The sequence below is a fragment of the Gavia stellata genome, chromosome 9, assembly GCF_030936135.1.
Source record: "Gavia stellata isolate bGavSte3 chromosome 9, bGavSte3.hap2, whole genome shotgun sequence".
Taxonomy (NCBI): Eukaryota; Metazoa; Chordata; class Aves; order Gaviiformes; family Gaviidae; genus Gavia; species Gavia stellata.
Window position 1 is genome coordinate 18,206,586 of NC_082602.1, and position 283,527 is coordinate 18,490,112.

The following is a 283,527-nucleotide window of genomic DNA, read 5'->3' on the forward strand; positions in this document are numbered from 1 at the left end:
GAGCCCAGTCCTCCCACCACTGAAGCAATAGTAGTGCTGACATAGTTAGGCAGAATTCCCAAGCTGTTAAGTGGAGATTATTTCTTTTTCATAGCCATAGATGACATGTAATCTCTACATTGCCCCTATCCTGCCTTTCTACATTTTCATATGCCATAGCAGCAATCCAAGATCACTTTGAAGAAAGCTGGCTCATTTATCCACAGAGCTGGGCTGCAGAATCAGCCTAGCCTTTTCTATTTATTTTCCAAAGCTTTTCTGCATAGTTTCTGTCTGGATTTTCTTGTCAACATGATTTAGTGCAAATCTCTGGGAATGCCTTGTGCATTATATGAAACTGGTGTTATTGTTGTCAGAGCAGACTCAAGGAAAGAGCTTCTGTTTGTGGAACTGGTTTACGTTACATGCATTAATAATGTCAAACTTCTGAAGGAAAATCTCCTGCAACGATCTAAAGCTGCCTTTGCAGAGCAATCTCTTCACTCTCCCCTGTAGTCTTAATTTTTCTCCATTCCTTACTTCCCCTGATGAACTGTTTTTGGTTTGAGACTTGGCTGATTAATAGCTTCGTGTCAGTGCTCTAATTTGAGCCTGATTTGCTAGCAAGGTGCTGAGCACATTCAGTGAGTCAGTGGGAGTGGCTGGTATTCAGCACTTTTGCAAACCAGGACGCTTACCTCAATGCCTCAGTATTGGTTCAGGAGCCTGATTTAGGCTCCTATTTTTATAAACCAGAGTCATGACATCCAAACATATTCACTGATGTGTTCTTTGAATAATTACAGCTAGTATTTTTAAAGAAGATGAAGTCACTTTTAAATGGGATTTGGGTGTCCATCACCCTGAGCTTCTCTTAAAATTCTGTCCTGTCCCTTTTGTTCAGCATAACTCTGGGAGAGGAGGAATTTCTTTCTTCTGTGTATCAGCTTTGCTGAATATGTGTTGGTTCTTCTGCTTGCTTTAAACTGCCATGCCAATGTAATTGGGACATGGTGAATGCCTTAAAATGTGGGGACAGTCAAGATGCACCAATTACTGTAACTCTGATTTCAGTATATAAGTGTACTGAATGTGTTTGGGGCTGTAAAGGGCAAACAAGGAGGTAACAGTAAGAGTCTCCATGTTAAGCATTTCTCCAAAAGGTCCTGTGAATCTTTGGTCCTACTGAATCTCTCTTGTTGCATAAATTGACCTAATGGACATGTCAGATCCTGAAACTTAGCAAGCTTTTGCAGGTGGTGTCTGAAGTGAGCTGCAAAACAAGACAGCCTTTGATAGGTGTATGAATTTGTGTAAGTGTAGGAGGAACTGCTCACATAAATCCCTGTGCTGCCACGGTGATTTATTACATGTGCAAACCTCAGAACATCAAAACGGAACTGTAGCTGTGCTGGCTAACAGCTGGACCTGGAATGAATTAATACAATATCATAATTCACTAAAGGAGCTCTGCTTTTGTCACAGAACCAGAAAGCAGTGTATGAGTGTTTTATCACACTAGCAGTGACCTGAGAGTATATAAACAAATATGTAGTATATACTGCTGTTTTATTTGTTGTCCTATGTATTAAGACATTATTTCTGTGGCATCATACTCAGATTTAACTAATAAATGCAATCCAGGTGGTACTTGGATGAGAGATATCTGGTAGTACTGATTCATGCTTTAATGGGATAATTCTTTCAAAAATAATGTATATAAGTTTTTAAAATTACCCCTCCAGAACTCTGCACAATGGACAAGTCAGTAAGTAAATACAACTATTTCCACTGGGCTTTAGCTTCTGACAGTGATTTTTGCCCTGTCACCCAGAGCTTCCCACTTTTTTTCTCTGTCACTCAGACCACTCCCTTGTCAAATTAGACCAAACCTGCACTGTGCCCCAGAAGCCAATATGTCTGTTCTGCCAATAACTAGGGAGACTGATGGGTCTCAGTCTGGGGAGTCTCTTTTCTAAGAATACCCTGTCCCACATTTATATCTGGGCACTGCCCTCCTGAGCCATTTAAGTCAGTATGAAAGCAATGTTGTCACACAGAGAAGGAAGTAGCACTGCAACTAATGAAAATACGACCCCCATGCAGCACTGTTTTCCGTTAGTTACAATTTCAGAGCGGTCTTTCACTGGAGTGTATTTCATTAGAGTGGTTGCAGTCTATCCTGGCTGAGAGGCAATGAATAATCATAGAATCATAGAATTGTTTAGGTTGGAAAAGGCCTTTAAGATCGTTGAGTCTGATGATTAACCTAACACTGCCAAGTCCACCACTAAACCATATCCCTAAGCACCACATCTACACATCTTTTAAATACCTCCAGGGATGGTGACTCAACCACTTCCCTGGGCAGCCCGTTCCAATGCTTGACAACCCTTTCAGTGAAGAAATTTTTCCTAATATCCAATCTAAACCTCCCCTAGTGCAACTTGAAGCCATTTCCTCTTGTCCTATCGCTTTTTACTTGGGAGAAGAGACCAACACCCACCTCGCTGCAACTTCCTTTCAGGTGGCTTTAGAGAGCAATTGGTCTCTACAACTACTTGAGGCTCTTTTTCTCCAGGCTGAACAACCCCAGTTCCCTCAGCCGCTCCTCATAAGACTTGTGCTCCAGACCCTTCACCAGCTTTGTTGCCCTTCATAGACGCGCTCCAGCACCTCAATGTCTTTCTTGCAGTGACGGGCCCAACACTGAACACGGTATTCAAGGTGCGGCCTCACCAGTGCTGAGTACAAAGGGACAATCACTTCCCTAGTCCTGCTGGCCACACTGTTTCTGATACAGGCCAGGATGCTGTTGGCCTTCTTGGCTACCTGGGCACACTGCTGGCTCATATTCAGCCGGCTGTTGACCAATACCCCCGCATCCTTTTCCGCCAGGCAGCTTTCCAGCCACTCTTCCCCAAGCCTGTAGCGTTGCTTGGGTTTGTTGTAACCCAAGTGTAGGACTCGGCCTTGTTGAACCTCATACAATTGGCCTCAGCCCATCGATCCAGCCTGTCCAGATCCCTCTGAAGAGCTTTCCTACCCTCAAGCAGATCAACACTCCCGCCCAACTTAGTGTTGTCTGCAAACTTGCTGAGGGAGCACTCGATCCCCTTATCCAGATCATTGATAAAGATATTAAACAAAACTGGCCCCAATACTGAGCCCTGGGGAACACCACTTGTGACCAGCTGCCAACTGGATTTAACTCCATTCACCATGACTCTTTGGGCCCGGCCATCCAGCCAGTTTTTTACCCAGCGAAGAGTATGCCCATCCAAGCCACAAGGAGCCAGTTAGTTTCTCCAGGAGGATGCTGTGGGAGACAGTGTCAAAGGCTTTACTAAAGTCCAGGTAGACAACATCCACAGCCTTTCTCTCATCCACCAGGCGGGTCACCTGGTCATAGAAGGAGATCAGGTTAGTCAGGCAGGGCCTGCCTTTCATAAATCCATGCTGGTTGGGCCTGATAGCCTGGTTGTCCTCTGCATGCCACATGATGGCACTCAAGATGATCTGGCCATAACCTTCCCTGTCACCGAGGACAAACTGACAGGCCTGTAGTTCCCCAGATCCTCCTTTCAGCCTTTTTTGTAGATGGGCGTCACATTTGCTAACTTCCAGTCAACCGGGACCTCCCTGGTTAGTCAGGACTGCTGATAAATGATTGAAAGTGGCTTGGTGAGCACTTCTGCCAGCTTCCTCAGTACCCTTGGGTGGATCCCATCCAGTCCCATAGACTTGTGAGTGTCTAAGTGGTGTAGCAGGTCACTAACCATTTCCCCTTGGACTGTGGAGGCTTAATTCTGCTCTCTTCCCTTGTCTTCCAGCTCAGGGGGCTGGGTACCCAGAGAACAACTGGTCTTACTGTTAAAGACTGAGGCAAAGAAGGCATTAAGTACCTCAGCCTTTTCCTCATCCTTTGTCACTATGTTTCCCCCCGCATCCAATAAAGGATGGAGATTCTCCTTAGCCCTCCTTTTGTTGCTAATGTATTTATAGAAACATTTTTTATTGTCTTTTACAGCAGTAGCCAAATTAAGATCTAGTTGGGCTTTGGCCCTTCTGATTTTCTCCCTGCATAACCTCACGACATCCTTGTAGTCCTCTAATGTCTAATTGGAAAAGGAACAGTTTTTGCCTCTTACCTCAAAAACTAGTAAGTGAAATACCATTGACTACCATAACTGCTTGAATATGTTGAAGGAGACAAAGAGCTAATAACATACAGGTAATTGCAAATGTTAGTAGAAGAAAAATTAGAAAGCAGGTATTACTCCTGCCATTTCCTTTGACTGTTTTTTTATAATATCCTATCATCTTCCCTGTCTGAATTGACCGATGCACACGGCCAGATCAATCAAAGCCTTTTTCTCAGCTAAGCATTAGGAAAGCTGCACAAGGTGGATGAAATACACTCAAACTCTGGAACTGAATGCCTCAAACTCTGGGACTGGATGCCCTCACCCTTCTTACCACAGCCACTAGCAGAAACAGTGAAGTGGTGTAGGCTGTGATGTATTGAGAAGCTTGCCTGTAATATATATTACTCATACATGTTGCTGTGATCTATAGAGATTTTCAGGCAGAAAAAATGTGGAAACCCAAGTTGTGTGAAAGCTTGCTTGCTTGCTTGTTTCAGGTTAGTTGTAGTTTTGCTCCTTAAGAAGGCACCCTGCTTCAGAAAGGTTTATGATTCCATCTCTCCTGAGACCCATCTGTGCATTGGACAAGATGAGTGACCAAATGGTGCCTTGTGCCCTCATCCCAGAGAAAATAGTGGAATCAACAGGAAGTTACCCAGTGTTTTGTACTTGGTCCAATCAGACTTAAGGAAGGACAGATATTTCAAGAACATTTCCCTATGTTTTGAGGGAGCCCAGAGACTGGTCAGCAGCACTTAATGGTCCCTGGAGTAAAGGCCATAGGACTGATTGCTGCTTTCCAGTTCCCATGTTTTTTCTGCAGACTGAGGTGACTGGGTGGGATGGCAGTGCCGTAGGGCTGGGCAGCGCTGCACTGCACTGCTAGCGGCATGGCAAGCAAACTCAGCAGACGTGAAAACTCATCTTTTCCCCCATCCATACACACAGATCAACATAACACTTGCCAATAAATGGAAAAGGGGCATGGCAGGAGGAAAAAGGCCATGGTCTAGACAACTTGAAGACTGCTGATCCTCAGCCTTTTGGCCTAGGCTAATATATTCTTTTGTCCTATATTTTCCTCATGAGGCTGCTGGCATCTTGAACAACTTCAGAGCCCTCTAGTCTAACCCTGGAGAAAGGGCCAATTCTCAAGTAGTAACACAAAAGTAAGCCTGAATCCTACTTGCCTTGTCAGCTATGACATTCGTATCACAGCGCATATTTCTGTGCACAGCTCTGTGTTCTTGTTCATATATCTGACATACAATTTGTAGATATTTGTAGGTGAAAGATGTAATCTGCAAAGTAACATCACAGAACTCTATAAGTTAACATAAGGGATACTATTTTTCTTACTCCCCTTATTTCTTTATCAACTGCTGTTTGAAGCCCTCTCTAATAGACTAGTAGCCCTGCTGCCAGTTTGAGAACTGCAAGGAAGCTGATGTTTTTATTGTGATCTTCCCAGATATTATATTCTTCATTTTTATTGCATTATAAATCCTGGTCATAATGTGTTTGTCTAATTTGTTTTCTCTTCCTTCTAAGAGTAGGTACTACCTCTTCCTGTACTCTTACAGTTAGTTGTGAATGCATTATCAAACTTAAGGAATGCTTTGTTTTCCTCCATTCTGTGCCCCCTTCAAAGCTCCCCCCACAACTTGGGCAGTTCATTTACTTTTCAGCCCCCACTAATCATTGCCATGTGTGCCTCATTTTGTAGCCAATACTCTGGGCCACTCGTGGCTGTTGAACAAATGTGGCAGACACACATGAGTTGCTGGTCATACTTCATGGAGTGAACAGACCACACACAGACACAACCTCCAAAGGCTGAGAAGTCAAAGGTGCCCATTAATTTAGAAGCCTTTTACAGGCAGAGAGAGAGAGGGGGAGAACTGTCTTTTGTTTTTGCACAGAAACTGATTACATGTTGATTTATTTTAAAGGGAGATCAGGTCAGATCTCTGTTGATAATATATCCCTAGGAATCTATTTTAATATGTATCTAGCTTGAGGTTAACCTCATCAGTTTAACTGGAGTTTCACAAGACAGGGATTTGGTCTATTGTTCTTTAAATAAAATATGCTTCACATATAAATCTATTTGCATGTTCCAGGATGTGTATAAATAATGTGTAGCTGCTTTGAGCTGTTCAGTTGGTTCCAACATCCAAGTTGCTTAATTGTATGGTTCTTCTAGGTTTGTAATGTGTCTGGCTGCTGCAGCAAAGATGGAACAACAAAACACAAAGAAATGTGCTGACGTAGTAATAAAGGAAATATTTTTTCACACAGCATGTAATTAAGGAGTAGAACTTACTGTTGATGAATGTCACTGAGGCCAAGAGTTTAGCAAGACTCAAAGTGACACTGGATTTTTATAAGCCCCTCCTATAATTACTCTATCTAAGCACAATAAAGAAAAAACCCAGAACTTATGAAAAGTTCTGGGTTTCATGATGAAGCCTGAAGTTTGTGACAGTTTTAGGATGTTGGCTAGTAAAGACATTAAAATCTAAAGTTTCTGCTAGACTTTTCCGTGGTGCCAGTGGTGACTTGCCTAAAATCTGAGTCCTGGTGTTGCCCCAGTACTGAATATTTATCCTGTTAACACATCCCAGTTACTTTTTATTTTTGTATGCTCATTTTCCTGTCTAAGGGTTCCTAAAAGATAACACAATGGATTGTAGTGGATTAAGTTTGTGTAAAAATACTAGAATTAACATGTTCTGTGATATGTCACCAAAGTGATTTTTATATATATATTTTTTTATATATATATATATTAAAAAAAGTTGACTTTTCTCTTTCCTAATAGTAGTAACCCAGAATGCTGTATGTGTAAGAAGACATTGTTGTGTTTCAGGAGTATACACAGCTTTATAAACTTTTAGAAATTCTAGAAAAAGAAATTTACAGAAGTGTGCAGCATAAAATGAATAAGGAAGAAAGAAAGAAAGTCTTTCCCAATCTTCTGTGCATGCTTTGCATGCCCTATTGGGGCCCCTGGGGAAATGCAATTCAGTGTTGCCAAACACTTACTTTTGGAGGGTCCTTTCTCAGTGTGCTCTCAATCCATCCATGTTCTGAGGGTGAAGGAAACTCAGGTGCCAGTATCGTGCATAAACCCATCAGAGCCCTGTTCAGCACATAGCTTGCGTAATGTTTTGGGCCAGAGCTGTTGCTAGCTTGGTGCTAGATGTTTAGAAAACCTTTTGACTTCCTCTCCTTTCCTGCTTCTAGTCTGAGCCTTGAGACTTTTGGCAGCACAAGCAGCTCAGCCTACAGTCCTGCTGCTGTGACTCAAAGGTATGACAAAACATTTCATAGCATAATCATTAAGTGTGTTACTACCGTCAACTTTCAACATGTTCACAAATATTGCTCCATTAAAAATGCTGGCGTCAGTGGCAGGAGTTGTACCTTGAGGTTGAAAGTTGCTCTCCAGAGTAGCCATCAGATCACTGTTCCTTTTGTCAAGGTGATCCTTTTGCAATGCATTTTCTTCTATGAACCTTTGAAGGTTAATGTCATAAAACCCAATGTAGCAGGGTTTGTGTCATTGACAATAGTCCTTTTAAAACGTCTTTCTCTTGACCATTACCATCTAGTCTAGTAATTTCTATTTACATGAAAATTGCATTCAAATTAAGTTAACATCTGACATTTTCATGCAAACCATATACAATATGACCTCTTTCTGATTCGACTGCAGTAGTCTCTATTGCACTGTTGTCCTCCTGCCAAAGACTGTATTTGCCTAGTCAGTGAAGGCATGGGATGACTCTGTTGATGTACCCAACTCATGAAGGGATGTGGGTCTTATTTTTTTTAAGCATTAGCAAACTAGTGATAGTCTTTCTCTACTATATGCAGTTAATGTTCCATAGCCACCAAGCACCTTTTACAGACTGAAGCTACAATGAAATAACAGAGAAATGGATTAAATTTTCCAAGACCACATTCATTACAATCTGTTTATCATAACAGCTAACATTCAGGCAAATTAAATGCTCAGTGGAAGGCAGAGCAATTTCTTTAATCTGAGTAGCTTCAAGCGTCATCAGAAGATGTTCACAAAGTGTAACGATTTTCACATAATGCATTGTGTGGCATGGGAACAAGAATATACATATGTACATACACACATACGTGGGTTTTCAAACAAGAATGTATCTGGAAGGCTTATATTTGTCCATACCTTGGACTGTGACTGTGCCTGACAATCAAAATTGCTAGTAAATGTGTCCTTATATCAATCACAGTAAAGTTCTTGTTGAAGAAAAAACCAGAGTACGCTCCTTGTCCACAGTGTGATAAAATGGCACATGGCAATGTTCTTAAAATGGTTGCCACAGCCAGCAAAGCAGGAGTAGTACTGATGCCATATCTGAATACATTTATTAAGTCAAGCTGTATGACTGATGGTTTTAATGCTTGTTACATTTGCATATATTCCCTTAGTTAATTTGCAGAGGACAAAACTCTGTCCCCAAGCTTCTAGGTAATAATGGCAATCAGACTGACTTGGCACAGGAGATTCGTCATTGTAGTCCAGCATCTAAATCAGTACCCTCAGGCTTTGCCCAGTAGTCCCCAATGTTATTATCCTCTCATCACTTTTAGAGTGTGTGTGCTAAATGATACTCAGTTTCTTTTCCTTTGTCCATCCCATCAGGTTCAGTCAAGCAAGGTGCCAGCTCAATAAGGAATCTGCTTTTTTGTTAGGAATGGTCTCAAAACAGTCTGAGCACAAAGACGATATTCCAAACACACCACTGAAATACCCCATTAGTAGCAATCTCTGTCACTATTTAACACAATGGGGTTTCATATTCATAATCCTTGGCGGGAAGCTATGTATCTCCCTCCTTCAGCTGCACTGTATTACCTGTTTTAAACATTTATTGATTTATTTGTCATAGATATGGTTTCTATTGATAAACATTCTCAAAGGCTTTTGTACAGATAGGTTTCCTAAAATACTGTGCAATCCCAAAGGAAAACACTAGTTTAGCAACTAATGGAAGTGCTGGGATTGCAAAATAAAACTGTGATTATTTTAATGGCTTGGGGATAATGAAGAGAGTTTTCAGGGTAATTCATAGGTATGAAAGGACAGGTTTCTATTCTGGAATACAAAAAAAATCTTCATTTGTGTTGAGAGAAATGATTACACCTTGCAGTCACTGTCCCATGATGGAGTGTTTGGTGCACAGGACCTCAGACTGGGAGTCAGAATAGCGGGATTTCTGTCCCAGATCCATGGCTTGGTGTTAGACTGTGTGCCAGTCATTCTGAGTCTCAGAAATAATGAGATTTGCTTTCCATCTGAAACTGCTTTGAAAGCTACAGAAGAAAGTTGACTCCCCGCTTGGTAATTAAGGGTATCCCAAATTAAACAGCAGAAGTATTTCTATATGCTTACAAGGTATATGTCATAAAGATGTGGCTCTCTGATCCTTTGAGTTTACAATATAAAGCACTGACACTCCCAGAGCGGAGCGGTTTTTTCAGTAAACAAGTAACAGTGAAAGCCCAGTGACTCAGGGTATGTCTTTCAGTAATTCTCTGTAATTTGTATATGTTTGTTGCAAACAAATGCTAGCACAGTGACTTGATATTATCTAAACATTTCAGAACATTAGGGATTCCATATATACAGCTTACTTCTCACTCATCAGTTTTAAGCCTCAGATGGAGACAGACATAGACTATGTAGCAGAACACAAATGTGAAGACTCAAGAGTTTTGGTTGATTAGTTGTGATAACTTGTAAAACAGTACTGCCCCCAGTTTTTCTTTTTGCCCCTTAATTGGAATTAAACATCCTGTCAAAGGGGCCGCAGAGCAGGATGTGTGTTCTGTCCTAGGACTTTAATACTGGTATCTTTGCTTAAGCCACTTGGTAGATCAGCTGTTGGGAGGCAAGTCCATGTCTAAGGTTTGTGGACAGCACTTAATTTACCTCAGTGGGATGGTGGCTACTTAGAAGACTAGAAAATCCTGATTTTTAGAATGTGGATTACATTGGTAATTTTGGGAATTGAAAGAGAAAGGGGATGAGTCAACAAGGCATTACACAGAAATCTGCCATGAAGAATACGAAGTGCTAGAACTAAACTGGTACTGAAAGCAGGCTACCCATGACAAGCTGTGACTCCGCAGGATTTAACATTCCCAGCTTCAAGTAGATTGGTCAAAGGACAAACACCTGGAGTTATTACTTTACTCTGTCCCTGGCATTATACAGGTATCATGTTAAATGTCCAGCCATTAGGATAAGAGTGGGAAATGGAGTATTTTGGGAGCTTGGGAATGGAGAAGGACCCTGCAGCTCTAAACAACTGCCCTAGAGGATGTTTTGAGTTGGGCTTTTGTGTGAAGCTTTCCAGGTTAGTTTAGCTTAAATTTTAAGGTGGAGAGGGGGAGTACTCACACTGTCTGTCTGTGCAACAGCTGGACTGTGAAAATTAGTTCAGTGATGCTCCCAGGATGCCTTTAGAGCCTTTAATGGAAAGCAAGATAATGATGATGACCATTATTATTTCAAAATTTGAGTGTTAAGTTTATTACTATTTATTATGATTCTTTATGCAAAATAGATCTGAACCTAGGTCTAATGTTCTGTATAAGCTTAAATGTCCATGATGAAGGAGAGATGAAGGAATCTGATTTTTCTAATGCTATTTTTTTCTCAGCCTTAGCTTTGTTTCTGGTTTTGTTTCTGTTTCTTCGTTTCTCTTTAACGTTGCTGTGCTCAGTTCCTTCACACTGCAAATGTTTTAGGCTTGCTGGAGATAGATAAGATTCCTTTGTGGTTGACAGAAATTCAGACAGACAGCAAATTAAATCCCAGCAGAGAATAAGTGCTTTGTTACTCTCCCAAATTGCTTTCAAGACTTCAGTTTTATAAGTGAAAATACTGAGAAATAAACCTGGCTGCCAGTGGTGCTGAGTAAGAATCCATAGGTCAGAGATTTGGTGATGGGCCTTGGTCTAAAGTATTACAAGCTTAGGTTCTCTTGCTTTATTAATTTCCAAAGATCTTTAGATTCAGCACATCTCTCGGGTTGTTTCTTTACCTATCTTTTGGTTAAAAACAGGTATAAAGAAATGCAAAGAAGGCAGAAGTTCTAAAAGAAATATCAGAACTTTTCCAGATCTGTTCAGTTCAATTTTCGTTTAAAATTAAAAATTAGGCTACAGAAGCTGGATTGGTATTTCATCCAAAGCATTGAGCCTTAAATAGTTCTGAATGAAGGAAAAAATCTATCATCACCTGTACTTTTGCTCTTCCATTTGTCCATGTAAACAGTTAAATCTGTCTCTAAACCTACATTCTTTCAGCAATTTCACTTTTAAAATCTGTCCCCAACAACACAGCTCACCTTCTCCTACAGGTTTTTAAAGTTTTTTCATTTCTTCACTCTCCTTTCCCAGGGTGGATCGGGCAAGAATGGGCAGAAGAGCCCTCTCAATTCTTCCGTGAGTGGAAAGGAAGAAATTGTCCTGAGCCACAGACTATTTCTGCTCTTTTAAGGTAGGAGTAATATCAAATCTTGGAAAGAGGGATCACAGGAAAGGCAGCCAATCTGAGGAAGATATTCTTACAGCTAGTCATGGACATTGCATAGTTTTATTGATTGCTTAGCATTTTCCTCACTATTTACTTTTGAGATCTGGCACACTTTATGCATTGCATCGGCTTAAGTTTCCAGCTAGATAAAGGTATTTTGCTACCTGTAGGGATAGATGGGAAAAGTCTCCCTACTGATGAAGCTTGTTGTTCCCTAGGTCAGATCTGATCCCTCTTTAGGATAGATCTTTATGGATTCTGCTTAGAGATGAGAACATACCAGTGAAAGAAAAAATGTGTTTAGAATTGCTCAAACCAAAACCTGAAATGTACTTGGACTCTGTTCATAGACCTTTAATGTTGTTGTTGTTGTTGTTGTTATTATTTGCTCATAAACATTCTAGTCTGTTGTCAGAACTATTCTTCACAACAAATAGCTGAAGTAGCCATTATAATGCATTTATGGAAAGCATTTCAGGCTCATAAATTATTACTATTTGTATGGAAAACCTTATTCTAAGCATTATCTATATCTTACCCGGGAATACAACATTACGTGTTAAAATGATGAACTGTGTTTAACTAACAAAGATGGATTATGTTCTCTGTGTGCACATGTGTCTATGTGTGTATATATATTAATAGATATGCATGACCCTGCATAGCCTGCCAAAGAAGAATCGGTTGTTGCAATGGTTTAATGATTAATTAGGCGAGGCAGAAACATATGCCCACACACCCTGTCACAACTGCACAGCAAGACACTCCCTTTGAGGAAGCATGGATTTCTTGCACATATGGTCTGCAATAGACTCAGACAAACAAAAACTTCCTTGAGTTTCTGCATTAGAGACAGGGAACATGTATGTGGACACTGGTATGTGTGGCAGCCCCTACTTGAATTGAAGGGGCTGGAAATACAGGCAATGTGATAGAGTGGACAAGGGTTTTGTACAGGGCTGCATGCAGTAGTGGCAAAGCTGGAAACAGAGCCAGGTCTCTGAATGAGTATGTCTGTACATCCTCCTCCATACTACCCTGTCTACCAGACAGAGAGAAGGAATAGGCTGTAATGGTGGAAGACAGAGAAGGAAAAGTCAAACTTTGCTCAGAAGAAAACTGTCTTGGTTTGCAGAGCCTGCTTGTTCCCTTTACATAGTTCCCAGCAAAAGAAGTGTTAAACCAGCATTCAGAGCCCTCATTCCTCCTGGGATTCGGAATATAACAACAGATGCCAAGGTTATCTTTGTCCTATCTCTCCAGTGAGGCTCTAGAGCAAGCACAAACAGAATGCTGCTTTCTTCCCTTTTTACTGTCAATACCAACAAGAATCATAGTTCTTTACAGTGATTCCATTTATACTATGAAGAATAAAGTTAGTGGGACTCTCTAGACTCTAAAATTGTTTAAAAGTAACTAAGAGTCTTCTGAGGACAAATAAAAGCTGCTCATTGAACAAGTGCAAATCTTTTTTTCTAAAGGATTTCCAGAAGACAATGCTGTCTTGCCCCTCCCATATCAGCTGGGAGCCTGCAGCATTTACCACAGCCAAGGTTGAAAACCGTGACAGAAAATCCCTGAGCTGTTCAAGATCACCTCATAGCTGAACGTTTCCACAGCGTAGTTTTTCTTCTTCCCTTGTTTGTCTGTGCAAAGGTGGTATAAGTCACCATGATCCTGGTTTAATAATTTGTAATGATTCTGATGCAAAAACAAGGCAGTGCTGCCGAGTGGATACATGGTGAAATTAGGACTAAGAAAGCCTGGGATCTCTTCTCTGCTCTGCCACTGGTTTGTGGGGTGACCACAGTCATATTGCCATTCTCTGCCTCAGTTTCTCCATAGGTAATTTGTTCACTTTGCATTTGCTCACCATGGATATGAATGGTGGTCTGTGATGTAAATAAGGTGGATTCTGGCTTTTAATTTTTTTTTCTGTATTTTTGACCCTCATCCTTGACAGCTTTGTACTTCATGCCATCATTTCCACTCTACACTTTTCATACAAGACTAAGTGGGAGAGGACTCCTTTCTTGATGGTAGCCCATGTGCATTAGCCAAGATACAATGTCGACAGAAAATGCAGGGTGGTGAAGATCCAGGCCATTCATCCTGACAGCAGAAACAAATGTGTCTCACTTTTGCCCTACTATTTACTCAAGCAGAAAACAAAACAATAGAGATGGGAAAAGATCTGAAAGAGCTGTCACAGAACAAGTGCACCATGCCAATAATTTGAAGGATTAAGGACCCCAAGCCGTATGCACTGACACAATAGCCAGGGCCATCCTGTTCACTGGGTTCATGGATTAGAGGGATGTTTCATATGATTCTGGTTTTCTTCTCAGCTCTGGTTGAACAAACATAGCCTGTGTGCTTGCAAATCCCTTGTTAGCAATGCAAGAAGTCAATACAAATTCCCTTTCACTACACTCTATGATTTTGCCTTTGGAAAATGTTGCAGTTGCTCTGTCTGGATGCCTTCACAGAATCAGCATGACTTTATGTCTGGTTTAAATAGTGTGATGGTGAATGGTGGCAGCCCAGAAGAGGGGACTGGAGTCAGTATACCTGCATTGAGGCTGTGACACTGAGAGACTGATCTGAGTTACAACACTTGATTTGCTTGTCTAAACTGCTGTCTCAAAGTGGGGTAGTTCACCCTTGAAGTGCACTTTTGCTCAGACTATGGCTATGGAAACAGCAGGGTTTGGGATTAGTGGTGTCACAGATTTCATTTTAAAAATGTCTTTATTTTACAAATAAAAAGACGGTGTTGCTTTAGTGCTGTGCAAAGTTTATCTGGGTTTGAGTCAAGCAGGGATTTTTCCTCCTCTCACATCACTGCCAGCATGCTGCTAGCAAGTTCTGTCCCATCCAGTTCCTGTGCCACCTCACGCAGGGGCTCCCCATTCCAGCACTAAATGGCAGCAGTGGGCCTGTTCATGCAAAGACCTAATGTGTGCCTCCTCCAACATAATCTAGAGGCACAGTTTGGGAATTTCATGGTCAATGTGATAAACTCTCATCATCGTGAAAGATGATCACAGAAGTCCCACAAACTTCAGTAAGTTAGGAGTATTTATGCCTATATATTTATTACATATGAACATTTGTCATTAAGAATCTACCAAGTTACATGGTTTGTGGGAGCACAGAAAAATTTCAAGGGAGGTGTCACAGCTCCTGGAACCAGCATGTGGACTCAAATGCTAGCTGTCTAGTGAAGGGTCACTTTTTTTTAAACTCACAGGTCAAAATTTCAGTGGGAAGAGGGAGGGGGGAAGCAAATGTGCGGTGTAGCCAAAGTCTTCCTAGTAAGAAGGATTCTGATATATTTTTGAGTGCTTTTTGTCTGTGTTGCCCCGTAATCCATTTATCTCTGTTTTCTCACACCAGTTATTTAGCCATTACTTTTATCTTGTTTCAGTGAGGGTATTTAGATTAGCATTAAAATTCCAAAGCACCTGGGTAGTGTCTCGGGGTTGTAAGTGTGGTGCAGTCTTTGTATTTGCACATAGGACAAACCCTTTAAAGAGAGGGATGCCTGTCAATTGATATTACTGTGAAGGCTATATTAGACAGTTGTTCTTACAGGCCTCTACCTGAAGTATCAGCAGTGTTAGCTTCCTCCCTGTAATTGTCCTCGAGAGACACCATTCAGGAGAAAAGTAGAGTTAAGTCCTTGCTCTCTGGGGCAGTTAGCTGAAGATGTAGTCACTGTGGGGAATATTCATTCATTCAGCCTGAGCTGCCTCTGCACTGGATTCAAACCGGTAACTTTGTGATCAAAGATTTGGTCCCTCTGGTAACAGAGCTCCCTGCAGGAAGGGCTGAGTTCACTTCCTAACGAAACAATTGGCCCTGTTACATACTTGTGTTCATGCTCTCATGTTCATGTGTCATCTTAGAATGACATCACATGCCTTTTCTTAATACAGCAGGGGCACAAGCAGGAAGGCAGGCTTCCGGCTTCTGAGCAGAGCAGGAAGGTGAGGCATTTCAGGAGACAAATGTTTGCTATTTACAAAACGCTTAGCAGATGGGCATCTGTAAAGTCACCTGCTGACAGCAGTAAGGTACAAAGCCCTCTCCTGTTGCAGAAGAAATGCTGGCTTCTCACAGATAGGCCGAGTATGTTTTTTTATCTGTATGAGCTAAATGATGAAGGCTAGTTTTTTGAGCATTTTTTTAACGATATCTGCTCTTATTTAGGTGGATGTTCAGAAAAGTTCAAGAGGTTTTGAAAATTGGGTCAGGTATGTAAGTATGCTTTCACTTAAAATCATAGTTTCTCCACCGTTTGACTTGCAGTTGCCCGCTGCTGTGCGTGGGACTAGTTTGGTGGGCCATGTCAATGCTAAGCTTCTGTCATAACAGACCTGACTCCTCTGTTGCAAGCAGAAAAGACCTTCATTCGTGCATTCCCTGTGATCCCGTCAATTCATTTGTAGTGCTGCACAGGGTCCATAAGCAACTGTATAATCTTTCTAAGGATAGCAGGACTGATACTTTTAACAGTGAAGGTAAAAATATGGTCTAGGATTTCTTGCACTGAGAGGTGCTAATGAGGTAGAAAGGTACAGCCAGCTTTGTTTTGTGCTGCTGGTGGATCTACCTGATAAATGAACCTATCCTGCTAAGCACCTGTCTGCCTTCGCCACCCAAGAGCCTGGAACAGAACAGCTATTCTAGATTGGTTGTGCTGGTTTTGGCTGGGGTAATTTTCTTCAGAGTAGCTAGTATGGGGCTATGTTTTGGATTTGTGCTGGAAACTGTGTTGATAACTCAGGGATGTTTTTGCTATAGGTGAGCAGTGCTTACACAGAGTCAAGGCCTTTTCTGCTCCTCACACCACCCCACCAGCAAGTAGACTGGGGGTGCGCAAGAAGCTGGGAGGGGACACAGCCGGGACAGCTGACCCCAACTGACCAAAGGGATATTCCATACCATATGACATAATGCTCAGCATGTAAAGCTGGGGGAAGAAGAAGGAAGGGGGGGTATGTTTGGAGTTATGGCGTTTTGTCTTCCCAAGTAACCGTTATGTGTGATGGAACCCTGCTTTCCTCAAGATGGCCAAACAACTGCCTGCCGATGGGAAGTAGGGAATGAATTCCTTGTTTTGGTTTGCTTGCGTGCGCAGCTTTTGCTTTACCTGTTAAACTGTCTTTATCTCAACCCATGAGTTTTCTCACTTTTACCCTTCTGATTCTCTCCCCCATCCCACTGTGGGGGGAGTAAGCGAGTGGCTGTGTGGTGCTTAGTTGCTGGCTGGGGTTAAACCACGACATTGGTGGATTGACATTCCTGGGTCCAGGTACAAACTAGCAAATCCTCAATCTACTTAAATTAAAGGTACTTGAGCTAGTCATTAGAAGCACTGTTTCAAAAGCAGAGACAGGCAAACAACCCTTACAGACCCCGAACAGGTCAGGAGAGATCAAGGCTACAATGATTAACTGGCTGTCTACCTACATCACATCCTGGGCTCTGCCTCTTTTGCATGGAGATGTATGTACATATGCACACTCACACACATTTTGTACTTCAGTAAGTCTCTAAATTGAAAATGAGCATTTCAGCTATTAGGTCAACCCCAGGCTGTGCTTTGAGTTATTCTGACAGACTGCTATTCTTATGATGCAGAGCGTCTTTTTTTTTTTTTGGAGGGGTAGGAATACCAGTGAAAATCTCGACCTTTTTTTTCTCCTTGATGGTATTCAGCCTGGATAATATGAGGGTTTGTGCCTAAGTGGATTCAATGGTTTTGGCAGGATGCCACAAATTTTATCACCCTTCTCTCCGTTGGATGAGAGAGAAACATTTATTTTCTGCCCAAGCTTGATTTCAGATTTGAGATTTCCTGGCTGTCCGTTCTGCTCTGAGATGACGGTCACGTTCCTCTCTCCTGGGGACTGCAAGAAGCGGAGGGCTGCACGGGATCATCGCCGCAAACTTCCGGTCCCCATCTGGAAGGCAGTTAGCCTGCCTTTTGTATGCATTCATCTCTCTGAAATGAAGGAGGTTTCTCCAGCTGCCCTTGAGAGGTTAGCGTGCTTTTAGAGGGAGCAAAGTTTGGTGCTAAACTTCCTTTGTGTCTTCTGGCAAGTGGAGCCGAAATATGTTTGATCTTTTCTCAAACTAATTTACTGATTGATATCTAATTATTTTCTTTTGGCAACTGGTTTGAATTATTTGGTGATATTTCTGATTTGTAGGTAGTATTCAAGTAAAGACAAATAAACTAGATTCCTATGGCTGTCGGTATATTAAAGACAAAAAGAACTCTGAAGGTGAAAAAGGAGTAAAATAAAACTGTAACTGCTGAAGACGAAAAAGGAACATGAGATGTCATGACGGCCGGAGAAGGATGAAATCCCCTCTATGTCCACTGTGTTTCCTCCTCACACAAAGGTGGCACAGTCGGGCCTTATGTGGGTTGGTACCTTTATGTGTTTTGTGCATATGCTCTTGAGCATGGACTAGCTTTCCCTCACTTTTGCGGAGCACCCAAGCTGATCCAGGAGTAGTGTCCTAAGCATTAATAAAACCTAAATGGTAATATTAACCCCATGCAATGCAGTGTGAATGAGACAAGGATTTGTTAGGGATTTCCCCTCTCCTCTAGCTGATCCTCTTTTCCAGATGAAGCATTCAGTGATGTACCAGGCAGAGCCATCTCTTCCCCCTTCCTTCATCTCTTCCTCCCTATTTTTCTGCGATTTGCATGACATGCGATCAATACGATGGCTGCATTGAAAATCCCTTCGTTTACCGCTTGCTAAGCCTTGTACCTACCCGCACCGATGAACGGCTTTCCCAGCCCTCAGTCCTCAGCAGATTTCACCACCCCGGGAGCCAACAGCGACCGACTCACGCAACAGGTCGGGCGAGGGGCTGCCGCATCCCCCCGCTCCCGGGCTGCCAGCCGGGCGGCCGCCGCTCCGCTCACGCCTTCCTCAGGGTTGGGTTGGGGCTTTTCCCCCGACTGGGAAGCGCAGGCCCTTCCCCCCACCCCCCTTTTTCCTGCTGCGCTGGTGACAAGGGCTCGCTCCGTGCCGGCGCCGAGCGGGTGCTTCCCGCGCCGCCGCCGGGCGGGCGGGGGGCGGCGCCCATCGGCGGCCGCCGCCTGCCGGGGGAGCCGCGGCTGCACGGCTCGGGCGAGCGGGGCTGCGGGGCTGCGGCGTCCCGTCTCGGCGGGCAGGGAGGCTGCCGCTGCCTCTCCAAGGTAAGCTCGTCTGCGCGTTTAACTTTGCGGAGCAGCCGGGGCGTTCGTAGCTGTGGCAGCTGGTCAGTGTCCCCCCCCGTGCAATGAAAATCGCCTTGGCTCCATTTTATTCTTGAGATTATTTATACCCATAAGGACTAGGTGTTCTTTAAAGGGCCATTATGCTGTGGGATATTAGCGCCTCTCTCTCTCTCTTCTTTTCTAATATCTGGAGAGGTGGTCGGTGTTCCACCACAATTTTTGCAAGCCTTTATTCAAGCCTTGTTATTGGCAGGTAAAATAGATTGCAGATGCAGGGTAGATTTGGGAACGAGTTTCTTGTGCTTGTAAATACAAATGTTATTTTTCTGCCAGTGGGAAGGGGGAGCAGAATACAACATGGCTTTTAAAATGAGAGGGAACGCACACGGGCATTTGCCGTGTGCCTTTGGACTCGGCAAACTGAGTGAATCTGGTATGGGGAGTGTGTACCTCCTTGTCCCAAGAGAACTAAACCCAGGATGTATGCATTACAGTTGTTCATTCATCAGCGGCTGCAGATAATGCAATTACCAAGTCAGCAGCGCATGGATGCTGCCCTGCGTGTGACACTCTGAGAATACTGTACTTTAGGAAGCCAACACTTGCTGTAGTTTGGATAAAACAGAAGCTGGGAATGGCAGGGTATGAAACCGTTGTGTCTTTTAGTGATGAAGAGGCTACTGGTTAGTCTCGATCACGCTATCATTTCTGAGGACTTGTATTTTGTGTGCTTCTATGGAGAGGTGTAAATACCTTTTGCAATCTGTTCACAAGAAATTTGGGGGTGAAAAATAATTGGCAGCAGCTTCAGGTATCACCAGTGCCTGATTAATGGTAGATGGTTTAGATGCCTGAGAATTCACAGTAGTTTTAATTAAATCCTATCACAGAAAGGGCTTCATTTAGGTCTCAGTTTTTTATTTACATATCAGATTCTGCAGCCCTGGTACGGCTACCTCTCTCCTAAGGTGTCTTGGAAAGGAAGGAAAAAAAAAATCACCAGCGTGATTACCATGGACACAACTATCCCTTATTTATTTATTAGGGTAATGAAGAAAAGCCATGCCTGCCCTGCTGTGCAGATCTCATTTCAGCAAAACTGCCTGTGCTCCTGCTGTTACCTATGTTTGATTTCTAACCAGTAAGTGCCCTGTGCTTGTGTCAGTGCCGTGGTTGCTACGCCTCCATGTATGGGCATTCATCACAGCCCCCAAACCAAGGGGATCAGAGTGGAGCCCAGATGATTGTTAGTGGGGTTTGTTCTAAGCAGAATGTGCTCTTCACTCTTCTACCCAAAGATCAGTGTTTGCTTACTTGTAGTTGCTGTTTATTTATTCTGCCTGGTATTGCTGTTACTGCTGCTGTTCTGAGGCAATATTTGGTACATTAATATTTCATTTACATGGATTATGCTACTGAAAGATTGTTCTCTCTTGTATTTGTTGCTACCATGTCATAAAAAGAAACAGTACCTGTCCCAGACAGCTTCTCTACCTAGAAGGTATGGGAAAGCAAGGGGAGGTTTAGCTTGCTCAAGGTTACTAGCAGAGTTAGTATCTCTTGACTTCTAAAGACTGGACCACGTTGGTTCTGCTGCACCTATATACGTACAGAAAATATGTATGTGTCACATTAGTGTCCCTAATGACTCCCATTTCTTTTACACTCCCCTTTTCTTGTTCAGTAAGTATACTTATTATCTTTAAATAGGAGTAGTTATTTTTAAAGGTAATCCTGTTCTATAAAGCCAATATTGATTGATAATACCATAAAAAGATATAAGTAGTGATATTTGGGCAGTCAAAACACAGCAAGCGTGCCTTCTGTGGAATACATCAGGTTTTTTGTAAATGTAAACAGAAACACACATATACACAAGCTCATGCCTAAGCTGTCTACAAGAAGAAACAATGTCTAATAAATTTGACATGCCCCAAAGGCTAACCTAAAAGTCTGGAAGGTAAGAATTGTGTGTTCCACGTGAATATTATTTGCAGCTTCCTTTTTCTTCAATACATAAGTGATTCAGAGAGTACGAATGTAAGGATTCCTCCAAAGGAAGGTCATGTGATAAACAGGTCTCTTCTTGCGTTTTCTGTTTGTAGGGGAGGGAAAGTATTTGGGGGGGGGGGGGGGGGTGGTGTGTGGAAGGAGAGCTCAGAGAAACTTTGAAGCACCTGCAAATGTTGAATTACAAGTTTACTGTTTTGTAAAGGTTGAATCTGGAGAAAAAACAGGAATGTTAAACCTTCATGTAAATAACATGTCCTATTTTTAAGAATGTGCTCTGTGTACGTATACTTGGGTGCATGCATGTGTACACAGACGCTCGGGCCACTACTAAGAGATGGCAGCAGATGTTGGTCGCAAAATTAATTTATTTGAATGTGTTACTGTATACAATGTGCTAATTAATTGATGAAACTACTACAGAATGCTTTGTCGCAATGGTATCCTGCAGCAGAGAGCTACACTGGTTAATTACCTGTTCCTCTATGTTTCTTCGGTGGTTTTTTCAGTTTTCTGGTCCTTAACTTCACTAAATGCCTCTTTGATCTGTTACAGAACAGGGCAGATGGGGATACCAAAGCAGTGCTGTTGAAGTTTTTGTTTGTTTTGTTTTGAGCGAAGACTATATCTCCTAAGGTGGATGAACAATCATCGTGTTTTCTCTCTTTGCTGAGTCCTTTGCAATGAGCCAGAGAGATTCTGTTGGTCTGATCCTGAAGTCTTCAATCCCTTCCATAATCCCATTAACTTCTGTGGAGCTATATATGTGAGTGAGCATTACGGAATTAGGTGGTACAATGTGTGTTGTTTGTGGTGCAAGTGTTAAGACAGGGTCAGCACTTTCATTGCTTAGCGTAATTTATATCAGAGCAGAGGCTACCTATAGGATTATGGAACCTGCTTGTGCCTTTGAAAGTGGACAAGACATTTCAGCAGAGAAGCTTTTTTTTTTTGTGAGATTTTTGCTTTGAATTTATTCAGCATTGGGAAATGCACTGGCAGCAAGGATAATGTTCAGTGTTCTTTGAAAACTGTTTTTAATTCAGGCCTTTGAAGTTCTCGGTCATGGGTAGGTTGTTTTATTCTTTGTTTTTATTGTGTAAAAGAATATGCTAGGGCTTTTACTTGCTGCTCAAGATTTCTGAAGTAGAAGCCTAACAAAAGCCTAGGTTTTCAACAATGCTGGGTACCCAGATGCTTCCTTTCACTTTTTCCTTTTCCTTGGGTGATTGGCACTTAGTCTGTGTATCTAAATAGGGATTTATGAACCTGACCTTCGACTTCAGTATGATTTCGGCCTCCGTTCCTGTGCAGACTGTACTGGCATGTACTTCTACATGCCACCATATAAGCAGGTTTTGGACTGACTTCGTATTTGGATCAGTTAGAGGAGAGGGTTTGGGAAGTGATAATGTTGTGTCTTTACACTCAGCTTAGACAGTGCTTATCCAAGCATGGCAGTAAAGGCACAAGTGCTACTGGAGGTGTCTTTCAAAGAAGGTGTCATACTGGTGCCATGCGTGCTCGGGTTCTTCCGCGCTCCGCAGTTCTTTTTGCATGAAAATTGATCCATGCCAAACTGCAGCTCGGAGAGTGATCGTCAGCCACTCTGTAATAATTCTGCTAACTAGATACAGTTATGCCTTGTTCTCTGTGTTGTGTGTGGTTGCTGAGTGTTGCTAAAACAGACACTACATGCCATCCCAGAGAAAAATGCTATTTAAATACTAGAAGGAATAATACCTTTACATGTGCCTTCTCATGGTCTCACTAAGGTGCCATGAAGCATGATTAAGTAATTTTGGATCCCTGCATCATAGATGCTGTTCGTTGGAATGTGTTTTAGAAAAACAAATAGTATTAGATGAAAATAGTTAGGCAGAAAATCTGGTTTGTGATATACTTCTCAGATCAGACACTTCATATCTGAATTTGGGTGTGTGAATGAATACCTGTATGTCGGTCTGGTTCATTCTCTCTCTCTCTTCCTTTACTTTTATACCTGTCTAATGTGTACAATGTAAACCAGTGGGTTTGGGTTTCCTACCCATTCTCAGTAAGAGGAGATGATCTGGATTGATTTTTTTGGCAAGTTTGCTCCATATCCTGTGTGAAGTCTCTCTAGCACCAGAATTATAGTGTAGCACTAAATCTGTTTCTTATCTACAGATGCCAGTATAGGCAGGCAAGTCTACCATCACTTTACAGCTGAAAGAAATGAGATGTGGATAGGTGAAGCAATTTCTAGAAGAAATTATCTTTTATGTCCATAGCCAATCTTGTAACAGTATATTGATGTTTGCCCTCTTCATAAACAATAAAAACTTTGAAGTGAGTGGCCTTATCTTAGAAAGCAAACTGTTGCTAAAATTATTCTTTGTTAGGAAGACTTCTGAAGTAATTCCACTTCCTCTTATCCTGAGAACCAAGAGAAGATTATTCAGTACTGTAACAGCTGGGGGTTTTCAGTGCCTCCATCAAAATGGAAAAACAGGAAACAGCATCATGCATGAAAACGTAGTTTGCCTACAGGTTTGATTTATCGCTATTTTGGTCTTTCAAAGAATCAGTTATTTACATAATATGAATGAAATATGCCCCAAGACCAGAAGGCTATTCCGGTTTTGAATAAACACTGCAACACTCATTCACATGAGGAGCAGAAGTTATATTTTTCCTAGAGCAAAATGAACACAATTAGGATGAAGATGACTGTGTGGAAAGGGAGGCTGATAACAGAATGAGTCCATTTTTCTTTGTTTCTATGTCTGTATTGATCCTAGCACGTAAAGGTCAAAAGTAGTGGTTGTTCAGTTACTTTTATGAGTTTTGTGAGTTTCAGCCTACTTTCCAGTGCCTGCAGCATTGCAGTTACAAGAGACACCAGTGGTGCCCTTGCAGGAAGGCCAAGCTTAATGGTCCTCACAGTCAAATGCCTTTTAAAATCATAGGCATGGTTCTTCCGAGTCAAACAGGGACAGTTAGTCATGTGAGACCCTAAGAGAGAAAGGCCAGATTTAGGGACTGTGCACTTGGAATTTTGTCCAACTATGTCAATAGCAGAAATAACATGTAAGGTAGTGTTAGTCCTCACTTAGCTCAAGACCACAGTTTAGAAGAGCTAAGAAAAAGCAATGAGCCCTGCATTGGGCCAGAATCTTATTTGATATAATGTGGAATTATAGCTGTCATTATCCCAAAAATATTGAGATCAATTAATCTGAGAGTTCATACAGCATTTATAAATAATGATATATTTACAAAGCTGTCCCAGTCTAGGTGAATTTACAGGTATTTATCCATTTATCATTGCTGTTGTTTAAGCAAGGGATAGTACTAGATTGTACTACGTCTGTTTCCTACTCTCCATGTTCTTTTTTGCGGTATGCTCTGTCTGAGCTCTCTAAGTACTGTGAAAAACTATGTGCAAGCGGTTGTTCAATAAGACATGTCTTTGCAGTCGTGGTACTTCTAACTCCCTTTTATTGGATAATTTTGTGGAATTTTATGGAATAAAGTGTTGCTCTTACAAATTGTTATTTTTTTGAAAACTTGGATGGAATTTATTTGCACTTGAAGTACCTCTCATCCTCACGGAAAGCCATTCTTGCGTTTTCAGGATAAGCCAGTCACAAAACATAATGTATTAAGAGAGTAGCCAGTCATGCAGCACTGAGTTCCACAAACACTTGGTGGATATTGAAGTGTGGTTGGTAGTCTGTCGCTTAACTCCGAGTTGAGATTTGTATGGTCATGATAGCAGGCAGCTGAGCCAGTGCTTGGTAGGGGCGAAAAAAGCCAGGAAGACTAATGTGATCTGTCGGTGTCTATATTGTGCCTTGGAGGATGACCCAGGTCCTAGATGCTGGGTAATGCACTGGCACCTGGGGTCTGACATCGTGCTGTCTCTTGCAAAGAGTGAATTGAGTATGAGTTCAGGCTGCCTAAAAATGCTGCAAGTCCTTGCATCAGGTAATGTGAGACTGTGGGGTATTTTCAGATGTTTCCCACCTCATCTCGCCCACCTGAAATCATCACTGCAAGGGTAGGTGGCATGACTAGAGGCTGTACCGTGTAGGGTCTCCTCATAATGCTGGCTGTGTCTAAGCTTTTCTCTGGGAATACCAGCAGGGTTACTGAATGCCCATCCTGAGGTTCCTTCCAGGAAGTAAGTGGATTCACTGCTCTAGACAACTATGAGGATACAAATTCTGTCTCCCGAAGCCTTAGAGAAGATCTTTGTGTTAACTACAATGGTGTCCCCTCCATCATGTCATGTGAGAGATACTGCATGTAGTATTCTGTGTATCATCTTTGAGTTACCAGTAAAATCTTGTGTTGTAAAGAAAATTGTGATGAAATACTGCTTAGCACCCTGTACGGGTATAACATGTGTCTTGAGAAGAAATCTTAGAAATGTGTTGGGCACAAGTCTGCAACATTGGGAAAGAATGTATTGCATACACAAACATGTTGGGTGATAGTTAAAAGCTATATATGCTGCAGAGTTACAGCTTCAGGAAAAAATGATTAGGTATCGCAGTTTCTCCTGATGCAGTGTGACATTCGAAGGGCTAGAAATAGCACTCTGATAACACATTTTAATAGGTGACTAGATATTTAGTTTTGTTTCTTCTCTTGAAAGGTCTGGCTGTGCTGTCAGTACAGCTAGACTGAAAGCTCTTAGGCTGATTAATAATTAAAAGAACCCACTAAATATTTTACACCTTTTTATTTTTTATCTTTTTATCTTATCTATTGATACTTTTCTTCTTTAAGAGTTTACAACAGCAGAGGAAAACCTAATCACAATATATGCTAAGAACTTAGATGGCTTCCTATAAAAGATTAAAGAAGAACAAAGATTGTGTAAATATTTGTTTCCTCACTGTATCTTTGCTTCAGTTTCTTCTCGCTTTCTCTACAGTAGCTCTCTGAAACTGTTTTCTTGGGTAACTAACAAAGATTTTTTTTTTTTTTTTGAGATATATGTTGTACATTTATATGTCCAGCAAATTTGTGCTCCCCTTATGCAGGATGTTGTTTGAATGTAGAATAAATGCAAATCTGTATGGCAGAAAGTTTACTTCCTAGAAGGTGAGATGTACCAAGCAAGGGTAACATGGTACTGTACGTCTAGGGTAGACACACTTTCAGGAAGAATTCATACTTTGTGCTCTACCTGGCCATATTATTAGGCACCATCTCTTAGCATATCTGTGAGTTAGGAATCTTTACAGCCAACTATACAAATGTATGAAAAATCATAGAATCAGACCCTAAACCTGGAAATCACGTTTCCTCAGACACTGAAGATACTTGGATATGAATTTAGCACCTTGAGCACGTCAACAAAATACTTGTATGGTCTTTGATTGCTGTTCTAACATCTAGATATTTTGAAGACCTGTACAAATTGTGTTGTGGTTCTCCTAAAAGTGGTGCTTAGTTACACATATGGCAGCGCTACAATACAAACAGTAGCATAATTGTTAGGTGTTCTTGACCTTTTTTTGCAGCAGGTTCTATTTTATTGCTTGGATTCAAACAGCACTGGCACCAGCTACGATCAAAGTCCTCATAATGATAGACCTTGTGCAAATATGCCAGAGACAGCATTGACCCAGCACGCTGTTGGGCTAAGTAAGTGAGAAGACTGTGAGTGGGACGGCTGGGTGGAGGATGGAGAGGCAGTGGGGCATAGTGCTCTTGACATGGACTCTTGTATGAGGAATGAGATGAGGCCTGGTCGGCTTTGTAGCTCGGCTTTGGTCTGTGAGCTGGCATCATTGGACAGTTTGCATATTTGGTAGTGAGTCCTCTCCTGGCCTCAGGTAAGTTTGAGACAAAGCTAGCAGTAGAAAACCCACAGACTTTCAAACCTGTTTTTCATAGCAGTCCGCATAGTTTTGTGAATCTTCCTCTGTGAAGAATTTAATAAATAATACACTGCTTATTCAATCATGAGATAGATCACAGAAAAAATGCCTGAAACTACTTAAAAAGAAAAGAAACTAACAACATCTTCATGGAGAGATGGCCATGTTACTGACTATAAGACTGACACTCATGATAGAACAGATCTTCAAGCCTGGATATACTTATTAGCAGTAAGTTTTTAATAAGAGTGCTCTTAAAATATATATAATTTATTGTTTAAATATTGTTTATCACTTCAGTTTGCTAGGTGGTCTCTGGAACACTGTTCTAAAAACAGTATCAACATTTTAATCACAAGGCTGTGCTTGTTTTCTTAAAAATTATTTACACTTAGAAAAATTAAACAAAGCCCCCAAAGACTGTTTCTTATTACAATTCCTGGGACACTGCACCCCATTGTGTAACAAGTGGATATGAATGGGGCAAATCTTTGTGCTTATGATACTGACTGAGTGATTATTAGACTTAAATAATGATGCTCATGTTTTATTTCTAATTAGCTGAGAAATGTGATGCACATATCTTTACGTGATGATTGTGAACTTCTATAAAAATGCTAGTCTGTGTCTTGGTGCTAAAACTAAACAGTAAGAACTCTAAGAGAAAGAGTTTATCAAGCAAGTAAATTAGCTGGAGATTCTTGCGTTAGAAGCCATGGAGGGACAGAAGGGAGTCCTGTTATTTAGCTCTGAAGGATGGAAAGTGGGATAGACTTAGCCGTCAGACGTTCCACATAAAATCATTCTGTTCACTGCAGGAAATGAATGAGGCAGAGGTGTTCCTTCTCCCTGCAGCTGGCTTTAACTCGTGGCACTCCTGCCAGTAAGTCTTTTTCCTCAATCTACGTATTTTGTATGGCTGTTTCTCTTTGAGTGGAATTTTGATTATAAAGAACCCAAGTCTCTTGTTTTGCAGTCAGATTGCTGGCAGGAGTAGAAGCACCTCAACATCTCCCCTCGTCTCCTCCATCTCCTCCCTTGGAGGGGGGATTATAGTATTAATGTCCTAATGTGTGCATTTGTAAGGTTGGGAGATGGCCTCTGGGGAAGCACCTGCTATGTATGTTGTGAGGCCTCATTAAAGAGAAGACAACAACCCTTTGCCATCTCACAGCCTTCGCTTTTGTTCTTTCTTGCTGTCTTGCTTTGTTTTTTACTAGAATAAACAAGCTATGAGCGCGCTCAGATGTGCGTATTTGTGCTCGCTGAAAACCATAGTGTCAGGCATGTGCTCATTGTGTTGACCCAAACAAATGTTCTGCTGCTGATACTGCACTCAGTAGAGCTCAGACACAGTGTGAGCTGTGGTATTTTGTGACTCATGCTTCATCAGACTATAACTGTTAGCTGTGCTCCAGCCCTTGCTAGCACAAGGGACCCGAGATCTGATCCAAACTTACTGGAGTTGATGGAAACAGTCTTGTTGGCTTCAGTGAACTACATTAATCCAGAAAGGTTTTGGGCTGAGCTGTCAGGACAGGATATTAAATAATTTCTCCCTTTTGGTTTTTAAATAAATTGGCCTGGAATTAATAGAGAGTGAGAGAGAACGTAGAAATACTGCAATGGCATTGTAGTTCGTTGTTACTTTTGAGCAATGCTTTAGGCTCAACGCTTTAGCACTTTAAGCTATGGAATAAGCCCCTTACTGCTGTACCACAGTTGGCATGATTCACAGCAGATGCCAGAAACTCCTGTCGAACACCACACTGTTTGCCCTGTGATTCTCCCCACCACTGCAGATTCCCTCCTGTGAAGAGATGACGTTGGCAACTTCCAGAGGCCAACCCGCAGGGCAAGTGCAGTCGCGAGTGGTTCAGTGTTTCCTGGTGGTCTAGGGTTTGTACAGATTCCTCAAAGAGAGTTGATACAGGAGCTCTGGAGGGGGTCTAGGATGTTCCTAGCTCACAGTCTAGTAAGAGAAGACAACGTGGGCATCTCCACCTCTCCCTCCCAAAACTGGGAGGGAAAACTTCCAGAACTGCTGGAAATTTCCCCTATCTTAATGTGTTTAGATGAACATTTTAATTTACTTTTTGATTGTCATTGGAACTGGGTGGGCTTCCTTTTTTTATTAAATGTGACACTTCTCTTCTTTTTTGTCAAACATTGTCCTGCTGCCTTCTTACGTGAAGTACTGTGTTGTGGTTTTGGGGTTTTTTTAAAATATAATCTAATTTACAGACCCTGGTATTCATAAAGACTTGTAGTTCAGCCCTGTGAAATCCTGTAACTAATTCATGATATGCCCTTGTTCTCTTATAAAAGCTTGTAAGCCCTTGGCCAAGAGATATGATGGATGTTTCTACATAAATAGTTTCTTTTGTTTTACAGGAAGACTAAAATTTTACGGTGAATGATTTCATGTCTGTCTATCATCGGTTTTATCCTTCTACTAGTATTTTGCAGTACTGTAGCAGTACTAGGCCACCAGGTCTCCCAACTTTGTGATGAAGATGGGAGAAGTCTGTAGGAATTTCAGGCTGATTACAGGCTTTAATTAAGACCCGTGTGCTCTAGTACATTCCCTGCTACATGAGCTAAAGCAAAATCACTGTTAGTAGATAGCGGCTCACTGCTCAGCAATTGGATTCCATCCAGGTTATATAGTCATATAAGTCAATTCAGTGAAGTTTTTTTCAAGTGCAATCTAGCTGTTGAATTAAAAAAAAATCAACCATAATAATTTTATAGAGACTCATGACCTTCAAAAATATCACGCTGCTTCTCTGGCACATCAGCTAAGACAAGAATTCAGTCACCTGGCAACAGAAGTCCCTCGTGAGTCCCAAGTACAAGGACAACCCAGAGCCTCTGTTTGCCTCGTAGCAATGAGTGACAAGAAATCCTCACTGCTTGAGCTGCTGGAGGTCACAGACCTCCTTATCTTAGGTGACTCCTTGATGCTGAACTAGCCTCTGGTTGACAGTTAGCGTCTCAGACAAAGCTTAATCCTGTGAAAAGTCTGCCTTACTTGACATCTTGCCAAACCATGGTCTGTCCGTGTATTAATTCAGAATTAATTAATTATTTCTGTTTCTAATGGCTTAGTAAACTAAGGCCAAGTCTGAGAATGCGATTCATTTTGTATTTGGGAAGGCTTCCACTGAGATGAAGACCATTTTGCCTGAATAAGGAGCCTTGGGATCACTGCCTTTCATTATTAAGGCTCTATTAGAAGCGAGTCACTGTTACGTTACCTCCTCTTGTCATCACATAGTTGCAGACAGAACGATAAAAATTCATCTCCTGCAAGCTGCTGACTGCATACAGGGTAGATGCAGGGGAAAGCATTCACCAGCAAGCTTAACTGAGCCTGTCTCAGCACCCATCCTTGCCTCCCTGTGACATTATGCCCACGTTCTAGTTTACACATGCTTTGGAACAGGGCTCTGTGAAGCACCTGTCATGCTTCTTGATGTGGTGTCTAATAGGGGAGGTTTCTATTTCCAGCTCTGTAACTGATATAGAGCAGGGTGATGGGTAAATTACACAACGTTCTCTTATGCTTCCACTCTCTCGTCTGTGATGTGGCTGGAGGATTTTTGCCAGCCAGTCAGGGTTGCCTTCTCCTGTACAGTGAGAACCTTAGTTTATTTGTGCTAGTGCTCAAGGTGATTTTTGGGCAGGAGAGGGGTGTTCTGTCCACATCTAATATTTGAATTTACGTGAAAACATAAATGATGCAGGAAGCAATGTTGATGGCTCTGTGCAAGGCAGTCCTGCTAGGTGCGTGCTGATTGTGATACCATGCACAGCAAGTAGTTAGCTGACTTATAAGAGAAAATGTGAGCAAGAAGTCTGTCTTTGCCTGGCACTTTGCAAGTGTACAGAGACGTTAACTCTGGCTATATCCCCTCATTTTGGATATGCCATAGAGGCACAGTTCCAAGCGTCTGTTGTAACCTACTCCAGAAGTGTCTGTGTTCCCTGCAGTGAGTACAGGAACTTTCACCGCGTGTGGTTTATGGGAATGACTTTGAGTCACTGTGAGTGGAAAGTACAATAGATGTGCGAGATGCTATCTTTGTGGAAAAAAAAAAAAAAATCATTGCTGGAGTTGACTTAATCATCTTCACTACCATAAGCTTCTACTCCAAATATTGGAGCTTTCTACATTTTCTTTTGTTTGGTTAGTGTTTTGAGCAAGTCTGCTAGTCACAAGATTTTCAGAAGCAGGGTGTATTATCTTTCAATTCTATTTTGCTTTCCCCTCCATGAAATGTTGAGATAAACACTTTTATAGCCACTGAGTGGTTGTGGACCATAAGTTCCTGTAAAAGCTATAATTTCCCACTGAGGGCTTCTGTTTCCGTTAAGCCATTCTGGATGTGCGCTACATGCTATAATACCCACTGACTTGAAGAGCTGCTTTGTAACCCCAGCTGGGTACAGTGCTGATGCCTGATGCTGAGACCTGAACCCAAAAGCATAGATGAAGTATTTGGAGCTTAACCTGAGGCCAGATCTGAGTCTGAGTGAGAAAAATTTCTTCTCTAGTTGTATGCGACAGAGAACACATGCAAAAAGTGTCCTGGCATGGTCAAGGGTAGAAGACTGTTGTTTGTGCTCCCGGAACAATGACAGCACAGGCAGACTCTGAGGCAGATAACACAGTGTAATAGAGGAGACGTTATTCAATCACTAATAATTCACTAATCACACATAATTCAATTCACTGGATACCCTGGACATTAAAAGAATTAAATAAGACTGTCACTTTCCCCAAGCCATTTTATACTCCAGACACTCACCTTACATGTCACATAAAGTTAACAAGTCCCATAGATCTTCCCATTCCTAGTAGTTCCTACAGAAGAGTCACTGTTTCCTGAATTTCAGACTGGGTGATGCTGGGTTCACTCAGTATGCCACAGCATTCACATCCTCAGGTGTGAATTACATGCTCAAGCCCTTCTAAAGTACCCATGTAAGTTTACTCCATTTCTATTAACTTTATTAAGGATGACCAGCCTGTGACTTAAACGATATTTGGGTCTATCAGTTTGCATCTGGCAACTCAGGGCCAACTCATAATCAAGCAGGGATGTGGATGTGGCAGAATTAACTATTTTTGTTGTTGTGGCAGCTGCTGGCATAACGTGTATCACAGATGTGGGCTTATGTTGAGAGAAGGGCTGTACACAAAGAAGTTCACTGCGACTATTAAAATAAGGTGGACAGTCTCCCTGCTGGGACTTAGGCTCTCGTGCCTGGGAGCCCCAGGTGTGGACCAGGAGACTCTTGTGCTCTGTGCTGTCCCAAACAGAATAAGAGGACAGTCTTAAGAACAGGCCGTGGACAAGGAACAGCAGAATGATAAAATGTGTGGGTTTCTTCTTATTTCACTGTAGACTTCTGTGGTTACTCCAAACAATGAGTTATCCCAACTCCATTTACTGTAGAAGGAATCTACATGACTAGTCCTCTGTTAACTTTTGGATGCCCAAATTAGGAAGGCTGGAACCACAAAACCAAAGGAGCACAAGGAAACAGAAAACAAATACAGTTACCCAAAGGAACAAGAGATTCGGCACACATACTCCTGTCAGCTGGACTGTTATGCAGCAACTGTTTACCTTCCTTAATCTAAAAAAACCTTTCTAGATTTTAAAATGTTTTTTAATCCAAAGAAATTTAGTTTGTTATGCAAATATTATGATAATTTTCCTTCCTGCTGCTTTAATGTTTCATAAGAAAATGTAATTTTGAATCTAAAAATTATTTTTATGATGTGATTGCAGAGCAGCTAACTGCCTGCTAGATGGTTGTCCTCATGCAGAGGGGTTTTAATTTCTGTAATCCCCCCATATTTAGAGGATGAACTAAATGAATGAAATATTTAATGTCTTTCTGGGGAATTTTGCAAGCTATCATTAAGTAATCTATAAAAGATAAAAAGTACACTTGTGATCTATTGTGGGTTTTTTCCTTTCCTGTTCTATATAAAAAAGGCCCAAAGGGTCTCTCTGTTTTCTACCTCAGGTTTTCTTTTATATGAGAAAAGCATGTCTTCTTTCCCTTTTTTTTTTTTTTAAATTTCTTCCATAGTGTGTGCATAATTGATGATCTGGTAGAATTATCCCAAGGATATTATGAAAATGAAAGCTGACTAACTGTCTGGGAAAGAGGTATTTTTATTTAGATGGCTTAAGAGTTTAAAACAAACAAACAAAACCCCCAAGCTTTTGAACACTTGAATAAATATTTGAGAGAAAAGTTGCTGTTTTCCAGAATGTAACAGCTTGCTCAGATAGATGACTGAAGGAGCTTCAGGTCTACATCTAAGATATCTAAGGAAACCACAGAATAAGGCAAATGATATTTTAAATGAAAAGAACAAGTGTCCCAAACACCTCTTCTCCTTATTTTAAACAGTTTTCAGGCCTTTAGGAATTAAAAAAAGAGAGCACAGAACTGGAAAGGTCATCTTTTATGTATTTTCCCATGGAAGTCAATGTTAAATAAATTAGACTGTTAAGCAAGATATTATTTATGGTGGTAAATATTGACTAAATATGTTGAAAAAGTCTTTTTGTATGAAATTAGCCAGGCTGCCACTGTTTGCTGTAAGTGAAAAATCTCTGAGTTGCACTTTTTTTTTTCCTCACCAGTAATATTGATAGCTTCACAATTTCTGTGCCACTGAATATGAAGGAGTTTAGAAAATACCCCTTTTTTCTGCTGTTGATGATTAGTAATTACTCTGGCTTCAGGGCATCATTCCATTTCCTTGTGCAGGAATGTTTTGTTTTTCATTTTATCAAGTCCTAATCATGCCACTGTGGCTTGCTTTATAAAAGCTGACTTTGATAAAGGGTCAGTGTTTATGTGAGTGTGTGATTGGGCGCGAGGGAGATGCACAGGGCTGAGGTGGAAGGAAGAGCCGGGAAGGCTATGAAGCAGAATCTGTTTGGCAATACAGACCAGGGTTGTTCTCCCTTCCAAGGAAACAAGATAAGTCACACCCTGTCCTTCAGTTCCAGACAGAAAACAGGCTCTAGACTTTTGCTTCTCTCTTACTTAACTCTATGTATCTTGTTAATACTATGTATGTCTGTCTTCTGGGATATGTTTTTCAGTTGCCTCAATGTAGCTAGTCAATTTAATTGATTTGATTCCCTGAGAAGCTTGAGAGGTATAAAAAGCTAGATCTTTTTTTCTTGAAGTAATTTATATATCTGAAAGCATTTCCCGTTAGATGTTGTTTGGGATTATGAAGTATTCTACTAGTGCTTTGTGATGGGCTGGTTTTGTGCTTGATTTGTATGTCTGTATACTCAGTGCTCTGCAGGATAAATGGTAAGTGTTTTAACTGTGTGTTGTAAGTCAGTCCTCTGCTGCCTTTGGAGCAGCTATTGGAGAATATTGGAGAGCATTATCTCCCTGCTTAGGGATTTGTGCTTTTGTGGCAAGAACATGCGCTTGCTGTCCTCACTGAGGAACTGCAAATGACACGAGTACTTTGTCATCAGTGAAGCCACAGGTAACTCGCGTATTGTTTCCATAGTTGAGAAGGTTGCACAGCCTTAATGCAGTAAGGTACTCCTTCATTGCACAAGCTGTTGGTTTGTAAATACCATGGGGAATGTGTCTCTCAGTGCTTCTCTGTGAGAAAGAGAGCAACCATGAGAAGACATTGAGGAGAATGCAAAATGCCAGAGGAGAATCCTGAGTGTTTACAGCCTCAGCTCTTCCCCACATTGTTGCTGCTTTCTTTTAGGAAATGGATGAGGCAATGATACTTTTTGCTGTACTAGTTTACTTTAAGTTCAGGCTTAAGCTCCAGGCTAGATTAGAAATAGGGTTTTGATCTGGATTTGAGCAAGCTGCTGTCACTAGAGCTGCACTTGATTACTCCAGTGCAACCTTTCAGGTCTGTGGTTCTGATGGGCACTGACACTAAATTGGGTAAGACAACCTTGCAAAGCTAATGTAAAAGGACAGCAATGCCTTCTCTGTGTGAAATTCATCATACCAGCATGCCAATCTGTAAAATCTCTATTACGAAGAGAAAAGGAAAATATCTGAAAAGGAAAGCAGTGTCTTGAAGTAAGCCCTGCAGTGTGTACCGTGTTGCTGGGATGCTGTCAAGGCTGGTGACTAGAAAGTCTGTCCTTGCTTATGCCATGCTGTCTTTCTAGGTAGTCCAAGATAGGCAGGAATTCCAGCTCCCTCTTGTCAAGAAGCATAGGAACAGGAGAAGAGTACTGTGGGTTTAGTTCAGTCGGTCCTTAAGGACATCATCTTTGTGAGTTTGGAATGATCACTAATGTGTATTTTCCGTAGAGTACAGTGGCTGTCCATTTCCTCTGAGGGCAAATGCCTTCGCTTATTTTTAGCTCCTGTTTCAAGGAATCTCAGTATTCTACATAGAAATTAAATTTTATTCTTTCTTTTTCTGAGCCATCTCAGGGCAACAAAATCCCTGTCCTTACACCTGGACAGCGTTCACATTCTGCTCTTTGTCACTGGTTTTCTAGTGCAAGTTCAGGGGAGGCTGCGTGAGGCTCCCGTGAAAGGCCTGCATGGAGTATGGAGAGGCTCAGTCACAATAATTTCATCCCAGTAGCAGTGCTGCTGTAATTGTAATTGCAATATGTAATTAAGGTAATATGGAGCTGTATTACTCACATGTGCTGCTTTTTCATTAGAAATGTATGATTGTATTTAAATTCTCAGGTGACATAATCCAATATAGCCACTGATGCCTGCAAATAAGGCAAAAATGCCAATGTAATCATAAAGAGCTTTACACTTGGTTCACTGAACCAGACATCATTTCACTCTAGCTTGTCTTTCAATCTAATCAGTCTGTACTAGAATTTAAATTCAGCATTTTGTTTATATATTGTCATGGTTTCTGTCTGGAACATTAGACACTGGTCTTTTTATTTCCCCTCCTGAGCAGTATGATGGTAAGCAGTGAAGAGCTCAGTAGCAGTAAGAGATTCTTGAATGATTGAGGAAGGTATCTACAAAAATTTTGTGACTGTCATATGTGGGTACCTCCAGAGCTGATCCCCCCGCAAACAGTATCTGAACAATGTGGGTGCTCTCAGAATTCCTTTTTGTCTCCCCGCTTCTTTCAGTAGTAAGGTCTGAACCAGAATCCCTTATCTGAGCAGCCTTGAAGGCTGTATATATGTGGTATTTTAAAGGTGAGATCAATATTGGCTGGCTAAGGCTCAGATGGTCAGATTTAAATTAGTTTATTAGTTATTGATGTTTTTCAGGCATTTAAAATGAGTTATTACTACTTTAAATGATTAAATATGGGTTTTTTTTCTCCTTTCCAACCTCCCTCTTAACTTGCTTGGGAAAGGAAAAATGAAGAATTTTTTTTTGTGACAGTACTGAGGTGTCCTGGTGCAGGATTATTATTTGTCTGGAAGGCGACAGAAGAAATTTTCAGACGAAAGCATCAAAATGTGATTTCTAAAAGCTCTGAACTAAAGAAGAAAAAATGAAATATAGTAACCTCATAAATTATACATTTTAAATCTTCATCTGAAAAACAAAGCAAAACCTTATGATTAAAACAAAATTCTTATGAGTTGAGAGGGCCAGCTGTCCTGATTTCTGAATGTTTAGCCGTAGCCCTGGTTTCAAGGTGGTTGTCTTCTAAGATAGCCAAATTCTGCAATTTGAAGACCAGAATCGCTCATGCCACAAAAATCTGAATTCAGAGCTCGTTATTGTAACTCTTGTAACTCTAATGGCTATAGTGCAAGTCCTAATAGTAAGTAGTGCTCTGGATGGCTGTTGTGAGGTGCAAAAATCATCCATTAAAGTTCTCCAATGATAAAATGTGTGTCAGACCCAGGCTGGCCAGGACTCATGATTGCAATTCCTGTCTCCAAATGTTCTGCATGAAATTTGTCCTTTAGACTATTACAGTTGAGTTTTCTCATCCACAGACTTAAAATCAAAATTCCCTGCTTTTGTAATTCCTTGCTGGTGGGAATGTTCTTGTGTATGTTTGCTGCTATTCTGAAATTTTATCTAAAGTAATATTTAGCTACAATTTCATGCTGTTTTTTGCTATTGTCCTGGCTAAACTTAGTTATTCCATTTTTCCTCAACACTTGTCTATCCTGGTTTAGCATACAACCATCTGCTTATTTTTCTCTTTTGTCACTGTTGTTCTGATTTCTTTTTCAGACAGGTTTTTCAGTCTCATAGCCATTATTCTGATGCATCTGAGATACAGGTTATGGCTGAACAGATCCTGCTAACCATTTCCATGCCTGCGGCAGGTACTAGGCTTTGGCGTAAAATGTCCCCACGCTTCCTATCAGGAATGTTCTGCTGCACTATGACATGCGTTGTACGGTGTAGCGTCACGTGTATTTCATAGGTGGTAATAGAGAAAGCAGGTGGCCTAATGTTTAGAAAAAGGAGCTCTGAATCAGTGTCTGTCTCTGTCAGAGTCTGACTGCCACGTTGGGCAAATTCCTGTGCCTCATGGTTCATGAACAAGAAGTGCTCTAACAGGCAGGAGATGCAGGCAGTGATGGTTAGTCATAGTGAGGCACTGCATTTGCACGCCGTTGTTGTGTCTGAATAGCGTCTTGCCAGCTTGTGCAGCCTTCCTGGCAGCCCTTGCTAACCCGTATTCCTACTGATGTCTGCCTACCGCTTTACACCTTCATTAATTCATGTGTGAAATGGGGAGGAATGCTATTCATCCCACCAAATCCACCCCTGCACATGTAACATGAGTTGAAACATGCTTTGATAAATGTGTGTAGTGTGCTGCAGAGTCTCCAGCTATGAGATGCTGTGCCAGGACACCATGAGGAGAGAGATGTGTCTGGGTCCTGAAGAAGGGAGTCGGGTGTAGGGAACAGGCGCTACTGAGGGCTGCGTTTCAGGTGGCTTTACAACACTTTCCATTAGTTAATTTTGGTCATTCCGTTTCTATGTAAATCCACACAGTTCTTCTAGCAGTTTCATTAGACTTTATTTTCAGACATTCAGAAAAACTTGTGAAGTAGAACTAAAAGATGAAAGCGTTGTTTACAATCTGTCATTGTGCTGTGTGCTGCTGATCAAACTTTTTCTGTTGTTTCTCCCCTGTGCTGCCAGATAAAATGAGAATTGCTGTACATAGTGCGCCAGGAAGTCGTGAGGGTTAATGACTCATCCCACAGTGCTCTGAACATTACCGAGTTCTTGAAAGGCTTTTTATTTCTAAATACAGATTCTGCATTTCTGATCTAAGCTGAAGGGTGCACACAGGTATTTTGAAAAGCATCCATTTGCATCTAAGTCATACACTCCAAGAGCTTTACATGACTATTGTTAGAAAGTTTATTGGAAAAGCCATGGGAGGACTTCTGCCACCAGTTAAGTTGCTTGAAGAGTAGAAAGGGCAAAGCTTGCTCTGTTTTCAAATGAGTAGGGCCAAAATTCTGCCCACTTTTCTTGGGCCTGCTATTGTTTGGTGAAATCAAAAATAGATTATGAAAGTGTTTGTAGTGAAAGATAAATTTGTAGGAATTGTTGCATTTGATACTTTTCCTTTTTAAGTAGAAACAATGTAAAGAGCTTAATTCAGCACAGAATAAATCTCAGTTTTGTTGCACTGATTGTATAAAACTAGGCTGCTCTGCTCTGCATTTGCCTTTAAACTGTTTATATTACCTAAAATGTCATTCCAGAGGAGAGTTTGGCTTAGGACTGCAGTGAAAGCCATTTTATTCCATGTATGGACCTGGTCTCCGAAAGCTATTTTAGTGAGTAGCTAGAAAATATTTTTCAGTGAGCCATAATGTCATTTGTGTTTATGTGCATTGGCCAGTTTAATGAGGGAGCGACGCTATTCTGCAATTCTGCTCTGCATTGTTTCAGGGAAAAGAGGAATTTTCAGGTGCAGGTTGGGGTTGTGATTTTTTTTTTAAACACTTTATTTAAAACCACATCTTGAAATCACTGTGTTCTCAGTTTAGTTACTGAGGGCAAAAAACCTTCTGTGTCTTGAAGAGGCTCCATTAAAAAAATTACATCCCCTGTTGGTGTTAATCAACATTGCCTTTAACAGAACCAGGTCATTTTTAAACCATTGCAGGCATTGGTTCCAACTTTCACATCTCAGTCTTCAGAAACTCGTTTAATTTCTCTTGTTAGAACACAGTGATAGGTGGGTGAAGAAGATCTGCTGGTTCAGCAGTGGAATCAAAAGTCTTTGTTTAAGCTTTTATCCTTGGGACTATGTTGTGGCAATTCTGCAGAAGCCTGATGTAAGGATATGGTATAGAAGCATGCTGCTCTGGGAATGGCAGCTGGGTATTTGCTCGCAGGACAGCTTCCCTTAGGGTGGATCCCCAGAGGGTGTTAAGGAAAGTATATTTGTTTGACTGTTTTTTTAATTTGGCATTATGCCATGCTAAAGAAATAATTTTGAGTCTTTTTATGTTTGAGACACCATTTGGTGCTTGTTCAAAATACTCCATGATAATAATTGATATGATGTGATCTTTTAACTTGGAGGAAATGTTATAAAAGTGGTCTCTGTGTGTGTATATATATATAAAAATTACTAGATATAATTAGCAATAATAGTCTTTTATGCCATTGAATACTCCTTTGGAAGTGCAGAACGAGTATCTTCTCCTGCTGTAAGTAGCAAACAGTCATTCTAATATGGTTGCCCAGTTCCCTCCATATATATTCTAGAAAGTCCTTTATTCCTCTTCCAGGGGATTTACCTCTGGAATTAAAGGGCAAATTGCACCTCTGACAAGGCATGCAGCCTTTGCATTGAGACTACCAACTGCTGTCATCCATTGTTATAATCTTTATACTCTAAGAGACCTGGAGCCAGATTTTCAAAGGTATTTATTTGCTTAAGAGCCATTAGACTGTAAATGGGATTTCAGAATAGCCTAATTAAATTAGACTCCTAATTCACACTGTAGATCTGATTAGGAGGCTTCATGTATCTCAAGGTGCCTAAATACCTTTGTATAGCTGCCTGCTGGATACTAGGAACTGGCCTGAAAACATCCCTGAAGGCCACAAAACAATAGTTGGAACACAATAGTTTTTGATAGATTTTTGAAAGTAGTAGTATTCAAATTACTGAAGAAGAGGTGAAAGGCTCTGAATTTGTTATTGATCTTTGTCTTCCAAAGTGCTATGAGTCACCAGCCTGAGTGAGCCCATATTGTAGGGCTGGACTGGAGTGGATGTGGGGCTGATAGGACGCATACATATCCTGTGCCACTTCCAGTACCAGCTGGGCTACAGTCTGGAGCCATTTCATGCTTCTTCTATTGATATGAATAAAGACTTACAAGAGACGTTAGCAACTGTCAGAGAAATCCATGGTAAATATCTCATTGGCTTGAACCTCGGTGTCTTCTCAGAATGTTGCCATTCCTTGGATTGCTTTCATTCAGCTTCGAGTTCTTGCAAAAGTAAGTTTGTCTTTCAAGCACATGTTCAGTAGGCAGACCTTTAGAAACTTCTGTTTGTTTCCAAAGAAACTTACTGAAAATGTTTTAAACTTACCCTTTAAACTTAGTATTTACCTTGATCTTTCTCCTAGCAGAGAAATGAGAAAACGTTCAAAAACTTCAGAAGTTGCAGGTCCTCAAAAACTCAGTTGTGCAGCAGTCTGATTTTTGGATATTTGGAGTTAATATGATAATTATCGATTTCGTATGTCTCGGAGAACTGTTACTAAGTTCTTAACAGTCAATTGAGAAGGTTCTTGCACAAGAGACAAGTTTCTTTTCAAGCACGTGGCTAAATTCAGCTAAACTGTAAGTTGATCCAGCTCTTCTGTCCTTGACTTTGGTGTTATGCCCACCTACATCAGAGTTAAAACTCATACAGGTTATGTGGGTTGAGAATCTTAATGACCTACCTGGGATATCACTTTGGGCTATATTCAAATGCCAGTGATAGGTATGCAATGTAGACATTCTGTTTACTCTCATCCATTGATGATGTAAGGAGTCAGGCTTTTCTTGAATTTTAGGTAGTCTAAAGTGCTTATTCCTGTCTTGACCTAAAATGGCATAGTAGTCACAATACGAAAGTTGGGCACATGTAATGGGCAGTCTGAATAATGTCATTTGTCTCAAGGCTGCTGAACAAGTTTGATAGAGACTGATCTAGCTCAGATTTGTGTGTAACCATTCAACAATGTTGTTTAAGGTGAGCAGTGAATTCCAAGGAGAAAATTTTTAGTGGTCTGTCTAGGTCTTACATCTTCTAGCATCACACCATGGCCATGTTTTTTCATTCTCTGTTAAGGCTTCTTCGAAGATGAATGCAAAACTATTCCTCAGAAACACTGTTGAGAGGTATTTTTCTTTATTTACTTTTAAATGTCAAATATTTCGTTTTCCTCTGTAACTCTTGGAAATTATTTTATCAAATAGACCTGGAATTTACTGGATACTGAATAACACTGTTATCATTAAAAGGGGTAAAGGTAGAGAAGCCAGTGAAACCTTTACTAACATACAACAATGTCATGCTGGAGTAGCTGTCAGTAATAAAGGGTGGCTCTATATACCCCAGAGCGGGACCACATTGCAGAGCTTTCTGTATTTGCTGCTTCCTCTGAGCTGATGGACAAAGTCTTTTAATCTGAAGCAGCAGAGGTTCATACTTCTAAGTTAAATTGTTCCAGCTTTGGTTTCTATGTGAATGATGTTCCTAGCACATTCTTGTATTGGGACAAAGGGGGATAATCGTAGCAAAATACCAACAAAAAGTTGATGGTTAGGCGGAGTGATGTTGAAAGAAGCATACCATGACAAAAAATTTAAGCCCCAAATTCCAAAGATCTATTTTGTCTCAAAAACTAACTTTGAAAAGTCGAGACAAATTCCTGTGTTTCTTTGACTGGGAATTTCACAGGTGCTGAAAGGCAAGAGATTCTTAATAGCAGTTGTGTCCCCAAATACCCTGGGCCTCTCTGAGTATCCTGAGTAGAAAAAATCAGTAACACTCTTTTGAGAATGTACCATATGGAGAGAACAAAACACCTGTTTTTCAGCAGTGGTTTGCAAAAAGCTGTAAATACAGCTGGGAAGATATTACTGTATCCATAGTTATAATGGCATACTGCTGTCATTTGAAAATGCTGGAACTATGTAGTAAGCTGTTAAATGGAAGTCCATTAATATACCCTTTAAAGTTTTCCACTGCACGTTCTTGAATGCATCTGCCTCCATTTTTGCTACAATAGGCAGTTTTGGTTTGCAGTGGCTTGCATACCAAGTACAGTTAGTTAATGAATATTTAATTGCCATTAACGCAGAGACTCTTGTTACATAGAAAAATATATTGTACAAGAAAAGCCTCAGGTCCATCCTCACACTGGAAATGGAAATCTGAGTATTTATTGTAAGTCTGCTTCTGGAAAGTTTGCTAGTTTATTCTAGTTTAAGTTATCTTTGAAATGGCTTGGTGTGGAAGCTCCACATTTACTGGGTTTTTATTGTGACTGTTATGGGGCAAAGTGGTGCTAGATGATTGAGCATGCTAAATGGGGAAGGATCAAATAGAATGAAAAGGGTTGCAATGTCTGATTCCTAGGCTGTAAGACTTTGAGACAGTACATGTCATGTATTTGCACAGTGGTTTTAGGTGCTATGATAATACAAACAATGCCTAACTCATTCCAGCTTTCATTACTGTCTAGAGACATGTGGAAGCAGGAGAGGAACCAAGTGTTAAATGCTTAGAAATAAGTATGAGCAAAAATTAAGATTGTGCAGTATCTGGAGCAAGTGCAGGTAGATTAACGGTAAAAAACCTCAAACCTTTAGAAGTATGGTTGTGCATCTTTAATGCCTAAATCCTCAAATGAATTTGTCCTTCAAGATGGTCTTTCTCTTCTGTATGCAACAAAAGGTTGTGCTGTGGTCTAAGTAGTCTAGTTCACTGCTTAACAGGCGTCAGGTTGCCTACGGGTAGGGATCTTGAATTAGTCCAAAGTCCTCACAAACAGGATATTCAATGCTCAGACAAACAAAGTGTTTTGGTAAATGACATTGCAGCTTGAGAACAGAGTAACTCCTGTGTGTGTCTGCTGAGTGAGGTGATCTGTACAGTGTAACAATCTGTCCATTTGATAGCATGCTTCGAGTGTCCTAAATATTATGTTTGTGTGGCAGGCATTATGCTTTCCTACTGAGAACTCGAATAGTTCATTGACAGCAGCAATTAATCTGTAATAATCTACCTTGAACAGGGTTTTTTTTTCATTAAATATGAACTAAAATGGTTTGTTGGGGAATCAGAATTAAAAGCCATTTAGATTTAAAACACTTAAAGCAAAATTGCTTTTCACACAAGTTCCTTTGCAATGTCTTTCTCCCTTCAGTGCTTTTTGTAGCACTTTTCCCAGAGAGATGAACTCACTAACAAGAGACAGGGACTGTGAGATAAGAGGCTAAAGCCTGATCAGATACCTCAGTGTGAGCTGTGGGAAATCTGCATATCATGGAAAAAACAGCTTTTTAAAAAAACAACAACAACAAAAAAAAGCCCTATTGTTGTGAAGATTTGTGGATATTATTCTTTGTGTAGTGCCAAGAACAAGATCCAGACTCAGGAAGTGGTATTAAACTTCATTTGTTATCTTGGAGTTTAAAGTCCATCATCTCTTCTCTGTAGAGACAGAGTCAAAGGAAAAGAGGATGATTTTTCTCAGTAGCTTAGCTTACAGACTTCTCCAAGACCTGTTTTCCCCAGGTCATTTAATTTAACTGCTCTTTGCCTACTAAAAGCAAAATGATAAACCGTCTTTCACTGCAGCCCAGATGTTGACAAAGGGTGGTAAGGATGAAAGGATGTTGTATCTCCTATTTCCATATACCTACCTTTTGATGGATGTAGCACCTCATAGTTAGGAAAAAACCTGAAGCTATGTTTTAACTACTGTACCAGACAAAGGTTAAGACCCATTTGCATCACTGGTCTGTCTGTCTGCCTCTCCATCAGCCTTTTTGCTAGGTCTGCATAATTTATATCGATTTTACATGGCATGGCGAAAGATTATAAGGTCAAATTCAGATCTTCTGGTAGAGCTGTTCCTGAAAGTGACCTCCAAGTTCTTGGATCTGATTCCATAGCAGGCATGTTTAATTAGACAAAGTGTTCTGTCATTCTGTCCCCTTGTAAAGAGCACTACCTAGATGCATTTCAGGTTCCCATCATCTATTCAAGTCTCAGCCAAAGTTAACATAGCCAGAATTTCTTCTCTGTGGGATGTCAGGAACTGTATCTAATGAACTAGTGAGAGCATCAGTATATTGGTACGTTTCTTCCCTCAGCACTCCGTCGTATTGCATCTCAGCAGTCTGTAGCAAGGTTGCTTCCATTGTATACTGGGCTGAATATGTCTATAAGGGATTCTTTCTACAAATTAAGTGTAAATAAGCTAAATGAGCACTAATAAAAACACTGGGCTGGCATCTCAGCTAGAGTAAATCTACATAGTGCTGTGTGCGAGGAAGTTCCTATGAAAATAGGTGTTTCCCTTCTTCGGTGTAGGCAAAAATTCATCAAGCTGGTTCGTACTTCAGTTGGTTGTCTTTTATGCATCGTTCTTCCAGTTCCTCTGGAACCACTCGTTCAAGTTTTGATTGGTAATTGCCAATGAGTTATGACTCGCAGGCAGTGAACAACTTTTAGTATATAGCCTAAGAGGTTTCAGTATGTAGGCAGCTGTGACTCAACTGCAATTGAACAGGAGACAATATTTTATTATTTGTATTACAGTAGTGCCGGTAGGACACAGTTAGGACCACAGCCTCCATTTCTCAGGCTCTAAACAGAAGTAAATTCAGTCCTTGCCCCAAAAAACTTACAGTTCAACCAGATGTTGTAGTGCAAATACATTTTATCTGTGGTCACATTAAAGTATCTTTTGTTTATCTGCCTAGCTGAAGAATCATATAATGAAGTGTAAGCTTGAGAAAAAGTGGAAAGCAATTTTCACTTAGCCCAAAACAATACTGTATAATTATTCCTTATGACATTATTGAGTGGTTTCTCGCACTCTTAAACTGTAGTAATGGCTGCTGCTGAACCTCAGTTTATCTGGTTTTGGCTCAGACATCTTCCAATTTATTTATTCTCACTTTATTTGACATTTGCATCCCGAATCTAAGTCTATCTACCTGTTAACCATAAACAACAAAGTCATTCGTAAAGTAAAATGTTGTATCAGTTCTGCAGTACTAACTCAGCAATGGAAGCTGGACGTATTGTGGTTTTGAAAAGAAAAAAAGAAAAAAATCCAACCCCCAGAAAACTTCAAACAACAACTTAATTTGGAAGTCTTTCCTCTTGTCTTGTTATCTTGGTTCAATTTCCTGTATGTTTTGAGCATACATGTTACAGTGTGTGCAGGGCCACAGGACAGATAAAATTATGCATTGAAATATGGTTGTGCTATTAGAATCAATTTTGCACGGTGTTTTTCAGTGTCTCATTATGGGAAGAACATTTAATTCCAGTCATGCATCAGATCTGTTTGACTTATACATACCATGAAATACACGTAAGTAAAGCAAAATGACTTTGGGCATCAGGGCTCTGAGAACTTTCTAAGCAAGTGTAACATTCCAGATACTTGGTGCAACAGTATACACTGAAACAAATATTATCAGGAGATACACAGGGGAGGTATTTTTTATATATTAAATTCATGCAGCAAATCACATTGACTTCAGTGTGTTTGTTGGCAAATCACCAAACCTCTGAAGTGATTTAAATAAAGAGGAAAAATATTTTGTCAGAATGGCAGAATTGTAATGTCCTAAGGGATCAGGAAAAGCATATAAATGCTGTTTAATGTTGTGTTTTGTTGTACTGTTACGGTAGCTTCTTCATCGTCATTAAAATTTGGTTATATCTATCTAGCAAAATGCTAAACATGTTTCCATAGGGAATATGTTGTCCTTCTAACATCAAAGAAGCTTGTTTGGGTTTTTTCCTGTTGTTTTATTTTTTTTAATGGCATATCTGAGTCAGTTGTGGTTTACATCTTGTGAAAGGGCTGAAGCCTTTTTATTTGAAATATTGAACAGTAAATGACATAGGAAGATTCTAGCTCTGATGGACTCCTGCCCAGCAAGACATAAAATAGCAGCTTAAAAAAACAAAAACCCCAAATTTTACCCCAGTTTGGGTAAACCCCACATATCACTCATCAGAGTGAAAATTCTCATCCAGTGCATGAAGCCAAGAAATAGTCTGATCATCAGAGCTCTTCATGTTAAACCTATAAATACTGTCCGAAACTTAGATAATGTTGATGCACAGTAAAGCACATCACAGTTTGGTTCCAATGACTACAAGGTGTTGGAAGAATTCCAGCGCAATATTTTTAGCAAGTCACAAATTCTCTGAAATTGAAATGTGCTTCAAAGATAGTGCAGCTTTGACAAAATGCTGACAGGATCCTAACTGCCAAGCACATTTCCTGTCTGGGTGCCTGTCTGGTTCCTTGGTTGTCCATTTGCTGCAATACCTTGTCCTGAAGTCACTACCTTGGGGAGATGCTGAGTGAACTGCCTCTGAGCTGCAGGTTCCAGGCTCCCAGGATCCACAGCTTGCCCTGGATAAGTGCTCTGCACCCTTTTGCAAAGAATGGACAAAGATTTCATGCTCCTTCATTCTGAGGAAGAGGAAAAAATATTTCAAGATGGAAAAATTCTCCACACTTACTTAAGAATTGCCTTTTTGTGCACTGTTCTACAGCATGCATCCTGTTGGCAAGTAGATGAACAACTTAAGTTCTCCTGGTTTAGATTTAAGCCACTGTCACTTTGCAGAATCAGATACTATATTGCTGCAAGGTAGATCACTGCTAGCCCTAAATTTTAGATGGGGAGTGGCACTAGGAGATTAAATGACTTGTCCAAATTATTCAGGAAGCTTCCTTCCAAGGAAGCTGAACTCAGCTCTTCAGCCTTTACCACAGAGCTACCCTGCTTTCCTTTGTGAAACAAAACCAGCATGATCTTTGGCATTGCAGCCTCCCACTGTCTTGCCAGTAGTCTCCATGTATTTGATGGTCTCCTCAGTTGTAATGGAATCGATCATGTTGCAAAATGGAACCACCTTCTTTACACTCGAAGGCTGGCTCCAGGTGCCCATGTGGGTGTGATGATACGGTTTTGGGTGATGGTATGAACTGTAACTAAATTAGAAGCTCTGTTCCTGTGTTCTTCAGCTACAAAAATAGGGATCTTGTTATATGCCTTGGTTCAGGCACAAAATGCTCGAGAGGAGCATGTGGGTGCAGTTGGGGAAGACTTTTATTTTCTTAGCTTTTGAACTAAAAAACAGTAAGCTTAAATCACCTTTTCCTTTATTGTTGTATTTCTTATTTAGCTTTAACACGGTAAAAACAGGAAACATCCATAGAATTTGCCGGCCTTATCTACAGTAGCATTTCCCTTCCCTCAGCTGCACTGGTGCTCACAGCGATGGTAGCTACTGGTATCTTAATTGGTGCCTAGTGTCCTCTCACTGCCAGCATACCCGGATTATTTGGTAGTCCAGGCTGGTGGCCATGGGCCACTAGGGTTAATAGGAATGCAGGCTCAGCTGGTCTGGGTCAAATCCCTGCATGCTTTAGTTTGTAAAAATTTCCAACCGCCTCCAGTATGTGGTAGAAAGGACATAGCAGTTAAAAGGTATCTTTCATTATCATAGACTAATTAGGGCTGTCCTAACTTTCTGAGGGAATATGTAGTAATACCAAGTAGTTACAGAAGATTGAAACCAGGCAGGAGTTACTAGGCTGCGGAGGAGAAAATGTACTTGTTTCTGCTCCTCTGTCCTTTAGCTCCTTGTTATATCTTAATGAAATGTAAGCTGGATGAAAAAAAAAGCTGGGAAAAAATGAGAAAACATCCTCCATTCTTAGGAGCTTGTACACTTAGACCCTAAAGGAGGCTAGAAGTGTTCTCTTCCTTCCTGTGGAAGTGTGATTACATGGTAGCCTTGCTTTTTAAAATGTGGAGATTTTTTCCTCCTTTTCTCCTGCATTTTTGTTTTATTTCTCACTTGCATCACTGAGGCTGGTGCTATTTTGCCTGCATCTCGAGTGAAAACAGGCTTTGCACTCATGAGCTTCTAATCAGAAGTGATGACAAATGCTTGAACGGAGCACTGTTGCCCTTATTGTCAAGAAATATTTTATCCTTTCTGGTATCATTGGACATGCAACAGTAATAAAAGCCAGTTTCTGCCACTGGATATGTGTAGAAGTTGATCCCTGTTATCTTTGTGCAGGAACAGCTCACAGTGACATCTGTGGCTGTGCTGAACATGATTTCCCCCATTTCATGGGAATAAGGTGATGCTTGTGCATTATTAGAAGGGCCTAACAAGTTTCCTGGGGAGAGACTGTGAAGTGCAGTGTATAACAGAACAGTATTTATGTAATTAACTCCTTGGGATTTTAATGAAAAATACTGCTATTTTGCAACCATAATTTTCATTTTCTGGCAGCCTCAGAGTAACGAGGAAACTGTAAATTGCCCAGAGTCCATAAGCTGTCATCTCTGATAGGAAGGGTGGACAATTTTGCTGTCTTGAAGTGATGATTAGCTGGAGTCTAATCGTGGTATTAGCATATAATCACAAGTATTCAGTGTAATGTCATCAAAGTGTCATTCCAAAGATGAGGTGTAGTAAGAAACTTTTTTTTCCTCCCCCTGAAGTTTTTATTTGAGAAGAGATGAAGGCGATTCAGAAAACCAGCAGCAAGAGGTGAAACAAAGTATGTGTGTTGCCTCTGACTTCCACTACACGCCTGCCCATGTGGAGTTAGGTCAGATACCAGGTCAGGTACTAGGCACTCTGAACGGACCAGCTTCTTGAGCTTTCACTCTACTTTTCAGCCTGGACTGCCGGCTTTCTCTGAGCTGTCCGTGGTTGTGGCTACACTGCTCTCCGTGCCTGAGCTAGCAAAGTGAACAGTGTCCTACACTTGATGCTTGCAGTAATGACTGAAGGATATATGTACCAACAACACCCTCTTCTTTGATCTTTAGAAATGTAATCTGCAGGAACGTTGTACCTCTGTACTGCTGGAGTTGTAGGCCCTCCTGAATGCCCTATCCCTTTGTGTGGGACATGATCTTCCTTTCTGTGATAGGGTTTAGCTGAAGGTAGTGCCCTTGACCTGACTTAGTTTAGCACTGTTGTAAAACAACGGAACAAAGGTCCATCTGTCCTCCAAACCCAACCCCACCAAAAGTATAAGTTTCTGTGATGCCCAAAGACTAGCAAAATCATCTTCATTCTGTAGCTTGTCTCTGGTGTGGGACCCCCAGCCCTCTCTGGGGACCTGAACACGGTGTGTCTTCCTACTGTGCTGTTCTCATGACAGTGGGGTTTCTGTACAGGAAACTAACACAAACTGTAACCGTGTATTTGATAGTAGATAACAGACAGTTTACAGTTGTCTCTTAGGAGAGCCCTGGCATTTGGCTTTGTTACAGAAAAGAATAAGGGAAGATGAGGGGAAGAGCTAGTTGTTGGTGAACCAGGAGGGTAGTCAGGGCTGTCTGGAAATGGGCTGTGTGGACCACAGGCTGGCAGAGCCAGAGCAGCCACCTTAGCATAGTTGCTGTCAGGTGGAACATAAATTGTGGAGGTTTGTTTTAGTGGAGGATGGTATAAAGTCCTAAGCAGACTTGTCCAGGGAATCTTTACAGGTCTTACGTTATGCCTTGTACACAGTGATTATGTTTTTTCTTCAGACAAAATTTTCAGGGTGGTCACATGCCATATGGTGACAATGGACAGCCTAGGTCTTTTTGGTCCCAAGAGAGTTTCTGGGAGAGTTTCTCAAGTGAATGATTTACTGTCTCTTGCCCTGTTCCTTCTCCAACAGAGCAAAAATATTCTAGTGACCTCAAAGCTAATGCACTCCAGTGTCTCTGGATGGAGACGGCGACATTTTTGGCAATGTAATTTTGCAGCATTATTCTCCCTTTCATTCCCAACATTTTTTGGGATGCTTCTAGCAGAAATCATGACCTTAGAAGCATCTGCTGAAACTTTTCCCTCCAGACAGGCTGGAGAGATTAATTTTGCTCTTTATGCCTTGGTACCCCGTGTGAAGTTGAAGCAGTTTCCTGTGCATACATAAATGGAAACCATTTAATCTTCTGGCTAATTATGAACCTTTATCTGTATTGTCTTAATCAGATGACTGAAGTTCTTTTATTTATTAAACTGTCTCATAGTCTGTGGCTACCGTTATGTGGCAGAAGGTTTAGGAACAAGTTCCACTGTGTTATTTCACATCGGAAACTTTCAAAAATTCTTCTATAGTGAAAAAAATACTTGGTTTATTTCCTTACATTATTGTAGTCTTTTCTTCCCACATCTCTTGCTTATACAAATATAAGCTTTCTCAGCTGAATATTCCAGTGTTGTGAATATAAGGACTCCATATTATCTTGGCATATAATTCGTAAGATTTGTTGAAGTGACAAATAATTGACTCTGTGCTAAGGTGGACAAAAAAAGGTCAGTTCTTGGCATTGGTGCATTTCCATTGTGTGGGGTGAAGAGTCAAATTTGCAAATTTAAGATCTTGATCGTGTGGGCTGTACAGTACTCCTGTGGTATGTTTGTATTGAAGGTTGTTTTACCTGAAACAGTTTAAGGAATTAGACTAGTTACAACGCCTCAGGTATTAAGGTATTGCATCTCATTCTTAATTACACTTCTATAAGTTTAGAGTAATGCTATTTAGAGGGAAGGCGTTGGATCCAGTGAAATGAAAATCAGAAGCTTATGTAGGACCTATAGCTAAGAGAAACTCAGATATGTGAGGGTTTGAAATTCTGGTGTTGGCAAATAAAAGCAGAAAGCGGAGAATTAAAATTATGTGTTGGTATTGTCTTATTACACTATAAACTGGTGTAACGCCATTGACTTCAGAAGGTACTCTGACTGTACTTGTTGAGGATCTGGTCTTTTGAGCCTATATATACTCCAATTAATGCTGTTAATATCATAATAAGTTATCTTAATTACTTCTAAAAATGTTCTCTTCATTTTCCAGATGATACCCTGGATATGGTGGGAACTTGCCCAGTTAATTTTGCCTCCCATGGGCTGATAACAGTCTGTTTATAAAAGGCTTAAAATCCTCTCTTCCTATATTCGTGTTCTGCTTTAGCCTATTTAGTTTATTCACAACTGAATGCCTCTGATCATTTTAACTGTCATTTGCTCAGTATTTGATGCTTTGCCTAGTAGAGCTGGAATAAACTGGCTGTGCTATAAGATGTTCAGTGTATACTTAAGACAATGACCGTTTAGCTATCTCATATCCTTAGCAACATTTTAAAGATTAATCATAGGGAGTGGTGTAAGCCAAGAAAAAGATAGTTTAAATAGATCAGAAATTAAGTATTTTTCTTCATGGGGTTTTGCTTGGACTCAATATTTTGATAACTTGGTGCAGAATTCACCACAATGGCTTGTTTGTGTGCCTGAAATTTGGATGAACAGTGATAGAGCAATTCTCAAATATGCAAGGCTAAATTTGCTGAGCCCGTTTCTTGGTATTTGATGAGACTGCAGTAAGCAGTCAAATGCTTAATACTAGTGGCGGAAGTGGTTATGTTTCCCTTGGGGGTTGGAGGGGTGGCCACTCATTTGATAAACCCCAGAGAGAGACCAATGAGTCACTGTAGTATATAGACTGCCAAGCAGCTAAAGCAACAGCCTCCTTCATATCGGGGAGATCGCTGTTGGGGTCTGCAAGTAAGAAAGAGCTCCTTTTTTTTTTTCAGCTTAGCAGCATGGGGGAGAGAGGGGAGGCTTTAAAACATCTAGGTGTAGTGTTTTGTTTTCAATACTCTTAAGTACAAATGTATTCTTAAAAATCTTTGCCATTGAAGTTTGGGTTTTAATGATTTTGATTGTCATATTACCAATTCTATGAGAATGATTTTGTAGCCTGATTTTTATATTAAAAATTAAGGAGTGGCCTCAATACTAACACATTATTGTCTGTATAAAACCCCCCCCACAGATCAAAACAATCAAAAAACGTACCAAAAAAACAAACACCCCCACCCAAAGCAACATCCTCTGCCAAACTTATTGTTTATATCAAAAGGACATTATATGGTCTCTCTTTCCTTCCTTCAGAGAAACAGGTAAAACCACTGCTGCGGGATGCCTCTTAGAGTCATGATTAACTCTTGCAGGTGATTTACTAATTCTATCATAGACGTGAGAGTTGGGAATGGTTTCTGCTCTCCTTCTCTCTGAAATAATAGATTGGTGTGTTTTGTTTTGGATTTGTGGGTTGTTTTTTTTTTTTTTGACAGGCAATCAATCAGTCTTAACTGAGTAGCTCTGAGTGGATGAATCATGGGATCAACTAACCTTGAGGACGAGGGTTTAGACTGTAGTTTATACAGTTTGTTTAATTGCTTAGTAATACAGCAAGGAAGGACTGGGGAGATTTTGACCTTACCTGGTGTGGATTTGACTGTATTTTGGGGAGAGACAGCATGTTACATGCATGCTGACTGCTTATAATCTGAACGCTATATATTTAAGCCCTGAGTGGAGGAGATGTCTAGGAGGACTCTCTGAAGCTCAGTGAGGCCTGGATTGCCTGTAGGTAGCTTAAGACAAATCCTGAGAAAAGGTTACCTAGTCAGTGCGTAGGGGAACAGACCTTTGCCGGGCCATGTTTCTCAACAGTTATGCCTTGGCTGAGTAAATAGGCGCTTTGAGAAAGTACCAGATTTGACAACTGAAATAGTGGTTTTCATGCTCCGGGCTTGAGCACAAACTCAATGCCTCAAACTTGCATCTGAGAACATGTCAGCAATCAGTCTTATTTCCTAAATGAATGGGTTTTGTGTTCTGTCTTGTTGTAGCTCTTCAAGTATCCTCTATACCTCCTTGGTTCCATATACATTTTTAATTACTTTCTTGGACCTTTTTCTTATTGCTTGGTCCTATATACATCAGCATGAAGAGAATATTAAATTCTGCCACTCTGATGGGGTGTCATTTTCATCTTTAATTACATAAACTCTTTCTATATAATTTTTCAATTATTTGTATTGTGATGGAGTCTAGACTTGTCTCAGTCAGGATTCAAGGTCTCCTACTTCTAGGATTTCCACAAATGCAATCAAAGAGGGTGTATTGCCCATAAGAAAGACCTTAGACCTACTTTGACCCATCCTGGTTTTCATGTAGAACTAATACGAAATTACTATAAGGTACAGTTCCATCAGTTTCGAAAGCGGATTATAGTGCTAGCATCCGAGAGTCAGAGAAGGCATAAAGTGTGTCTGCTTCACCACTTAGTTATTCAATATTGCAGCTGGAGATGGGGAGGCCATATGCAGTGTACTGTCCCTGGGTGACACAAAAGATTTCATTTGGCTGGGGCTGCCTCAAGCTGTCACAGGTCATCTTCTTTCATTTACAATAGCTCCCTTAAAATATAAATGACTGCATTTATTACATCAGCTCTTTTTCCTTCTTTGGAATACCCCAGCTAAAGTTACATTACACATAACAAATGTTCTTGCTCCCTTGAGGATTAGTTTAATTACTGATGTAGGTGGGTAAAGGATCTATCGTGTCTGACATATTAATTTTACCATGCTTTAATTAAGAGGTCAGGTGTGAAAGGCTGCAGAATACCTCCCACTTAAAGATGCTGAATGGAATGGTGGGGGATAGAAGGCACTGATACGATGAGGTTTTTACTGTCTGTAGGAGTATTGACTTTCCTTCTGCATCTCATTACAATGAGGCTGGTATCTGGAAATACGTGCCAACTTTTGTTTGCTCATTGTGTTTTCTAACATTAAAGGCTTTTTCCATCCAGACTCTTCAAAGCACCAAAACAGCATGTCTCTCCTTTCAAAGGTGATGGTCACTCCTAGGTACCACTGATTTCCATTAGAAATGTCAGGACCTCATCCTCTTGCCCAGTGTGTTTGAAGAACGGGGCTGCGACTATCCTATGTCCCTGTGCTCTGGCACAAGGGAGGATGTGGGGTGCATGTTCACCAGAGGACAACAGGTGCCACCATCTCTGAACACCCGGTTGTTTCCTCCTTATGTCTCAGTGTGAGTGTGGGCAGATTCCTTTCAGCATTTAATTTGAAAGCCTTGTTTCTAGCTAACTCAAAAAACAAGGAAATGGACTTGGAAAACATTCAGGAAGAAAGCAGAAAAAAATGGGCAGGCAGGAGGAAGGTGTGTCTCATAACAAGATTAGGGAAAACTAGACAATAAGAATGCCTTGCAGTAGGGTGGCCAGGACATTCCTGACTGAGCTTGTTATTTTTGCCTTGGCAGCTGGAGCAGCAATGCTATAGATAGGAGCAGATGTTCACTGGCCAACGTTTGAAGGCTTTCTTGACATTGGTCTGTTGCACTTTTAGAAATCCTAAGTGACCAAGTAGAGTAGTACTGTTGCTCTCCAAAGAGCTGTAAGGAGGACAGCCGATGATTTTTATTAACGTCTTTTGCATCATGTGAATTGCTGATTCATTAAGATGTTCTTGTGATGTGTGATACAGAAAGTTTCTTTCCAGAAACTTTTCTCCTTTTTCTTGTATTTTCTGTTGCTGTTTTCTCTTTTCTGTGGTGGTCACTTCTCTTGCTTTTAAAGGAGAGTAACCGTTCAGCTAGGCCACTGCCTTCCTCTGCATCCCTGGAGAAAGACTGGTGTAATACTGGAAAAACACAGAGTTAAATATTAACATATACTACTGAATGTTCCCACTGAAAAAATCAGAAACATTTCCAAGCAGTGAAAGCAGACTTTCCTTTCCTGTAGTTAAGTTTTGTTGCTTGACTTTTAAAACTACAGCTTGCTTGGTCATTTTAACATGGTTAATAGTTAGAAATCGGGAGTACTCTGCTGCTTAAGTGCTCTCACCCAGGCTGCTTCTCCTTACCAGGTGATAGACTTAGGGGAAGAATCTCATGTGGTGAATTAGTGCTGGAAGGTATAATAAGTTTTTTCAAGGTAAGAGGTTGTTTGTTTTTTTTTTTTTTCCCTTCCCTCTGTACTTTGGCTTGGAAATGGAAGTTTCATTGCTTGCTTTTTTAGTCAGAAAGGTGATGTTAATAAATGTTGTGATTTGATATTGATGCTAGAGTAACTCCTTAAGGCATACTCAGAATCGGGGTTCCTCTTGGGTTATGAAGACACGTAGCTGCCCCCATTTGATTTAGCTGAGGACCTAATTAGCTAAGGCTGCAAATGTGGCATTTTCTTCCACTGACTTGAAATGTCACCACTAGTCTCTGAGATAGAAAGGTGCACAAAGGAAATGGTTTTGACGAAGAGGAGTCTTTCACTCTTAAGAGTTTGATGTATTCAGAACACGTATTAATTCTGTCTTGCTTGTTGTCTCAGGTGTAGACACTTCTGCCTCAGTGTTCTGGGATTCCCTGCTCAAGGTGCTAAAGCTCGTAATCTTTGCAGAGCAGCTCAGATATCAGCTGTGGTGAAGCAGGAGCAGTAAAGCCTATGACCCTGAACTGGAAGGGCTAGATCGGTTAATATAATGTTTGTGGGGTGGTATTGCTGAAGCTTCTCTCAGTATATGTAAAAACTATGCATGATGTTACATAGTTAATCCCTCAGAAATAAAATTATGGTTTTTGTTTTAATTCTGATTACTTGCATTTGCACAATAGCATCCCAAAGCAAGAGAGGTCTTGGCTTTTGCATGAGGCATGTGCTTCCACCCACAAACAGCCAGTAAGATAAGTCAATAAAAACAGGCCATGCAAGGCGTGAATTTCTTAGAGGTGGAAGAGACCTATTAGGCTATCTAGCCCTCCCGCATGCCTGTGAAGAATTGCTTCAACTGGATTTGCTTTAAAGGACAGATGAGTAGCTGAGTGAAACACAGGATCACATTTTCTGTGTGATATGGTGGAAAGTCTTCTATGCTTCAGTTTTTACATGTGCGTCTAGCTTTGAACCTCTTCAGTAGCAGTATCCCAGAGAAATTTTTGTCCCGACTGATTGAAAGCGTAACAACGGTCTGAACAGAAACTGTTCTGATTCACAGATGTGTGGTTTTGCTTTGTGGGGTGATTTTTATCTCATCAAAGGAGAACAAGAAGAAAAAGCAAAAATCTGTGAGTATGGCTATCTATGAGAGTGCAAATGTATGTGTGTGTGACAGCACGAGAGGTCTATCCATGTTATATCAATTTTGAGAATAAAATGGCTACTCTGCCTGACCGTAGGGAGGGAATTTTACAAAGGCAACACATCACAAAGAAAACAAAGGCCTCACTGCGTTACGGCTGTGTGAATGCTAAAGCAAGCTACCATTTCCTATTAAAGTAGTGTCTCGCATGTTCATGAAACAGAGGCTGTAATGCAAAGTGATTTAGCTCACTGGGAGCTGATGCATCTCGTTCTGGCACAGACATAGGAGGTCTCTGTGGTCAAAAAGGCAGAAAAACATGTTGGTGCTGGTGTTTTAAGCAGCTTCATCTGGTGACTGGATGGGGAATTGCAGGCATATTTGTTTCATTGAATTAATTTCTTGCATTATTCCCCTTTTGTCTGTTATTGTTTCCTTACCAGTATTTGTATTTGAACAGAAAAAGAGCTCTGTGGTAAATCATGTGCATGCCCCACTTCTTGCCAGGCCTGACATGTTTATATATACAAAGAATTATTGAGGAATTAAAGAGAGGACCAAAGAAGCTCAGAAATTCTTTGGAAAAGCTTGTGCGATTTTTAATTAATGGGCATATAGCAGAGGGAGTGAAATCTGTTGCTCAACACCATAATAGGCAGTGCAGTGCTTCTGCCTCTTCTCTGTCATCCTTAACAGACGGATTTATTTTTGGTAATGAGACATTTATCTCCTTTCAATCTATTAAAAGCCAGTTCCAGTGTCAAAAATCAGTTGGAAATAACATGAAGAAGTTTAATGGTGAAATGTGTTTCTTTTGGATGCTTGTCACAGCTCCATCAAATCCTGGGGATCCTTTCTCATTTTATTTTGGTGTATTTTTGCTGTGCTGCAACTTGCATTTCCGCATGATTTAGGTGTTGTTCTGATGGCACCAAATAATGGTGTGAATATTGAGATTGTGTAAAGAGGCTTAATGGAGTTACTTTCAGGGTAATAATTAATACACTGTCGGTGCAAATAATTGTTTTTCAACACTTTTCTGTGTGTGGACCCTTTAGGACTTTTTGTTAGCTACAGATCCCTGCCTACCTGACTTAAGCCTATTGAAAGCAGACTTGCTTTTCTTCATGAGCATCCTTGAAGCAGTCCACAGAAAACCATGGGTAAGTGGCAGCCTGGCTCAACTCACCTGGTGCCATAAAGAAGGAGTCCTCATAGAAGTAATTGTGGTAAAAGAATGCTATTAGTCAAAAAATATGGGCTCTGCATGTATTTTTGGTCCTGATGCAATTCAGTTAGAAAAGTATTTTCACAGTTGTGGACTGAGTAGTTAATGTCATACTTAAGCAGGTCAACAAGCAGACCGCTTTCTGAAATCTGTCCATAGAGAAGCTTGTGTGGGCTCTAGATGAATGCAATGGGGAGTTTGTAGGCATTTGTTTGAAAACCTGTGGGATTTATTAGATGCCTTTTAATAGGATTTCAAACTGTTCTAGCATTCTGCAGGTGGGCTGTAATTTTCCTAGTGAGATCGGAAGTGCTTCACAACTGGTGAAAAACCAACTGCCTTCTTTTGGGTTTTTAAAGAAGATTTCTTTAAAGAAGCTGCCTGGTGCCTCTGTGCACCTCCAGTTTGTTAGCTATAAAAAAGGGGAAATGGCCAGGATATCAGAAAGGCTTACTGATATGAAGTGACCCAGGAGCTTATTCCAGGAAGTTTATTTTGAGAAAGTGTTGAGTATTCATACTTCGAGAACTCTTTAAAGTATTTATGATTCAAACCAGACATTCCGTTCAGTCTTGGTTGATATCCATCTCATAAAGGTGACATAAGAGTAAACAGATTGATGCAAGGAATGTTTTGACTTTTTAGCTGATAAAGTGCTAATTATAAGAACCTCAACCCGTCTAGTAACAGAACCACAGATAACAAACATTGAAAGGTTACGATTCCAAAGGAGTTATGTCATCCAGCTCCATGGATGAAACATCTTTTCCATGGAAGAAATTGCATCCTACATGGAAGGGATTCTTTTCTGTACTGTACAAATCCTACAATTGTCCTTACCTACCCATTTCCTTTCATGCTTCCGTTCATGCACAGAAGTTATTTTCCTCATTTGGCTCCTGCTGCAGTCTCTATGTCTATGTACGAGAAACAATGCTACCCTTTCTTCCCCCTATCCTCCTACACATGCTTTTGAACAACTCTGGTTGCTAGGATTACAGCCTTCATAAGGCTATAGGGTGGGAAAAAAGTGTCCCTTCATCATCAACTTCCTTTTGCAATCTTCTGTTCTTCTTTGCATTACTTAAGTCATTTTTTCGAAAGGCATGTTTGTTGTAAGACCTTTCAACAGCAACGCTGCTGCTGCGGCCGTGCTCCTTGATGCTCTTCCTGGCCTTTTTTTGTTTAAAAAGGCATGGAAAGTCAGTGACTAAGTTGGGGAAAATGATCTGATTTCATTGTATGCCGTGAGTTAAACCTTCAGTACCTTGCACAGGGACTACTTTCACTTGTGATGAAAAGGGACAAGTGCTCCAAAATGGCAGAGGCAATGACATTCTGCCTGTTCCTTCTCCTTTCTCCCTTCTGCCCCGCACTCAGGTTTTACAGACGTGGATGCTGACTCTGTGATGCATGACATACAGTGCAGAACTGGGCATGTTTCTCCTTCACAGGAGGTTTGTGGAAAATGACAGCCTTCACATTATTTCAAGTGGCACAGCAGCCACCCTTTGATGTGCCAGACTAAAATTTTTGCAGGCAAGAATTGACACTGAGTTAGACTCTTGCGGGTAGAAGGATGGATATAAATGCTCTTTGTTTTCTAATAAACATGTGCTTCTGTACAGTGTGAGCACTGATACTTACTTTTTATTTTCATTTTTTTAAATGTGGATCCTGTTTGTCAGCATGCTTGAGCTACAGAGTTCAGCTCCAGAAAGTTGTAGTGCTTATTCCAGGGATCTCACCGTAGCCTTTCCCTGGAAGGGTTAAAAGTGCAGTCATTCCAGAATCTGTGTAAAACTTGAAGTTTGAAATGCCTTCACAGTGCTCAAAATAGTACAGGATAGTACCAAGTTTTCTGGAGCCCACTGGACCTATTTCACAAGACAGGAGCTCATTTTGGAAGAACCTGTGTTCCCATGCGTCTTAACACTTTGCCTGAGATATTTAGGAGTGAGCTGTTTAATAATAATGCTACAGTTGAATGATCCCTCTCAATCAAAAGGCCTTGGCATGCAGCTACGATGAAGAGTAACGTTTTGAACACCCTGGCACTGATCTCTGCATCCCACCAGCCTGGCTGATCCCCACATTGGCTTTGGCACCCTGGGAGAGTGAGCACTGCTGAAGTCCTGCCTCTGTATCGCTGAGCCACGTGCTCTGGGGAAGGAAAGGACAAGGGGCAGGAAAACATGTCGTCCAGCTCAAGATAACAATGTGGTTAGAGAGGGACAGACATTCAGCAGTTGACACTCAATGCGGTAAATTCAGGACAATATTCACTCCATCAAAATCAAAGAAGAACAGGGAAATGTTCTTGCCATTTCTGTCACAGAATAGCTCTTATAAGGGTACAAAGCATCTCTGCGTGAGCTTCCTCCTGGGTTTTGCATACAGGAGACTGTCCAGATTTGTCCAAGACATTCTCTCTGCCAGGTTTTCTAACTTTTTTCTGCTTAAATGCTTAACAAGTGTGTCAGAAGTATCGGCTGGGAGGTTGAACAGGGCACAAGTGAAAAGCGAAAAGCTCATGGTGAACAGTAATTAAGAAGTACTGCAAAGGTGGTTTGGAAGGAGGCAATGAAGTCGAGTAGTTATGAATGAGATTTCTGCACGAGATGCAGGGAAGGTTGCCCAGAATATCTCTTTCTACCTCCTGAAACTTCCAGTATCACAGCATCTTTATGGATGGTATCTAAGATACGTACTTTTGCTGCTCCTACCTGGATATCCAAACATTTCACACTTGTAAGTCATTTAGAAAATTTACTTGAGCCCTAAAATAGTGCCTCAGTCAGAACATATGTTCTGTACATTTTGCATACTACTTAATTTAAAAGTTAGTAATTCAGATTCTGTACTCTCATCTTGCTCATGCTGTTTGGAAGCTGCATGGCTGCCACCTAAGCAAAACTTAGACCACTGCTCTTGCCAGAAAGGAAATCTCTGCATATTTTGCCCTCACCAGACCATTTTGCAGGGAGAGGGTGGCATCCTGGATACTGTTTCTTCAAGCTGTAAATCAGCAGTTTAAAAGCAGAATTTCATTTTGCTGTTACTGCCTTTCTAGCTGTTAGGAATGTAGTTGCAATGTGTGTCTGATCCTCAGGGATATCCGTAGGAAGCATGTGTTAGTGATTGAATTTAATTGGACCTCAAAGAATTTTCTCCTCCATTGCAAACCAATGGAAACAACAGTCCTTTGGCACTCTGAATTAACATTAGATAAGAATGGGTCATGTCAGAGTTAATTATCTAATGGCAACATGTACTATTACTGCTATTCACAATAATGTTTGTATATGTCTGTATATGCCCAGTATACTAGGCATTTTGCTGTTCTGTGGTGTATAGAAAGTCCATGATTTTCCTTGAGCAATGTTGCTGGAATTGGGTTATATGTATCTCACTTACTGTTCTCAGCCTTTGACTCTACATTCTAGCCAAAAACATCCAGGACTTCTTTTAAAAAAGAGGTCTGACTCTTTTTTTGGTTTGTTTCTCTTTTCAGAGGCATTTATTTTTGAAGTGTGGCTGAGGGTAGGTCACGATTTCCGTCAAAAAGCTTTTGTGCAGGTAAACAATCTAAGTTTGACATATTGCAGGCAACCTGTAGTCAGCATTTGCCCCTCATAAACTAATACGGGGGGAAAAAATAGTAACCTCTGTGTCTTCCATAACAGCACCAGCATTAGAGCATGAGAAAGTCAGATTATGACTTGAGTGGCTTTGGTTGGTCCCATGGCTAAAAGATAGGTGTTGTATAGGGCATTTGGTTCAGAATAAGTATAGGTTAGAAAGGGAAGATACAGCTGTGCCATTGCTAGTGTGTCTCTCTGTTTTTTCTTTATTAGAGTTCCTCTGTAGGGATGTTAGCGCATCATAGCACTCAAATTGGGTAGAATAGTGTTACTCTTCCCACTTTACAGACAGTAAGTAAGAAATTAAGAGCTGAATGCCACAGGAAGACAGACAAGCCGGGCTAGGCATGCAGGCAAAATGCCTCTGCCGGTGAAAGGGGCTTTAGGGTATCAGTGATACCACATGATATCTGATCGGTATACCCAACAGTGTTATGGCATGGTTATGGGTTGCACTATCCAGTGTGGTGGGCTTGATCTATTGGCAAGGAAAATGAGGCTCAGAACCTGAGGAGATGGGGTGAAGAGGGATGAGGTGTTCCTAGAGCCCTAGTCCTTCCTTCGGGGTTCAAGTAGCTGGTGAGGCGGGTTGCTTTCTGAGAGGGAGGAAGAGATAGGAAAGTTGGTGGGAATTTTACTTACTCCCCAGAGCAACATTGTGGGGAGGGAAAAACTTGTCACTGACTGGAGCACCTACAAGAACATATCAACACGTGCATAAATCTTGTGACTGAGAAAAGAACAGTAGGATAGAAAAGCGGCTGTGTGCTGTGCATCTAGTGTAGAGCAGCTCCCCAGAAGTGCTTCTACTGCACAGAATGATGCACTAGTATTTGATGTGAGGGGTTACCTGCCAGTGTAGGCAGGAGCCCTTCCTGGTGACAGAGGTGTGTTGGAGAGATGTTGGTTTTTCCCTCCTGCTTCAGGACTACAGCTGTCCTGACTCACACATAAAACTTCCAGGATGAGAAAGTGAAGTTTGGACATGATATATCCAGCTGAATGAATACTTTTCATCTTTTTGTGCCCTTCCCACGAGGGAGAAGCTGTTGTCTTTTCCCCATCCAGAGGTACCTGCTGATCAGGTACCTACCTGTTGATTTGAGGAGCTAAAGAAGCAAGGAGGAACTTTTCAGTTCCAAAAAGCACCTCCTTCTGTATTGGGAACAGACAGCTTTTCACTGGGAGTATACACAAGGCGTAAATGTTCCCTTATCAGGATCCAAATACAATGATGATGCAAAACTGTGAGCTCTACCTGTCCTGAGGCTCTGTAGCATGGGGTGGAAGACAGCTTGGAGCATCGGCCCTGCTTGTATCATTCACACTGGGCTTGGAGAGTACCGAGTTGAATTCTGCCGCTTGCTGGTATTTCTAATCATTGTCCTTTGTGGCAGCAGCAGAGAATGAATTTCCCAGCTGCTATTGCCTGCTCTTGAAAACTTGGGGAGATTGGCAGGTGAGTTCCCGCTATATGGCCTTAACGAGGTGAGAAAAACCTGGATTTAACCTTGAGCAGAAATCCTGAAAACAGATCTTCTACAGGGCTTAGATCTCATTGAAATATTCTAAATAGCTTTTGCAGATCTGTCTTTCTGGGCAGCTCTGCTCCCAGTTGATTCTTAGGGAGACCTGGAGGAAGAGACAGGCAAAGGCCAACCTCTTCAGGCAGGAGGAGGCACTTCCCTGAGAGACTGCAAGATGGAGAAGCAGCATCATAATGTCCACAGGAAGGAACTGGCTCTGTGGCACACCCACGGTATCCCTACATACAGTTATCCACAGGCTGTGTCCTTGGCAAGTAGGGAGACACCTGACTAAATAGTGATGGCCAAAGTTGTAAAGGTGACTTCTCTGTGCACAAGAACTTTTGTCCTAGTCCTGACTCTCACGTAACTTTGTATTAAACACAGCATAATAAGGGTAGTGTTAAAACATTTGTATACATCAATCAAGCTGTTATTTATGTGACAAGCTAGGAGAATTTAACTATTTACCAACTTCCATGGTATTTTTAGAATGTTTAGAATACTCTTGAAAATTTTGAAGATGATGAGTAGATGTTATTCTGTATGAGTTGCATACAGTGTTTTCGTATTTGGCTCTATTTTAACCTGTTATGGAATCTAGCTCTTTCTTGTCACCAAGTAAGCCTGTGTCTGATGTATTAGATCAAAACATATTCCTGTCTCCAAATGCTAACAGCAGCACATTCAGTTCTCTGGATTTCAGCAGCTAAAGTGGGTGTTGCAGGAAGTTTGGCACTGTTTCTCTTTACGGAATAATAAACACAGATGATGTTGCCTTGAGTTTCATATAGACATGGAGGCTCTTGCCTCATAAAGCTGATTCATAGGCAAATGGTGACTCTTAGCTTTAAAAGATAACAATGGTAGCTGAAGTGGATGGGCTAGAAATAATTGTCAAATTTTCTAGCAGACCCCAGGATGGTGGTTTCTTTTATTTTAGACTGAGAGAACATTTTATAGTTCATTTTTCTAACAGCTGCATTAGATTATTGTATTCTATAATACTTAACTGCTTTTTTTCTTTTCCAGGAGAAGTCCAGAACATACCTGTAGAGCTGTGGCTTCTTTTTCTCCAAGCTCTGCCAAAGGTATGTACTTTACGCACTGTTACTCTCCCCAGTATTAATCTCAAATACAGCATGGAAACTTTCAGAAAAATGAGTTTCAAAGCTAATGGCAGATGACAACTACTTCCTTGATTTTTGAATGCAGTACTTTAAACACAATACAAAGGTCTTCCCCAGAAGGTTGCATTGAATCAGAACTAAGCTTGAGAATTCCGGTTAATGCATACAACAGTGGCCATCCTGCTTGTACTGACTGTTGCAAGTCATGTCCAAGATTGGGCTGCCTGGTAATGGATAAACACTTGATTTCAGAAGTTCCAGAACAACAACAGAGCTATTTAATAGCAGGTCTACACTGATTTCAAAATCATGGTCAGTGTCTGTTAATTAATAGGATTCCCCAAGGTTATACCCTAACTCTGTTATCACTCCTGGGCAAATAATGTGGCATAATGGAAGCCCTGTGTCCTTCCCTTGCCAAGTCTGTGAGTCTTCCTAGCTCCCTGTAAGAAGGTCTTGTTTTCTAATTAAGCACTGAATCAAGGTTGTACTGCTCCTCCTCAGCAGCTTGGTACCTGAAGCAGTTTTACCAGGAGAATTGCCTGATGTAGAGAAAGTGCTTTCAGCAGATGTGTAAAATTTTGGCCTAAGAATAGGATAACATAATAAATAAGAACCTGATGTTCAAAGCTGTCCTTGCTGTCTAGTTTGTTGTATAACTTGGAAGAACTGAAATAGCTTTTTTGGTGATAATTGTTAACATATGATTGCAGAGTTAAGAATAAAGAATAGTGTTTTTCTACAAATGTTACTGTAAAAGCACATAATATAGCATGATATTTCTATGGTTTTTCTGAACTAATGCAAAGAGCTATGTAGCCTAGTGATTAATTTCTATATAATTCTGTAAGACACTGTAAAATCCCTGAGTAAAATTCTGTTTTCTAATGAACTCTACACGTCAGCTTGACAGTGTCTGCCTGGTAGCAGAGAAAGCAATGTATGATGAAGAACAGTGGGACTCTTTTTTTTGTTTGGTTGGTTGGTTTGTTTTTTTCTTCCCTTTGAGCAGAGGGTGGGAAGTGGTTTCTTTGAACTATCGCAACACACAAGCTTTGACTACTGCAATTTGTACTCCCCGCCGTACCTTCTAAACGTACCACCACCCCCATCAGCTGGCGCTGATGGTACCCCAAGTTCTCAATGAGCCATGGGTAGGGAAGGTGCTGCTTCTCTCTTTCAGTGTCCCAAGAACCAAGAACATTTTCTAGTTCTGCATTTGGAAAGCCAGATATTCCCTGACCCTGTGTGAACTCACCAATGCTTTTCTCTCTCCATAGACTCCTTTTTTCAGTGTGGAAGAAAGAACTGAGAATGATTCAGAATTAATTTACACAAAGTTTTTCCAAGTAATTCTCAGCCACTCATGGGTTTTCCTGGAAGAGTGGTGTACAATAGGCCTTTGTCTCCAAATGGATTTATTTATTATTTTTGAATCTAAATGCCTAGCTTGACCCCAAACTTAAAGGGATTTTTTAGTCCCTGAGGCTTAGCAGCTCATCCTTGAAACCTTTTGAAGATGTGACTCTTCTGTGAATATACAAGGTATCATAAATCTGTTCAGTACTAGAATGAATGCAAATAATTCTAATTATATCTGAGTCAGAGCTTGTTACATTTTAAAGGAACTAGAGACAAAGCAAAACGGGTGTGAAAAAAATTACACGCTTTCTACAGAAGGATATTTTTGTGAATTAGGTCTGTATTCCTTGACAAAACCAGTGCTGGGGAGGGAGGGCATACTCTCAGCAACAGGTTTGCGGTTCCTACAAGCTGTGAGCTCTGAATTGGTTGTGTAAGATTAGTTGCTCAGTTAACTGTTCTTTTGGTTAACTGTAAAGGATTCAGCCTCCATTCAGATGGGGCAGATTTTCTGAAGTGTTTCTGTTCTGATCTTTCTGAAAGTCTGTGTCCCTAACTCGTTTGCGCTAAGTAGCCTTGCTCCTCCCTGCCCCCCCTTTGGAACTGTGATACTTCTCCCTTGATAAATGGTGCGCACCTTTCCTCCCAGAGAGATATTAATATACACCAAATCTGAAATCTGAAAATTGTGTTGGTTGTAGGTAAATAAATTTTGACTAATACTGAAATCTTGTCATGCATGATTCCAAAAATGAGAGAAAAGAGAGTTATTAGCTCATCTGTTTCACTGCCGTGCTGATCTAGCTGCGTTCCCTGCAATATATTTTTGTACTACTTGGTCCAATCTACTTTTAAATGACTGAAGTGGTGGAGTATTTTTATGCCACTGAAGAAACTGTATGAAGTCCAATAGATTTCACTGTTACAGGAATTTTTCCTAATAGAGTTGTCTTTTGCCTAATTTTAGACTTGCTTCCATCAGATATAGCTCCTTTTCTTTCCTAATGCACACTGACAATTGTGAAAACCTTCTCAATTCATCACTTAGTCAAATATCTTTCAAGGATAAAATATCAAGAGTGCTGTTAGCGAAACTGTATTAAAATTAATATGAAAGTCATCCTGGCCCTAGGACGTAGCGTTGGAGGTAGATGGCTGGATGGGCGCCATCCAGCACTCCTTGTTTCAGAGCCCCTACGAACATGCCACAACATTGATTCTTTATATCACTGGATTTCATGTCAAAAGGGCACAAATTCTTGAGGTTATGGCATAAGACTTGTCATCACCAGCTTCACCATTAGGAGCAACCTGATATAGAGAGAACAAACCCCAAAGATTTCTGTTTGTACAGGTTGTGGAAATTTCATGTGGTTGGTTTGTCTCCATGAGCGTTAACCTGAGGCTAGATGACATGAAGGCCTGATACTCCTGCTGCCCTGTTGGATTTTCTCCATTAGCATCACCATATTTTATTCATTGGCCCTGAGGCCAAGGAAACATACGTTCCCTGTTTGCTTGAGCACTCGCTGCTTGTGTGGTGTTAGTGATGAATCACTCAGCTCCCATTTGGTCCCTGAAATAAAAACTATGCATCCAATCTGCCACTGGCATTCCTATTTCACAATTAATTCTACACAGGACATGATACTCTCAAACCCAGAGAAAAATCATGCCAAGACCATTCTAGACTCTTCAGCCAATTTTAAAGAGAAAGCTGAGATTTGAAATATTTGTTTAAAATTTTGTTAACATGGGGGTCTGGAGGTAGATAACATAAAGGACATAAGGCACAGTGGGTGTAGCTGAGCACAGCCCTACGTCCATAGTGATGAGCTCCCAAACTATCCTTATTCAAACACGGAAAGAGTACATAGGGCCATTGCTGGTGGTACGATGTTTCATTAGACCACTGTTGCATCCTTTAGCTTTGAAACTGCAGTGTCACCGAACAACTGCATTTTTTTTAATTCCAGAAGCTTCTGACAGTCAGCAAGGATTGTATCCAAACAATCTCACTGAGTATTAGCACACAGCTTGTTCCCGCAAATGCATTATTACCTATTAAACATTTATACAGCAGCATAAAGTTAGACAAGGATTCACAAACATAAATAAGACCTGTTCTTTGCACTGTAGAGCCACCAGTCTAAATCATGCCTAGATGATGGCATACAGCACAGCTGCTTGTAGGAGGGTGAGAAATGTTTGAAGGAAAAGTGATTTCTGAGAAGATGGTGACTGGAGAAGGGGATTTGCAGGTCTAGGAACTAAGAAATCAGAAGGTGTAAAAAGAGTGAAAATAGGAATTGAAGCAATGTAGCAAGTTTAGGAGGTAGTAAAGAGTGGAAAAGAAGTTGTTAGCTATGAGATAAGCTTGAATATGAAATGGCCAGGAATGGATAGGAGAATTCTCTCTTGCCACTTTTTAACATTCAAGCAGAGATGGGTTCAATATCCAGATCTGATTGAAAGCATCTTGCAGATTTTGAGGATGAGACACTTTGGGTGGCTTTCTACCAATATTCTCTGCATACCAGCAGAATGGAATAAAGTCTGCAAAAGTCTCTGTCTTGAAAAGTAGTAAGCATGGTTTCTTTCATCTGCCCTGATTGAAATGCAAGTGTTCCTTCATTACCTGTTGGTCTTCGGAGCTCTGCATTTATCTCTTTTTTACCTCTGTGCTCCACCTGGGAAGCTTCTTTTGTTGATTTGGTGCTTCCAGAACTGACTTTCTTTTCGCTAGGTTAATACTGAATCCTTGAGACTTCTCTCAGTTTTCCCTTTTCTTTTTTTACAGCAGTATCAAGGAATTGAAAAACAAAGGGTAGTGTATTTTTTTTTATCTGTTGCCTGGAATGTGTCCTATATGGGAGCTACAGGAAACACTGCATAATGAGCTTCCAGCCAAATGGAATCTCGGTAAATCTGTAAGTCTAGTGGACTGTGTAGGAAGAGGGAAATAGTGATGATATTATCTGTGGCTGGCTCTGAGCAAAGCTGTCTAAGGCACTAGATAGCCTTAAAAAAAAAAAAAAAAAAAAAAAAAAGGCAAGGTCCTCTCTGGTCTGGAAAACTGAAACTATCAAAGAGTACATGAAACAGTGAGATAGTTGGTGTTGAGAAAGAGGTGGCATCAGTTGCCACTTTTCCTCCTTGCTGTCTATTGGCAGTATTGGGAACAGCAGGGCTCCACAGCAATTTTGACACAGCAGATTCATCATTTCAATGCATTCAATCTTGCTCATACTGCTGGTAAGCTTTTTGCCTATTAAAACTAATGAGTGCAAGTTCTTAGTAGTTCATAAAAATAATTTCATGGCAGTGCTACAAAATTATGCAGGTTTCTGCCAATTTTGTTTTGTGGTGCCTTGAGGTTTCATCTAAGATCTGGGCACAGTGCTAGTGTAAGACTCAGGGTATACAGCCTTGATATATATATAGCATTAATGTAAACTTTTGCCTGTTTATGAAACACTGGAAGGTGAAGTGACTCAGCTCAAGTCCTGGACAGAGACTCTGGGTAAGGCTGGAAATGAAACGAAGGTCTTTGCCTCAGGCTCTTCAGTATCTACGTGTCCATTTTGTCCCTGCAACAAATCTGCATGTGGCATTTGGAAAGCAAGATTTTTCTTTGCGCAGCATTGTACTTAATGTTCTCAGACCATTACACTTCTCTTCGCCTTCCCTCACCCCCACAGTCATTTTTAATATACAGATATCAGAGGAGTTACTAAACATTTGGCTGAAGGCAGCAATTTTTATCAGAGCGCTCGTGGAATGTGAGAAATCACATGCTGGAGAGCTGCTTGCACAGAAACAGCAAATTCAGGAGTAATGCTGTCGGGAAAGGGATGTCATGTCACCAGCTTTTGTTCTCTGACACAGTTGCCAGCAAAGTGAGGGGGCCAGTCACGCTGTCCATCCTGCCTGCCGACTCTGCCAGCTCAAGTCCATTTGTGAGTGGTTCTGCAGCGTGACAAGTGCCATGGCTGTGGGACACAGAGAAACAGCACAGCCACTGGGTACTCCCTGCTCAGGACTGAGACCAGAGTCAGGACTTTAAAGAATGAAATCCCTGTTGAGAAGTACTTTGTGGACTGTCTCTGTGTAAGCCCCCATCCAGAGGGCTTTGACCCTGGTTTGGACAAATCTGCATGACTTTAGTTTCTAGTTTCTGGGGGCTTGGGTTCTTCTGCTGATCTGGTCTATTGGCAGCTGCTAGCACTTCATAGTCTGGTGCTCACCTGCTCCTTGGGACAGGGCTGGCCGACCAGCCTATGGAGTGCAGTTATGTGCTCCTTTTGCAGACCGATGACAGCGTTCAGGACTTGGCCTAAAGTGAGTAGGCCTGCTCAGAGAAACATAATATTGCACAGGAGGGGATGGAAGCGCTGCACCCGTCCCTCTCCCCACAAAACCTGTCTCTACATACGAGTGAGCAGAAGTTGTAGTCCCCTAAAACTGGGGCTACCGTACCAGTCCAGCTGGAGTGTGTTCCTTTTAGGTTTGATCTACAGTTAACATAAGCTTGTGAAACTGTCTTGAATTGGCCTGATATTGAAAGCAATTTTGGAAACATGAAGCAGGGCAAAGGTAATTTGTGTGAAAGCCTAGTGCCACTGCAGGCACTGATGCCAAGGAAAGACAGCTGGAGAGAGGGGAGTGTCACAGAGAAGTGGGATGGGACCCATTAAATATCTATAAACTTAAGATTTGTATCTGTAAATAAGACTTTAGTGGCAGCTAGAAAACAGGGGGATGAGGTGGAAGAGAAAGTTGCAAATGATGTAGATATTAATCCTGCTTAACAAAATACTTCCAAGAAATAAAATTTCGTCCCCGGAAGAAAACCAAAAAATGGCAAAGCTGATAGTCTGAAGGTGAAATGGGAACCAAAAGCTGTGCCAGGGTTAAACCTTTGTTTTTTCTCCTCCCCATGTATTAGCACAGGGGGAAAAGGCAGAGACTGATGGTTTTTGCCTGCCTCAGAATCAAGCTGGGCAGGTTGTTTAAGGGATGCTTGCACTATTTTAGGATTGGATCTGAAAGATCAAGGAGATAAATTGTTACTTGCATTGGAACAAGTGGGGGTGGGGAAGAAAATAAAGGGTGAAACACATGGGAAACATCTGGTCCAAGGAGGCATTTTAGAAATAAGTTTCAGCAAGAGGGAAGGAGAAGCAGCTGTGCTGCCTGCAGAGGACCACCAGGGCTGCAGTGAGAACCAGGAGAGGAGGCAGAGCTAGCAATAAGGCTTCAGCCAAATCCAAGAAAGAGGAGGCAGAGGGAGGACCCAGACTGCAACTTTGCAGCTGAAACACCTCTCTAGGCTAGACAGAAAGTGAAAATTTGCAATGCCTGTGGATTGTGTACTGCCTTTAACCTAGACACAGCTCAGGGAAAGGAACAGGGTGCTTAGGACTTGTGCAGAAAGCAGGATAGGTGGCAAACATACAGCATGATTTATCAGAAATGGTGTGTCCTTCATGGAGGGGGAGATATCAACCTGTAATCAGGAGGGAAATGAGCTGTCTGGAGAACATGAAGCCAGCCAAAGAGGGAAGGTGCTAGGTTAGGGCTTCCAGACTCTGCTTCTTCCTGTGCCACGGGTTCTTAGGTGACCTTCAGCAGAGCGCTTAAGAATAAATTCAGATGTTTGGTTCCAGGTCTTCAGGAGTGCCAGGTGCATTGCTCTGGAAGTACAGACAATCGTACTTGTTCCCAGATACCTGGTTTACCTGAACCTGATTTGTTCTCTTGGCTTTTACTTTGTTGCACTAAACTGTGAAAGAACTTTAAGTTCTTCTATGGAGTTGTGTTTTCACGACTGGTGTAAACTGATCCAAGTCCTGGCTGCCACTGAAAGAATATGCCCCACTCTACGCCTACCCCAGCTTCACCCTTAGCTTGTGTTAGCTCTAGTGTTGATGGGACATGGTCAGGTGAATTGGGAACGAATCCAGCTAAAAACTTACCCGGCAAAGACAAAATGGTGCCTCACTGACCTGGGGAAGCTGTTTTGTGTCTTCTCAAACAGGAGGGATGCCCAGCTGCAGCTTTCCCAGAATAGCCAACTGGTTTCTTGTACGTGACCCTGGGGCTTCTGGTACTGATAAAGGCTCTTGGATTACGTAAATCAGTGATCTGATCAACCCTGGCACCTGCCAGGTCCTCTTTTCTGGAAAGGAAATTTTTTTCCCCTACATTACTGAAATTACACTTGTTTCTCTAGTTGTTTGACTTCATATCCTTTTCACATTGCTCATGGGAGCCTGATCCAAAGTCCACTGAAAGCAATAACAGGATTCATGTTACTGATAGCAGACTTTGGATCAGAAATAAATTCATTTATTATGCCTGGGGGTTGTACTGTTTATACTCCACAGCTCAGTTTCTATATCCCATGGTGTATCATTAAAGACAAGTGGGAATAAAATTCATCCTATGTATCCAATTGTCTCTATTATCCTTTGAATTTATGGGAAGTCCTTCCTATACTTAGTGACCACAGTTGCCCTAGGATTAAGCTAATGCTTGTTTTCATAAAACCTTTTTTTGTATGAAAGCATCTCAAAGTGCTGTACAGTAACTATGCTCAAACCACTGCAGTACAACTCTTCCTGTGGTTGCGCTACACCACCATTCCCATAATGAGCTACAAGAAATTGCAGTTGTGGGATTGCTTCCTTGCAAGTTGAAAAGAACTGTCCACAGATGGGCAGAGCTATTATACTGGGTTTTGCTTGGGACTAATATTTTTTTCCAGCCTACGTGGGCTGGAGAAAGAAAACCAACAAAGCTTTCCATGAACCACATTAAAAGAAAGTTTAACTTCCCTGGTGAGAAAAGCCACTCCCAAAGCAGAGTGCTTTCAGGGTGGGTGGGGAAGTTAGCTGCAAGGAAGAGGATTCACGATCCAAAGAACAGATTGAGGAGTGTCAAGGTTCTGCTCAGAGTCTCTGATGCTTGATCACGCTGCCTCAGCCTGCCCGATTTCCAAGTTAGGTCAATCTCAGTTTGGTTCCATAAAGTGTGTGCATTTTTTTAATGGTCCTGAGAAATTGGAGCCTTCTGTGATCAGGATGGATATTAAAATATCCCATGGAACTTCAATGTAAGCATGGCAGTTTGTGGTGACCTCAGTCAAAATTAATCTTATCTTCCATGGTCATGAAAAATGCTGGGCATGGGCAACTTGCTTGTCTCTGTTGAGAAAGTGCTTATTTTTTTAAAAGATAGCACTGCTGAGGGATTTATTAGTACGTGTTAGGCTGAAAGTGGGAATTGAGAGCTTATCCAAAAGTAGTGCACTTAAAATCTAGGGTTGTGTCTGATTTCTGAGGCCCACTGATTTGCTTGCAGATGCTAGTTAAGGAGCAGTAGCCCTTTATTAACTTTCAGGGTTTTGTGATGAGAGACCGGTCAGGATAGATGTCCACTGGCAGCTTTTCAGTGATCTTTGTCTCTGTGAAAACACAAAGCTGTTTTTCAAGGCAGACTGTAGAAATGGCCTGAAAAAGTAAAATGTGGTAGAATTTGGGAAAGATCCTATGAAACCCCTGATTATGTCATAGAAACAATGGTCTAAAGCCAAAGTTAATAATCTGGGTATTAATAAAATCACTGGGAATTTTCCAGAGATAATGGCATCACTACTAATACAGTGCATGCCATTCCAGAACCAAAAGCCAAAAGGTTGTTGTTTTGATAGATTTAGCCATCCAGTCCATTGATATTGCAACTCCCCTCTCCCTCTCAATATTTAATTTGAAATAATTATTAATATATCCAGAAAGAAACAATTGCTGATGAAAACTGTAAAACAAAATGTAGCAAAAGAAGATCTTAAGTTTTAATGGCAGGATAAAATGCATTATGTTTTTAGAATGGGACAAAAAGTTTTTCGCTTTCCAGCTTTGAAAGCCCTTCCTTTCCGTGAAAAATTGTTCTCCCATCCTTTCTTTTTCTCCTTCCCTAGCCTAAATGCCTTTGCTCTCCTTTCCTTTTCATCTCTTTGCGCCACCCAATGGAAAAGAGGGTAAGAAAGAAACAGAATTGGGAGAAACTCACTGATATCCTGGACCTGATTTATTACTTTAAAAAATATTTTTCTTTAAATGAGACAAGATGAAAACTCTGAAGAACTGCAGAGAAAATCTTCTTAGATTGCAGTTGCTGCAATAAGTTGTTATGCTGTTTCAGCTCATAATGCAGGTGTAACCCTCATCAACTGGGCATGCTGAAGGCTATCCGATTGTACCTTCAAACACTATAGTGACTTTCCTGGTCTGTAAAAACACTTGTACTTGAAGGCTTTGTGCTAAGGCACTTGTTCAGAGGAAAACATCATTTATTGAACGACCATCTCCCTCCATAACACCTAAGGGACTCCCTATCCAGCTATTGAATTGTCACAAGTCTGCTTATTTTAGGAGATTTTGATGGAGTTGCTGTACAAAGAGGAATGCCTGTGGACACAGAAGCATCCCAGAACACATCCCATCAGTGTATTGATCTCTCATTCATCTGCTGACCAAAGTATCTGATTGCACCTTGGCTGTTGTTTTGATAACCAGCATTCCACCACATTGCACCTGCATGAGTCACTCCATCAGTAATTTCCTCAATGTCTTCTGACATAAGAGGTGTAGTTGCAACTAAATTAAGATAATGAGATTTCCTCTAAGCCCCTCTTGATTCCTTTTGATTTACCATGCAACTTCTAATTAAAAGATGGAAAGAAGGGGCAGGGAAGAGAGATCTCATCAGTTTTAGTCAAGCCTTGAAGAAGGGAAGGTGAGACTGCATCTAGGAAAAGCAAATTGTCCCAAAGTTATTTTTAATTCTGCTGGTTCTCTAGCAGTAGGTACATGATAAAGTGAAAGAGAGAAAGGATGGACCTGTCAGGAAACAGTGGTGAAGGAGACTCAGGATCACAGTTTGCTGCCATGAATTGAGTCAAAGATCAGGACCTGAAGATTGTTGATTAGGGCCTGTACAGGAGGAAAGAGAACAACTGTTCTTGTTCTATCATCCCCTGCCTTGCTGGGGAGGGGATGGCACGTATTCTTCAGGTTGGGTGAAGTAAGGGAGGAGACGGGAGTAAGAAGTGTAGCCTTGTTTACATTTGTGTCTTCACCATTTTTTGACCTGTTAGCACTGAAACACTCAGAATTTTTCCAAAAGGCTATTTCAAGGTAGGTGTGAAGCCTTGCACAGGAAACATGCATTTTCTCAGGTAGACCAAAAAGTCTAGGATTTGTTAGTTTATGGTGACCACACATCTTGTACAAGCAAAAGTCTTGACCAGCCCAGGATTTAGAAACCAGCCTTCTCTTTGTGAGGCTTTTCTACAGCTTAAAGGAACTATCTGGCAAAGATGGCACAGGAATTTTTTTTAAATGAAGGAAAGTTCTGACAAACAGAACAGTACCAGAGCTTAACCTGGATTACTTAGACAAGAAGTAACCAAAAATAGGCAGTATCTGTATCTACAGTGTGGACAGAAAACAGTAAATATTTGTCTATCCTTTCCTTCCCTTTGAAATAAACACTTAAGGCTCTGCTGTCATTCAGATAATCTCTGTTTCTGTACTAACCCATCTTTTTAAGGGAGACCTCTATTTCCTATTACAACAGTATAGAGGTCCTGAACTAAAATATTTTGCATGCCTTTGCAGGCCTCCAGGAAATATTAAACACACAAGGAAAGACAAACAGCTATGATGCCCCTGTTAAAAATTAGGAGTGGAGAAGGGAAATAGAGTTTGTGGCTGCTTTTCTCAGACCTGATCTGAAAAGGATCTCAAGTCAATTTGCTTATTTTGCATAAAAGTATCTCATTTCTCAATATTAATTAAGACCAGCTGTTGAACCAGCAGGGCCAGTGGGCAATTATGCCTTTTACCATGCGGTGAATGCTTGGCCACTACAAGGGTATTTTTAAAGTATGTCTCTTATTTAAAAAAAAAAAAACAAAAACCACCACAACCTGGATTGCACAAACTATTTGCTAGTTGCTGCTATAAGAACAGCCATGACCCAGTGATTGCCTACTTGCCTTACACTGAAAAATGCTATTTGACAATATATAAAAGGCATGTATGTAGTTAAAATATCTTTGCTACAATAGGATTTCACTATCAGGATGCATTAGTTTTTGTAACTGTAGGCAGAGGGAGAGAGAGCAGAATAATAGGAGTAATAGCTGCTGAAATCGTTACAGAAAAACTCCTGTTGGTAAATAACTTTGCTCATGAAAGTAGTTATAGTGGAGTAGTTATACTGGAGTGAACAGGGAAGAGCCACAAGTGCAGGCATTTGAAAGGCAGGCCATCTCAGGTGCTGCTCTTAAGAAGTACAAAGTCGCTTCAGGATGACTTTTAAGGGTAGTACCTAATTGTCAAATTATGGTTACTAGTCAAAATTTCCAAAGAGCTGTGGTGCTTTGGGCCTTAATGTGCATAGTTACTTCCCCATCTGTGAAATGGACCTAATTATACAGACAATTTCTCATTAAGGACTGTTGTGAAAATTAGGTAAATGGAAGTATAAGAACGGGCACAGCTGTGGCTCAAAGATCCTTCTAAAGCAGCCTGCTGCTCTGGCAGTGGTCAGTGTCACAGGTCTAGGGGAAGGGTTAATGTAGAGGGCAAATGCAAATTGCTACTTCACCTGAGATATCTGCGCCTTCTAGTAACTTGTGGTTAATAACTTCCCAAGCTAAGAGTTTTATCTTAGGATTGTTCTTTTTTTGTTTTTTTTTTTTAATTTCATTTTTTGAGCTTGCTCACACAGTAGACCTCCACAAGATCATGGGGTAGTGAGCTCTGGAATCCAATTATGTGTGATGTGAAAAAGTACTTCCTTTTGTTTGTTATAAAACTTCTGCCTAAATATTTCTTTTAGTGCCCCTTAGTTCTTTTGTTACCAGAAGGAATGAGCCATCTTTTGGAGCCTTTCAAGATTTAATAGAACTCTCTCATCTCCCCTCTGCCAACACTTTCTCAGACTGAAGACTCCTCATTTATTCAGTGTCTCCTTGTCAAGAAACAGCGGAGGAGCTTTCATTGTTCTTACCACCCTCCTCTGTTCTTTATCTAGTTTTAACTTTGAGGTGATAACCCATAAGAGGCATGCTATCAATTCTAAATGTTGCTATTCCTGAGCTAGTATTTGTTGTTTGCTTGGGGCTTCTTGGTGGGCAGTCGTTCGAGATGAATTGAGTATTACATTACACATAGATTTAAGCATTATAAAGCACACACATATTTGTACTAGTCCTTGCAGGGAGGAAAGGGAAGATCTTTTAGGGATCTGTTTTCCCCTAGTAAGATGTAATGATTGTGAAAATGGAAACATGACTATCCGCTATGTTATACTTATTTCTGAACTGAGTTTGAGCCAGTTTCTTGAAGAGCGATGTAGAGGAAGAATGAAATTAAGAAGAAAAATTGTTTTTCTTACTGAGATTCCAGAACTAAGCCATTTTACACCTAAGAAACTTAATTGAAAACTGCCTGGACATCCTCTTCCTTTCTATGGCAGCTGTTTCCACTCTGTATTTAAATGAGTGGGCTGAACTAAAACCTTTGGGGAAGGGCTTTCCCCTCCCTCCCCCGTCCTTGGCATCCCTATGTAAAAGGCTGCACTACACTATTGTGCTTGGTGCTTCTGTTGAATGAGTAAATACCTCTGGCTGGACAGCCTGAAGGAGAGGCTACATCATGTTCTCAGCTGGTTAAGCACCTTAATGCAAGCTTTTAAAAATTTTCCTGGATATTCAGCTGATGTGATTTTGGCTGCAAGAAGTAAGTATTTAAAATCTTGGAAGATTTAAGACCTTTCCAATCTCTTCTAAATTTTCCACTATAAATGACTTGTGGAGTATCTGTTGGTTTTGGAGGTAGATTCTGTTTAAATTACTTCATTTTACATTTTCTGTTAACTGTTTATATTTCTTCTGAATGATTTATAAATTCCCTAAAGTTGCATACTGAGATTCTTGGAGGAAGGTAATTCAAATAGTGTTGTGTATGATGTGTAGTGGAAAGTATTGATTCTCTTTTACTGTATAACTAAATGAGACTTACTTACTACTACAGATGTTGTTTCCAAACTACTTTTTGAGGCCCCTATTTCTTGATTTATCTCTGCCTGCTGAGTGCCTTTTTTTATATCCTGGTTGTATAGCTTTATTCAGTGTCTAATCAGTCCCTCTTATGTGTGCTGGGAACATCTGCTTTGCAAGTTTTTGTCCGCTTTCACAGCAATACAATAATTTCTCTGTCTTTTTGTATGCTTTCTCATATGAAGCAGAACTGAGAAAATGGTGAAAGCAGCGGCATTTTTTTTTTCCTCTGGTTTTCCTTCAGCACTAGATTACATTCACTAAACTCAGCAAATAGCAGAATTCCCTCTGGAGCACTGGGAAGCAGCCCAAACTACAGTTGCGTTTTGCTGGACTATTCTTGTAGCAGGGTTTTCTTTTTTCCTCTCGCTCTTTTTTATGGTCTGCTGAAATTCTTTCTGTTGTAACTGCATTCCTGATTGATTCCATTCTCAGATAGGCATCTCTTGCCTGTTAAATTTCCCCAAATGAACAGCCTGACATAAAAGTAAAAGAGATGCTGTGCATCTAACTGCAAATTCAAGTTGAGAAATCTTTTACTAAAACTGGGAGTAAGATGGGCTCAACTTCAAGCCTTTTTAATAACTTAATTAATTTGCGGCTGAAATTATTGTCTTAATTTAACAGAAAATTGAGGCTGACATTAAGCCTTAGAAACTTAAAGTTTGGGTTTGGTTCTAGATTTCTCTGCTGCAGCTGGAACCGTTTAGGGCCAGACTCAAACTTGATGATTTGACTCAATAATTAGTAGCACAGCTAAAACACTTTAACTGATATCGAAGGTTAAGTCTTTCTTGGTTATGCTGGTGTAAGTAGGAGAGAATTACTTTCATTTGGAAAGTTCCAGTCTCTGTGAGCATGAAGATGCTTGGACTTTAAGACAGGCATTGTGGTTGATATCTGGGCTGGATCTTCTCTCTTGTTTTCCAGTTTTATTCTACTCCAGTAATCACCTGCATCTGTCCTTGTAATATTTACCTCACCTGAGATTTGCATCAAATGGGGTATGCAGCAAAATGGGGATTTGCAGCAAAATGGGGTATGGCTACTCTGGATGTTCCTATGGCCACAGGTAGCCTGTGCTGTGTAGAGCAGCCCAGCAACTGCTCTCAGGTACCAGAGTTCTCTTACAGGCTTTGGTTTGAGAAATTAGAACTGCAGCTAATCTGGATTTCATTCTGACTTAGTTCCAGGCTGTGAGCTTGTCTGTTTTTTGTTGGGAAAACCAGGCTTAAATTAAGTAGATAGAGGTTAGAGTAACTTCAGGATCATTTAAAAAACACTTTTTGATTTAGGTAGATTTGGGTGATAGCTGAAGGTAGTAACCCTGTTTCTTTCTCATGATGAACTTCAACTTTAATGTTTCCTTTAGGTATTCATCTTATGGCTGTTCTGAAAGGCTGGAGCTATGCTATATATTGTTGCAAATAAAGGGCTACCTGCTGCTGCTCCCGAATAAAAAGGAGTCCCACTCTGCAGGGCTTCTGAAGCACCCATGAGTGCCTTCCCAGTTCTCCCATCAGTGACTGGAGGTGGCTGTTAATGGTCTGAGCTCAAGGGGCTGAACAGAACTGAACACTGTGCCTCAGTTTCCTGTTAAGCTTTTCCAGATGATTTCCTTGAAGTCTAAATGGCAAAGTTTGTTATTCCACAACTTCCTGAGGCAAGCAGTTCAATAGAGGCAGTCATTTAGAGAAAGAGCCAGAACCCAGAGCATGGTTAATAGCTTTTAAAGCACCTCATAGAGAGCTTTCTGCCTGTTCTGCAGGAGAGACTTGTAAGACTCCTCTGAGGTGACTGAATGGTCTCCCGTTATACAAAATACCCGCTCTATGCAATCATCGTATGATAGTTTAGTGCCTTGCACAGCAATGGTCCATGGCCAACAAGAAAGAAAAATAACTAGACGCAGGCATAAGTGGGCACAGCAGCCTTGTCCAGCCTGCCCTGTGGCAGATGAAAATGAGCTTTGGCAGTAAACTGGGGCTCACTGTGAGGAATAAGTTTAATACCTAACTCTGTGGCTCACACTCTGTGTGATCTCTAGCATGTTATTTGATCTGTCTGCATTAAGTTTCCCCAGCTGTGAATGTAATAATGCTTCGTTTGTCTGTATTGGCGGTGAACTAGTCTGATAAGGACTGTAGTCTTATACACACCTAGCATGTTAGGGATAGGATTTGACTGGACCTTTGGATAATGCTGTAATAATATGTTTTCATATTTCAGTTTTTTATTTCGGGTAACTGCATAATCTATATTTATCCATACAGAAGGCATATGCTGAATTAAAGATCTGCTGAAAGCTTTATTAGGAAAGAGTCACATCTATCACATAGAGCATGTCGGTTTTACTTAATTTTACTCCAATTAATCCACAGAAGTGAGATCTTTGTCTCTTATTACCAGAACTTACAATCAAAAATATCTGAATGGAGGGAAGCAGAGATTTATGTGTTTACTGCAGCTTGCCTAGTAGGGGACATAATGTTTAGCACATGGATATGTTTTAATGTAACTTTCTAAATTATTTTTAGATTCCATTAAAATCTGCTGGCTCTGTATGTGGTAGATTCTCCAGGGCCAAGACTGCATAACTCAGGGGTGTGCTGTCGTACAAGAAAACCCATGAGTTTCTGAATTCCCACAGTTGTATGTTCTGAGCTCGTAAGACCCACTTAATTTTCAGAGAGAATAAACTCTGAAGCCTATTTCTTTTCTGTCTACCTCTCATCATTTTGCCAGGTTATGAGAAGCTTTTGGCACTCAATTCTGTGCTAACCTGTTTTGCAGCTCACTCTCAGATACCTCTTCAGAGTCTTCATCCTCACTCAGTATGCTGATATCTTCTGTGTGACAAAATAGTTTTCAACTCTGCTGGTTCTGATGTTGGAGTAAAAAGAGTTGAAGAAAAATGGGTGAACAGCAAATCTGGGTCCTCATTAATGAGTAAGGGAGAACAGGTAAAATGTAAAAAGATTTGTAGGGAGCATTGTTTAAATATATGATTTTCTGCATGGTGTATGAATGATTCTTTAAAGATTATGTATATGACATGAATGTATTTTATGAAGACTAGAGTACTAATAATGTGTAATGATACACTTTCTTGTGGATAGTATGCATAGAAAGACTGTCATCCATGAAGTAATTACGAGGTATAGGTGAATTTTTCTTTCAATGTACTCAGTATTCTCATTCTTCACAATTTATTCATGTTGTGAATCAGGGAATGGCTGGGGTATGAGGGAAGATGGGATTTGTAAAAGTAAAGTAATCGTTAATGATGCCATCAGAAATCAAATGGCACTAGGAATTACTCTGGGCCTCTCGTTCTTTGCATTATTCATCCCAATTTTTTTGTGATTGGGTGGATGAAGGACACTCTGTGTGGCTGTGAGTACTGGCATGGGTCAGATTCCATGATGAGGACCATAACTTGGATTTACAGAATAGAACTGAGACCTGGAGTAACTGTGTTTTGAAATCAGTTATTCTGGATTAACACAGGAGTAAGTGAAGTCTTTGCTCTTGAGAAATGCTGCTGTGATTGAATTGGTGTAAATGTTAGCTGAAATATTCCAGAAGCGTACAGCAAATAAATGTCAATCTGGTTGTTTTGGGGTGGACGGACTGAGTACTTAACATGGTGATAAAAGTGCAAAACAATATTGATCAATTTAAGTGCTTGAAAAGGAGACTGGTGGTTTTAGTTCTGTTTTTTAATTGAGAAAATGAGACACTGCTCTTTAGTGCAGTGATTGCAGAAGGCTGGGAATAAAGCTCAGATTTCCTGAATCCCGGTTCCTGAATGAGCTCTTTGAGAGTCTGTGTCTCGCTGAATTATCTTCAGGGAGGAAATTTACACTGAATTGTGATTACTTAGCAACACTCTGAATGGAAACATCCTAAAAGGTTTGAAAGCTGAGTGTCATCCGAAAACCTGTTTTTCATAAAGGCAAATCTGGTAGATGTGTGGATAAACGTCTTCTAAAAATACAGAGGGGGAGAAGAAACGTATCCATCAAGTCTATTTGCATCTGACAGTATTACCAGGAGCAGGATATTGTCCCTAGTAAATCCCAGATGCTTACGGGTAATATCTTACCGTTGTGTAAGCTTCCACACATTTCCTGTATCCTGGATCTTTCCTCAAAGTCGTGTTTTGTGGTTTGTTTTTTTTCCCCCCTTCCTGAAATGTCTGTTTCTTATAGGGACGAGGAAGACTGCTGTAATGTTCTCCCAGATAAGTCGCGTGCTGTAAGATGAGATTGAAACTTTACATTGTGTTAGAGCTTTTCATGTGATCAGCCACTCCTAAAAATGGCAAAACATCACTGTTTCATGCACACTGAAGGGTTGTAAATAAAACACTATCCAAAAATACCATAGTTTTTGGTAGGAATATTTGGCAAAAGAATATTTGGCCAAAAGAATATTTGGCAGGAAGTTTGTCTGCAGATAACACACAAGACTACTACTTTAATTGTTGTGGTTTTTTGTTTGGTGGTTTGTTTGTTTGGGGGGGGGGTTTTGGTGGGCATTTTTTGTATTTTTTGGGGTTGGGTTGTTTTTTTGACGATCAAAAGGTTTCCAACCGTTTTTGACATGATAATTTGTATTTGAAGCAGTTATGGGGCACATTGCGTGTAATCAAGTTTATAGACTTGTCCAAAACCTCAAGTCGTCAGCTTCTACACATAAATGGCAACTCATCTATCATATCTTCAGTAGCAAGGGAGAGCAGGCTGTCTCAGAGCCGTTTAAAATGCTTTGCTTTCATATTTGCCAAGTTCTTTTAGTCTCTGTAGGTTTTAATGACTCAGACCTCTGAAATCTTTTCCATACATGGTTAAAGTGTAACCAGTGGTTGGGGGTGGAGGGGGAGGAAAGAGGGAGCAACTTACTGAACTGATAGTTTTAAACAAACTTGGGTGGTTTTCTTGAAACAACATTTCAGTCCTAAGTAATACATATATGTTCACACACAGGGCATCTCTGAGCCTTAATCATGCTGAAAGCTAGTGGAAATAAGTATCCGTCTACAGTGAATGCAGTGCACTTGCATCCAGCAAGGGTAGATAGCCTCAATCCTCCATCCAGGCCCATCTTCTTAGCCGGGATCCTTTTCTGGGGTCTTATTTTACAAGATTCCTTCAGCCTTTTTTTGCCTTTGTCCATTTTTTACACACGTGTTAATGGAATAACTTGCTTAAGATCACGTTCTTTTAACAGTGGACATCCATTGCAGATCTATCTCGTTCTCCCCTTAAAGTAGCTTAGCACAGGCAGTGCTTTCTTTTGAGCAGGTTAGTAATGGATGGTCAGCAGAACTATCAGATCAAATGTTTTGCACCCATATCCATTTTTAAAATATCCTCTAAACTAATTTAAAGTTTTCTGTGTGACTAAGCCCCCTTCCAAGCAAGAAACATATTCAGAGGGACTGATCTGGTCTAGTGCTCACTAATGTCAGACAAACTGAATTGTCATACTGTCTCTGTCACAAGTCTGTTGTGTCATATTGGTCAAATCATCTAGCTATTGTGGGTAGGATTTTCAAACGCACACAGTGCTTATGTAAATCCCTTTCCATTCAGGCTGATGGAGGCCTAATTCTTATTTCCATTAAGGCTTCATTACACTGCCTGGCAACTTCAGAATTTTTAGAACTAGGCTTTTTGCCCTGCTAGAGGGGTAAGAAGGGACCCCATGCAGATCTGGCCCTGGCAATTTTTCCATGAACTTCAATGGAAGCAAAATCAAACAAACACAGCAGCTTTTTAAAAAAATTTCATTTTGTGCTTCTTCATTTTCCCCATCCTTAAAATAACCCTAATAACATGTACCTACCTTGTACAAATGCAGCAAAGTTGCACAGCCATTTGAAGATGTTCAGTGCTATTTCAGCGTCAACTTGAATCATTAACTTGAACTAATTTGTCTGCTGATCAGTGAAAAATTTGTATGGTGTTTTATATCTCTCTGAGGAACATCCCCAAATCCAAGTAATTTAGTTTTATTAAGAAAAACAATGTATTGATCATGAATTTAAGAGCCATAAGTGTCGTGTGGACTTCGGATGTGCAGGGCTACATTGTTGGAGGAGGGTGTTCAGTCCTGCGTTAACCATGCTGTAGGTCACGAGGCTGTTGATAGAAGCCAATTTCTTTCTGTCCCAACACTACAACAATCTATCGGTTGCTCATGGCATTTTCTAACAGGTCCTTGCAAAAGTTCACAAGGATATGAGGATCACTGCCTTCTAAATGCCACGTGTATTTTGCAGACTGATAATGGAGGGTTTTGTTACCACAATGAACTGCCTTTTCTTCTCCTGTTGACATTCTGGAGCTCAAATTCATACTGCACCCTGTAGCTCAGGATAACATTGCTCAATTTGTATTAAAGTGCTAACAGAAGTAAAAATAAAAGTATATTTTAAGGGTGTTCTTGTTACATGAGCCGAGATGGTTGCTAGATAAATTAAGAGACCACAATAGTAAGTGTCAATTTAATAGGAACACAGATTGCCATACAAATACATACTAACAGATGCCTGCAAACCCTTGCTTGCAAGAGAAATCCCAGCCTATGTGAGTGACTGCCTTGCTGTCAGTGGACTTGCTAATGAAAAGGCTGTTTGTGTATGAAATTGCAAAATCGGATCCTAAATAAAGAATGCAACATGGTTAGTCTGGGGAAGTGGGGGGTTATCTTGAGGCATAGGGCTTTTAGTGTCTCTTTAAATAAATGAGTATGGTGCAAAAATGGTTGTGGTCTAAAATGTTACTTCGGGAAACATCTCATTCCCTTTCCATTCCTTAGTGCTGTCTCTGGATTTACACAATCAATAATGTACATAAATCTTTCATGGACCTAAGCTGTATTTCCTTCTGTTAGTGGTGTATTTTCATCTCTGTCAACATTGGAATAAACAGGATCTACAGATTATTAAATACAGCTAATAATATTGACTGTTTCTGGAATGCAACCTGATTTACAATTAGAAAAGCTAAATGGGGTTTGTTAACACAGGAGCAGTAAAGCAGTTTGGAAATGAGTAAATCAGCACTTTGCCAATATCTGTGTAGCTAGGTGAGAGGACTCCTTGACATCTCTGATGTCCAGGGCAGCATCTGTTAAGCATCTGGTGTTTAATAAATGCATTAGACTTCATTGGCTACAGTATTTTGTAATTGATACAATTGTCCAGATCTCCCAGTACTCCAAAGAGGCTGTATCCAGAGACCACCAACAATGAATAACCATCCTTAGGACTATGGCTGCAGCCAGGGTGCTCTGGCTGATTCCTCTGAAGAGCCTAGACCCAAATCCAGCTTTTAAGAGAAGGGCCCTGGCCTCATCTGTGTCAGAGCAGAGAGTGGTGGCAAGATTTTAGTCACATTTGAATGCTCAGCCACACAGCCTCCATGGAACATTTGGGAAGGTGAAAGGGTGACCACGTTATGAAATTGCTGTTTAAGTGTTCCAGACCTTCCACTTTCACAAAGGAACTGTTCCATCTGGCATTTGTTTAGTTATCTTAATACCATGGGATCCCAAATATTCCATCATAGCCTGGTCTATATTTTAAGTCTGGAATTGACACCTTCAGCTGTGGTATTTGCACCAAATGTGGTTGGGTCCGAACAACGTCTCTGCCAAAACTCAAGCCACAACTTTAAAACCCACAACTTTAAGTCTATTACAAGCTGCCACTACCTATCTACATATATGCTGTTCTGGTAGGAAAAGAAATCTGCGTGGCTGTTGAGTGCCAGTTGTCACTTTCCTTTTGTAAAGGAATAAGCATCTCTATAGCAGGGAATGAGAGCAGCCCTGCAAATAGGGGCTACTGCCTGCATGCTGTGATCTAGATCTAGCTAGTTGCTATGATCTCAGCTATTCCCACCTGCGGCTGTGACAGAGGGGTTATTGCTGTGTTTGCTAGGGGGAGGTAAATCTCACTCCTCTCTGTAAAAAAAAAAACAAAACAAAACAAAAAAAACCCCAACAACAAAAAAAAAAAAAAAAAACAAACAAAAAAAACCACCCCACACCTAGGTTTTCAGGCTCTTTCCGTAACAAGTAGAGAAAGAAAAGCACTTTATTAATGTGGGGATTAGTTCCAGCTTATGTGCCTGTTGTAATACAGGATGACTCAAAGCCCTTGTTGCTTACCGTTGTCTGCAGAGGTACCTGTCTAGATGCCTGACATTTGGTTAACTCTAGTTAAGTGAAGTGGTCATTACTATTTATCCCTCATGTTTGTACACGTGGAAATGTCCACGTTAAGAATCCATGACATCGCTAATTTTATCCTGAGTGAGGATTTGTTTTACTAAGTTCATGTATGCATGTGCTGGTGTGCAAGCCACACTTCGGCAATATTTTTTCAGGAGATTCTTGCTACTGGAAAGCACTGGGTAGCTGGTCTTGATGGGAAATAGAAAGTAGAGGGTCATGAAGAGATAATTAAAACTGCAGCTGTCAGCAAGATCTAAAATTTCTGAAAAATAGAAAATATGAGAGTTTTATGCTACAAATGCTTTGGATGCATGGTACACTTGGTGGTTACTTGGAGCCAAATGGGATTTCACCCTTTTGCATGTGTAAAATTGCTAATTAGGGATGAACAGTTCTGCTCTGGACATGTCACGTAATTGTTTTGAAAACTTATTGTTATAAATTTGTGTCCCTGAGGTCTATAGTACTCTTTCACTGTATTAGTCTAGTCTATGTGGCTCTAAAACTAGCCTATAAATATTCTTACAATAGACAGGAACTTCCTATGATGTTAGTTAGTATCATTATTTAATATTTATATTACAGCAGCAGCTGAAAGATCTGGTGTTGAGCCTATTTTGTAAGATGCTGTGCAAACAATGTCTTTGCTTAAAGAAAATATTAAAACAAAAGTTGCTGTATCTATGAGGGTTTTACCTGTGTATCTTAACACAGAGTAGGGGAAAACTGTTTAGATTTACCTCCTGGTCTTTGTCTTCAGTCAATATGTTTTTGAGATAAAACTGCAGATCCGTGTGAAAATGAAAACTGAAGATATACGATGTGAATGTAGCTCTGTTCTAGCAAAGAACGTGAGTATTCAGAGGAGGTTAAGTACGAAGTTAAATCCATTTAGTAAAGTCCAATGATACTTGCATAAGTGGTGTGCTGCCTCAGAAGCCATCCGTAATTGCAGCTGTTTACATCTTTAACGTTATGGTAATACCTAGTTCTGTTCAGTGAAAGTGATCATGTGCAAAGACTTAAATAGTTGCAGGAATAAATCCTAGTTTTGTAGGTTTTTTTGAAACCTGGACCTGCTGGCATCCAAGCTGTACTGGGGTTCCTTAACAAATGGTACGTGGGGAGACCGTTTTTTTTTTGTTCCAGGAGGATGGCTGGCGTTCTGTTTGTATTCATTTTGTTGGGGGTGGGAGGAAGGAGTTGTAGTAAGATGCTGTCTGTTGTTGTCTTCTCTTTTTGCATTGGTGGGGTAAGAAAACCTGGTTTGATTGCCAGGCATACTGAGTTCCTTGACTCAGGGGCCTGGTGTGCCACTGGTAGTAGCAATGTCAGATTCCACTCTGCCATCTGCTAAGCTGCTTCACTTATGTGACCTGAGCCATTTTTTGGTAGGGCCAGTTTGGATGGAAGGTGCTTCCATGCATGTATGGCATGTTCCTCTTCACAAGGCACTGGGCAGCTAACTTGTTTCGCACAGTCCAACAAAGTTATGATATAGAGGTGACTTCTGTTCATTCCTGGGCTGGTTTCAAGATCCTTTTGTCATGGAGTGGTTATTATGTAGAAAGTGGTTCTCTTCCAAGTCATCCAATTTCTTCGTTATGTTGTTTACACACTTCTCTAGGCATGCTTGTGGAGTGTGTCCGTTGAAGGGTGTCAGCACTTCACTGTATAAGTGTATTAATTAACTCTTAATATCTTGATTGTAGACATGAAGCCCCAAATCACTTTGGTTATTTAGAGAAGCAGAGCTGGAAAGAGCTTGTTGTATTATTAAGGATGCTCTTTGTCATTTCAGGAGTCTACTGGCAATTGACTGCACTGTAGACTCGGTTCATCAGGCCGCTTGTGGCTTCCTTTGGGACTTTAGACAAAACATCCTGCCTGTGCTTCAATTTCTCCATTGACAGAGCAGGGACAACTCTTACATAGTCATAGCAATAGGGATTTCTCAGCTTAGAGTTGCTATGAAGTTGTTGAGATGACATACGTTATAGAAATGTATCATTTTGTTCTGACTGAAATGCAGCATTACTGTTCCCCTTGTAATTCTCTTTAAGAAGAGAGGGCCAGGACTTTAGCACTGATAGCAGTTCTCTTACTGCATTACCGGGCAAGTTCTTGCTATTTGTAACAGCATAGTTTCCATTTGTCATGACAGACTATTTCTAAGCTTTGCTCATTATTTAGGACTGGATTATATCACTTTATTTGTTTCTGTAGGTGCTTTCATCAGAAACCAAGTCCAGATGTAGAGGGTTGGCAGTAGATCAGGTTGAACTACCCCAGGTTTTGCTGAGACTAAATAAGGCTTAAATATTTTCATTCTGTTTCCTCTTCACCTTACTTATTGTGCTGGCATTGACAGAAGCAAGGCTGCTTTCCTGAGTGTTGATCACCCTTCTGCATAGTCAGTAAGTGCTGTTAGCAGTGTTTAAAATACAAGTGACTTGTTGATGCAAGAGAGAGACAGGCATTTGAATAGCTAACCCTCCTTGTTTTGGCAAGCCTATTAAGATGTCAAGTGGCTCATACAGTGGACAGGATTCTGAGACCTGCAGTAGCACAGACCTGACATTTGGAACTGGCAGCCAGCCCTGAAGGTAACAGTGCACTCTGTTTTCACAGTTAGTCTCCTCACAGGTCTATATCTGGTAATAGGCTGCCGCTGGCAATTTCCATGGCAATTCAGACTAATTGCCAACAGCGTTGTCACCTGTCACAAACAATTCATTGTCAAAGACTCCCTCTCTGCAACTCTGGGCAATTACCATGTGTGTTACAAGATGTGTTACAACGTACCGTGATCACTAAACAACAGCATTGTACTGACTTTTGCCTTCTGCTTCCTGAAGAGTGTTTGTAGAAGCCAGCTTGCTGCAAGACATGGCTACCTCTGGCCCACAGAAGACATCCTTTGTTTTCTGTGCGCAGGAGCCAAGAATGAAGGATGGCTTACGCTTGGAGCGGGGTGCATGACAAAATACTGCTTTAAAGGCACTGATACGCCCAAAAGGGCCTCATGGTGAGGCAGTTTGACTTTAAGTCATCCTCTCAGAATAAAAGACAGAATCTCCAGCCCCTCAACTAAGGTCTTAGAGCAATGTGGGCTTTATGGAAAGTGCTGTTCTGATTTCTAGCAGTTGAGTCAGTAAAACACCATGACTTGGAATCTAGTTATAGAAGAGGTTGGGGAAGGATTTTGCTTGCCAAATATGCAAAGCATTTGTGTGATTTACTTTAAAGATGTGACATATATCCTACTCAGTCTGGGCTAAGAAGGAACCCTGGGGCTAGGAAAGCGCAGAGCTTTGAACAGCAAATGGAGATTGGAAAAGCTGTGAACCCCCAAGGAAGTGCCTTGTCTCCCACGTGCTTGAGGCCAGCCTGTGGTGGTGATAGACCTACCTCGAGATTGAACCCCTAGGACGGTTTTCTATGTGACACAGTGGAACCATGAGATTTGATGGAAGATGAAAGTGAGTTTAGGCTCCTGTTTAGAAGGGCTCCTGCAGCGTTTTGTGGAACTTCCTGATGGAGTTAGGGCCAGTGCTGCTTTTCTGCTGATAGGGAGGGAGGTCTCTGATTTGTGATACAATTTAGTTATGCATGAAGATAAAATGTCAACTGTTCCGGTCTTGTTTGTTTCCTTAAAGCTATCATAGGAAACATCTCAAACACTGCAAGCTAATTAACTACAGATACTATTTAGTTACCAGTATCAAATCTGTTGTATCATCTTTTGTATACGGACTTTTGACTTCTGAAAGCTGTAAGTTAGAATTTGTCCTTTTACTTATCTGGGGTTAGGCTTCCTGAATACTTTTCCGTGAATTATGCAAGTGACGAGGAGAATGAAATGGATCAGTATACATCCAAATTTGGTTCACAGAAGTTGCTAGAGTAGAATTTCTTTGCATTGCAGAATTCTGTCTCCTTCCAGGAAATGCTTGTACCAGCGACCTCAGCGAATCAGTCAGTCTTCTATGGAAGATCTCATTCTGTACAACTGAAATAACTTACTCTCAGATACGTGATCTAAACTGCATTAAGATATGTTTAGTCACCTGCCTCTTCACACAGCACATGCAGCATTCCTCATTCCTTGTTATTACATTACAACCTTCTGATAGCAATGCAAGAGTGGATTAATTTGTACAAGAATTCAGGTCAGGTACACATGAAGAACGTATCACTGGTACACTGTGACAGAAATGTGTGAGACTGTGAATGTAAGTTATGGAAGAACTGCACCTTTTGGACAGAGATCACTCCACCTCCCTCATTCTCTAAAAAGAAACAGCAGGATCCCAGTGCATGGATGTAACTGCACTGACACAACCTTGGTAAAGTTAGTCATGGATCATACTTTATATCAGTATGTCAGCAGATCTGCTTTCCCTTCATCAGCTCCCTCCTTTTTCAAGGGTCCTGGTCTTATTCCTGTTAAACAAAGAGCTGCTGCTTTATTGTATTTGACATGGGACTTAAGAATTCACTTACATAAAAATGCCTTGAAATCAATGGGTGTTTTGCCATAGAGTATGCCAGGTTCATCTCCTGAACATAAAAGGTTTATCATCACTACATCATCAACAAGACAAAGAGGTGTGATAATTGCTGGCTCAAGGGGCTGTGGAAAACTGTAGGCCTGGCTAAGAAATTCTTCCAGTGTGGAGGTGACTTTGGGGTGAAGCTAAGGCTCAACAGACAGACTGTTTGTGTAGTTACCTCCATGGCATGGATGTGCCTTGATGGTCTAAGTAGTGCATACTTCTGTTAGAGAGCCTCCTTAGACTATTCAGTTGAGCTCTACTTTAAAAAATACAAGAAGTGTCTGGCTCAATAAAATGTGGAAAATGAGGAGAAAATTTTTAATAATTGTTGTGAAAGTTTATTCAGCTTCTCTTGGCACCTAAAACAGCTGGGAGTTTCTATACCATATGTGAGCTATGGAGAGTTTAGAATGAAATAGTTCTCCTTCTAAGGTTTGAACATGTTTCAGGAGTAAAATATGTTGGCTATGAGCACACATAACAAATGACTGTGTAACAGTTAAGCACAGTCACCTTCACTGCATACAGGCCTCGCAGATTTTAGCAGTCAAGAAGCAAATAATTCAGTCTGTAATGTTGCATGCTTCTTGATATTGATCTTTGGAATGGGGATATCTTCCTAACTCATTCCAGTCCTGTCATGCCAGGAGCAGCTCTGTTTTCTCCGACTACAGGGAAATGTGGTGGAACAATGCTGGCTTATGCTTGCTGAGAACAGGAGTACAATGCAATGGAAGTTCCCAAGATCCTGGCAGCTTAGCTAATGGACTTTGCATGTCTTTGTTAGTGTTTGAACATCTGTTCAGTTAGTAAACCCCAGGACAAGTGAGTACCTTGCTCTTTTTAGGACAAAGCTAATAATGTTTGAACAAGTTGTTGAAAATGTTTTGGCCCAGCATTGTTATAGCTAGCCCAGCTGTGTTATAATAAAGCCAAACCCTTTATTATCTGAATGGATGGATGGGAAAAAACATTTATCATATTATAGCCAAATACAAAACAGCTGAGTTACTGGTCTTCTGAAACATGGGTTACTTTTACTATGAAGTCATGTTCAAAAGGTCTTTCCAGCCCTTACATATCCAGAGGAAATTGCCTGAACCAAAGCATTCTCCACTTCTGAATGCGTGGCCAGGCTCTCCTTAGCAGCCCCTTGGCTAGGACAGGTGACTTGCTTATGTGTCTGCTAAATTCCCCACCTTTGTTAAACAAGTGCAGGTGTGATAGATGATGGATGGGTGAAAGGAATGAGAAGAGATTTTATCCTCCTTCTATTAGTATGCTTGTTTCTCCACACCACTGATTTGCTCTAGCCTTGTGAAGTTCCATGAAATCAAAGGAATCTTTAGGTATAAATTTCAGTCCTTAGGTCTGAAGGGGAAGAGGCTCTGCATGAGATCTGGTGCAGTTAATAGAGAATTAATCTAACCAAGATGCGGTCTTATAAATGGCAACACCATCTCAGGTTGAAGTTTTGACTTGGTTTAAATATATTAATATTTGCAAAGACATCAGTAAGAGTAGCTAGAATTTTATGCAGCACTGAGTAAGAAACAAGCGAGTACTGGATAATTTTGTCTTAGTCAGCCTTACAACAGTATCCTTCTTCCCTTTTGAAATTCTGCAACCATATTTGACTGTTCTGTCTGCACTGTCCTAGACTACTTTGCTCTTGTCAAGCACATGGCTTTGTTGTCTCTTGGCACCAATTTGTAATCTGCCATATCTTTTGTCTCTGACTTTTTTTTTTTTAAATGATAAGTCTGAAGAGTTTATAGTTCATTTGAGTATTTGTGAGGTGTCCTCATCTCTCAGATATTTAATGACCATATTAGGGAAGCTCTGAAAGCCCAGAGAATCTAGTTTATAGGATTAGTTCTGAAAGTTTAGTATGCTTACAGAATTTGAAAAACAACTTGACTTGATGGCTTGCATTTTATGCAAAGCTGTAAACAAGTATTCAAAGTTCGGCTGGTTCACAGATATGAATTCTTTAATAATATCTCATAGGAAATACAAGAAAAGTCTGGTTACTCAGGTTCATGGATAACATCTATTCTGGTGAGTGACCTTTTAGAGTAGGTACAAAGATACATAGGTCATGCTGTTGTACTACCCTTTCACCATCCCGAGTGACAACTCTAAAATGTGAAGGGCCAACATACTGGTGCAGGATGAGGAAGCATTGATGTTGTTGTTAGTGCTCTTCCTGTAGAAAGAGACATTCTGAGACGTTCTGCACAACCTGAGCAGTTGTGCTCCATTCTTAACTGGATTACCACTATATCTCACATCCCATGGGATATTTAGCTATGAAATGTTTCTGCCTCTGCGTTTTGATAGAATCCCAATGAATAGAAGGACATCCAATGCAATAACAAGGTGATTGTGGTTAATCTGTTACGAGGTACTTGGATTTTAAATAGTACCAGGATCTTTCGATGCCATTTTGATTTTTGTTTTCTTCTGTTTTTCAAGCTTATTTTCTGTAGCCACAAAGAAGGCACAGGTTCTTAAATATTCATGTGGTTTTTAATTAAAAAAAAAAAAAGGCAAGCAAAAAAAAAGAAAAAAGAAATAGCCCTTTAAGGATGGCTATATCTACTCTGCAAGGTGATGGAGCCATTACATGAGTACAGTGCTCACTTTTGCAGAAAGTGCAGGTAGTTACTGGCTCTGGAGGATGACGCTGACAACCTGGGCCTTGGGAGGCAATAAACACAGTCTCTAAAGGGAAGTCAGTCTTCAGAAATGTGAGAAGCAAACACTTCCCAGGCCTTGTATATATTTACAGTAGAAATACCCACATGAACACTTAATTGATCTCACCTGGGGACCTGGAGCAGCCTGCCTTGTGCCCGGGAGCACAGTGCTGACATAGCTAGGTAGCAGGTAGCTCAGGGCTTGCTCACGTATCTCTATATAGCCCTGTGTTGTGTGAAGTAGGCACTCCCAGAACAGTTTTGTGGGGTTTTTTAGTTGAAACCTAAGATTCCTGGTAGCATGAGCTACAGCAGCTCAGACTTCACAGAAAAACCCAGCTATTGTGGGAATCTCAGGCAAAGCACGCATGGCTGGGCCTTCTGCATTCAGTCCACACTTGACTTGCAACTGGATAGTGTCCCCTGACTTCACAGGGAGAGAAACCTTCCTGCGAGGCAGGATCAAATTCTGTTTCATGCCTGCTGCAGAGTAAACTGTGAAAGAAGCTGGACCCAAGGAGAGCTGCTGCTTTTACTCTTATGCCTTCTTTTCACTGAGCTCGACACCCCATTCTCACATTCCTCAAGTCCTGGCTGACTGAGGCGTGCCCTCCCGCGTCAGGGGAGGAGGACAGAACTTCCTGTCAAGTATGTTCGTGGAAGACGGATGGGAAAGCAGTGTCCTCTGCAAGATTCAACTCTCCCCTCTCTTGAGCTTTTGGGATTACTGGACACATTAGGCTTCAGTGCTAGGAGACTGAATAAAACCTCTGACTTTATTGAGGTTTGGCTCTTTCTAGCTACGCCTGACAGCTGGCAGGATGTGGCGGCAGTCTGAGGCCTTTGCTGGCCTGGGTCTCTGTGCACAGGTGGAAGCGACTGAACGCTGCTGGGGGATCCTCAACCGAGCAGAGCATCGTTCTGCCCCAGCGCCCAGAGCACTCGTATGATGATCAAAGGGAGGCGGTGGCTCCTGAGAAACGTCACCAAGTATTGAGAAAATCATTCTGCTTGGCAGCAGTTCAACTTCTTATTTTATGATTCTCCCCTCCCTTGTCCTTTGATATTGTAGGCCTTTGCATTAAAATAGGATCTGTGTTTCCCAAGAGAGAATGCCTGGAGGATGGTGTGAAGTCATGTGTTGTGTGTTCATGGTATTGCCGCTTCAAATGTTCTTGAATCAGCATGTGGCTTCCCCCTACCCCAAATTAAGTGATTTCACTTAGAGTCATGAGGGGGTTTTGTTTGTTGTGTAAGAATATACATTTGAATGACTTTTATTTGCCTTCAGGTTCTGATCCTTTCTGGTTCTTCAAGTTTTTCTCTTCCCTGTGAGTGTCAGTAACTCCCTGATTTTATTTTGGGGGTTAGTTTTTTATTTATTTTAGATGAAAGCTGAGATTCTCATGCAATCTTCTGTTTCCATCAGGTGAGGCTTTATGAAAACATCACATATTGTAAGAGCTGACAACACCATACTAGATGCGCAGTGCCCAAGGGTATATCAAACGGGAGATGGCACTTTGTGCAGTGCCCATTCTTAACTGACTGGGGGATTTTATATGGTTTAGAGCAGTTCCATAAGTGATTGTGGGCAATTCTGGATGGGTTCAAGCTTCAAGAATCCCCCAGGAGATTTTTGGTTAAAGACTGAATATTATTACTTCAGAAGACTCTTCAGTATTTTTGCAGCGACATTTTGGAACTATTTCAGTTACTGGAACAGTGGATGTTAAAAATCTGGGCTGGTATTTTACCACCAGGGCTTTGTTGAAGACAGGGTGGCTTTTAAAGCCACTTTACGAGAAATGAACCTCTGTCAAAGTTTGTGTGTTTTGTGGTGCTCTGAGTATGAAGACCAAAGGTGGAGTTTTTTGGTGCTTTTCTTCATTCATAGGAGCAGATGGAGTCACAGCTGGGGCAGACTTTAGGGGGAGAAGGTCTCTTGCGCTGAAGTAGGTAACTTGCTGCTGTGCTCATTAGCTTTTCAGCTTGCTAGAGGACTAGAAATACCGGTCGTTGTACCAGACAAAACTGTAGTCTTCCTCACTGGTATTGGCACAACCCAAAACTTCTGAGGAGAACTTGAACCGGTGCTCCGCCACAGTTTGGGCGCCCGTCACACAAAAGACCATGTAAGGGCCAAATAGGAGTTTTACAGCCTTTTTAATTCCAACAATGACTCAGAAAGGGCAGACCCTGCCTGAAGGCACAAGTAAGGGAAGAAAGTGATGCCTTTGGGCTGATTATCCTTGTAACTCTTCATGTAGCTCTCCCAGCTGTAGGTATTATTTATGTTAAAATAATTGTCTAATCCTTTTTGAAAGCCAGTAAAGCTATTTCCCTACAGTATTCCCTCCTTGCCCTGTGGTAATAAATTCCTCAGGCTGATTTTATGCCACCTTTTTAAAATTATTTTTATAAAATAATATCTGTTACGTTTACTGCCTTTTTATAGCATGGAGCAAGACAAATCGGCACATCCCAATCTTGCTTCACAATATTCATTCATTAGTTCACTTGCAGCCTGAAATCAATCAGCTTTTCTTCTTTCCTTCTATCTTTTCCAGCTAAATATTCCTCTAATCTTTCCGTGTAACCTCAATGTATGTTTGTCATTTTTAGTCTCCTAAGCAGTGATTTGATTCAGTTGTCTAATCTTTCAAGGTTCCTCGGTATTATTTAATTATACATTGGTTAGCGAGTCAGATTTTCTGGGCGGCTGCTCCAAGAGTCTGCCTGATTCTTCTGTGGCTGTTGCCTGGAGCATTATGAAGCCCAGTCCAGGTAACCATGGGGTCCCCAGGACTTCAATAGTACCTGGTCCAGGGCTGGCCCTTCCATTACTCCATTTCTGTGCTTGAGACAAGCAGGAATTATCTTAAATCATATTTGTGGGGCCCTACCACCATAGGCAGGGTGCTGCATAGTCCAGCAGCAATCATAGCAGCCTTGAAACTGCCTTCTGTGTTCCCCCCTTCAGCATCCCAGAGCAGTATCCTGCAGTGTGCAGTAGCTGTAACTAGGCATTCTCTGGCCCAAACACTGATCCTCTGAGAGCTGCTGTTTAATGGATTTTAGACTCCTAAAAGGCTGTCTGAGCAGGAGATGTTTCTTAGTGAGATGTTTTCACCCGTTTTAAGGATGCAATTATACCTGATGTAACTTTGCCAGCTACTTTGTCACTTGCGGTGTTCAAGTGCAAGATATAGTTGGCAGGGAATCTCATGAGAATTTTTCTTAGTGATTACAATCAATTTTCTTTTTTCTGTTATGTATAAAGACATCAAAACAACATGAGGTTAAAAGAAATATGAAACATGAATTTGTTCTTTAGAACAGGAAGGATTTTTGTTTTCCTGTAGTCCTGATCAAGAGCCTTAGCATTTACCATTTGTTTTGCCAAGAACAGATCATGTTTTTCAGGGTCTGAGTCTAATTTCTGAATTAGAAGAGCAACAAAGAGAAAAAGAACTCCATTTATAAAGTCTCAGTGGAAAAATAAAATAGGCACATATGCAAAACACGGTGGGGGGGTGTGTAAGCACATGCACAAACAGGGATAGAAGCAAGCAGTGCAGCTTGCTTCCATGAGACACGCTTGCAGTTTCATCACAAAATGGAGCTAATGTACAGAGAAAGCAGAGGGGCGTTTCACATCAGTTACACAGCTTATGGACAGTATGCCTGTGTCAGCTTTTCCGTGAGCTGATAGTGACCCCATGCAGTGCACCGTTCCTTTTCTCATTTCCATCTGTTCAGCATTTCACAGTTTCTCAGATCACTGGAAGCCTACTATTGATTTTTGGATGTGTCCTAAGTTTGCCATAAATTTTATACAGTGACCTCATACTGCCAGAAAAAAAGATTTTAGGACACCTTCAACCCAACATCTACCCCTAAATAAATGGAAGATGTTTGCAAATCATTGCAACGTATTTATAACCCTCTGGGAATGCCTGAGCTGAAAGAGAATCACCACCACCTTAGTGGTTATTGATCTCTGCAGAACAGATATTTCTTTTCCTAGGAGAACTCATCCACTTTACCCTTTGTTCTCTATATTTTGGTGTATGATCATCTCTCTTTTGGTATATGCATGGCAGCACCAAATCATAACAGTTGTGTCTGTCTTCGTCCAGCATGTTGTGATTTCATTTGTAGGCAATGCAGTCTCTGTGTTAGATCAGACAGATTCTGCTCTGGCAACGGTGCATCTGCCTGACATGCCCTATTGCTCCTGCAATCTACAGCTGAACCCTCTTTATGTCATTCCACTGTTCTTTCTCTCATTTCCATCTGTTTGTCGTTCTGGAGTTTCTTGAGTAATGGAGAGACAGCGATTGCTTTTGAGATGTGTCATAAGCTTGTCGTAAGCATTTTCTTTCCTTTAATAGCCCCCTTTGCCAGGCAGTGCAGTTGGAGAATACAGTAAGGGGAACTGACAACTTATTCCAGCTGTTCTGCTGAAGCAAATGCCAGTGGCTCTTCTGCGTGCTTCCCCTCTCACTGTCCGCATTGATTTTCTATTATTCTTGGCAGAAATACTGAGGCCCATTATTGCAGTCACTGAAAATTAAGGGGGCCTCACCCCTTGAAGTGTTAGAACAAGGGAGATTTTAGCATTAGGGACATGAGGGAAATAAGTGCTTGTACTTTAAAGGATTATTGATATAAAATCTAAGGCAAGAAACTTGCTCCTGTTCTAAATTTTGCATGCTTCACCCTTTCCATGTTCATTGAAGTAAAATTCATTACCATAGTTGTTATCTGTGAAAAATTATATTCACCGTGGAGTTAACTATGTGGCTGGATTTAAAGTCCCAGCTTTATTTACAGCCACTTAATGTTTGCCTCAAGCTGTGATAAAGGTCTTATGCTTTAGGGCTCCAAGTGATTTGCAGAGAGGTCAGGTAGAAATAAAATACTGTCTTCCTTGCATGGTGTTCTTGAGATGCAAAGGGAGGGTGCGAGAGGAAAAGGCACCTGCCTTCCACGGGAGTACTGGGTGCTGGCTATGGCCAGGGTCAGAGCGCAGCGGTGCTGTGACCCAGCAAGGGTGGTATCCCTGCACCCCGCTGGAGCTGCCACCCCCCCTCCCTGCGTAGAGTACCTCTCTCTCTGACTGCAGCATATTCATCCTTGATACAAAGCTCTTCATGAGTGATATTGCACAGGGTGGGGAAATCATTCACTGCCTTCTCTTTCTCCCCCCCTTCCCTGCTGTGGTTTCTTTTTTTTCTAGGCAGTTATATAGTTCTCAGCCTTTTTGAACCAAAGGTGGTGAGCGTGACCTCGGTGACGTTTTGTTGCATTATTTGCCCCCTCTCCCTGGAATGAGGGGCTATTGTTTCCTTTTAGAGAAGTGTAATCAACACAGTGCCTGGAGGCCAAATCACTATGTGTTTGACCCTTTGCCTTGGTCACTGACCCACATTTCATTCAAACGCATTGGTAAGTAGTGGCACTTCTTATGTCTTTAAGATTTATGTAAGAGACGGGGGAAGATTAGAATTGGAGGTATCTCTTACTATTTTGGGGCCTGGGCTGCCTGCCAATTTTACTTCTTGAGAAGCAAGTGTTTAGTTTTGTGAGTATGAAGTGTGTGACTCATTCTCCTCCTTGACATGCTTTAATACATGTACTGAGCGGTGATTTACATGAGGATGCATTGAGGCTCTGCTTGAGCTGACAGCACTTGGTGCACTTTAATCTCACATGTGGAAAGAGGAAATGAGTTAATCTGCAGTTAAATATAGAGGTGATGAAAGAGGTGGGAAAGGGAGGGGTTGACTCTAATCTCACTTAGGTTGGGGTCAGTCGAGAGTAACCTCTGTATATGGATGGCATTACTCTGGGGTAAGTCATATCTCACCTCTGCGGAGCTGACAATATTAGCTAATGGAAAATGGCGACAAAGTGAGAATGTGCCCTAAGCTCTGGCATCGCTGCAGTGTTGTTCTTTCTGTTCACCCTCTACATGTTGGTGATGCTTTTTTTGTTTTTTCCTTTCAAGATGTAACCAATGGATTGTAGGGGTAAGCAACTGCACAGTGCTGAAATTACATGTTAAGGACCAAATCTGAGAGTGGATCAGTGTTGACCTACAAGCTTGGTTCTCTGTGATTGTTGTGAAGATGTACCATGACAGTTCCTTTATTTCTCAGTGTATGTCCGTTTTCTGTTTATTCCTGTCCTCAGCTTTGAGCTGGGGATGCAGAAGAATTGAGAAACAGGGATACCTTCTCCGTAGAAATCCCCTTCTCTTCTCCCTTTGTGTGCAGATGTCTTCGTAAACTCTGTGGTAGACTGAGAGCTGCCACTGACCGTTCTCTCCAGCTTCCCACATGCCTACGTGGTTTTTCTGGGAAGGCTGCATTATTGTACTCCTTACCAGTACCTATTAGGTGCTTCTGAGCAGTTTTTCTCTGCAAAGCACTGCTGGTATGCTGCCTGCTGGTACCCCGAACCAGAAAGACAGCCACACCCGAGCAAAAAGGGGTGCGTTGCACCCAGCTGGCACTGCTGCCAGACGGGGTGCGCTGCCTGTGGCCTGAAGTGGTACGTTGCCTGCACTGCGTTGGAGAAGAGGTGAAATGGATTTTGCTGACTCATTTGGGCAGGTAAAAGCAGACTTTTGGGCATGGGCTGAACAAACCTGAAAGAGGAATTTCAGCAGCAGCCAAGAGTTGCTTCTTCTGAGAAGGCGGCTTCAGCTAATCTGTTATGTGCTGACTGTTTTCTCAACAGAGTTGAACCCAAGTAGTCCGTGTGAGGAATTTGCATTTGGAGATCACATGCTATGTGGGTCATGTTTGTTGAGCAGTGGGTGAGGAAAGACCCTGGTTTACATAAGTTTGCTAAGACAAAATGTCTGTCAGTTAGAAGAGTTCTTTTTTATATTGGAGAAAATCTAAAACAGTTTTTAGAGATCAAGATCTATCCTGGGATGTACTTGTGCCTCTTTTGTTGACTTCACTGGGGAATCACATGCTTTTGCAGGATTTGGCCTGGCATGTAGATTAGTAACAGCATCGCTGTTGTCTTCACTCTTCCTGTTGGCCCAAAGCAATATTCTGTGAGTCATTCCAGTCCATAGACACAGGCTGAACTCTGGCCATCTGTCCCTAAGCAGTCCATATAGATCGCATACAGTTTGTTTGGCAAAAGCCAATAACATTAGAGATGGCTTATGAATAACAGGCTGATTCTCAGTATTGTTATTAATTGTAATTAGCAAAACTGTTACCAGAATCTGATCTTTGCTGCACGAGCTGAGGATGGCATTTTTGTTGTATTCGATACTTAATAAGGTGGAACTCACAAGATGGAGTGGCTCAGATAAGGAATTTTTAAAAGATCCATTGATAGCTCCTCTTATCCGAACCACGAGTCTTATGACTTCCGGAGTGGAAGAACATAACCATATGTGAGACCAAGGACAAACATCAACTTAGCAAACAGGGCTCAGGTTGAAGATGGAGACCCTTGTCCTCCCTTCCACACCGCTGCTTGTTGCTGTACTGATACTGGTGGTTGACTTCACTCATAGCTTTGCCAGCTGAAGAGTGCATGTGAGCACTGTCTGATCAGCATGGAGAAAACAGATGGGCTTAATTTATCTTTACTGGTTGTTCAGTTTAACTTGGTGGATTCTGCCTTCTGCAGATTATGGAGTGCTCGCATGGACACTTCTGCTACCAGCACTGTGCGGAGTGGTCACCTCCAGCAGGTGGGATGATGACAAGCAGTTTCCAATGGAAACATCTTCAAAAGATGGGTGTCAATTTCCAGCCTTAGAGCCAGTATAGACCAGTGAAAAGAGCATTGTGCTAGGAAAGCAGGAGCTACAGTTTGTTCCTGGCACTGATCCTGGTGTTACGCGATCAGGTCAAAATCACTTCTCATCCATGCATGTGTTTCCCCTTCATCTGCCTTGTCCATTTAAACTCCTTGGAAAAGGGGCTGCCTGCTCTTTTGTGGACAATGGCAAAGTAATAGTATTTTTATCCTGCTAGTCTTACAGAGCTGCTTAAAGTTGTTGTTTTCTCAATGGCCTTTAGATCTGAGTACTGTTTCTTGGTTTTTTTTTTTCTTTCCAAACCTTTGCTTTTCCATTGCAAAGCTTGGCCCCACACTGATGTGTCTGATTATGTTTTCATTGCCATTATACTTGCTTTGATTTTGCAGCTCCGTGCCCAAAGCACAGGGTGCTGTCCAAACAACATGATGAAGTCAAGCAGGGTCAGCGCCTTTCTCTTTTTACCTTGAAAACAATGTGAAACTCCTATGTTTCTTTTGCTTGGCACCTCTAGTTCTTGAGCTCGAGGCTGTGTGTGTGTGTCTGCTGCCCTCCTGTCGTGTTCAGGTGTGAGATCACTTGGACAGTGTTTTCCATTGCTGCCTATGGGGGTACTGGAAGCTGTGCTGTCTGCTTGGTTGTGTGCGAGATCAAGCTGTGAAGTGTGGAAGATTAATGCAAGAATAGCGGCATGCTGAGCTGATGTCCGTGTGTGCAGTGGGTTTGTTGTGACTAGGTGCCATTACCAGGGCTCACAAGTGTGCGCATAGACTTGTCTTGCTGGATCATGCCTGGCCGCTGTCTGCGACAAGGAATTGTCTCCTGTTTCTCACCTCTCCTTTTTGCTTTTGGCAGTATTCCTTTCCCCATGGGGATGTGGTTTGAGTGTGGCCTGTGTCCAGCCCTTTTAAGAAGTGCCAGGTTACTGGCTGTTGATCTGAGAAAGGGAGAAGGAGCTGGATAGCTTGATTCTGCGCTACCGTAGTATTTTCAGCCACTGTATCAGCCCTCAGCATGAATAGAGCAGCCTCCAGAAACAGCTGTAAAAATGTGGACTTTGGTACTTTTGTACTTCAGGCTCATGCCCATCTTGTTCATGCTATTCCCTTCCCATGTCACTTTGAAAAGCCCCTTACAGCAGGTTGGGTACCAGGACAGACTGAGGCTGTAGCTTGATGCATCAGAACTGCACAAACTGCAGTTTTCCCTAAGCCACAGTGATTTATTTGACTGTGGATTTGAACACTCTAAACTCAAGGAGTGTTTAGAGTTAGGGAAACCCCTACTTAAAAACAACCAACCAACCAGCCCCACAGGAAACCTCTTTACCAGCAGTGTGGTGAGGTTTTTTTGGTTTTGTGGTGGTGTTTTTGTTTTCTCCTCAGTTTGCTTGATTTCAGCACTCACCTGTTACATTGCTGCATTCATTCCAAGTTTCCGCATGGGAGCACTGATCGGTTGTATGCTGCTTTTTGTAGCTCGCTGAGCAGTTCAGTCACCATCAGGGGTCCGGTGTGCTGGCTGCTTGTGCAGGAACAGTCCAAGTACCTTTTGCATTATTCAGTGGAAACTCTTTCAGCAGACTTTTCTGTTACAGTGGAAATCAAAACTCTAACAGCAGATAAAGCTAGAACACAGCTGAAGACTAACAAAATTAAAATTAAAAAATGTTGAAATGCTTGGCAATGTCCTTCCTCTCTGACACTGTCAGCTGCCCTAGTTTTGCTGCCACTGACAGGAAGGGAAGTTTTGTCACTTAACAGTGAGCGTAAAGTTTGTCCAAACTGAATCCTTCTGTGAATCCTGCATTGATTTTTCACCAAAAATAGCTTCTTATGGTCCTCCAGGAGCTAATACGGGGCATATGTCCAAGGGAAAAGTTCAAATGTTTAGCTATCTCTTCTAGATTGGGGCACAGACCAGCCATAACCTGCATCCATATTCCCGTGTCTCGCTATGCTCCCTGGCTATGTGCCAGGTTAGAGCCTTAGCCGTAACAACTCTCAGCACCAGAGGAGTTTCTATCAGTTGCTTTTCATGCCGTTTACTCTTTCCTCCCCCTCTCAACCTAGCTCTTAGTCCTTGTGATAAGTAACGAGTTCTCTGCTTCGGGCAGCTTTTGGTAGCTGGGATTCTAGCCAGCTTCAGCCTTTTGCCAATTCACAAGGACAGGGCAGGTTGGGAAAGCAAACAAACTGTAGTTAATGCCAGCAGAGCAGCTTCTTGTGTTGCAGCAAAATGAGGGCTTGACCTTGCCACTGGAATATTAACTCTCTCTTGGTGCATACTGTGGACAACTTTATAGGAAATTTCCTTCCCAGTACTAACAATAAGCCTTTCAAACACGTGTCCTTTCGCTGATCCCTTTCTTCTTGTTAGAGATGGAGAAACTACTAGACTGTGCTGGACAGAAAACTCTTAATTTGTTTCAACTTGTGTTTTCCTAGGACTATTCTGGTTTTATTGAAAAACTAGTCTGGTTCTTCTAGGCTCACTGTTTGGGATATTAGTAGGTCTTGAAAGAAGTCTTGAGGCTTGTAAAAACATCATATATTGGAGCTCTGTGAGCATGTTCTGAGATGGCTCCCAGGCAGGGTCCCTGATACTCTATGAGAGTTTTTACCTCTGAGCATCACCTTCTCCATGTCATTTTTATGCCCCACCTGCACTGTCATGAGGACATCTAACTGGTGAGACTTATTGGCTGACAGGCTGGTTGTACCAGGCCCTTGGAGGTTCTGGTCTTGCAGTGCTTGTTGAAAGAAACATGACTCCTGTCCCCTCAGAGGCTGAATAAAACACATGCAAGGATTTGTTTAGTCATCCAGCATAGGCATGAAACTTTGCTAGTTGGTCTCCTCAAGTTCTTTTTAAAGTTGTTGAATACAGAGAAGCATGAAGAGGGCAATGTAGAGAGAGGCTGGGTTGCCCTCTGGAAGAATCCCTCTCTCCGCTCAGTACGGAAGAAGCTTAGGGTGATTGGCTGACTAGTTCAGCCTGATAAATGACGTGATTAAAACTGAGTGGTGTCAATACTTACCTTATAAATCAAAATGCAAAGACATCTCACTAAAGCCCGGCTGCTGTTAATGTTATTGAGTGAAACAATAAAGCTGTACAGCCATCTATCAAATCAGTGTCAAACCTAACCATTTAGACTTAATATTGGACTGGAGTTAAATAGTCCCATTTAGTAACCGTCAATGCATGCAAAAAAAATAAATTGTCCTCTGTGAATTCTGCCTCTGTGGCTGGCTGTCTAGCTGTGTACCCTAACCAAGGAATTTGTCCAAAGACAACCTGATGTATGTTTCTTAGTATGTGTCTGCCAGCTGCTCTTCCTTCTGAGGTTTTTATTCTTGGCAACGGGGAGTTACATTTCATGACTGTTGTTAACCCTAGCTCCCAGCCCAGGCTCTGTATTGGACAAGCCTATTTATGCATCAGGGATAGCTGCATAAGATGTGTATTCACTTCTCTCTCTCTGTATTTTGCAAGCCAGTATACTAAATTAAGCTGAAATCAGCAGTGATTTACATTAGTAAACAGACTGTAGGTTGTAGGGAGGCGTGAGTATTTGTGCTATTCAGCTGTCCTTGCTGCTTGGGGGATAATCTCTAGCAGAAAGGCAGAAAAACGGATGTGGTTTCAGCCCTCCCTGGAGACAGCCGTAAATATTGGTTCTCACATAAGGGGATGCTAGGATGCAGATCTGATCAGACTGCTGTTTATACTAACTATGCTTCCTGCATGGTAAGCAGAGGGAATTACTTCATCCAGAAGTGACATTATTTCTGTGAATTGCTGATTGCTTTGGTACAACCCTCTTGGTAGTTGTGTTGGACAGCAGGACCAGTGGCACTAATAGAGTTTTCTTCCTCTTTGGCTTTTGTAGGTATGTGCTGTTACGTAGCAGTTGCATGTGAAGAGAAGACAGAGTGGAAGTCGCTGTCAGAGGATCCTGTCTTTCTCAGCTGGGCCTGAAGAGTTTAGCCAGCTGACTGGTGTGAGTACCCTGAAGGCGAGGGGAAGGAGCACATCACTGGGAGACCTCATCCTGACTTGAGGCACCAAAATTGCATCTATATCACTTGCAGTGAAGGAGTTTTTCTTCCTGGTAGCAGCCTACCTGGGTTGTGCAGCAGAAAGCTACGTGTTGGTGAGAGCACCACTGTATTATATGGGGTTTTTTTGGTAGGTAAGCCAGGCAAAATCTCCAGTTCTTGAAAGAGGGTCAAGGTCCAAGTGCTATTTTTGTGGTGAATCATGAAGGCAGTAGATAAAACATAGTCGTCCCACCAAGGATTAAATTCACCTTTGCCACCATCAGATGTGTTCCTTGTTTATTATCTGCATTTGTGACATCCTTTTCTGTTTATTTTGATGCTAGTGCCAGTAAATATTTTGTGCCTCAGCCTAGGTCAGAAACGTAGGGAGGTAGTGTGATTTTGGAATTGGAGTGAGGGTTAGGTTTAACGATAAGGACCAAAGTTTAGCAGTGGGCCTCGAATAGGCTGCAAATCCAGGTTTAGCACTGGTGCGTGCTTGCTTACATGGCAATAGTGAGATGGATTCATTGCCTCATCTGTAAGAGGCCATTGGGTTAGGTTTGAGTAGGTGTTGGGATGTGACTTGACTTGGTGTAGGTTTAGAGCAGACAGGGGCTCTTGGACTGGGGTCAGGGTTTGGGGGGAATTACAGAGTTGATGACATAAGATAAGGTCAGATCCCCAAGGGGCTATTGGCTAGATTTAGGGTAGCTGCAGAGAGGACAGCTACAAATACTGGTGAAGCTGATTTGTTTTCTTTAAAGGAGATAGTGTGGGGTCTTTGGTACTTGTTTGGCCCAAGATTAAGTCCTGGGTTGAAAGAGAGTTGACAGTTCTGAGATAAGGTTTGATATTCTTATTTGCCTGAAGCAAAAGCACCTCAGCCTTTGAGAACTCTGCATTGAACCAGAAGTCTGACATGATCAAGGCTGAGGCTCACATGTAAAGCTCTTGAGACCATTTTTTCCCCTTAGGATGACTCTGATATGGAGCCTGTTTGTGATCAGGAAGGCAAAGGTCAAAGCAGTAGTTAGAGAAGACTGAACCTCTGGCATCCCAGAAATGACAAATAGAACTCTTTTGGGCTACTTCTTTCTTTGTTTCTAAAAAGGCTGAAAGATTAGGGGAGCAGTCTCTCCTGTCTCTCCCTTTCCTTTTCCTCTGCATGGGTGCTCTAGTGGTCTCAAATTTCAGCTCTGTATGATCATGTCAACTCCTTACTCATGTAACACTGTACCTGATGTTTGGCTCCATGTCAGTCATGTCCATACTGACATCATGATTGTCAAGGGCTGTTTATAACTCTCTCCTTTGGTGATACAGAGTCCTTCCAGTAAGGCTGCATTAGTCTCTTGCATGCTGAACATGCACAGACTCTTGTCAGCCTGACTGCACTGTGTCTTTTATGAACTAGTCCTCTCTGAGGAATGAAAGTCCAGGCTGTTGGAGAGGAAGCTGGACAAGCTTTTGGGATGTATCAAGCCAAGTTTTATGTCATTCTCCTCCTGTTCCCTTATAAACAAAATCACACGGACCCTGCTGTTGAACTGCCACAACTACTTGGTCTCTTCTAGAGATGGGCTGTTTTACACCAGGCCTGAATATGACCCTGTGCTTTGGCTACAAAAGGGAGGGAAGCTCCCTCCCCTCAGCTTGGCTGCTTTAGAGGGAAGGGAATGTGGTACTTCATTATCCTCCAGCCAGAAAGATGCAGTCAGGCATTGATATGGAAGAAGAGCATCTCCAAGAAGCCTGATTCTCAGACATGCCTGGGAATCACAGTGCTTCATGCTTGCACTGTGGCTGACCTGTGTCATCAACCAAGTGATGATATCTCCTTTCCTTATTCCTTTATCCCTGATGCCTGCTCAATCCTACTGGCTGTCAAGTGGCATCAAGGCATGGCACATCTCTGCCATCAGTTCATGGCATTGAGTACCAGGGCCTGGATAGCCCATACAGGAGTTTGGAGGAGAATGGCTTACTCTTTAGCCCCCATTCCAGGTTAGGTGGAGCTCTAAATGGTTCTTTTTACATCACCTTTTTATATGAGAGAAAATATTTGCTTTTCTCTAGTCTGATGACTCTTTACCTTTAGTTGGAGGCTCATGGGAATGCAGGGAAATGCTTGTATACCATGTGATTTTGCATTTGTTGTTTCTTAAGATCTAATTAAGCCATTGTGTTGGTTTTTAATGTGACCTGCAATGCATGCTGCAGATCAACTATTCACTTCAGACCTTTAGTCGAGGCATCTGGCACTTAGCGGAGACAAAACAGTCTCAGGCCTGACAAGGTGGACCAAAGACACAGGGAGGGTGGGAGGGAATATCTAGCCAGTGTACCAGGAAACAAAGTAAGTCTATGAAAACACAGTGGGGAAATCTTGACTATATCTTTTGCTGCCATAGGTGTGGGAGGCAAAGTGTGGAAAATGCTACCAAGTAGGTCCGAGGCTCTCTAATTGTTGCTCCCGCAAAGGAGAAAAACTGCCCTTAGTGCATGCAGAGAGCCGTTGCAGAGGTTGCTAAAGAGTTGCTGTTCTCACTGATGGCTGGATTTCCCAGGGCCCACTGGTCAATAGCTGCTGCCTTATTCAGTTCCCAAATTCATTGCTTCAAGTGAATGCTGAAGGTTACTCAGACAGACTGCTATGAGGTGCAACGAGTCCTCCTTTTGCTACTTCCCCTGGGGACAGAGCAGGATGTCTTCTAGAGGAAGGCATTGCCCAGAATGTCATTTTGGCTCCAGCTAGCTGGTCACACCAGCTTTACACCAGCTCTGCCCATCTTAGACTATAAAAGAGGTTTAAATGGTGCAACACTGTGCCAGAATCCAGAGCAGTAACAGTGAGAGTGAGTTTATAGAAAGCAGGAAGATGGAGTTTTCATTTTTTCCATTGAACTTTTTGGGAACAGATGGAGAGTCGATGAGGCAGAGATGCTGGAAGGGACAGTGCGTTTCAAATGTTTTCCTTAATGTCTTCCCAATCTGCTCATAGATTCAGAGCTCCTGTCTGTTCATTACAGGGCAGTTAGTATAGGATGTGAAAACTTCAACGCCCCCAGGCCTCCAGAGGTGGATGTTCCCCAAGGCCTGTTGAGCTGTGTTCTTTGGGCTAAGGAGCTATTGACACAAAGGGTCGTGGGAGCAGCTCGTGGCCTGATGGGCAATGTCTTTGTTTACTGTATTCCAAGTCACCACAGTGAGGGGTCTGGACTTTCTGGATAGAGACAGTGACCCAAGAGCTTCCTGACTGAGCCCTTTACTGATGCTAATAGGCCAGTCCTGCCTCTGTAAATGGCCAATGTTTTGTGTGTTTTTTTGTTTAATCTGGTTAGAAGCCAAGAAGAATCTAATCAGAGCTCAGCAGTGCACTGAGCAGCAGTCATGATCATTACTTAGTCATCCAGTTGCTGTTTCTTTGCTCTGACAAGAAATGTTGATGTGGTGGGAGGGGATGGGGGAAAAGATCAGCTTTTGTCTTCGTGTCCTTGAAGAGGTTCAAGCATGTTTCCTCTCAATACACCTATACCCAAGTGTTGCCCTTAGAGGTTGATTTAAAGTCAGTGAGGCCTTCAAAACTCTGTGGCAGCCACAGTTTGAGGGAGAGGAATCAATGAGAAGGGGGAACTGAAACCCTCATTAACTCCCAAAGGCAATGACTTTTCGGCTGTGAACTGTGAGATATGGTTACTCTCTCATTAGCTTTCATAGTTACAAATGTAACTGGTTAATAATTCCAGCCAGCTGGCCAAGTTAGAGGCAAATCCAAATTTCTCCTCAGCCTGGTGTTTTGGTCTGGATCTCTACTTACTAATGACACACACAGCACATATGTTGGGCAGAACTGCTGGGACTTAATTTCCATGAATGGCAAGGCTTGTCTACTGGAAGACATGTTGCTTCATTTGGCTCTGTAGTTTGGTTCCTGGAGAACAGAAGATCAGCTGTGGGTAGCCTGATTTGACATTCACTTGTCTTTAGCAATTAGGGCGCAGGGAAAAGCATTGCAGGAAAATACCGAGGTGGAGAGAGAGCACCATCTGAATTTTCTTTGCTGCTTCTGGTAGTTCTGCTAGTTCTCTTCTTTAGTGCACTCCTACCTCTCCTTTTTTACCCTCAACAACCTACCAAATCACTGTCATTGGAAGAGGCAGTAAACTCGGGTGCTGGCCCAGGGATTATGCTAAATATCTGAGTATTTTGAGTCTGAAAAAAATAAGAGAATTTTACAAAAATCAGCTTCCTTGCGTGTCATGTAGGAGATGATTTTGTCCTGACCATACCTTAAGGTTAATCTGAGCTCTACAGCACAAAGGTTAAGAGCACTGGTAAACAGCTAGTACCATTACAAAAGCTTTTAATATTGATTGGGCTGTATTCTGTTACCTTCACAGCCAGCAGTGCCTTTCACTGAATGAGATGCTGGTTGGATGAGTAAGGATGGCTCTGGCCTAAACTGAACTTGTTATACGAAGTGCCATTGATGGTCTTCTGTAGTAGAGGAACAGAGCCCAGGTTCTCCTGCCATGCACAATCAGGTGATCACTGAGCATAGTCCTTGTGTCCCACGCCCCAGTTTGGCACATACACAAGAAATCACAGCATGCAAGTTTTGCTTCCATTTTGCCTGAGTGTAAGTGGCAGTACAGGGTACAAAGGGCTGGAGATACTTACATGCAGGTGAGGATGCATGTTTTGTTGATTGCATGCTGTAACTGCCATTAATTTACTTAGGACTTGGGTAAGCATAGCTGAGCCCTAAGTTTTTCTCCTATAGTGGTATATTTAGCAGGTCCTGAATTTGACAAAATTGCTTGGACTGAGGTCAGCAATTGTTCAAGGTAGATGGACAAGGTTATACTTTCTTTTATGCATGAGAGTTTAAGTAGGTCAGCAGATCAGTGGGAGCTGGGAGAAACTGCTACTCAGGTGACTGCTAAACAGCTGATCACTCCCAGCTTGTGTTGGTGTGAGACAGTGCTTTCCAGGTCCTGCTGAGTTCTCCGGTCAGTAGAAGACAGCAGCTGGAGCCATGCCTCTCACAGAAGTCTCCCTTAAGATGCTGTAGATCCCACATCCTGACAAACCGTGATCCTATCAGGTAGTATTTTTTTCTGTTTTAAATGAGGGATCACCAGCCTACAGCATATCCCTTATCTTCAACAGCCAAAAGGGACCCTAGGACAGTTCTTCAGTAAGGAAGCCAAATTATGCATTTGCTTTTCTCAGCTGTTTGAGAAACCGCTATAAAATTTTGTCTTGTAGCCCATGCTGTTCTCTCTGTATGCTTAGCAGGTTATGTGGTTTCACTGGATTAATACACACATTGTTACAAGGGCCTCTTGCTAGCCCTTAACTTCTTCTGCCCTGCAGTCTTGCTTCTACTGGCAGATGAAGTTCCTATCTAGAGCTTTTAAAAGGCCTGCATACATCTTTACAATGAGTTTTGCTCAGTCTCTGGTGACAGTCTGAACCCCTTCATGCCACGCAGATTCAGCTATAAGTGCTTCCTGAGTCCTTGTGCGGTTGCACTAAGCTGCCTGGCAGGTGTAGGGGCTGCTGGCAGCAGTATTTTATTCTGTGGTGACACTGGTTCCTGTAGCTTTCAGCTGGGGAGGGCTGAGCTGCAGAGTTCAAGCTCAGATCTGAGGCACCCAAGGGGATGTGGGTGTTGGGAGTTTTGGGGCAAGCTAGGGCTCCTTTCTGATAGCAGGGAGGGTGCTGTAAAACTATGCTAACCAGAACTTGGGTGGCTGTTTTGTAACAAAGCAGAAGCTCCAGCCCAGCAGGGTGATGGTGCTGGGTGAATGAGTTTGTGCTCATTCACGGTACTAGGTGGAACTCTAGCAGCAACATGTTATTTTGGCTGAGTTTTGTTTTGCAATTCAAACCCCAGAACTCAGAGGGAACTGAACTAAAAGCACTAGTATGATGTAAGTTTGCTTGCTTTCCTCCTCCATCTGCAGAACCAAGTAAGATCAATCACTTTTGTTTAGCATCTCCCGGATCTAGTAAAAGTACCTCCTTTCTAAACTGCATGTCACGGCACCTTTTTGACCTCTTCTGGTGGCTGGAAAGCCTAGCCCCATGGCATATTGGGGTGGCATAAAAGAACTAGTATGGCTGTGTGACATTTATCAAAACACTAAAAACGTATGGATTGTGCAGCAAACTTTCTGGGGTAGCTTATAACTGGAACAACCTGCTCCCTCCAGTGAAAGGATTTGTTTATGACTTCAGTAGCAAAATGGATACGATGAGGGTAGGCTTTCCAGTGACTACTAGAGCAGTGGTCCAGAACATCCTAGAACTGGTATCTGCCCCTGTTATGCCAAAGACTTCCTTTGTTGTGGAAATTATTTTGTCCCTTTTGCTATTTCCTTCAGCTGTTGAGATGAGTTGTCTTTTGCAAAGACATGAGTATTATGGGGGAAAAATAGAGCAGTGATTGTGCAGCAGTAGGTGCCAGGAAAATTGCAATGCATAGTACACTATTACTGTGGGTTGATGGTAAAACAGCAACACTTCATAAAGCTTTTCATCCTGCACTCAAGGTTGACTTTGGAAACAACCAACCTATGTGGCTGTGCAAAGCTTGCTGCCCAGTTCTCCCTTCACCCAAGTGTAATAGCAAATTCTGTGAAAATTCAGTTTTCCATCCAGGTGGTGGTCTGTAGCAAAAACTCCTCCCACCTTGCCAAGCTGTTTGAAGGTTGTCTAAGCTGGTTCCTGCAAAGACCTGAAGCATTTCAGACCCAACCCTTGACCTGAACTTTCCTATCAAAGTTTGGACCTGAGCCAGCCCCTGGATCCTTCCCTACTTTGCCTCTCCCCAGGTGCTGCTCTTTCATTCACTAGCTGTTATTTTTACAGTATGGTTTCTACTCTCTCAACGTTTTAATCACTATCATTTTTATTACCTGAAGACAAACTATCAGAGGTTTGTGTATAAACCCCTGCTACACAGCAAGCAGGCCTTCCAACTGACATACTCTCATGTGGTCCAGGCTCCGCAACAGAGAGAAGGAGATCAAGGAGCTTATCTTCAGGTGGTGAGGGAGATCTCCTGTTGCGTACTGTTGTATAAATGAGTATGTTTCAAGGAATTGGAGCTGGTTGTGACTGCACAGCTTACTTTGGACAAGGTTGTGGGCTTTTTTGTTGGCTTTCCTGGTTTGTTTTTGAGAACAGTATGGTTTTTTGGGTTTGTGGTTTGTTTTGCCTTTTTTTTTTCTTTTTCCCAGCGAGGAAAGTGGGGTCTGACCATTCAAAACATACTGTTTTCCATCATCCTTTATTCTGACTGTTGATATGTCTGAAATAACCCTCTTCCTCCTCTACCGAAACCAAATAAACCTGGCTTTTAAAGGGGCTGGAGTCTAAACCTAGATCCAGACCCGAATTTTGCAAGTAGCCTCTGATATCTGCTGGGGTAAATGAAACCAAAACCCCAGGTACAATCTCCCCAGCATTAGTCTTTTGGGATGTGGTAGTAAAGGTCTGCTTGGGGGCCCTTTGTTTACTCTAATGAGAACTACTGGTAGCACGTTAACACTGAGGTATGGGATTGGTCTTAAAAGAGGTAAGAGAGAGCAGCATTTTTCCAACCTCTTCTGTCCCTTAGCCAATATACCAAGTCAGAATTGTGCCTATATTGGCTAACAATTAAATGTTTCATTTCGTGGCAGGTAAACATTGGGATGCTAAAAGGTGTATTGTGGAGGAAAAAGGAGAGCTTGTGTTGCTGACAGAACCTCAGTCTACATTTCACGGTGCATCAGTATGGTGCACATCTGTAGGTATTTGGAGACCTTTGTTCTGTGTCTTTCACTAACGTTTTACTGAAAGAATATGAAGTTAGAGTAAGCATTGACCCACACAGTAAGCTTTGCTCTATGCCCTTCTGCAACCAGCAACTCTTGCCATCTGTGTTGCTTTCTAGGTCTTGTTTGAATGCTGAGATGCCCGCCTTACAATAATTCTCAGTACATTTTTTCAGTCTGTGAGTTTGGCAGCAGATCAATGCCTGTACATGCATATTTGAGGAATCAAAATCCAGAGACAGGCTGCAGACAGAGACACTCTGGAGTGTCAGTCACAAAAGCCAGCAGTGCTTGGTGCACTGGTTGCTGTGGTCTGGTACCAAGAAGCTTGAGGGTCTCCTTCAAATTATTTCCACTATTAAGCTACCACTTGGTCTTGCATGAGCAACCTCCAAGGTCTGATTTCAGGAAGTCTTGGTCCCGGTTGTTTGTTCTGTAGACACTCACTGTGGAAGGAAGGGTGATCCTGTGCTGCTACTCACCTTCCTTACCAACAAGCTGCCCAGGCCTGGGGATGTGTGAGCATACCCTCACTCTCCTAAAAGCTGGCACCACCTCCACTCAAGTGCAAGTCTTAGGCTGTATAAAGCAGAGCCAGGCTGCACTATGGTGGGGACACTCCATTCTAGGGACACCCTAGTATGGCTTGTGGCTTAAAAGCTCCTTTGATGCCTGTTTATGATGCCCGTGGAGTGGGCATATAATACGTAATAGCTGTGCAAGCGGTTAGTTTCCCTTTGTGTCATGTCAGGTATTTATGCTATAAATCTCAGATGCCAAGTACAGAAACTTTAGCTGCCCCTTCAGCTTCTACCGAGTGAAATAGGATCTGCCATGTCCAGTGCTAATAAAAATATTCCTTCCTTGGCAAGCAGATGCTACTTGGTTAAAAAAAAAAAAAAAAAGGTGCTTTTTCAAGTACTTTCCCTGTACTTTAATATTTCTTCAAGGTCTGCCTGTCATTTCCCTTCTGAAGTGCATCCCATACCCATGCTACCACGGAGTGTCACCTCCAAACTTTCTCTCTTTCCTTTCCCCAGCTCCAGAGCTGCAGGAAGAGCCAGTGTCTTTTGCGATGACAGTGGCAGGGGAGTGACAGGCAGGCTGGGTGGGGGTAGCTGATGGTGAGCAAGCCTAGTGACAGGATGGGGTGACTAAGAATCAACTGGCTAATTAAGGCACAGCAGTAGGAGGAGCAAAGTATTTAAGGGTGCCAGAGAGAGAGAGATGCCTCCACAAATTTCTTGTTACACCTCAGCAGCCAAGTGACTGAGCAACACAGTGAAAGGTTTCCTTAACTCTTTCGTGCCTCTTATGGAGTGAAATCAAGGGACTAAGAAAATGGCACGATTAACTGAAAACTCTGAATCAAGGTAAGGACACCTATATGTTTTCTAGTCCCAGTTAGTCAAAGCTGGCCCTCACAGAGCTGCTGTGAGCTGAACTCCCAGGACTTTACATGGCACTGGCATATGCTAACATGCACTGAGTGGGTAGGTCTGTTGGGGCAGTACACACTGATTTTCAGATTGCTTCTGTCATTTGGATAGGTATTTCCCATTACTGCTTGAAAAGAGAGGAGATAGCCAGGTAGTCGTTACATGGGTTTGTTTTCTCATTAAGGGAAATGGGCAGGTCCTTGCCTCCTTACCCTGGTGACTGGATCTCTCTCCAGACTATTTTTATGGAAAGGAGGGATTGAAAGCAATTCCTGAATGTTGATTCTGAGGCAGTTGCTAAAATGAAAGTGATGAGGATGGATGTGGAGTTCTCAGCAATATGTGAATTTGGTCACCTGAGGCTGGAGGAGTCAGAGGGAAGTGAAGATGAGGACTGGCTTCTGGAATGTAACTTTTTGCTATTTCTGGGGACACGCTGAATTGTCAGACTGTTGCTTAACCCAGCAGTTTGATTTTCTCAGTGTTTTCAGTAGTGAGTAGAGGAGCAACCACTGTGTTCTTCATTCTGGTGTGTAGGTGACTTTAGAGGCAGCACAGTTCAACAAGGCTAGCAAGCCAGCACTCCAGCCTGAATTCCCTGGCAGGCACAGGTTTGCTGTCTGGCCTTGGATGCATGACAGTGACCAGCCTTCTGAGTTTTGCTGGGACCTTTTTGTCCCTGATACTCAGGTGGATGAATCAGTTCCCTGGCAATTTTTCTAGTGTAGTAATGCCTCCAGGTTGGCAAAAGCTAAGGAGAATGACCCTGTCTAATTTCAGCTTGCATCCCTAGGCTTGTCAAAGGTGTGTTGGAAGTATTGTATGCCTGGCTCCCTATATGCGTTAGCTAGACTTAGCTTTATGTGGTTCCCTGGAGGTCATTGCAGTTGTGTGTAAATGAGACCAACTTTCAAACTGGTTTTGCTTATTCTGAAAACAGAAAAAGCAACCTGTAAGACTGATGCATGCATCTTGTTACATTGTGCCAGCCTAGCTGATTTCAGATGTGGCATAGAATAGAGGCTTGAATCTTCCATCTCTGCATAAAATAGAAATATCACCTACATACCTTGAAAAGTGCTAGCTGTTGCTTAGTGAGTGTTTGTGCAGAGCTTCAAAACAGCTAGTGCTAGCAGAGGTCGTAATTAAAAATTAATGTTTGGTGTGGTTGCTACAATGAGTACTCATTAATGCCTGTGCAATGCCTCTGCCTTACACAACTAGGAATCTCGGAATGTGCCTGGGATGGTATAAGGTGGTCTGTAGCATTAAAGTATCTGTTTTATATGTCAGAGGCGCATCAGAATCTTCTCTCTACCCTCATTTTTGTGAAATGTTAATAATCTGGATTTGAACTTTGTGATGCTATTCAATCTCTAATTAGTATTTCTACTTAATGCAACTTCCTCTTATTTACTACTTCGCTGTTTGAGAGCGTGTGACAGAGGTAAAGACAGCCTTTGTAGCTTTCGTTATACAAAATCACACAAGAGAAGCTGCTGGATATTGTTTAAATGAACTAATTGATCGTATTTATAGAATGCCATTCACTGTAGTAAATGCAATGTAGTGTTTGTGTCCCTCAATTCAGCAGTCAGCTGAATGGATCCATTGTTATACATAATTAGGGCTTCTGGAATTTGGGTCTGTTTATTTACAGATACTGTTCTGCAGAGGCACAAGTAGCCCCATATCAGAGGTGTGCAGAGTTAAGTGCAAGTACGAAGAGCACCCTGGCTGCACAGCTCTTACAAGTAGTCTCACAACAGCTTGAACTCAATGAATCTTCTATTTCTTCCAGCTGAAGTATAAAACCAGAATCCTCTTGGCTAGGTGCGGTCATTGCAGATTGTCTGAAAGATTTCCCTTTTGCAAAAACGTAAATCTGGTGTCTTGAATTAATTACCCCTTAACTGTAAACAAATCCCAATTTTGGTAGTTATAAGCTCCCTGCCCAAATTCCTGTATGAGTCTCAGTTAAGTGTCCTGAACGCTCCCAGGTTGTGGCATGCTGTTAAATCATTTACAGCTTTCCCTCTGGAGTTGGAGGCCTGAGAGCTGTGCCCAGTGAGTTCCCTTGTATAGGATGTACATCAGCTTGTTTATAAAGTGCTCCCCTCTATGAGGTGTTAGCATACATATCGCAGATAAATCTGAGCAGAAATCTTAGCTTCTGTTGCTCTCAAATGCTGTGCCTTGTGTCTCCTGCTAAGATGAATATAAGATTTTATTTACAATATGCTAGACAGTTTTATTTTTCTTTCAGAAGTTTTAAAGTGTACTTGTGAGCTGGTTGGGCATCCAGGTGTGGCACGAAGGCATTTGTTTCTTTAGCAGATGTGAATGATACATGCGGCACAGCTACTGTCACCATCTCAGCCATCAAATACAAAAAACAGAAGTCAGTCATGACAGACGGGGGAGGTCAGTCAAAGCCCAGTTACAGTGTATTTAGCATCTATTGTTATGAGAAGAAATGTTTTTGGCTGTAAGGCTACTGATAAGAGCATTTAACTTATCCGGAGGGAACCGGTGATGCACTGCATGTCAAGTTACTCTTCTGTCTGCTCTGTGCCAAACAACCCTCTGGACGGCTGTTTTCCAAGCCCTGTGTCTGTAGCAGGGCAGGAGGTTGCTGGCTTAAGCAGGAGCCACCTTTCATCCCCACAACCCTGCAGGTATAAGTCATTGTCACTTAATGAAGGTTCAGTGGCTGATGTGAAATTATTCCAATCCATTTCTTTGCAGGGAGGTCCCTGGAGACATCAAATCACTACCTGAACTAGCACTGACCACAGAATTGTTTTTAATAGACAGGCCAGAATTAGAATGGAGAAAAAAAGCTGATTTACCTTTTAAATCTTGCTTTTCCACTGCTGGGCACATCAGCTGTAGGCTTTGCGCTCTGGTTCTGTGACATTAAGCAGAGTTTAGAGTTTGGACTGCTAACCTTTTAAAATCTTGCACTATTTGCCAGATTTTAATGAGATGGGTGACAAGATGCAGACCAGTTGCTTTGGAAATGCTTGTTTACAGGCTTGCAAAATGAAGATCCAGAGGTGCAATTGCTTCCTAAAAATGCCTGCATGGGGGTGAGCGCAAGGAGTAAGAGCTACTTAAACAGAAAAATTGTGCTGGTACAAAACAATTTAGCTGTAGCTGCCCATGGATTAAATTTAGGTTGCAAATCAGAAAGAGCATTCAAGCCGTAAGAGGAATGAGTTCTGGAGCAAGTTTCCAGAAGGAGCAGTGGAGGCAGGAAATCTTACCAGTTTTAAGCTGGAACATGAAATGTTCTTGCACAGGATTGTATGACACAGTTGCCTGCAATAGCATGGGAGTAGGCCTGATGACCCAGGAGATCCTTTTTGGGCCTCCTGCTCCGAAAGTGGTGACCTTGAACTGAGTTAACTCAGGTTGCAGCTAAACTTTGTTTACTCTGAACTTGATGACTGTAAGATGACTTAGTTCAAAAGCATCTCTGAGTTCTTAAAGCCACATCTCTCCTAGTTTACATTTCCTATTTGACTTTCATTATTCAGAGTGGCACTTCCCTCTTAAATTGCGCAAAACCTGGCACATATGCCCCAGATAACTTAATTTTGCCCATTAAGAAGGAAACAAACATGCACCATATTTAAAAAAAAAAAACAACAGCGATACTGCGTATGAAATGTGCTATGTTTATTTATTCTAACAGCTGTAAGTACAATTATTTATAAGAATATCTTATCCAAGCTCATGTTCTATGCTGCCATTTGTTTCATTTAGTGAGCTTTCACTGCTTCCTCTCTGCAGTCTTAACACTCACTGAAGAATCTGCGGAGGCTGTTGTCTTGTACAAAATTGGTATGATTCTTCTATGTGTACTGCTTGCTTATTCATAGTCTTTTCATGACATTTATTCTTAGGAGCATAATGTCTTCTGAAGGAATGGCAGGATGTTCTTTAACCCTTAAAATAAAAATGACAGGCAACACATTTTTCTCTGTATTTCAGGGTAAGAGAATAATGATATTTGGAGAGAGCTGATTGCCTGGGTTAACCTGGAGCTGCCTCCTGTATTCTAGTTATTTTTTCTTGCCACATATTATGTGATACAAAGTGATAAGTGCAGAGATTATGTGCTTTCCAGCAAGTTCCTTTAAGCAGAGGAACCTCCTGGTAGGAGGCACTGGCTGCAGTGCAGCCCTTTGCCCACTTTCCAGGTTTGGGACTACATGTTGCTGGCATGGCTGGGTGAGCAGAGCATCTGGGTCACGGACACTGGTGGCAATGTGAGAAAGGGTCTGAGCCAGGGGCTAAACAAATGAGTGCTGTCAGTGATGTGTGAGACCTGACCAGGTGAAAAGTTTTGTGGTTGCTGATCATTCCTGAAGTCTGAAAGCTTACCATTTTTCTAAAAGCCTCAACTCCTAGATTATACTAATATAAATAAGAATTTGATTTTTCATTTAAGTGCAGCCACAAAAGACTTAAAGCTCTTGTATACAGAGAGAAAACTTTGAAAATGTAAAAAACTCAGAACTGAGAAGATAAAGCAGGAGTCCAAATCTCAGGAATATAAGGGACCTGCCCAATAAGTTTTGAATGCTCATCTCATGTTTAGCAATTGTTTTAAAATCCTATGCAAGTCATCAGAGCTGTCAATAATAAGAGAAGAAACAAAAGGACATTGCCTTTCCCCATAGGCACATTAGACCACCAAAAATAACCACTGCCTGTGACTCTTAGCTGAGGTACCAGTGACTCAAGAGCGTGTGTCCTTACTCGGAACTATTAATGAGCTGTTTGTTACCCCCTGCCATTGTAGGGGGAGTACTCAAATGTTTAGAGCATGTGAGATAATCCAGAGACCGTGCTGTGCAGAAGTAGTTGCCACTTATCTGCATTCCTCCTAAATAGGCTTCTAAATGCACTGCTCTCTTTTCCACACCAAGTAGGGAAGGAGCTGCAGCCTTGGAAGAAATGTGCTGGGGGTGAAAGGGAGGAAGGAAGCATGAAATGTCTGTCTAGAGTATGACCTAACTGGCAAGGCCTTGGTGGATGTTACGTACGGACATTGGCATGTTCAGGGTTACAGCTGCTGGCTTATGCCCTGAGGAATTTATTACCTTTCATTGTGATTTGAATGTCTGCAGCTTTGAAACCTTTGTTGCTGTGTCTGTCACATTTCAGTCTGCCAAGAAGACACTGGTTAGCTGGTTAGAGCAGGGAGCTGGAGGGAGACACTGGCGGGGTTTGGAGTATATTTTTTTTTTTATTTGTTTTGTTTTGCTCATCTGGTAGTACTGGTTTCTCTGTTTTTAATATTGACACGAGGGATCTCATTTTTGCTTCCCTTTGAAAGGGTCCCTTCTGAAGTGCTGCTGTGCATACTTGTATGTGTGTCTACAGGAACGGCTTGGCCGTATCTATAGGAAGTTCTCGAGGGGAATTGGGAGCAGCAAATGTTTCCGGAGCCACCTGCTCCCACAGCCCATGGACAGCCTGTCTGGCCAACCTGGCAGGGACTGCTCTGCGTAAGGATGTACCATCCAAACACTCACGGCACACTGACTTACAGCATGTACCTTCCCAAGTGTTACAGAGGGCAACACTTTGCTATCCTGGGGCTGTGGAGCCAAATGTGCTCTCTGGCTGGACCACCTATCTGGTCCCAAGAGCAGTCTCAGGGCTAAGATAGGCCTAACAGGACTTCAGTATGTGGTTTTGGTTAAGCATATGGGAGACAGATAGAGTAACTTTGTAGCTGTGATGCAAAAAGGCACTGAAGCATGTTCCCAACTCCAAACCTGCACCATAATTTCCTCGATCTAAACAGCAGTTATTTCTACCTGCATGCAGCTAATCTGTACGCAGATCCTCAACTGATCAAAATCAACTTTTAAATGGAGCTTCTGGAGTTAAACCAACCAAGGCACTCAGGATTGGTTACGCTCACCCTGAGCATGCCGAATCTATTCTGTGTGGGGGAACCTGCATTAAGTATGTGTTCGTTTGAGTGCTTGAATAATGCTGATTAGTTTCACAGTAAGTGAACGCTGAATGCTTGTTATTTTAATTAGATTCCATAATTGCTAGTAAGTGTGGGGATATGTGGAAAAGTAATTTTTCTAGATCTAGTTCTAATGAGTTTGTACACCTCCTCCATTTAATTTTAGCAAACTTACTTCTTTAATTATCACTTTATTTTTAACCTCAAATCACTTCTTGTGAAAAGTAATTTGTTCTTTTAAGGCCAAATAATTATGCTTTTTTTGGTGTGAATTCTTTCCTTAATGCTTTTCTTAACACAATGAAGGCCAGTGCTTCACACTGTAAGCAATGGTAAGACTCTTGAATCAATCAAAAAGACATCACTGAAATTGGAGTTTTATGACAGTTGTGATGTCACTGTTCCTAAACAGAGATGAGAGTTTAGAAAGTATAAAGCATGGGGTCACAAGTTTAATTGCTCGGATACTGCCATTGTGGAAGGGGACCTGTGTTGCTCTGGGATTGCAGCAGCGGTGGACCCTGCCTTTGCCCAGGCACATGAGCTGGTATTTCCCCTTTCCTCTCCTGAAAAGGTAATACACGAGATTTATTTATTTTTTTTTTAAATTCGGCCCCTCTCCCCCTGCCCCCCCCCCCCCATCTTTTTTTATCTTGTATATCAGAGGAAAGCATGCAACCTTTTGAGATGCTTGGAGTGGAAGAAACTTTCTGTTGATTTGCATGAAGCCCATGGAGAGGGCTAGTGCTGAGTCAAAACTTCTGGGTAGCAGCAACCTCCTCAGCTTCAGAATGGCTTTAATCCTAAAGCTGAGTTGAGACTTACTGCAATATTGCACCTTCTTGTAGTTTTCTTCCTGCCCTATGGAGAGACTTGTATTTATCCAGTGAGTTTAACTGGTAACAGTTTTCCATATATAGAGAGTGTGATATTGCTACAAACCTCCTTAACCTGTTTCTTTTAGACTGTTTCTTTCTGCTTTGCTTGAAGTAAGGCATCTTTCTGTAACTGAAATGTATGGAGATCAGAAAGTCCATTATTATTAAGTACATTTGTCTAAATTTTCAGGCTGTGTCAACCGTTACTATTTCAGGGTACTTATTGCTAATATGAAATGGTAGAAACAAAAAGTAGATACTGTACAGGCAGGCAGTTGGGCAGCAGACCTTGAAGTTGGGCTCAACTTTTGTTGTTGTCTGGTTTTAGACTGCCCGTCACTTCACACTGTGTTTTACTGGGATCAGCTTGGAGTTAGGCTGCATCCTGCCGAGCCTTCACCAACCCATGATGTATATCTTATGTGGATATTTTAATGAAGAAAATATTTAAATAATTAAGTGTTGGCAGCTGTTGCTAGGGTGGTGTGCTGGAGAGCCCAGATACTGGCTGGTTTTACAGACTGATCTGTTACTATATTTGCTTGTTGAATTTTCTTTTCTTTCCTTTTGAGTATCTGTTGAACATGCTCATTATATTCTCGTTAAGAATAGGGACGCTTGAGGCAAGAAAGCAAATTCAATCCCTGAAGGCAATTTCCACCTCTTATAATGTCCCACTGCTTCCTCCAGTTTTCATGTAACAGGAAAACAAGTATCTCCAACTCTCTTGTTTAGTTTCTTGTTTCTCTTAGCAATTTTTCCCTATACTTCACAGATTAGGGTCTTTGTTTATGCATGATTTCGCAGCTTCAGATACCTATTTCTATTCGTGTCATGGAAGCCATTACTTGGCTGGAGTTAAACTTGATCTCACTTTCGTTAGCACTAACATTTTAGGGGGGAGAAAAAGATTGGAACACAAAATTAAAGGGTTTGTAATTCAACCTAGGACACTTAGAGACTTGAGAGAGCTTGGGAAACACGGACTTGTTTTGTATAAATGCCGCTCTTTGACTGTTCAAACCAACATCTGTGGTATGACATTGAAACCTGTTTGTTTGCTGCAGGTATCAAGTCCCCAGAGGAGTGGGCACTGGGTATGAATAAGCCCCACAGTTGTCCTATGTAGACTGTCGTGACCATGAAAATTGCCTTTTTTCTCCTCTGGTCCCCATCTGGCAGTTTTTCTCTTGGGTTGGTAATTTCACTGCCTTTGGTCCCAAGACGATTAAAGCTTCTAAAGTTTCATTTTTTGGAGTTTAATCCTGAAAATATCAGCAGCACTGTAGAACTGGAAATGATTGGTGCAGAAGTTAATATGCATTTCGACAAATATATCTCTTCTGTATTGTACCATCTTTCAAAGGAGACACTGACTTTAATCTGAGCAACAGATCGCCTTGAAATCTGGCAGTGGTCTAAGTTGAGGGTTTTAGCTTAAAGCTTTTAGTCTCACTGAGATGTTTGTATTTTTTCTTAAAGGTGATGCACATTTTCTATATTAGAAGCTAGCCAGTTTTGCACTTTGCCATATATAGACTCTTAGGCTTTCATCAGTATCTTACAATTTATTGTTGAGGATTAGTCTTGAAGAAGTCTGAAAGAAGTACCTATATTGGGTAGAAATACTCTTTAATTTCTCATAATTATCAGCAAAAAATGTAACTGGTGATTGACATAAATCCATTTGGGTTTTGAAACTAAATTTTTTGAAGAAACTGTGACTATTACCTTGACTTTTGAGATGAATGTTCAGCATCATGTCCAGTGCTATCTGGGCAAACATGAAATGTAATGTAACCATTCTGCCTTTCACTTTAAACAGAGAGAAACAAAATCCAGAAGTGAAAAAGGCAAGTCCCTCCACCACAATGAGCTCTGGTAAGTCTGTGTTGTTTTCCACTTGTCCTCGTTGGCATTCCTTTTTATTACTAGAAATATTCCTGTTTGTTTCTGATGCAATTACTCTTTCTTTTTTTTTTTTTTGACTCTGCTTGAAAGCTCAGGGAATCTGACTATTAAGGCAACAGCAGAATGGCTTCATAGTAAAAAGTGTCATGGCTTCTTGTTTGTTGTTCCAATTCGATCCATAATGCTCAAAAAATTACTAGAAACATCTTGAGCTGGAGTAGGTCACTTTAGCGTCTTTCACTTTGGAATCCAATTCAAAATTATTGATTACCTGAAAAAATAATCTGAAAGAATTTGATATGTTTTAATTAGGGGTGAATGCAAAGTTTGACATCTGGATAGGAAAAATCAGCTGTTCAAATAAAAATGACCAGGAAATAAGGGCTGGTTGGGAAGAGGAAAACTTCTGGGCTTGTCTGGGTAACAGGCTAAATCAGAGTGAAAAACAAAGCAGACGCCATACTGAAGTGCCGTATGTAGGATCTGTGGAATAATATTCCCACTTGATTTCAGCACCTTATCAAGTCTCAGCTGGAGTATCATGTCCAGTTTTTAGCACCACATTTTGAGAAAAATGTGAACCATTTGGAGAGAGTCCAGTAGAAACCTAGGAGACTAATCAGAGTCTAAAAAAACGTGAGCTGGGAATTTGACTTAAGCATTGATAAGCTTCCAGGTTGTGAAGCACTGGAACAGGTTGCTTTAGGGTGATCCTGGAAGTTTGTAAGAACTCAACAGGCAAACATTTGTCAGCAGTGACAGAGGTAGATTTGTTCCTGCCATGCGTCAGGAATATGGTTTTAGATGAACCTTGGAGGTCCTTTCTAGCACTATTTTCTGTGTTTCTCTGAATTCACAAGAGCCAGTTTTATTCATGTCAGCTGAGGATGTTGCAGACTTGAAAAATCTCTCTTGAAAATCTCATCACTGAGCTGGGTGCCATATGCACGTACAAAGACAGTCCCTGTTTAAAAGAGGCTGCAAACCAGGTAGCCAAAGGGAATGGAGAAACGGGGGTGTCATCCAAGGGAGATTTGTGTCTCTAAGCAACGTCTCCTGAGATAGTAGGAATACTTCCTAGTTCCTGAATCAAATAGCGCTGACCCATGGCATCCCCTCACAGTCAGAGGTTAAATGCAGTTGCAGAGGTTTTAACCCAGAAGTAACCTGCTTCTTCATTTATCTTACAGAACACGAAGAAATTGATGTTGCAAAAACTGTTGTCAATGGGCTGAGCAGCAATGGACAAGAAAAAGGTAGGTTAAGAGCTTCAGAGACATCTCTGCAGCTCCCCCTGCATGTCAGCTGCGTGATGTGGTTGATTTCCCTGGACATTCACTACAGCGGGGGTTTCCAAATTTAGTTTGCTTGGCGACTGATACAAGAAAAGCCTTGTGCTGCACCATGCCAGCAGCAGCAGCATTTCTTAGCTGAACAAGTGTTCTTTGTGTCTTAAAGGCAGCAGGCTAGATATTTGCCTCTTTGTATATTTTTAATGCTGTTTTGAGGAAAGCTGTGTACTGCTTGTGGTACTTGTGAGCACCTGTGAACCAGTATCTTAGCGTGGGTTTGTGGGTGCCTATGTGTGAATCCTGGTAACTTCAGTGGGAGGTGAAGGTTTAAGCCCAGGATTAAAGGGCAGAAACTAACCATTTAAGTAATAAAAAAACCTGTCATTAGCAACAACAATTTAAAACCCAAACTTATCTAAACAAACCAATCTTCATGTTAACATCAGCAGGTTTGCAGTGTGCTTTATAGCATTCAGTATTGTATAGTGATGGTGTGTGTTTTGGCAGGGTGAAAGTATGTGATTGTAGGGGTTGGTTTTCTGCTGGTTTCATTTCCTTTGATGCCTTATTATAGTGGTTAGTATTTTGACTGCATTGTGAATGAATGAATTTAGTCAGTTGCAGAGCAGAACAGAATTAGGGTTGCTTCCTAAACCACAGGCTGTTTGGATTTGGGATCTATTGTATTCGCAGGGTCTCCAGTGCTCAGGGAGAAGCATGGAGAACAGGGTTTGATTTGGGTTCCTCTTTTATAAAAAAAAAGAGTTTAAAACAATCCCATCAAATTAAAAACTGTGATTTTATGAGGTTTGAAAAAGTTCTATCACGCTCTTCCCTCATCCTTTTGCTTGAGAGCCTTTTTCTGGGTTGGTGAAGTCTGTGCTTTCCAGTTTTGCCAGGGACCAGAAGGGCCTGCCACAGGAGGGGGTGTACACACCACCCCGATGTCAGTGCCTCCCTCGAGCTGGCCTAGTGCTCACTATTGGTGAGCAGAAATCAAGAGCACAACTCAAGTTATTCAGGTGGATCCATGATTTACAAGATGTTTGTCTTGGCAGATCCTGTTGAGCTTCACCTCTGAGTAGTTTTGCCTTTGCCTTTTTTTTTTTTTACCACTGCCCTCCCTCTCTTTGGTTTTTTTTTTTTTTTTTTTGAGAGTTCCACATTAGCTGCAATACAGAGTCGGAGAGAGGAAATACCAGCTGTTTTGGACAGTTTTGTAACAATTGCTAGAATTTTGCACAGTGCTATGTATGGTTTTCCCCTGTGTCACTACATCTAGTATAATTAGTGTGCTAGCTCATGGAGTCCAGTAGAAATCTCTTCAATTTACTGTTTAAATGGATGGATTTTTTCTGAAATGGATTTTTTGATGCTACCCTTTGGCTGCAACTATTTTCAAGATTGTTTCACATTTCACTTCCTTCTGTTGCTGAACTTCTAAAACATATGCCATAAAATCCAGAATTCGTGTAATGTGACTAGTTTAATGTTCCTCTCTCAACCTTTCAGTCCTTGTTTTTTCACTTTTATTTTGTTTTAACTGAGCCATATCAATTTTAACATTTTTATTTTTGCATGTAGTGTATCTTAGCTAAATGATTTCACTAAAATTCTTTGATGGCTTCTAGAAACTAATGCTTCCAGATTCTTTTTGCTTGCAGCATAGTGATAGTCAGCAGTTAGTCAATTCAGTAAGCAGTTCTGTATGCTGCATAAAACAGACACGTCCTGAATTAGGACGAACGAAGGGATATTTTTAACGGTTGCATCACTGCTTTTTGGACTGCTTTTGTATTTGAAATTTCCTGCTATTGTGTCTCCAAGTACATTATAAAATTTTGTGGCATGCTTCCCAAACTCTGTTCTTCCGTTTTTGGATGTGCCATTTACACTTTTGTGTTTGCAGCTGTTGACGTCCCTTTATGTACACGCTCTATTTCTGCTGTTAAAATAATCCCTGTGAAGAAAGTGAAAAGTTCTCCTCACCTAGTGCTGCCTACAGGTATCTTCCTCCTTCCTCCCCCTGCCATGCGTTAGTTGGCCATCATTCTCTCTCTCTCCCCACACCCCCCCCAGCTCTCTCCCTCTCTCTCCCCGCTTCACCCACACGCTTTGGCTAGTTTTCAGCTTCATCCTCTTGTTGCTGTTTCCAGAACTGTAGATTTCATCAGTAGGTAATAAAGTTAGCTCTTGATGGCACAATACACTCAATTATGCTGCTCCTCTGCTGACATAATTGTGTCTACTTGAATCTGGGATCATTGTAAGCTCTTCTACTAATGCTTGGTTATGAATAATATTGTTATTACAGCCTCATTTTGAACCAAACTCCTGATGAACCAAAGAATGTTTCCTGCGTATCTTTAGTCTTTATGAAAGTGAATGGAGGTCAGAGATGGTATTTTACAGGTTCAAGCATAGTTCAACATTGGTGGGATGGTTTTGTTTTTCTGTACATACACTGCCTTTACAGAATCTTTATATTGATAAATAAGGATGTTAGGCTGTCTGTCACCCCCTCCCCAACCGAGCACATGTTTTCCCACTAGAAGTACAAGATTATTTTTGTACTTTGCTGGATTGGGACAGCCAGACTGGTCTAGCTGATACTGTTTGTCTCTCCTAATCTGTCACACATGTGCTCTGTTGGACTAGTACAGTGCTAATGTCATGTTTATTACCAGTATAGAAATCTGCTGTATTTCTATACTGATTCAGATTTTTGGTTTTTTTCGTTTCACCTAAACTGCGAGGGAATTCAACATCTTAGGTATTTGTGTTCCTCTCCCAAATTGGAGTAGTCTGACAATATTTTATTTTCAAACCTTTTTAAAACACTTCAATTTTGTTGAGTTCAGAACATTTTTTTTCTGATTCTTATTGTTTTAATTTGGTATACAGATTTAATATGTTGTATGAAAATAAAAAAAGTGCTTTGATTCTCCTCCAGTATGATGGAGACATTTATGGCATGGTGAACTCTTAAGTGTTTCCATTTTTCCCCAGTGCCTATGAAGGGAATCTAGGTGTAGGAGTGTGGGAGAACAGCTACCCTGCACTCTCTGTGGATGTCTAAATCAGGTCTGGTGACTCCCAGCAGTGTGTCCATGGCTCAGAGTTACAGCACTCTTGAAACTGGAGTCCCAGAGCTTAAACCTTTGTCCTCTGGTCTGAAAGTGGGTCCACAGGGTCCTCGGACTGTGTGTTGTGCTGCGTGGATGGGAACAAGAGCCAGAACTGGATTCCTGGGCAAAAAGAATCCTGACCCTATGTGGATCATGTGAAAATCGGTCAGAGTAGTCAACTTCCATTTCATCAGGCATGTGGGTGACCTTAAGGCATGATCAATTGTGTGGTGTGAGTGCAAATGTGGTATATTTAAGGATTAAGCAGCAATTGATATGTCTGTGTGGATAGTCTTTCCCCTCACAGAGGCTGTCTTAATGCTGCCTAAATGAACTAAAGGCTGAACTGTAGGAAAGTATCCTCTGATTCCTTACTTATTCCATCCTTTCTCCAGTCCTAAGTGAGGATCTGAAGCTATGCTTTTTGTGAAATCCCTAAAGCATTGGAAGCCCACGCAAAAGCTTGAACTACGGTGATTCCACAGTAGAGGGGTTTCAGTGTGAGCCAGGTGTTTGACATTTGTTGAGTCTTTCCCCTTACTGCTGCTGTCCATCTGGCACTATTGATGTTTCCCTATATTGTGGCCACCTTAGCTGTGGTTTGTGTGTTTTGCAACCTTAGCCGAGGCATTGTCATGGTCTATAGGCACTGTACTGGTGTGGATTTAATGGGGCATTATCTTACTGAAATCAGCCAGGGAATATTGATCTGCACAAACATGGGCTGTTGTCTGGGCAATAAGCAGCAGCCTTTGCCCCCTCTGTCCAGTCTGAAGGCATGACTTTCATTACAATAATAGTTCCTAGAGAGGAGCTGCATCCCTCCCCATGCAGAGATAGCAGGATCCTCACCCCATAAAAATAAAAATCATTGTGTTGTCATTTGTGTAATGCAGCACATGCTCAGTACCTCTTCAGGCTCCCTGTGTGGTGTCAGATTAGGACTAGTACCTCTGGTTAGGTAGGTCAAAGTGAAGTCTGATGGCAGCTGCAGGGTCAGTAATAGTGCATGAGAAAGGGAGGTGATGTGTTTTCCTGTGGAAGTAGCTTGGATAAGTGAGCGACTCTTTAGGCTTATTGTTTCTATAGGTATCTTAGAGGAAACAACTCTCTGGAAGGATTTTAAGTAAGGGGAGGAAGATAGCCTTGAAGTACTGGTTTGCTATTGCTTAATAGGATGACAGGAGGAAAAAACCCAAATCCATGGATTGAAATGCACAAAGGTAAGCCTGCACAGAAGCTGTGTTGAATCGGGCCTCAGCAAGGACATTGACATGATCTGGTGTCTGGCTTACAGGGTGATTTGAACAGGTATATGTTAAATCTCTTTCTAGTTTTTGGGATTTGGGTTCCTATGTGAGAAGGTGAAACACTGCCATGAAGCAGGGGGAGATGGAAAGGAGGTGGCTTGCAGTGCCCTGTCTTTAGATCATACTCAGCATAGTTACAAGATTTTATCCTCCAGTGGTCGTAAGACTTTTTTTTTTTCTCTTTCAGTCCTGTACAAAAGGCATTTTTAAGGCTTCAGCACACAAATCGTATTGCTTTATACCACTGGGACATCGCTATAGAAGAGCCACAGGTGTAATGGTAGAATGTCCTTGCTAGTACAATAGCTCCACACAAAGCAGACCAAATAAAGCAAATGGACCTGTGAAATTTGGTTCACTCATCCTTTTTTCCTCCTTTCTTAGCTCTGTTACACTGATTCACTGTTACTTCTACATTCATCAGTTACATGAATATGAAACTGCTTTGATTTCTCAATGCTTTAAATCCAGAGCTAATCTTCATCTGCATAAACATTACTAGATTGATTCACCCAGAGGCAGCCATGCTAAAATTACTCCATAGTGCTCTGATGGCCCCTAGTAGCTCTGTATCATCTGTTTCAATGTGTCTCCTCTGTGCATGTGCGTTTCCTGCAGAAACAGATCCCACTAAAGTCTGCAGCGGAAAAGGAGCTGTGACCCTCCGGGTATCTCCAGCCTATGAAGAGAATCAGAATATCACTTCACCATGTCCTCAGGATGTTGAGCAACCTGAAAGTAAGTGGGTGGAAGGTTAATTGGAATATGTTACTCCCAATAACCTCAAGTGAGGTCAGCCCAGGGTCTTGAGGTGACTTTTTTTTAGCTACGATTTAAAGCCCCCAATCCCGTAGCATAGTTGGAAACCTCTTGCAAGAACCAGACCAGTGGAGCGAGACTGACTCCTGTTCTCTCCTAGTGCAGGTTTCATGACCATTCACTCATTGGCTTAAGTTTGTTTACAGCTCCCTTTTGCTGTCATGACCACCAAAACCTCTCAAATATTTTTTTTTTTTTTTTTTTTTCTTCCTTCCCCTGGCAGGCCCATGTCACCCACTTTTATCCCAGGCTTGAGGTGGAACAGAAAGAGGCCGAGTGGTGCTACTGCCACTGTAGCATTCACTTGGGTTGTCAAGGGAGCGGGGATAGTGGCCCAGACAGACAGTGTCGCCACAGAGCTCTGCCATCTTTCAATAGCAGATGTGTAATTACTTAATTGTAGGAGACAGGCAACGCATAATAAACCTGGCCAGTGTCGTGGGTCTGGCAGAGAGGATGAACTCCCAAAGGCAAGATGCAGTTAAGGGGGGAGGGGGTCAAACTTCCTTTTTGGAGGCAAAGCATACATCATTTATGACTGTATTGTTGGAGAAAGGGCAATTCCATTAATTCCAGACCCAATGTGCTGCTTCCTGCTCTGTCTTCTGCTCCACCCCTGACCTACCCTCTTTTCATGCTTGCCATTCTCTGTTTCTTCACTCCTACCCCCCACCATTGCCTCTCTCCTTTCTGTTGATGGCTTCATAAATTTCCAGCAGCCTGAATGGCAATGAGCCCATTACTATGGAAATCAGCTCATTAATACTTCCTTTGCTTACTCTCTCAATCACTTTATGAAATGTACTTTGGAGCTAGAAAAGCTTCTGCATATAACTTAAACAGCAAAATGGGTAGAGGGGTGGGGAGGAGCCCAGTGGGAGGTGTGTAAATAAGTGATGAGACCAATGCATCTAGGTGCAGGGACTGGGTTGTAAAGTGACATCATATTTTATAACTCCCTTCATGCACACACACTTAGTCTGCAAAACCTGATCTATTTGTTGGTAGTCCTTTATATCAGTTAATAATACATAGAGATATTGATAAGGATAGACATATCTTCATAGCCCGTATCATGGCTGAATACGGGGTCCCTACATTTCCAGTAATTTCTGGTGTCTGGACGTCAAGCTGCAGCTTTAGAAAGTAGCTGGCTGGGTTGCCTTTTTGCCTCTGAAATAAGAATGTCAATGAACAATTGTTTCTTCATTGCTCTGAATGAATTGCCTTGTGTTTACAAAGGTCAGAAACAAGGAGGGCATCATGTTTAGGGCTGGTCTCTATGGTAATTAGGCAGCCCTGTCAGAAAGCATTTTATGTGTGAAATGAAGTAGCTTGACTCTTAACTTCAATTGGTACATGTTTTCTGTAGATGTAATGGTTTATTTTCTTCCCCTTTCTTTTCCTCTGTGGCTATCCTTCACCCCCACCTCTTCTATCCCTCCTTTCTGTGAAATGCTTAGGTCTGGAGCCAGAAAACCCAGAAACAGGTACAAACTTTGGCTGCTTATGTTGTTGCTTCTGTTGCTTTCTTGGAAGTATTTCTTGTTGCCCGGAAAAAAAAGAAAAAGAAAAAAAAAAAAGAGCAAGAAAAAGGAAGAAAAGAATCCCCTCCTTTTGCTCGTCCTGTAGCTGGAGGGAATCTTCTGTGATCTGAGTTTTCTTTCCCCTCGTAGATGATTGGAGGTCGTCATCTAACACTGATGCCAATGGGGATGCCCAACCATCTTCTCTGGTTGCCAAGGGTTATAGGAGTGTGCGTCCAAACCTTTCCTCAGACAGCAAGCCACAGGTAAGCCTTACTTATGTGACTCTGAGGGTGATCTTCTGGGTTCAAGCACTGGATTCATGGTCAGGAGTCCTGGGTTGAACTCCAGACTTTGCTGCAGACTTGGGTAAGTTACTGTGCCTTAGCTTTTCCTACCTTTAAAATGGGGGCAACACGGATGTCAGCAGAGTGCTGTGGAGCTTGTGTGTTCAGGCATGCCACAGTGTTTCCTTGGTGGATGAAGGAGGAGGACAACGCTGTATGTTTGCAAGAAAAAAGGTGAAGTAGTTGTCTATTGCTCTTTTGTCCTTTATGCTGGTCTATTTCCTAGAGGTTGCTGCAGGCTGAAAGCAGAGTTACACCCTACATTAAAAACAAGATATTGGGGAAGTGCCTTTCAGTTTTAATGCTGTAACTGATACAAGCCAACAAGGGAAAGGTTATTTGTACCTGAAGGTAAATTGTTGATGTCAATCTGTTAAGACAAGTGTAACTTCATCTTTTTTCTTTTGGGTGGTTGGTCTTCGCAGAAGCAGTCTGAAAGCTGATAAGGAAACCCTTCGTTAGAAACCACTTTCATGTGTGAAACAGAGTCCCTTTAAAACCTTGTCCCTTGTCAGGGTGACTGCTTCCATCATCAGGGAGCTACAGCAATGCCACAGAACAGACAGCGTTCCTGAAATTGTAAGTGAAAGTGGAATAAGGCACAACTCAGGTGAACGCATGGGAAGGAGTGACACCATAAAGGAGAGACCCTTTTACTGCCTGATACTTACAGCTGTCCTCTAGTCACTAATTGGTCTTGTTGACGAACAGAGAGCGCGCTGATGCACGTAGCACTTCTTATAGAAGCCTCAAGGACTGCTGTCCAAACTAAGCTGAAATGGAAGAAAATGGAAAACAGCAATTGCAGGTGGTGAATTGGTGTTTCCTGGTAATACTACGTAAAGTGAGGCTTCACCTAACCTAGGGAAATATTGAGGCACTCTGAAGTCTCCAGACTGAAATTACTGTCCTTAAGGAATCAAAAGGAATGAGCCTGTTCCAGAAGCAGAAGCCCTTCAGAAGGAGCACTTACCAACCCACTTCTCCACTCTTTTACGCATCAGGGAAGGGGGGAAAGAGGGGCAGCCTGAGGACAGTAGATTTCGGGACAGCAGCTGTAATTTTATGAAGCTATATCTATGTTACAAGAATAGGTGCTGGCCACAATCTGTCATATGTGGATGAATTTTAAAGGAGGTATTTTTTTCAGATTTCAAGGTTGCAAGCTGTTGAGGCATCTTCATTTTCTGGTTTTGGCCATTTTAGCAGTGGTTTAGCCCGCCTTTGCCCATAAAGATAGGACAACAGGGTGTGTGTAAAACCTACTTTCATAGTCTCCAGAGGGTTAATTTGCAAGAATGCAGGGAGCTACTGTTCACTAGGTGGGTGTTTTAGTTCTCTTCCTTTCAGTAGTTTATAGTTTTCAGCTGCTGGCAACAAAGCAATAAATAAAACAAAACCTCTCTATTGTTAAGTTATTTTACTTCAAAACAGTTTGGCTTTCAGAAAAAATTCACTGTAATTGGAGTTTGCAAGCAGTTGTAGAGTTAGCAGCCTATATGCTGCAAAGTACCAAAACCAGTAAAGTGGGCTTTTTTTATTATTTAGTAGAAGCAGGATTTCTCTGTCAGTGATCTTGATTCTAGAGGCAAATTCTTATGAACTCAGTTCCTCAAGTAACTTCAATTGTTCTGGTATTCCTGAAAGCATTTTCAGGACTGAAAAATCCTGACGAGAATTCAAGAGCTAGCTTTTAGAAGGAGGAAATGCTGACTTTTTACTTAGCCAGCTGTCTGCTTTCATTAGGACTGGTGAAACTTTGCAACGTTCATTTTTCGGCAGTGCATTTAACATACAGGGACAGCCTAGAGCTCTGAATGTGGCTTTGTGATTCGAATGTCCCCAGCGCTGGGAAGTATTTAGTTACACAGGCATGAGCCTGGGTTTAGTTAGCCAGGATGTTAAATCTTGACTCAGGCTTTCCCAGGGGCATGGTGGGTATTGCTGTGCAGTCCTCTCAAAACAATACAGCACTGAGATTTATTTACCCCAGAGAGAGAAATGTGGAGGCAGGTTCTCGAGAGCCTGGGTAAAGTTTGTGTGCTGCAGTAAGCAGTGCTAAGAAAAAGAGAATGTGTGAGATGATGTATGTGAGTGAGTTCTGCACTGGCCTTCCAGATACTGTATTTGCTTTTTGTTCTTGCTGTATTAAAACCTGCTTAACCCAAGTCTAATGACCGAATTCATTCTTCAAATTTATTCATTTTTTCCTTCCTTTTTCCTTTCATTTGGTGCTGCTTCCTCTCTCCCTCTCTCCCTTCTTGACTCAGCCTGGGCAGGCCCTTGCTCCTCCCCGTCCTCCTCTTCCCAAAGAGGAAAGCTTTGCATGGCGTCCTCGGACTGACACTAAAGTGACCAACCTGTTGCCAGTGCCTATCATGGACTGCGTGTACCTCAATGCACCCAAGCCTTATACACAGCGTGCATCACCAAATGCCAGTGCACGGTGTTATTTCTCATCACCTACCCCTTACGGGGCTAGCCCCAGTCGGAAGCAGGGCTTGCCAGCAGGGTACTCTCCCTCTTCAGGCCCCAAAGATGAGGTGCATGCTGGGCAGCCACTCTTGGAAAGTTGCTCCTCGTCAGATGCACCATCCATACAACGCAACCCTGACAGGGCAGATACTAGTAGTAAGGCTGGAATGAATTCCAGTCATGAGACGAAGGCGGATAAAAAGGTCACCAAACTATATGTAGCTTGTTTATCTAACAGCACTTGCTCAGCTGCATCTGAAAATTCCACTGGCACCGCACATGATCCAGCAGCCAGCACCAGTTTGGGCACTGAGCTCACTCAGGCACCAGCCACCAACATTGTTTCCTCTGTAACAGATACTGGAAACTCTCTTCCTGCTCCTCCTCCTCCTCCTATTCCTCCCAGGCCGTACTTTTACATTGTCCTCAGTAAAGACGCAGTTAGTTATGGTGCTGGCCAACCCTCCTGGACTCAGTCGTCACCTCCGCAGGCTGTGAGGGACAGAGTGCTAGAACCCCAGAGCGCAGCTGCCACAGAGGACAGGATGAGAAAAGAGCCTTACCTTACTCAGCAGCGACAGCCACCATACAAGGCAATGGGACGCAGCATGGTACATGTTTTCTCCATAACCTTGTTTTCTTTCAGCCGTGTGAACGGTTCTTTAATTCATTACAATGTTCCCTTAATGCTTTATTCCCCTCCTACCTAATTTCTAAGCACTCGTCGTGCCACCTGAGTCTTGTGGTCTTCTACTTGATAATACTTAACACCCCATGTGTGCCCCCACAACATTGATCTCTGTGTGTGTGTGTGGTGCTTGTAGGGGGTTGGGCTGGGGAGGATCTTTCTATTTTAGGGAGGTGTAAAAGAAGCAAACTCTGTAATATGATGGTTAGTGCTTCTCAAGTGATGGTGAATGCAGAGCTGTTCTGTGGTTTGATTTAGCCTCACTGCACAGAACTGGAGAAGAAGGGTGATGAGGGGAAGGAAGATTTTTGTGAAAAACCATGCGTGTTCATAGAGGCCAGGGCTGCAAGACTGAAGAAGTATGTCTCCCTAAGGAAAGAAAACCTGTTGGGGCTTCTTATCATTTTGGGTGCATCCTTGCATGACACTATATGGCTGCATTAGACTAAAGTACCAATCTCCCCCATTGCATAACAACACCTTGTTTCCTACAGGATGCCACTGCCACCACCACAGCTCAGCCTGGGGTTATAGTAGTCCCCCTCCTCCAGGTTAATCCAGACAAACAGCAAGAAGGCAGCTCCAGCACTCCACCACCGCCTCTGGTTCCTTTCGGACAAGGCTCCGTATTCCCTGAGACTGTTTCTCCTGGCTCACCCTTGACTTTTCCAACTCTAGATGATTTTATTCCCCCACATCTCCAGAGGGGTTCCCACCATAACCAAGCACCCTCTGCCTCTGGCACATTGCCCTCTGTTTACCCGAAACTGCCATTCTTCTCATCACCACCTTCACTTGCCCCTCCAGTCACGGGGGCTTTGCACAGGGGCTTGAAGCCTGAAATCGCTGGAGTCATCTCACGTACAGTAAGCTTGCCAAGTACCCTCCTTGCCCTTTTCCTAAATTTGTATTCCCAGATTAAAATTACTTTCTCCTTGCAATACTAAACTTGAGAGAGGAGTGACGACTCACTCCCTGCCAGCAGCATGACAACTGAAACCTTGTTTGTGTCCTGTGCTAGTGCATGCGTATTGCCTGCCCTTGTGCAGCTTTGAGCTTTCTATTGACTTCTCCCAACAGCATTTGACTATCTCCCTTTGTGCCCATTCTGCAAGGTGATGCACGCATTAAGAGTCTTCACAGGATTTGCTCAGAATAATGAGTTTTGTATAAAAAGAATAGCTGCAACTAACTGATCTCTTCAGGCTCTTTTAATAGCATCCTTAATTGTGTATGAATAACATTTAAAGCAGCAACAGCAGACCAGTTAAAGGTTAGGGCTGGCATTCTGTTCCACTTGGAGCCACAAGACCGTATGGTCTCTACACAAATCCCTGCTGAAATCAGTGTAAGATTGCTGCCAGTATCCAATGGCCTACAAGCAATAATACCAGTTACTGAGCTAAGAGTCTTCCAAGCATGTAGGTGCTATGGCATAGATTAGCGGGAGAGCGTCTTTTCAGTTTGGAATTGCTTGTCTTTGAAAATTTTGAAGAATTCAATCCACAACAGTTTTAACTTGGAATTTATGGTGGTGTTCTTGGATTAGGTTTTGTCTCTCTTTAAGCTCATTACCTGTTTTAAAAAGTCCTTAGGGACAAGTGGGGAAAGTAGCTCTCGGTTAAAGTTGCAGAGGAGGCAAAAAGCACCTGACGCTCCTTGTACTGGAAGTCTTACAACACCATTTTTTTTATATAGTTGCTTGTAAGGACAAGTAAGAAGTTCATCAGAAACCCCCTCCTCTCATGATGATGCTTTCTTTGCCCTCTGACTCTATAGGGATCTAGCAAACAGGCATGTGTGGGGAAAAAAAGAAAAAACAACCAAAGATGATATTTTCAAAAGTTCTCAGCACTGGCCTTTCTGCTTCTGTTGAAATCAGTGTTTTTTCACTGCAGAGAGCAATGGAGGTTTGGGGGTTTTTGTTTGTAGGTTGGTTTGTTGTTTTGGTTTTTTTTCATGGAGCCTGTCTGCAGACTCCAGAAAAATTCAGCAGGCATCCAAATCATAGAGGAGTAGTGGAAATTTTGTTGTACCTGATTTTCATGAGATGAGAGTTTTGAAACATTTTAGGGCATGCTTACTTCAGGCATGCAGTCACAGAGCTGTTTTCCACAATGATTTAAGTGGCCTTTGTTCACCCACTTTGGTGACTTAGCTGGGGCTGCTGAGCCTATCCTGATCTGACATCCCTCTTCTTTGAGGGTTCTTCATATTTCAGTTACCAAAGTGAAGCTCAAACCCAACTCTCATACTTCTCCCTGATTCCCACTCCTTTTCCCAAGTTGCGTTGTTTGGAATATTATCACAACCAACAAAATGGGGCTGAGTCTCTCTCTTAGGCATATCTATTTCTGAAGACCATTGATTCTTTTCTGTCCTCACGAAATGTCTATGGCCTGATCGGATGCTGCTCTTGGAGCAAGATCACCTCCATCCAGCAGAACAGGATTGTTCTTCCATATTTCCCCTCTAGGTTGGAGAGACTGTAGATGCTTGTTCTGATTATGGCCAGTTCTCACTATGATTTATCTCTGAGCTCTGGGGCCAGGCCTCACTCTGGCCCCTGTTCAGCCCCCTGACTGATCCTGTAAGTCCTTTCCCCTGACGCTGGTGGATACGAGGGGCACTGAGTTGCACTTGGCCAGAAAAGCCAGGAGTAGGGATTCTTCTGGAGCAATATTCTGTGCATGTTTTTTATTTTTAATTTTAATAGTGATGAAAATCCCCCTGAATGCTCAGCTCCATTTTGCAGATCAGTGGCCTGCAGCATTTCAGTCTGACAGTGGAGTAGCAGGAGTCCAGAAATCCGGTATGCTGTTCCGTACCCTCTTTGTTTGGATGCTCTTTCCCCATTAATGGTAATTGCGTGTCCAAATTCCTTAAGAAGCTTTGAAAAATCTTGGCCTAAACTGGCACACACAGTCTTAGTCATCGTCCCTTCTTTATCTTTTCTCCTTACTACAAACAAAAGCCCGGTATCCCTGGACTGAGATTTTTTTCAAAGATGAACTAGTTTTTAAAGCCTCCCTGCTGGCACAGCCTGTATTTCTACAGAACAACCAGAGCTGTGGTTATACCGGAGGTGGGTTTGAAATAAGCAAATGATGGAGCTGGATGCTTTAGGAGAGGAAGAGCAGCTTGCTATTTGTGCTTCAGTGACAAAGCCATGTTGAGTAACTTCCTTGCTAGAGTCCTACTTTTTACGTTCTATCAGTTTTGGGGGGGGGGGGGGGGGGTGGTATTTCATTATTTTTACCAGGTAGGTGTCACACTGTCTCCTGAGTGATGGTGCTAACCTTATTCCTCGGACCTTCCTTACCAAACCAGCTACAGTAATGATGTTTCACTGTAGAATTGCATGAGTTTTGCATGCCTGACTTCTTGCTGTGAAAGGAATACTTTTAAAACAAATGTTTGTGTGTGTACATATTAGGGGAAAGATGTCTGTGTCTCCCCGCCAACCAGATTTGCTCATTTCTGGCACCCTGTGTTTGCTCCAGAGAGTCTGCCAGATTAATTTACTGCCTCCTTTTGGGGTTGGAGTTGTGAAACCCAACACCAAATAATTATAGTACTGCCTTAGCAAACTAATTGCATTAACAACGAGCAGGGTACGTACAAGGAGCAAGGTAACACTCATGCTTATGCCTTTTTTACTAAAATTTGCTGTGGTTATGCTTCTCATTCAGCTTAAATTTTTTTTCCCCAGATTTTCCCAGTGTAGCAGCCTTCTGCATGCTGCTAATGATGTGTTACTCTCCTTTTCAGGACCCAGGTCCTGTGCTAAATGAAGTGCCCCAGCCTGGCACTGGCACTGACTATCCAACCTCCTTCACTTCAATCAACAAGTCTTCCTCTGCCTATCCCTCTACCACAATCGTCAATCCCACTATTGTCCTCTTGCAGCACAATCGAGGTAAGGAAACTTGCATATAAGTATTGGAAGCTCAGAATGAGCAACCTGTTACGCTACAAGGAACTGGAGCATGTGTGTGCCGTGGGCAATTAAGTCCAGACTACTAAGAGCTAACAAAGCTGCCTCCAGAAAGTTGTAGTGACTGGAGCATACAACAGGCAAGTAAAAAGTTAGAGGTGTGGGACAATGCCTGCTTTTTCTAATTAAAACCTGTGGATCAGAAGCCACTCTGAGGTTGGGGGAGAGTCTTGTACCTGGGCTATGGATATATGAATAAGTTATTGCAGGATAACAGCTTATCCCTCATAGGTGTCCTGTCATGGTAGAAAAGGGTGTATGCTTGCATCTATCTGCCAGTAGAAGCAAGGTAGCTTGAAGTATGTTCTCCCTCACTGGAAAAGGGGATATGTTACTTCACAGCTACTGCAGTGTGAAAGCAGCCATATTGTCAGTTACTGTGGGAGAGATTTGATCTCTGAATTCTCAGCAGAATTTACCAGCTAGTAAATAATCTGCTTGCCCATAAGTTTGAACTTGGCAATTTGTTCCTCTATCCATAACTGGATCAACTCAGATTCATACTGCAGTAGTCCTTGAGCTTTGGGTTTGCATATGAACAAAACAACCTTTTTTGAGCACTCCCATGTTTACTAATCTAAGCCTTTCTCTGCCTCACAGCAGCTCCATCCGAATGGATAGTTGCATCTTTTTAGCTCTGGCATTAGATGGAAACTTCCCTTTTCCTTTTTAGTTCTCCTGATGGCTGGCATTACCCCAGCCTCCCAGTTCATTGTGTGTCACTAAAGACTGTAGCTTATAAAGGGCCATGCAGATGCAGTCCAATTTGCCTTGGTTTCCAGTGGACTTAGGAGACTCCAGGACAGGTAGATTCCAATCTACAATGCTATGACTTAACCTTTTGCAAAGAAAAAAAAAAACAAACAGAAAATAGGGGCAAGGCCTGCACTCCTCATATTGTAGTAATTCTAATTACAGGCGTACATTGATGTGATCCTTTGCAGCCCCTCACGTATTTTTTTTTCAGTGCCTTTTTAAAACAGACTTCAGCCTTTGATCCTGAAGATAGTGACCTCACTGTAGCCCAGCTGATTATAGGGGTAATGAGTAGGTTACCTCTTCCTTTTTGCCAGCATCTGAAGCAGCTTTCCTTATGTGCTTCTGAATGAGGGTGTCTGGATTCCTCAGCTGCTTCAAGAGGAGAAAATATTATTTGAGGCAGCCTTTTTTACCTCAAAGCTTTTTGTTGACTTTTTTGAGGTGGGATACTCCTTTGGTTGGTTTTCACACTAAATCTGGAGCATTTCAGTGTGTACCACAAAAGGATATTTTCTCTCAGTAGATTTTAAGAGCATGAGAGACAAATCTGTATAATATGATGATCCACACATGCTGGCTCTGAGACAACTGATCTCAGATTGTTCTGTTTACTAATTACCTTCACAGTTAACAATTTGTCCTGTCTGAATATGTTTTGCCTCTGACCATTAGCACTCACGATACTGTATCCTGATAGATTGAAGAGCCTTCTGTCATCACATTTTTGTTGACTGTGGTGTAGATCATGGCCTGATAAGCAACTTGATTGAGTCTGTGAAGTATCTCATGCGTGTTTTTCAGTCTATTAGTCAAACTTTAATTTGCAAGAATCATATTAAACTGGTTTGACAAGGCATCTTAGTGTATAAGTCATTACTTTTTTTTTTTTTGGCATTATTGTTGATTTGACAGACATATGTCCCAGCCATCACACTAATGCTTTTCAAAGGTTGCCACAACGTTTGCTTTCTTCCTTGTCCTGTGGAGTTTCCTTTGTATGCCAAGACATACTGAGGATGAATGCTAATGGTCCAATGAGCTCTCTCTCCGTAACTGCTCCCTTTAGAGCAGAAAACTGCTCTAAAACTCTTCAGTACAGTTTATACGAACGTGCTAATTTTCAAGCATCTGACCTCAGTTGTTGTCATTCAGCATAGTCCTTAGTTACTGTTGAAGTGGAAAGTATTTCTCCATCAGGCAGTAGGACGTCAGACTTTTTTCTTTTTTTTTTTTTTGCAAAGGCAGAATGGTAATAGTAATCGGATGTGTCATCTTTTCTGCCCTCTTATTAACAGTTCCACTGTGCCTATTTGGTAAAAGAAAAAGATCATTGCAAGATTTCTGCTTATTCTTCACGTACCTAAAAACCTATTTTTGAGTCTCTGAGGCATTCTGTTAATTCTTTTACTCCCATTGTAATTTTCTTTCACTTCCCAATATATGTTACCTACTCATAGGTAAACATTTTCTTAGTTTTCCATCTTTTTATGTGTTGAGGGTTTCTTACAGTTCCTCATACTTCCTGTCTAGGCTTTATCCCAGCATAGCATCAAGATTTCTTTTTGCTAACTTAGTGTTTTTAAATGGTTCTCAGATCTTAGTTATCTATTACATTTCTGTCCTGGGTGACATGATTCATATTTGGTTTCATCTTTATGGACCTTATCTATTCAAAACTGGTTTGGTCTCATGGCGTATAAAAAATTATTACTAGGTTATGATCCACCTTCCCCTGAATGGTTAATTATGTGTTGTGCTGAAATCAATTCCTTCATGTCAAGATGAGGTTTAATATAAATTCCTCTTGTGTGCTATGAAATACCCTCTGAATTAGAAATTTCCAGGTCATTTTAATGCTGGCAGTCTGAGATCTCCAGTAGTTTAGTTAGTCTTCCAGATGGATAATGTGGCTTTCTTTCTCCTCAGTGGATTATTGATTGCTTTTTAAGGAGCTGGTTATCTTATTCTCTGGAGTGACTGCCATAGTAGACATCACCTGCTGTCCTATTTTATGCTTTATCTGCTAGTTCATTAATCTGTAAGCATGCAAGACCCTTTGATTTGGAGCTATCAGAGACTTAGAAACAGGTAATGGCATTTGAAGCACAGAAACTACACTATATCCTTTTTTTGCCTGCTTGATCTTAGTAAGTTGTGATGAGAGATCTCCGGAATTTTTTCTACTGGATTTCGGTAATACCAACTGAATAAGATTTATGCTTATAAACAAGTTATTTCAAATTCTCTTGTTCATTCCTAGCACCAAGGTAAGAATATCTTCCCTTTGTGTCTGTTGGTGTCTTGATTAATTTCCTTTTTGACACCTTTATTTTGTACTAAACACATACTCAAATACTTGTTTCCTCTTCCCCTTTTGTTACTAGTTTCAAGTCTTAGTCTTCTCCAGTGCTCCCTCCTCTGGGAATTCCAAAGGCACCTAAAATCATTCCTTCACTGTTGCCAGCAGTTATATTCCTCTGCTAGACCCTTTCTCTGAGAAGCCTACAAGTTTTTTGCCTTTTCTTACAGTCCCAGAACACAAGATCAAGGGTGAAAGCCTTAGTTAGCTGGTGAGTGCCTGGGGCTGCAAGCTGGCTCTGGTCAGGCAGGAGAGTGAAATAGCAGACACCTCCTGCTCCTTCCACTTCTTTCCATCAAGCAGCTTTCTTTCCTACTCAGAGACATAAGTGAAAAGGAAACCTCCTCTTGTAAAAAGCACATTTTTTTTCATGAAAAGCCTATTCATCCATGATAATCTCTCCCCTGTGGAAGAAGAGATAGGAAAGAGCTCTCAAGCATTGTCTCTTTAAGCCACAAGTTTTTGTCAGGAGACCATAGTGATTGAACACAGTTCTCCTCAGTGAAGGTGATGTCTGAAGCTGAGATCATCCTTAGTCGCTTTATTTCTCCTTTCTGATAATACAGCAGCCTACTCCTGATGGCCTGCTTAGAAGAGTGATCCCTGCAGCAGGTGGTTCCCATCTACTTTTCAGGTTCAGATTGCTGACCCTTCCTTTTACCCATTGCACGTAGGGGTTTGTTTCATATGTTGGCATCTGTCATGTGAGTATAATGCACACGAGCATCTTGCCATTGGTAGTTAGCAGAGTAGAAGTGCTGGGGTTGAAGAACAAAGTTCATAGGTATTGGTGAGAAAGATGCGCTTAGCAAGAAGTATCAGTCTCCCTTGCTGAGATGATCCACTTAGTACAAATATCTAGTGAAGGTGGGTTCTGCTAGCAAACAGCATACACCAGGAGGATTGTTACCTACTGCAGACTTGCTTGGCAAGTGTCCCACACCACCACAAAGCCCAGTTATTTCCTGGGCAGGCATTGCATGGCATGGTTTATTATGAATATATAACAGGTGTGATTAATATATTAAAGTTTTGAAATCTTTGAATTAACAGTATGAGCTTTCAAGAGTGTTTGTATTTTGTATGTCAGTAAAATAGTTTGTTCTTTTCAAATGGCTTTCATGCTTTAAATGAAAGGATTAATTGCTACAAAGAGCAGAGAACACAGATAAGAATTCTTGGTTTATTCCCAGCTGTGACTTGGGCAAGTCATTTGGTCATTGCTTTAGAAAGCAGCTGTGAGCATCAACTTTATGGTGGTCAAACACACTGGAAGATACCACAGATGTCCCAGTCTGGGAACTCAGTAATGGAAGGCCTAAACCAAGGGGACCATTCTGAGAATCAAAGCCTTAACCAAGCTGTGCCTGTGCGCATATCACTGAATCTGTGGCTCGGTAGTATGTGATGAGACTCCGCAAGCACCAACAATTACTTGATCCTTTCATATATCCCTTCAAAATGCTACAGCATTATTGTTTCAAAATGTACTTCATGCTAATGGTAACAGGGTTAGTTGTCAAGTTGTTTGACTCCATGAGTCTTTACTGTTTTTCAAATTGTCTCCTGTCCAACTTTTTTCATTCTCTGATGTTAAGAAAAAATAAAATTAAAAAAAATGCTCTTTGCAAATGTATCAGTCACTGTATCGTGAGATTTATATTATTCCACGAGGCTGCTGTGTGGAGAAGGGACTGTGGGCTGTCACTTTGGCAGGGTATTTGAAGACAGATTCTCTCCAGCAGCTGCTGCTGTTCTGTCTACAGCGTATTTCTTGTCTGTCAGAAATGCAGCACTAGAGCACTTGCTGTTTGTCTCACACATTTGTTCTGTATTTCTTTTTGTTTTGTTTCTTCCTTTACACAGAACAGCAAAAAAGGCTTAGTAGCCTGGCAGGTATGATGTGAAAGGTCTGCTATTCCCCAGCTGCTGCCTCTGTTGGAGCAAAGCTGCTGTACTTTGTTAGCTTGTGGAGTACCTTTGGCAAATACACTTCCCAGGAACTGCAAAGGAATTAGTATAAATACTTGTCCTGGCTTAGTCCAGGTCACTGAATGTTTGATTTAAGTCTTTTCTGCAAATGCTACCTGTGTGGCCCCATGTTAATATACCAAAAGCCTAAATTACTCATCTGTTCCTCCGAAGTCATAAGATGACATACAGTTTGATTGTTCTAGTTGACTTTTGGGGCTGCCTTTTGAGCCTTTAGGTTTATTCCCTTGCAGCATATTCTCAAGTTTCTCTACACAGCCACTAGAGTTAGTCTTGCTTGTGGTGAGGGGAGAGGAAGAGAAATAAAAATCAGCATTTACATTACTCTGAGAGCAGAAGTATTTGTGCCAGATGTCAAGAAATAGATGATAAAATCGTAGCGTGCAAGTACACGTGTGTGCTGCCACCCTTCTCGCCCCGGGCAGTGCTCTGCTCTTGCAACAGGTGTGAGAGCCTCTCCTTGAAAGAAGAGCAAGTTGTTTTCCTGGTCATCTTTTCCTCCCCACACCCCAAATAGAAGCAGCTCTGTCTGCAGTGGGTGTTACAGGAACAGCAGGTTATGCACCGCTTACCCGTATTACTATTCTTTGGTTATGGCCGTGGCAGGGTAAATGGAGAGATGGGAGAGAAGAGAGTCACAGAGAGTGCCTAAGCACTTTAAATATCACAAATAGAAACACTGGGAAGCCAATACTGCGTGCTCTTGCTCTGCTGCGTGGGCGCTGGACACGGAGCTTGGCCCGTGAGGACAGCATCTGCTCGTGGGGCAGCTGCTGACCTGGTCCGACTTCATCCACCAGGTGCCTTTGGCTGGGACACCAGCCTGTCTCTCCTCTCTGCTGCCACCCTGCTGAGGTGACAGGCTGCATAACAGCTTACACCGGTTTCTCTCAGCTCCTTCCCTTAGTGTAGGTGTTGTCTCATCAGACACCACTCAGCTGCAAGTTTAGTGCTTGCCTGCAAGGCTGGACAGAGGTTTCCTGTTGCTTTTCCCTTTCGCAAGGTGTTTCCCTTCATTATCAGGAATTCCTTTGTTTTCTAAACTAGAGATAGCCACAGAGCGGTTTCTTACAGCCTGAATGATCCTCAGTCTGGAAGAGTGAAGTGTGATGTGGCACAGCTGGCTCTGCACCTGCTCTCAGTGTAAGAAAACAACCACACAAAGCTGCTGGCTGCCATCTCTCCCCCTGCTTTTTATGTCCTGTTGGTCACAGCAGTAAAACTCTCTTGCTGTGCAACCCCATATATTGCTGCTGCTCTTGCAAAAGGATGGCTTAGGAGCCATGAAGTGTGCTGACTGGTGCAATCTAGTTATTTGGGTGATTAGGCACCAGATTTGGCACTCTGATTTTTAAATACCTCAGAGCCTGGTATATACCTCCATAAACTCTTTTGAAATCATTAGAGCTGCATGGCAAATAAGTCAGTGTGAAGTTTAGCCATTATTCTCCAAGTTGTAGGAAATCTGTGGTGAAAGGTGTCTGCTTTAGTTCCTCCCTTTGCAAAGACACCCGTGCAGCAGGTGTCGGTGTTTGCACTATCAGCTGAGCAGCCAAACTGGGCTAGCAGCTAAGCTGGTCCTCTTGGTTGAGTCCTACGGACCTAGGAAGGACTTACCTGGTAGGGTGCACAGGGAGAGCTTGCCCTAATACAACCCATGCTGTCAGACAGGTCTTTCCTGTCTCCAGGGTTGTCAGTCCACCACCTGCAACCAGTTCTAAGTGCACTCCAAAAAATATTTTTGAAAACTCCTTCAAATTATGTTTAACTGGCTGCTAGGTGTTCCCCCTGGCTATACCATGCTAGATAGCTCCTAAACCTTCATATTATAATATTAAAGATGTGAATTCGTGGTTGGGATATGGCTGGCACAGGCCAGATGGTGGGTTTTATTTTTGCTAAATCATCAAAATAAAGATTTTTCTCTTAGAATCATGGCTCAGGCACTGGAAAATCAAATTGTGATACATTTACCCTGTTGTTTACACCTATAATGGGTATTTTGGATATTATCATCATAGTTTCGGATGGGGTCTACCTGGCAAACAGCCAACCACTTTTCCAGTGCAGGGAGATAGGGAATCAAAGAGAAATAATATATATTTACCAATCCTGTTGCAGAAGGACTTTGTGACCTTCTCTGGCACAGAATTCTTTAGCCTACAGAAAATAATGAGTTTTCTAGACGAGAAGCTCAGGACTTGTAACATCAGCAGTGACAATAGTAAGTAATGGAGGAAAGCTGTGACCTTTCCTAGAGTTTGCATCCTCTCCACATCCTCATCCACATCCAAAAAACTGCTTCCTCTTGGTTTTTAAGGTAATGGAAGAATGGTCTAGTTTCAGTTGCTCTTTCCATGCTCTGTTTGTAGAGGCTTAGTAAGGAGTTTAGTAATGGAAATGGACAAAATACTTCCGATGAAATGGAGAGCCCTGTACACCAGGGATATGAAAGGTCCAAAAGACAGTGCACACACATTCACAGGGAGGGGAAATAGGATGAAAATGCTGAACAGGGGTTTAATAGATGCTTTGCCCCATTTTGAACATTTATAAACATTATTTCGCTTTTTCTTAAAAAGGAGGAAGACTTAAAGTTTGATAGTAATTTCAAATCAAACACAAACGCAAATCCTTCACATACTGAATTTTGCAGGGCAGAATTGTGTTTGCTCAAGGTACCGACAGACCGATGCTTTGCTATGCACGAGCCTTTCCTCTGCTAACTGCCCCTTTCGGATCGCTGCACATTTAATGGCTTTGGGCAGTATGGTGATGTGCATGTGAATAAATATCTCTCCCTCTCTTTCTTTTCAATGCATGCAGTGATGTAAAAAGGATAGGACTTGGCAAAGTCTTGATGAGGCAGACTGTAAAATCACAGATGTTTCCTCTCCAGAAAATCCACATAGAAAAAGTCCTCAGCAGAGCCTGGGGGTTGCTATGCTGCAGCTCTCCAGAGCATAGTAGAGCTTCAGAGCAACCTGACTTCCCTTGGTTCCTTGGGCAGTGGTGGTGCCTGCTGCTACTTGTGGGTGTCAGTCAGGCAGCGTCAAGAAATTCCAGGTGGAAGTAAGGCGGTCTGGAGCAATTAGTTGTTTTCCCCCATCTTTATGCAGACTCATGTGCAAGAGGAATCATATGTATGCTTAAACAATAGTGGAATCTGTTGTTTACAAGCTCTGGTTAGGGTACAGAGATGAATTGGAAGCATCATACGCTGACTGTAACGAATGGGATTGTCAGGCAGGTGAGTGCAAGCTGTTAAAAAGTAGTGCCCCACTACCACGTTGGATGCTCCGTTAGACTGAAATCACTAGCAGAAAAAGATGTCTAGGAGACTGTGTCACTAATGCTTTTTGAAGAATGAGATGGCAGAGTTGCTAATTAGTCAAAAAGACACAAAAAACCAACCCCCAAACAGTCCTTGAAACCAAAATTTTCCATTGTCTTACATGACAGCTGAGACTGTCATGAGAGATGCTAGCCTGCTTTTGCTGGCATCAAACATCCTTCTTGGTAGATTTCCTTCAGTCTAGATGCTAACCACAGCTGGCAGTGACACAGTCTGTCTCATCAACTACTTGCTAAGATTTTTGCCTCAAAGAGTGGAATATGGTGATGTGGTAAAATGCTGGGATAAGATAAGAATTCACTCTTGTTATTTCTAGATTCAGTGCCAGACAGACTAGTTTCTGATAAAGTTGATTCAGCACTCATACGGGACAAGCCGGTTCAGGAGACAGTGCCAAGTGAGAAGAGGGCAATGGAGGAGAACAGAAGCATTGTCAGGAGCCCTCAGCACATGGCTGATACCTCCATCGATGATATTGGCATTCCACTGAGGGTAAGACAATACTGAGCGTGTGGTCAGTGCACAAAACCTGGGCCAGATTCTGCCTACCTTACAACTCGGGGAATTCACTAAAGCTCCAGAGACTGCAGAGATTTAAGGGAAGATAGAATTCTACTTCCAATGCATGAACACTTGCATTTGCTATGAATGACCTGTTTCAGCTGCCTCAGGGGGAAAACAATTAAAAATTAATATATCTTTTCATCATATTTGAGAATACTGTTTTCTGCTCTTCTGTTTCATTCACAGCTAACAGCTAAGAGAGAGTTTTGTCTCATTTTAGCTATCTTAAAGTCAGATATCTCTTTTATACAACATGTTTAAGTTCATTTAGTGTTCAGGGGAAATTATCATGAAAAGGATTATTAACCTGTTCTTACAACTAGTGTCTGGAGTGACTTGAACACTAAATGTTTCTAACTGTCCATTGAATACTTAGGAAATCAGTACGTATGACTAAAATAGGCAAAGTGTCTACTTTTAGATGTCATATCAGATTAATATGCAAAACCTTCCACACAATCTACAATTCTACTGAGGTTGCAACCTACCCCTGCAGAGCTTGTACATTATTAGTAACTTGAGTGAAGCCTGTAGGTTCATTACGTATGAGATTATATATCTGAGTGAATGAAATCACTCATATTTCAAAGTATTAATTTCATATAGCCTTCATATAGCAGAGTATAAAACTTTTTCATTGCTGGAAGATTTGTAAGAACTTTGAAAGGCTGGTAGAATTCATGGTTGTGATTATTTATGTGTATATCTATTTTTCCAATAGAATACAGACAGATCGAAGGACTGGTACAAGACGATGTTCAAACAGATCCACAAGCTAAATAGAGGTACTGTAACACAGATGTTTCTTATTTACTTTAAAAGACCACTTTGATAACATAGTTTCATTTATGTGAAGAATTGTACTGGATGTTAAATAAAAGTGTTTTATGTTAACTGGTGTTTGCTCTGGACCACAGAACTCAACCAAATGCATTTGAAATGTCTGAAGTCAAAGGTGAGAGAACAGTGAAGTCCAAAGAAAGGTCTGAGTTGTTCTGAAAGGTGAACTGCCGTGCCCTCATGAAATCAAGAGTACTATTTGAGATCAGAAAGCTGCTAATAATTCCATACTTGGAGAAAATAGATCCCTGAACTCCAGTTTTAGCAGCTAACTCCACTCCCACACACTTTTAAAAGACATTAGGTTATCACTGAAACTGCTCTGTGCATAAGAGAAAACTTTTTACACTGTAAAGCTTAAGTACCTGCATAACAAAACTTGATTTGTAGCTCACTGAAACCAATGGAAAGGTTTCCATTGATTTTTGGTGAGTTCAGAATCTGAACTTTGCTTTTTCAAAACCTCAAATTTTCTCCTTTCAAAACCAAAAGTTGTGGTGAGCACTTGCAAACTTTGTAACGGTGCACTCTCAGGGAATCCCCTACTTTGGGGCACGTCTGTGCCTGGCTGCTGATATATTCGTGTTCGTTCTTCTGTATGAGTAATGGCTGCAGTAGCATTTGCAAACTGAAGCCTCTGAATAGCCTGATGTGCAGGCAAATGCAATTCAGAACTGCGCTTATATAATAAAACATAGAGCATGCAAAACTGGAGCTGTATTTGCCGCTGCAGGTGCTGTCATGATGAGCTTTATGCATAGATAGATGCTGTGTTGTGTTGGATGGAATGAGAAAGTTGAACTGTTTCCTAATCCCAGTGCTCCTAACAGAGGTTCTTCAGCTCAGCCAGAGCCCATGCTTCAGAAGGAGGAGAATGAGTTCAGCTCCCTCAGCTTCCAGGATCTCTCACAGGGCCCAGACATGCAAGGCAGCAATGAGCAAAGTGGCACCTAGGTTGTGTCATGCTGAAACATCAGCATGAGAGGGACTGTTCTGCAGTCAGCTTGTATGGATTCTTGTCTCGCCCTTCTTCCCCTTTAAATCTGTCCTCTCTGTTCTTTTTTGCAAATCATGTTCCTCTCCTTAGACACTCCTGAAGAAAACCCTTATTGCCCTACCTACATATTTCCTGAACTTCCTGAAATCCAGCAAAAACCTGAAGGTACCAGAAGTTCAGTCAGAGTATCTGTTGTCTTGTGCTTTGAGTTAACTGTACTATAGCACCCTAACAGTAACTAGATTCAGGTTCTAGACTTCCGTTACCCATGTGTTACACTGGCTGGAAATTCAGTTATGCCCAGTATACCTTCTTGTATGATGCATAAAATAACTAAATCTTTGCTAATCCATTGATCTTTTTTTAAAGTATTGTGCCATTTACTCTAGTATTATTAAAGTAGGCAATAAAATCATACGGTGGTAGGAAATTGGGGGATGAAGCAGAACCTCCACTTCACTGTGGATAGTCTCAAAATCCACTGCTTTTCTCTGCTGCAGAAGACAATCCTTACTCTCCTACATACCAGTTTCCTGCGTCTACTCCTAGTCCTATCTCTGAAGGTAATAATAAAGGACCATATATATTTTTCTGCACAAATGCTGCCTTATCCATTTATTTTCTTCCTGGAGTTTTTTCTACTTGCTGAGCATTATGCTGCCTTATAATGATTTGCTGCACTCTAAGCATTGCCTTGACTGTATGATGCCTTTTTGGCTTTGCAGTGCTCCTCTGGCTTTGTCACTAGTATTTGACTAATGCTACAGACTTGGGGTTTGCTTGGTTTTATGCGCTTATCAGTTGTATTTAGCCATGTGCGTGCAGTGATTATTTAACATGTCTCAAATGCTGACTTACATGTAAAGATGTGGTTTATCTGAGGCTTTTCCCACCCCCCTTTCGTATCAATACATTTCTTTAATTATTTACTTCTGGTTTTGCATATTAACACAGTATTAAGGCCAGACCCAAAATGCCACTGAAGTCTATTGGTAAAAAGGCTGCTTGCTTCGGTGGGTTTTGGATCAGTCCCTCAATGTAGTCTTTTAAAATAAATATAACTTGGTAACATAGGTTCAGGGCTGGCCTTAGGTGCACTTGGCATATCTAGGCAAGGACAGAGTTTGACAGTCTCATCAGCACATCCTGCAACTTGAAATAATACTGTCTTTACCTTATCCTCTTCACGTGCTCAGCAGATTCCTTTAAACTTCATGTACAAACCAGAATCCTTTGCAGTCATGTTTCAGGAATAGTGAAATAGTATCTATTGCAGTGATAATCGTGTAACAGAATCACAGAATCACTAAGGCTGGAAAAGACCTGTAAGATCATCAAGTCCAACCATTACAAAAAAAAAAAAAAACAAACCCAAACCTACCAAAACAACCCACCCACACCACACAGCACCATGCCCCTCAAGCATGTAACTGTGCATATGCATGAAAACACTGGAATCTGCCGCACACATTGGACATACAGACATTTCCTAATTGGGAAATTGTTGGTGGTGACAGCCTTGTTGACTTGGTGCTTTGGTGTCACTTTAGATCCTGCAATTTAGGAACTTGCCTACTTAGCCTGTGCCTCAAGCCAGCCCTGGTGAGACTATTAATTAACCATTTTCTTCAATGTTTGTATTAAATGTCTGGTGGGTACTGTGTAAGAAGAAAGCATACAATATGGGTTCTAGCTGACATGCTCGAAGAAGACTAGGTGATGTAAGGTGCATTTCACTGTAAAAATGACTGTGGATTAGTGTCATACAGGTATCTAAGACACTTGCTCATTTCTTGGTGAAACCTGTAGGTGAAGTGTCCTGTCTTGCAAATCATAATGCAGTGTAAATTATTTTCTTTTGGCAGAATGGTATGTGGGTATGGATGAGAGAGAAACAAAGAGTCTCAGTAACTAATTGATAAAGGAGTTTTACAGATATTCAATTTTCTTGTACGTGATGAAGTTTGAAAATCCATTTTGCTCTTGTCTGAACTAACATAGTTTGCAAAACCAATGATGATAATATATTAAGAGTCTGGTTTCCCATAAATGTCTCCTATGCACTTACAAATGTGCATATAAAAGTAATTTGCTGGTTTAGGTAGTTGAAATTTTATTGGACCAAACACTTGCTTTTTATTCTCAATATGTTGGGAAATGTTTCTCTAATATTTGCTTGGATATCTTTCCTTGATAAGGAATCCGGAATATCTGATGATGTAGATGGGTTGGAGTGCATGTTTCATGTTTAGAAAACTTTTCAAAGTTATATACTCAATGGCAAAGTGTTTATACAGAGATGGGTTGAAGCCTCAATTTCATACAATCAGTGTCAGAGTATTTTGCTTTGGATTGATTTGGATGCATAGGATCTCCTAGAAACATCAAGATTTGGGCTCTCCTCTAAAATACCTTTAGAGTCTCTGGAAACATAGAGAATATGGCCAACTCATGAAAAAAAAAAAAACCCTGCAGATTCTCTAGGAACTGCAGGGGAACAGCCTCTTCTTGCTAAAGGAATCAGATTTTGAAACTACAAACTGGTGATATCCTGCTCCATTAAGGAGGGTCCCACATGTAGAATGCAGCTCTGAGAGCCAGGAGATCTTGTTTTAATGCTCGTCTCTGATTTATTCTTTAATCTTTATCACGTCATTCCAGATTTCTGTGTTTCAGTATTCCTTGCTGTAAAAAGTGAAGAAGTGGAGACACTCTTCATAAGAGGCTTGAAGAGACAAAACATACCTGTTCTTCTTATTATTGTAGATATTAGAATATTAGCAATTGGAAAATAGCACTTATCTGAAGTGAATTTTTTATTGTATGGTTTTCCTGTCTGAATGATGAGCTATAATGAATATTGATATTTCTCTTCAAGTAAGTAAATCAATTTTTTTTCATTGTTCACCAGCACTAAATAAGACTATGAGAGGTGAATGGCTGTAAAGATAATTTCAGACATTTGTTCATCTGTATTTGTAGGGACCAAGAGTTTTGTGATTTACCAAGTTTTTTTCTATCTGAATAAACCCAAATTTATATAGGAATACCAGTCAATTTTGTCAACAATTCAGTGTAATAACATTAAATAAATAAGTATTTGTTTTCTGTCATTTAGGTTTAAAATATGGGAATTGGCCTGAAAATTGACCTTCGCTGTTTTTTAATCTGAAGGTTATGATAAGCACACCAGAGTCAATAACCATCTGTTTGGAACTTAAACCCTCTGATTCATTCACCAAGAGAACGCAGCAGAGAAGCTAAAAGTTAAGACTTCTTTGAGCCTTCCTGACAGGCTTGATTCAGGCTGGAGTTGCAGTTTCAGGTTGGCTGTGTTAGCCAGATTGGTTTTTCCAGCAGATGAGATTGGCTGTAGCCGCTGATTGATGTCCTCCTTGAGAGAAGATCTGGAAATCGTTTCAATCTGTTGATCAGCATCACTAAATTAATGTAACACTTTTTTAGTATGGTCTTTTCTTACCTAGCTTATTCTAGCTTCATCTATTTTGTTTTTCTGTCTTTTTATCTCTCAATTTTAGTGGTTTCTTCACAGAGGTATTAGCAATACCTTCGCTCACAGTTCTCTTTGCAGTCATTGCATTGTACTTTTCTGCATTTTGCCTTGGAAGACCCGTAGATGTCTCATATACACATCCCTGCAAGTTTGAACATCCATCAGCAGAGAAAAGTGATGGGCCTGTGGGTCCAGTTTCCAGGTCTGATCCCAACTCCCCCTGCTACTACCTGCAGTTCATTGAGGATTCATTCCAAAGCCTGTTGAAGATGGTGGAAAGATACTGCTAGGTTTTTGATTAAGTCAGTCTCTCTAGCCATCACCTGTAGAGTGGGCGGTAATGCTGCCATCCTCCCACCTTCTTTTTGGGCACATCAGCCTTGTGCACTACAGTAATATGTTATGTTTGAATCCAAGGCAGCAGTTGTGTCCTGGGAACAGCATTGCTGTGTTGATGCAGTGTAACGCTTTCACTGTCAAAGAGAGAAGGTTGTTCAGCTTGGGGGCCGGACCACACCACTCAGTTACACTGATGTCATTGTGAGCTCTTTTAGAGCTGCTTGAATATCTCTATTGCATTCTACAGACATATCATTCCTATTTAAAAAATAAGCTCTTCAGAACAAGGACAGTCTCTTGGTGCAAGTATACATGTGTGTCTCGTGCCAGGAACGTTATCTGCTCTTAAAAGATAATCTGAGTCAGTGAACATACTTCAACTTGGTGTGCAAGTTAATACAAGGAAGGTGTCCCAGTCATTATCATATGTGATTGGGAGCAGGACTGCTCAGCTCTGTTACTGTGTCTAATGAGTTATTTTGGGCATTGCTACGGCTTTTAGATCTGCTATTTATCTTTCAGCTTTTGATAAAGTGGATATAATAACCATTGCTGTAGAGGAGTTTTGTGATAAAAAGTGATTGTTTTCTAAAGTGCTTTAAGAGCCTGGAGAAAGGTATTAGTGTAAGTAGTACATTATATATATCTAATCTAGGAATTACATTTCAATGCATTTTAAACCTCATTGGGATTTTCTTTTTTAGGATCCTCTCCCTGTGGTAAGTATTGGGCATATCACTCAAATTATAGTCACTGTATTAGTAGAAGAAATGACAAGGGTCTCTGGTGCTTCTTTGGGGCTTTTTCAGCTCACTTGCAAAATGCTTTTGTCTTTCAGATGAAGATTCTGATTCATACTCTCCTCGTTATTCCTATTCTGAGGACAGTAAGTAATTCACATTTCTTGTGTAATCTGTCACACAGAAAGGGCATGTAAAGCATGTATTTATTTGCCTCCTTTCCTGTTCACCAATATTCCTCTATTTGACTTACCCTACAGGCAGAACTCAGCTTTCAGTTCCCCGCTCCAAGAGTGAGACGGACAACATTGATTCAGAGAAGGTTGTTAAGAGGTCTGCCACTTTGCCACTGCCAAACCGTACTTCGTCATTGAAATCAAGCCCAGAAAGGTGACCTGAACTAAGATATATTTGGATCAGTACTGGAAGAATCTCTGAAAGCTGTGAATGGAAAGGGAACAAAGGTGGAAGCTTTAGGTCCACAACTCCACTTCAACTTTTTTGGGGAAGTGGAGATGTAGTTTCGACTCTGACTCTTCTATGAGGCAGCAGTGAACACCTTCATTGTCACAGCCTAGTCCCCCATTTTGTATGTCTTTTTTTTTACCGGGCATCACACAGTCTGTTGCATAGTTTCCTGTCTGGGTGAGGAGTGTTTCCCTGGGTGTCATGCCACAGAGGCGCAGTGGAGACTCTTGGCTCAGTGTGACACTGTAAAGGCGCCTCAGAATACAAGCAAGTAGCAATAATTGTAGAGAAGCAAAATTTGTATTTATGTTGAGCCTTGGTAAAAGTTTTGTTATGTTTTCCATCTCTGAGGAGTCCCACCCATATGAACTTTATTGGAAGTAGGTTCTAGTTAGCAGTGTCATTTCTGGTCTTTCAAGATGACTTCCCTCCTGATTTTTTGCTTTGTTTATTACCATGTATTTTAAACCTCTTTGTAACAGCAATGAATGTGTTTACCAAATGAAGGGAAAGCAGAATGAGCAATGAATACTTTATGTCCTGCTGAATTCTCCCAGCTCTTGAACCCATCCTCCCTCCCTCACAAACTTCCACGTGCTCTTAGTGTTTTTCACTTGCTGCCTCAAATGAGCAATGCCATAATTTGAGATTGCTAATTCAGGGAGTATCTCAGGCCACTGGATCAGGAAACAAAGTTTGCTGATAGAATGTGTCTTCCTTATGCAGGAATTGAAGGCATAGTACATTGGCCCTCTGAAAAAACTCTTAGAAGTGAAAGGATTACAATAATTAGTGCTTCCTATTATCTAGTGACAAAACAGTGTTTCACCAGGGAGAAGTTTCTCTGGGGTTGTAATCTTAAGCAATCAAGTTTATTCTAGACAGCAAAGATCAACCTTGTTGAAATTTGTACACTGTTTGTAGGCCAGTTATTTTGGCTGTCATCATGCCTTATTTTAAAAAAAACCCCAAATTTAAAAATTTTTATTGGTTGTTTCTGTCTCTCCTAAGCCAGTGGAGAGAGTTTGGGCAACTCAGTGCGTTGCTCCTATCCTAAACCAGGTCAGTAGGGTAAGTGGGAGGAAACCTGGAGCAGCAGTTTTGGTTAGATGCCTCACTTTTGTTTGATGGATGCTAGGTGAGATGAATCCACATACAACGTTGCCCATCAAAGGGAACATATCAAGAGCAAGATCAGAATTAGTTTACCAGCTTAAATGGCTTGATTTCTGCGCTTTTTGGGGTGCATTGGTTATTCTGCATGAGGTGTTTGAATATACTGCTTTTCAGAGGAGCTGGGAATTGTAGGATATACACCCTGAATGTTTTGTGACTACTGTTGTCTGAACTGTGCCAGTGTGGACACTGCACAAAATTATAGTGGTTTGGATAGTCAATGGACTTAGCGATCTTTAGATATACCAGTCTGAGATAATTCATTCATGTTTCTAGAAAAGACCCCCTCTTGGACCGCAGAGTGCCCCCAGAATCCAGAGCAGTAGTAGTCCAGTAATCAGTGATGTGGCTGAAATTAAGAAGTTTAGCAAAAGAGATTTAATCTGAGTTCTGCTCAAAGTTTGAACATGTTCATATTTGTCAGCTTAGTTGCAGCCCATCACTAAGCTATTTCCAATCAGGAAAGATATAGAAGTCTGGAAGTTTATTAAAAGTACTTGGAATAAACCCCTTCTGCTCCAGTGGTTTCAGCAGCTGAGCTGTATCAAATTCTGCCTGCTATAGATAAAAAAAATATATGTCTGGAGCCCTGTCTGAACTGTTCCTCTTACAGCAGGCTCCTTTCCTAGATTAAAAAAAATACCCTGATTAAACCATGATTAACAGGGAAAGATGCCTGTCAAAAGGAAGTGCTTGTCTCCTATGGAAACCACAGTGGTATGGGTTAATTGATCTTTCTTTCCTCAGGACTGATTGGGAGCCTCCAGACAAGAAGGTGGACACCAGAAAATACCGTGCAGAGCCCAGGAGCATTTATGACTATCAGCCAGGGAAGTCCTCAGTTCTGAACAATGAAAAGATGGTAATGTTTGTTTTATCCTAGTTTGTGGCTTTATCCTGTGATTGTAAAATATTCCCCAAGTGCTTGTCCAGTTCCATTTGGATAGGATACCTTATGCTTACATTGCAGTGCTCATGTGATGTATTTCCTGTATATTTTGTTTTGAAAACTGTTTTGCTTAACTTCCTAACATTTTTGTTCTCTATAAAGCAAGATCCAGGGGGATTCCTTTTGGACGTGTTGTTTTCTGTGTTAAGTATGGATCACTAACCCTAGTTTTTAATCCATGTTTGACACTGTGACCTGTTCAGCAGCTGTTTTACCAGCTGTACTTTTTCTAGGGCACGCATTAGTTGGTGCAGGAGGGTTGAAGGCATTATGCAACAAAGCAGGATGGTTCAGTTTCTATGTTCTTCTGACGCTTTAAACACTGAACGACTAATTTTTAGAGTGCCTGTAATGTGCCTCGGGATGCCTCTGAGGTGCATTAGGACATGGCTGTCTGCCCTGGGCTGCTTTCTTCCTCAGCTAGATCTCACCACTTCTGTGGCAGGGGTGGCAGAACTGAATGTGAGCTGGCTCCCCAGCTACTCTGGTGTGTAACCTGGAGTATTAAGTGAGCTGTTACCCATTTCAGTTCGAATTAGTAAGTAGTGCTGTCAACTGTGACAGCTAGGTGACATACAAAAGTCTCATTCTGCAGGCTTGGCTGAGAACACTTGGCAAGGGGCAGGGCAGAGAGGTGGCACTAACCTCTGTCAGCCAGTCTTGCATAAATCACCACAGCTCACTTAAGGTGTCTGTCAGAGGTAAAAGTGTGACGCTGTAAGTGCTAGAAAACCCTGAATGAGGTTACTAGTGAATAGCCAGTTTAGTACATAAAGATATAATTGTTCTATATAGGCATTAATTTGAAGGATTCAATTAGAAGCACTAATGGCATGTGAGATTCCAAATGTATACTGGACTTTGTGCCTTAACGGCTCAGGCATTTGATCCAAGCATGGAGTAAGTAAAGGAATGGTCCTGAAAAACCTGCCAAAGATTTTACACAAGAGTGAACAGCAATTTAAATCAATAGAAATGTAAGAATCAAGTCTGACCTGTGACCTGATGTTTCTTCTTAGTATCATGGTGGGGTTTTTTTTCTTCCAAGTGCAATCAAGGTCCATCACTTTTTGATGATCCTGCAACCAACTTCTTTTCACACCCATGTCCCTTCACTGACTTCAACAAAGTTGCTCCTGATAGGAGCATGATCCTAGTGCCTATTGGAATGGGTGATGGATGACTCTTTCTTGATCCTACTGGGCATTGTCTCAGCCCATTAGAGAAGTGCCAGTGAGGAGTGGTTTGAACATGGTATGACAACTCCATTCCTGCAGTCCATCCTGGAGTACGATTTCTGCTGACTTAAGTGACAATCTTGTCTCACGGTAAACAGCCAAGATTAAACCTTGTGGCAAAAGGCCTGCTTCATCTGTGTACTTAAGCCTTTGCGAAATGTCTGTCATCACCAATGGCCCTGTTTACATGTTCAGACTTCATCAGGTACCTAGTTGAGCTGTTGAATCGGAGTCTAAAAGCCACAAGTAGGACCATTATCAGCATAATAGAAAAAATTGTACAAAGTTCATCAAAGACAATAAGAATGTGATAGCTGTGTTACTTCCAATGTTATTTTTTGAGCTTTAATTTCAAGCCATACATCACAGAAGAATTAAGGTCTTGAAATAGTGGCTTCATGGTCTCCATCAGTCTCATCAAATACAACAGTAATACAGTGGTTAGCAACTAGATCTTTCAAGGAGGCTGCAGGAGATTTGTGGCTATCTCCTGGTAATCCTGTGACAATCAGAATCCCAATCCAAAACCATTTCAGAGCAATGAAGAGCCTCCTGGTGACATCAGTGGGCTTTTTTTAAATGTAAAGGCAGTTATATAACAAGATGAGTACTTTTAGTTGGAGTGCAGTAAAGAACAAAATGGAGGCATTGCTTCTATTTTGCCTTTAAGGACTAGCCAAATCTTCCTCCAGGCCATCGGAGGTCAAACATGATGTAACCATTTATCTTTCAGATTGAAGCATTGCCTCTCTTTCATCATCAATCCTGAGCTCTTGTCCTAGAGCTTTTTTTTGTGATACCTAATGGGTGTGGCAGAGTCTGGGACATCTAGCAAAGCCCAGCACTGTTGGGAACTCCCCCCTGCCTCAGTAACCCCATCACAGGATGATTTGCATCAGGACACTTTGTGTTGGCCCTCTGTGCATGTGTGTGGCTCATCGTTTGTTGTGATGGAGCACCTGAGATCACACTGGCATATCAAACTTAATGTATTTATATTTTTAATGCACTGAGATACATTATGTCTAAGACTAGGTACACTGAAATACAAGAGTTAGCTAGATATCTTTTGGAGAGTGGCACCTCATAACCCTCAGCAATGGACTTTATTCTCTTATCTCCCTAGTAGTGTTTTTAAACAGCTACAAATGTTTCAACTCTTTTTGTTTCATTAAAACATATTGTATGAACAAAAGGGAATTTCCTTTTCAACTGTACTGTTTTCTGTCCTGTCTGATTTTCCTTTGTTGTAGTTTTGTCTAATTCTCTAACATTTATTTGTGAAGAAACAAGTAATATTGTCTCTCTATCCATCGCTTCAGAGATCTTTCAGGGATGCGCTCTCTCTGACTTGTGTCTCCTTTGATTTAGAAAACCACCTTTCACTCTGTTTGCAGTGCATAGAACAGGGTTTCTCACATATTCATGTGCTGTTAAAGATGCAGTATTTGATTCAGGTCTCACTGAATCTCTCTTTCTTAACCAAATGAAGATTACAAAAAATTTTTAAAGTATATGCAGCTTCCACTCGATGGAAGTGTCTGACAGTAGGACTGAGGGATTGGTTGACTTCCCAGCTCTTCCATTGAGTCTCCCTGTGACTCTGGGCAAGCTGCATAATCTCTCTCTGTGTGGGTCTCATGATCTTTAAAATGCAATTCATTCATATTCATGTTGCTCACAATGATGCCATTAGGCTTAACTGATGTTTGCAAAGCAGTTCATGGCCTTTGTGAGAGAGGTGCTATAGAAATTCCAAATTATAAGGCTAATATCTACATTTTAGAATGGAAACCGTGGGATCTGCATCTCTAACAGTCCCTTTCCGTGTATTCTTTGCATAATGTTATCCTTCTCTTTCTTCCATTCCCTTATCACCAACTCCTTTAGACTCGGGATATAAGCCCAGAAGAGATAGATTTAAAGAATGAACCTTGGTATAAATTCTTTTCGGAATTGGAGTTTGGGAAACCGGTAAGTTTGCTAGCTGCGATGACCGATGAAGTCAACCTGCCTTTTTTTTTTTTTTTTTAATGATTGTCACATCTCTTTGCTAGACCCTAAATCTGGAACAGCTGCCTTACTCATTTAAAAATGTGATTGTTCATAACATCGTCCTGGTACTGATGTAAAGCAGCTGTTTTGTGACCACTCTAAGTATTTTGAAGCCATTTACAAACATTCCCCACTTTCCAGCCATGTGTATCAACAAGGCAATGTTTTTTCACACACCATAGTTCAAACCACATTTTTGTTGTTAATGTTAGAAGTAATGCCCTGTTCTCATTATTGAAAGTCCTTATTCAATGCCCTTATTCTCCCTCTGCCTAACAAGATCTAGGACAGCTGATTAGGTAGCTTTAAGTCAAGGAGAATCACTCATTTATTCCTGGCCTTGGCTTGTAAACTGTAGGTCAGTAATTTCCAGCTATCCATAACAAATCATGACCCTGTTTCCTGCTCGTTTCCTTACGCATGTAGCTGCCCATTGCCTAAATGGGGTGCATCAGTCTGTATTGAATAGCCCTTGCCATTCCTTGAAACCAAAGGAGTCTGAGAACAGTGTGCTTTCTTTTCACATGGAGCTGTGTTACTGGGGGAGGGCGGAGGGGAGGGGAGGAAAGCCTTGATTTCCCGCTCTGGAAAAAGATGAAGCAAAGCTTAATTATTCAATAGGACAAAGGGTATTTTGATGGAGGGAACACATCAGTGGTCATGGCTACTGGAAAAAATGTAACTTTACAGTATTTTATGGCCTGGTTCTTGCTGATTAAACACTATTAACTTCATTATGAAATACTGTTTAATAAGCTACTCTTACTGCAGGACAGGTCAGTATCGGCCTCTCACATCTATTCAAGTATAGTGCTTGTTTCTCCTTTTGGTCAGCGGTCAAATGCCCATGTACACCATTTTTGAGTGCTGCTGAGATTTCCCTGCATGTACAACAAAACAGAAATATGTTTTAAGGTTCAGTACTGTCTTCAAAGGCAACTGCACATGGACACCAGAGAGCAGGTTTTCTTTAAATCTTGTCTTTTTTCTCACAGAAGTGACAAAACTCCTCTGCATAGAATGTAGCTGCCTGAGGTTGGGTGCCCAGTCTGATCACATCATAGAAATGGAGTAATTTTTGCTGAAAACTAAACATGTACAGTGGCTGGCTAGTCCATTCTGTCATATAAAACTATGTTTTATAGCTATGGACCTTCCACCCTAAGCTAACGAAGGAGCTTCAACAGTGTTTGAGATGAGACCCCCTGACTTTTAGGCAGTAGAAGTCAGGTAAATCCCACCTCACTGAGGCTTTTAAGTGATGTCAGTATAAGGATTTAATCCTTCACGAGTTGTTATGGTTTAAGATTTCCACAAAGTGAGAAGAAACCTGCTTCTCTTTGCTGCCATGTAATTAATAGCCATATGCTCTTGCAATGAATGAAGGTTTGTCATCTCTATGATCCTTTGAGTTCATGTAAGTTAATGGAAAACACATCAGAGAAAGGAGAACATTTATGCCCTTGGGCCTTTCTAGAAGTGAAGGTATATCTGATCCTTAGAAGCGTGCATTTGTGCAGCCTTGGCCTTACTTCAGAAGAGGGCATATCAGGCTACACCAGCAATCCATCTCTTGTTCAGCGGAGCGTCTGTTCTGGTGACAAGTTCCCCACCTTGCTCAGGGCACTGTTGTTAAGGGCGGCTTTCTTACAGCTTGCCTTGAAATGATATCCCACATCAACTTGCTCTAGCTCCAAAGCCATGCAATCATGCTCCCTGGTCAATGCCAGCCCCTGAATGTGCTACTTGGTACATAGTGCTTCAGCATCAGGCACTTGAATTGAGGATGCCATCTCAGACTTTTATAGCTAGCTGCTCTGGAACCTGACAGCAATTCAACAAAGCTCCTTCTGAGCTTAATTACCACAGCCAGAAGAGCATGCCTTTTGTGGCTTTGCTGACTCCGGTCATGAAGGGACGAGATTTTTGTGACCAGCTAGTGGCTAAGCCTCATGCCTAACCAGAGAGTTTCAACTGACGTTTGCTAGCGCCTGGGATTTTCAAAGATTTTCTGTTTGTCCTAGGTTTTTTTCCAGTGCTGGAGATAATGTGTACTTCTACACGCATTTCCTGTGACTTTTTGACTTTATTTGCCACTATATGACGTGGGCAGAAAACACCTCTGGTAAAAGGGAGCACAGGATTCTTGTGAGCCTATGGGTGTTGCTCTCCAAAGACACCAGAATGACCAGGATGGGGCTTTCCCCATTGTGGAAAGCTCATGCGCTTCCTAGGGCAGCTGAAGCGACACTTTGCTGGACCAGCATCCCAGATGCATTTCTGGGCAGCTCCATGGACAGGTGCATGCCCTGCAGGCAGGCAGATCAGTCTCTGCAGCATGGATGCTTTTTCAGTGTGCTGCGGAGACTGAATCCCCACATGCGCCTGCCTTCCTTGCTCCTTACCCATGGCTCTGCAGCTCCGTGGAGCCCATCCACAAAACTTGACATTTGGTCAGTCTAGAGCTCAGTTGTCTTCCACTGTGATTGCAGGATCACACACATGGGCACTTTCTCCCAGCCCTTCATGAGATGGTAATGAGTAAGCTCTTTGCTATAAATGGAGAAGCAGGGGGCTGGAAAAGGGGGTTCATGTCCTGCCTTCTCACCTCCTTCTCTCCAGTTCCTCCCTCCAAATCTCAGACCTAAATCTTTGCAACACCATCTACCCCCCTGCAGCTGCTGATCTGATGGATAAGAAATAGGTATTCAGTGTTTGCATCCACACAGTGGCTGTCCGAATGTAAAGTGGGACAGATCCAAACTACAGATCCAGACAATCTAGAAAGGAATTTGGACCAAGACCCAAGTGTTGTAGCTCGATCTCACCTTTGATAGACTGAGCCTGGGAGATTCCCTGTCAGTGGCTTGGAGGCACTTTAATAATCTGGTCACAGAAGTCAGTATGGACATATAGGATGATGCTAAGCTTGCTAGCCAGCTGAGGTTATTTTTGTTTGGAAACAGAGCAAATGTATTCTGATTTCACAAAGTAAGAACAAATTCTCTTTGAGCATATCGCTGAGAGGTGCATACCTGGTGAAATGAGGCTATTAGAGTGGCATTATTTGGATAGGAGTGTCAGGACAAAGGTCTTTCACTTTGAATAATCCTCCCTGATATTTACATGTGCATCCAAACAGGAAAATCCTATTTTGAAATTGGCACCTTCACTTATAGGGTACATTTTAAATAACTAGTTCCCAAGCTTCCGTGTGTTCCACTCTCTCCACCAAAAACCCCCACAAACAAACCCCTGAACCAGTGAAATAAAAAATAACAACTCTGCATTCTCATTGCCCCACAATGCCACCCCTGGAAATTCAGCCATTTGTTCACATGGTATGTATTCATAGTCTGGTGGGGATGGGAAAGATTCTCCCTTTTCTTTATCAAAGGCCCTTGTTTTTACCCTTTCCTTTTGAAGAGAGGAATGAGCAAAACAAATGCTTTTTATGACTGTGTGTTTTTTTCCCTGTTTTGTTTTGGTTTTGTGTTAAGAATGCTTTAACCACCAGCTGTGGGCTCCCTCTAGAGAGTCCAAAATCCCTTAGAGCACCTTGCAAAAATAAAAATTTCCTCAAACACTACTTAAAACAGACCCTTCCAGACTGCATGTATGCTCCCTTTTGCCTCCCATGATCTCTTGATATTTGTGCTATAGCAGATTTATCCCTCTTTCTATCTCTCTTTCTCTGTTGTGTTTTTTTTTAATTTATTTTCAGTGTTGATGCAAATGCCCTATTGTATTTCCCTTCTGTTTTAATCCAGTTTCCATATTCTCTGTGATGTCTTTCCTTATCTTCATTTCCTCATTTCCTTCCTCTGCTTTCCATCAGCCTCCAAAAAAGATTTGGGATTATACTCCTGGAGATTGCTCTATCCTTACTAGAGAGGATAGAAAGGTAATTGTGTCTCACGTATGTTGTACTACAGCATCTAGCGCGTATGTATGTGTGTATGTGATTTTCTTTTTCCTTTTTTTTTTTTTTTTTGTCTGGTAGCATTGCTTGGGTTTTGTGTGCTTGTGAGTGATTTTTTTTAATTGGGTTTGAGCGCATTAGCCTAACAATTAAGTAGCTAGTAAATTGATTTAATAAACAATTCTTAAAGCATAATCAGCCATAATTTAGAGTGGTGGTTTTGCTATCTTGACTTGCAGTGACAATTATACTAACAGCATATTGCATATTGTTACAGTATCTTTTTTTTTTTTTTTACAGGTGGGTTTTATAACTTTATGGTTTGTAGAATTAGATTCTGGCAGGCCTGTGCATCTCTTAATTTTGAATGTTAAATGCCTAAAACTATTTCCTCTGTAATGATTGAAACATGATTAATTACTAGTGAATTTCTGTGTATTGTCCCTACCACCTTTGTCTTTTTTCAATTAAAAAGGCTCGCTTTTTTTTTTCCAAAATTAACATTCCTTTGGTTTCCCCTAACCCTAAGCATTATTTTCCCATTCTTCTTCTCCTTCTTTAACCAGACTGATCTAGAAAAAGACCTCTACCTCTACCAGACTGAGTTAGAGGCAGATTTAGAAAAAATGGAGAAGCTTTATAAAGCGCCACATAAAAAGCCACAGAAGGTATTTCCTATTCTTTTCATGCTGCCAATCCCTGTTTCCAAACTCGCTGCTCTAATCTATTCACTGCTGGATGATTATTAAATGAGGTTGGGATAAATAATGGTTCTGACCGTTCTGACTGCATGGCTTGCTGTGTCGCTGTCAGAAATAATAGAACGTGATGCTGAGAAATCCGGCTTGAAATCCATTTCAGATACAATGATTTCCTCTCTCCCCTGTTCCTGTTCAGCTGCCCCCCACCCCCACCCTCACCCCCCTTTTAGGGTTTTGAGTTCAGTGTCTGCAAAAAAAACCTCTCTATTTTTCACATGAATAGGCAGCAGCAATCAGCTTAAAATTCTTTGTTGGCATCACGTCATCATCTCGTGCCTTTCAAGCGTGTTGCCATCTATGCTCCCTTCATACAAGCCCTGCTCTCTGCTAAGGAGCTCACGCCTACCCAAGATTTGGATATTCCCAAGAGATTTTACACAATTTTCCTTACGCTGCACCTTGCCATGGCCACCTAGGGCAGGTCAGCTGCTGCTGCTGTTTCCAGGGTCTGCAGGACCCGAACCATGAAATGATAGATTAATTTGGTAACACGCCATTTTTTCTATTGATTTCTGTTGTTGATGATTTTTTTTGAAGCTGCGGCATTTCACCAGGACTTGAAAAAGCGGCTTTTTCAAACCCAAGATTTGCTTTTTCTTCCTACATAGGAATCCTCAGATATATGAGGGGACACCAAATAGAGCATTTCTTCTAAAATTGCCTTCAATTTTTTAAATAATGTGCATAGGAAGTGTTAGATGGATTTAAAGCAAGCGGATAAGAACTGGCTTTTGCTATTGAACCTGTGCAGCTGGCATTGCTTCTCTTAAGTAAGGAAACTGAACTGAAACATTGCTTTTCTTGTTAGTGCTTTGATATTTTTTTGAACGCTGAGGAATGTATTGTGCTGCAAAAATGTTATATACCTTTAAAGCAAAGGCGGGCAGTGATGGGTTGGGGGAAAAGCTTGGGGAAATAATTATGAGCATGAGTATCCTGGTCATGGCCCAGCTGGTTATCTCTTCTTGCTTTTGGCTTCATTCACAATGACTCATTTGCAGACAAAAGAATAGGCACTGAGAAAAGGCATCGGCTGTGCTAAAAACCTGTCACTGCCCTGAAGGAACTCAGGAAAACTGACGCTTTTCTGCAAAGATATTGACAGCTTAAATTGCATTTAGACTTAAAGCTAAATGTCTCCTAAAGGCTAATATTCACGCAATAGATGGAAAATTACTTAAGCAAGCCTTTTTCTTTCTCCTCACATGTAAGTGCGTATCAATGACTCCTTTGTTTGGACTTTTGCAGAATACAGCAGGTGTTACTCCTCTGGAAACTTCCACAGACCATTCTTCCTAGTAAGTTTTCCAATTGCTTTTTGATGTCTCTTTTACAGTCTAAGGGCATGTAGGACAGGGTTTAGGGCATTGGAAATGGGTTTGCTTTATTTTTTGGTGATGGATATAGACAAATGCATGTACCATGAGAATTATACAAGTGCTTTGGATGAGTCCAGGTACAATATATGCTCTTTGATCTTGAATGAATTTTGAAGTGATTACATGAGTGATTGCATTGTCTAGATAAGAATTCCTGATTGTGCTAAGCAGTGACTCTAAGAAAAACAAACAGACCTTTAACTCCATCTTGATGAAGTTTGCAAATTGACTGTAATGTCATGCAAGTAACTTTATTTGTTTTTGTTACACATGTGTGATAGATTGGGTCCTGTTAGATATTCCCAGTTATGTGCACCAGATCAAAAGGATGCTGTTGATGGAAAGCAATAATTTTCCAGCTTCCAGGAAGGGCACAGTGGTAGCAGTAACTTTCAAAGATGTAATATGGCACTGCTTTTCGGGAGGAATATGTAATAAACAGTATACTTTGTCTAAATGAGTTATACATGAAGCTGGTTTGTTTTAAAAGAGGAACACAAAAAAAAAAAAAAATCCAGAGCAAGATGCTGAGCTGTGCTGAGTTACTTGAGCCATAATGAGTTAGTTGAGCTGTGGAGCCAGCTCCTGCTGTGAACCTGCTGCTCCTTGTAATTGGACCAAGTGCTTAATGTTGTCCGTAGGTATAGTGATCCCCTCTGCATGGATGGTTTGTTAGGAAAGGCATGTTCTTCTCCACATGCCCATTAATATCACGTGTGTTCACCACCCCTCTGGGGCTGTTTTAGAGGTCTCCTGTACTTCTTTAAACTCATTTCCCTTCTGTCTGTGTTCATTCGCACACTGCTGCCTTTTGTTGGTTGCTGCTATGGCTGTTTAGTTTTGTTTTGGTGGGGAGAGAGCAATAAAATAAATGGAAATCTCAGAGATCAGCATAAATAGCTTGTATTTGCCAAAGACTGGTGAGGTTTCTGCCCACGGCAGCACTGTCTGTGCCCTTTCTGATGCCCCCCAAAGCATGCAGGAGTGCCAGCATCTGAGCCAGTGGAGGGGAACCAGTCTGGGTAGGCTGGGAATGGAGCACAACAAGGCCCAGTGGAGTCACACATTCTTCCCTGCTCTGCCTTTAGGGAGCAGGGAGAAAAGATACCTGGAGTTTATTGTCTTTTTTGTAGCGTTGCTCTTCCCTCCGTTCACCTGATTCTGATCTTGCAGACTGCCTTGGCCCTAATAGAGTACTGCTTGCTGGCCCTAGTAAGGGAGCAACCAGAAAAGAGACTCTGCCAAATGCCTTCTCTCTCTCCCCCAGGTGTATTCCCAAAGGAGGATCATCTTAACCCTTTGTTTTTTAACAACTAGGCTAAAATGTTTTAACCTCCCAGGTGAGGAACCTCAGGGCAGTCATTATTCCCTGCAGCAACTGGCAGGGCTTTCTCGGGAACCTGACAAAGAGAGGCTCTGGGATAACCCCCATAAGACACAATAGCTCTGTAGCTATGGATCTGTTTGATCATTGCCTCTCTTGAAAAAGCGACAGTATTCCCTTTCTCTTTCGTGGTACTTTTCAGGAGCTTTTACTCCAGAAAGTAATTTATGGGACCGCATATGAGCTGGTTTTCCTTGTCCGGAAACTTAAATCTTTTTTGTGATCCAGACATTGTGTAATTCTACCTCCATAGCATCCTCTGATGTGTTTGAAAGCTTTCTGTTTACCCCATAAGGACAGCATCTATCCAAAATAAACAGATGCATGTACAAACTTATCCACAACAAGCAGGCGTAACCACAAGCATTTCCACACTCACATAAATTTGAATCACTCCTGGACATCAGGATGGAAAACAGCTTTCAAAATGTTTCCGTGAATTGGCAAATGCCCTATTTTTTTATTTTTTTCAAACTTTCCAGCAATCATACTTTGGCCCCAGAATAGCTTTATGTGAGACTGCATCTTATTCTGAAGAGCCTGGTTGAGCACAAGAACTGGTATCAGATGAGCTTAGCTTTTAGGAAAACATTGTCTGCCTGATTGCTCAGTAAGTCCTTTGTACGTGGAAAGGTCATTTATACCATGGCATTGTCAGTTATTCTTTTAGAGAGAAAACAGTGAAATCTAGAAATCAGATGCGAGGGCATGCTTCTGCTTAGATTCATGACTGAGGAAAGAGATTTGTAATAAATATCCAGTCTTTAAAGGCCTAAGAAATTAAAACTGTACTCATTTTACCAGCGTTTTGTTTATATATCTGCATGGTAGTCCTAGAGTCCAGGATTTTTCATTCCCTGTAGTGGAAGGCTGAGGCAAAGCTGAGCAGAACTGTACACATTTGGAAATTTCTTTGGCGTTTAAAACAGTAGTGTGTATAGCCCCGTACTATTGTTTCTCTGCATGGTCCCTCACTAATGGGCTTGAGAAATTGCTCAGGGAGTCTTGAACTATAGTGTTAACTGGGAGGCTGAACGGGTTGAGATGAACTCCTGAGCAGCTGTACTCTGTAAGCAGGTGACGGGCATGGCTAGTGTTTCAGGAGAGAGGACTGGGAGCTGGAAGATATTTGTGCTACTTTCAGCCAGCCAATGAATTTCTTTGTGTCTGCAAAGAAATCATGCATCTGCTCTGTGACTCTGTTGTCTCATCTGTAAAATAAAGGAGGAGTGGTTTCCTGCTGCCTGTTTTCTGGGGGACTGAGCTGGGAGAGTTCCCTCAGGTATGCTATGGTAGTGCCAAACCTAGAACATTATCCCAATGTATTCATAACCTCTTCATTCAGCACCAGTTCTTCATACACAGTCTATTCTGGGTTCACAAGTGTGTTTTTCTCTTACTTTGCACTAAGCTCTCAGCAAACAGAAGTGACCCACTGGTGTCCCTCCCCTTTTTTTGTGTTTTCCAGCTCCACATATTCACCCAACTACCATGCAGTGAAGAGGGAGTCAGAACCAGCACTGGGGGACCCCGCTGGCTTGGAGAATGAAAGGCAAATTTACAAGAGTGTACTGGAAGGTGGAGATATCCCATTCCAGGGGCTGAGTGGTCTCAAGCGACCTTCTAGCTCTGCTTCCACAAAAGGTAGGTGGTCAGGGCACTAACCTCTTCTCCATTCTTCAGAGCATCAAAAGCCAGGTGATATGGGGCAAACTGCTGCAGGGTTTAGAGTCCTATTCAAGCCAGTTGAGGTTTCCCCTGTCCTTCCTCTTTGCCATCCCCAGTTTTCCCTCCTTTTTTCTCTCAGCCCACACTGGCCAAAATTTTTCATGACCCCTTTATCTGATCCAGGTTCCTTATCCTAACATGGACCAGCTCTCTTCATCCAGCACCTCAGCTGCACACCACACCCTCATACTCTTCCTCGAGAGTCCTCAGGCTAGCCTTGCTATCCATCCGCTCTCACTGCCTTGCCATGCTAGAGCCCTTCCCTGCCTTTTCTGCTCTTCTTGCTGCAGTATTGCAGCAGGCCACACCATGTCTGCTGGCCTGGCTACCCTGATGTAGCTGGCGCCATGTGCTCCACAGCCTCCTGCCTGTGAGGGGTATGCAGAGAATGCATGGGACACTGAACCAGCAATGCCCTGCAGGCTCAGAGACAGTGAGGCAGCAGAGACCACTGTATCTCCTCCCCTTTCCTCCCTCCGTTGTGGACTCTAATCTTCAAGGAAGAGCCTGACTCCCATCAGGCAGTTGTACTGGGGAATGTTTCTCTGAGCCAACTTCAACCTAAAAATGGCTTGAGATGGGGAGAGGACTGAGGAAGGAATGTGTTGCGTTTCTGAACTGCTCTCCCTAAAAATAGTACGTTGCACCAAAAAGGTCTCTCTCTGTCTCTGTCTTCCAGCTGTTTTTCAGCATTATGTCAGGCCTGTAGGGCAGGCAGTCAAACTGGATCCAAACCAAAAAAATCTGTTCAAACAGTTATTGTTCCCCAAACTGCAATTGAACCTGAATGGTTATTATGACATTTGAGTTTGAACTCAAATTGGACACAGACCTAAAATCTGCAGCCTAAGCTGAACCCAGACTGGATCTAACTTTAAAAAAAGATAATGTCCTGATCTGACTCCTTGATTTTTAAAGCAAACATGGCCAATCACATTGTCTGAAGGACACTCAGCTTATTCCTAGTATGGGGAATCTCTAAACAGACAGCTCTTGGGCAAGACCAGCTGATGTGGCCTGCTTGTGCTACCACACTCAGCTACTGATTGTCTTCTCCCTCCCAGGAATAAACTGTTTGGCAAGCACTGTGGTGAGACCATAGTAGGTGTGATTACAGGCTTAGTATTAAGCCATTTTTGCAACATGAGTGCCTCTGCATTCTTGCTGACACCCTGATCCTGCCCAGAGTTCAGCTACCCTTTTCCATGGTGCCGTAGCTTCCCTGGAAGCTGATGATGCTTAGCACTTTTTAGGAGGGTACCTTCAAAGTGCTTCAGATCTGCTTCTGGCCAAGCCTCTTGTTTTAGGGATGTTAGCAGCACTTCACCTGCTCCTGTAAGCGTGGCTTGTTGTGCAGTTTCTTCCTGCTTTTCTTTATGTTTTGGAACTTTGTTTCTTTAAAGTGCATTTTATGAAATCCAAGCATGTTCTTTCTCCTTTCTCAATAGCTTTCTAGCACTTAAGCTAACAGGTTGTATTTATTTTATTCTGCATGCTTACCAGTGGATCGTAAAGGTGGGAATGCTCATATGACTGCACCCTCTTCAGTTAATAGCCGAACCTTTAACGCTAGTCATACCGGTATGTTAGGTCACGCATGTAAACATAAGAAGCCCTTATCAGCTGCAAAAGCCTGCATTACTGAAATCCTCCCTTCTAAATTCAAACCCAAACTAGCAGCTCCAGCTGCTCTTATACAGGACAAGAAGGGTATCTTGCTGTCTCATGAGAAAGCTCAAAGCTGCGAAAACCTTCGTAGCTCCATGGCCTTGTTTGATAATAAAAAAGCTTTCATGGTAGACATAGGGGAAAGCATAGAAAACATGCTGATGAAGTCAAAGCAGGAGTATGCCATCAAATCCGGCAGTACCATGAGCCTGCAGGAGTATGGCACCAACTCTAGGAAAAGCTACCTGTTCCCTGCCTCCAGGAAGAGTGGGATGGAGTTTACAATGCTGTATAAAGACATGCACCAGATCAACCGGTCCAGGATCTATTTGGACACAGTCTCGTCCTGCAGCGTGAGGGATATTGCATCTCAGTTTGAGAATGAAGCAAAGGACAGGATGGAGCATAGCCTTAGTCGAGAGGATTCAGAGCAGATCCCCAAACACACCGTTTCCTCCCGTATCAGTGCCTTTGAGCAGCTGATCCAGAGATCCCGATCAATGCCCTCGCTTGACTTTTCCACCGGACAAAACAAATTCACCACTTCTCTCCAATCTAAAACTTGTCTGAGTTCTGCCTACTCTGCAGAGTTTCTTCTGGATCTGCCGAAAGCACACCAAGAAGAGAAGGATGCTGCCAGCTTGGCAGATAAATCTTCCCGCTCCTGCAGCAATGTGGAGGATACGGCTTCAGATGTCAGTGATGCAATCCCTATGGACACACTTTCTGCTTGCACAGATGAGATAGATCTCCTCTCAAATGCATCCAATGACAGCGGCAGCAGCAACCTCAATGGGCCTCAGAAGCATAAAATCAACAGATGCAAAGGCACATGCCCAGCTTCCTACACCAGGTTCACTACCATACGAAGGCATGAGCAGCAGCAGGCCTCCAGGAACCCTGATTCCAAAGGGGATGTCTATGGGGACAGACACATGCTCCCCAGAAATGTCTACCTAATGAGCCCGCTCCCCTTCCGATTGAAAAAGCCCTTCCAACACAAATCCTCCAGGACTCCACCCCCAGACTGCCCGGGAAGCCCGGCAGTGCCCAGCCCTGAGAACCCAGATGACCCCATACAGCTGCAGGGGAGCATAGGAGACAAGAGTCACCACTCCCAGCACCAACTGTGCTCCAGAAGCAGGCCTCTAGCCCCCAGGCGCCTGTCTTCCTTTGACATTGTGGAGAGGCTTAGCTACTTCCCCACCGTGGGATCTGGCCAAGATAGCTTCATGGGCCAGGCTGACACTCCTGACTCCTTAAACAATGGGAACCCTGTTCCATATGCCCTCTGTCACAGCCTGGACACAAACAACAACCCGCAAAGTGAAGTTGGGACGTACCTAGGAGGTGGCTTTTTGTGTTCTTTACCAGTGTCCCTTCATCTGTCTTCTTGCTTTCCTTTCTCCTCCCCTTTTCTTCCACAACCCTTGCATTTTTGCTCCCCATCTTTGCATCCCCTGACTCTCTCTGTTTTTTCCCCTGGTGTGTCTAACGTCCTTTGCGTGTCTTGCTGAGCATTTTTGTTCAGGACTTGTTAACAGCTGCACTTCTGAGAAACAATTTCTGCTGCCTTTCTAATCACATCGGGTTCAGTTTGTCTTTCAAGCAACTCCAGGGATGCAAGAATCTCAATATGAGATATTTCTAGTCCTGTATCATTTGCGCACATGGGAATATAAAACAAACCCAGATTATTTGCTTTAAGGAGCAGTTTCTCAAGGTCTAGTTGTGTGTGTGTGCGTGTATGTATTAAACTTTTCTCAACAGTAAAATGCCAAATCGTACTTTGATGGCAGCGAATCTTTTCTTCACAAAGTCCTTCTATGTCTTTACTCTTTCCCTACTGTTATTTTCTCCCTGTTTTTGGATCTTTGTTCACAAGTACAGCCCAAAAGGGAAAAAAATGAAAACGGATAAATTATCAACATCTGATTGGCAATTTGGTCAATGGCAATTGAGAATCCTTACTGTCGTAATGGAAACAAATTGTTTAAAAATACCTATTTTTTTCCTTTCTGGTTATGCTAGATAAATCCATCTGTATTTTAACTTCCTTATGTTGTTTCGAAGTAGATTCAGAATCACCAAGGCATTTTGCACCAGTTGATTACATGGAAACTCCAGAAGAAATTATCCGCAGACGGCATGATGATAAAGAGGTAATGCCCTCCTTTATGGCCTAATAACAGTTGTAGCAGCTCTACATACAAGAAGTATAGCATTCAGTCTTATTTAAGGACAGCTTGTATGTCCGTGGCTATGTATATTGGAAGTTAGAGCAACAAGCTGGAAGTAGTATGTTTTAATTTTAATACTGCCTCTGCCACTGATTTAATGTATAATGTGTAGTCCAATTTGGCTTTTGTTTAAAATGAACCTGATAGTTCTTGTCAATTGCAAGAAATGATATATGGGGACTTTAAAGAATGTAAAAAGGTTGGAGATGTATGTGAGATGTGGTACAACACCCCAATACTCACAGATAAAGATGAAATGGTTATTCTGTAAGTGGGTTAAGGTCTTACTGTTCTCCAAGCAAGCCACTTGAGTCAGTATTAATCAAACTGCTGAGAACAGTATTTTTCTTGTGGGGGTCCTCAGGTTTTGAACAGCAAATGTAAGATATTTTAAGTTACCAGAAAGTGTGAAGTTTCCTCCCAGTGCAAACTATAATGCTTTATGGTGTCTCAAGTTGCTGATGACAGAATATAGCAGTCCTTTTCAAAACAGCTGGGCAACACTGGCACAAGCTGAAATAATAGGAAAGGCACATAGACTTTTCAGCACTGACTGTATTCAAGCTGAGTTAAAGAAGTTATAAAGTGATTGCTTCCCAGGAAGCTGTTAATTTTCACTGCCTGGGGAAAAAAAATACTGTATTTTTAGTGTTAATTTTCTGAGTTCAAATAAAGTTTATGTGTGCTTTGATATATGGTAAAACCTGCTCTTAATTCCTATGTGAAAAATACATTTTTGCTGTCTTCTCCCATGAAACAGTTAGTAATCCCCCCACTTCCAAAATCCAGCACGAAAACTCGTGTAAGAGCAAAACTCTGAATTCACTAAGACCTGCTGGCTTCAAATGAGTTAGCATAAAGCTGAACAGTCTTCAGCCTACAGTCAGCCCCAAAAGGTGGAAGAATCCTTCTGCCCAGGTACTCAAGAATGCACATTTCCATTAGTGTGCCAGAGGCTTCAGAAGTCCAAAATAATTCTTTGGGGTATATTTACTTTATTTTACGAAGTGTAGTACATGAGCCCAAAGGAAGTGTGGGAGAACCTGATACCCGAAGGTGGTTAGGCACTCTCCCAAGCTCCTTGCAAAGCTCGGGGGAGTTTGGTGCGTCAGAACTTACCTGTGAGGCTGATTCAGGTCTCTTGGAAGTCAATGAGAGAAACTCCTTGTTGGTTGAAGGGGGTTTGGATCTTCCCTCTGTATTATCAGCAGTCTTTTTAGAAGCTCACAGGACCCGGCCAATTCCTTGTTGACTTCCATCAGCTTTGGATCAGATCCTCTGTATGAGCTGGATTTCAGTTATGCCATAATGGTGATGTACTTTCTGTGACTGCAAAATGAAAGGGTATTGTGTAATTAGTAGAATCAGTATTTTATGTTGAACTGTAAAATCCTGGCTATTTGCTGGGACCTCAGAAATTTTATTTAAGTCACATTTATGGCAGCTTTTGAATGCCCTTAACTAGATGATTTACTGCCCATTTTATGCAATTTTATGGCAGAAACTTTTAGAGGACCAGAGACGGCTTAAACGCGAGCAAGAAGAAGCTGATATTGCAGCTAGAAGGCACACAGGGGTTATTCCAACGCACCATCAGTTTATCACTAATGAGCGATTTGGGGACCTCCTAAATGTAGACGATACAGCAAAGAGGAAATCTGGGTCAGAGGTCTGTTTTAGTTACCTCAGTCTGCTGCTTGACCCAAAGCAATATTTGCCTCTCACAGTGTTGTGCTTTAGGCCGACATTAGCTCTTCAGAGAATGTCGTCTGGTTTTTTTCCACCTTCCCCTTTCCCATTCTGCCTTCATTTAGATCTGCTTTGACTCTTGTGCCTGGTGAATTAATCGATATCTCTATACCAAGCTGCATATGTTAAAGCATGCCTGCTGAGAATTGCTGGTGCACACCTGTGATGCATGCCTTTAAATATCAGCTACTTTTAGTGAATCAAAGGCATTCTACATCTTTTGCATCATATTGCTACGTTGTCTTCTTGCCTGTGCCTTGCCCTTAGAAACTTCATGTCTTGTTGATCCTGGCCATGTGACTGTCTCATAGGTTTTTTTATAAATAGATTGTTTCTTCTCCTCTTGAAAGATGCATAATGTTCTTTAGAAAAAATTGGAAAAACTCTCAGCATGTTTCACCGCCTACGACCTGATAGGTCTTTCTGAAGGAGACAAAGGAGGAGGTAGATGGTTTTCCCATGAGCCCAAGGCAGTTTTCCTGAGGGCTGGCTGCCAATCCAGGTGTCCTGGCCGAATGCTGTTTCCTGCCTTAGGGATTGCTGCTGGGGCTCTTCACAGCGGCTCTGTTTCCCCAGAGGTGCTGCACTGCAGCGGTGGGTGAGGTGGTCACCACGTGGATGGAGTATGTTTGTCTGCCCTTTGTTTATGTAGTTTCAAATGCTCTGGTGCCACATGGATGTGACTACTTCTTATTTTATGCTCTATTACCGAAATGACTTTAAAATCGTCTAAATATTTTGTGGCCATTAGAAAATCAGCCAAGTAAATCAAACATTAAAGCCTAGGCCTGCTGCCAATGTCCTCTGTCCTCTTTGGCTTTATAGCCACTAAAGACGTTTTTTTAGACACGTGCTTAATTTATTCATATTTCCTCCTCACCTTTGTCTCTTTCCTACCAATTTATACAGAATACCTGGGTCATATTGCAGGATTCAGTAGGGCCAGGTAATAATCAATAAGAACCACATCAAATAAAATCCTACTGTTTTTCTCCCAGCTAGTAAATTTTGCTTTTCCATTCACATGTCAAGGGAAATTTGGTCCCGGAGCCCCAGTAACTGTAGTTACTGGAGCAGCTTTCATTCAGTAGGGTTTGTCACATTTAAAAGTTTGCTGCTGTTAAATCCATTTCCTGTAAAGCTCTTAATTACTGTTATACCAGAAGTTGGCACTTTTTGCCCTGGTGGGAGAGACCCATCCAGCATATTTGCACTGTAGTTTCAGTTGCACACAAGCTTGTAGCAGAATACCTGCATTCGATTTCCTCCCCAGACTAATGTTAGCTATAGAAGAGTTTGGGTGCATTTTCTCAGAAGAGGGTTGAAAACCTAATTATTTTTTTAATGTGATGATTGTTTTGATCTCTAGATGAGACCTGCTAGAGCCAAGTTTGACTTTAAAGCACAGACGCTAAAGTAAGTACAGTTTGTTACTACTGTCTTGAATATGCTTCCTCTGCCTTTTCCCCTAAGATGCAGCACTTATGAAGTGTCATGCATTTGGATTAATGTTTGGGGAGTGCCTTTCCAGCAACTCAAAGCAAGGTGTCCATAGTAAGGTGGGAAAAAGTAGTATGAATCTTTCAGGTTGTAACCTGTAAAGGACCTTTAGGAAAAGTGCATCTGTATTCCACGTGATTTTTGGGGCAAACCTGCCACCTTTACTGGAACAAGTAAACATTCTGCTCTGAGGATGGGTGGAGCCGTGGTAGAGTGCTCTTGCTGATGTTCCTCCTCATGCCTTGTAAGTAGGGTGGCTGGGTGAGATTTTTCTGTCACTGCCCTTGCTGGAGACGGAAGGGATTCCCCTGCATAACATCCCTGGTTGTGCTCCGATTTAGGACTGGAAGAAGTGTGTTAGTAGCTCACTGTGTGAATCTGCCATACAGATGGTCAGAAGAACATAGATATGCAGAACAGCAGCATCCTTTTCACTGTGGTAAGCATAGCCCAAAGTCAGCAAAGGACTTAACAGATGCCCATCTTTAAGAATGTAGGTGGGCCCTTGACTCAGGATTTTCCTGATTCAGAACCTATGGGGGTACAGAGTGGTCACTGTTCCCCTGACGACTGTGGATACACCAGCGAAGGTGTCTGGTGGCGTTATTGTACCTCTGAGCCCTGTTCACCTCGGGTGGATCACACAGCGCTACTCGTTCTTTCTGGGGAACGCTGCTGTGAAGAGAAGGCCTGGAAGGCCTTTCCCACTGCATGAGCCTGGAGAAGCTCTCATTTTAACATTGCTGGGGGGGGAAGAAAGAAGAACAGAATTCAGTGAAGGACCTGCTGTTTTTCTTCTCAGGTGCTAATGTCCTGGGAATATTTTGTTATATGTTCTATAGGTGATGATTTGTAATGATTTACACAGCATCTCCCCAGCACCTGTAATAAAACTGAGGCAGGTGTAAGGTGTAACTGTTGTGTCCCTTGAGCAGAACTTACCAGGGTGCTGGACAAAAGTAAAGGAGAGCTTGTGAAAAATGTTAGGAAATGCCTTGTTGGTTGTTTTCCTGTGGGAATCCAAGTAGTGGGTTTATGAGCCTTGTACAAGCTGCCCACAGTGGGAGTTCCTCAAGCTGCAGACATTCATAATTTTAGCACTGAAGACTGTAGATTGAAATCCCAATTGTTAGCCCAGGTGAGGTCAGTGGTTGCACAACCACAGGTTGACCAGAAGTGTAATCGTTGCAGGATCAACATTGGCATGTGAGGGGGTTCATCTAATCAGCAAACTAGCTTCTATTAAAATCATGTGTCTCTTTGGAAGGCAGTTGTGACATGACCTGTTTCAAAACAGGAATTGAGCACTGCTCACCATATCCAACATGGAAAGCAGCCAGCAGCATCTTTTGCTTGAGCCTGACTCCATTGCTGCTGCAGGGTGTGTGGTTAGTAGGGCCCTCATAGGCCAGCTTTTTTGACAGGATGGCCAAAGAGCAAGAGAGTCCCTGCACATCACGATATGAACAGGGTAATTCTCAACATACAGCTTTCACTGTGGGTGGAGCATGATTTGAATCAACAGGGCTGATGCAGACCTTGGTGTACCTAGGGATTGCTGGACAGAAAAAGAACATGTCTGCTCTCCAGTGAAGTTCTGATGGAGTGCTTGTGTTGTTAACAGGGAACTTCCTCTGCAAAAAGGAGATATTGTTTACATTTACAAGCAGATTGACCAGAACTGGTATGAAGGTGAACACCATGGCAGAGTTGGCATCTTCCCACGATCATACATAGAGGTAGCTGCTTTCCTTGCAGGTGCTCTCTTTGCCCACTCCCTTTCTGCCAGTGACGAGTTTATGTGCTTTTTGTATGTGACTCATTTGATTCTGTTTGTTCATTTTAGCTCCTCCCACCAGCTGAGAAAGCTCAGCCCAAAAAGCCATCACCATTGCAAGTATTGGAATATGGAGATGCTATTGCTAAGTTCAACTTCAATGGGGATACCCAAGTGGAAATGTCCTTCAGAAAGGTAGGATTTTTGTTGTGCTGTTGAATTGAATCCAGACAAATGCTGAAGTTTTTTAACACTAGTAACTTGCAATTTCTAAACGAAAGCTCCGATAAGATAAACTCCGTGTTCAGGAAGGATTCCTTCTCATCACCCATGCTTTTACTCCATAGTCATTATGTAGTGCATTGCAGTGAGAGTGTTGCAGGTAGGCTGATGCAAGAAGTACCAGTTGCTTCCTTGGGGCTAGCTGAGAACATGCTTCGAGCACAAGTGCTGAAAGCCTGGCTCTGCAACGCAAATTAGATATTTGGTGGCACATCTCCAGTCTGATTCTCTCCAGTGGAGATGCACACAGTCACATGAGAATGGCGATACAGAAAAGAAGGAAACTGGGTTCACCTTCCTCCGTACTACAAGCCAAATCATTGAGCAGACAACCGAGGCTCTGTGGTATCGAAGTGACTGGCTAGACCTGACTGCAGAGCAAAGGGATAGGAATGGGTTGTGTAATGGCTGTTCAGAGCAAAATCAGTCATATTTAGATTAAGTAGCAGCATTTCTCCATCTCAACCAGCTTTCTGTTTTGATGCTCAGATTAGATCTTTTCTGTCTTCTCTTTTAATTTTACGTGAAGATGGGGCTTACAGTTTATATTAAGGATCTGGAAGTCACTTCATTTGTCAGCAAGACAGGAGAAAGCATTGAGAGACCTAGTTTAAATTGCAGACCTGTGCATACTCCCTGTACACCTCATACTCTTGCGAGTCTCGTGATCAGCCTGAAACTGCTGCTTTCCATCTTTTTTAACAGGCTTTAGCAAGTAGGGTCTTGAAAATGTGAGCATAACTAAGTGAGCATAACTGAGTCTGCAGACAGCCCGAATCAGCACCAGAAGATCTGCATTTCCTCCTCCTCTGAACTGAAAAATATCATTCCCACCAAGAGGTTAGGGTTAGGACCACATAACTGGAAAACAGGGGAGGCTGAGAGCCACCGATTGTTTTAAGTCAGCTGCAGCAAAATTAAAAATGTAATCTGCTTTGGAATGATGAAATATGTTAAAGTCAGGACTGCGTTATTCCTTCCCATAGGGTGAAAGGATCACGTTGATTCGACGAGTGGATGAGAATTGGTATGAAGGAAAAATCTCTGGCACCAGTCGCCAAGGCATCTTCCCTGTCACTTATGTGGATGTGCTCAAACGGCCAGTGGTCAAGAATGCCATCGACTATCCTGACCCACCAATGTCCCTCTCCCCTAACCGCAGCATGACAGCTTCACCACAGGTATTTGGACTAGATGCAGCCCAGTACAGCACCTTGCAGAACAGAGGGATGTTGCCATTGCTGTCTAAGAAGCAATAGCTGAAAAAAGCTGTAGCTAAGACTACTGGTTTGTGCAGTAAAAGCCATGTGCTCCCTGCAGTATGCTGCAATTGCAGGAAAAGGTGATGTTTCATTTACCGGAAAGGTTAATGAACAGGTCATTTGGGGATTTGGAGACTCAGCTTTTCATCTCTGATCTGTAGCTTGAATTCAGGCTAGGTTGAAAGGGCTACTGTGAACCATCTGAATAAATTCCACTGCCAGAGATGGAATGAATTGGTGATCCAGCTCCTCCTGAGTACGTGTTTACACTTTACAGACCTCCACTGTGATGAGTGATTTTTTTTTTTTTATGACTATTAAAAGGACGTCACAGACTGTTACAGTCTGTAGGAGTCATTATGTCAGCTTGAATCAAGCTGTATACTTACTCCTAAATGTTCCAGCTCACGACCAAGGTTTTGGGAGACAGGGTCAGGAGAACAGCCTGTATTATTTGAAATCGGTGCTAAATATGCTCAGGTTTTGAGAGCAGGCCAGTCTGGGATCTTCCATGAATATTAGTTTTACTATAAACCATACTGCAGTTCAAAACAGGTATCAAAATGGCAGCAGGTAATTGTATGGGGATCCCAGAATGTTTGCCATGGAAAATGTATCAGGGAGGCAGTGAGTCTCTAAATCCCTTTGTTTTGCTCTCATCCTGCAAATACTCATGCTTGAAGGTCAGCATAGGAATCTGGGTTGTGGCCATGAAGTTCTGGTGCATCCCTCTCTCGCCCACTGGGCCGAAGCAAGGTCATTCCGAGGTCAAGACTGCAAGGAACAAAAGTGGAGAATTGGGATTGGGAGGAAGGGATATATGGTACAGGATGGATGGGAAAGGCTTCCATGGCTCATGCCTGGTGTCTGTCTAGACCTTCCCTAAAAGGAGTGGTTTTATTCTTAGCCACTGTGTAAAGAGGAAAGACTTGTTGCTTGTTTGGGGTTCCCTGTCAAAGTGGACCTCAGCTGAGCTTTTCTGTTTGAGCTTGGCAGTCTCTCCATAGCTGTGGCCTGTCTGCCACCAGCTCTCTGCAAGCTTTTCCCTTTGATGGAAGGGATTGTATCCACCCTTTTTTTGTTTCCTTTGCTATTCTTTTGATTCCTCCCCTAGTAAATCAATTCTCTCCCTTACTTGTTTCCCTAACTTGGCAGAGGACTGAGAAACACTCCGATCAGTGCTAATGTAGCTGATCTCTCTGATGTTGCTGGTGGTAATAGGTAAGGGCAGAACTCGGTAGTGTGTTCTGCCTTTATAAACATAGGACCTACTTTAATCACCTAAAGACCAAATAGTCACAGCTGGCTTCTTTGATCCCTTTCTCCTCCACGGCTTCAGCAATGCAAGTTTCTTGAGGAGCAGGTATTGCTCATGCTAGAGTTGCATACATTTAAAATTCATTGCAGCAGTGAATTCTGACTGGGTCCACAGTGTGAGCTGCTTGGGCCCCAGCTATTACTGCCAGGCCAGTCAAATGCTGCATGCTGCCATCATGGATGGTGGCTTTAGTTGCTCCCTGAGGGACTTACAGCATATGGTATGAAGTCTAAGGTCTTCCACAAGATGTGTTGTGTCTGGGATCCAGGCAAAGGCTGGAGAAGGGTATTAGTAGCACAGATACAGACTGGACTCCATGGTTGGAGTAGCTGTGGACAGCACGTTCTCCAACATGGTGCACCTGTCTGTGGAAAACTTATGCACCATGCTTGGTCACAGATCTGCTCCTCTCCACACTCGCTCTCTCTCCTTTTACTTTTGCTCAGTCATTTTGTATTTTTCCTCTACTATTTTTTTATTCATTTCTTTCTTTTTCTCTCCTGCTTTTGTCTCCTTCAAGTCTCCCAGCTCTGAGCTGCTCCACACACCAACTCCTCCGCCTTTGCCTTTCGCGCGCCGCGCCTTATCTCCAGAGGTGCAGGCGGTCACATCTGAGTGGATTGCTCTGACGGTGGGAGTGTCTCCTAGCACCACTCCTGCCATAACTCCTCCATTGCCTCCTCTGCCTGAAGCCTCCCTCCCTCACACTGACTATCTCTCGCCTTCCGCTGCAGCCAGCCCTTCCCCCTCGGTCAGCCTCCACCATTCTCATCTCTCTGGCTCCTCGACTCCCAGGTCTATTAAATCCCCATTGCCCTCTTACTCATCCAGACCTCAGTCCTCTGCTCGCAGTTTCTATCAGGCCACTCCACAAAGCGAAGAAAAGTTTGTTGGCTCCCCTTCTCCCAGCGTGAGCTACTCTAACTCCCCTCGCTGGGCAGTGGAGAGCCCCGAAAGCGTCCTCACAGAGCAGCGTGACACCACTGCCAGCCACGCCTGGCTCCAAAAGACTAGAGAGGGCAGCAACCCCGAGCAGGGTGCTCATGCTGTTCCCAAGGTCTCTGTCGAGCGCTGCCTGAAACCATCCCAACTAGACATGCGTGTGAGCCCAGAAAAGAGACCTGTGGGTTCCTCTGAGGACAACCAGTTGTGTCAGGAGCTAATGGCTATTGTGCAGGGAGGTAAAACAGAGAAAAGAGGCGTGAGGAAAGGTGATCTGGGAAAGTTTCAAAGCGGGGAAAAGAAGGTACTTCTCTTGCATGTGTGTGTGCTGCTCTGAATCCCTGATTTTAACTGGTGTGTTGAGGTTTGTGCTGCTCTGCTGGCCAGGCAAAGCCAGTGGCTGCCACATGTCATTCTGATGATCCCAAGACCACCTTCCAGGGGTCACCAGTGGCATTCACTGGATAGCAGATCAAAAAGTTTTAGAAGAGGACTCAGGAGCAGTGTAGTCAAAATTATTTTAGAATAGATAACAACACAGGACTGACTCAGTTGGTCATGTCTAATGGGGTTATTGTCCCAGATAGTGGCTATTACCAGATGTGTCAGATGAATGTATCACACAGGCCTCATGCCCATATACCTCACTGTGTAGAATACAGGCAATTCCTTGCTATTCAGAGATTTTCCAGTGTGCAATGGTTCATCTTTGGTGATAGGATTTATTTGTTCCTCTAAAGCCAAGGACTGAAAAGCCTTGTAAACGTCAGCCTGGCTTCCAGAATCACAAAAGCTGTCCCCTGTTGATCCTGGAACCTGTGGTTTAGTGAACCTTAGTCTGGGATGTGCATGACTGAGTCATGGAGGCTTGATTGTTATCTATGCATTGAGTGGAATTATAACCTTTGCATTTCCAAAATGATGTGAAAGGGTCCAGCCACAAATGGCAATTAGACCTAGTGATATTTTTCCCCAAGAGTTTTTAGTTATATGTAGCTGTATGTTACAATGAGAAGGAACCTGGGGGAACCCTCCAGTAGCATCTACAACCTAAGTTTGCCCCTGGTTTTGGTATAAGAGATCTGCCTTACTTTGCAGCTCTCAGTTGATTTGGGCTCCATTGTGGGCTACAGCCAGCCAAAATACATGACAGCACCCCCATGCTACCTTGTACAAGAGTGGAAGTTCAGAGAGCTCAGAATCATAGTATTCTAAATACTGTCTTGGATGCACTGCGATAGTCTCCATGACATACCCCATCTAGCCAATGTTAAATAACGAGGAACTAGGGTTTCTAAGATGACACATTTCACACTGGGAAACCTTATTACAAATTGTTTGATTTCTTCTTGAATCATAACCAGAAGTGTATTGAAAGCTGTATAAAGACTGTGCTTTTACCATCTGGATGTATTTTTAGTAGCATTTTTTACAGGCATAACCTGCATGTTTAAAAAAGAATGAGGTGGTCAGCTCAGACAAACCAACTGGAAACTGCACTTGCCCTTGCATGGAGTTATGTTTGCTGTGTGTGCATCAGATTTACTGGATAGTAGATGCTCTTATCACTAGCAGTGATTGTGATAAGAGAGTGTGTGCCAAGCTGACCAACCTTTCTTTTCTTCAAAAGACTGCAGACGCAAAAGCATTCTCTTCATCTGCTCCTATCTCTTCCTCTGCCCTCTCTTCCTCTACTGTCACAACACAGCCACCTCCCAGACTTACACACAGAGTCAATAAGCCACAGGTAATCATCTTTGCTGATTACTCTTCCATTACTTAGAGTTGTTTCCTTGCCATGCCATTGCTTTGTCATATGCTTGTTTAGCCATTCATTGATTCCACAGGTGAGATATTTCTCCTGTCATTTAATTCAGAATTTTTATTTTAAAAAAAAAATAAAATTAAAATTACTTCCAGGCTGTGCAGAAGGGCAGGTATGGGCAAAGTCTTTAGCTGGTGCAAATCCGCATAGCTCAAGTCTGGAGTTCTGCCAGTTTGTACCAGCTGAGGATCTGATTTTCTAATTAACCCAGGGCTTATTTAGTTCTGATCTTGAGTTCCTGCAGCTCAACTGCATTATAAGGCAGTATCGGTGGCCCTGTTAGCGGGAATGATGTAGTGCGAGATGCTTTGGTTCAGGTTTTGTTTAACCACCTGAGATCAGGATTGAGGGTTTGAGTGTCTCAGAGCTGGGGGGTAAGGCATACACAACTTGGTATCCACAATGTCAGGGACCTGTTCCAGCCTTCTCAAGTAGGTTTCAGAGATTCTCAGCTCTGTTGCTGAGAGCAGCGTCTCTAAAGAGGCACGCAGTAGGGTCTGTGCAGCATAACCAATTTGGCCTCAGCACTGTGTGGCTGGGATGTCCAGGGTCCAGGAACGAGCAGTGCTTGCAGCTGCTGGTGTCCGGTCAGTCCTTCCAGGCAGCTTCCACAAGATGGCAATATTTGAAGCAGAAAGCTCACAGCTAGCAAAAACTGGACTGACTGTGTAGTGATGAGTATTGGGGGAGCAATCTTTGAACCAGGCAGGCTGCTCATGCAGGGTAAGTGTGGGAAGTAGTTGCCAATTACTTATTTTCTTGATCAGTTTATGAGAGCGAGATACAGCTTTAACCCTGGAATTTTTCTGTTACCTTTACTTACCTCATTTGCCTCCGGTCGTGAGCTTGCACAATGTTTTACTGAACAACCACCTCCTACTTCCCTTTCAGTTTCAACATCTGAGTCCAATAGGATACCTATTCTGCTCATGTTAAAAATCCACAGAAGTTTTCTGTGTTGGCCTTTCTCCTGACCTCTAATCTGCTGTCCTGCTAGTGCTTGCACTGGATGTGTGCGATTCAAAAGAGCAGGAGCAAAGAGCCACATTTTCGGCAAGCTGATTCTCCTAAGTGCTGACTAGCACACAGTTCTATTATGGATGTTGCACCGGGTTGTAATAGGACCCTGTGGCCTTTCTTTGGAGTCGAAGTCAAGCCAAAATTTATGTTTTATATGCTTTGACAATCAAAGCATTGTCACTGTCAAGTTAAAACTGTGCATGACATTATCAGTTGTCTTGACCTCCTTTCCAGCTCTGGGTCTACAGTTGTTTAGGAAGCACGAGCGGTATTTATATGTGCAAATGACTTCTCATCACCTGCATGATCCATACAAAGGCTGATGGCTTCAGCAGAATTGCAGGTTGTACCCTGGAGGCCTTTTCAAAAAATCTGTCATCTTTTCATTGACTTTAATTAAATGCAAAAAGCACTTAGTAGGCATGGAAATGAGAATTTACATTTGCTTTTTGTTTCTGTTACTGTCCATCCCTGATGTTTGAGGTATTTTACCATTTTGAATTTTAGTTTTCTTTCTCATTATAGAGAACCTCCCCAGTTATTAAATTCTGATCCAGGGTTTTTTGCTGGTTTAAGACCCCTTTGGTACAGGGCTTCGGTAAGGACTGTGTTCTTGCCTGTTCCGTTAAGTAATAATATAAAGTGCAATGGCTTTTTTAGCTATTTCCTTTAGTTTCACAGGCCAAACTAAAAAGAAAAAAGAACAACCCCACAGCATGTGAAAGATATTTCAAGTATAACTTACTGGAATATTGAAACCAATTATCTGTAAAATATTATATTAAGCAGTAATGTAATCTATCAAATTAATTTATTTCAGGGGACCCTCAGAAATTTTCTGGTTTAATTCCTATTTTGCTCGAAGGTTCTATTAGAGTGACAGCCAGCGGTGGTGCTAGGAAGTGTGTGAGCAGTGCAGCAGCTTTGGCCCTGGGGCCAGACTGCAGCTGGCCGTGGGGTGGGGAAGGCAGGATTGGCTGGACAAGGGTCCCTGCATCACCTGGCAGTGTGAGGGATGTTGGTGAGGGGCTGTCTGCTCCTTCCCACTTGTACAAAACCACTCAGGCAGAGTGGTGAGTAATTTCACCTGCTTTGTGCTAGTAGAGAGGAGAGCATATGAGGAGGATGCTCAGACCCCATGTTCCCCAACACAGACCAGCTACGCTTATTTAGTATGGTCATTACTTAGCACCACCTGCAAGGTAAGCTTTTATCCCCTCCAGTGTTTTTCTGCTGCTCCACAGGTTCAGCACGGCAGTGTTTCTCCCCAGCACGTTTATTGTCCAAGCCAGAGCTGCACAGCCTGCAGCAGGCGTTGGTACCTGCTCCCCGCGGGAGATGCATTTTTTCTGCTGTAGACACAGCCTTCAGCTTCTGATCCAGGGGCTGGGGAGTCTTTCCATTGACTTTGACAGCCTTTAAGTCACGCTGCTCCACACTGTAGCCTTTTTGGTGTTCTTTGTGAGAGCTCTTTGGCCAGCTTTCCCCTCACTTTCACCAGAGCTGGGGCTTGGTGTGTGTGGAGGTTTTCCTTTTGTCTTCCAGCTGGGCTGGGGAGTCCTCCTTGCTCATGGTTCTCCATTCACGTGTGGGAGCATCACCGCTGATGTGTGCCCTTCTCTGAGGGGATACCGATTTGTCTGTCTGTCTTGTTTGTCTGTTAGTCTGTTCTGCTTAGCTTTCTCTTTGCTTATGTAGTCCTTTAACTGCCACCAGAAAGGAATGGAAGAAGACATGTAAACGAGAGCTGCAATGGATAGACACACTGATGACACTTGACTTCGCTAGGAGCAGAGAGAGCACTATTGAGCAGCCCCAGCATCTTTCTTCCTAACAGTTAAAACCTGCCTCAGGGCTTTTCTAGGCTCTTAACATAGAACCTTTTTCTGGTATTCTTACAAACCTGTGGTGCTCTTTAGATCCATCCTCAAACTCCGTATGAGGTGGAAACAGTGGCCAGCTGTGCTTCAGGACTGACTGTACCGCATATTTGTATAGTCTGTAGACATGGAGACATAGACACTTAAGCACCTACTTAAATTTATTCACTTAGTCTTAACAAAGCATGTAGTGTGACTGAGGGGGTAGCAGTTGAATTGTCCTCAGAGGTTGTGAATACTTGGTCGCTTTTAGGGCCCTCAGATTACCTCCAGCAGCAGCAGGCCTGGCTCAGTGTTTTGGGGGTACCTCTCTTTTTTATACTTTGGAGCTGTGCCCCATACTCACTGATTCCTCAGCCACCTCTGGCACATGGAGCCACTACTGTAGGTAGTACATTGTCTTTCTGAACTTGTTTTTGAAGAGCATTTGGACCTATAACACCTTTTTTTTTTCTTTATTCTCTTCTGTCCCTGCAAGAATAATGTAGGTTGGTTGTTTTTTTTTAAAAAGCCATCTAGGCCATGCTATCAAGGTCACTTGTTTGAAGCAGTGGAGTGGTACATTTACAGCCTAAAATTATAGGATCTGATCTGGTCAGTTTTTCATCCTGTTTGGCTAATGCTGCATAGTTGCCGACTTCGGGGTGTTTCATCACCTCACTGTAGGGCTCTGCTGTAGCCCTGGAAGTTAGTGCACAGACACCCACTGCTTCGATAGGAGCTGCCTGGGTCTGTGGAGCAGAAGCCAGAGGGGGATCCACTTAATTGTGTGTCTTATCGGGACTGGGGACTGTTAGGAGGGGAGGGAACTGCTTGGCCTCTGCCCCTGCCCAGCTGCCTCATGGAAGTCCCTGTGAGGATCCTGCCAGGAAAGAGAACGTGGCCAAGTTTCTGATGCTGGTAGGCAGCACCTCCTGGTATTAAGCACGCAAGTCTGCAGCATGGAGCATTCAGAGATAGTGTCAATTTTTTAGCTTTCAAATAACTAATTTAATTCATAGTTATTAATGCTTTTTGGAGGAAAAGCTGGTCAGGGAGGTCACAAGTAATCAATGAGAAATGGACCACATGGTCTTAGGAGCTCATGGAGCAATTCCAGCAGTCGATTTATTAGTATGGAGCACAGAAGCACTTTCTTGAATTAAAAAAAATCATTCTTACAGCTGCCTCTCACCTCAGCCTGGAAATTGGTTTTCCCAGCTGCTTGACCACCTGAGTTAGCTCTGATCTCATCAGATTTGATGCACTATATCCAGCTGGTCTGCACAATATTCATTTTAAATTTCTAATAATTCCATTTGCCTTTTAGGGCTGATGATAGAGAGGCAGGAATGACTTCCAGAAATCCTGTGACAATTTCAGGCTGCACAGTCAATGCCTTGAATGCAAATTCCACTGCAATTAGCCCATCCAACTTAGATTTCATTTTCTCTCTATAGAAATATACGTGGTAACAGAGCGTTGTTTCTTAGGGCAGTGATCTCAGATTCCAGCCCCAGACAGTACAGCTGACTACAAAAGAGTTGCATTGGGGTTGGGTTGGCCTAGAGTGGGTCACAGTTCTCAAGAAAAGAGACGGTTTGCTTTAATACAATGATGGGCACAGCTCCAGAGGTCCAAGATATTGTTCAGAGGAGCCTTGAGAACGGGAATTAGACAGGGATGAGCTCATCACCCCGCATTTCTCCAAACTCTTTGAGCATGCTTGGGTTGAAGGTGTCACAAACCTCTGTCCTCTGCTTCTGCTCTGTCTCGGGATGCTGTGAGAAAGCAAGCCTTTTACTGAAGGGCATTGGTGAAATGAATAAAGAGGAGGAGGGAAAGCATAAAAATTGAGGCCTTTGGAATTTGGGTTGAAAATTGTGTTGAATGATCACAGAGGATGGCAATGCTCTGTATCTTATGCAATCCACTTTGCCAAGCAGTCCTGCAGGTAGTACAAATAACCCTACACTAGTTCAGACATCCCATTTGCTCACAGCATGCCTCTTGCTTTCAGTAGGTGTTTGACTATGCAAAAAGCATGCAAAACCAGCCTCTGGATACCTGTGTGACTTTCTCAGTGACTTTCCCCTTCCCCATAAGACCTCCAACCCCAAACATCCTGATTTTCCTAGCTGTGCCCTGGGACATGCAAGTCCCTGTGAAGAGGTGTGACTGAGGAGAGAGGCAGGACAGAGTCCAGAAGCTTCACAGGTGGTGTTGTTTGGAGCTGGCTTCCTCTCACCTTAAGCTCTGCCTCGTTGTGGGAATTAACAGAGCAGCTCAGATCCTTGCTTGGTACAAACTAGAGTGATTTTGATGGGGCTACACTGCATTGTCCCTTTGGAGGACCTGAGCTGGTATTTTTTAAGAAGCAAGTGAGTCACTGTTCTCTCCTGTATCAAAGTCATTGAAAAGTTTTTTAAAAAAAGAAGCAGGTTCCTCTCAGCATGGCCTTTCAAATTTGATGCTCTCAAGTATGTGCTTCTGTCCTTGGTTTTTTTTTACCCCTACAGGAATGCAGCATGACACTGTACCATTTCTGGTTGTAGCGGTGTCCATAACCTTCCACTCTGATTCCCTGCTCTGAGCTTCTGTTTGGCTGTCGCCTTTCTCTTTGCAGCATTCTGTGTGCTGCAGTGCAGTTGCGTTACTGTAGCCTTAATGTCTCTTGTGTAAATGAAAGACCTTGTTGTCCAAGAAGCGTGGTGTTGGGGTGGGAGGGGAAGAGTTGTTAATTTTCTTTTGTTGTCTGCACTCCATTTATTTTTTTTTTTAATTCTGACCAATACAACATCTGCTAAAATGTCTTCCTTATCATTTGCTTGGTGATCACACAGCCTTCACACCATTCATTGAGAGCTGGACCAGATCTCACAGAGTCTGAAAAGAGCTATGTGGTAAGGCCACTGTTTAAATCAGGTGTGTAGTCCTAGACTCTCTTTGCCCAGACAGTAACACCTCAGCAGAGATAAAATGTCAGCACCATTTTTAGCTGCAAAGTAGGTACATATTTATCTGTTTGCATATATTGTTTTGTTTGCAACAGAAAAAGGTAATTTAGCACTTCGAAAAACATTCATAGCCAATGAGAAGTTGCGCTAATTGTGCTGCCAGTCCCTGGGTATAAGTTAAATGAAGCAAGATGCATGAATGGAGCAGCCCACCTTGCATTCTTGAACTGACTTCATAGCACTTGCAATGGTGCCACTGCATAACTAATTGCAACCTCTTATGCTGCTGCTTTTAAAAATATATGTATATGTATTTGTTACAAATCTTCAAACTAAATGCCAAATTCTTCTGTATCTTGCCTGTTTTTCCATGCTTACACCTGGATCCCTTCTGCACTCCACTACCTGGATATTTACCTGGATCTACAACTCTTTTTTTTTTTTTTTTTTTTAACTGGACTTATGCGCTGCATCTGGAATGTCCCATCTCTTCTTGTCTATATTTTCCCCTCCCTCCCCCCTGTTGACTGTTCTTTGGGTGTTCTTGGATGTCAATGCTGCCTACCACACAGGAAGCTGTTTGCAATGAGATCATAAACATTGCAGAAAAGTCTGTTCATTACTGCAGTACTGTTTCTCAGCCTCTTGACTCTCGCCACAAGGTGACCTCTAATGACCATAAACCATCTCTCATCATTTCTCAGCAACCTCAAGCACAGCAGCAAGGAGCCAGCCCTGACAGAAGTCAAACACCACGAGACATGTAAGTCCTTTTGGCTCCCATCTCTTCCAGGGGCCTTGTCTGTTGGCGGTGGTGGTGAAGATGGGGAGGTGTGAAAGCTTCAGTGTTTCGGGAGTTTAATTATGGGAAGTGTCAGCTTTTCTTTAAAGAACAAAAATAGCCTCATCATCATCATAATGAGTAGTTTTGTGTCTGTATAGCATCTGAAACAAGGACCTCATGATCCAGGACTGGGTCTGCTTTGGGCACTTGATACGTGCTGGTTCTGGAGATTATCTCAACGTCTTTGTATCTTGAAGCTGGAGACAATATCCACTGGCTACACCTGGCTCATATGGCATGGGTCAATGTGATCACCCCTGTTCTTAGCTTCTCACAGTACAGTGAGCAGTCCCAACACTGTTGCCACTCGGTGTGGTTTTGGCCAGTTCCGCAGATGAATTGGTGGCTGAATGATCTGAGAGACCCTGGCTGAGATTTTCAAAGCTGTCTGATGCATTTAAACCTGGAGCTGCCGCTGGTGGGGCCTTTCACTGATGGTTTTGAGACTGGTAGCCTGTACTGTGTGCTGGGGACTGAAGTTCATTGGCAGTTGGCTCCTGAAAGGAGTCTTTGCTTTCCCCCGCTGCTTTAAGCAGAATGGAAAGTCTCACATCAGCTGTTATTTTCACTCTCCACAGTCAGGGGATCCAAGCCTCCCCAAATTTGCCCAGAGATTGTTTCCACTCCATAAAGTTCCTTTCTAATAACTACAGAGTGCCTCTGGTGCAAGTGGTATCTCAGGGCAGGATTCAACCTTTGATTTTGTTTGCACCTTTCCTCCTCAGCCATGATTTATTTATACAGCAACCTTAGTGCAGTAGAGTAGGTGGCATCTTTTTCTAAAGTCCTTCACATTACCATTTGGTCATCCCTTGCCTGTGTGCCTGGGCAAGGGAACAGATACCTCATTTAGCCCAGGAGTGAGCGTATCCAGGTTTTGGCTTGCATTCAATAGGGTGCCTGCACTTGTACACTCTCTAGGTGCTGCGCATTAGGAAGACTCCAGTTGTCACAGTCTATGGAGACAAGCATATGGTGAAAGGGAAACAGAAACTCTGCGCATATCCCACAAAGTGCAGGCGTGACACTTTTTACTGCCATGACCTTGTGACAACAGTCAATTTAAGGTAGTTGGCTTCCACCTCTCAAATGGAAAACACGGGTCCAGACTGCATGGAACAAAATATAATAGGAATTGGAAAGGGGACATCTGCTTCTGAAAGGATGTCACGGAAATCCAATGGCTAATGTGCGGTATCTTTCTGGTTTTAGAGTTAGCTACCAAGCCCTCTACAGCTACACTCCTCAGAACGATGATGAGCTGGAACTGAGGGATGGTGACATTGTCGATGTCATGGAGAAATGTGATGATGGCTGGTTTGTGGGTGAGTGTGACACTTGCCTGTCAGCAAAGCTTTTTGAGATGCAGATGAGCAATTTTGCAGAGCGTCTGGAAGCTGCTATCATTTGCATGGTCAAAACGGTGAAAAACATCAACTCGGCTTTTTTAACAATTTCTCATCTTTTCCCACCAAGAACATGAAAATTGAGGTGCAAGGTGGTGGAGCTTTGTCTTCCTTGCTAGCTCTCTAGTGTTTCCTTTTTTCTGCTCTTTATTTCCTTGTTCCCCTCTTCCTCCTGATCCTTCTTGCTCACACAGATGGCAGAGCAACAGAGGGAACTAAGGAAAATTGGATTTCTGTAGCTTTTCCAAAGCAGATGGAGCCATGGCAAGTTACAGAAAGTGGCAAGTAGGGGATGAAGAGAACACACAGATGGGAATTGCAGTCCCTGAAAATCCAGCCTCATCTGTAGCTGTATATTTAGCAAAATCTAGCCCTTTACCTTCAAGAATGCAAGTCTGGACAGCATTCTCCATCTCAACACTGCAAATCTAGGCTTGTTATCTCTTCTTACGGGAGATTAGCTCATTTACACTGATAGGAGTTTGGCTCCTAGCCTATAGGCCCAGGAGCTTTCACCAGCACCTTAATAATTGTTAAAAGGAAAGACCGAAGATGATTAGTAGTAGAACTAGTTCTGATCTCGTCTATACCAAAAGGCTGTTTGACTGGGATTTGTATTTAGTTTTAGAAAGCAGTGCCTGCAGGCAGAAGAGGCTGCCACTCTACCTTTTTTAAACCCCTAAGCCTTCCTTGCATGGCTCCATCTTACTCTGGCTTCCTTGTGTTTTATTTTGCAACAGGTACATCCAGGAGAACACGGCAATTCGGCACCTTCCCAGGCAACTACGTGAAGCTTCTGTACCTGTAAAATAACAGTGATTCCACCGTGACAAACAATGGGGTTGTTTTCCAGATGGTGTTTTTAAACAGCGAAGAAACAGACAATTTATGAATGTAATAGACAAGAGATGAGACATGTTAGGAGGATGTGGTTATGTGGTACAGTATTGAGTTGAATGTGTAGCCCTGCTTCAGTGGATTCAGGGTGTGATTTGTTTGCTGAAGAAGAGACAGTTTCTAGTTTACAGTGCTGCCTTTGTGTATTCCTCTCCCCTTCCCAGCAAGAGTTCTGGTGATAATCTTAATTTGTATGGAGTACTTACCTCTGAGAAGGCTTCAGGGAAGCACATGGTATAGGTTTTGTTTGTGTGTTGAGATATGACCGTGCTTTGGGGCAGTATGCAGCCTTGCAGCTGCTCCCTTTCGCTGGCAAGGGTCAGGTAGGCCAGGCTTTCTGCCCGGTTTCTGCCTCGCTGAAGACTCATTTTGCTCTGCCTTCCACTTCCATAGAAAACCCTTCCTTCATGTCATGCACCTTAAGACCCAGCACAGGCAGAGGACAGCTGATATGGTTAAACTGCAGAGCTCTGTGTGGAAAAGGAGTTTGGGACTGGTGGTTTAATCCAGAGAGGTCAGCCAAAACATAATGCAAATGCGTAAAAATCCCAAACCCTTTAATAACATACTGCCTATCTCTGCGGGTATTTTTTCTTTTGTGCAGGGTGTGTGTGTGTGAGTGTATTGTGTGCATCAAAACAAACTGAGTCCTGTTTTTTAAAGAGAAATCAGCCTAGCTTTGACATTTATCTGCACAAAGAATAGAACCGAATAAACAGAACATCCGTGAGAGCAAATCCTGTTAATGAGTCCTATGGCCGTTCACTTTCTCTGCTCCTCCTGTCCTGTTGCTGGCCCTAAAGGATCACACACTTTTTGAAGCATACTCTTTGGGGTGAAGACTTTTCTTCCTTCCTGGCATTAAATCTCTTAGAGGCTCTGATAAATCTGAGCAACATACCACTGAGGGTGCCTTTTTTTTTTTTCTTTTTGGTTACACTGTTAATGGTAGGTCTCAAATAAATACATGCATTTTGGCTGCCTCTTAGTCATACAAAAATCTAACCAATTTGGAAAGCTGTTCCCAGCAGTTATTACCAGTTACATAGATTTGTATTTCCTTGAGGAAAAAAAAACATGGCTTGCCTGTCTGCTTGCCTGTAAATCCACTATGAATACTCTTTTGATAGACATTTTGTTATTAAGAAAAAGCATAAACAAAACCGGTTCTATCAGACTCTGCTTCCTACAGTTACCATACAAATAGCAAAGGGTTAGATTGCTATTTTGTCATAAGCCGTATTTAATAATATAAAATGCCTATTTTTATGCTGATGCTTTTATACAGATTTATTAAGAGTAACTACAACTAACTGTTAGCACGACTTGCAATGTTTTGATACACTAGCCATACTCCTGGGTTTGCAATCAAATAGGCTTGTCTTCTGCCTAGGTCAGCGGAAGAGAAGACTCAGTGTCTCAGAAGTTTGACTGTAAATATGTATATTTAACTTTGTACAGCCAATGTACTTACCTTGTATAGAAAAATAATTTAAACACATTGAGTGAAGGGAGGAAAAAAAAAGGCAGTTATGAAAGGTTGGGATTTTTTTCCACTTTTATTTAAATGATGGAATTCCATGTATGTTCACATAAAGAGTTTTAGCACAAAATAGCCATTATGAAAGGGTTTCAGATATAACACAAAGCACCACTGTTTCTTTTCTGCAGGAGATACCTTTAATCCTGCATCTTATTTATGGGTTTGTTTTTCTGCTTTGGGTTTGCCCTCCAGTTATTTGCAGCAATATTTAGGCCTGTTGCTATGATTGGATAACACCAAAATAATCTATCCAGCAAAGTAACACGATGATACTGACTGTATATAACATACTCATTTAAAAGTTTATTTTTTGTTCTTGCTCTTGCATTTTGAGTTACACACACATACGTACACACACACACACAAACCGCAACTTATTTTTGTGTTGATTTTTTGTTTCTTATTGCAGTGGATTACTATTCGACAATTAATAAATGGAACTATTGAATTACTATTGTGTTCCTTGTACAAATTATTAAATAAAGTCTATTCCCGCTCTTCCTGTAGCAATGCACTTTTGTACTAGTGCCCCTCTGTGGCTGCCTTTGGCTGTGTCCATAGTGAGCAGTCGGTGTCTGCCATGGGCTTCCTGCAGCTGAGGATCCACCTCATGACTTGACCTGAGCTCACCGGTTCTCCCTTCTGAGCTGTAGGCAGGCCGTGACTTTTTCTCGAAGAAATGAAGGCGTAAAAAGCAGAGAAAAAGCTGGTTTACAGCCAGATCTCACTGTAACATGGGGTCAGGGTGGAGCTGCTGTGGCATGCATGCAGACCTGGGAGCTCAGGAGCGCACCTGAGTCCACTGTTCTACAAAGGGTCTTTGTGATTCTCTCTCAGATGAGAAGACCACACAGGTTAAGTAGGACAAGAAACCCCAAATGCCAGCCTCTGTGGGAAGGGTTGTCAATTGATGTTGGGTTTACATGTGCATTTTTAAGTCTGGCTTGGGTCAAAAGCCGTAAGACACTGACTTCTGCAGTAGCTGCAGTCTGACCAGGCAGGTGCGGTTGCAGCACTAATTCAGTGGGTTTGTGCAAGGTCTGTGGTGAACGCATTGTGTCTCCCAGCCCTGCAGCAGGAGAGCTAGCTGGGGCTTTTTGGTTGTGCCTTGTGTAAAGGAACAGTCCCCACAGGAGCAAAGCGAGGGAGGGCCGGAGCTGAGCTGCCCAGGTGGGCTCGCTGGCACGCAGTAACGCACAAGCACCACGAAAGTGCACCCTGCACCTCCACACACCTGGTTCCTGCATGCTGCCTGAGCAGGGCTGTGCCCACCCCAAAGGCTCGTCTTTTGCAAGGAGTTTAATGTCCTTGAGACCTCCACCTCAGACTGAGCCAAAATTGGGCAACAGATTCAAGCTTTGCAGCTACGTGACCGGATGGCCAGGCAGACAGATACACGTCGTGGCTGCATTCGCAATGATTTTAGGAAGTTAAATTATAAACAAGCCAATCCTAAACCCAAACTAACAGGACAGCAAAAGCCTCAAGCTATTTTACACGTCCTTAGAAAGCACATGGACACAAGCCCATTTTTCTGTTTTGCAGGTTCTTGTATAAAAAGCAAAAGGGCAGCCTGACCACCAGCTTGCTGCAGTCACTAGCTTCTCTAGCCCTTGCTTTACAGTGCCGTGGCCAGGGAGGGGAGAGAGATTCATCTATAGCTATTGAACCTCGATATTTCCTGATGTCACTCTCTATCCTAATCTACTTGCTAGGGAACAAGGCAGAGATGCTTTTGTGACTGCAGAAGCTGGGAGTGCAGAGAGGGGAAGAGGACCGAGCGGTGTGTCACAGTCCTTCGGAAATCCCCCACACCTGGGCGGAAGGGAGCTCTTGGTACCTTTCTTCGCTGCCAGGAGATGTGTAATGATGTGGTGGACAAACTACTGCTCTCTGATAGAGATGAGATTAATAGTCCGGATGCATGTACCTCAGAAGGAAATAACTCGTGAAATGACAAGTTAATGCAGGAAAAGGGAGGGAGCCAAGAAAGGGGATTGCAGAGGCAAGGGCAAGCCTTGCAACAGGATCGTTCATGGCTGTGTTTTGTAGGGCCAGCACCTGGGTGATCCACCTCATCCCCACTTGCTGACTGCTCCAGACTCCCTGGCTGCGGCTGAATCCCAGCTTCGGCAGCAGCCTTGTGCTCTGGCTCACTGGTGTTCTGTGTTGCCTGAGCTGTATTTATTTACTAAATAAGAAGCAAAGCTTGTGCTCAGTTTGTAAACGCCAGCATCCTTACTGTAACCAACCTCTCTCACCTGTCCATCGTCAGATCCATGGGGGCTTAACATGCAACTGGAACAACTATTTTTCCTGAATTACAGCTAAGGAGGTTGGCTGAAAAATCCATAAAGGATAATTCCTTCTTTTGTTGGTGGTGCCACCCCTAAAGGGCTAAACAAAACTACCTAAAGCAGTGGCAAATCAGAACTAAATTATGGGAAAGGTAATACCCTTCCCAGCCTCTGCCCTCTCATCAGCTCCCAGCTGGGAAGCAGCACACAGTGCCACTTATTTCACAGAATCACTAAGGTTGGAAAAGACCTGTAAGATCATCAAGTCCAACCATCAACCCAACACCACCACGCCCACTAAACCATGTCCCGCACTGCCATGTCTCCACGTTCCTTAAGCACCCATCGCCTCCATTAGGTTTCAGAGTTAACATTCCACCAGGCTGGAGCAGGCCGAGCCATATTTGCCTGGGAGATGCCGCACCGGGGCAGTCTGGCGTGCGGTGCCCGCCGGTGCCTTGCTCTGCAGCCGTCCTGCCTTCTGCTGGGGGTCAGCTCCAGCTGCGGCAGAGGTGCAGCTCTGCCGCGGGGGGTAAGACGGCGCGTGAGACGGTCGGGGTTTACCGAAGACCGAAATTCTCGTCCTCCGGCAGCGGCTCGGCCCCGCCAACCTCCCTCGGGAGGGTTTCGCCTTAAAGCGCGGCGGGCCGGCTTTACACTCGAGAAGGCGGCAGCCGCCCGGCGGTGTCCGGGGAGCTCTGCCCCCGGGGCGGGACAGCCAGCCCGGCGGCGGCGGCGGCGGGGCCCGGGAGCCCCGGGGCGGGGCCGGCGGCGGCGGGGCGGGCCGGGGGCGGGCCGGGCCGGTACAGGCGGCGGGGCTGCCGGGCGTCCCGCGAAGTGCAGCCGCGCACATGGGGACACACCGCATCGTGCTGTCGGGCCCCGGGCCCTGGGGCTTCCGCCTGGTGGGCGGCCGGGACTTCGAGCAGCCCCTCACCATCTCCCGGGTAGGGCGCGGCGGCGGCTCGGGGCGGCGGGCGGTGCTGGGGGCCGGGGCTGCCCGGGACGGGCTCTGCGCGGCGGCGGGTCCGGGGGGGGCTGGGGCTGGGGCTGGGGCTGGGGCTGGGGCTGGCAGGTGGCTGGTGGCACAAAGGCAGGGTTGATGACGCAGCCGGGGCGGGGGCTTCTTTTCGCTTTATTCCCCCTGTCTGTTTGTGGTTTTTTTCTTTTTTTAATGTTTATGGAGAAACCCGTGGTGGCCCGCGCAGCCCCCTAACCTGGCTTTGACCGGGGTCTTTGCTTCTTACCGACCCTCCCTCCCCAGTTTGTCCGCAGCAAACCCCTTACCGCAGTCAGAGGGAATCCCCTCTGCTCCCGGCAGCCCCGGATTCGGGCTTTGCAGCCCATCCTGTGGGAAGCAGTCGCACTGAGGTGGTGTTGAATGCTCGCCTGCTTTTGCTTGCCATGTATAGTTAAAATAAAAGCCTTTGTTTACAGAAGCCATATTAACCTATGCTAAGTGCCTCTGCCTGTTTCTAAGTCCTTCTTACCCTCACTTAAAGAAGAATTAGTCAGGAAATTACAATTAAAGTTTCACATCCAAACAGTTTTAGTGGTGTAACTTAACTTGCCCTCCTCCGCCCCAGCGTTTGCCTGTAAGATGTCAGGGCTGGGTTCAGAGCACCTCGCTTTTCTGCCCACGTAGCCACCTGCGCCCAAACGTCCCTGTGCGCAGGTGCTCCCGCCCAGCTGCCGGCTGCTCCTCGCAGGGAGCCGGGCCCTGCCCTGAGCCGCTGCCTGCAGACCCACAAAAAGCAAGGCCACGCGCGCACGTCTCTTCCTGCATGGGGGCAATACACCCCAAACTCCCTGTCCCTTCGTGGCTTTGCGCCAGGTGTGCTGCTCGGCATCTTGTCGGGGCCGGCCTCCCTTCAGGAGAGAAGGAATTGTTCTGCTTTCCAGCAATCCCCCCGCAAACCAGGGGCATCCGCCGAGCTGCTGGCAGCCCTGGGCTCTGGCCTCTGCCGTCACCTTTGCGGGGCTTTGAAGTCCCTGTGGGCCTCAGGTGAGGAAGGGCCGCTGGAAGTGGGACATACAAGAACTTGAGCTTTTGTGAACGGCCCTTAAAGGACAGGATGGTGAAACTTGTGATTTTTCCGAATAGCTCCTGTCGTGGGGTCCTGCTGCCTGGAGGACCCTGGGTGCCATGGGGCGGGCTGCCGGCTCTGGGACCGGCAGAGCTGGCGGTTGCTGTCAAAGGCACAGAGGGGGGGAAAGTTATTAATTTTCTGTGTAATCTCTTTCAATTACAGTAATAATGCCTCATTCTTCTAAAGCATTTTTTGGACATGAAAGCAGCTTTAGCGTAGGGGAAGTGATATTTACTTCATTGTTATGGTAATTGTTGCCATTTCCTTCCAGCTAAAGGCTCTCAGGCAGAAGTATGTCTGAAGTCCTATCTCACTGCTCTTACCTCTTCTCCTTGGTCACATTTGTCAGTGCTTTTGGGCACATACCAAGGGACATAGATCAGCAAAGTGGCAAAAATAACCATCATATGAGAAATTGTGACCCTGGAAACTAAAATGTAATAAAATAGCCTCTCTGGTGGTGGTGACGTAAATGCTGACAATTGGCAGCTCTTATCATGGCTTTCTCTTGTGGCCCCTCTGACATTTTTCATTTCCCCTCCAAGACTTCAAGCCATTAATCTTTCCTGTGGTTGGCTCCTGGGCTTGTCCCCTTGGCTCAGGAGCAAAGGTCTCGGCAAGTCCTGCGTTCACCATGTAAGAAAAGATCTGGTCCCTGTTTAAAGAGTCTGATCCTCCTTGTGTGATGACTTTACTGGGGCTATAACTTAATTTTTCTTCTTGCTTATTGCATTTGGTACCTGTGCTCTGACCAGAGAGTTTTTTGGTCATGGAGCCTTCCTTTCTTCACACAATGAGGTGAGCTCTGGCTGTAGGACTGGCATCTGCCAAGGGTTATGAGGGCCATGGTCCCACCAAGGTGTGGGGAGGGGGGTGCTACCTGATAGGAATGAGAGGGTGGGGAGGCTGTAGCCTGTGATGAGAGCATTGCCCTGGGAGGAGGGGAGGATGCGCTGTCCCTCCCCAGCAGTGTTATGTGTTTGCTTTGTGCTGCAGCATGTCGGTTGTCCATCTGTGGCACAGATGTGCTCGTGGGCAGTGCTGTTAGCAGCGGTGCACAGGGCTGGGCTGCCTGCCCTGGGCCAGACGTGCATCCTTGCTTGCACCAGGGAGCAGCATCATCCTGCTACTGCCAGCTGGGAGCATGGCAATTTGGGTGTGCTACGTGGGGGACAAGTTCTCTCCTCTGTGACTGGTGGAGCCTGGCCCTGCCTCATCCAGGGCATACCATTGATGCGCTGATGGGGTCACCCTGCTGCTCCAAGTGTATGCTGGTGTGGTGGGATGCCAGGAGAGAGACATCCATCCAGTCATGGGCCTGAACTGGGTGTCTTGCAACTCTCTTTGAATCAAGGTGCCTAAATTCAGCCTGTGTTTCCTGCCAGGAGCTCAAATTTGCCTTCTGGCAGCGTCATCCTCATGGTGAGCTCTTGAGCTTGTCTTGGTACGTATGGCCCTCATCACCATTGTACCTCAGCTCCTTACTAGTGGCTTTTGGCTTCCCAAGCTCCCCTGGGATGTAGGGAGGGTTTATCCCAGTCGTGGTGGTGGGAGACAGCACCGTTTGAGTTGCCGAGGCAGCTCATTCCCCAGGTGGGGGTGTCATTGGAGTTTGGCGCTTCAGTCCCAGGGCCAAGAAGGATGAGGAGCACCAGAGCCATGAACGTGGGAGCCAGCAGAGCAGCCTGGCTGAGAGCTTCTGGCTGGCAGTGGCTGCATGTCACCAATGGTCAGTTGTGCCTTAGGAGAACAGCGTTTGAAAGATCATGGTATTCCCACAGCTGCTCTTATCTTGCCTTTTGTCGCTGCCCTACCCCCCTGTTCCACTTGAACTATGTGTTCAAAACTGCTTCAGGCTCAAATACATCACTAGCATCTTTTCGTGCGAACACTTCTGGTTTCTTCGTCGTGTTGAACCAGTCTTCCCGGTGAGAGCTGAGCGTGGGGATTTCACAAGTGCTGTGTGTGAGACTTTCTTGTGGAGTCCCCCATCTCTTCTGGAGGGATGCTTCACAGATGTTTCTAGTTTACATTCCTTTTTAAAACTGTAGGGTTATGGTGGACACTTTATTACAGTCTTTGTTCAGAAAAAAACCTTACGTTGATCAGTGTAATGAACCCTAGACCAAAGCCTGCTGGATTGCCTTATGGGAGTAGGAAAGACCCTTGTCTTTATCACCCTTTGGATGATACCATGCAATGAGTCAGTGGGGTAGGGCTTTTCCCAAATCCTTTCTGAGCTGTGGATGGACATGCTGCAGGGTAACAGTGTCTGTGGGGCTGCCCTGTGCACAGGGTAGTTCCCAGTCAAATCTCAGTGAGATTGGTGGAGGAAGCAAGCAGCTGCATGAGGAGACACGCCGATGAAGTGGAGCTGGCTGAAAAGCAGCGTAGTTGATAGACCCCATCCCCCTCCATCCCTCAGGTAATGTGAGCTGTTTCCTGTTTGGTTGCGTTTGATTTTCATAAACATTGGGGATTTCTGTTTCCAGTTGAATATATACGTGGAACTGTCCGATAAACCTTGTTCTTGAGATGATTTTTGTGGTTTGTGCTAGTGGTATGTTGATCTTGAACATCTGACCTAAAATATGGGCAGAGGGGAGTTACACTTCACGTTTTGTCATGTCAGGAGCCCCCAGCCCCATTAAGGAGGGATGTCTGGCAAAGTCTGTGAAACAGGCTGAAGCCGCTGCACTTCTGTAGCTACATTTTGTTATGAAACCGAGCATTTTCCCAATGAAGAAAGCAGTTTTAAGACAGCCCAGTTCTGCAAATATGTTAAAAAGATGAAATCTCAATGTTGTGCCTGTTGCAGATTTCGACCACAGTAACGTGAATGCATCCCTGTTTAGTCTGTTACATCTATTCCTGGTATTTTAAAAGCTCAGGATTTATAGCAAGTACAGAATTGGAAGATAATCAGGTATTTCCTGGGTTTGAGGTGTGTTGTTGGTTTTTTAGTTTTGTTTTATTTTTTTTCTAAGCATGGCCCCCTGAGCCAGTTCTATTAACTAAAAATTGATTTAGTGATAAAACTGGACTTGACAGTCCAAGATCAGGCACAGGACCGAATGCTGTGTTGTGAAAAGACATTGGCTTTGACTTTGGTACTGGCTGATGCCCTTACCCCTGCTTTCAGCTGGTCGCCCTGTTAGGAAGCAGCTGAGCAAAGCTGTCCCGGAGCCGCTGGGAGAGAAGGCCCCAGTGGTACGGGACACCTTGCTAATGGGCATCTCTTGTGGGGGCTGCGGGGCTCAGTGAGATGGTGGAGACAGTCCTCCCTCTGGAGCGTGCCAGGGCTCGGCTGTATGGCACAAGTGCCTGCCTCGGGAGCCAGGCTGCAGCATCTTCCCCGGACAGAAAGAAAGGAAAATAAGCTGCGGCCATGGTCTGAGCCGCAGGGAGAGCCAGGGCTGGACGGGGAGGCCTCTGCACCCGGAGGGCTGGAGTGCCTCCCCCTCTGCCAAAGGGAACGTGGAGCGTGGCGGATGCTTGGGCTGGCCTTTCTCCTCAGCCTAGGGAGCCTTGGCTGGTCCCCGCCGTGCACACCTATGGCTGCGATTCCCCTGCCGCCTGGCCCAGGTTTTGTGCCTGCAATGCTGGCGTATTTGCAGTGACGCTTGGCTGGCTTGGCAGAGGGAGCCAGCTGGGGAAAGCTGCTGGGGTTTATAGGAAGGTGAATGTGGCTTTCTGTTTCCTCCACCGATGTTTTCTTTCGCACTGCTGCTCCTGGCTGCCGGGCAGGGCCGGGGCTGCAACAGCACCAGCCCTGCCGTGCCACGTGGAGCTGCACCGTCACCGGACAGCCGACCAGTGCCTGTGGGACACCGGTCATTAGGGTCACCTGCCGAGAGCTTCTGGCCCTCCAGAAGTAGCTGAGTTGATGTTTAGAGGACAGCGTGATGCCTTGTGCGTTGCTGCTGGAGGGAGTCCTGTCTTGTCTGTCTAAGCGCGTGGGGTATGGAGAGCACAGGTTCACATCCCTCGTAATGCCCCTGCAGACTTTGAAGTCAGTGTGAACCCTGGCAGCTTCTCGGGCAGCTACTGGGGCTGGACAAGCCTGTGCTTCAAAGATACAAATGGCTGCTGAGGACAGGAAAGGACTTTGCTGATCTACCTGACTGCTGGCATTTGTATGAGGAGAAATCGTCCTTAATTGTAGCCAGTGGAAAGCAGCAGAATTTTCTCGCAGTAAAGACGGAGCACTTTGGGGCACAAGACAGGCTCGATCTTTTCCGGCACTGTTTCCTGAGTCTAGGGGGCAGTTTTGTCTTTAGAAGAACATTTAAAAGAATTAGGATACTAATCAAACACCTTCTGCCAGAGTTACGTGCAGGAGCATTACCCTTGCCTCTCCTAGAAGCCAGAGTTGTACTTTCTGCAGTTCGTATTTTCAGACCAGTTTGCCATGGGTTATGTGGTAGCTTGATGTCACCAAACTTTGGAGTACCCTTTTCTCCATCCCTCTTCTTTGAGTCCAGAGTCATTTGGCGGACTAAATCTGGCCCACCTTGTTCTTGATGAGTTCTCCAAAGAACCTAAAGAGAGAACTCCATGTCGGGAGGGGATGTACCAGCCCCGATCCTACATGAGAGCTTTAAGCCCCAGAACTTAAACTGACAAAGGTGAATGTTGGACGACTTGGGAGAAAGAGAGTCCTTTTTGTTCCCTGATCTGCTTGTTCCCAGGTGTCAAGTTATGTGTGGTTGCACACTACCTGGTAGCTTTCACCCTCAAAAATCACTTTGTCCATCAAGAGATGTATTTGGCTTGTAAAATGCTTTGGGTTTGAAGGGTGCAACATCGAAATAACTGCAGCAAATGGATTTTTTTTCCCCTGATTTTTTTTTAAACAGGGAAATTAAGAGGCCTTAACTGCATAAACAATTGATGTTGTTCTGGACAGTGACACAGTATCTTAGATGGTTGCTGATTACTGGACACGTGTTTTATATAGAGGATGAAATAAACCATCAGGAAAGGCTCAGCTGATGAGCAGCTCTATGTAATGTTTTTGAGGTCTTGTAAGAAGTCTTTACACTCTTTCTTTTTTATGTGGGGCATATTGCAAAGCAAGCTGTGGGACTGAGTGACTCCTTGACCACTGATTGTGCATCTGTCTGAGCAAATCATCTCACCTACGTCTTTTTACACTGCCTTCCTGAGGTCAGCCCTCTCTGCACTGTGTCTAATGCCTCTTCTGTGTTAATAATCCCCATCCGTCCGTCAGAAATAGGCAGGAGCTGAGGGCAGGCAGGAGGCTGAGAGCGAGCTGGGCTGCCAGAGGGGCTTGTGCAGTGGGAGCCCCAGCCCTGCTTGGGTGGGCTGATGCTCAGGGGTTTCCCCAGCCAGAGGCATGTCCCCCTTCCCCTTCCTCTCTCCAGGTGATGGTGGGGCCTGGGCCAGCACAGAGCAGCTGGTGAGCTTTGGGCTGTGGCAGTATTGGACCGTGACGGTGCAGAGAGCGGTAGCAGCTTGGGAGGAAAGTCTCATGGAGTTGCTTGTAAGGAACCGGGCTGTCGTTCCCCCTCCCCTAAAGAGAAGGGGTGGGGAACGTGCTTGCCTGAGTTTTCTCATAGCCTCTGATCTCTGCTGACCCAGCTGCATGCTTTTGCTGGGAGAAACTGTGGCTGCTTAGCATAATACTCCAGCGCTGAGGACATTACTCATGGTACAACAGCAGTGTGGGTGGGGAGGATTAAACTAATGTCAGAGATGTCTAGTTGTCACTGGTGGCCTTAAAAGTACGTTGCTGCATGTCTGTTCTGTCCAGCAAAGACACAGATGGGTTTTCCTCTCAAGCTCAGATAGGTGCTGTTTATCCAGATCTTTTTCTTGGCTGATGTTGATTTTCTCGTCTCGGAGCTCTTCATCACTCCTTGCAATGTGTGTCTAGGTGTGGAGTCGGAGGTTGTAGGGTCTGTGAGAAACTGTGAAGGGCTGATGGAGTGAGCAAGTAGTGTGACTGAATGGATGGGGGAGAAGGCCAGAAAGAATCAAATTAATTTCAGACCCACCTATCTATCTCGACTCGCACGGAGCTGCATTACGCTGCTTTTCATTGAAATGCTTCCCACCCTTCCTCCCTCTCATTTGCTGTGGGCAGCAGCTTCCCTTAATATACCCATTGCTGCTTCTTGGACCCTCACCTGCAGAAGGAAAAAAGGCACCATATATCCCTGTCCAGGAACTGCAAAGCTTGTTAGGTAGCGTGTATGGAGGCAATTGCATCAAATGTAAAATGTGGTTGTGTTTGGCTAGCTCTGGGACAGACAGAAGTTTTATAAAGAGGGCCTGGGAGCTGGGTAGGCAGCCAAATATGTCTCATTCCCTCTGCTAAATGAAAGCATTTTCTTTTCTATTGTAAACGCACTTGCCCAAAGACTAGCTGAAGACTTGGCATGTCATAGCAGAGTCCTTTGTTTGCTGCCTGGCCGCCAGTGCAAGGGAACGATAGCAGGCAAACACCTAGGAGACAGAAATCTGAACTTTGCCAAGTCCCAGTGGTGCTGGCAAGGTGGAGCCCAAAGTGTGTGTGTGTGGGGGAAGGCGAGGGAGGTAGATAATTTTTCTAACCTTTTCATGATTGCAGAGCTTTTTATATGTATATTTTTATATATATATATATATGCATGTATGTGCACACGTGCATATGTACACAAAGCTTCACTTTGTCATGTAAGAAAATAATGTATGTTTTTCTTCTACCCATACCAGCCTTGAATCTGTGGGACCTCTTTAAAAAGAGGGGTCCAAGCCTATAACTGGTCTAAACCATTATCTACTACACTGAGCTTTGCATGAGTAAAGACTGCATGATCAAGCCCACAGATTATGGGGATTATTTGTTTCTTACATATGCTGACAAATGTGTCTGAGCTGGTATCAGGGAGCTAGTTTGATGCGTCTGGTTATAAGTATCTAGAGTATTTCTGTAATAGCCCAGATTTCTTACACAGAGATGCCAGCCAAACAGAGCATCACCATAGGCATACTCTGGTGATCTGTGTGACCTACTTTGGATACAGTATGAAGCAGTGCTGCTCAGCCTGTCTCAGCCTTGTCTGTTCGACAGTGAAATGACCTAATGGCAGAGTTACACAGTTGCCTGGGAGCAATCACTGCAAGGTAGGCATGGCTCCTTTCCAAAGGAAGCCCTCGGGCATGATGTTACAAGGTGTGCAGAGCTTTATTCACCCGAGGATAGTGTCCCTGGAGCTGGGGGGGCTCCTGGGGCCCTGTGGTGCTGCCCAGGTCCCCTCTGCCAGACACTGCTCAAACCCGGTGGGGGAAGCCCAAGCCAGTTAGGGAGCTCTTTTGAAGGAGACAAGAGGCTATGCCTTTGCGTGAGCCTTAACTTGTGCAATGTTGCGTTTGCAGGTTTTGTTCCTCACAGTGTCTTTCAGCCCTACTCACCGTCCCATGCAGAAGTGCAGCTGTATCTGCTCCTTACTGGGTCACCCGCCTGCGCAAGGCACTGCCTGCCATCCCCTCGGCTCCTGCTGGGATCTGCTCCGTACTCGGTCAAGAGGGGGGGGAAAGAGGCTGGTGCAAGGCTTTAAGTCATCTGAGAGGAGAGCAGGAGCAAAGCAGTTTCAGGCAGTGCAACATTTACTGGATGCCTGTGAGCCTGAAAGCTTTTTTCACTTTTGGAGTCCTTTCGGCTGGGTTGTGTAAGCTGGCTGATAGCTGTCAGAGCTCCAAGCACCTCTGCCTGCCCACCCCCCCCACCCCCTCCGACTGCCCCTGCTGCTCCCCATGGACCAGGGAGGGATGTGACAAAAATAAAAGCAGAAAAAGGTCTTCTCGGTGGCAGCTCTCTTCTCCTCACTTTGTAACAGAAACACTTTTTGCTTTCCTGACTTAACTGGTAGGTGGGCAAATCTCAAAACTAGCATTGACAGCACTGAGATAAGCCCAGACCTTACTGTGAGGGGGGAAGGGAATGTTATTAGTAGCTATTAATCATCCTAAAAGGATGGGGGATGGATTCCCTGCGGTACCATGCCCTTGTGCAGACACGTTTGCTATGAGCAATCCTGGCAGGGAGTATGAGCTGGATGTTGCAGGGGAGCGGTTTGTGGAAGGTTGCATTTCAGGGCAAGTTATTTCCAGAACTGAAGAAATTGTTTTTTAAAACATGTTTCCTTTTGGCAAATTCACTTACCATTTTCATTACTGTGCATCCTTGTGGCTTCCCCTTAGGGGAGAGGTTTGTGTGGTACTTGAGTGAATGTAATCACCCTTGTGCTACCAGTGGCTCTTATCTGATGGAGAAGAGCACTCAAATTTCAAATTCGTCTGAAGTGGACAGGAAGGGGAACGGAAGGGGAATGTGACACTGCAAGTGTGACACTGCAAGCGCTGGCATGTTCCTGGGAATGCCACTCACTCATCCTGGTGGCTCTTGGGGTTTCTTCAGGAGGCTTCAGTATTTCAGTGTCCCTGGGTGCTCTGGCTCAGCTGCTGCTTGTGGTACGGGATAATTTCTAGCAGCCTGCCACATGTTGTGTTGATTATCAGTCTTTAAATACAAGCTGTATGGCTGAGCCTCCGGCAGCGTTCCAGCGGTGCTGTTAATCCACCATTATTCTTGACCCCTTGGCAGTCTTGTCTGATCGAAAGTGAATCATGGTAATAGTGCGCTGAGCTTGGTGCTCCTCACAGGGGTGAGTAATGTGCCCCTCTCTCTCCTTTGGTAGCAGAGGAAATATAGGCACTGAGAAACCAAGTGATTTGGTTAAGGCCCAGCAACCAGGAGAGGACCCACAACATGTCCTCCTGTGGGCTCCCTCCAGTGTAATGATGTCTTCAGGGATCTGTCTCATGGTTTGCAAAGCAATATCTCTCAAATCCTGTGGGACTGTGGGCTAATTCCAGTGCTCAAGATTTCTTCATGGCTGCTAGCTGTCCCTGTCACAAGGTTTACATGAAGGTACTCTCAAGGCAATGGATACAGTGGAGCGGCAGCAGGCTGCACTTGGTGGTCTTGTAGGCCACCAGTCGGCTGCAGCTTGGGAGGCAATGATCTTCTCATTTAAAGCAGATTTTCTGTATCCACCTGGTGGCTTGTCTGGTCTTCATTAGCACTTCCTCTGTCACTTTGTAGTCTGCTTACAGCATTAGACAGGCGCTATTCAGTTGACTCATCTGAAGGTCTTTGGGTTAATGTTGAGTACCTTGGCCAACCTGGACATCTGTGATATACGTCTATGTCCTTCCTTTTTCCGTGAAATACTGTCCTAGTAGAGAAGTGAAAAAAGAAAGGCATTGTGTTATCTTCCTTTTGGTTAGGGGAAAATGTCCCACTACAGCTGTGAGGAGATGTGCTAAACAGCCTCGGTTTTGGCCCAGGGAAAGCAGTGATTGCGGCTAATGTGTGACATCTCTAGGAGGTGAATGTTTCCCTAGGGGGAATGATTTGCCATCGAATCCCACATTAGGAGGATTCTCTAAATCTTGTGAACAATGTTTATTTATGTCTGTCAGCTCTGCTGCGTTTGCTCAGCTGCTTTCCAGCATGCTGAAACCTAGCATGAATGCATAGAATGAATACCAATTGCAATGGACTCGCAAATGAGGTGTGTCCCAGCTGCAAGGCATGTTTTAATCTGCACTCATGTCTGGGAGCAGTCCACCCTTCTCATTTCCTCTGCCTATTAAATAGTTGATGAAAGCCCACAGTAATCATTATGCTCCTTCCACAAAGTCATTAAAACTGCACAAAATCTTACATAGTGTTTACAAAGCCACAAGCAAATGTGACATTCTTCACCCTCCGCCCAGGCAATAGTTTTTGCCCAAAGAGGTCTCTGTTGTTAAGAGAACACCTCTTCAGCAGAAGTAGGGGAAAATTAATGAGCAGTTTAGTTGATTAGCTTGAAAATGCCAAGTTTTAGCTGGGACCTTCTTTTTTTCAGAAGGAGTGTCACACTGATGACATTGCTGTGTAGCGTCTTCTGTCTGGGATCTCAGTGAGATTACCCCAAGCTTTCCCATCAGTCATTTCTCAGGCAGAGCCCAACACCTCTTTAGCAGTGCAGTGGTGTATCTGGGAAGCAAAGCACCATGCATGGAGAGGAAAGGGAGATATATATGGCAGAATGTATCAAGGTGAGCTGTGGTTAGGCTGGCAGGCTGGGGATGATGCTTCCTCTTTTTCAGGAAGTATGGTCAGAGTGTGATTTAAAGATGAAGTTTCTGATGCCTTTCTCCTTCCCAGTCTGCTTGTTCGATCAAGCAGTGCTTTTGGATTGATCTCACTGAAGTCAGAGAGAGTGTCTTGCAGCTGTTCCTGGGCCAAAATAGATTAAAACTGAAGAAGCAATCAAAAATCTTGAGCCCAAACCTTCTTCCAAGGAAGGAAGCAAATGAGATCATGATGCAGATGAAGGTGTTTGTGATTGGCGTTGACTGTATCGCAATGACTCTGATACTCTTTTGTCACCTCTGCTTTTAGAGGCTCAGGCTACTTGGCTGTCCTCAGCACCTTCTGTTTTGGAAAGCATGTCTCCATCCAGCAAAGAACAGAGTTGCTTTCTGTATGTTCTTGCTCTCTAGCATGAAGCCAATTGCCTTGAGTGAAAATACAATTTCTGTTATTTACCTGTTGTCTCCCCCAAGTTTCTACCTGTGGGTGCCAAAACAGAATTCTGCCCCTAACTTTAAAACTGAGAGTATCCAAGAGGTCCAGCTTTCTGCTGAGAATGTACTTTCATTAACTATCACCTCCTTGCTTCCAGGTACCAGCAAGAGAAATCCTGAGTGCTCCAGCTGTTTTTCAAATGTTGCTATGGAGAGCTGCTCCCTGGAAAGTCCATTCATTCTTTTTGTTTTCTCTTAGGTGACTCCAGGTAGCAAAGCTGCAATAGCCAACTTGTGTATAGGAGATCAGATCATAGCCATTGATGGAGTGAACACAGATAACATGACGCACCTTGAGGCGCAGAACAAAATCAAGGGTTGCACAGATGAGCTAACTCTGACAGTCAGCAGGTATGTCACTAAGTGAGACTGGGGATGGGGAGAGGGTGGGATGTGGGGTGGGCAGTAGCTGTTTTGGTTTGACAGCAGACCTCTCTGGCAGGTTTGTTTAATTTGACCTCTTACTGCTTTGTCTGGCCAGGTGCTGGATTGCAAGAGGGAACTGCATTTCAGCCTTTAATCCTAATGCTGCTTGCATTTGCTGCACTTTGACCTAATGAAAACAACTTTCCCAGTGAGAAATTGGCTGATAATTTGTGGCAGAGGCTGTCAGCCTATTCTGTGGCTCCTGACAGCAAGAAATCAAAGACAGGTCTCATGAAAACTTCACTCATAGCAGAGGAGGTATGACCAGAAATTACCTTTCTTCCTGTTGCGCTAATTTAGCAGTTAAAAATATATGGTTGTGTGTTGTCCAAGCTATTAATTGCCTAGTTTTTGCCATACACAGACTCAGAAAGGTTGTACATTTTGGAGCCTCTTGACCAAACAGCACTGACTGCTAAACAGTGATGACCCAGGTTGCATCAGAGTGCCTGTCAGGCATCAGTCTCTCGTGAGTCCTGAAAAAATAAAGAAGATGACAGCTGAGCCACACTCTCTGTCTACACTCAGTGTAGAGCACAGGCTGGCTTCAGCTTTCCCACCGTCTTGATCTGCAAAGCAATGGACAGCTTCATTCCTTTCCCCAGCCATGTTTTGTTCTTGGGCCATCTTTGTACAGAGAATAAATGAAACTTGGGAAGGCAGGGGTCTGCTTTGCATTGACCCATTGCTTCTTTAAAAGTATTGGAGCCTATTTTTTGGGGTGCTGGGAGTTTAGCCTTCCTCTCGGTTTGAATTGCAGCCATGGGTACAAGCACTTCTTGAAGTCAGATGGTAGATGCATCATGGCATTTCTAGTTACTCTGGAGTGAATTTTTTCCTGTGGCCGCCTTCCCCCAGAGCGATCGTACATCAGCTTCACAGCAGATGCAGGGGAAGTGCTTTCAGGAGTGCAAAAGCATGCCTTAAGTGACACAGTAGTTCAGTTGTTCAGGGCTTTTCTGTGATAAACAGAAATCTTCTACCGTAGCTTGGATAATGGCAGGAGTTCAGCAGGCATTTCCCAGTTCAGGAAGAAGCGATGGGTCTTGGCCAAAAAAAGCCTGACAATTCATTGAGGGAATTCACAGAGGGAAGAACGGAGCACAGTACAGGCAGTGTGAATGGGTGGTGAGCATTGCAGCAGCCTGTTAGCCTGAGAGTTTCTCATACTGGCCTCTGGCTTGGCAGTCTGTAGTCTCCCTGCAAAGTGCTCCTTTTCCTCTCTGAAATACCTGGCTGCTTGACTTAGCAAACCAGTGCCATGTGGTTCTGGCTGGGAGAGAGGAGGGGAGGCAAGGGCTCTTTCAGCCTGCAGGCAAGCTCACTCTTACAGATCATTGAGTCTGTAAAATGTGTTTGCTAATGTTAATTACAAAGTCGTTAACTTTATAGCTACGCCATGCATGTTTCATCAGCCTTGGGTGTGGAAGCTGCCTAGGGAGAGATTTCTAGCTGGATGTGCAGCTGTGTAAAACCATGCAGGGACTTTGAGTTAGCACAGCCCAACTCTTTTTCAAGACCGCCTTTGACGGTGGTAGCAAGAGCATGTGTTGGATGCTTCTGCTTCTGTACTGATCGATGAGTACTGCTGACAAAATGGCCAAGAGTGTCAAGACCGCAAGTGAAAAGCAGTGTTCTAACTACTTATCCACTTTAGGGTTTGATATTACTACCCATTGCTCTATGTGATATCCATTTTAGATGACTCTAGGGGACGTTAAGTCTTTGGTCCTCCTTCTTTGGGAGTAAAGTTCTGCTTAGGGAAGAATTGCCTACTTGTTTGGAGATTTGATAGCTGCTAGAAACGTGTTTGCATCGGGGAGTATGATACTGCAGAGTGCTTTCTCAGAGGAGAAAGCTCTCTCTTAATGTCAAAAGACAGCTGTGTCTATCATGTGGTCTTTCCTGGTTGTTCTCTGTTGAGAATATTTTATCCTTAGCGCCCAGCTGTCTCCTTCTGGGCCCCCATAACTGTGTTGTCCCAAATGCAGCTAGACTCAGTGGTCAGAAATGCAGTGTAGTCTTTGTTGCTGTGGCTAGAGCCCTTCTTTACTTTGCAGTCTAAGGCCAAGATGTTAAAATGGTAGATCTTGAGAGGAGGCCTTGAGGAGTGACAGAGAAGGCATTTTGTATCAGTTGGAGCCCATGTTTCATCTTCCTGTTCAACTTAGGGTAGACAAAATGGGTGAGGAAGGCAGACTATGGGTTGGTGGTCAGCTCTCCTCTGTGAAGAAGAGAAGAGCATTGCTGTGGAGGTGGAGAAGGTGGAAGGCGTTTGGGAAAATGAGTGCCACCTGGCCAAGTGGTATGACCTGGGCTTCCTGAACCTTGGTGGGCCAAACTCTGTCAGTAAGACTTGACCTTATAGTCAGTTGGTTAGTCAGGAAGGCTGCCAATCCAATCAGGTCAGAGATGGAAGTTTTTTCTCTGTTGAGATGGCTCTGTAAGTAGGTGGCTGAGTATAAAAAGGAAAGTATATCATTTGCCCTTCAGCACCACCAACTCTTGGGCCTGGTCTCCATGCTCTGCAGTCATAGCTTGTTAGCTGAATCGGTTGTACAACGTAGCTGTGCTGGCAAGGACCACTGACTGGTCTGACAGGGCAGCAGCTCCATGGGTTGGAGCATCGCATACAGCCAGTGCTGAGGATGTGCCCAGCGGGAAGTCTTCCAGTCCTCCTTTTCTGCTCACCATCACATACATGTCTTGTGAAAGCATAAATCCGTACTGATTTTTAATTTCGTATCTGATGAATTTTAAATGATTACTCATTTAAATGATCTCATGTGCAGAATGCTCGCTGAACTGCATTCGGGGTGGCAGCAGGGTTGTGCCAAGAGGGATTTTACAGACAGTTCTGAGCTCATGTCAGGCGTTTCAGTTCCACCAAAGGGTCAGCACTGTTGTGACAGTGGGGACTTCATTCGTGACTGTGCTGTGAATGCTAAAAGTGCACGTGGGTTCAAGAGAAGACTGGATGAATTCATGGAAGACAAATCTATAAAGGATATTTATATACCATGGCAGTATCTCTGCTGCAGAAAGCCCTTAAGCTACAAGCAGCTGGACGCTGGGAGAGTGTTTTAGGGAAGTATTGCGCTATGCTTGTCGTCTTGTGTTCTTCTGTGGACCAAAACAAACTTTATATGTGTGTGTTTTGCATCTGTGCAACCCTCTTCTCTTTTAATGGTAGCTGAGCAGTTAAAATGTCTTCATGTTTGGCTGTACTAATGATTATTTAAGAGAAGTGTAAATGTAGAGAACTGAAAGGACTTAAACACTTCTGGTAAAGGAAATGCTGTTTGCACTATGTACTTGATTGTGAATATCAACAGCATTCCAATGTTTCCTGTTTCGGTATTTTCCTTAACGATGGTAACAGTCCAAAAATATTTCGGATCAGATTGTAGGCAGGAAATCTAGTCTAACACATGTGACTGTTAAAAATGGATCAAATTACTAGCTGAAGAAAACATGCCTGGTCTGCTTTTTCACCCAAAGGTGCAAATCTGTTAATTTCCTAGGATTTAAAACCAGCCACAAATTGCTTTCTCTGAAAATGCCTTTCTAAGCAGCACTGCCAGGTGCTTTGCTGTTTGACGTGTGAACAGAGCTGGAAAGGTCTGTTTTCTGCCTCGAAAGTGGGTGTTCGACAATGTTGGCGCATACACCGAATTCCTGCTGAACTAAGCGTGTCTAGCAGCTCACCCCCCTCTTCTGAGCCTGTGTTTGTTCATTCATTTTGCTTTTTGTTTCAGGCTAGAGAGTGCTTTTAGAAATGTAGCGCCCAAGAAACCAAAGTAAAGGTTCCATTATTGCCTTCAGCGGTGTAAAAATTAAGCTTAGCACCATGGTTTTGTATGGTATGTGCAGAAAAACTGACCTGCAGCAGACCGTGTACTTCAGTCAACTGAAAACCAACTGGTTGCTGAACTGAGAAATTTCACAGGCAGAGTTTTGAGCCTCTCCCATTCACAGGAAAAAGGAAGTCTTGGATCTTGAGTCTTTGAGAAGAGCTGCTCTTTTTTTTTTTTTCCTTTTTTTCCCTTCAATTAGGGTGTGTACATTATAGCACTGACATTCTAGGGTTGAGCAAAACCTCCTGCCAGGCTGCACCCCTTCCAAGCACACCTCTGATTTTCCTTTAATGGGGTTAAGCAGCAAGATGTGTTCAACAGACTGGAGAAAGCTATCAACTTCCTTTGGAAACTTAGTGTATTTTGGGAAAGACACTTGCTCTGACAAAGAGCACTCAAAGAAGAGAAGGCCCAAGAGAAAGAAGTTCTCCTACCACAAAATTCACCTGATAGCCAAAAGATCCAGGCATCACTGATGTCGCTGGTAATGCTCATGATGAATTTGCACACAGCTCTGTGTAGCTGTAGTTGCAGATATACGAAAGCAGACAAATGCTCATTGTATTGTATGTACAATAGCAGACAAATGCTCATCGCAGCACAGGTGAAAATTGTTTCTAAAACAAATGGCTCTTTGCCTGTGGTTATAGTCACCAAATGGGTGGTGGAGCTGTGCTCATAGGCAGCCCTGAGCAACTCAAAGGTAAAGTGTGTATTTATGTTTTGGTTTTTCTAACAAAAAAGTGTTCCTACAGTGAGCCTGCCCTTCCCTCTATGTCTGGAGGCAGATTGTGGGTGGTAATAAGAGAAGAATATTTGTGAAAAGGGATGGCAAACATGTAATCTCTTGTTCTGCTTTTCTGCAGCTCTGATGCTAGCATATAATATATTAATGCACCTTTTTTTTGTTTGTGAAACAGTCTGTTACTCTGCTAAAATGATGCCAAGGAATGAAGCTATGTATTTGTTCTTTGAAAAGTGCTAGGATCAGGGAAGTCAAGTCTGCTACCAGCACATGTGAAATGCATTGTCAGAAAGGATCATGTGTAGATGCTTGTGAAGAAGACAACAGCATGTGTGCGATGTCATCTGCATTTTATTTGGTAGGTTCAGTTGCACTGTTGCTTGTTCCACGTGCTCCCAGCTCTCAGCTGTGAGGACTAGTTGCACAAAGCCCCAGTAGGCTCGAATTTTGTTCTGGGAAGTCGGTGGAATCCATTGACTCATTTAGGTTTGCTTTTTGCTTCCCTGCCAACAAGAGTTTTCCAGCTCTGTCATCTTACTAATAATTCTTTTGGCCCTGGGAAAAGCCTGATGCTCTGCGTGCAGCTATATAAGGGCATGCAGATTGCCTGGCCCTCCACGGCAGCTCACAACCTCTCCATGGCTGGTGTGGTGCTCCTCAGCCCTCCCGGGTGCATGCCAGAAGCTTTTACTAATGATGGGCACATTCAAAGTCATTTTGGCAAGTCGAGCCTGGCATTTGTCATGTTTTTATAGCCTCTTTGGCAAGGCAGAAGTAGTTAACTGTAGCTGGCTGGTGGAAGAACAGTGTGAGTCTGAGCAGTCAGGTGTGTTTTACCCTTCGTAACTCTACAATGAAACTACTTGTGATGCACCTCTGTTGCTTCTTCTCTGTAGCCAGAGTTGCCCTTTTGTTTTTAGTGGCTGTGTGAAGAGACATCTGAAATGCAAGGGGCAGAGGGCCATGCATGAAGAAATTACTTTGGGGCCTCTTGTCTCGAGGAAGCTGTGACTAGCATTGCTGTTTGAATTGGCCATGGGCTGCATGCAGCCCAAGTATAGTTTTGCTTGCCGAAGCGAGTACGTCCGTTAAATGGATGGCTGCTAAGAGTGACTGCTCGTGTTTAAATCCAAGGGCATGTACTGTGCAGCTGTTCTAGCTAAAAGGCTGATTAAAAGGTACCTTCCTGGTAGCCTGAAAGCTCTTGTAGTTAGCCTCTAAACATTATTAACATGCCTGTCTAAAACTCTGGGGAGGGTTGAAAGAGGAATTCTTTAGGTCTTTCCTCATTTTTCAGCTAGCAAACTTTGTGTTGCGCAAGAAACTTTTCTATCTTTACAGGTTTAGTTGCTACTTTGGTATCTTAGTCGTGTCCATCCCAGTGTTTGAAATGGGAATGTAAATGTGCCTCTCTCCTTTACACAATTTATTTACGCAGTTCCTGGCACACAGCATTAGACCCTCATTTTCCAGCTCTGAATTTTCCCTTGAAGCTGTGGCCCAGCTCTGCACGCAAAGCATTGATAGCAAAATCTAGGCTCTTGTCATGTTTATATTACACCATGTTCAAGCCAAGCTTCTTGAAAAATGTTGTATTTCGTAAATACCTCTCCAGATTCCTGCCTTGACTTGCATGCAGTTTCCTTCCTCCCCTTCCTACCAGTACCTCCCCGTCCAAACTAGCATCAGGGAAATTGCTTTCTAATCTTGGGTCTTGGTTTCTGCCTGGATGAAACCGCAAATGCATGGCTCATTCCCCGGCCCTGTCTTGGTTGCTTTCTCTCATGTAGTAAGGAAATAGCATGGAAATGTAAACTGCACATGTGACGAAGTTTGTATATCCATGTGCCTGCAATTAATTTGCCTGGCACTTGTTCCCAGGCTTCTTTGAGTGTCATGGTTTTGCCTTCTTTTTCTGTACTGAGTGTTGATCTCTGCTGGAGTCTTATTTGAAAGAATATGCGTTAGAAACCATATTCTAAAAAAATATTGATCAATTTAAGCACGAGTCTGTGAGATCCTATGGGGATGCCGAAGCCTGCTGGCTTTTACTGAAGATGGGGTGTGATTCCCCAGCAGACTGTTGGGCACCTAGCCCTGCCACCAGCGGAGAGGCAGGTCTGGCAGCCCTACTAGCATGGCCATGCTCTGTGGCAGGGGTACAGCCTCGCCAAGGGGAGCGTGGAGGTGATTTTGTGTCTGGGGGTCCTCTCCCCCAAATTTGGGAAAAATCCTCTAGAAAGCCACAACAGTCCTACCTGTAGCAGCCTGCTGTGAACTGAAGGCACCATTGCTAAAGCTGGGTTTGAGCTATCTACTCTGATGCCTGTTCCCTGCTTCATATAAATAAGATATGAAAACTTATAGATAAGATACAAACATGATGGGTCTAACCAATCTGCCCTACTGTCTGTGCCTTGTGCCCACACTTCCCAGCCTTTCAGACAATAAGTCCTGGGCCAGCAGTGGAACATAAGGTGAACTTGTACGTGCTATTTTTCTTTCTCCTGCTGCACTTCAGTAAAAGTGCAGGCAGTGACACCAGGAGCAGCGCCAGGAAACCCTTCCTGAAAGCTGGGACCATAGCGGTCCTACTGATGACCTGCAGACCGTGGGCTCCACAGGCAGTGCGGTGGGATGGGGCATGCGCCTCGAGAGCCCTGGTAGGCAAAGCCAGGGAGAGCAAAGCTGTGTCCTCTTTGCGGCTTTGCTGGGGCTATAAATGGGCTGTTGAGAGTGGCTGAAGGGCCCTGCTGCAGCTGTTGTGAAGACAAAGGGAAGCTTTATCCTCCCAGCCTTAGAGGGACAACCCCGTGGGCTATTTAACCTTTCTGTTTGGATAACTTTTAAACTGGATTGAAAGTAAAGCCTGGAGTGACCTTGCTGCTTCCATTTATATCCAGTGACAGATCAGAATGGCAGCAGGCTGGGAAACAAACTTGTTCTTTTTGCCTTGCTAATAAATAAAGGACAAAAATCTGGTCCAAGAAAACCTATTGACAGCAGTAGTTGGCCATAGCTGCCTCCCCTATGCTGAAGGTCAACATGCTGTGTCACCTCAAACGCATTGAGTGAGGGGCAGTGGGACAAAAGCAAGTGCCTGGGGCAGGGGGAGGCTTCTGTTCTGTATCCATATATTGACCTGCTCTAAGCTTAAATATGCAGTCTGAATAAGGCCTTTCGGGGCTTCTGAAATCTGATGATCTTAAGCTGCTGCAAATGAAAATTTTACCTCAAAAGTACTTAGATCACTGCTAGTGAGAATTGGCATGGGGGTGCCTTATGCTAGAAATCAGATGAGGTGTTAAATGCTTTCTGAACTGTTCTTTCATCTCCAGCCAATGTCCACTTGCTTACAGCCTGGTTGGCAGGGTATTTGATTTCCATATACTTTGCTGTGTCCCCTGTTTTTCTAGAGGAGATGAAACTTGGTCACACGTGATCCCCAAACACTTTCAATTAATAAGGCTTTGCACTGGTCAACGGGCTGCTCCCTTCTGCAAACACAGTCTTCAAGTGCAAAATACAACCATCCTAGAGATGGCTGTCACTTTGTCAGGCTTGATATCCATAATCTGGGTAAAATCGCTGGTTCCTCACGCACCTTAGAGCACAGGTTGCCAGAAGCAAGGAGGGAATGGTTGTTTTATACTCACCTGGAGTATGTTGTGCATCCAATAACAGCAGCTGTTGAGACAAGACAATGATCAGATTGGCATGGATCTGATGCCATACAGCTGTAATATTCATATTTGTTAGTCTGTGTGTGCCCCAGCTCTCCAGATGCCAGGATTTGGGTGATGTAGATTGTCGGGTATCAACACTGCGTCTGAGCCCATAGGGTGCAATAGCCTGGAGTCAAAGGTTTGCTGTACCTGAATGCTTGTAAAGGATGATATCTGGTGTGACCTGTATCTTTGTATTTTCCTGTGAAAGGAGGTACTGCAAGCAGACTTCAGGTTTCTTCCGTGTAAAGTCCAGAGTGCAATAGATGCAATAGCAGGTCAATAAAATTTTTCCTCTTCCCTGAGTGAGAATGCTGCCTCCTGTCTCCTCCCACTGAGCTACCCTCTGCATGGAAGTCTCAAAATACTATTTATGCAGCAAATGTCTGGGATATACATGTGCATAACAGTTAAGTCTGGACTGTTTAAAAAATGTCCTGACATTGGAGGGCTTTCAGAGGAATGGTGTAGATCAGATTGAATTTATCGTGAGTAGCTCTACACCCTGTTTCTCCATCCTTGTCGGTTTTGTAAGCCTTGTCTGTTTAAAGTCTCTTTCCAGTTACCCAGTTAATTCTCAGTGAAAGCATTCCTGTTTTGCTAACTAAGTACTTAAATTGTAGTTGGCCCTGGGACCCACAAATATCTGGGAAGTACATCTATCTGCAGTTGCAGATTCTACAAAGGGCTCCTGTCAAAACAGGACATGGTTTTCAAAACTCATCCTAAGAGTTTATCAGCCATCTGGTTGCCGCATTATGCAATGTTTAGCATTGAACAATGGTTTTCATTCAGCAGTATGGCAGTCACTCGTTCCCTAGTATTAAGAAGTTTGGGAAAAGTGGCATTGTTTAGTCCATCTGAGGTGCTAACTACTGTCTGTACTTCTGAGAAATGTAGGTAGCATGTTTCCCATAAAGTACCTCAAGCAAATCTAAGCACTCCTTCCTCACCACTTGTTTGTCTGGGTTTTTTTGGGACATAGCAAAACTCCAGAATGATGATGGTAAAAGCGGTTGGTTTTGGTCCCAGATCTTGACTTGTGTTTCGGGCTGCTGTGAGTAATTGGGTCAGACCACAGACCAGCAAAGACTTGCTCTTGGACACATTACGTCATCTCAGTTCTTAGTCCCATTGCAGACTTGGACCCACGCTTTTTTTTTTTCTATAATTCCCAAAAGCCTCTGTTTGTTCAGCATGGATACCACTGTATAAATAAGAAGAAAATTCCGGAGACCCAAAATGAAAAATATTTCTAGCTTATCCAAGGCAGCGCAACTTCAAGAACAAAATGTTCTCTGTATAGTCAATACAGACAAGAATCATTCCTCTTCCTGGCTACCCATACAAGCTGAAACACACAGTAATCTGAATTTTCCCACTTAATTAAAGGATCTGCATCTAAGGGATATCTCCAGCTTCTGCTGTTTGCATGACTTCCAACTCTACTACCTGGGTTGGAGCCCATGCTTGTTGTGTCGCCAGTGGAGTCCCAAAGGATAAGCTAGGACGGTCACTGCTGAGATCCTGTCTTTCTCCAAGGACCTTGTACAACATAACTAAGTCATTCAAGTTGCGTGCCTAAAATAAGGCTGCCTAGATTTCTCCTGATGTGGATAGTGCTATATACAAAAGACTGGGGAAATGTTTTCAGCTGATGAACTTCAAGTCTTTTAGTAACGGTAATGATGCTCAGTGATGAAAGTAGATTAACTGTTAAAAATATGTGTGTTGCAGAACAGAGTCAAAAGTCTGGTCACCACTTGTAAATGAGGAGGGAAAGACGCATCCTTATAAGATGAATCTGGCCTCTCAGCCGCAGGTAAGTAATGGAGTATCTGCATGCTCTTGTTCCTGCTTACTCCTGTCCAACTTCGGAGCAGTTTCTGGCCTGATCCTCCAAGGAGCGGAGGGTGTGTCACTCTGTTGGTCCCACTGGGGATAGCACATGCCCCATACCTCCTAGAAATCACGCGGCCCTTGGAAACCTTCAGAGACAGACTCCCTCCCTCGTTGTCAGAAGCCTGCTGCTGTGGAGAGCTAGTCAAATACCTTGCCAAGGGTGAGCTGCTTGGATCAGAAGTGTTGTCTCCTGCCATCTGCATGCTCGCACCTACCGTAGGGCACAGAAGACACTGTAGAGGTGTGGCTTAATGAATCATTGCTACCATTGCTAAGCCTGTTGATTTTCATAGATAAGAGGGGAGGAAAATGATTCATTCTTAGTGTTTTCTATTGGGGTTCTTTTTGTTATTTTGTTTTTTTCCTCTTACTAGCAGTCTAGCCATGAGGAAAGTGGAAGAGAAACACACCAGCCTTTTATATTTTCATCTGTGGGGCAGATCTTGCAGCCTCTGTCTAGGAGGTTGGTTTTGTAACCTTTGGCAGCCTTGCTTCATTGGTCTGCTGCCTCTGTCAAGTAAATGTAGTAATAACAGTGACCTGTGCAAGGATATTGCCTGGGCTAGGTTTAGAGGATTACACTGCGCAAATCTACAATAACAGCACTAAAATCAATGGTATTTCTCTGGATTTTCACCAGGGCAGTGACACGGATTCTGGCCCTAGCACACATCCCATGTAAGTCTTTCTAGCAAAGTAAGTAGAGAGAGAACTAGTTTGACTCTGCAATTAAGTGCTAATATGTCTGTTTGGGTTGGAAAGGACCTGAACCTAAAGTAGCACATGTGCAGCAACACGCTGCCCAGACCTTGGCCTGGGATCTGTCCATGCTCCCTCTCATGCCAAGCTGCTGTGTGTTGTTTGGCTCAAGAATGTGATGCGGCATTCTCCAGGTATGTCATAACTCAGCCAAGGCATAGCGTGAGACTGAGCCATTTGGACTTAGGTTGGGCTGGGGCCGTGCAGTGACACCTGCCTGTGACACTGTTGAGCTGAGATCTGGTCTGTGTCTTCTGCTGCCCGAGCTCTGCAGATGCTTGGCTGCTAACCGTGTGACTTGGGGGCTCTCTCTTGCCAAGGGAGTGCGACAGAGTCTGCACTGAGGCTTTGCTGCAAGGCTGCAGAGAGCTATTGTTTAATTCAGCAAGAGACCTGATCCTGGAGTCCAAGTCCCTAACCCAGCCATTAACCAGAATTTAGCTAAATACCCCAGAATAAAACATAGGGCACTACACATGCCAGGCAGGAGTTTATCATTGCTTACTCAGCTTAGTTAGCCGCAGCGAGAAACCTGTGGCTGCAGCCTCCCTGTCACTAGCTGCACCACCACACTTTTCCCACCAGTCCAGCCTGGGTCACTGAGTAGATATCCACTGCTGGTCAAGCACTAAACATAGGCTATTTTAATTAACTGATGCCACCTCTTAAATTAGTTTGGCCTGGCAGTTTTAACCGTAATCAATGGCTCTCCTTTAATCAGGTGCCCTCCAGGTGGTGTGTTTGCATGTATGTCAACCCTGGACTGTGTCAGGAGCCTCTGACAACTCCGTAAGAAACATGAGTGAGGGGGACTAACCTTAACTCTAGTCTTTGACTTACAAGTCATGTCCTGCTTTCTAAAATCCAAGTAAAGGGCATCATGAAGGTCAGACCGCTCAGGATTCAGCAATAATTCTGGCAGTGGAACACACCCCCTCCTAAACCCTAACCTCAGTCCTAATCCTGGTTCTAGCTCTGGCCGTTATATAGATATCCCGATGCTGCCAGTTTGTAAGTGTGGCACAACTGAATTTGTTGATACCGACCTGTAACTGACTTGAGCAGGATAATTTGGTGAGAAACTGACTGTGGAGAGATTCCTGTTACAAACCTTATCTCTGAGCGGTGACCCTTGTCTTAATCTTGCCCTAGGAACCAACTGTTGCTTGAAAATTAGGCTTTGACCTCTTGTGATGGCTGATACTAGAAGAGTTTTATTTCCTGGTGTAAAAGGAACATTCAGGCTCTCACAGAAGTCTTGCCTTTCTTCTTCCCTTCCTTAAAATGAAACCAATTAAGTCATTTGCAGTGGCCTATGTGAGTGGTGCTTGCTGTTATTCAGAGCATGGGGCTTTCCTTTAAAGGGCTTTGCCTGCTGCATATTCAAGCAGAGGAATTTAGCAGCGTGAGGGAAGATGTTTGTCTCATGTCACCAAACCACAAGCTCCCGTTTACCCTTCCGGCTGAACAGTGCCTGAACATCCCAGTCCGCTGTGCCAAGGAAAAGTGTCGTGAACACCATCAAGTTTTAAGTTGTGTGTTGGGTTTTTGGTTTTTTTTTAAATACACACCCGTTTCCTTTTTCAGTAGCTGACTGCAGCAAGTGAGGTTTGTGGTGAGGTCTGTCTGCTTGGAGCGTGATGTCAGCGGAGCATGCTGACTCTTGCCAGAGCCATGGCAAGCATCGGCCAAGTCACTCTGGGCTGTGTCTTTGCAGCATCACCAGAGATTTCAGCCAGGCCTGCTGCAAATCAGCAGCAGCAGAGTGCAGAAGATGCTGTGCATATATATACTAGCATGGCAAACTGCTATGAATTTTACCACAAAGATGCTGATCTCATTTTTCCAACAGGATTGGTAGAAGTTGTGAGTAGACCCCAGTCTTCGAAGGCAGCGCTGTCTGAGCTGTTCAGGTTTTTTTAACTTGCTTGCCAGTGAAAACAATATATTTGCTTTCCTTGGCAACAGTCTTGCGCAGAACACTTATTAATTCACTTACCAAAGAAAACAGGACATACTGAGTCCAAGTGGTTCATTTAAGTCCTGATCCAAGGTCCTCTGAAGATGTTTCTCACTGGTTTTGCGCACAGCCCTTTGAATGCAGAAATATAATAATACACGTGAATAGACCTACTTCAGCCCCACCCCCAAAAGCTTTAAAACCTTTGCTGTAGAAAATGGACTGCAATTATTCAAGTAAGTTTCCACCTTTCTTAAAATTAAGTAGTTTGATGTTCTCTCTCCTATCTTCAATATCTTAACTGAAATTTCTCACATTTGTCCACCTTTTCCTCTTCCCATTTTATTGGTGCAGTTAAATAACTAGATAGTTGCAAAAGATCTTGCAAGAGAAATTAATTTTCAGTTTGTCTCAAGAACTGTATGACTAGCTACATATTTTAAGATCACTGCTTACACATATTTTTACCCCATTTGAAATAGACCTTTTGTTTACTTCTGTAATCCTTTTGGAGACTGATACTTGGTGAAATGCTGCATTGTCCTGTGGAATTATTTTCCCTTACTTGGAATGCAAGTTCAAGATACTTTTACGTGCCTTTGGAAAATAAAAAGGCATTCCACAACCTCCCATGCATTCCCCGAAGTCCTGAATCCCAAGACTGACTTCATTGTCTAAGCTGACCTTTGCCCATGAAAGAGCTACAGCCTTATTATTATTTCATTACCATTATCTTTATTCTTCCAAATTAATTTAAACTGAGGCAAGAGTGATGACAAAATCACATTTCATCAAAAGGTGCAGCAGCTTGTCAGTGGTGATGGCTCAGCTGCTGAGCCAGCTTTGTTTTGAGTATGACCATGGCAACATTAGGGGAAGGAAATGACGGCGTCGTCTTGGTATATTTACTCAATTATTTCACTTGCACTTCTCACCCAGGTCCTAAGGGCGATCACTCAGTGTCATTTTCCCATCAAGAGCTTTTTCCTCACCACAATGTGAAAGATTAAAATAACACATCTGCCTCTCTGTTCTGCAACTTTTCTTGAGAAAAGTGATCACAGCAAGAGAGAACAAGTTACTTGGTGACTAAGGTAATTTTAATGCTTATGACACTGACCAGACATAAGCATAACTTTCAGACTCTGCCATGCTCTCTGGTGACCCTGAGCCAGGCATTAAGCTCTGGACCCCTCTCCATGTGCTGGTGCGCGTGGCTGTATTGCCTCTTGGTAAAATGAACAATAAAACTCTTCATCCCTCAGACTGTGCAGTGTCTTGTCAGACCTGGGCTCTGTGGGCGAAGGTTTGTCTTTCTTTTTTCTTTTTTTTCCCTCTGTATTTGTAGGACACTGAGGTCAATGGGGCCTAGGTCTCTGTTTGAGCTGAGTGAGCTCATGTCGGGAATGAGCTGAGAGAGACCAGCTTTGAGGGCAGTCAACACCAGGACTGTCTCCAAAAAAGCTTGTCCAGCTCCCTGAAGGCCACATACCCCATTTGCAGCGAGGAACAAGTACTAACATCACCCCTCAAGAATGTCAGTTAAAACTCTTGGTTTGAGATGGATAGATCAGCTCTTCTTAGTGACAGAAGATACAGGCTTTCAAACATGACGATGTTTTGTTTTTTTTTAAAAAGAGAAATAAGCTCCAGACATGCAGCCAGAGGAGCTCTGGAGGTGAATCATGGTATTTGTGGGATGACAACAGCAGACAGCCACTTCTGTCTTCCCAACATTTCTTGAGAGTGCCTGGCCTGTCCTCCTTGTCCTTGCAGAGTGATGAGATTGTTTCTGTCTTGTGTATTTTATCTCCTTGGATACGGAGAAGGCAGGGGCTATAGAAACTGGGTGTGTAGCTGGCTTGGCCTTTGATAAGGCCATGCGTGTGTGGGCAATGCATGAAGCAATAGGTATATAAAGTAACAACGTGGTGTTTCAGATGAGGGAACTGCACTGGCGTATCGTGACCTGCTGGTTTTGGTTAAAAGGCGTTACTGCATGGGTGTGGAATGTGTCAGGGACGCGGAGGGAGAGGATGTGGGAAGCCAGCTTTGTTGTTTTACCCCCCTACAATAACAAAACCCCAAACCCTTCCTAATTTCCAATCGGATTTCAAAGCATTGCAAAAGATCTTTCCATAGCTGAAAAACCCCAAACAATAACAGAGGGAGAGGTGAAAGTAAAGGCACTTCTAAATACTTGTGATAGCAGCTGATGAAACATAGCATGGGGTAAAGTTTGCCATGAAGATGTCCTCTTCTGAGCTGTTGCTGCATGTTTGGCGCGAGCAGCCTTCCCCCCCGGCGCGCTGGCTGGGCACGAGTATGGCCTGAGCTCCCCGGGCGGCTTTGCAAGGGCGAGGATGGGGCCAGGGAGTTTGGCTGCTGGTCTCTGCTCTCCTTCCCCATGCATGGGACAGGAGCGCTGTCGTTTGCTGAGGTTTGGTCAGGGGCCCATTTTCTCAGAGCTGAGTAAACATTTATACTGAGAAATGCTTAATCTTGTTTCCTCTTGGTGTGGTTCTCGAGGTGTGCAATCCAGAATTGGCTGCCCCGAGCCTCCAGGCTCTCACTTGGGATGCAAAAACATCCCATGTTCATGGGACCTGGTGGGGCAGTGGGTTTTGCCAGCTTGCTCGGCTGCTTTGGGGGCCTGCGAGACTGTGGGGGCTTTCACTTCTCCCTGCAACTGCAGAGCCTGGGTTCTCATTTTTTTAATTTGTAACATAAGGTCAGAGTGAATTCCCCTGACTCCGAGAGCTCGAGCTTCAGGAAGTAGCTGTGCTGGCCTGTCTCTAAATGACAACTCCACACCTGAAAAGAATTTTTGGTGCCTTCAAGCAGCTCCCCGCTCTGTACTTGACCTACCTTTCCTCCGGGGGCTGCGGGGAGGTGGCCTGGGAAGGGGCAGGGGCAGGCAGGGTGTGCGGCAGGAGGGCAGCCCCTGGGCTGCAGAGGCAGCAGGGCTGTAGCCAGCACCTCTGAGACCCCAGCCTTGCCGGCTGCCTTCAGGCCATGCTGTGGGGAAGGCAAATCCCGCTTGAGAGAGAGGACTGGCCAACCCCTCAGGTCTCAGTTTAGTTTATTTAGCTTCCAGGTTTATTTATTTAGCCTCCAGGTTTTTCCTGTTTCTGGTGGTGGTGAGGTCAGTGCAGCCGGGATGGCCTTGGCCACATCACCATGCGGTGGAAGGGACCCGTGAGCCCCCCCCATCCCAGACCGCCCCCAACCTGCCCAAGGGCACCCGGGGCCATGGAGGTGTCCCAGTGGCTTTATGCCCCTGATGCCTGGGATGTGCCCCAGCTCAGCTGATGGAGGTGGCTTATCCTGGGCCATCTGTCCGTCTGTCTGCCTTGCTGACAGCTGGGAATTTCCCCCGAGCCCAATGCCCCAATTCCCAGGACAAGGTCCCATGGTAGTAGCCACGTCCAACTCTGGTGCATGGTGGGGAGGAAGCAGCCACGCAAGCTGCGAGCTGCTGGCCGGACCTGGGCACGGAGGTGACGGCTGACACAGCTGTGGGGTTTTCACAGGCTGGGCTTCAGCGTCGCCAAGCGTGGCCCGGTGCGAGTGGGACGAAAGGGAGGAAGGGGCCATTGTTTTCCCAGATAATTCCCCATGACGCAGCCTGCCGCCGGTGCGGTAGGAAATGCTGGTCCACTTCCTGCCCTGGCGCAGGGATGTTTTCCCATCCCCGCAGCCTGGTACTGCGTCTGGCGGCTCCCTGCCGAGAGTGCGGGAGTGGCAGGGGAAGCCCCTTGGCACCCGGCTGGCAGGGCTGCGGTGCAGTGCCTGCAGTGCATGGCAGTGTCCCCGTCTGCCCCAGAGAGGGCTGCTGCCACCAACAGCCGGCACCAGAAAACCCATCTGGCAGGAGACCTGCGTATTTGACCTGCAGCTGGCATCCTACAAACCTTGCTTGTCCTTGGGATTGGGAAGTAGCTTTTTCCCTGGGATGGGGGGATTTGCACTGGTACCTGGAGGACTTGGGAGCACGTGGGATTGTGCTCCAAAGACGCTTGGAACTTAGTCATATAAAGGAGGTATTTTCAGGTAGGGAGGAGGCTGTTGGAGGAATGGCTCCTCTGGCAGTGGCTCCCTGAGCGGCCCTGCTCCTGTTGGAAGTCAGCTTCTGCCCAACGGGGGACTTTCAGAAGATCGATCAATTGAACTGTGTAAACTGAAAGCGGATTAGTGGAACTCCAGCATTCCTCTTTTTGCTCACTCGTCTTCTGGTTTACAGCCTCCTTGTGTTACGTGGCTTATTTTCTCCTTGAAAGTCCACTTCATTTTGAAAGTGAAGCAAGACGAGACCACTCTGAGTTCAGAAGCAGCACCCTGGCAGCGAAGTTTGTGCACTTGCTAATCCATTTTAGCTTGGGCTAGCCTCTCCGCCAGCCCCTCTGAAGACGTACCTCAGCAAAAGAAGGAGGCTGGTATCGGTGCAGACAAAGTGTTTTAACTATCACAGTGTCAGTTTATAGTGGTAAAATATTGCTCTTGAATATCCTACCTGGAGGCTTGGGAGCTTCCATACCCCAGCTTCAGACCAAAATAACCGCTGCTGGTACCCCCGCTCGCTGCCAACTGCAGCCCACTGCAGACAGGGCCGGCATCGGGGCAGCGCCATGGCTTGCAGGAAGGGTGAGGCAAGTGCTTCCAGGTCTGACTGCAGATGCCAACTGAAGATGTCTCTGAAAAGATCTAATATTAGTCACACTCCTCTGTACTACTGACAAAGAAAGAGCGGGTCATGCTCTGACTGGATAAGAGCATGTCCTTGTGTCTGACTACCAGTTCTTTCTTTGCAAACAGACCATTGCTCACTGCTGTTGCAGTTCATGGCCCAGCCAGGGATGCTGTTTAATGCTGCTCACCCCCTTTTCCTTGTGTTGGTCCTGGGAATGCCATGGCCTTAGAGATGCTGCAAACCTCAGGCATCTCAACTGCGTAAAGCAGGTGCTGCCCCCACCCATGTACACAGTATAGCAGTGGTTTTGTACTAATGTTTTTCACTTGCCTGCTGGTGGATGGGTCTTTGTGAGTGTCACATTTCTAATTTTTTTCCAGTATTAAGTCAGAGACTCTCACATAAACACATGATTCCAGGAGCTGCGGCTTTAACAAAACTGCTGCACAGCACAGGATCTGGATTGGCAGTTCTGGCAAATCCCTAGGTATATACATTTGACAGTAAGAATACGTTATCTTTTGATCTTGGGATCATGAAAGCACTTATTCTTTGCAAATTCCTTCCACAGCTCAAGCAGAAAGAGCAGCATGGCATGACATGAAGTGCTGGAGAATTTGGATTATCTAAATGCCTTTTATAATTTTACTGCTCTTGTAGTACTTGTCTGTAGACTCTTGGGTTATTCACCTTCTACACCGTTCTCCAGATGAGATTTTTCTAATCTAATCTTCAGATTCCACCTTCTGCACAGATACCTCTATTTAACCTGTTATAAACTCTCTTATAGTCAGTGGACTTTATCGACATGAGAGCTACTACAGATGTCCTGACACTTTTGAAAGCTTAATTTATGGTCTTGGTTTTCACAGCAGAAAACCTACCTGGTGGCCAAAAGTAGGCCAAAATCTCCTATGTGAATTCTATGCCTGAGTGCACATTGCAGATCTTCTCAGAGTCAGGGCACTAATGTGATTTCAGTTTCTTTCTTCCATCTGGCTGTCTATTCTCTCAGCACTTGTAGGAGCTTAAACACCCTTGAGGCCTCCATCACTGTCAAACTGATTTGGGCTTGGCTGACAGATTCAAGAGTCCTTGGTGGGGGTGGGAACGTGCCCACATGCATGTGAAGTACTTAATTGAGACACCTTACTTCCTTAGGGAACCAGATTTTTTTTAAAAAATACCCTAAATTGCTTCCCTTTCTCTAAGTCTTGATTAATACTTAAATGTTTTCCCCAATACAACTTGTGACATGATTTCAACTTTGAGCCTATTTGACCTAAGAGTATAACCCCTTTAGCCTAAAACTTCTGCCTTTGTCTTTCATTAAACCGACTATTTATGTGCACATCTGAAACCCTCTCCTACTTGTGGCCTCCAAATGGTGGGCTAGCCTGTGTATTTAATGCTGATATAAGATCACTGATACTTTTCCCCACGGTGTGATATACAGGCCGAAGTAATTTTTTTTGCCAAAATCCACAGTTACTGCCATGGGAAAGACTATTTTTATGAGCACTATTATGTGCTTTGAATGAGATTGCAACAAAGAGAGATTAGCTAATTACTCCAGGGTCTTTCTTCCTTTGGTGTGTGGGAAAGTTTCATGGCTGACATCCATACGCATCGGCCAGAAAGCCGTGGGAGAGCAGTCCTGCCACCCCACACCTGAACATCTTGAGCTACCCCACTGATTTCAAATGGCTTGTAACTCATGAGTGCGTTTGGATCCACGCCGCTCCTCTCTGAGTGATCCTATGCTGTGCTTGATGCCATAAATAGCATTTGAGTGCCATGAAGCGAGATGACTCCCATCTGTCCGTCTGGGAATGATAGCCAGCTGCCTAAGGAAATCTGGGGACATAAAAGTGATTTAAAGAAAAATCTGTAGGAGAATTTAGTCATCCTTGTTTCTAGTGAGTGTTTATCCTGTAACTATAGCTCTACCAAACAAATGCCGCGAGGTGTTCAAAGGGCAGTGAAGGCTCACCTCGTTGCTGTAGAAGTCAGCGCCTGTATGGCGTGGGAGGGGGAACCGGTTGTGTTAATTAGAGCTGGGAACCATGGGCCCAGCATGTTAAGAAGGGCCCTGTTTCATCCTGTGCCGTTGGGCGTTAGCCCTGTAGTGAAGCTATTCCCCATCTCTATGGCTGGCTGAAACACTTCAAAACACACATTTTGGTGCCATCTTTTTGCCCTGGATATTTCAGCCACCTCTGTGAATGTTAGTCCTTTCTTCTGCCCGCTCTAGTGAGGCCCCACTGTGCTCACTCCTTGCTTTGGTCAAGCATCATCTTTGGGGAGAAATAAGCCCAGGATGTTGTTATCTCTGCCCCAAGGCTGCTAATTCCCAGCCTGCTGACATGGTGATAGGGCTTAGAAATTTCTCTATTTCTGTTACCGCTGCCTGTGATTCAGAGGAGTCTTACCTCATGTCTTATTTAACTTGGATTTGGCCCCTTTCTTACTAAATTATAACCAGTGTTTCTAAGTATCCATTAATACCTCTGGAAGCCTTCAGTTTGCAGCAAACTCAGGATGTCTGGGTGATATCTCATACTTCTGGCACTGAAAAGATCTCTGGCATTTAGCTGTCACTGTCTGTGGACAGTCTTTTGTATTAACAAGGGTCATCTTGCCACCTTTATTGTGGGAATTTCTTGTCCAGAAAGTCCAAAGTTGGTCGTCAAAGACAGCTGTGAACCCCAGCCTTAGCTGAAAGAGCAGACATGCTCCAGAGCATTTGCAGTAATGACAAATCCCTTCTTTTTGGGTTGCCCTTATCTAAGGAAAGCCAAACTTTCAGATGTCGTTGAAGAGTGCTCCTCTTTCTGCCCCTCATCTTCACTTTTCCATAGAAATCAGCCCTACTTTCAGAAATTGTAAGGAATGCTTAGAATCTGTAGTCCTGCATGAGAAGGTAGGTCCTGTGGCTTACCGTAGGCTTGCCGGAGCTCCCAGGTGTGTGGCAGCTTGAGCTAATAGCTCTGGCAGTGTTTCTGAGCTCTTATGTTCCTGGCATGTCAACTCTGAAATATCCTGAAGGTCAGCCTGAAGCCATCCAGGACGGGGCCGGGGGCCCTCGTGACGTGTGGAGGGCTCTCACCTGCTGTGGTGGTCATGGTTGCGTGCTCCTCAGCTGACACCACATGCAAAGGCCACCACTGCAGTGGCTGCTCGCTCGGGGCTGCCCTGTCGCATCCCACCTGCACGCCTGAGCACCTCTGATTTTTGCCTTTGCTCCTTTGCATGCAGGAAATAAGGCACATAGGAAGTGCACACAATCGGAGCGCGGTGCCCTTCACTGCTGCCACGGCTTCTGCCCCCAGAGTGATCACTGCTCAGTACAACAGCCCAGCAGGCCTCTACTCCTCAGAGAATATCCAGACCTTCAACAGTGCGGTGGAGTCAAAGACATCACCTGGGGCCGTGGAGCCTAGCAAGCCGTAAGTATCTTCCTCGTCTCTCCCTCCCTGCCCGGGCCCCCAGGGGAAGGCTCCAGGAGACCTGAGCTCGCTGCGAGGGTACCCGTTTGTTAACCCGGAAAAGCTCTCTTTCAGGACAAGGGAAGGAGCAGAGGCACGAGTGTGGCTGTGGTTTCCAGGAGCAGGGCTCGGAGGAGTGGGGAATGTTCCGTGAGATGCAGAAATTAAATTAATGCTGTTCTGTTTCTTTGTTTAGCAGAGACCGACGCAGTTTCCGCGTGCGTTCAGCATGACATACCAGCCCACTGGTCTGAACAGGTGCCTGATAGCTTGTTACGAGCACTTCGTAAAGTTAGCGTTTTGTGCTGGCTTTGCGGGCACTGCTGGGCAGGGAAGGTACCAGCTAGCAGAGGAAGCACACACATCCCGGTTCCCGTCTGGCCTGGGATTCATAGACAGGCTCTGCCTAAGTTTGGATCTTTCTATTTTTTATAATTGAACCTTATTTTTCATGGGAGTTTTAAAAACTAGCTGAAACATTCATACCTGTGTGAGCGATTTTACACATGGGATTGGAAAGGGTCCCAACCTTAAAAGGGCCTATTGATTTTTGTGGTTGCATCTTGAGTTTCACCAAAGACATTTCTTTATCCCAGACACCCAAGGTTCCTCATTTTTCATTGGAAGCAATAAACCAGGAGCTTTCTGAAATCTTTCTGGCTGTGTTGGTCAAGTTGCTCAAGTGCCCTAAGTCTCTGTGTAGCAGTACCAAACTGCCTGGAAGACTTTGGCCACTTTTACAATAAAAGCTGCAAGACCAATGCTTTAGGTGATACTTGACTAAATTCCTGACTTCTGAATGGGGAGATAAAATAGCTTCAGCCTCTGCTTTTGCAGGGCACAAAGACCTGAGATTGTGGTTTAACACAAGCTTAAAAACTTGCCCCTGACTGAAACCAGCTTCTTTCACTGGCAGCCCCATCTGCAGCATGGGCCCTTCTAGGTAAAGTTATGGTGCTGCGGCTGGCAGATGGGGTGATGGATGTTTGTTCTTCATTTGCTTCTGGTAGACCTCAGCAGCCTCATTCAGGGGCTGAGCAAAAGCAGAGCAAGGACAAGGGAAATCTGACTTTGCATTAACCTGATGGGACCATCTGGCAGTCAAATACTACCTCTCGTCTAGTCTGGAGTCCTCTCTGGGTGAGAGCATTCCCTGGAAGCCAGGTATATTTGGCTGGAAACTTGTGGGTGATCCCTTTTTCTTGCAGGGATCAGCAAAGAAGTGGGTTTCTTCTAGTGCTGTGGCTCCCTGTGCTCCTCCTAGTAGGAAGGTCCATTGCCGGCTCTGCTGCGTGTGGGGTACATGGTGTTTCTTTCATCTTTCCCTTGCTGAAACACAGCAAGTTGCAAAGGAATGCTGGGGAGACTGTGGATGAGACCTTCAATGATGATACACTTTTGTTTACAGAATCATCAAAAGCAAATTAATTGCTGCTGATTTTCAGTGACAGCCAGGGGCCCACCCTGCCATTAAAAACCCACTGTGTTCTCCCGAGTGCAAAAGCATGGGATGTGTAGGTTCTCCCTTCACAGAGCCTTCCAGCTGCCTTTAAATTCCTGCCTGTCTGTTTTGCTTATTTGTACATGGTGACCTTGCTCTGGGTTTACCTGGCATTTATCTTCATCCCCATCCTGGACCCAGCAGACACACAGCCTGTCTGAACCCGGCAGCCTGATCCTGCCACTGCACGTGGTGATGTGACACGGGGACCTGGTCCATGGTCCATCCTTAGAGGGTGTGTGATGTAAATGCAGGGCTGTGGTACAGACAGAAACACCAGCAAACATCTCCACTGGGTTTGGTGTCTCAAAGCAGGCAGGGAGGGCAGGGAGAAGCCCCAGTGCTGAGCAGACCTGTTTTGGGATCAGAGGTGAGATTGCCCCTCGGTAGGGTGCCCAAGCTAGCTTTGGGAAGGGCAGCAGTGAAGGTGGCATTCCTTGGCTGGACAGTGGGACCATGAGTGTGTGCTCAGGTAGCTAGTTCATAGTGAAACCCCTGCTGCCATGTCTTCATTGCTTTTACAACCCCTGCATTTGCTTATCAGTAGAGCAACTGCATTTTAGTTTTTGTGTGGACACACCTGGAGTGCAACACCAGAGGCACAGCATTAGCCAGAAGCCTTTAATGTAGTCATGTGTTCAATGGTGTGTCCCTCTGGCACAAGGAACAGACAATATTCTGCAACTGCTTGTATTGCTTGGAGTATTTGGTTTAGCCCTTCATTAATTTCTTCCTTCTTTCCTTTCTTCCTCCTCTGCATTTTTTCCTCAATTCCACAATGTAAAACCCAAATGAACCCCCAAACAACCACAATTCAAACTGCCCATGTGAACGCATGGGCCCATAGCTGCCCATCGCCGACGAGTGCGATGCAGGCTCCCTTCGCCTCCGTCTATAACCCTCTGCAGGCACAGACCTCCGAGTCGCCGCAGCGGAGGCACAGCACCTCCTCCATCCCCAGCCAAGTCCGAGTGGGGCCCGAGCAGCTGAAACGTGCAGCCCAGGTCTGCCCCAACAGCCCCGTGGAAGTGGAGGTGCCAGGACTCAAAGTGCTGCACGTGCAGTTCAATTCTCCCCTGCAGCTCTATTCGCAGAGCAACATCATGGATTCCCTGCAGGGGCAGATCTCTTCCGTTAGCCCCGATTTCCCCAGGTAACCTGCCCGCTGCCTCTGCGGCGACCTCGGCACAGCCATTCATCTGCATCTCGGTGTCCATGAGTGCCTCGTCCCTGTCTGTGGCTCACGGCATTGGCCCGTCACAAGGAAACAGCATTTACATTTCACCTTTCTGACATCAGCGCATGACTATTCACAGGAGCTTTCTCTGCATTGTGTCTGTGTCCAACGCCACGGGAAGCACCAAAACATGATTTCAGCCTGTCGGTGTGTCCATTGCACAGCAGGGTCTTGACAGCAGCTGGTGACTTTCCTGGAGGAGCCACCTGCAGCAGATGGGTTTGCTGGGGGCAGGAGAGTGTTTTATCCTGAAAGCTGGTGTTTCTCTTGCACTGAAAGGACTGTTGTTTTTTGTGACTGGAAGGTGCTGCCGTATGTGTCCTTGTGTTTTTGTTTTGCTGGCTGCGGGCTGGGCCATGGTCGTGTGTTGGGCGTGTTTCATTTCATGCTGAAGCAGGTCCCCATGGGTCTCCATCTTTGGCTGATAACACTCACGAGTTTGAAGCAGCTTGGTTAGGCACCGGGCACATGGAGGATCCAGTCTGTGTTCCCACCTCTGCCCACTTGTCTGCACAGGCTGCTGCTCCTGGGACTGCCTCTTTGCCCATAGGAGCAGAGGATGCTCGGCATGCTCTGAGGTCTGCAGGACCTGTGGAGAGCCTCAGCATCACAAGGCCTGCGTGCTCTTTGGTGTTTGCTTTGTGACAGTTAGGAACCAGCTGGCACATGCCTCTAAACGACAGCCCACAGGGTTTTACAGGGAGGACTTCAGTATCGAGACGGGTGAAGCAGAAGGCATGTTTCGCCATCTCGCAGGAAGGCTCCAATCAAGGCTGAATTGTTTCAGAAGATGTGAACCTTCAGCAGAGTTACCCTGCTATGTGACCAAGCAGCTTGCAGCTGTGTGACATGTGGTCCAGGGAGGTGGTCAGTCCCATGGCCTCTGTGGGACAGAGCGAAAGGGCACAGCCAGATCTCATAGCTCCTGGGCTGCTCACAGTCCCCTCCTGGGCTGAGCACCATGTGCTTCAAAGCAGAAAAGTTGGCATGCTCACACATGGACCCACACAGCCAAGCTTTGCTGTGTGCTAGCAGCCAAGACATAATGGGAGGCTGCGGATTTACTCCTGCCTTGTTACTCAGTCCAGTTACTTGCTGTAAGTCACTGCTCTGGCTTGTAGTCGATACCATGCACGCCAGGAGCGGTCACACTGCTGGCTGGCTGTGCTGGTCCGGACAGCTGATTACACTCACAAAGGAGCCCCAGACATCAGCAATTCTTCCTTTGCAAAAGCGAGTGCTCCAAGTGCTGGGCCTTCCTGTAGCCCAGCTTTGAGATCCTTGTAAACTTTACAAAATGTGCTAGCATGAAATAGTAAAATGATATTAGTAAAGAATAAGCTCTGCTTTTCTGAAGACACTATGCAAGGCTGTGTCTATGGTTTTTATTGACTTCTTGCCAATTTTCAAGGTCAGTGATCCAGTGTTATTCAGTCAGCGTTGCAAGTTGCCCATGGTAGAAGCAGTGAAATCCAGTAAAGGTTGTTGGAGTTGGCCCCTACAAAGTTTCTGTGTCAGGGAACTCCTGCACATGGAAAAGGACAGCAGTTGCTGGTGATTACTGCAAATAAAGTACCTGTGTAACAGGAGGTGCCATAAATCAGCCGACACACGGAGACTCATTATCCTGCAGGCACAATTACTGCGCCTGTGGCCTTGCCCATTCAAAAGATGCATGTGCTTTTTTGGTGTTGCTTTTTTTTTTCTTTAAGCGGCATAGCCTTCAGCCCTGACAAGTTGAGGTATTTCACTCTGCTGGTACAAAGTCTAGGATTTGGGGTTTTTTAATAGTCTTCCGGAAGTCTTGCATATGCAAGTATATCTATAGGGTGCATACCTGGGAGAGCTGATCTGTATGTTTTGCACACTATCACAATGCATGGTTGAAATGTGATGGCTTTGTTTGACTCTAGTGCTCTTCAGGATGATTTAGCCTTTGCTTTTTGCATGCATGTTAGTGAAACATTCTTAGTATGCAAACTGCAATGACAGGCTTCTTGCCTAATGTTTTTATGGGTGGATACAGTGGTGGGTGTATATGAGTTTACATAAGATGAATGTAATGATGTGGAGCATGGATTCATTTGGGATAACGTAGGACATTTTCTGTGTAGTAGAAGGCACATCTTTATTTTATTTATTTTGAATGAGAGGCTTCAGTAAATGAGATTCAGGCTTCAAGGGTTCAACTGCTTGCAAGTCTAATGTGCTTCCTGCTCCACTGAAAATTACTAAAGATGGAAACATTTTATGAAATTCTTTTTATGGAAATAGCATTTCATAACACATGTGATGATTTTACCTCTGATGCTTGGAGAGTTTATTATGTAGAGTAACTCCCAGATGACTCAGTTGCACATTGGCATGGGAAGTATGCAGTTGCCTCCTCAAGAAAAAGATTTCCCTCTACAATTTAGTCTGAACTTCAGGATGTTTATGTACTTTTCAGGCAATCACAGGGTGCCGGGACAGTGACACCTACTAGACCATTTACATTTATAAGCATGCATTATGTAATAATTGAGCTGTCAGGGGAGACTTGTCAGTTGTTTTGTTTTTCCAGAGATGTTTTATTCCAGCCACAGAATACAAGGCAGGCAGGAACCTCCCGTATCATTTAGTCCATCCCCTAGCCCAGCACTGGCTCAATTTAAACCATTGATTTAAATCATTCCCAGCAGCTATTTGTCCAGACTATTTTTAAATCCTTTACTATGGAGGTTGCGCACCTGTCCAAGGCAATCTCCTCTCGTATTTCGGTATCTGTCTGTTGGAAAGCTTTTCCCAAGGGATATTCTGAACATCCTCCTGCAGTTTTAAGCCTGTAGTTTATCCTGTACCCACTGGATGTGGAGAACATCCTAGATACTGCCTCCAGCCTCTTTTTTTTTTTCCCTAAAGACCCTTCTGGTGGCACAAAGACCACCCTTCTGGCCACCCTGCACTGCGAAAAGCTGCCCCTGAAGCACCTCAGGCTCTAAGGCTGAGGGTGCAAGTCCCTCGTGACAAGAGTGGCAGCAGCAGCGCCTCAGGAGGCAGCTGAAAGGAGGGCTTAGTCTTTGCAGGCAGAACTCTCCTCTGCCCTTGACCTGCTCATTAACTTTTGTTAAATGCTGTCAATGGGCTGTGGCTCAGAGTCTCCACCTATAAAATGGAAATAATAACACTCACTTGAAAACCAGATTAACTTATTGCCAATCAGAGGATCTTTTAGTTGGATCCTGCAGCTGTTACTTTGCAAAGGTAGCCTTTAGGACCAATTCATAGTGTACTTGCAAAGATTTCTTTTTAATGGAATAAACTTTACTTAGAGATTCAAAGCAGTGTAAGGTAGCAGTCTAAGGCAGTTTATGCATGAAAGGAACATTCGTAGATGGCACAGCTACCATGTGGGATTCCTATCCCAGCACGAGTTCTTTATTTTCTTATTAACAGAGCAGTGATTTCCTGGGCAGAAAGTTTTAGTTTCTGGAGTATATGGTAATTGCAAAGCAGGGAGAACACTTGGGGACTGGCTGGAGACGGTCAGTAAGAACTCATTGACAGTAGCGTGTGCAGATAGCCCAGCGTGCCAATCCCACCCAGGCTGTAGCTGTCTTGTGCAAGCACATCCTGCACCTCCATGTTTTATGATGTCCTGTTGTGCCTTTGTTTCGCACATTCATTCTTCAGTCATATGATGCATTGTGAAAATTTTGCTAGAGGGACTGGCTTTAGTTTTCAGCCATTTAACAAGCATCTTCTCTGTTCCTTCCTCAGTCTAGATCAGCATAACCAGCCCCCAGGTAGCATTGTCATAGACAGAGAATCTGAGGTTTACAAGATGCTCCAGGAGAATCAAGAGTCAAATGAGCCACCCAGACAATCTGCTTCCTTCCTCGTGTTGCAAGAGATTTTGGAGTCAGAAGAGAAAGGTAAGCACTCACTGCACACCTATTCTGAGTGTGCTCTTCCCTTTTGCCATTCCTTGGGCTGTGTACAGTATTTAAGAGTAACATCTAAAACTTTATTTTCCTTCCTTAGCTGGTGGTTGTTCAAGGTAGCGTGTGTAGATGGTTTCCACAGAAACAGCCCCTTTCACTAACTTTATTCCTAAATTTCCTCTCCTTGATTCGTTTCAGTGTGTCTATGGGCCCATATCGTTGCTTACTCGATGAGTGAGCGCTCAGGAAATAAACCCCTACAACATTTAGTTATCAAGAAGGCATTTAAAAAGTTGCAAAACCTCCTCTTTCCTTTCTAAAGTTTTACCCCTTTAAGATAATATTCACTGATTAAAGACCATATTAGATTCAAGACTTTGAATGGTACAACACAGGCTCTTCAGTGAGTCCTAAAGCTTCTGATCTCCATCCCTCTACACAAGAAAAAGGATCCACTTCTGCAGCTGAACATAAAAATACGGAAGCTGGGTTACAGTGATCAGTTCATAACTTTTAATCTCTCAAACTTCACTTGGCATTCTTGATCTGACATCTGGACTCGTGCAGTTCAGGGCTATAGACTTTAAGATAAAAAAGCCAATTAACGTAGGTGGGAGCCAAATTGTACTCTCTTCTCCCCTTCAATAAAATAAAATAAAATAAAATAAACAAATAAATAGGAAAAGAATTCCAAGAATGACTTTTTTTCCTTAGACCAGTTGAGCCTAAGGAAGGCCTTTTGTGTTATTAGCTTGGTAGTGAAAGGTTCAATTTCATCCAACAAAAGCCTGGTGCTGAGATATTTGCCACAAAGGGAAACAGATCTGCCAGGTGCTTGTAGGTCTAAGGGATCTGTAAGGAAATAGCAAAATGAAGGAAATAAGGAACCAATAGGAAGAAAGAAACCAGGATCTTGGAGTCTTTAATATGCTGTTAAAATACCAACCTGAAATCACCTTTTAAATATTGAGTGTTTACAACTTGCCCTTCAGGGTTCAGCTCCTGTATGGAAGGGACTGGAGTAGCCGGGACTTCTCACGCATCCAAGGTCCTCCCCCGTGCTTAGTAGTGCTGAAGAAGATAAGAAGCAAAAGCCTCTCTCTTTTATCTTTCTTTGAAGATTTGCAGCATTATTGGGATTCTCTGGCACAAGGTTTGCCGGCCCGATCACAGGCCCCGATAGGCTTCGGCATTGCTCCCCCGTGAGCTGATAATCACCCATGTGAGCAGGACTGGGAGGTTACACTGCCCCAAAGAAATGTCTGTCCCGAGGAGACAGCGTCCCTGCCTGCCGTGCCGCTTGGCCAGGCTCAACCACCACTGCTGCTGAGTCAGATCATGTCCGTGGCGATAAACAGCAGACAAATAGCACGTTTGTTGGCTGCTTCTCTGAGCCTGTCTTCAGGCGATGGCTTGTGAGTAGCAGCAGGGAACTATCTCCTCAACTGGGACAAGTCCCCTGGGGCATCGCTGACTATCGGCTGTGCTGTCTTACACCAGCTGAGAGCCTGGCCCCAGACACGGGGTCTGTGTGTGGGTGCAGGTGTGTGGAAGCACCATGGCTGGTCTGTGTTTAGACCTGACCCCGCACTCTTAGGTGGAGGGTGTTTTGCAGGGCGGAACAGGTTATGTTTCCTGTGGGTATTTGATGAAGCTGATTCCTTTAGAGAGATTTAAAAACATGCTGTCAATGTTGTTGATGTGAGCAAAGTGCTGTTTGAGGCAGAGGGAATGAGCAGAGGTGATAGGGAAGAGCCCAAAAATGTGGTTGCTGCTGCTTCCTTCCCAGCAAGGGTCACTTGCCGTAGCTCAGCCGGAGGCCAGGTGCTTCCTGCGGTGTTTGGCAGGTGCATGGGCTGTTGCCCCCATTAGGGAACTTGCACCTCTGGACCAGCATCTCTGCACGGAGCTGGGTGCAAAACTCTGGGCTGAAGGCTGCCCCAGAGACAAAGCAGTGCAGTGTCACCTGCCCCATGGGTGAGCGGTGGCACTTGGGCCACTCTCTGCACTCGGCTGGGTGACAGGGAGGTGCCGTGGGTAGTTTCCCAGCTTTTCCCCTCAGCTCTTCAGTCAGTGGTGCTGCCCTGGACTGTGACGTGTGCCTGATCTTGCTGGTCACCAGGGTGTGCCTTTGGAGAGTTTGTCCTTCCCTTACACCAGGAACAACTAGTGCAGTGTGCTTTTGGCTTGACACCCGTCAGAAGGGTTTTATTAGTGTCCCTCCCAGTCTGAGGTGCACAGGTCTGCCCGTCGACCCCCTCTGTTTCTGGTGAAACATTGTGGGAATCTCTGCAGCCCTCCTTCCCTTGTTGCCTGGTATTGAACCTCTTGCAAAAGTCATATAGATAAAACTAGTGACACCAATGGTGTCATTTTCTAAGAGTCTCCTTTTTCACTGCAGTTATTTAAAGGCTTGCCTTGTATCCTGCATCTAGGATCCACTGCTGTTGTAGGCATTCAGGTCAGCAGATATCTCCTGTGACAGACCTGCAGGACATCCCTGCCCCAGAGAGGTTGCACTAGGGAGATACCATCCCTGGCGCATGCTACGCAGCAGCAGGAGAGCACAAGGTTATCCCCAGTGTCCCAGGGCCCTGCCACAAGCAGGCATTTGTTAATGACTCTTCCAGCAGCCTTGGGGGAGCCAGCCCCACCATACACCAGACAGCAGACTGGAAAAGGACTTTGACAGTCCTCCCTAGTCTGCCAGCACACCCACCTCCTGTTTCTGAGCCCAAATCTGGCAATCAGCCGACCCTATGTTTGTGATCAGGACACAACATGCAGACTCCGGTGCTGCCAAGGCTGGGGCTGAGGCTTTGCTTTGCTTTGTGCATCTGTGCATGTGAGACACATCAGCTGAAGTCTGATAGGCTTTTAAGATGAGAAGAGACAGTATCATTTCGTGTGACTGCCCACAGTCTCAGGCCCTTGGGCTTCCAGGGCCAGGTTCAGCTGTGTCCCTTCTCTCCCTCCTCCCCACACACCCCTAAATCCCTGCCTCCTTTCCATGCATGAATCCCTGCCTCAGAGCTGGGGTTAAAGAACATCACCCCTCCCTAGCAGAGCATCTGCTTGGAAGGCAGAGCCTAGAGCCACGCATCTCACATGCTCTGAAGCACTCTCCTTCCACCCCCAGGAGACCCTACCAAACCATCTGGATTTAGAAGCGTCAAAGCCCCCACCACAAAGGTGGCCTCATCGATTGGGAATGCCCAGAAGCTGCCCATGTGCGAGAAGTGTGGATCTGGCATTGTGTAAGTAAGCCTGTCCCTGGGGTTGCAGGCCATGGCCGAGCATCCCATGCCTGTGTGAGGGGCTGAGGTGCTGCACCCAAAACACTTCACCTACCCACATCCAGTGCATCCAGGAGCTGGCTCAAGGCACGTTTATTCTCACCAGCTTTGATAACGCTAACTTTGCGGTTCCTTGCAGTGAGGCCAGAGTTGGGTTTCCCTCTATAGATCCATATCAATAGAAACCAAAGCAAGTCCTTGTGAGAGAAAGCTCGAGACAGTTGTTGCTGCAGTGTTTTGCTTCCTACCTGAAATCTGTTTACAGCACCCAGAAACCAAATGACCTTTCCATTCCAGGCCTGTGGATTTAATAATTTTCATGTCTTGGCCCTCCCAGCCATGGAGTGGGGACTTGCCCTCATGGTCCCAGGCAATGTGGACTGGGAGAGCTGCATTCTGCTCCCCACTCTGCTGTAAAAGACCACACACCCCCACTGTGTCTACGCAGACATAATTTTTGTTATATTTATGTGGGTATGTCCGACTCCCAGCACAGCAGGCGCATGGGTTTGATACAGAGCTGCTGTACCATAAGTGTGACAGCACAAGGGATCCAACCCCTGTCTTTGATTCACTGTTCAGTTTCTCAACCACAAATTCTCAACCACAAATTCTTCCCTACAACCCCCTTAGCTTAACAGTTGTCTCCATCAGTCAAGTGCTGGTAGCCCATTTGCATCGTCATGGAGAAATTCAGATTTCTCCCATGCTGCCCACCAAAAGATATCACTGTTGCTGAGACCCACTACACTGTGACTGCGTGATGCTGGCATGCCTGGAGCACCAAGGACCAGCAGAGTCAATACAGAAGCAATCCATAGCTTGTAAAATATGAATCAGAGGCAAACTCTACAATTACTCTACCAGCTGGGCAGATCTGGAGAGAAAGCACAAGGCTATGAATAGCACTAAGAACTAATGAATTATGGAAAATATAAATGGCTGCTGGAACAAAATGATACTCCTGGCAAATTATTGTTGCTCCTGGTGGTAGTTAACGAGTTGCTATGTCATTTTCCTCATCATCTGCTGGGTTGAGCTGTGAAGTTTTCCAGTAAGAGCTGGCCCACGTTTGGCTAGATCTGTTCACTGCAGATCCCGAGCAGCAGCGTCTGCGATCAGAGCCAGGATCTGGTCTCTGTGCTTCTCCCATACATACCTGGCATGTCCATCACTAGCAAAAGGGCAGTGGCTGGCTGTGCAGCCTTCATCCCCCTCAGTTGGTGGTGGCAGTCATTTCTGGATTTGTTCTGCAATCCAGTTGGTTTGGACCTGGATTTTGCCCACCCAGATGGTCAAGCTGATGCCTGTCACTTGATCCGGGGCATTTGAAGGCTGTTGCGCTGTCTCCAGCCATCAGCTAAAGATGCCATCACAGTGATTCTTGCCACCACAGGTGATAGGACTGTCCCTGTGAAACTGAGGCAGGCCAGTGGTAGGAAACTCTTTCCAGAGGAGGTTTCCCATGCTGGCACATGTTGGGTTCTAAAAGTGCTGTTAACACCTGCCTGACCAGAGGTAGGGCCTATACTTTGACTTGTTGGGAGCAGGAGAAAATTGTCCACCTTCAGCGCTGGTGTGGGTCTGGGCTGGGTGGGAGGTGGCTGGGAAGGAGGGAGGCAGTGATGGGCACCTGGCACTGAGAGGTGCTGGTTCCTTCCCCAGAGGGGTGTTTGTGAAGATCCGGGACAAGCAGCGTCACCCCGAATGCTACGTGTGCAGTGACTGCGGCACCAACCTCAAGCAGAAAGGACACTTCTTCGTGGAAGACCAAATCTACTGCGAGAAGCATGCCCGGGAGCGGGTGATTCCCCCGGAGGGCTATGAGGTGGTCACTGTCTTCCCAAAGTAAACCGTGCTGTTCACAAAGCCAGTGTGGCTGGTATCTCCTCTGCTGCTTTTCCTTGGAAAGCATCATCCCTGCCCCCTGCTGAATCTTGTTTGCAATAAGGAATGCTAGGCATGGCTTTGAATTTCCTTGCCGTTAGTAATCCTCCATCTGTTCACATGAGATGTCACTAATTGTTCAACATTCTTTTTGTCTCCTCTTTCACTGTTTGGGGTTTTTTTAATACACAGAATTACTTTTTTTTTTTTCACCCCACTCCTTTGTGCTGTTAATTGCACATGAAAATCAGAGGCCAAAGTCAGATTACAACTCTTCTGTGTCCCAGTAACTTGCCTTCTGTTTGCATTCAATAAATGGGATGAATCCACAAGGCAGATGTGTCTGCTTTCTCCTGGTATCCTTCTGCACTGGACCAGGGTTCCCGGGGCAGCAGAAGAGGTGCCCGGTGCATGGCTGTGTTTACCCTGGAGAACAGCGGGAGGGAATTATAAAATTGAGTCAAACTGGTCTCGCATGCTGCCCAGCCGCTGTTAGCAGCTGCCTGCTGGCACCCGGCAAGGGCCAGGTGGGCACAGCCAAGCCACAGACCATAGCTGGCAATGGTGGGCCGTCCCTGGTGCAAGGCAGCCGAGAGCTGCCTCCTCTGCGTCCAGCACTGCTTCGTGACAACGGGACCGGGCACTTCAGTGCTCCCTGTTACCGCATCACCCAGGTGCCCGTCCGTTCCCCACGGTCACAAACTGAGCTCTATGAAGACATGTCCACTTGATGCGTGCTGTAAACCAGGGGGTCCTGGAGCAAAGAAGGGACAGTTTGAGTGGCCATAGTCCCTGTCCCAGCTGTCCCTGTCCATTCCATGCCAGCTTCCCCCCTACGCCCTGCACCACAGGCTCGCAGCTGGGTGCAGGCTGGTGATGGTGTGTCTCACCACCACACCCCCTCGTCCAACCCATGTCAGACCCCATAGCCATTGTTTCTGTCTGCAGACACTTGGGACAATCCCCTGTGCAAGGCCCTGTGTGGCTGCCAGAGGCATCACTCTGCTCCCCGTGACACCAGACATGCATGGATGCTGGAGGGTGTTTTGGGGGTTGATGGGGGGGGGGGGGCACATGCCCCATGTGCCCTGGATGAGGGGCTGATTGATGGCACCCAAGCATCAGCACCTACACCGACATATAGCAATGAGGTGGTCTGCGGTGAAGTTAGTTATTTCTCTGCTCACACCTCTGAATGAGATGCTGGCTGTTCTTTTGGTGTAAAAATAAATGGTTTCTAAGACATAGTGTCATCTTTGCTTTAAAACAAATTGCTAGAGGTTGAAAACAGAAGGGTTTGTAGCCGCATACAGGCCCTCTCTGGCAGGCACAGGGCCGCCTCAATGCCCTGGGGTTAGTGGGTGCATCTGCAACAGCTACAGACAGGGTTATGTGCCTGTCCCGGAAAGTCCTGGCCATCTTCAGTGCTTTACTGCTGTGCCCTGTGTTCCCCCTCCTTCACGATGAATCACAGCACAGCTGCCTTGCAAAAAAAAACCAAAAACCAAACCACAAACCAAAAACCAATCCTCATCTGAGGTAAAGCTGACCTGTCATAGAATCATAGAATCATAAAATGGTTCGGGTTGGAAGGGACCTTAAAGATAATCCAATTCCAACCCCCCTGCCCTGGGCAAGGACACTTTCCACTAGACCAGGTTGCTCAAAGCCCCGTCCAACCTGGCCTTGAACACTTCCAGGGTTGGGGCAGCCACAACTTCTCTGGGCAACCTCTTCTGGCGCCTCACCTCCCTCAAAGTGAAGAAAGAATCACCAAGATTATAAACCTCCCACTGTCCAGATCAACTGCACAGCTTTTTGGCAGACTGGGAGGAGGACAAATTCACCAGCCCAGCTAAATTTAGCTCATCCCCTCAGGCTCCTTCTATGGGCAGTGGCAAGCAAGCGAGGATGGCATAGCTCAGTCCGCCAACTCCTCATCCAGCTCATCCCTGGGAAAAGCCTGGCTTCTCCTTGCTGCCGGCACATGCCTGCACGCAAACCTGCACAAACTCCAGATACTAACAACACAAGCAGCTTTATTTTTGAAGGTGGGAGTAGGGCTTTTTTTTGGCCTGCTGAGGTGACATCACCCCTCACTGCCGCTGAAGGGGCTTAATTCTCCCTCCCAGGGAAAGGCTCTCCATGCTGCAGCGCTGGCAGGTGCAGGCAGGCTGGACTGGACAAAGAGCCAGTGCAGCGGTGGAGAGCACAGACCCGCAGGGCTGAAGGAGTAAACCTCTAGGAACAGATTGCTCTGGCTGCAGCTCAGATCAGGGCTGAGGCCCTGCCGTGGCGTGGGACCGTGGCTGCTCCCAGCACTGCCCGCTCGTTGCTGCCCACTTTCTCAGCAGCCCATGGCTGTCTGCTTGCCTCACAGGAAGAAAATGCCGCTGGGACCCTCTGGTGTGCTGCACCCCAACGCCAGCGCATGGGCTGAGCCCTCCAGCATGTGCAAAGCCACCAAATATTTTCATACTGTACAAATGTCCATCAGCAAAACGTGGCTCATTCCAGATAACCTCACGAGCTTGCTCTTGCATCAGGGGGTCAGGACGGAAGAGCCTGAACCCTGCCTGGCATTTCCCCTGCCCTCCCTGCCCCAGCCCCACGCTGCAAACAGACGACAAGCCCTGCTTTGTCCAGGGCGGAGTGCTTTATCGCCCCAGCCGAGCTCCTGCAGCGAAGGCTGGCAGCACTGCTGGGAAAACACTGATTGTGCGGGGAGTGACGCAGGAGTCGGGAACTACAAAAGGTTTGGGCGGTAGCTCTGGAGGTGGATGGAGGTGTAATGCAGATACCAGTGTTGATCCAATTTATTACTATGGGAACAGGCTTGCAAGGCAAGAGGACTTCGACCGCTCTCTGCTGTAGCTCGCTGCAAAAAGGAGTGTATTCATTTTTTATGATGCAGGACAAAATATTCGGCAACTGCAGTGTTCACTATAGTCAGACTTCCGAAATTCCTCTCGCATTTAACAGTTGGCATCTGGATTTTGTCAACAATAACAAAATGGGTTAAGCCAGGTCACGCCTGCAACCACATTGAGCTGCCTGCTCCAGAAGCTAACAATGATGTAAGATAATACGCAAAAGGTTCCTATCTGAAGCATGTCAGGCAGTTTGTAAGTGAGCTAGCCTCCTGCCAAAGAGGGACTGTCTCACATAGGTGTGCAGCACACAATGACAGCACAATCTGTCATTTTTAACACAGATTACTTGGGTTTCTGGTTGCAGCCTCTCCCTGCCACATCTCCTGTTTCTCCTCGGTTGTACACGGCTGCTCCCTGTTGGCTTGCGGGAGCCCCCTCCACACAGCACAGGGTGCCAAGCGCAGCCGCAGTGTGGAAAGCTGCGAGCACAGCATGAGCCATGGGCCACAGCAGGCTGGAGAAGAGGGCTTGCGTGGGACAGAGTAGTACATCTCCCTTCTGAGCTGAGAACACAAATCACTGTTTTTTAAAACTGTTTACACAGTTAAAAAGACCCCACTGCTAGCAGTGACTCGACAGAGCTGGGCCCCAGGAGATAAAGCAGATGATAGAAAAGGGTTTAAAAAAAAAAACATCAAACACCAAACTAACAGTATCATGAAGACAGACCTCTCACTGTCTGCCTCACACCCCACCACATCTCCACCACCCTCCCCCCAGCAAAACAGCACTGAGCAGCATGGCCAGTTGCTCCAGCTTGCACATTTACGTTTCATTTGCTAAGGGCAACCCTGTGAGCTCAGACTGTTGTCAAGGTGAGGTCTTGGCAGCTCAAACATCATCCTTGCTAGGCAGATAAGTAAAAATACCCAAATGAAGGTATGTGCAGAGTGCATTCGAGTGCTGGTGAAATGCCATTAAATACATTCTAACATGTGAGATAAGTTTAGCACACATTTTTCTTGTCATCACCTGGAAAAACCATCAGCAGCCTCCCTCCAGCTAAGAATGAGCTGATTGCCAAATTTAAAAAAAACAAAACAACCCCCCCCCCCAGCCTGCAAATAGACACACAGTAGCAACACACAAGCAAGCTCAGACCCCAGCTTTCTGTCCATGATTTTGGTCTCAGCAACTCAAACATCCACAGACACCCCCAACAGGGGGGAGTTAAGCATATCTGGATGCAGCATGGGACAGGAGCACGGCTTCCAAGTCACCAGGACAAATCAATGCTTCAACAATTTGTCCTGTATCAGCTGAAACATTTTTTCCCCTCCAATAGACAATCAAGGGGACATTATTTCACCCAGAACAATTTAAAACTGTTAGAACCAATCACCCCCCCACCCCAAGCATCCTCACATTGTCATTACTGCATTTACTTGTGGATCTCCCCCCCATCTGTACAAAGGAAGGCTGCTTTCTGAAACACCAGCACCCCTTACAGCACGCCCCAGACTTTGCCTGTAGGCATTACGTGCACAAATGCAGGACTGCCCCTTCCCAGCTTACGTGGATAGCAAGTGTGAATATTACTATTGACTGCAGGTATAAGAAATGCAAATGTCATGCCAAGAAGGTACTGTGCTTGCTTTGATCAATGACATTCACAGTACTCTGGGAGCCAAAAAACAAAAAGGGGGGACAGAGAGATGGGCTCCTCTATGGCAGCAAGCAAAAAAATGAGCATTGCTTCTGCTTTTTGCAGGGGGGCTAGAAAAGCAGCCACAGGTCTGCAGAGCGTCTCCAAGTAACATCAAGCTCCGCACATCGCTAAACAGTGACTACATTTCACTAGTGCTACCACTACCATTAATGCTAGTTTATGCATTTTTAGGAAGGCAGCAATTATTATTAAATCCTAGCTATGCTGGCTATAGGATAGAAACTCTGGTTCATTTTTATTTTCTACCATATTGCCCTGCAGTGACATTCAGGTAGCTGTGCAGGTTGAGCAGGGTAAATCGTTTTCAAAAGTTAGGTACGCCCATGTGGAAGTAGTTATGTCAGTTATTATTAAAACTTCCACACTTATTTCATTTAGATACTACTGTAGATACATCATTTACTCTTAAATCTTGTAATAGGTCTTCACTAGCATAAAACAATGTATGCAGCTCAACGCCAAGTGCCAGGTCCTGCACTTGGGCCACAACAACCCCATGCAACGCTACAGGCTTGGGGACGAGTGGCTGGAAAGCTGCCCCGCAGAAAAGGACCTGGGGGTGTTGATTGACAGCCGGCTGAATATGAGCTAGCAGTGTGCCCAGGTGGCCAAGAAGGCCAACGGCATCCTGGCCTGTATCAGAAATAGTGTGGCCAGCAGGAGTAAGGAAGTGATTGTGCCCCTGTACTCGGCCCTGGTGAGGCCGCACCTCAAATACTGTGTTCAGTGTTGGGACCCTCACTACAAGAAGGACATTGAGGTGCTGGAGCGTGTCCAGAGAAGGGCGACGAAGCTGGTGAGGGGTCTGGAACACAAGTCTTATGAGGAGCGGCTGAGGGAGCGGGGTTGATCAGTCTGGAGAAGAGGAGGCTGAGGGGAGACCTTATCGCTCTCTACAATTACCTGAAAGGGGGTTGCAGAGAGGTGGGTGTTGGTCTCTTCTCCCAAGTGACTAGTGACAGGACAAGAGGAAATGGCCTCAAATTGCACCAGTGGAGATTCAGGCTGGATATTAGGAAAAATTTCTTTACTGAGAGAGTGGTGAAACACTGGAATAAGCTGCCCAGGGAAGTAGTAGAGTCACCGTCACTGGAGGTGTTCAAGGAACGTGTGGATGAGGCATTGTGGGACGTGGTTTAATGGGCATGGTGGTGTTGGGTTGATGGTTGGACTTGATGATCTTACAGGTCTTTTCCAACCTTAGTGATTCTGTGATGCGTAAAGGAGGCTAGCATAGTAGTTCAGCAAATTTAAGTAACACATGGAAGCAGCACATTTGGACTTTGCATTATTCAGGCTAATAAGTAACTGAACAGAAAACTTAGAACCTTTTGTCTGTAGCAATTAGAAACAAGACATAGCTTTCAATAGGCAAAGGTCAAAGCCAGCCTACTTGTTAACAGATTTATTTGTTCCCTTACAGAGGTAAGGATAAACATCTCTCCCTAATATAAATTAAGTTTCTCTAAATCAGGCTAATACACTCTCTATGGAGAGAAAGACTGATCATGAAGTGACTGGAAACTAGTTTCCAAAGTCTGATAGAATATAGGATTTTATTTTATTCCATGTTACCTATGCCTTGGCATAACTAGCACAACTGCAACTGTGACAGCTCCAGCTGCAATTCTGTGACTGCAGCTTCTAGATGACATTTTCACAAACCAGAATTGAAAGTTCAAGAGCTACCTGATACCCAAGTTGAAAACCATTGCTTACAGATGGCTCTTAGAGGCTACATATGCAAGTAATATCCTTCACCTGTCTTTTCTGCCCCACTGTAGTCTTGAACCCTCCCTTCCCAGAAAGTACTCCTCAGTCATCCACACACCCCGAGAGACATTCTGCACTTTCCCCTTCCAGTACCCTTAGCTCCCTCCACAGGCTTCAAACAAGCACTTTAGCTGTGCAAACTGACAAGACAGTCAATACAGAAGTAATGTCTGCACCAGAAAAATTTAGATTTTTGGAGGCCCATTCAAGCTGCCTGGTTGGTTTTTTTTTTTTTGTGTTGTTGTTCTTGGTTTTATAATGTGTAGGATTGGCTAATGTGCTAAATGAATAGGGAAAGAGTAAATTAACAGACACAACATAAGCTTTACTTATTTAAGAAGCTATGCTAAAAACCCTACACCCTTAGAACAAACCAAACATTTATTTAATCAAAATAATTTGCAGAAGTTAAAAACAGAAGCTACACAAAGGCACATGTTGTCTCCCTTCCAAATAAAACCATAATTGACACCATATTAAAAAAAAGTGTTTTAGGACTTCCACAGGAAGATTTTTTTTTTTGTTTTTACACAAATTTTCTGGTTTTTACCACTGATCACAAGAGCTAGCTGCAAATGTGAAACATACTTATTTCTTAATTCTGTATGAGAGCCTACCAAAGCTACAACATGAAACTATCACCTGCGTTATACTGTAGAACATGTTAAAATTCACTGAAAGAACACGAGGGGTTTTAACAAGGCCTTAAAGAAAGTTAGCATAAAGGATCAGTACGTGTAAGTGACATCTCTGGAAGATCTGATGTCTGTCATGTGTTTGTCCTGTAAGACTATAGGCCACATTTGGACATTAAAACACACATTCTGCATTGGAATCTGACGATTCTTCTAGGACCCTGAAGACACCCATTTTTTCCTTTTTCATTTTTTCAGAGGTCTTCATTTGATCTAGGATTAAAACAAAACAAAGCTCAACAATAATAGGTGAAGCGTCTGCAACCTTACTATTGCAGACGTAAAAGTTGTATGTATTTTTGTTTGGATTTGGAAAAAAAGTTGATAAAAATCATTTTGCTCCTTCATCAACAGTCTGCTACTAAAAGTTTGTGCTTGAAAATATTTTAAACTAAGAAAAAAAAATTCCAACACCTCTGGCTAAATCTGAATGGAGATAAGCAGTTTTAAAATCTGCCTGAACTAGTCTCATTTTCCTGAGAAGAAAACAGACTGCAGTACACCTATTTAGTGAAGTTACTAGGAGAAACACAGAAAGTTACAGCTCTGCTAAGCAATATTTCTTTTCTAAAGTTCAAAGACCTACATCTTATTTTCCTAGCACTTGCAATCACTATGTTGCCCTTCCAGTCAACAGAAAGCTAATGAAAAAGTATTGTCTTTATATAAAATATAATAATTATGGCTTACAGGGGTGGGAGGTGGTATTTCAGTTTCTAAGGCATTAACTGCAGCTAGTTGTAGTAAATATTCAGTACATAATGCCAGACTATCTTTGTATAAACACTTTTTGACAATTTTAATACACTAATTTTGCTTAGTATGGCCAAGAAAAAAAATGAATAATCAACCATTATAAATATGATTTAAGTGATTATAAATATTAATATTATAACCCACCTCCACCCAGGGAGGTGGCTGAGTCACCATCCCTAGAGGTATTTAAAAGACGTGTGGATGAGGTGCTTAGAGACATGGTTTAGTGCTGGACTTAGCAGTGTTAGGTTTACGGTTGGGCTTGATCTTTAAGGTCTTTCCCAACCTAAACGATTCTATGATTCTATGATGCACAATAATAACACAAAATACATGGCACCTTCTCCAACTTGAAAGGAGAAATCAGATTGTTTCACAGCCTGAATTTGTAAAGATATAGACCATATTATCAGTGCATCAAGAATAATTTTCTATATTAGGAGTTACTTAACTAAAATAATCAGTTTTGTAAAACAGTTTCTTTAGATAATGTAGAAAAAAAAATTAAGTATGGCAACAGTTCTCCTAAGGCAAAGTTATTTTACCCAAACTACACATATCACACTTATTTAAGGCTACCTATGATTTTCGCTTCTAAATTCTGTAATGACTGATTTTTCTGTATCTGTGCTTTGAGGCTTATCTCTCTAAAAGATGCTGAAGGAAACAAAACATACTAAATCTACTGTTTAGATGAAATGGACATGAATTTTTTCCTTTGTCAGAGAAGCTAAGGTTTTTAATAATATCTTGGCCTGATCAAGCACGAGAATTTGCAGACAACCTCAAAAATTTTGTATTTTTTTTTTTTAAATATTTGATCCACTGACAAGCCATGGTAACTCTGAAACGCTCAATTTCCCCCCCCAAAAAAGGTCAGATTATATTTTGAATTATGATAGTATCAAAATAGGTTTTTAAACATGTTTGCTGAAATAAATCTTTGCTGAAAATAATTTCTATTTTGATCAATTACAGCAACCTGCAGGGGAAGTTGCTTTGCAGAACACCTCCTATTCATTCACAGGATGCTCAGGGCACACTATGCATGAACGTGGTTTTCTGGAATGCTTTAGTTTAAGTTCTATTATTTCTTCTTCAGCAAATCCTATTGCAAATGTCAGCAAAGGAGCCAAAAGGTCCTTCTTCATATGTGCAACACAGCTGTAGGGAAGTGAAGCTATGGCAGCTTTCTACATATAAAGACTCTTACAAAATATGAATTTACTGTTGAACAGAAAAAAACAGATGAAAACTCTGACTTACCAATAAGATCACTTCTATCCAAGAGTAACTCTAGATCTTTATCACTGATTACTTTTTCTTTAGATCCTTTAACCTCCCTGTTGAGGAAGAAATCATCTCTCTTAATACAGATAAAAGCATGTTACAGTTAATATTGCATAGAAGTCAGTTTTCCCACATAGCAGAATCCCTAGGACATTCTTTCCACTATGAAGATCCACATACCACTTCGTAACACAAGAGAGCTATTGACAGCTGCTTGCAAGCTGCAAGTTACAAACTCATGGTCCAAGAAAAATATGAAATCTGCATACCTCTCATAGTCTCTGGATTTCAGCAATTCTATTAATTCCTGAGGGTCCAGGCAGCTCTTTGACTGTGCCAGACCAGATTTGCCACCTTTAAACTGATCTGTAGAAAGGAGAAATTTTAAGAAAGTACACAGAAACAGGAACAAATTCTGTGAACTGTTAAGTCAATGCTAGTTGCACATATCAAACAAATTACTCTTGCTCATAAAAAACAATGCTGTGTTTGTTTTAGCCCTCAGGTAAACACACCTTATGCTAATAGCCTAACTTGTGAAAAAAAGTCAGAGGTACATGCAGGCAGGCCTTTCACCTTCTAGCTGTAGTATGCAGAAGAACTGATTGAAACACCAATTCAACATGCACACACGCACACACAGAGCAGAAAAGCTGTTAGTCCTACTTACAGTAAAAACATTGTAAATAAAGTTAGATGGTGGATGCTGAAGTTTGCTCCCTTTGTATTGTAAGCTGGTTGAAACAAAGTAAGCAGCGTTAACCACAAGACAGGAAGTAAGTGAAAGACGTGGTTTGCAAAGAGAACATCCCCCAATTTAATGGACTAGACAAACATGACAAAATAAGACACCTGACACAGGCTGGTTTCTTGAAGAGACTATGCTAATGCCTATCTACACACAAATCTGGATGTCAGCCCAAATATCCAAAAAAATTATTCAAGATTTATTACCTAACTAAAGCTGAGCATGGATGAAGCCAAGCTCAGTCTTGCACATTTCAAGGAGACAGGCAAGGCTTACTGTTCTGTGCCAAGTTGCCTCAGTTTTTATTAACACATGTACCCATTTTATTAATAAGTCTTCATCAATCACTTCCATCATACTGACTGCTGTTCTTTTCTGTATCTTGGTTTCAGAAGTCCTCCCCACACCTTTTCCAATCTCCCTCCAAGGACTGGTTGTTTCTCTGTGAAGTGCAAATCAGATGCAAGTTCCAGAGGGGTTTGAGCTATAGAATTCTCTCCCCCATTAACATCTCCTGCTGTGACACACAGGATCCAGGTCCCCTCACGCATTATTAGTGATGCAGTCTCTCTCTTTTAGTTTTCAGAGTTTCACAAGCTGTATGGCATTGAATTAGTGCTGTACAGGTCTTGGGTTGCAGTAACGACACAGAGAACAATATAGAAGACCCTATCAAGCACTTAACACTTTAAATAGAAGTTTATGTCCATCACTTCCTCTTAGTCTGACATCTACTAATTTAACTAAAATCCCGCTGGTTCTCATACAGTTTCCTAGGCAACTTTATTCAATAAAACAGAAGCACAAGACAGAAAGATCAACCTGGTGCTGAGGCCAAAAAAGCATTCTGCTTTGCAGCAAATTCCAGTTCTTAAGTTCCAGTACTTGTACTGTACACACCCTACATGGTTAGACAGCACTGAAAGGCCTGACTTAAGTAAGGTTTGTGATATCCCTTCCTCATTCACTCCTCCAAAGTTCCAACGCTTTTTAGATATTCAAAACTACAGGATCCATTACATCACCTGTACATTTACACAGTGGTTCCAAAGGTTCCTGGAAGGGACACCCCTACCTAAGCGGCAAGATTTAGATATGAGTCACCACTAGTTAGCAAGATAAACATTCAACTTTTTGCAGAACTGAAGGCACGACCCTTGACACTTAGCTTCCTTCCAGTACACCAACTAGTCCCAGTTCCCATTGCTACTTTAGCATATAGCAGTCATCTACTATTAGAGCCCATCTTGTTTTGTGCGCTCATCTTGCCACTTTGGTTTTAATTTCAGGTTGGACCATAATCAAATCATTAAAAAACAAATTTTTCTTACTTCAATCGGTCATTAACATGCCTAGAAATCAAATGGCAGCCCTGGCAGTCACACCAAGACAGCAGCGGCAAACAGATTACAAAGAAAAAGGCTAAAGCTAGGATAAAGGAAGCATCTAACAAAGACTAGCCAACATCATCCAAAAACAGAGGCAAACCACAGCTTAGGCTTTACAAGCACTGCACTGTGCACTATACAGTTACAGGTGAGGCCTTTCTGCCCCTTTATGTCCTCATGAAAATCCTTTTTTTTCCTAATATACTTCGAGAAGTTCTTAAACTCCTTTAAAGTTTAATATAAGGCTAATTATTGTCAGAGGCCCATACCAAGTTACAAGAACTACTGTATTTTTCAAGTGAGCTTAGTGTTTGGAAAAAGCTATGGGAGCTTCTGTCCAAATAGAACAAATAGAGTAAGCTATGGAAGCAAAGCAGGATTCCTGTAGTACCCACACAAGAGAAATCTACCCCCAAAAGAGATACTTCAACCCAATCACTTTCTAAAGACTTGAGTATGACCAGCTAGATAGTCAAGAACGCAAAAAGAATCACTATTGTTCGGCACATAAAAATCAAGGACTATAGTTCTATTCAGCATTGGTTAATTGTTCAAACAGGACTATTCAACTGTGGTTATAACATACTGTTCTTAAAATCAGAAAGACAGATGCAAACATGATGATGAAATTTTGTAGTGATTTTACAGCTCTAGGATTTGCAATCTCAACCAAGTTTAGTAGGAACCCCTCAGAAACCAACTTCCTATAGTCTCTGCTCATTTTACCAATTTTAATAGGAACACTCCCTATTCAACAAGTTTACCGTTACCACTGGAAAAATCTATTGCTAAATTTCACATCATGAAACATTGCTCTAGATGTCATTGGGTAGGCATCTTGCTCCAAATGAAGAATCGTTATAAATTAAACTGCAAGCAGTAAGAAATTTTTCTTATTGCTTTTGCATTTATGTGCTGGTTCATTTAATTTTATTTTTAAAAGATGATCAACTCAGACTTTCATCTGCTCCCTGCATTTTCCATGCTAAAAGCCTGAAAATGTTTGGGTCAAACAAACTATCATCTTGGTGACAAGCTGCCAATAAGCCCAGAGCTCTACTCTTATTGCCTGCTTTTACCTAATATTTCTTCCAGGTAAGCTCACTGTCTCATCACCCCTCTTTTTTCCTTACCTACTACTAAAGGAGTAGTCGTAACATGGCAATTCTAGAAATACTACAGGTGCTTTCATTTAATATGCTGCAGAAGTTATCTGCAACATGTATAAGAATGCATTTTGAAAAGTAACACTATATACCCACTTGTTGGAAGGATGAAGCTTTTTTTGTTTAAGAAAAAATACTAAGCAGTCACAAAACAGAGCAGTAAGAGCTCTCCTGAGATTTAAAGAAGCAACACATGCTTACAGGTAGTCATAAGAGAAAGATACTAACTTTTGTGGATAATCAGCTTTTCCAGCTTCCTCTTGGCAGCAGCTCTCTCCACAATCTTCTGGTCAATAGTATTTGCTGTCACAAGACGATAAACAACCACCGGCTTTGTCTGGCCAATTCTGTGACACCTGTCTTGGGCCTGCAAGTCTGACTGGGGGTTCTGAACAGATAAAGAAACAAGTTTGCTGCAGTATTAACCTTTTTTTTAAAGGACGTACCACAGGCAGCATTTTCAATAGTGACCTCTGAGAGTCAGAGCTGAAGCAATAAGCAGGGCAGCCATGGTATAACAGAACTCTACATCTCTTTACTCTTCAACTCGTCCGTGTCAAGCTTTGCTGCTGTAGCCGCACAGTCAGAGTAACCCAACTAGCTCAACTGCTTCTGCACCGTGCTGCAGTTTTCAACAGATGGACCTGTTTTGTATCAGAAATTTAGCTGAGGGTGTTAGTTGTAGGTTTGTGGAGTTTTTTGTTGGAGGATAAGGAGAGGGATTAAAAAAGTTTTCAGACATTTCTGAAGCTGCTTTAGCTCTCCTGAAGGTGAATAGTCATGCAAACAGCAGAGCTGTCTATTAAAATCAAGTGAAGATGCAGAGGTCCTCAGTCATTTCCTTCCACACCTCTCTCCTTCCCAGCCTCCAGGCTCACACAAGCAGCAGAATCCTAGCTAGCTAAAACATAGGCTGCAAGCCACAGGAGGAAATTCAAGGGGCTGGTACTAACATGGCAGCTGTTGGGAACGGGGAACCTGTAAAAGGTCCGGCTACATTCAAACTTAAATAATAAATCAAAAGAAGGAAACACATCTTCAACAGTAACAGAAAAACCCCTCCTGCTTTTGGTGTAACTCAGGGACAAACAGGCTAGTTTTGGAAACCAACTCTAATGTTGTATTGGATAAGCTAGGACTTTTCAAACGAGGCTGTATACTTGATATATAACATGTTTGCATACACTACTTACTAGTATCTTCATATAACACCTCATTAAAGTTACTGAAGTGGTCTATACCATAATGGGCTAGTAAACGATTATCAAAAGCAGCAATAGAGAAAGCATTTTATGACACATATCATTAGGTTAACAGTCTGTCAACGTACCCAGTCACTATCATATATGATAACTGTGTCTGCCGCAGTTAAGTTAATGCCCAAGCCTCCAGCTCTTGTACTCACTAAGAACAGGAAGACTTCAGGGTCAGTATTAAATTGATGCATCTGGAAGAGAATTTGTCTATTAAAAAACAGCAGATGGATCAAACACAGTGTAGCTTAATATATTATTTTGAGAGACCTGTGTTTAAAAAGATTAACACAGATAAAATACAGCACATGAATGAGGCCAAACTAGGGCTTTAAGAAACATTGCATGCATTTGGGACAGGACAAGACCAAGAAGTGACACAATTGTATTTTCTTATCTGATGATTCCAGTCAATGAGTTGTCTACACACAGCGTGGAGATTACTGTATTGACATATTGTCCAAATCGCATTCACCTCCAAATAACCCACCATCCAGTAATATTTTCTTCCCCAAGGTGAGCACAGTCCAAGCTTGCAGAGCCTAAAAACATATCTACTTCTTGACACAAGCAACAATCTAAAATACTGATGCCAACTTGACTGTAACTTCCAGCCACCCTGTATACCTCCTTTTCTTACTTCAAAACTATGAGTAAATTTCTGGCAACCTACTCAGCATCTAGCCTACTTTCACTACGTTTCCAAGTGTCAGTACAGCTCCTACCAGGTCTGCAATACCAGTCAAAACCTAGTCTACTTAGTCTGACCACCCACATGCTAGTAGAAAACTGGAAGGTTATAGTAATTTTCAGGACTTAGATCCCAGTAGAGAAAAAGAAATCACCCCACCGCCAGGTGGAAGCAGCTACCCAGGCTCTCTAAAAGCCCCATATCCTCTGGGCTCTCCTGCACAACAGCATTCGCAGCAACAGCAGCAAGGCAGAGAGCTGGGAAGAGCCTTGCTGAACTCAGACTGGTGACATAGAAGACTTCTCTCATCCTGCACCCATACCACACTATGGTAGGCATACAATCAACTCCTAAAAATCTCCACAAGCCAGCAGTACAGAATTTTACCAGCTTAATAAAAGTCACCATAGCTTGCTGACATGTTGCTAGTTAGCCTTTCCTCTTTAAGAATCAGCTCTAACGGTGACAATCTAAGTGTTTAAGGTGTTTGGTTTTCCTCAGCCACACTGTGGCACAGAAAAAAATGAGGCAAAAAGAAGCACAATTTGGGCTAGATGATCTGCCATCTGCCACTTTTTCCCCTATCTTCATAAACACTAGTGCATACTTTGGAGACCAGATGGCAATTGCAGCACATCCCCTAGATACATCCTGTGTACTTCCTCCATGTACGCATTGCTCTTTTACATCCCTGCAAACCCTCAGTGCTTTTCCAGAACCACCCTGCATGGCTGCTCTTCATGAAAAACATATGCCTCAGTAGTAGGGCATTCTGTGGTTATTTGAAACCATTACAGGTATGCAAGAACAAGGGATCGCACTGGAACAAACCCACATGCAATTTCAGGCTGAAGTTACAGGTGTCTCACTAGGTACAAAAACCCATTTCCTGGAAATCTACTTTATTTGGCATTAGACTTGCAGTATGCTCCCACAGATGCTGGCATCATGTCCAGGATGCTAGGAAACAATATGTGAAGGGTAAAACTGGGATTAGTATCTACCACAATCTAGATATATTACATACTTCACACCTGGATAACAGTACATGAGCACCCATCATTCTAGGCATACCCCAAGATGTTAGTAACACATTTCATTGCTTCAGTATTTCTAAGCTGCAGATATTAAAGCAGCAGCAAGGATGTCAGTTTTCAACATAGATGTCTTTTGCCTCTTAAAGGCTAAATGCTGTGCAAAATCACACCCCAGTGTTACAGGAACAAGTAGAATTTGCTATCTGGCTCAAAGGGCATGTATATCTACTTACATTCTCTTCTCTCTCCGAGTAGGACATAGAGCCATCCAATCGACTAAATTTGAAGTGTCTCAGATAGCAGTAATCCATCAAAATGTCAAGCATCATAGTCATTTGTGAGAACAACAAGACCTACGAAACCAGGAAGATTCCTTAGTACCATTTTTTGGTCGTAAGGAGACAACTATGCCCTGCCCCCAAATCGTTAGCTTTACCTTATGTCCTCTCTTTTTCAGTTCTGGAAGCATTCGGTCCAAGAGTAGAAACTTGCCTGAATTCTTTACTAGATCTTCATCAACCTTGGAACAGGGCAAAGGGGATTATATATTAGGAGGGAAGGATACCAAAGGTTTCCCCAACTCAGAATCAGTTAAATCATGATGTAACTAAATCAAACCCCACCATTTCATATGCTCAAATAATTTTTAAAAAACTAATTAGTTTTCATCCCACTTCTGGAAGGAGAAACACTGATGATTTTAACTTTTCCACATGGAAAAGCACTGTTCTTCCTTTCCCAGCTTGTCATTAATGCACAAGGCTTCCACCTACTGGATATATGGAAGCACTGTGGAACAAGTTACTACACATCAGCCAAGTGACAAAAGTTGACAAAGAAAGTTTTCAGACTGGTACCTTAGACCCCTCTTTTGCTGAAAAAGAGTTTGTTAGATCTAATTCTTCCTATGGGCTAAGAGCAGAGATATAGAAACTTCTCAGGTCTGAGCCACACAGCAGCCACCTCAGTAATTCCTAATCCATTTTCCTGAGCAGGCACTAGCTCCTGCAAGTGATGTCAACTGTCAGTCTGCATTTTCTACATGTTAACTAATTTCCCCTCATCACCCAAACTGGGCTATCTGCTTTTTGTGCACTGACTTTACATTGATAAACTTCAACAGCTTGCTCCTGCGTTGATCTATTATCGCTCACTGAACAGGAAACATGACTACACATGCCCACAAACATACACTTAGAATGTTCAAGCAGCTTCCAGTTGTTCAAGATTCTTTCAATTCAAATTGCTTCATACTTTCCTATATTGCCAACTGCTTTGTGTAAATTAAAAAATACCAGCTGGCCTTTGTGATATAATTTGGATTTTTTTCCCTTTTGAGGGGGAGAAAGGATGCTGTATTGTCTGAACAGACAATTGTGTTGTACTTGGTTCAGCCCTTCAACACCTCACACTTAAGTTATCACTGCACCTCCTGCTGTGCATGCAATTTATGTCATGAACAGTTCACCAAAGCCAGCATTTTTTGGTTTGAAAACTAACCTTTGTGAGGAGAGCTTGAGGCAGATCCCAAAACACCTTGAGTCAACAGAACCCAGCTACTGTTTGAATTCAATAACTTTGCTCCCAGCAGATGAGTGCTGCCGTAATGAAGACAACTATGGCATCACTATACAAAGGCTAAATGGGCACTGAGGCTGAACTAGTCTCTGCAACTGCTGCTGCAGGAAGCTTTAAATAATGATTCAGTCACACTGCTGAAATTCAATGGGGAGGCATATGCCAAATATATTGAAAAGGTCATTCTTTACTGACATCAGCTCACAGTCTATTGCTTTTTAAAGCCTGGAGTAATTTTTCTCATAATCCTTTTAAAATATGTACCTTGAATTGTTGTGTAGCAGGGTCCAATGGGTATTCAATAAGATAGGGGTGATTACAACATTTCCTTAGTAACATCATAATATTCTGCAGTTTCAGGTTCACCTCTGAATCCATGGGAATGCTCACTTCTACCACTGGCCTTGAAAAAGATATGTCATCTTATTAGTACAGAAAGTGTCACCTTATTACGCTACAGATACTAAAGAGAAAAAAATAATAATAAAACCAAAATCAAGCAATGGATTCACATGCTGTGTCAAATGTCCTCAAAATCCCTCATAGTTTGTAAAGCCATTACCAGACAAAACTTCTTTTAGTACCACACTTAGCACCGAAGGCACAAGGGGTTGCCATTATTGGTTTAAAATACAGAAGGGCAGTCAGTAGTAATCAGAAAAAACAACTTCTGCCAAGTCACCCAGAAGAAAAGACAACAGAAGCAAGCTCCCTCTGGAACAAATGGTCAGATCTCCTGCGGAACAATACACAAGCTATTCCAAAATCTGATCTCTGCCTGTCCTATTTTGGCCGCATATACACATTGCGGGATTCACAATGAATACAGCTATTTAACTCTTCACAAAAGTACACTGGACTACAATAAAAATCTAGTAAAATAAACACATTTCAACCCTGAAGATTAATCTAGTTTTCGTTATGCCCAAGGGACTTCCAACCAATTTAGAGCCACTAACAGACCTCGCCAAACCTAGGAATGAACATGCTTCCTCAGTCCTGAACCTGAACTCTGATCTTAATCACCAGAAAGTGACTAATACCTGTCACCAAAACAGCAGTTACTGCGCTAGCCATTTGGGTTCCAGGCCTCAGCTTAAGCCTATGTATTTTACAGAATTTAGCAAGGAAACTACTCCTCCCTTTTCTCCAATCTTGAGCCCAAACTTTGCTCCAAGTATTTCTGAGTAATTCTGCAAAAACCTAGGAGTTAACTGTAGTTAGCACACCAGCATTATCCCTTGTCCTGTCTTTGAGCCAATGAAAGATATACCTGTGAACGTAATCGGACATGGGAGACAAAAGGTCTCCATGAACCTTGCAAAGCCTGCAAAACCTAGCAATAACCCAAGCTCTTCAGCTCTTTGTTCTCATTGCTAGCTGTAGCCAGGACCTAAGCTATTACAATGAAATTTCAACTACCAAATAGCTAAGATTAAGCAGTTCTTCCGTGGCTGGCACCCAACACCATTTTAGACCTTGAGGCTTTGGTGAAACCACAGTTCTTCACTACCAAAATGTTTCAACAGCCCAAAGGAATTACATTTCACCCTGGGACATTTTAGCTCTTTATGGACTATCAATTGCACTACCATCACAAGACCTACCGAAGACTGTGACTAATGAAAACAGGAACTCAAGAAGCAATTTTATTGCTAGATCCTGCAAAGGCCACAGATCTAGGAGGTCTGTAGCAAGTAGGAGTATGTGTCTTGTAGTTAGTTAACTATAACTCTATTGACTCAGTGAGTGATGGTACAACCTAGTCATTGCTATCATGCTATTAAGTAAAAGCAAAGAAACAAATCATAAAGCTACAAGGATAGTGAACTACGAAATGCCATTCCTGATCAATTTGAATAAGCAAAGCTCTGGAAGCAAACTAAGAGGGAGATATTCAGTATAACAAAAAACCCAATCTTTTAGGGCAGGCACCTCTCTTTTTCTACTTCCTCTTGCATTTTGCTGATCAATTTTTCCAAGTCATCAGGCGAACCATTATGTTCTTCACAATAATCAACCAGTTTTCGACTACGGCGTTTTGGTCGGCCTGTAGGACTCAACTCAACTACTTCTTCCTGTAGGAAATTATAACATTGCCATCAACAGCAGGTACCTTCAGATTTAAAGGCCTATGCTGACCCAAGAATTTTCAATACTGAAAAGAGGTCTCAGCGATATGCACCATGCAATACTTAGACTCTGTAATAAGTTTTGCTAAGTAGAAAATGCAGCCCCAATTTTAAAGGTCTGTAATTGTAGATTTTGAAAGCTTCTGCTTGATTTTTAAAAGCTGCATTAGTTCCTTACTGATTTTACAACAGAAACTGTCAACTATGAAAACTGTCTGTCTTCTTTTTCCCCCCAAACTACAAGCAACCAAGAACATCGTATTTACACCCATATTGCATTAGTTCTGTGCCCACTGAGGCCAGTCATGGTAACTGCCATTGAAATAGGTAACAAAAGGACCAGACTGAAAATTTAAGTAAGAAGTACATTTACTTACAATGGTAAAGTAACGAAGCAATACCAATGTGGTTTTGCCTACAAACCATTAATAGCAACCATATTTCTAACATCCGTATCAGTAGATACCTCATTATTTCCAAGCAGTTTCCTAATGGTGCGATTTACAATGGCAGTATAGAAAGTTTCTTGCTTCTTTGCCAGAGGTGCATATACCACAACTTCTCGTTTAGGAGGAACCTCAAGAGCAACATCAGATTTCAGTCTTCTGAGTAAGAAAGGTGTCAGAATCTGAAATGTTGAGCAGATGTGTTACAATTACTCAAAGCTCTCAACATGGCTAGTTTAAAAAAAAAAAAAAACACACACAACCAAAACCAAAACAAAAAATCTCACACACAACACACAAATGGGTCTATTGATATAATGCTATTTTGACAATTTAAAGTAAGGGAGTTAATTTGCAGAGTTCCATATTTAATTTTTTAATACAGATGGCTACTACTCCAAAACTATTACACACATGCTGGTAATACTTATGTTTGAACAACATATCCATTGACATTTTAAAAATTTTTAAGTGTTTAATAAGGGTGCAGTAGTAACTATATTAAAGACCTTTGAAATAATTTTCATTAACTGAAAATAATTTCATTATGAAACAGCTCATTTTGCTAGTTATATTTCTTAAATCAAGCTATTTTGGGAAAGCCCCAAACCTTTAACCAAAATAATAAATTGTCATTGACAATTATATCTAGACGATAATTTAGATCTCTCACCATCAGCTTATGATGGGAAAATGAGAGTTCTGTAAGCATTTACTTACACACACACCCTTAAAAAGAAAATTTTGAGTATCAGTTTGGTTTTGAAGACAGGCACTTTATACAACTAGTTTGTCAAAAGGTATTCTGTTCAACACCTAAAAGTTACAAAAATTCCCTCAGAGTTATCTTTCAACAAAATAAATATACCAATTAAATCTTTTGGCAAACAGAAGCAAGCACCTGCAATTAAGTTTGACTAAACTCACTTCAGTTCCAAGAATAAAAATGAGTCATTATCAAAGAGGTATATTGTTCCTTTCAGCATTTATAAGTGCTGTAAAGATTGAAAAAACCCCCACAAGACTAAGGAAGTCCAGAAGTGCCACAATAAAAGCCTCAGGCCCAGAATTCAGTTCCACAAACAAGATTTTGACACACTTCGTAATAATGGTCAAGGTTAGAAATAAACCATGAAAAAAACAACACAGAGTAAATGAAAACCTGATGCAGCATATGCAAGATGTTTTGTTCCCTTTCTTTAGCAATAATATCTTCAGCAGTTTCTGTAATGCTGGTAATATCAAACCAGGATTCAAAGCTATAAAAACAAAGAAAAAAAAAAGGAATAGCTTACTTCATAGCTATTATTCTTCATTAATTATAATACTCTTATCCTACGATTTAAGAAAAACAAAGCACTAACATCCATCATGAATAGAGGGTGAACAAGAGGTATTTCTGAAATATACCTGTCAATTCAGAGGCTTGTTAAGTGATTGGTAAAAATACTTGTATTAGTTGGAATATTCACTATGATCTATTATATTCAGTCTGTATCTTTTTCCAAAATTAGTCTAAAGACCATTTTAGCAACATTCTTCTACCTGACCACCTACTGCTTCAGAAAAAGACCTGTCTCCCACGGGTGCCACGTCTGCCAGCCTCACACAGCTTTCTCCAGAACCTCAGAGAATCTCAAGCAGCACCAGGCACTTACCATTAGACAAACATCTCTTCCCCCCAAACGCTCATGTCTTAGCTCAGAATTGAGCTTCCACTATCCACAGAGCTGACAACTCATTCCTCCCTTCCTGAAACAACTAATTGTGAATGCAAGACACATTTCAAAGCTTTTACCATCAAATAATCATACCAAATTACACCTGTACCATAAAATAGCTCTTTACATACTGATACAAGTTTAATTATTAAAGAGTCACAACAATGCCCAAACAGAACAAAGGGGAATAGTTTTCACCATCAGATCGCAACCTACCTTTTCAAATCATCAAATACATCTGGCAACAGGAAGTTAAGCAATGACCAAAGCTCTGCCAAGTTGTTTTGCAGGGGAGTACCAGTCAACAGGAGTTTATTGTCCGCATTAAATCGTTTCAATTCTCTGATAAGGCGGCAGTTCATATTTTTAATCCTGTGACCTTCATCTACTATCAGGTATTTCCAGAAGCAGTGCTATAAAAAGAAAAGATATTTCAGTAAATCTTAGCTTTACTCCATCAAAACATGTGCCAGATGAGATAAGCAGCACTAACAAGACTGATACTGCTCATTACAAAGATTCTACTCACTGTTGTTTCTCACTAGACTAGAAAAGCTGAGTCTGAACGGTTAATGCCATACATCTGCTTAATGGTGACTGCATTTAGAAAGCTTAGGTGATTACAGTAAAACTTCTACAAGAAACTCATCTCACTGAAACAACCATTCTGATGTTAACTATGATATTTATACGCCAAGTACAGCTTTTACTCCAAGCCTCTCCCACCATCACCTACAGAGAGGTAATGAAAAGAGGAGGTATGCTGTAACTATCTGTTTACTTCACTTTTTGGATAGTGTTCTGTTTGAAGAACTTCTTAAGCATAAGATTCCAGAGCCACTGCTACCAAGGAAACAGAAGTGAATGCCAATATAAATGCTGCAGTATGACACTTCGTTGCACAGGCAGCATGCGGGTTTTATTGGGTTTGTTGTTTTTTTTTTTTTTTTACTATATTCAAAAGCATCGCTACTAGTGATGAGGCATTCCACCCATCCTAGGGCTTTCAGGAGAACTAACATACCTGCAGGGCATTTCTGTCTCGCATTGCTATTTCAAAGGAAGTAATGACCACAGGATGGATTTGCAGTGACCCTTGTCGCCCGTGAATTTTACGAACCAGTTTACGACGTTCCTGCTGAGCTCCATGATAGAGCATTAGTGGAATCTGAAAAAAGAAGGTTTAGAAGTCAAGTGAACTAAGCTCATTTAAACCTAAACAGAAGATAATGAGCTCTGTTACAAGAAGGCTGTAAATACGTAGCAAGTCATGGCACAGTGTGTAGTAACCACAAACAACTACAATTAAACTAATGTTCTATATAGAGAACGTTTCAAGGCAAAGAATTAGAATATGAACTAAATAATATGTTTTTTTTAAACCTAAGGAAGAAAAGGAAAAATCTTTATTTCTTTTACCTCTGGAGTAAATCTCTTGAATTCAGACATCCAATTTGGAAGAGTAGACAAAGGACCACATACTAAGAATGGACCAGGGACTCCTCGCTCCACCATCAGTGCTATTGTTGCAATACACTGGATCGTCTTCCCCAACCCCATTTCATCAGCTAAAATGCCATTGATACCATTTTCCCAAAGCATCTGCATACAGAGAAAGAAATAGAAATGCAAAATAACCAACACACCTTAGGAACAATAGACATCTTTAGGAATGTAACACCTGTGGAAACTCTCTACTAGGCACATTTCGTATTACAGATGAGGATGATTTCTCCATGATGAAAACAAATGCAAGCGTCTTGTAAACCTCAGACATTCATATGTAGGTGTATGTTTCTAGCCAATTAAGTGCCTGACTAGGGCACAAAAAAACAGAACAGTATCAAAGGAAAGGATGTAAAATTAGTGTTACATCAAAAAGCACTTCAACTGCAAGTACAGCTCACACTATCCAAATTTTTACTCATCTCAGCTCCAAAGAATTCCCTTACTCCCCCCTCTAAAAGTCAAAGTTATTGTGTTGATGTTTCACTTTTACCTATTCAAGTAGCTTCTGTAGGCACAGCTACTTCACCATAGGAAAAAGGTGCAATCCCTGACCAGTGCAGCCACCTACTCCAGCCAAAGTTATTTTTGCCTATTCTGACAAATGACAGAGCAACCTCTCATAGAAGAACAGAAAGGAAGACACAGAAGTGCTCTTCTGTTACTCTATCTACTATTCATAAAGATTCATGAAAAAGGTTATGTACCTGAGGGCCCAACTAAGGAAGCTGTTGTCCCCCCCACCCCGCCCCGAAGAGGCCAGTCTTTCCTAGGCACTTCCCAGTGACAGAAGAGTAAGCCCCAGTGACAGAAGACAGTGAGCAAGTTGAGTAGGACTCACTTGTGAGATCAGCCTAAGCCTGTTAAAACAGGATACATATGCTTGTGGGGAAGAAAAAAAAGAAAGAAAAAACCTAAGGAAAATATGAGATCAGTAGCAGAATGAAAATTAGTTCTGTCTGGCTCTGATAATTAAAAAGCAAAGTTGTTCTAATTTGGCTTGCAAGTAAAAACAGGTAGAAGTGAAATATGTTTGTGGGCAATTTTTATGGCAAGTTTCTTTAGTTTTTTATTTCAAAGGCTAAAGACAAAAAAAAATTTAAAACAATGTGTTAATATTACTAGTTAGATTCCAAGATGTAGAGAATGGAAAACTCATCCGTGTCAGGCCTGCAAGGTAGTGGGTCTTTAAACACCTGTGGGCTAGGTATTCAAGCCCTTGAGAAAGAAAAATAGGACTGTCCCTTAGTAGTATGCATCATCCTTCTGCTTTCACAAAGTCCTTGTAAGGAGAGGCTGAAAAGACAGTTGAGTTGAACAAGAAAAGAGATAGAGAAAGGGTAGATTGAGAACAACAACCACAAAGTCTCAAGAAACATTTAGAAACACAAATATCCTCCTCACGCTGAAACATTGTATCTACTGCTTGACAACTTCTTCCTAACACCAGATTCTTGTATCATGAGAAATCATAAAGAACTGTCTCCCTCTTCTTCACCTTCCCTGCACCAACTGTGATCACAGACTTCTAGTGACCCTTCCCCTCCATTTCTCTCTTTCCAATCAGCAACAGATTCAATTTCATCAACAATCGCTCCATACCCTTAGCCACTCCATGCCTTCCACTTGGTACCACCTCATTACACCTCCAGTAAAAATCTTCGGCTGCTGAAAAGGCACTGGTTGTCCATTAAATTTCCGTACTGGATCAAGGAATTGCTTGGCACTGTGTCGTACAGCTTGACACAATCTATCCTTAATGACGCTATTTGAGTCTCCATTTTTCTGCAGGTCTTCTGGACACAGGTTGTCAGAAGAGCTTTCATCCTATAGAGGAAAGTTCAAGGACCATATGACATGTAGAATGCACATCAAAGCCCAGCTAAGACATACTTTTGCCCAATTTACACCAGTCTTAATGTGCAGTGAAGTACACCAGCCCCTGACATAAAGGCTTATTTTGAGTAACTGTCAACTCAAGAGTAGAATTTATTTTTAGGATTAATATTACTACATAGGTAGATGTCAACATGCAAAATTTCAATACCTTATATGCATTCTTTACTCCTTTAGAATTGAAGAGCAGTGATAGCTACTGAAGTGATCGGGCTTACAATTCTCTACCCATAAAAGCAAGCAGACTTAAAACCTTCCTCACATTGGCTGGCATTTAATGCAGTTATTTCCCTTTCTGTAAGCAGATTCTAGAGAATGTTGGAAAGAAATTCATACTGTGCTTCTAAACTACAGCAGAAGCAAAAGAGACCACACCTGTTATCTCCATGCTTGAATGCTTAAAAATGACTGTCTTAAGGTCTTATACACCAGCACAAATATTTCTTAGTAAATTCCTATTTCCTTTATTTTTGAAACTACAGGCATTCTATAAAATATGAAATACATTCAAATTCAGTGTTTAAAAAAATAAATTAGAAGTTTTCACCTCAGATTTCAGAAAAAGGTGTTTAAGTGCATTCACTTGCACCACTTTTTTAAACTTCAGTACTTCAATATCTAGCAGACAGATGTTTATTTACAGGAAAAATTTAAAGATATGCTATGAAGTATGAAAAGCCCTCCCTCCCTCTAGGCTTAACACACTTAAACTGCAACAACATGTGCCAACATACCTGATTTTCCACTTTACTTTTTTTTGCCACTGACAATATTTCCTGGAAACAAAAGAAAAAACTATGCTTATGCACTTTTCAACCTTAAAGGCTACTACAATTTGTATGTCATGAGATCTTTTAGCTGAAGAATCTGGACATAATTTAAAAAGCTTACCATACAACATCATTAATCATACAAATGACTATAAAGAAAGCCACACACCAGAGAACGCATTCCAATTACAAAGGTTAATTGAAAATTCAGCTGGAGATGTAGTCTCTTCACAGCTTGCCCCCCCAAAGACTTGAAAAAAAAATAAAAAAGCATTTGAATTCTACAGGTCTGACAACACTGCTCGTTACATAGATCTTTGCTGTAAGATCATACATTACACATAGACTACTGTTGGCTGTTGGTTGATAATCTTTGATGACAATGTACAAGAATGTATTGCCCTAAAATACAGATGTCACACAGCGATTGCCTCACCAGTTAAAATTCGTGCTACGAAAATCCAGATAAGCCTATTTATAGTTATGGCCTACCTCTTTGGACATAATTTCTGAGATGTTGTATGTCCCATCTTCTCTTCCTCTCTTCTTTTTCACACCTGAAAGATAATATTTGAGTTTATACAACACATCAAACGTTAAAGAAAGTAGAAACACCAATACTGACAAAAGGCAAAACCTAACACATTACCCGATTTCTCCCCTTTGCCATCAACTGGATTTTGACCCTAAAAAATAAACACAGGAAGAGGTTCATAATTTTATGCATCTCTCATTATCATGACACAGATAAAAAGATGTAATCAGCCTCAAACCACTGCCTTTGAAAGCTTCTTGAAACACTTTTACTATTAAGTAATTTATAAAAATACAGCAAAAAGAAGTTCCTGCTTATATTTTTATTCCTTATTCAGCATCTTGGCCGAGTAAGTAATCATTGCTAAAACAAAAAACCTCCTCAAGACAAATTCAAACCATTTCCTTCAGTATAATTAGTCAGAAACAAAAAACCTCCTCAAGACAAATTCAAACCATTTCCTTCAGTATAATTAGTCAGAAACATCTTCCTAAGATGACTGTCATGGCATGCAACTTTTAAGCGCTTTTAAACAGTCTTATTACAGTTAAAATAAATATGGTATACTAGATAGATCCTGTAAGTCAAATACTGGCTAAGTCTAACTTACTTAGTTTACTTACGTTGATCAAAATCGACATGGCAATTTGTCAGACTTTTATTCAGAAAGTTGCATAAAATAGCTAGTTAATCTTACCTTGGCAGATTTTAACATCATCTCTCTCTTTTTTTCTAACTTCTCTTTCCTTCTCTGTTCCTAAAAAAACCAAAACAAACAAAAAACCCCACACAGATTTCTTATCTTTCTATTACACCCAAAAAAGAGAACTATCCATTATAGAAGTGATAACAGGCATAGATCATATTGGTAATGAAGAGTTCTGTGTACTCTACAGACGTTACTTGTTTCTGCAGTCTCACTAAAAGCCTCTATTCTGACATAGTTTAAAATGATAAAGCAAAACTTGGGCAAGAAACTGTAACTGCTCTGAATCGCTTGTCAGTGAATACTTTAACCAGTTTAATACAGTAATATATAAAGACTCCAACAAAAGTATTCCCGACTGCAAACTCCTTAAGATCACACCTATTGCAGTAAGTTTTCCATGCATTCAGCTCCCCTTTAACTTCTACATATTACCACTTGTTTTCATCGCGGAACAGAAAGCAATATAAGTAGCCTACAATGCCTTTAAGGAAGAAGTGCTTTCATGTCTTGAAGAATTTAAGATTTTCACTCCATCTACTATTTCTACTTGCTGAAAGCAAAAGAACCCTGAAAAAAGAGACAAGAGACCTTGGTATTTATCAGATGGAGCAAGACTTAATACTGAAACACACATTCTATCAATGCAGTAACCATGAATTTGAGCTGACAGCTAAACTAGAAAAGTATTTTTAGAAAGGAGGCTCCTGCAGTCTGTCAGTGTCACTTTCCTGAGCACATCGTCACCCTGAATCTTTTCCTAAGATTTTCCCTGTCTCTCAAGCATAAACTTTTACAAGCTTGTCCATAAAGGTACAGTTAAAAAAGTCAAGATAAAGCTAGATATGAACTCAGCAGCCCGTGGATTAAAAAAAACTGAAAACACAAAATCATTTTACGGAAGCTCTTGTTTGGGAACAGCATGGCCTCAGATCACTGTAAATTACAAATTTGTTTGAGGGAGGTCTACATTAGCATCTTGAAGACAAGCCTCATCCTCAGCCTTCAGTAATCAACATAAATAGGCTGCACAACTCTTACTTGTCAATTCTTTGCATCTTCTATCCTTCCCCCAGGTTTTCTAGCTCCCTTAAACTTTGTTTCGTATTTGAAGTATTTATTTTCTCTTCCTAGCACTCAGGCCAACAGAAGAATTGTGACAGTGTAAAGATGGCACTGATACTGTTATTTTAAATTATAATTCATACTCTTTCCAGTCTGTTTTTTCTAGTAATTTATGGAACAAATTCTGAATGTTATGTAAAGCACTACTTCATTCGTGGGCAGTAGTAGTTCCAGTAGATTTTCATGTTATTATTGCAATCTTAACAGCATTTTTACTTCAGTTCAAACAGCTGGATGGGAAACAAACCCAAACAGATGGCAGCCCATCTTAAGAATCCCCACTGCAGACAAGAATACACCTACCTCCAGTTGCTGCTGTTCCATTTTGGTTAGCAAGAACTTGGAATAGATGTTGCTTTTTTCAAGCAGATGTTGAAGCCTCTTATAGCGCATTTCACTTGACTCCCTGTCCCAAGAAGCGCGAGCCTGGCCAACACAAAGATGTCAAGTATTTATAGTTGCTTCAGAGTTAACGCTTTTAATATAATGAAGGGTTCTTCTACAGGATAACTAAAATTGTCTCACACACACACAACCTTTCCCTTCCAGTCATTATAGTCTATGATTTATGAGTGTATGGACTCACAAGTACCTATGAAGTGCTGCAAGATAAAAGTAATGGAGGGCTGCATTCACTTGCATATGTAAACAGAGCTCTGCAACACACTAACTTCCAGTGCAGTAGCACAAGGCATTCAGGGGCTCAAAGATGTCTCAACTCCTATTTAGAGCAAAATGAAATTTACGTTTATTTGCAGCCTGCAAAATTTGGGAGGGAAAAACCCCTACCTGGCAAAATTCAGCACAGTTTCCAAAGTATCACTTCAGACTCCTCCATGTGCTATTTGCACAAAGGTACAGTTTTTCATCACGAACAAGATATTCAGACAGCTACAAAACTGTCATGCCTAATTTACAGAGGTCAAGTAAATTCCCAATGTGAAAATAGTAACTTCCACTTGCTTTGCTTACAAAATCCACACATGCTTTTACAAGTAACTTCTCTTGAATTAGTCAAGGCTGTGCATTTGTAAGTTTGCAATTTACTCTTTAAAACTCAGATCAAGACTCCCCAAAAAAGTAAAAAAGCATTCACCCCTCTGCATCCATCAAACATTGCCTGTTAAATTGAGATATCAAACAAGTGCAAAGGTATAAATTAGCATCTCCAAGAGAAACTCCAGAAAGGCAAAATGCAGAGCTTTACAAGATGCTTATCTATGCCATTGACTTCAGAATAAACCCTGGGGGAAGGGCACACTAAGACAGAAAGGTAAGGGCATCTTCTGGAACAGACTAACGGGCAGGGAAAAAGGATATTAGCTGAATCATGGGACAAACTGTGTGACACAGAAAAGGGAGAGCACATTTCTCTCCCCCAGAAATTTATTTTCCACAAGCAGTACTCCATGTCACTCTTCTCAGATAGCTATCACCATATGCTTTTATGAGAAGACCGATCTCCAGGAGATTGCCTTCTCATGATTCTCCATACAGTTTTTATTTGCTTCTGCTCTCCCCAATCCAGGTTTTTTCCTTCAGATGAAAAGTACCTGAGCTCCGAAAGATCAACCCTTGATGGCAATGGCAAGAGAGAACTTAATTATAACTGAACTACTTCATTCAGCAAATTGCTGTTGCTCACTTTTTACTGGAGCGAATACAGCATCCTTCCATTAATTGGTCAATCTGAAGTACTGTTCCCTTGACAAACTACAAAAATTTCAAGGAGAATAAAGAAAACTCAAAGAGGAACTGCATTGAACACTCATGATTTCTCCACTTTGTCCTTTGATTCAACCTTCAAGCCTCAACAAAGTAGGGGTTTTTCCCCCTTTTGACTGAAAAGGTCAAAAATTTGCCACTCTTTTTCATCCCTCTACATTCTTATGCATTTGCATAGTGGTATTTTGCCATCAGCCCACAGAAAGAACAAGTGACTCCTTTGTTGAACTGCTGTACAAATCACCTGGCAGGGGGTTTGCCGAAGCGACAAGCATAAAAAACCCAGAAGCTTCAAGAACATCAGCGGCCCCCAAGATGCCAGTAAGCCTGGGTTTAACAACACTAGTAGTTTCCCTTGGTCTGACTGGCCCCAGATTGAACAGAAAAAGCATGATAGGAGCACACAGGACAACGGAGCGACACCCTTGCTAAAGGTAAGCTCTGTGGATTCTCAAGAAATGAGAATACAAAAAACCCCAGCCCTATCACATTATAGCATTGTTACAGAAGTGGTTGGTTGTGAAAGAAATTAAATTCTAAGCCCTTTTCTCAATACTTCCTGTGCAATGAGATAATTTGGTCTATAGGGATTTCCTCCTTACCCTCCAAAAGGATTGCCTCCAAATTTTTAGTTCCAAGTCTTATCAAGGAATACCTGAAGAGAACTTTAGATGGGCTCTGACACGACATTTTTTGCAAGAAAGAAGATTATGACACTTGCGGGAGAATAACGCATTATTTTCTAACCACAGTGCCACAAAATGCTGCAGCCTAAAAACATACCTTCATAAATCACAACTTTTGTTAGTAGAAAGAGTAATTAAAATTATTTCCAGGCCTTAGAAATTGTATTTTTCATGCCCTTAGAATAATACTTCAATTTTAAAGACATCAGTCTCCTGTGGGCTTAATACAAAGCTATGTAATTAACAGAAAAGGGGAAAATGAGAGTACTCTGAAAAACGGGGGGAACAAACCTGATTGCTCAAGTATTTTGAGTAATAGCATTAGTTCTTTAGAATACAATCCTCAAAAGAGCATTTAAGAGAAGAGTTCTTTCAAGCTTGTATTTCCTTATACCTTATATAGTATTCTGATAACCTTCTAACTTTTATCAGCACAGGTCTAGAAGCACCATGTTTTCACGTTCACTCTCCGAAACAGCTTGGTTAATATCAACCAATGTTTAATGTCAACATTTGAAAACATTCACAACAAGAGAGAAATGAAAAGTAGTAATGATTATGTCATTTGTGTTACAGAGGTATCATTTCCTTGAAACAGTCTGCTTCCTGCAACATAAGCAAACAGAAGTACGCAAACCATACACCTCAGGATGATTACATGTAGATTGGTCCTGGCAGCAATGCCAGCTCAAGCAGCTCCTGCTCCCCTCCACTTAGGAGTGCTTGCACAACTGCGTGCAGGGGAGAGCAGGAGAGCAGACCAGCAAAGCGACTGGCATAAAACCAGCCCTTTTTGGCTAGGCTTTTTAAGCAAGGCTACTTCCCTGATGCAGCTCAGTTGTGGCCTTCAAACACCACTGCAAGGAGAATGAGCTGCCAGTGACAGCAGCTGCCTAAACTACACATGCTACCAAAAGAAAGGCAAAACCGGGCTTATTTCTGGAAAGGATAAATGGTGTTTATAGAAGTGTCCTCCAGAGCTCTAATCAGGTCGTTTGATTGGCGGTGTTTTGGATTTTTTTTTTTAATAAAATAAGGAGCAAAAAGAGAAAGAGAAGCGTTATGTGCACATACAGACAACGCAAACAAAAAATCTTGCCTTTAGTATTTCAGATAGAAATTCAGAAGAATGTGAACTTACTACCCTTTCTGAAATCAGCTTACTTTAAAGGCAGATTATCTTAGATTTCTAGGCTCGGAACGACGAAAGTAAAGAGTTAATCTTCTCACTGCAAACTTAAACGAGTATAAAATGCAGTAAGCTTCTTGCTGACTGCAAAAGTCCACCGTTACCCTTCAAAATAATAAAAAAAAGCCTTCCGTGGATGACCAAAGGCGCTTGTGAATCACAGCCACCGCCCGGAACTTCAACAGCCTCTCACGTTTGTTTGTTTTGAAATCAAAGGCGCTGCACGACACCCGGCCCCGGCCCCGGCCCACAGGCCGCCGCCGAGCGGACTAACGCCGCGGGGGCACGGCGCTCAGACCCAGACAAACGCCGCTGCCCGGGGGGAACCCCCCGGCCGCGGGCAGCCCCAGCCGCCGTGCGAGGCCGGGGGCCGCGCCTGACCTTCTCCAGCATCTGCCGCTCCTTCTCCAGCCCCGCCGCCTCCAGCTGCTCCTCCTCCTTCAGCATGGCCGGCGTGATCACCGCCGCCTCCGCCTGCTCCCCCATCTCGGCTCCCAGCGGTTCTGCAACGAGAGGACGGTTACCCACGGGGGCCCCGCCGCCCGCCCGCCGCCGCCGCCGCCGCTGCCCCGGGCCCTCACCGCCGCTGCTCGCCGTGTTCTGTGCCGGCATGGCCGCGCGCCGGGGCCGTTGGGCGCGAGGCGGTGCGGCGCGTCCGGCCGAACTCCCGCGCTCGCTACCTCACCGCGCGCCGCCCGCCCGCCTCGCGAGACCAAAAACCGCGCGCTGCCGAAGCCGCGCGAGAGGCGGCAGCGCTCTCGCGAGGCCCCTCGCCCCGGGCCCGCCCGGAGGCCATCTTGACTCCTGGCAGCCGACGCGCAGACCGGGGCGTCGTTCTGTTCCGTTCCGCTCCCCTCCCTTCCGCGCTGCCGTTACCCCGCGCAGCTGCTCGGGCCCGCCTCTGCTCGCCGGTGCCCCGCGTCGGGCCCTAGTGCTGAGGCGCCTCGGGCCTGCCTGTCCAGCGGGGGCCCTCCACACGCTGCAGTGAGCCCTGGGCCTGCGGGGCCTCGGCCGCGCTGCACTCGGCGTTTCAGTTAACCCGTGCTTCTGGCCCCGTGGTGCACAGCCCTCCCTGAAAGAGCCGCCGCCGGCCGGTACCGTCAGCAGCCGCCGGCCACGCACAGTGTAGTGAAACTGCCTGGGCTTCCTCGTCCCGCTTCCCTGCCGGCAGGAGCGGCACCGGTACTCATCTCCGGATCTGCACCGAGAGAGTGTGGGCATAGCAAGGGCCGACTGTCCTCGTTAGTGCGGGGACCTAAATACTTACTCCAACACTTCCGATTTGTGCCACGAGAGGGCAGAGGAAGGCTTAAAACCCAAATGAGAGCTGTACTTCCCTCAACCGATGGTGAACCCTCTTTCCCAAAACGTAGCCTACGTTAAAGTAAGTATTTCTATGTTCAGAACGCAAACACTTTAGCTTCACCTCAGTAACACAAGCTGTCAAAATAACTTTGGGCTTATCACTTCAGATCCATAAAAAAATGCTGTGCTAGTAATTTCTTGCACCTGTCAAATGGATCAGTATTTTAAACTCACTCCACAGGCATGGGGACCAGAGCTCCTCCTTCTAAAAAGAGACCTGGAAAGGAAGAGAGGGGAGGAAAGAAGAAGCAGAAGAACAAACAAGTCTAGTAATAACTGAGGTGGCATTCTTCTCATTCCCAAAGCCTTAGAGGCTGATTCTGGATGTTGTAATGTGGTTTATGGAAAAGTGAATCTGTTTTGCAAGGCATAGTTTGGAGGCTAACTCGAGATGATTCTGCATCAATGTGAGGGAACGTTAGCAGGGAGGAATGTTATTAACTCACTAATAAAGTTACTTTATTGGCATTGTAGCGGTTGAATGCAGCCTTTTTCAAGCTTCTGTTTCACTTGCAACTATTCTCAAGACATCACAGTGAATAAACAAAGAAAGTCTTTATTTTCTACGGCGCCTTTCATTCTGTGAGACCTAAAGTGCTTTCCAAACTATATCATTAGAACAGAATAATCACCTAGATGACGACTGAAATGCATCCAAGCTGGAATATGACGGTGGCTTAAGTGGCTCCCAACACCAGTTGCAGGCAGGAAGTGGGGGTGAAGGTTTAACTAGAACTTCAGGAGCACTCGGGAAAATGAAATTGCAAAGATTTTGGCTTAGATATAAATGTTAACATCTCTGCCTCTTTTAAAAAACACTGTAAGATCTGTCCTGCCCAGAAGTTGTAAGGAGCACAATTTATATCTGTTACCCAACAAAAATAATCCTCTCACTAAAATATGGAATAGAATACAAATGTTCCATCTCACTCCTGTATCCATACACGTTATTTTGTAATATCATTAAAACCATTTTTAGAGTTGTGAGACAGTGAGACATATACCACCTTACCTCAGATTATCACATAAATCAGACAATTTTGTTTCAGCCATTTCCTGCTCTGCCCAACACCTTGTCTGTAAGCTGCTTGGGGTAGGAGGGGGTTTGCTGGTGGGTAGTGGAGTTGTGGCTCCCTGTGGATGGCTCAGCATCATGACTGCCATTCATTTTTGCAGGGAGAGACTGTGGTGTTGTGTAGCAATCCCCACCGTACCTCCCACCACCGCCACCATGGCTGCATCTACCCCTGGCCCAGGACCCCCTGCTATGCCCTGCAACAGGAGAGTGGCTCTCTTAGCTTCTAAGGGAGTATTTGCCTTTGTGTGCAGGGTGTTGCTGTGTTAAACTAGTCATAATTTAGGGCTGGAGTATTATTTACCCTGTTTATTGGTAAAAGTAATCAGAAATAAATGACAGAATGGTAATTAATTAGCCATCTCTTTGGTGAGATTCAGATATCCAATACCCACAAAACTTGATTCAGTGAAAGACTTTGCAAAACATGCCTTTCAAAAAACTATTCCAAGTAAACGCTACCAGATCAGTCAGTTGTGGCTGGAGCCTGTTGGGCACATACCATGGTCTGTTTTTAACATCCCACAGACAGACAGACACTTAGAAGGGGAGTGTGCAAAAGATTCATGTCCAGTCTTGCAGACAAGGGCACTTATCCTGGCTTAGCACATGTGAGTAAGGGGATGCCAACAAACATCCTCCTCCAGATCCAGCTATTACTGTGGAATGAGTAAGTGCCACTTGCCACTGCTCCTCTCCAACTGCTCTCGAGACTGAGACTTCAGTATTTGATATTAATGGTCTGAGGTAATGAGGGGAATAAGGCAGTGTTTATGTAAAATGTTCATGGGGTAGATTCTTAGGGGTTGGGAATAGGGCTATTTCCACCAGCAAAGGATGTTAAACGGGCAGAGCTGGCAGCACCTTCCATAAGTGTAGCAGGATCCAGAAAATGATGTGTCTCCATGGCATCAATCTCCACTCACTGCTTAGCTCAAGCAAAGAGGTTGTAACATGTAACTTCTATCCAGAAGCAATTTCTTCTGTCTCAGTAGTTGGTGACTCGTTACTGCAGTGCAGAAAGTCACCAACCAGTCCATCACCTTTTGTTTCAGAAGATGAAAGTCCCTCATAACACACCTGGACACTTATACAGTATAATGCAAGGTGCAGAGAAAGATGAACCTAGTGGCACAGAGGGGGCTGGGGGAAATTATAGTGCAAGAAACCAGATAAGAGTTAGAAAAATGCAGATTGTAAACAAAGACGGTTCTGTTCTCAGGTTAGCCAAGTATCTGCTGCTAAGTCGCAGTAACCTTGGGTTGTCACCTTTGAGATTTACTTGTCACTCTGGTATGCAACACAAGAATGCATGTCATTTCATCATGCTCCTTGCCTGCACAGATTGTCTAACTAATTTACTACAAACTGTAAAAGTAGTTCCTTGTACTAATTGCCCTGTCTGCTGAATGACCAAAGAGGAAGCTGGGACTTTGAAGTAAGATGGTTTTCTCTAGATGAGAAAAGCAAGACATACAGATTCAGGCTATTTTGTCCTTGTCTTACTCGTTCACAATATATGTACAAGTCTCCAAAGCACTGTGGCAGATAGCAGTGGCATCCCTGAAGTTTGCTCACTGATCTTCAAATTTAACTGTAGGGTTAGGGTTTTTTTGTTTGTTTGGGGTTTTTTTTCTTAAGAATCAATGACTGCTAAAACACAGCAGCCACCCTGGTTGCTCTTCCTGATAGTAACAACACGTATTTTCTACGGCTAAAAGAAATATAGTAGCAGGATCCTCTCTTCCATCCACAAGCACAATCTTCAGGTGGTCAGAAATTTCAGAGCTCATCAAGATCAGTGGATTGGCAAATTTAACTAAATCTCCTGTACCTTAAACGTCCAGCTGGGAGATGTGTAGGAAAAAAGCACTGAAGCGGTCTGGGGTCTCAGCAGGTAACCAGCATGCTATATATACAATAACGCTAGATGGCTGCACAGTCTCCAAGAAACTGCTGTTGCCTTCAAGTTTAATTATGTAGCTTGTGGGCTTGAAATATATAAGGTAAGATGTGTTGATCAGTGAAGTAGGAGCATGTTTGTGTGCCAGGCACTCTGTGTTAGTAAATAATCAAGTTCTCCTCTGAGCTGGCAGTCAGAGCTGCAGGGTCCTAGGAATGGCATTTACTGACAGCTGGCTTGAAACATCCCAGCAAATAACGAGAATATCATGCTACAGTGATGCAGCCTTCCTCTACATTAGCTATGTCTCTGTCAGCAGGAGCTGAACCATATGTGAAGCAGCTCCTGAGACACCCATTTCCAACCCGGTCTTTTGAGTAACCTGAAATCCCCGTAACTGCCAAGAAAAGGGTGGGGTGTGCAGAGGGAGGCAGAAACCTCTATGGCCATCCAGCTTTAATCAGACGTATTTGTTTGTTTACAAAGACATCTAAATAACACCACCCACCATTCTGTGCGTGAACATCCCAAGGCTTTTCGGCATACAGCTCTCAGTTTTCTAGCTTGTGCTGCAGCATGCAGCCCAGACAAGACAGAGCAGGATTAAGGTTGTCAGGGAAAAGGATTGATAGCGTGATGTTATGCTTCAGCAGGCAGCAGGTAAGCAGTTCTCTTGCGGGCCAGGATCCTTCCTTAAAAAGCTGATGCAGAAGTGACAAAAAAATCACCACATTATTCTGACAGTTACAGTGAGCTCTTAGCCTGGCGTTTGAATACACAGCTTTTATTCATGCATTGCTTAAAAGATTGCTTGTGTTTTTTCACTATGATTAGGTCTGGATGTTACAGCACTTCTACTTGTAACTGAGAATACGACATCTGCTAAGAAATGACAGTTTTGTCCAGCTCATCACCTGGTCCAAATCTTTCAAGCATAAGTTCTGTCAGCGATGTGTTTTCTGGCTTAGATTTGGGTAACTGTAACAAAATCCTCTCCTAGTTTCTCTGCCCATAACTGTTTGGCTCTTTGCAATGATTTGTGGCTGTGCATTCACGCAGGCACCAACTTCATGCACGATGAGAAACAGCACTCATCTGATAACCTTCTGCTCCAAAACTACAGGCTGCTCTCACTTGGTGTGAATACGTACTGGAATCAGAGCTTATGGCTTCATTTCCAGGCACCCCAGGTGGGCAAGGTGGCTCCAAACTCTGGAAGGCATCCAACCCTGTTGGACAAAGCTCCTGGTCCCTAAACCAGCTTTTTGTTTGTGACTGCAAGAAATGAAAATCTTATGGGTGAGGCAGAGAGGGAGAGCACAGAAATCCTGCTGTGCCGCAGCTTTCTACCTGCCCAGCACTCTTGCCAACCTGCCAGTAAAGCCTGGGGGTCACAGCATGACTGACTGCAGCCTGCGATCCACTGGACGCTGGGAGTTCACAGACTGTTTCTAAGGGATCTGAAAAAGCTGATCACAGGGTGCAGTTTTGCACATGCTGCACAGCAACCCACAGAGGTGCAGGCTCAGAGAGAGTCCTCACCTACATTTGAACATGCCAATATCCTGCTTCTCCTCATGGTCAGAGTCAACTCCAACCAGGGGTGATTACATTTCTGAGTGTCACATGAGACAATGACCTCTAAGTTACACTAAAGGAAAACTCTTGTGAAATTTTTGCTGGCAGGCAAAGGCGGAACACAAACATCTGTGAGCTCAATGTACCAACATGCATGGTGAGATCTTACTACAGGTGGAGAGCACAGAGCAGGGAGACACATATGTACAGGCAAACCCCAGCACTGACAACATGTGAGAGTGGTCCAAGCACCACAATGTTCATGAAACTCTGTCCGTGGGTAGTAAATCAGCTCCTTCTTTTGTGGCTTTTGATCATCGTGATTCAGCCACATTGCATGATAGCTTGTTTGCATGAGATGATCAGTCTTGTCTATTTGTAACTCCTTCAGAACTGGGCTAGCTACAAGCTTTATCACCAGCTAAATGTTCTTTACCCATTTAATTGCCATTACAAATATCAGGAAATGCTGTAGCAAGACCATGGTTTGATCCCAGCAGCAAGGAGGGACAGATTCCCGTTCACATCTCCTTCTTGAAGGTTTCTTCAACCACAGCCGTGGTGGAAAGGGACCTGTCAGTGCCATTAAGAACCTTTACCAGGGCTTAGTCAACACCTTCTTTACTAGGCTTAGATTGTCTTCAGGGGAATCTACTTTGTACATGGTTTGCCTGCTTATACATTGTATACAAATAATACAAATTTGTATTAATAATACAAATAATACAAATCTAATACAAATCACATTGTACTTACTAATGTGATTTATTTATGTTTTGTAATATAGGACCCAAAATTCACTTAGTTCACAGCATGCAGACAGTAAAGGGAAGTTTCTATCTCACTTGAAATCTCATTCCTTCTGATTCCTCCCTACTCAGTTTTTTGATGACACCGAAGGGACTTCCACCCTGCAAGAGCATATTGATATCCAGCAACAGGCAGCAATATACACAGACCCAGAGTCTCCAGCCTGGTAAATCCAGCATGTGCTAGAGCTGTGGGATCAGGCAGCCGCAAATGGCTCCCTGCAACCTGGGTGGGGTGGAAAGCCCAGCCTGTAATACATGCTTTCAGCATATCTGCTGAGAAGTGAAACTCCCTTCCCTCACACTCACCACAGCACAAAGGTATTTTGAATCCTACAAAAGGCATGCCAAAAATCAAATTTCTTGCCAGCAATGAAGAGAATGAAGAATGTGTGTAGCTGGTCTGTTGGGCTCAAAGGGGGACATGATTAATCACCAGCGAGGGAGGATGATTGTAGACGGCAAGTCAGCATCTCTGAGTATTTTGTTTTTCCTCCCCTCATCCCTTTCTCCTTTTAAAATGAATTTTAAGAGCTTGTTTACAGCAGAGTCCCCTCTGCATGCTTTGGCATCTTGTCTGAAGTCAGCAAGTCCCATCCTTTCTGCCAGCATTCAGAAAACACTGGTCTAGAAGACACAGCCATCCTTGAAGACAAACCAAGGGGTGTAGTGATTCTGGAGTAGCTGTAGGTGAGGCCTTGGAGAGGGGCTGAGATGGTCAGCGAAACATCCAGGTGTAACCAGAGGGAATCCCAGCCTAGTGAACCCACTGGGTATTTTGCCATGTCAGCACATATCCTCTCCTCGCCAAATTTCTGTCAAAATTCCCAGGATTTCATCCCCGAGATTTTCTGCATCTCTAGAGTCTGCTGTTCATGAAAGATTCTGCTGTGATCCAGTCAGACTGCACAGTCCAAGAATGAATGACTCAACATAAGGGATGAGCAGAAGACAAGCCATGATAAGTGGTAGTCTAGCGATGCTCTTCTTTTTTAACTCCCAAGCCACAGAAAGCATTACGGTACAGACTACACATGGAAACAACACAGGATAAGCTACAGGTCCTGTGCTGGTGGAGGTATTGCACTTGGATTTAAATGTAAACCTGGAGTTTTCATGCAACTACAGTCATTAAGGGTCATGTAGTATTCACTGAATAATAGAGATGTTAATATTTGCACCCAGATGAAATTCTCTCTCAAATCAGTTCCTGCCGTATAGTTTCAGCTGGATACACTGTTTTCCATTTTGTCTCAAACTCTTGACTGGGAAGGAGCCATTTCCTTTAATGCTGTTACATTGAGATCAAGATCTACCTCATTTATAAAGCATTCCAGATTCAAAGGGAATGGGAAGTGCTATAAAAGTGTGAAAGCACAGCCCTTCCCTGTTTCTTTTGGGTAAGAGAAGAGGCAAAACACAGCAAGATTCTCTCAGAAGATTTTGTGCTATGGTCTTGATCCTGAAAAGGCAGAAATACTAACAAAGCCAGTAGTTTTCATCCAAAGGAAGTTTTTCAGTTGGTTTTGATAAAAAGTGTATCTACAGCTGCCTCTCTGGTACAAACCCGCTCTTTAACCTTAGTGCTGGGTACATAAGCAGAGCTCCCACTTGGACCTATAGGGCTATCTAACTAATACAGACCTCGCAGAAGGGAGTGGTGCTAGGTAAGAGATGGTCCCCTATAGATCAAGCGAGCTCACCCTCTGTGGGGCAAGCCTGTAGCATCCTAGGGTGCTGTGCAATGTAACACAGGTACTGTGGGGCTAGCACTGACCTTTCTCTTTTCCTGAAGCACTAAACATTGGCCCTAGGACCTAAGCAGGAATCAGCAGGAACTGTGAACAATTGGGATGCTACCGTGCAAATCGTATGAGTGCAGCTCATCAGTCATTACAGTACTCTGCTCACGTGGAAACAACCCAGGACAGTAAATCTTGTTTACAGCAAAAAGCCAAAGAAATCTGAGTATTGTGGACTGACATAATTAGGTGCCAGACAGGAGGTCTCAGGACATATTGTACAGACTATTTGTAAAGACACGTTCCTGGCGTTCTGAGTCCATAAATAATGTCTGCAAAAAGGTATTAGGTGCCTTCCCCAAGGGCTGCCAGAAAAAAGAAATAAGCAGACCAGAAGGAGCTTAGGCACATTCCAGTTCGGGGAGGAGAAAGAGGCTGCAAAGACATCTGTAGCAGACTTATTACGGTACCTTTATGATATGTTTGCCTTTTCTTACCCAGAGGGCAGGGGTGGGGGAAATATGATTCCTTGCTCTGACAACGGTGGAGATCGAATGCTGTATCTGTATGGACAGCACTCTCTTCTCTAGGAGCCACTCCCACAAAGGTGTTTTGAGCCAGACTGACAGCAGCCAGAGGGTGTTCTGGCAGCTGCTCATATCCCAGGGAAGTGGCAGGTATATGAACCGATCACATCAAACTTGGGAGAAAGCGGGAGCAATGAGGAAAGTGTTTGGATCTGCACAAACAAATCTTTTCTTGCTCCATTCTTATTTACAAGGTTGATCCAGGGCAAAGTGTCACCTCCTCAACCCAAACAAAGCAGCATTATGTAGGGAGCACCACAAGTCTGCTGATGTCCTCGCTGTGATCCTGCAGGGGCCTTGAAGCACTCACAGTTAGAAGAAATGGATCACAATGATAAAAGAGAGTTATCTTTGCTTTATCATCATATGCTCAGTAAACTCCCATGAAAACTTAGCAAATTCCCCCTGCTGCTTCCCCAAATGCCTGTGCCTCAGGCCCAAACTCAGTTACCCCTTTAATCCTGTGCAGGAGATCCAAGATCAAAGTTGGTGGGACTTCATTTCATCGCAGCTATTCCCAGCACCATCCCTGGAATTCAGACAGCTGCTGGTTTTCATTCCTCAGCCATGGGGTAGCCAGATCTGACACTTTAGTGTTAACCCCTGGGTTTGGCATGAATTATGAATTGGAGTCTGTCTCCTGAAAACTCTCCTGCTCTGCAGAAGATGTCCCATCTTCACTGCAGTACCCCATGGGGATAAATTTTTCAGTGGTGCTTGCCCCATGGGTAGCAACATTTCAGTGGCAAAGGAAGCAATCCCTACGCAGTCTGGGATCTTCTGAGATGGAAGGTGATCTATAACTGTTCATTATATTATCCCCGGGAGAGGGGGAAGGGAATTGAAAACATCAAACATTTACTGGAAAAAACAAGACCAGCCCTGTATTTAATCAAAACATTTGTTTTGTT

General features: G+C 43.1%; 3 protein-coding genes across 20 annotated transcripts; 2 read left to right on the forward strand and 1 right to left on the reverse strand.

Moving 5' to 3' along the window:
* Positions 1-113,578: 113,578 nt before the first annotated feature.
* Positions 113,579-194,211, forward strand: SORBS1 (sorbin and SH3 domain containing 1). 15 transcript variants are annotated; one of them, XM_059821476.1, is made up of 35 exons: positions 113,579-113,670; positions 122,438-122,493; positions 123,714-123,779; positions 125,725-125,820; positions 128,872-128,991; positions 130,536-130,562; positions 130,749-130,864; positions 133,216-134,031; positions 134,603-134,974; positions 137,880-138,027; positions 143,090-143,119; positions 146,887-147,062; positions 147,856-147,919; positions 149,062-149,136; positions 149,472-149,534; positions 153,663-153,710; positions 153,825-153,954; positions 155,956-156,070; positions 159,286-159,369; positions 163,289-163,354; positions 163,939-164,040; positions 165,382-165,431; positions 168,365-168,540; positions 172,369-172,454; positions 174,034-174,201; positions 175,651-175,697; positions 177,406-177,520; positions 177,628-177,753; positions 178,827-179,021; positions 180,941-181,666; positions 182,993-183,109; positions 188,910-188,969; positions 189,596-189,786; positions 191,080-191,192; positions 192,014-194,211. In XM_059821476.1, the coding sequence occupies exons 1-35, from the start codon at positions 113,639-113,641 to the stop codon at positions 192,079-192,081; spliced, it is 5,040 nt and encodes a 1,679-aa protein (XP_059677459.1). In that variant the 5' UTR covers positions 113,579-113,638; the 3' UTR covers positions 192,082-194,211. The 15 variants fall into 15 exon arrangements, with proteins under 15 accessions (XP_059677459.1, XP_059677464.1, XP_059677463.1 ...); XM_059821481.1 differs by lacking the exon at positions 174,034-174,201; XM_059821480.1 differs by lacking the exon at positions 163,939-164,040.
* Positions 194,212-196,860: 2,649 nt separating this feature from the next.
* PDLIM1 (PDZ and LIM domain 1) lies at positions 196,861-243,175 on the forward strand. 3 transcript variants are annotated; one of them, XM_059820840.1, is made up of 7 exons: positions 196,861-196,957; positions 208,947-209,098; positions 219,238-219,322; positions 230,070-230,260; positions 236,797-236,951; positions 240,100-240,217; positions 241,922-243,175. In XM_059820840.1, exons 1-7 carry the CDS (start codon positions 196,862-196,864, stop codon positions 242,106-242,108), a joined length of 984 nt encoding a protein of 327 aa, XP_059676823.1. In that variant the 5' UTR covers position 196,861; the 3' UTR covers positions 242,109-243,175. The 3 variants fall into 3 exon arrangements, with proteins under 3 accessions (XP_059676823.1, XP_059676824.1, XP_009805886.2); XM_059820841.1 differs by lacking the exon at positions 230,070-230,260 and adding an exon at positions 230,496-230,557; XM_009807584.2 differs by lacking the exons at positions 196,861-196,957; positions 208,947-209,098; positions 219,238-219,322; positions 230,070-230,260 and adding an exon at positions 231,594-232,953.
* Positions 243,176-248,865: 5,690 nt separating this feature from the next.
* HELLS (helicase, lymphoid specific) lies at positions 248,866-274,058 on the reverse strand. Of its 2 annotated transcripts, XM_059821545.1 has the most exons (21): positions 273,939-274,058; positions 270,261-270,383; positions 268,824-268,883; positions 268,241-268,277; positions 268,084-268,148; positions 267,556-267,597; positions 266,528-266,752; positions 264,839-265,021; positions 264,444-264,587; positions 263,636-263,832; positions 262,861-262,957; positions 261,719-261,880; positions 261,056-261,198; positions 259,385-259,523; positions 257,979-258,062; positions 257,776-257,895; positions 255,892-256,008; positions 254,790-254,949; positions 251,529-251,625; positions 251,236-251,312; positions 248,866-249,426 (listed from the first exon to the last, which is right to left on the reverse strand). In XM_059821545.1, the coding sequence occupies exons 1-21, from the start codon at positions 274,041-274,043 to the stop codon at positions 249,329-249,331; spliced, it is 2,475 nt and encodes an 824-aa protein (XP_059677528.1). In that variant the 5' UTR covers positions 274,044-274,058; the 3' UTR covers positions 248,866-249,328. The 2 variants fall into 2 exon arrangements, with proteins under 2 accessions (XP_059677528.1, XP_059677529.1); XM_059821546.1 differs by lacking the exons at positions 248,866-249,426; positions 251,236-251,312; positions 251,529-251,625 and adding an exon at positions 252,234-252,449 and having other exon boundaries at positions 273,939-273,961.
* Between the last annotated feature and the right edge of the window lie 9,469 nt (positions 274,059-283,527).

Bases quoted from the DNA above. Each gene is read 5' to 3' on its own strand.
- SORBS1 (XM_059821476.1), top strand. From the start codon at position 113,639: ATGGCACGATTAACTGAAAACTCTGAATCAAG. The intron at 130,563-130,748 runs GTACAAACTTTG...TTCCCCTCGTAG, and splicing joins GCCAGAAAACCCAGAAACAG to ATGATTGGAGGTCGTCATCT. The intron at 175,698-177,405 runs GTAAGTACAGTT...TGTTGTTAACAG, and splicing joins TTTAAAGCACAGACGCTAAA to GGAACTTCCTCTGCAAAAAG.
- PDLIM1 (XM_059820840.1), top strand. From the start codon at position 196,862: ATGGGGACACACCGCATCGTGCTGTCGGGCCCCGGGCCCTGGGGCTTC. The intron at 209,099-219,237 runs GTATGTCACTAA...TGTGTGTTGCAG, and splicing joins CTAACTCTGACAGTCAGCAG to AACAGAGTCAAAAGTCTGGT. The intron at 219,323-230,069 runs GTAAGTAATGGA...CTTTGCATGCAG, and splicing joins ATCTGGCCTCTCAGCCGCAG to GAAATAAGGCACATAGGAAG.
- HELLS (XM_059821545.1), bottom strand. From the start codon at position 274,043: ATGGGGGAGCAGGCGGAGGCGGCGGTGATCACGCCGGCCATGCTGAAG. The intron at 266,753-267,555 runs GTATGTTGGCAC...TTTCCTCTATAG, and splicing joins AAAGTAAAGTGGAAAATCAG to GATGAAAGCTCTTCTGACAA. The intron at 251,313-251,528 runs GTATGCAGATTT...CTTCCTCAACAG, and splicing joins AAATCCAGAGACTATGAGAG to GGAGGTTAAAGGATCTAAAG.